This window comes from Podarcis tiliguerta, assembly GCF_965153285.1.
Source record: "Podarcis tiliguerta genome assembly, chromosome: 6".
In the NCBI taxonomy this organism is placed as follows: Eukaryota; Metazoa; Chordata; class Lepidosauria; order Squamata; family Lacertidae; genus Podarcis; species Podarcis tiliguerta.
The window spans coordinates 15,387,727-15,676,084 of record NC_139539.1 but is presented as its reverse complement, the minus strand read 5'-3'; the positions used below and the strand labels follow the sequence as shown (position 1 = coordinate 15,676,084).

The 288,358-nt window shown below is 44.1% G+C and overlaps 6 protein-coding genes and 3 long non-coding RNA genes across 26 annotated transcripts; 5 read left to right on the top strand and 4 right to left on the bottom strand.

The window, feature by feature from the left end:
• Positions 1-23,464: 23,464 nt before the first annotated feature.
• LOC310680467 lies at positions 23,465-25,585 on the bottom strand. Its single transcript, XR_014512794.1, has 3 exons — positions 25,235-25,585; positions 23,749-23,866; positions 23,465-23,554 (listed from the first exon to the last, which is right to left on the bottom strand). It is a non-coding gene; the product is annotated as an uncharacterized lncRNA (long non-coding RNA).
• A 15,144-nt stretch (positions 25,586-40,729) lies between these two features.
• On the top strand, positions 40,730-43,321 carry LOC310680472. The gene is made up of 3 exons (XR_014512800.1): positions 40,730-40,816; positions 41,642-41,708; positions 41,800-43,321. It is a non-coding gene; the product is annotated as an uncharacterized lncRNA (long non-coding RNA).
• Positions 43,322-57,250: 13,929 nt separating this feature from the next.
• LOC310680456 lies at positions 57,251-80,720 on the bottom strand. Of its 2 annotated transcripts, none has more exons than XR_014512781.1 (3): positions 80,638-80,720; positions 60,152-60,239; positions 57,251-57,651 (listed from the first exon to the last, which is right to left on the bottom strand). It is a non-coding gene; the product is annotated as an uncharacterized lncRNA (long non-coding RNA). The 2 variants fall into 2 exon arrangements; XR_014512782.1 differs by lacking the exon at positions 80,638-80,720 and adding an exon at positions 63,680-63,842.
• A 127-nt stretch (positions 80,721-80,847) lies between these two features.
• FAM210B (family with sequence similarity 210 member B) lies at positions 80,848-93,896 on the top strand. Its single transcript, XM_083447105.1, has 3 exons — positions 80,848-81,430; positions 92,509-92,684; positions 93,497-93,896. Exons 1-3 carry the CDS (start codon positions 81,008-81,010, stop codon positions 93,711-93,713), a joined length of 816 nt encoding a protein of 271 aa, XP_083303231.1. The 5' UTR covers positions 80,848-81,007; the 3' UTR covers positions 93,714-93,896.
• Positions 93,897-96,386: 2,490 nt separating this feature from the next.
• Positions 96,387-107,212, bottom strand: AURKA (aurora kinase A). 5 transcript variants are annotated; one of them, XM_083447016.1, is made up of 9 exons: positions 107,118-107,212; positions 105,394-105,453; positions 104,642-104,906; positions 102,360-102,438; positions 100,298-100,489; positions 99,256-99,394; positions 98,319-98,467; positions 97,579-97,753; positions 96,387-97,010 (listed from the first exon to the last, which is right to left on the bottom strand). In XM_083447016.1, the coding sequence occupies exons 2-9, from the start codon at positions 105,445-105,447 to the stop codon at positions 96,819-96,821; spliced, it is 1,245 nt and encodes a 414-aa protein (XP_083303142.1). In that variant the 5' UTR covers positions 105,448-105,453; positions 107,118-107,212; the 3' UTR covers positions 96,387-96,818. The 5 variants fall into 5 exon arrangements, with proteins under 5 accessions (XP_083303142.1, XP_083303141.1, XP_083303140.1 ...); XM_083447015.1 differs by having other exon boundaries at positions 107,045-107,198; XM_083447014.1 differs by having other exon boundaries at positions 106,990-107,172.
• Positions 107,213-107,989: 777 nt separating this feature from the next.
• Positions 107,990-133,691, top strand: CSTF1 (cleavage stimulation factor subunit 1). 5 transcript variants are annotated; one of them, XM_083446935.1, is made up of 8 exons: positions 107,990-108,097; positions 110,339-110,530; positions 111,001-111,196; positions 112,126-112,403; positions 114,128-114,325; positions 115,378-115,768; positions 119,297-119,335; positions 133,014-133,691. In XM_083446935.1, the coding sequence occupies exons 2-8, from the start codon at positions 110,354-110,356 to the stop codon at positions 133,271-133,273; spliced, it is 1,539 nt and encodes a 512-aa protein (XP_083303061.1). In that variant the 5' UTR covers positions 107,990-108,097; positions 110,339-110,353; the 3' UTR covers positions 133,274-133,691. The 5 variants fall into 5 exon arrangements, with proteins under 5 accessions (XP_083303061.1, XP_083303062.1, XP_083303059.1 ...); XM_083446933.1 differs by lacking the exon at positions 107,990-108,097 and adding an exon at positions 108,695-108,836; XM_083446936.1 differs by lacking the exon at positions 119,297-119,335.
• A 6,300-nt stretch (positions 133,692-139,991) lies between these two features.
• CASS4 (Cas scaffold protein family member 4) lies at positions 139,992-188,648 on the top strand. 4 transcript variants are annotated; one of them, XM_083446853.1, is made up of 7 exons: positions 139,992-140,183; positions 163,407-163,832; positions 180,488-180,586; positions 182,576-182,725; positions 183,706-185,073; positions 185,811-185,891; positions 187,190-188,648. In XM_083446853.1, exons 1-7 carry the CDS (start codon positions 140,148-140,150, stop codon positions 187,601-187,603), a joined length of 2,574 nt encoding a protein of 857 aa, XP_083302979.1. In that variant the 5' UTR covers positions 139,992-140,147; the 3' UTR covers positions 187,604-188,648. The 4 variants fall into 4 exon arrangements, with proteins under 4 accessions (XP_083302979.1, XP_083302981.1, XP_083302980.1 ...); XM_083446855.1 differs by lacking the exon at positions 139,992-140,183 and adding an exon at positions 142,004-142,305 and having other exon boundaries at positions 183,706-184,965; XM_083446854.1 differs by lacking the exon at positions 139,992-140,183 and adding an exon at positions 142,006-142,305.
• A 6,482-nt stretch (positions 188,649-195,130) lies between these two features.
• Positions 195,131-254,009, top strand: RTF2 (replication termination factor 2). The gene is made up of 9 exons (XM_083447088.1): positions 195,131-195,285; positions 196,642-196,736; positions 196,841-196,934; positions 198,099-198,238; positions 199,515-199,593; positions 246,648-246,761; positions 249,612-249,666; positions 251,122-251,214; positions 253,013-254,009. Exons 1-9 carry the CDS (start codon positions 195,217-195,219, stop codon positions 253,201-253,203), a joined length of 930 nt encoding a protein of 309 aa, XP_083303214.1. The 5' UTR covers positions 195,131-195,216; the 3' UTR covers positions 253,204-254,009.
• LOC310680363 (beta-1,3-galactosyl-O-glycosyl-glycoprotein beta-1,6-N-acetylglucosaminyltransferase 7-like) lies at positions 207,515-233,986 on the bottom strand. 6 transcript variants are annotated; one of them, XR_014512731.1, is made up of 6 exons: positions 233,388-233,986; positions 228,157-228,320; positions 227,606-227,739; positions 225,418-226,456; positions 223,098-224,402; positions 217,962-222,966 (listed from the first exon to the last, which is right to left on the bottom strand). XR_014512731.1 is itself a non-coding variant. In XM_083447005.1 (6 exons), exons 4-6 carry the CDS (start codon positions 226,394-226,396, stop codon positions 222,592-222,594), a joined length of 1,305 nt encoding a protein of 434 aa, XP_083303131.1. In that variant the 5' UTR covers positions 226,397-226,456; positions 227,606-227,739; positions 228,157-228,320; positions 233,388-233,773; the 3' UTR covers positions 217,962-222,591. The 6 variants fall into 6 exon arrangements, 3 of the variants coding, with proteins under 3 accessions (XP_083303133.1, XP_083303131.1, XP_083303132.1); XR_014512732.1 differs by having other exon boundaries at positions 217,962-222,821; positions 223,825-224,402; XM_083447005.1 differs by having other exon boundaries at positions 217,962-222,821; positions 223,825-223,920; positions 233,388-233,773.
• Positions 254,010-288,358: the final 34,349 nt, after the last annotated feature.

Genomic DNA, 288,358 nt, shown 5'->3' with positions numbered 1-288,358 from the left:
AGCAAACCCAAGAGGCTCAGTAGTTTAAACCAAAGTGCCACCCACTTCCCAAGGGATATGAGTAGCAACCCCCAATAAGGATTGAAAATGCTGTCCCTTTAGCTGCTTGTTCTCTGTAACAAAGTGCAGGAACAAATCCATGCTACCCTGAAGGAGCATCTCCACCCCCCATCATTCAGCCTGGACACTGAGGTCCAGCTCCAAGGGCCTTCTGGCGGTTCCCTCACTGTGAGAAGCGATGTTGCAGGGAACCAGGCAGAGGGCCTTCTCAGTAGTGACACCCACCCTGTGAAACGCCCTCCCATCAGATGTCAAGGAAATAAACAACTACCTGACTTTTAGAAGACATCTGAAGGCAGCCCTCTTTAGGAAAGTGTTTAATATAATATGTTTTGTCATATTTTTAATATTCTATTGAGAGCATCCCAGAATGGCTGGTGAATCCCAGCCAGATGGGCAGGGTATTAATAATAATAAGTTATTATTATTACCGAATACTTTCTGCCCCCACAAGCATGTGATAAGTGTAGCATAGGAACAAAGGAATCTACCTTATACTGAGTATACTGAGTCAGATCCAGTGGTCCATCTATCTCTATATTATCTACATGGATTGAAAGAGCGGAGCCTTCCTAGCCCTACCTGGAGATGCCCGGGATGAAAACTGGAACCTTCTATGAGCAAGAAAAATGCTCTACCACTGAGCTATGGCCCTTCTATAGAGGTAATTTTTTTTACCTCTTCTGGACAACCTCTTCTATGTTCCCCATCTTTATATAAAACATAATTATAATGTTTCAGACAGTGCATTCTCAGGACAACAACTGAATAATAAATCATCATAATAACAATTTATTTATATCCCGCCCTCCCCAGCCGAAGTCGGGCTCAGAGCAGCTAACAACAGTAAAAATAACAGAGTTTACATAAAATAATAATCATTTAATTAAATACATTCTAAATCAGTTCATTCTAAAATCAATTCAGAGTCAAATTAATGGCAACCACTGGGCTAGAGTTCTATGAGGATTACAAAAGGAGGGGGTCAGACTGTGCCTCAGCCAAAGGTCTGGTGGAACAGCTCTGTCTTGCAGGCCCTGCAGAAAGATGTCAAGTCCCGCAGGGCCCTAGTCTCTTATGACAGAGCGTTCCACCAGATCGGGGCCACAGCCAAAAAAGCCCTGGCTCTGGTTGAGGCCAGCCTAACTTCCCTGCGGCCTTAGATCTCCAGTATGTTTTTATTTGAAGACCGTAAGGTTCTCCGTGGGACATACCAGGAGAGATGGTCCCATAGATACGAGGGTCCTAGGCCGTATAGGGCTTTAAAAGTTAAAACCAGCACCTTAAACCTGATCCTGTACTCCACCAGGAGCCAGTGCAGCTGGTATAGCACCAGGTCAATGTGATCCTGTGGCGAGGACCCCATAAGGAGTCTCGCCGCGGCATTCTGCACCCGCTGGAGTTTCTAGGAGCATAGTGTTGCTCCTAGAGAAAACTGATGCATAGCTGATTCTATAATCAGCCCCACCTTCCTACCTCCTGGGGGGTGGAATTAATTTTCTGTTTTCAAATTAAAAGAAAACCCTAAGAACACTGTGATGGAAGCCAGAGTGCACAGAAATGCCATTTACCTTCCTGCTGCAGTGGTACCTATTTATCTACTTGCACTGGCATGCTTTTGAACTGTTAGGTTGGCAGGAGCTGGGACAGAGCAACGGGAGCTCACCCCGTCATGGGGATTCGAACCGCTGACCTTCTGATCAGCAAGCCCAAGAGGCTCAGTGGTTTAGACCACAGCACCACCCGCATCCCATATTGTGGGTTGTATTCAATGTTAGTTAGGGAAGCTTTTAATATTTGATGAATTATTGTATTTAAATATTTTGTTGGAAGCTGCCCAGAATGGCTGGGGAAACCCAGCCAGATGGGTGGGGTATAAATAAATTATTATTATTATTATTATTATTATTATTATTATTACTCCTCAAATTAGACCCACTGAAATTAATAGGCATGACAAACTTATCTTTATTAATTGCCATGAGTCTCCACTGAGTGAAACTTAGTTAGAATCAACTGTATTAATTTAACATGTTTATAAGCCGCGGGGACGCGGGTGGCGCTGTGGGTAAAACCTCAGCGCCTAGGACTTGCCGATCACATGGTCGGCGGTTCGAATCCCCACGGCGGGGTGCGCTCCCGTCGCTCGGTCCCAGCGCCTGCCAACCTAGCAGTTCGAAAGCACCTCCGGATGCAAGTAGATAAATAGGGACCGCTTACCAGCGGGAAGGTAAACGGCGTTCCGTGTGCTGCGCTGGCTCGCCAGATGCAGCTTGTCACGCTGGCCACGTGACCCGGAAGTGTCTGCGGACAGCGCTGGCTCCCGGCCTATAGAGTGAGATGAGCACACAACCCTAGAGTCTGGTAAGACTGGCCCGTACGGGCAGGGGTACCTTTACCTTTACCTTTAAACCATTTCACAGCCAGAAACATAGGAGCCAACTCCTAGGGGCTGAGGTCCCTTTGCCCCTCCCCACTAAAATATTTAAAGGGGCTGCCCTCCCAAAGTTAATGAACATTGCCATTCAACTGGTCATGTCATGTGATCGATTATGTGGCGCATTATTATTATTTTCATAAATTGAATACTTCAGAGGGAAAGCTCTCTCGAATAAGTAGTTACTTAAATGATAAGAGGCTAGGTACCTGTCCAGTTACCTGCTAATTGATTCCAGAGGGCTGCAGCTGCAACACTAAAAACCCTGTTGCTAGTGTAAATTAAATGCACCTCTGAGCATGTGGTGGTGCTTCTTTATTTAACAGAATTTATATGCCGCATAAACATAGGTAACCTCTGAAGAGCACATTTGTGAGGCAGAGATCTATGGGGCAAGGTTTGGATAGCAGTTTCTTGTGTGGCATCAGCCTGATACCACCAAGTATCAGGTTCCACAAATGCTTCAGGGCATCAATATCACTGTTTGGGGGAAGGGCTGCAATTCTGTGGTAGACTACATGCTTTGATTGCAAACTGTCCTGGGTTCAATCATCAGCATCTCTAGGTAGGGCTAGAAAAGGCCTTTCTGAAATTCTGGAGAGCAGCTCATGGAGGATAAACAAGGCTTCTTTGACAATCTGAACTCCGTATGTCCCTATTCTTAAGATTCTTTATTGCGATCCTGCTTGCTATATGCTCTGCTGGAACCCAATTGCATTTGGGGGAGTTGTCATTTTAATAACATATTTGTGGCATTCATTTCACTTGTACTTGATGTTCTCTGAAGCTCCTCTGCTGGAAAAAAGAAGACGCAATGAACTCTTGGATAAAACTGCTCTGAAATTACCTGCCAACGGTTCTGTGCTTCATATACAACATTAATGGGCATGAGCTCGATAATTGACAAGTCATTCTAGTGTGCAGGAAAAGTTTCCAGCAAGGGGTAGCTACTATTACATCCCCCTACAGCAAAGTCAATTATAGTTATATTGGCTCTTGAGAGGTCCTTACCTGGTTTGTGATTCTGAAAAACCTTTCACCACATTCCTTTCGCAATTGCTCTTACTCTCTGAAAATGTTCTTCATGAACATAGAAATTACAAATTCCTCAGGAATGGAGGTTGCTTATAATTCAAAGAGCTGTGTAGCTCTTAAGATGAAACTACATGTTGCATTAAACGTGATCATGTAATTTATGTATATGGGAGTTTTAGCAGTCATGTGGGAGGGGAAATGATCTTGGGATCACAGCACATAAGGAAGAGGGTTAACCCTTTCCCTCATGAGGCAGTCCAGGGTGGAATCTACACACATATATAAAGCGCTGTGGAAATGCTTTTTCAAAAAAAAGTTTTGAGAAGTACATTGGATTTTGCATAGCTTACTGTCACATTTGTATATTGCACTTTAGAACGTTTTATTTGCAGCTGTATAACTGAGTCCCTGTGGTGCTGTGGGTTTCTAGAAAAAGAGGTGCCAGAACTCACTGTGAAAAGCTCCCTCATTCTTTTAGAATGGCAATGGATCCTACATGTGAGTTCTGGTGAGTTCCAGATGGGGGGGAGCCCTGGTTCCCATAACCAGTTGGGGAACAGAGATTCTCTAGGTCTCTGGGTTCCAGATTTCCCCCCTCTAGATTCTTGGGTGCCAGGGTTTAATCAGAGCTGAAAGTCTGGGCTTGTTTTTCTGAGGGGCAGAGGAAGACGATGCCATTAAGCCATCTACAAGACAAAAGACTCTACAGGTGAGGGGAAGCTTGCTAGGGAAACGAGGGCATGATGTCACACAGAGGTTTTTTGGCAAGGTCTTCTGGGAACAAGAAGGAGGAAGTAAAGAGAATTCCATGCAGAGGAGTTCTGCACCAAGAGACTGGGAGCCATGACTGACTGTTACTATGGGCCTAAACTTGCTGGAGCTATAAGAGGAACAATGAGGGACACTCTTGGGATGTCATGTTCTGCACCCCCTCCACTGAAGGCTGTAGGTGTAGATATGTGTCAAAAAAACAAACCCACCATATTTCTTAAAGACACTAGTGTCAGCAGTGCCTTGATTTCCCAACGGTAGGCGCCTAGAACCCCCTGGAATCTTGTTACCATTCAGCAGCTATTGGGAGTGGCATGTACAATACCATTGGAGTAACACATACAAAATGGCTGCAATCATTAATATATGTACAACCCTCTCCATAATGCCACAAGGAAGCTTTGGCACCACACTAACAGCAACACACCATCTCAGTTCTGGGTGGTTGGTGAAAGGTAAGTCTTTACCTGGTGCTGAAAAAATGTCAGTGAAGGCACCAGGTGGACCTCCTTGGGGAGAGCTGTCCACAGGTGGGAAGCACATTCTCCAAGATTCCCTCAGAGTGAGGACTTGGAGAAACGTATCAGAAGATGATTTAAGGTTCAGGGTACATTAAAACTGGAGAGATGCTCCAGCAGTTATTGAGGTCTTCAGCTGTCAAAATTAACGCTTTGTTCAAAATCTTGGCATTTCCACCAAGTACCATTTTGGGTATATAGGAATCCACACTCTGATAGTGGGTTTTCTATTAGTTTAACAGCAACCATGATGATAAAGCTTATATAGAGTTTGATAGCCTGAAGGAAAAAGCTGTGGGCTGCACACAGACAGGAAATTGATGTAAAAACAAAACAAACAAAAACAAAAACCCTATCTCACTGAAAACTGGCTACAATTTGAAAATAAACCCCTGAGCTTTAATTGAAGTACATGAGGTCAGGAAGGCTGGCTATTGAGCTGCTGAGATCGATGAAATCGCTGGTGTTGATTTTAAGGGAAGTGCTTTCTTTTTCTTTTAAAAATATTTCCTTGTTGATTTCTTTAAAAGTAAAAGAACTTCATTTTTTTAAAAATTAACAGATGTTAATTACATCACAGAAGTATCCCCACTTCCCCATTATTTCAGGAAAGCCCAGCTTAGTACATCATGAAATTCTCATTTAACACAGTCACCCAGCAGGGCTACAGAATGCAGAACGCTTGAGAGGTCATTTGGAAAGTGAAAGGGCACTCAGAAACACCTTTTGAAATTAAGGAAAGTGTAGCAAATGCCCTCCACCCTTTCCAGGAAAATTTCACTGAAACTTTCTATGATAATTTTCAAATGCAGCTTCTTTTCTTGTTAATTGATAGAGAATTTAAAAAAAAAAAAAACAGGTTTTGGCACAGGATTCATTTTAATCTGTACGCACTTCTCCCTTTTGTCAGGACTTTCATATCACAGTTTTTCTCAAGCTTCCCCACCTATTATCAAAGGATGGCTTCCCACAATGGCCTTAACCCCATATTCAACTTCAAATTGCTTCCATTCAGCATAATGAAAGGATAGCCCAAAGCTGCTACACTTTGTTAAAAAGCATTATTTGTGACTGTCACTTCAGAGATGAAGTAGCTCAGTCACATTGTATTACTCACAGATGCTCATTCGCTGACTTGTAACTATAGTGAGGGACTTGCACAGGGAATTTTTGCATTTATTTACCTGCTGGTGTTCATTTAGTTTTAAGCGTATCTCCAAGGAAACAGGGTTGCCCAATATAGGTATAGTGAAGAAATTCAGAGCTCGTGCATACCCTCCAACATTTCTCCGATGAAAACAGGGGCAGCCTAAGGAAAAGTGGGCCCTTCCAGGATCAATTCAGATACCGGGACGGATTCTGTAAATCAGGGATGTCCCTGGAAAATAGGGTCTGTCTGAGTGATGTAGTGGTTAGTGTGTTAGATTGGGACCCGGAAAAACAGGGTTCAGATTTTTATTTAGTTAGTTAATAAAATTTATACACTGCTTATTAATTTTTTTAAAAAAACCAACCCTCAAAGTGGTTTACAAAAGAGAAAAGAAGAGAATCAAGAAAAAATTACAACCCTTTTTTATAATAATAATAATAATAATAATTTATTTATTATTTATACCCCGCCCATCTGGCTGGGCTTCCCCAGCCACTCTGGGCAGCTTCCCAAAAAATATTAAAATACTGTAATACATCAAATATTAAAAGCTTCCCTAAACAGGGCTGCCTTCAGGTATCTTCTAAAAGTCTGGTAGTTGCTGTTCTCTTTGACATCTGGTAGGAAGGCGTTCCACAGGGAGGGCGCTAATAATAAATAAATAAATAAATAAATAATTTATATCCCGCCCTCCCCAGCCGAAGCCGGGCTCAGAGCGACTAACATCAAATGTATAACACATTTACCTGCTGGTGTTTGTTTAGTTTTAAGTGTATCTCCAAGGAAACAGGGTTGCCCGATATAGGTATAGGGAAGAAATTCTACCGAGAAGGCCCTCTGCCTGGTTCCCTGTAACTTACAAGCCTGAGGCAATTGTCTCACCATACCTCACGGGCAGTCCAGTCCTAGACCCAGACTAGCTTTCCCCTTCATGCAGACACAGCAACCCAGTGGCCATCCATCTCCTGATGGAAGCTAGAGCGTGCTTCTCTCCCTTCCTGGCGTAACTCCAGTATCCCAATATAATGGATTTGTAAAAATGTGAATTGCCAGTCTCATTTTGGGAGTGTTTTTCTTTTAAGAGAACCAACACGAGCTCTTGCTGAGGAGAAAAGAGAAAGTAGCATGGTTGCCACAAGATGTCAAAATAGAAAAAACCTGAGCTGCTAGTGTCAAGATGAAAGCGAGCTCCTGCTGTGTTAGAGCTGAAGAGTGTGGGCTTTACAGAGTCATATGAAATCCCTGGCACTGAGCCCTGTGGGAGACTCAGCAGTAGAGGTCTATTTACTGGGGACTTGTTCCGGCATACTAAGTTCTACATTTCTGTGAGCAAAGAATACAAGGTGTTTGTCAAGAATCCCACTCACTTTGGCACGTTGAATCTTCCAGCTTTCAAATTCCAGAAACGATGGGTGCTAAAATGTTGTAACGTGACTTGGGAATGCGGAAGATATTTTAGTTAGATTGATATAATTTAGCTTTGCTTGGCAAGCAAGAAGTGAGTCCTGAACGCCTGGCCTACCTGGCATTAAGTCAGTATGCCCAGCCCAAAGTTAAAAGTGTCAATCCACGCAAACAAAGTCCAAAGGTCAAGAAATGCAGTCCAGGGTCAATCCAAGTAGCCAAGTCTGAAGTCCAGCAGTCAGGATACAGTCCAGAGTCAAACCCAAAACACAATCCCATTGAGGTGCCAGAACATCCAAGGCAAGGTCCATCAACATGGGCAGTTGCGCAGACACAGCACCCCAGCTCTGCTTCCCTCTTGTACTTTCCATTCTTATTGCAGCATCTGGGCTTGAGGAGGCAGGTGGCCCTCAACTGTTCCAAGCCTACTCCATCTGAAGAATCACACACCTTCTCCCAGAGCTAGAAAGTCCCATCTGGTCAGTTAGGGAACTAAGCTATGGGCCCTTGCCTGCCTCAGCCTCCTAGAGTGGCCCTCCCACTGCTCCCTATGCCTCAGAGCCCTCCGTGTTTATGGTTTGGATTTGGATTTGATATCCCGCTTTATCACTACCCGAAGGAGTCTCAAAGCGGCTAACATTCTCTTTTCCCTTCCTCCCCCACAACAAACACTCTGTGAGGTGAGTGAGGCTGAGAGACTTCAGAGAAGTGTGACTAGCCCAAGGTCACCCAGCAGCTGCATGTGGAGGAGCGGAGATGCGAACCCGGTTCCCCAGATTACGAGTCTACTGCTCTTTACCACTACACCACACTGAGAGAGGTCCCTCTGGCTTTGGTGGTGGGTTCTGCTGCTCTGGTTCCTGTGCAGTGACCTCCATCCCCTCGCAATCCTCCATCACCTGTGAGTACTTCCTTCCCCATCCCCTGCTTGCTCCGGTGTGTCCCAGTCCCAACTCTTTGTCCTGCCAGTTCATGACAATGCGTGTAATATTGCACATAAATCATTAAAAATGATTGCTCGGTACTTGTAGTTATATTATTGATATTAATTGTTGTTGTTGTTACTTAGCATCACCTGACATTTTCAGAAGGTAACATTAAAATTTTGGGGCTATACGAAAGTATTTTTTGTGCTTCGTCGTCAAATGCAGACATACCAAGCTAAATGTTGCCCAGCCACAAAAATAATAGCATGCTTGAATTCCTCACACTCAAAAACATATTTTTAAGACTGCTCGCTGAAGAAATTTGCATAAATTAATTTCACCCCCTAAACTAGTACACCCAGTCTAAAGCCTAATCAAAGCTAGAGCAGATTGCATGTATATGAGCCAGTTTAGTCCATCCAAAACCAACTAAATCCCCATTCCTTGAGGACTGTGGTGTCAGTTTGCATTTCTTAGTACAGAAAGTATTGATCTAATGTATAGAGATCTTTCCTGTTCTGCTTAGTTCAAGAGGGTTCTGAAAGGTTTCTACTCTGTGTGGAAGAAGGTTCTTTTTTGGGTTATTCCTTCTGAGAAGATGAGTACAGCTGGTTTAAACTGGTTCTGTTATCTTTCAGTCAAGATCATGCTGATTATAATAGTCAGGCCAGAAGGAGCCTGAGTTTCACTTACTCTTTCTCTCTCTTTGTTCTGGTGTGGTGTTCTGTTCTGTATTTAGTGTTCAGTTTTAGTCTTATTACAAGTTCTCGTTAGTTTAAGATAAGTCTGCTGCAAACTGGATTTTTTATGGACTGTGCCAAGCCAGAATGTATTGGATTTGTGGCCATTATGCTCATTTGCCTTCAGTAGCAGTAAAGCTCTTCTGGATGAAGTACAATTGCCTCTGGTCTATTTTTGGGAACTCTGCAACGTGTTTAAGTTTTTTCTCCACATGCTCAACATGTGGTGCCCAAGCCACAAACCAAATCAATCTCTTTGCAGAATTAATTTCATCAAATGAGCCAGAGAAAGGTGCAGTCAGCCTGGCAGTGGAAAAAATCACTAGCACAGTAGTTCTCAAAGGGTGTGGTATGCCAGAGGGCCAGGAAGTTTCAAGGACAATCAAATAAACATTTAAACATTTCAGTGTAGTATAGTGGCGCTGTGGGTAAAACCTCAGCGCCTAGGGCTTGCCGATCGCATGGTCGGCAGTTCGAATCCCCGCAGCGGGGTGAGCTCCCGTCTTTCGGTCCCAGCTCCTGCCCACCTAGCAGTTCGAAAGCACCCCTAAGTGCAAGTAGATAAATAGGTACCGCTTTATAGTGGGAAGGTAAACAGCGTTTCCGTGCGCTGCACTGGTGCTGGCTCGCCAGAGCAGCTTCGTCACGCTGGCCACGTGACCCGGAAGTGTCTCCGCACAGCGCTGGCCCTCGGCCTCTTAAGTGAGATGGGCACACAACCCTAGAGTCAGACACAACTGGCCCGTATGGGCAGGGGTACCTTTACCTTTACCTATACATACACACACACACACATATACACACACACACACACACACACATATATATATACACACACACATATATATATATATATAATATATCTTCAAGAGCATCAGCTATTCTTCTACGACGTATTGTTGTGAACACGAAATTTCATCTCCGACAAATTTGAAATATCAGAAAAGAGAAAGTCTTCTTTGTGTTGATGAGGAGATGAGAGTTTGTCTCAAATGAGACCTAATATAAATGAGATTACTTGGCAAAAGCAAGTTCACACCTTTCATTGAGCCTGTATACATACTTAAGGTACATATGTAAGAGGCTTGTTTCTAATTATATTTTGGGAATGATTCATGTTCTTATGCAGCTGCATTGGTATACTTTCTGGATGTCCCGTGATCATATTACAAAGTAGTTGTGTTCTGAGTTATAAATCAAGCACTACTGGGAGTCATTTCTTTTTGTTTTCTATTGTATTTATTATTATCAATTAAAAAACGGGTGTAGCGTGAGAAAAATTTTCTTCTGAAAGTGTGGCCCAGAGAAAAAGGTTTGAGAAGCACTGCACTAGGGTATAGGAGGAATGGCCTATTAATATTCACCTGACTTGTGTTGAGTATTACTTCTGGTTATGCTTCTGCACATATGCCCATTCCTGTTTAAATGAAAGTTACATCTTGGGTGCTATGAGACGCATCCAAGTCTTAATTCTGAATTCATGCATTTAGGGCATTGAACATTTCCTCCTTCTTAGTATGCAGGTGCAATGAGCACTTCCTATCATGCTGTTTCCCCTGGTAGCATACTCCCTTTCTCATGCCAGCAAGCAATCTTCGGCTCCTTGTGTTTCCAGCATCACAGATAAAACAAGCAGGGGCAAAGAAGTCTCGACAGCACTGGTGTTGTAGAGAGGAAAGTTAGAGGAGAATAGCTCTGAGATGCATTGAAAGAGCCAGAGCAAGGAGGGGCTGTCAATTACCGGTACTTTGTTCTTTCATAGATGTCATCACCAGAACACTAGTAGCTTTCTCCCTATTGAAGTACAGAGTGTTTGAGGACTGGGACATTTGCAGGGGAACCAAAATGCTTGTTTACAAAGCTATTGTACTACCAACCTTACTGTATGCTTGTGAAACGTGGACCACTTATAAACACCACCTCCAACTCCTCGAAAGATTCCATCAACAGTGTCTCCGACAAATTTTACACATCACCTGGGAAGACAGGCGAACTAATGCCAGTGTACTGGAAGAAGCAACGATCACCAGTGTCAAAGCAATGATTCTTCAACATCAACTTTGTTGGACCGGTCATGTGCAGATGCCTGATTATCGGCTTCCAAAGCAATTACTCTTTTCAAAACTTAAAAATGAAAAGCGTAATGCTGGTTGTCAACAAAAGAGGTTCAAAGACTCTCTCAAGGCAAATCTAGAAGAAATATAGTATAAATGCTAACCACTGGGAAACACTGGCTTGCAAGCACTCCAACTGGAGAACAGGCTTTACCAAAGGTGTCATGAGTTTTGAAGACACTCAAACTCAGGATGAAAGGGAGAAATATGCTAAGAGGAAGGCACGCTTGGCAAACCCTCACCGTGATCAACTCCAACCTGGAAACCTATGTCCCCACTGTGGAAGGACGTGTGGATCCAGAATTGGCCTCCACAGTCACTTATGGACTCACTGTTGAAACCATGTTCATGGAAGACAATCTTACTCGGCTACAAGTGATTGATGAAGGAGGAGGAGGAAGAGGAGGAGAAAGAGGTGGAGAATAATAGATAGGGGTTATAATTAGATTTTGTTTTCCTTTTACATGATTTCTACTGCGCTGTATCTTGTTTTCCTGTATTGTGCATGGGGTGAAAGAAGCCATTCATCGGCACCTCTGTGAATTTATTTATTTAATACAGTTTTCTTCCATGTTTCTTCTGAGGAACGCAAGGTGGCATACATAGTTCTCTCCCCACCCCCAGCCCCATTTTATCATCACAAAACCCTTGTGGGGAGGGGAGGCTAAGAGAGTAAAACTAGTACAGCATTTCTCAGTGAGTATCATGGCTGAGTGAAGATTTGAACCTGGGTGTCCCAGGTACAGATCTGATCACTACATCACACTGGTTCTGCATACTTCAGATCAGACTGCTGGATCCTGGGAGCTGCAGCTCATGAGCTGCCTGCTTTATGTGAAATGAGCCTAGTTTAGGGATGGGGAATGGTTTGGTTCACATTTTAATGCAAACCCACCTCATTCCTGAAACAAAACGCAAACTGAAGTTATCCTTCGAAATTTGCAGTTCTCCAAATTTTATGTTCTGGTTCTCCAACAACAACAACAACAACAACCAATACAAAAGTGTGGCTGTAAATATATATTAGGGCAAAGGGTGCATTAAGATGTATATATTTATGGAAATAACATACACAAATGAATTACAAGAAGGACAGTTGCTTGGGGAAAAGTGTGCATTGCATACAGCAATTTGTATTAATAGGAGAAAGGACCATTGAAATGCTGGTGAATGTTCAGATATATGAATAAGATTCAGATATATGAATAAGATTCAGATTAGGAATAGAGGAAAAACTGAAATTGGCCAGTTTGTTCACTCCCGGCATAGCTGTAGCTTTGCCAGACCCTGCCAAATAGATCCAATTCTAATAAAATTCTTCCCTGCCAACCTGTTTTGAAGGAAATGGAGCATTAGGAAAGGGAGAAAATGAATTATGAAACAGTCCTCAAAGGTGGGTTTAGTTAAAAAGCATAATGGATGAAAGACAGAGTACAACTAGAACACTTTGTGAGAATAGGATTGGCACAGAGAACTTCAGAATTCAGAGCTGTTTCAAAATGCTTCTCTCCTCACAATTTGTTGCTGATGGCTATTGTAAATTGGCCTGCACATTTCTGAGGCTATAGTAATCCCACGCAAATAGCCCTTATTTCAAATTTAGGCTGGAAATGCTTATTGTCCCTGGCAGACGAGCAAAGCAATCTCGGCACCTTTATACCCTCTTCCTCAGTCAGTGGCTCCTCAATTGCAGTATTTAGCTATCAAATTGAAAAGCACATATTCAGCTAAAGAGCCCAACCAAAGGTAGCCATTAACTGGCGAAAGTCACCAATAAAAGAATATTTTACTTCATTCAGGAGAAGCACAAAGCTTATATTAGGAGTAGCATTCAAGGCTCAAAACCCACTATGGTCATACACTGTAATGTCCTCAAGGGAATCTGTATACACATGCAGATTGGATTCGTTTGTTTTCAATTAAGTTGTTTTTTTATTGCCTTTCATATTACATCTTTTTTCCCAAGGAGCTCAAAATGACATACATGGCTCTTTCCCTCCTCATTTAATTCCCACAACAACTCCGTGAGGGAGGTGAAACTGAGAGGCAGTGACTGGCCCAAGGTCACCCAGTGAGTTTCATGGGCAGGTGGGCATTTGAAACCTAGTCTTCTGGGTCCTAGTATGGCATTGTAACCATGGGTGCCCTCAGAAGCGGAGCATGACGAAAAGGGAGCATCCTCTTGCCCGTGGCACCTGGCAGGTTCATGGGGAACCCAGAGCTAAATCATTTGTAGATTACCTGATTCTGGGTCAGGGTTTCATACAAACCACAGCAGTTCTCTCACTGCAATCTATTGAAAGCCACCCCTTGTTGACACATGGAAAATATCCCTCACTAGCAAGGAATGAGATCTATCCCCGAGCATGATGGAAAGTATCTTCTTTCAAAGAAGGTGGTAGGGAAAGGCTGATCTGTCCATTTCTATTCTCTCCAGTTCTCATTTTTATTATTTTAAATGCAGTTCTCCACATTTCCACAATGATTTAAAAAAATTAAAAAATCTTATGAAAATTCATCAATATTTTAGTATGAATTTCTCCTAATAAACACATTTTTGCATGCAGTATTGACCACTGTACATATTTTTGCAAGCAATTTCCCCTAATATAATACTTTTTGTATATATTTGTTCTAATATGTTCATTTTTATACACAATCTCCTCTCACAGATGCGTTTTTGCAAGCATTGTTTGGTTAGAGAAGCACATCACAAAATTCAGAGACGTGTGAATTTCACAGGATGGCTGTCCTCATGTTGTGCAAATTAAGCAGTTTCACCTCTAAAGGAAAATGGAATTGATGCTTCATTCTACCTTGGATGTCTTGTTGGACAAAGTGGCCTTTGCTTGTGTCCGCTTCTGTGGTGTTTTTTTAACAACAAAAATTGGCATGCTTTTCATTCATCATCTCAAACTGTACAGCAGTCCTGTGGAGCAATACTGGGGAACCTCTAGCCTACACTACTAATTGGGTCTCCCGGGTTTCAGAGCTTGGCTCACCAAGCCATATTTTGCAAACCACGTCTATTCCCCCCCTGGTTTGACATCATATAAGATGCCAGAAAGTTCAAGCCATAGCTAAAAGGAAGAAAAATCAAGAGCACATTCTTTGTTTGTAGCCAAAATCTGGGGCTTTTTGAATTCAGTGCTTTTATCAGTTGCTCTGTATGGCATCAAATTCAACAAGGGCTGACTTTTAGTTGCAAATGAAGACTTGAGAATGTACAGTGGTACCTTGGGTTACAGATGCTTTGGGTTACAGACACTTTAGATTACAGACTCCGCTAACCCAGAAATAATACCTCGGGTTAAGAACTTTGCTTCAGGATGAGAGCAGAAATTGCATGGTGGCAGCACAGCGGCAGGGGGAGGCCTCATTAGCTAAAGTGGTGCTTCCGGTTAAGAACAGTTTCATGTTAAGAACAGACCTCCAGAACGAATTAAGTTCTTAACCCAAGGTACCACTGTACTAAAGAGTGCGCTCCTGTTTAAGAACAGAATAAGAGCCTGCTGGATGAGGCCAGTGGTCCATCTAGGCCAGCATCCTGTGGTCACAGTGGTCAACCAGATACCTGCAGGAAATCCTTAAGCAGGACCTGAGCGCAAGAGCCTTCTCCCCTCCTGTGGTTCCATCAACTGGCATTCAGAAGCATTCCTTCCTCCGACCGTGGAGGCAGAGTATTGCTATCATAGCACCAATAGCCTTCTCCCCCTTGAATTTGTCTACTCCTGTTTTGAAGTCATCCAACTTGATAGCTATCACTGCGTCCTTTGGGAATGAGTACTTTGTTTTATCTGTCCTGACTCTTCCAGCATTCAGTTTCATTGGGTGTCTGTGAGTTCCAGCATTGTACGAGAGGGAGAAAAACTTATCTTTGTCCACTTTCCCCATGTTATGCATAATTCTACATAATTCTGTCATGTCACATCTTACTTGCTAAAGTTATAAGTTTGAATGGGCATAAAATGCTGGAGAACTGTCATCTAGGATCTCTTCACAGCTGTAGCGCAAGCAAAGCCTGCTATCAAAATTCTAATCAGGCGCCTCTCAGGATAACATCTGGCTTTTTGCTTTTCTCAACAGCTATAACAAGGCTTGCAATTATATTCATAAAGGTCCTGCAATGTATTACCAAGTGATTGCCCTGTAGTTGCCCTGTACATAGTTGCCCTGTAATGCCCGTGAGATCCATTAGTCATATATTACCATATGCTTATAGACTAAAGATGTTGAGCCTCTATCCTGAAATTGCAATAGGGGCCTTTTGTTGTTTGGGGACAAACAGCATGCAAACGGGGGCCACTAGGGGCGCCTTGAAAGATGGCTGCTAATAACATCTTGTCCAGCTTGCAAGAGGTAATTAGAGGCTGATATGGGGAGTACATCAGCCTCCCTTCGTCTTTTCAGGGAAGGAAAAGACGCTGCCTCACCTGCTGTTGCCATAAATCACCCCCGAGTTCGGATGAAGGAGGGGGTGAGAGGCACTAGGTGGAAAGCCCTCGGGCAAGCTTGGAGCTCCCTGCCAGCTTCTTTCAGGAGCAAGCCTGGCTGCGATGTTTAAAAAGAAGAAAAGAATTGGACCAATAAACGCACATGCTTCAAGAGAAATCAGGAATGCTTTTATCTGCTAATAAATTTACCACTGAGTGAAGAAGATCGAGACGGAAGGACGAAGGACAGAAGGAACAGAGATAACACCAGAGAACTGCCGACATTTTGGTATGTGGACGGTACGAGAGGGGGGGAGAGACTTTTTTATTTTATTTTTATGTGAGTACCTGATAACCTGATAACCCTCCCCCTCAAAAAACCATCTCGACGACTAATTTACAAGTGGGAGTGAAAATGAACTGTGTAGAAAAAATTATATGTCTGTGAAAGATTTGGAAACAAGTGAGTCTCTCTCAGTGACGCAGTAAGAAATGCTCCGTTGCGTAGGCAGATCTCGGCTGCAAGATGGATGGTCTAGGGAAGAAGAGCCGCTTGGATATCAGGCTGGAATCGTAAATCAGAAAGGGCTGTTATCCTCCTGGAAGACTAATTATGAGGCAGCGGGACTGGAAAGTAAAAGAGTGGACATTTAGACTGTATTTCACCGGAATGACAGGACGGAGTGTCTGCTCGAAAACATGATGGTTGGATTTGTGGACATATGAGAGAGCATTATAAAACCCACACAGAGACAAAATAAGACTGTTCTTTTTAATCCACTTGTGGAGAAAACTCGGAGGTGACAGAATAGGAAAATGAATAAATGACAAATGTGAGAAGATGGGACTGGAAACATCATTGCAGTAAGGAAAGCAGCACGAATTTGGATCTTTGGATTCCTGACGATCGAGGAGCATGGGTACCCCCCACACAAAAAAAATAATTTGGAAAACATTCGGACTTTATGATGTGTATTGATATAATTTGGACGAATTGGTATGATATGTTTAATTTGGCAAATGGAAACTTAATAAAAATTATTGGGGGGGGGGACCAGCATGCAAACAAGTAACACTGAGAAATTTACATGGTTTGACTCTACAGGGAGAGTTTTCCAGTTTGTTAATCTAAGGGCTCATCCATACTCCCTTTTGCGCCCGTTTTTCCAGGCACAGGTCCACACGTTGCAGGTTCGTGTCTGAACAGTATTGTCCTGCCACTTTCCCAGGGAAAACTTGCTCTTTACCACTGCAGAAAACTCAATTGCCATTTGTGTCATGGTACTGCCAGAGAATGCCAGGGGAAAGCCAGGAGGCGGGATGGATCTCAGATGCTGAAGCAGAGCCTCAGCACCGCACAGGAAGTTCTGGCACCGATAGTGAGACAATGCCTATTCCGTCTGTCAAGGAGAGGAGAGAGTTAAAGAGGAGGGGGGAGAGGCATCACATGAAACTTCCCCGCCTTTTCTGTTGGAGGAGAAGCCGGCGTAGGCCACTCCCAGAATCTGAACCGGAGGATTCAGATGCATGATTGTAATGCACTGTAAAATAAAGAACTGTATATATCTCTGAGTGAGCAGAGGTACTTATTGCGAAGAGCATTCACAAGCCATCACAATTTGTTCCCATTCAGTTGTAAGCAGCAGGTTTTCCCGGGGAAAGGGAAGCTATTCCCCTATTGGGAAGGATTTCAGCATTTGTGGCTTTTCATTTCAGAGGAAAGGCAAGTAAGAGGCAACGTGATAGAAGTGTATAGAGTTAAGCATGGCATGCGGAGAGGGGATAAAGTTTTTCTCCCTCTCTCATAATATGGGAACTCATGGGCACCCAATGGAGCCCTTTTATCCTGGGAGGTCAGGTTGCAAGAGTGAGTCTGGCCTAAAGTGAGCTTCATGTCTACACAAAGTTTTGAACCTGGGTAATAGTCCTGGCCTTGCATTCCACAGCAATGGGACCTGGAGTTTGGGAGTGGGCCTGAGCTTAAAATGAGCTAATTCACATCCATTCTGAGTTTATCAGTTGTGGCAAATCTTCTTTGACGATCCCTTGTGGCCGAGTCAGATTGTCTTCCATGAACACGGTTTTCACAGTGAGTTTATAAGTGACTGTGGAGGCCAATTCTGGATCCACACGTCCTTCCACCTTGGGGACATTGGTTTCCAGGTGGGAGTTGATCACAGTGAGGGTTTGCCAAGCATGCCTTCCTCTTAGCATGTTTCTCCCTTGTATCCTGAGTTTGAGCATCTTCAAAACCCATGACACCTTTGGTGAAGGCTGTTCTCCAATTGGAGCACTCATAGGCCAGTGTTTCCCAGTTGTCAGTGTTTATTCTACATTTTTTTAGATTTGCCTTGAGACAGTCTTTAAACCTCTTTTGTTGACCACCAGCATTACGCTTTCTATTTTTAAGTCTGGAATAGAGTAGTTGCTTTGGAAGCCAATAATCAGGCATTCGCACAACATGACCAGTCCAACAAAGCTGATGTTGAAGAATCATTGCTTCAACACTGGTGATCTTTGCTTCTTCCAGTACCCTGGCATTAGTTCACCTGTCTTCCCAAGTGGTGTGTAAAGATTTTCAGAGAGACTGTTGATGGTATCTTTTGAGGAGGTGGAGATGGTGTTTATATGGTGTGGCAAGTATAGTGGGTAGGGCATTGCAGATGATGACCAAGATGTGGGGTTTGGGGGGGCAGGATGGCAGTGCAGGGTGGACGGACTGCTGGGAGCACTGGATTGATTCTGCCTGTCTGACAGTGCTGCCCTGGTCTTGCCACCACTTTGCTCCATTAAGTGACTGTGACACCACTATCTGGAGGATGGCTCTATGGCACTACCCCCCTGGGATGGAGTCCAAATTAGCACATTATAGGCAAGCCCATTCTGAATCCAGGCCAGGAAAGTTCAATCATCCCTAGCCGTGGCCAGCTAAACATCCTGAGAGCCAGTGTGGTGTAGTGGTTAAGAGCGGTAGTCACGTAATCTGGGTAACCGGGTTCGCGTCTCCGCTCCTCCACATGCAGCTGCTGGGTGACCTTGGGCCAGTCACAGTCTCTCAGCCCCACTCACCTCACAGAGTGTTTGTTGTGGGGGAGGAAGGGAAAGGAGAATGTTAGCCGCTTTGAGACTCCTTAAAGGGAGTGAAAGGCGGGATATCAAATCCAAACTCTTCTTCTTCTTCTTGATGTTTGCAGCCGAGAAGGGGGTTTGAACATAATTCTTTTTGTTCCCAAACCTGGAATCAACAGCATGGCATTCCTCTCCCCGATATAGCATTATGCTGCTGCAACTTCCGTACGAAAATCATTCTTTGCATGAGACCCAAGGAAAACTTAAGTTAAACACTTCTGGAATCTCTGTTAGTCAAGGAAATGTGAATTCTTAAAACACACGCTGCTTGCCTCAAGCAATGTAATTTATTATTTTATGGATTTCACATTTTGCATGAATTCATTTGACAACCTACAGAGCTAATGATTGCCTGTTTGGTTTGGCACCCTGCTGCTCAAGGTCAAGCTGCCTCTACCACAAGCAAACGTCTGTTGCCACAGAAACCCACCATTAGCTGATGGAACAAAGTGTTCTCTAGCTATAACTTGTCTATATGCCTAAAAACACCAGCAGGGATGTGCAACCTGGGGTGATGTTGTGGCTAACAGGTTGTGGAGTGGGTCTCCAGTTGTTATTAGACTACAACACTCATCATCCCTATCTAGCAGGACCAATGGATAATAGGCATTGTAGTCCAACAACAGCTGGGGACCCAGGCTTGAGAAACACTGGGCTAGTCCTATGCATATTTACTCACAAGTAAGTCCCACTGGGTTTACTAAGACCTATTCCCAATTAACTGTACATGGGATTGCATGATCAGAGCACGAGGTGTTCACTGGAATGTCTACAGTTCTAGGATGGCTAATCTGTGGCCTTTTGGATGTTGCTGGACTACAACTCCCATCATGTCTGACCTGTGGATAATGGGAGTTGTAGTTCATCAGCTCCTGGACGGCTCCATGCTGGCAACCCCATGTCTATTCTGACTGCCAACAGCACTTGGAGATCCATTCATTTCCCTACCCTGCCCTAGTCTTAAGTAAGTTACCATCTCTCAGTTTCCTTCTGTATTATACTGCACTGGTGGTTTAACCTACAGCAGTGGAGGGGAACTGGCTGGATTCTCAGTTCCCTCTCCCCCTCTCAGGTACAATTTGAAATCTTTCTTTTGCAGTTGCATCATCTTGGGGTCATGGGGACATCCCCCTGGCAACTGCAAAAGAAAGATTTCAAGTTGTGTCTGCAAAGGAATAAACGTTTCTCTTCTGGTGTGGCTTGAATTCAAGTAGAGGGTGCAAATGAAGTTTTCATTTTCATTTAGAGAAAAGGTGAGCATTCTCAGAGTTGTTCAGTGGAGTCCATGATCTGCACCTTGTGTGGAAATGAATTTTCTCCACCACAAGAACAAGCCTCAAAGCTTTACTGAGGAACATTCTTAAATATTGGTTACAATAAGATAGGGAGGGGGGGTGTGACACTGTGCTCTAGACCACTAAGCCTCTTGGGCTTGCTGATCGGAAGGTTGGCAGTTCAAATCCGCACAATGGGGTAAGCTCCTGTTGCTCTGTTCCAGCTTCTGCCAACCTAGAAGTTTGAAAGCACACCAGTGCAAGTAGATAAATAGGTACAGCTGCAGTGGGAAGGTAAACAACGTTTCCATGCTCTCTGGCTTCCATCACAGTGTCCCGTTGCGCCAGAAGTGGTTTAGTCATGACCGGGAATGCTGCCTGTTGACAACCACTGGTTTCCTCAGCCTGAAGCGAGATGAGCACCGCACTCCATAATTGCCTTTGACTGGACTTAACCATCCAGGGGTCCTTTACCTTTACCTTACAATAAGATAAAAGTTGCAAAACAACAAAGTAAGACATTGTAAATGAGCAGTGGGGTTCAGTCTTTTATGCAGTTCAGTAAACTTTTCTTTCTCTGGTCCCAGAGGGAGGTCCTAAACTTGTTCCTCATTTCAGAGCACCTTTGCAACTGCTCTGCTGCTAGCCATCTCCCAACAAGCACACGCGGATTTCTCATATTTCAGCTTCCTGCTGTGAGAGCTCTGCAGCTCCTGTTCCCAGAGATAAGTCATCAGGTAGCTTATCTCACTCTAATGGAAAAATACCAGCCTAGTCTGATGCTTTTACCATAGCGGAAAACTCTTGCCTAAAGTAAACTTCGTTTTTGCAGCACTGGCAGACAGGCAAACAATCCAGTCCTCCCACAGTCCGTCCACCCTGCCTTGCCATCCTGCCCCCTCCAAAACCCCATATCTTGGTCATCATCTGCAATGCCCCACCCACTATACTTGCCACACCATATAAACACCATCTTCAACTCCTCAAAACCCTCCCTGTAGATTCAAACCACGTAACAAGTCAAACCACGTAAATTTATCAGTGTTACTTGTTTGCATGCTGTTTGTGCCCCAAACAACAAAAGGCCCCTATTGCAATTTCAGAATAGAGGCCCAACATCTTTAGTCTATAAGCGTATGGTAATAGATGGCTAATGGATCTCACGGGTGTTACAGGGCAACTACACACTCACCCACTTGCAGGACCTTTATGAATATAATTGCAAGCCTTGTTATAGTTGTCGAGAAAAGCAAAAAGCCAGATGTTATCCTGAGAGGCGCCTGATTAGAATTTTGAGAGCAGGCTTTGCTTGCGCTACAGCTGTGAAGAGGTCCTAGATGACAGTTCTCCAGCATAGCATGCTTCCGTTTATCCATCAGGCAGAAGACTGCATGTTTACGAGTTGATCTACGATCCGCTTAAGTCAGTGTGGCCCAGTAGTTGTGCTCTAACACAGTGCCAGAGTAGGAGCAAACCAGCTTCAAAACATTGTGCAGTCATGAAGCTCATCTTGAGCCACTCACACTCTTGCAGCCTAGCCTTGATTTTATTGTTTCATCTTTTTATAAACTGCTTTGAGGTGTTTGGGTTTTTGTTTTACAATCACACAGTGTATAAATTTTATGAAATAAATAAAATAAAATAAACTCCCACAGGACTGTATAATGTTGTGAGAATAGCAGAGCAGGGGGTCGGGGACCATGCATGCTGCATGGATCTCCTTGGAGAAGGTCCAGGGTGTTGACATAATAAATAAAGTCAGCAAGGAGTTAGAGTCATAGTATTGTCACAAAAGCCAGGTGCCTGCCTCTCTCTCTCTCTGACAAGTGGTGGCAAAAGCCCATGGGGTCCCAGGCACACACACAGAGCGTCTGTGTCTCTTTGGAGAATAGAAGAAATATGGTTTATTCACCTATTTACACCTTCAGTCTGCATGGAGGGAGTCCAGATTTTACGGCATACACATTTCCAGAGGCAGGAGTGCAGGCAACCTTCAGGCCGCTCCCCTCCAAGATAATAATGATAATAATGATGATGATGATGATGATGATGATGATAATAATAATTATTATTATTATTATTATTATTTATTTATACCCCGTCCTCCCCAGCCAAGACCGGGCTCAGGGCGGCTAACAACCAATAATAAAAACATGTTGATTAAAATACAATTTAAAAAACAAGATTAAAATACAATGCTAAAACACTAGGATGCTGCCTCTTCACAGGAGGAGAAAGGAAAAAGAAAGAGGGGGAGGGAATCAAACTGATTCTAAGCCAAAGGCAAGGTGGAACAACTCTGTCTTACAGGCCCTGTGGAAAGAAATCAGATCCTGCAGGGCCCTGGCCTCATGAGACAGAGCGTTCCACCAGGCTGGAGCCAGTGTTGAGAAGGCCCTGGCTCTGGTTGAGGCTAATCTAACTTCCTTAGGGCCCAGGACCTCTAGGGTGTTGCTGTTTATGGACCTTAAGATCATCCGTGGGGCATACCAGGAGAGGCGGTCCCATAGTTACCAGGGTCCTAGGCCGTGAAGGTCTTTAAAGGTCAAAACCAGCACCTTAAATCTGACGCTGTACTCCACCGGGAGCCAGTGCAGCTGGAAAAGCATGGGTCCCCTCTTCTTCATCCTAGAAAACCCTTTGCCCTCCCCCAGAGCAGTTACCCTGGCAACCTCCCAAATCCCCAGCCTTTGTTCACACCTGGGGGAAGAAGTTAATGGCCCTCAGTTATACTCTTGATAGCCATAGCTGGACCAGGTTGGTTTGCATATGCCAGCCCAGGAATTCCCTGTCTGTCACAACTCTGCGGTTTATTTTTTAATCCATATCCCAATTAATCAAAATCCTAGCATTTATTCATCCCTAGGCTTCAGGGGGACCCCCCCCCCCCCGATCTATAACAGTATCTAAAAGGGAACTTAGGTATCATCTACCACCTCCTCCTTCCAATGCAGGAAATCCACTGTTACTGCAAATAGGTTGCAGATGATTTAGAAGCAAAACCTGGAGGACAAATACTCTTTCCATTTACCTGCTCCCAAGTGGAGGGTGTTTGCTTTAAAAATTATCACAGTTGAGTCAATACCAATTTCCAATAGTGTCCAGCAGGGGCAAGAAGAATCCTAAGCTTGTCCAGATACAGTGGTACCTAGGGTTAAGTACTTAATTCGTTCCGGAGGTCCGTACTTAACCTGAAACTGTTCTTAACTTGAATCATCACTTTAGCTAATGGGGCCTCCTGCTGCTGCCACGCCACCGGAGCACGATTTCTCTTCTCATCCTGAAACAAAGTTCTTAACCTGAAGCACTATTTCTGGGTTAGCGGAGTCTGTCACCTGAAGCGTATGTAACCTGAAGCGTATGTAACCCGAGGTACCACTGTAGTAGCAATTTGTCTGATCCAGGACTGTCTGCTGCAGAAGCTGGCACAGTAGAAAACCACATTTCGCTACCCACCACCGTCCACCCTGAGCGCAGGACTTCTCCTGGCCAGGAGTTAGGATTGCTCCATGTATTAGGAAGAAACTCAGATGCTTTAGCTACAGTGCCTGATGCCCAGGTTCCTGAGAAGGAAGGGGGGAAATCAAATGTTGTACTTGAGAGAGAAACAGGAAGATGAGCAGGGAAAACATACGAGGAGGGGCTGCTTTGTTCCTGGTGCTGTGTCCCACTAACAGGGAGCGATGAAAGCACACACAAGGCAACCCCTCACAACAACTGCCCAATATGAAAGCGGTTCAGGTGGTACTGCACTCACAAAGAGAATTCTTCTTGTGCTTGCCAGGCTAGAATGACAAATCCACATTCGATTTTCCACTGCCTGAGTCATCAGCATTCTGTTCCAGCTGGGGAGCAAAAGGCCATAACATCGCATACTGAAAATACACGAAAGCCTGTCAGCTCATGTCATGAAGACAGGGGGAAGGATAGAAACCTGTGGGTGGATCTGTCAGTTTTGGTTTGCTCAGTTTCTCATTTTTCCAAGCTTCAATTCAGTTCTCCACATTGCACCTTTAATGTCGCCAGGCCTGTCCTGTGGAACACCCTGCCAATAGAGATTCAGCGGATGCATCCCCTCCCAACTTTTAAATGCCTGCTGAAAACTTTCCAATTCTGCCAGCCCTGTGCAGGTCGTTAAGAGTACACAATGCTCTATTGGTGTTTCATAGAATCATATAGTTGGAAGGGACCCCAAGGGTCATCTAGTCCAACCCGCTGCAATGCAGGAATCAAGGCTAAAACATTTTAAATTTCTTTTTTGCTTTTAACTTGTCTTTAACTTTTTATGATGTTATCATTTCCTTTTATGTTATTTACATTTTTTGTAAACCGCTGTGGTATGCTTTTTATGATGCAGTGGTCTAGAAAAGCTTTCATAAATAAATAAATAAATGCAAATCGTTTCTGCAGCCATTTGCTCACTTTAAAAAAAAATCCTCATGAAAATACATCAGCATTTTTATATGACTATCCCCTAATAAACACATTATTTTGAATGCAATTTAACCTAACAGACACATTATTTGGACAAAGCAATTTTCCATTAAGTAATGTAATTTTGCATGCTGTTTTTGCAGATAGCTGAATTCTTATGGACATATGGACAGCAAAATTTGGAAAAGTGTAAATTTCAAAGGATGGCTGTTTTGGTTCACGTATTCTTTCAGGAAGTGTGAATTTGGTTGGTTTGCCTTTAAATGCAAACTTTGTTGAATTTCTCCCCCACCCCACCTGCCTGCATATAAATAATCCACTTCCCACCCTGTATTCCACAAGACATCCTGCACAAAACCCCTCAGTATACCAATTAGTTGGTTGACAAGTGTTTATTCCTCATACACTGAGAGGGCTCTGAAGAGCGAAAATTGCCATTAACTATCTACTTCTGAATGCAGACTGATGAGGGTGTTTATAGGATGCAGCTAATTAGTAATGGTCAGTGCTAACACATCCACACTGACACACAAAACACAGAGGAAAGAAGGAGAGCAAAAGAAATATAAAGCAGCAGCTAGGAATACTAAAGTTTATCTTCCTACCATTCCAATAATACACATTTATCCTCTGTATGCTTTTACTAATAAGCTCCTTTGTACAAGCTCTGGTAAAAAACACACCAAACAACCAGTTGCAACCTTGATTTATTTAATTCTCTGATTTCTAGCACTGCGAGATAATTAACAGACAGCACGCGGCTGCACATGGATTGCTTTATGATTAAATTCCTTTAATTGTCTACTGACCTTCAGCTAATTCGCTAGTTCTGAGATTTTACAGCTTCAGAGAACCCCTTCTGCACTGAGGTGTTTTCACTGGAACGTACACATACAACCCTGGACCTTGAAGAGGACTGTTTGTGTTAAGTTGTGGGTGAACATATCAGACGACAGAGCGATTCTTCAAACAGCTCTTGTTTATTCACAGGCCGAGAACAGAACTGGGCTGAAGGGTTCAGCCAACGTGCTTATATAGAGCTCAACTACAAAGCAACAGTAACAACTTTCTGTAACTATCCAATCACCCAACGTCACTTTCAATTCCTTATTTGCATATGTGGACCTGAGTGAAAACTATCTACAGTATCCCCCTGCTGGCCCAGGGTGAGAACTTCAGTACATTACAGTTTGTACTGAACAAACCTGTGTTCACCCTCCTTCTTGTTTCTCAGAGGCCCTGTTTGGACTACGCAGGCATTATCACTCATTATCTAGATGAGCACATCATAAGGTCGCATTTATCCATGACTTGATCATAAAAAGGGTGCCAATCTGGCGTTTTATTACTGAGACCTGGGTGGGTGGGTGAGTTAGGAGTTGATCTAACCCAGCTGTATCCACCTGGATACTCAGTGCAGAATCAACACAGGCTGCAGTGCCAGAGGATGAGTTGCAGTGGTCCACAGAACTTCCATTTCCATCACAAGGAAACCCCTCTGTCTTCTCAAGTTGGGCCAAGGAGACAGTAACCTAGGACTACTGGTGGTGTACCTTCCACCCAGCTGCCCAGCAGCTTCTCTCACCAAGCTGGCAGAGGCCACCTCAGATTTTGTGTTGGAGCAACCCAGAACAGTTCTGGGGGATTTCAATATCCATGCTGAAGCTGCCTCTAGTGGTCCAACTTGGGGCTCCATGGCCACCCTGACTACCAACACTAGAAATGGAATCGTATCTTCCACTGCATCTGAGGGAAACTGGCTAATTTAGGAGGCTATGTGGCATATACAACTCTGTCTTCCAACACAAGGAAATGTCCAGGGGTCTCAGGAGGAACTACCAGAAGGCAGCCACTACTGCCCTCAGCATCTACCACCTGATACAGTTGCCCCATTCTGCCCAGTGATAGGACTGGTCTGGTTGTAGCATACAACAGATTCTGGGAGTGACTGGTAGTGGCCGCTGATACCATACAACACCGGTCGTGAAAGACCTCCATTGGCTCCCAGTAAGTGGGTGGCGCTGTGGTCTAAACCACTGAGCCTAGGGCTTGCCGATCAAATGGTTGGCAGTTCGAATCCCCACGACGGGTTGAGCTCCCATTGCTCGGTCCCTGCTCCTGCCAATCTAGCAGTTCGAAAGCACATCAAAGTGCAAGTAGATAAATAGGTACTGCTCCGGCAGGAAGGTAAACGGCATTTCCGTGCACTGCTCTGGTTCACCAGAAACGGCCTAGTCATGCTGGCCACACGACCCAGAAGCTGTACGCTGGCTCCTTTAGCCAATAAAGCGAGATGAGCACTACAACCCCAGAGTCGGCCACGACTGGACCTAATGTTCAGGGTTCCCTTGAGCTTTACCTTTACGTTTCTGAGCACAATTCCAAGTGTTGGTGATGACATTTAAAGCCCTCAACAGCCTCAGCCCAGTATACCTGAAGGAGCGTCTCCACTCCCATTATTCTGCCTGGACACTGAGGTCCACCTCCAAGGGCTTTCTGGTGGTTCCCTCACTAAAAGGAGTGAGGTTACAGGGAACCAAGCAGACGGCCTTTTCAGTGGTGGCGCCCACCCTGTGAAATGCCCTCCCATCAGATGTCAAGGAAATATCTGACTTTTAGAAGACAACTGAAAACAGCCCTCTTTAGGGAAGTTTTTAATGTTTGATGTTTTGTCATGTTTTTAATATTCTGTTGGTAGCCTCCCAGAATAGCTGGTGAAACCCATCCAGATAGGCAGGGTATTATTAATAATAATAAATTGTTGTTGTTGTTACCAAATACTTTCTGCCCCCACAAGCATGCGATAAGTGTAGCATAGGAACAAAGGAATCTACCTTATACTGAGTATATGTAGTCAGATCCAGTGATCCATCTATCTCCATGTTATCTACATGGAGAGGAGACTTCCTAGCCTTACCTGGAGATGCCAGTTTTTAATATTTGATGCTTTATCACATTTTTAATATTCTGTTAGGAGCCACTCAGATGGGTGGTGTATAAATAATAATTAAATAATAATAATAATAATATTTCCTTGATCAATTTGGGTTGGATGGCATTGCTCATTCCACACACACTTTATTAAGGATATTTCACCGATTCCTTGGGACTTCTATCCTGATCTCCCCTATACCTTTTGTACTCAGAACCAAAATTTATCATGTCAGGGCCAGGTTTTAAAAAGAATAAAAGGAGTGGGCAGGGCCATGAAAGAATGCAGCACAATATCCAGGAAGGTTTCCAGGTCCTTATCAAAAGCTATGGCATTCAATCATTAAAAATGTCACATAAACAACAGAAATGAACTTTTAAAACAGCAGGGGGGTCCGGCTGGATTCAACCGACACTGTCAGCTGTCCTACTTTTGCCATTGACAACCTGGAATATGGCATCAAATACTAAGCACAGTACTGTCACTTTTACAACAGGGAAATGGCTTGACATTTTAAAGTATATGAAGAAAAGAAAATAAGTGTTGCCACTTATTTCTGAAGAAATGTTTTGTTTTGTTTTCTTTTTACCCCACAACAAACATACAGTGGTACCTTGGTTCTCAAACTTAATCCGTTCTGGGAGTCCGTTCAACTCCTGAAACCGTTCAAAAACCAAGGCATTGCTTCTGATTGGCTGCAGCAGCTTCCTGCAGTCAAGTGGAAGCTGCACCGGATGTTCTGTTTCCGAAAAGCGTTCGCAAACCAGAACACTTTTGTGGCATTCAGGAGCCGATTTGTTCAACAACTAAACCGTTCAGGAACAAAGGTACCACTGTATTAAGTCCTCACTGAGCTCTTTTGTTGTTATGTTTTTTTAAATTATGTCTTTATTGTTTTAAAATAAATGCATTTGTAGAAAGAAAAAAGAGAAAGAAAAAACAAACACAATAATAGTATAACAAACATCATTTATACACCCAACAATGCAAATAATTATAGATCTTGTAAAGAGAAAAATTAAAAATGACTTCCAGTTAGTCTCACTGTACTTTATCTATTGGTTACCTTATACCGCAGAGTTACATATTCCTTATATAGTCTCTCTTTACACCCCTGTGAACTGGTCAATTACTTTTTACACTATACAAGGGTCAGTCTAGTTCTGCCAGGAGCTTTCCTTTTATACCGTGCTTTTTTAAGTATTCTTTAGAAATTCTCCATTCCTTATAGACTATTTGTTTTGTTTGGCCTCTGAGCCTTCCTGTCGCCTTTGCTAGCTGCAGGTATTTTACCATTAGGATTTGCCAATCTGCTGTGTTAGGTTATTGTTGTATTTTTCCAATTTCTTGCTACTAAAATTCTGCCCACTGTTATCCCGTACATGAACAATGTTCTTTTCGATTTCCCTATTTCTTCTGGCAGTACACTTAAAAGAAATATTTCTCACTGAGCTCTTTTGATTGGGGGCAGGTTTTCCACCTATATATATATTTGTACTTCTGCAGATCTTGGGGTTCTCACAGACCTGCTGTTCATTCTCTCTTGCACTTAAAGGTAAAGGGACCCCTGACCATTAGGTCCAGTTGTGACCGACACTGGGGTTGCGGCACTCATCTCAATTTATTGGCCGAGGGAGCCGGCTTACAGCTTCCGGGTCATGTGGCCAGCATGACTAAGTCACTTCTGGCGAACCAGAGCAACACACAGAAACGGCGTTTACCTTCCCGCCGGAGCGGTACATATTAATCTACTTGCACTTTGACGTGCTTTCGAACTGCTAGGTTGACAGGAGCAGGGACCAAGCAACGGGAGCTCACCCATTGCGGGGATTCGAACCGCCGACCTTCTGATTGGCAAGTCCTAGGCTCTGTGGTTTAACCCACAGCACCATTTTGCCAACAGCCTTACCCACAGCTGGAGAATTTGAGTTTGCTATTTACTATATATGGGATTTTTCACTGGGATGTTAAAAGACTCTGAGAAGACTATGAGATGTTTTGGCAAGTACAAGAGAAGCTTTGGCTAAGGTTGCCATATGTTTGCTCCCCCATAACCCCAGAAAAGGCTCTTTAAAAGTGGTGCATATGCCAAAAACTCAACTGGCAGGGCATCACTGTACTTTGAGTTTGAAACCCTTTGAGTTTCCACCTGCCAAATCATTGTTAAAGACACATATCCTTGCAGAAGGCGGGGGGGGGGACATTCAGCTAAGGACCCTATTTCCCATATGCTTTCAGAAGGAACTTTAAATTTCAACAATACAGGTTTCTGAATGCATATTGTGCAGAGGTAGAACATACTGTAACATCATTGTGCAATTTAAGTGACATACAGATAAGCAATTACTTAATGTAGTCAAATCTCCAGTCTCTGCTCATTTAGAAAAACACATCATCTTGGTTCCATGCACAAGAAACAACCCACAAAACATCTTTGGAATAGTTAGAGGGCAAAAATCTTCAAAGCTAACTTGGTAAGCAGCCAGTTTTACTGGGCAAGGTAAAAAAGCCCTGGCACTGACTGAGATTATAGAAAGCAACATGGACTGTATTTTAGTCTAGTGGTTCCCAAACCCACTCCACCCTACCCCCCTGACTCTTAATAATTTCTGAGACTCCTGGCATTGTACTTAATGATTTTTCTGCCTGTGGTAGCAATCGTAATGCACTGTGCTAGATTTACGTAATTGTATATATTTTTTTAATTACTTCTTTTGCACTGTATTTTATTGTATTAAAATTTGAATTCCATAGAATCCCTCCCATGATCATCTGGTTGGCCACTGTGGCAACAGGATGTGAAGGGAACACGAGGGTCATCTAGTCCAACCCCCTGCAATGCAGGAAACTTTTGCCCAACCCACGACCCTGAGATTGAGAATCTCATGCTGTACTGGCTGAGCTGCTATAAAACAGCAGGATCTCGTAGTATTGCATCCCCACCATATATTCAAGGTGTAGCCAGGGGGGCAAGGGGGAAACTGCCCCCCAACTCAATAAAAAATAATAAAAATACTTAACTGAGGTTCTGCCTCCCCCCCAAAAAAATCAAAAATCCTGGCTATGTGCATGCATACAATTAAAGCACTCTTATACCATTGTAACAGGCATGGCTTCCCCAAAAGAATCCTGGCAACTGTAGCTTGCTCAGGGTGCTGGGAATTGTAGCACTGTGAGGGGTCTGCTAACAACTCTCAGCACCCTGAACAAACTACAGTTCCCATGATTCTTTGGGAGAAGCAATGGCTGTTAAAGTGGTAAAGGAGTGCTTTAAATGTATGATTGCGTTGTGACTTTAGGCCAGAGGTAGATTTTCTGGAGTTACTGCTTTTCATTCTCCAAAACAATATAATTGGTTCTGCAGTTCTCGGCCATGCATTGGCAGGCATCTGAGGAGTTAGCTGTGTAAATGCCAACACCCCTGCCTTAGGCTAACTAATTTATTATGACACACACTTCCATGAACTACGGTTCATTTCGCCAGATGCTAATTGTTTTAACACTTAAGGGATTCTGAAGGTGCACACTTAATTGCAACATTCTGAACATGCTGGTGGACCGTAGAATTCTGTTATGATGGTTGGCACTGAAATGAAGCCATCCTGCTCTAAAACACATTCCAGCTCCTTCAAGGCAGACAGTTGCCAAAGCCTTGGCAGAACCCTCCAGCAGCTTCAAAACATGAAACCACTCCATCTTCCTATTCCAACCTTCCCCACCCCTGGGGGCGGAGGAGCGCAATCCAGTAGGGTTCAGATGGAACAGATGCAAAAATGACTTTAAATATTTGCCTAAAAGTGGTCATTTTGGCCAGCGTGGACTGTCCAGTAAGTGACAAAAAGCCACAGCTGCCAAACTGCAACCCCTGCAACCCAAGGAATTTTTAAATAATAACATTTTTCGAAAACTGTAGAGTTTTCTATGTGTTCCATTAGTCTAGGAAGCAGGAGTCCTTGGAAAGCTGACAAGACTACCGATTTGCATTCCTTCCCTTTCCTCTCTATTGTTGTTGTCCAAGGTCCTAAATACTCTGCTTTCATTCACAAAGCCCAGAAAGAATATTACTTGGATTGACAAGCCAAGCATGTGCGTTGGTGGCGTTGAGAACTTGCCATTCTTCCCTGATTCCTCCAGTCTGTCAGCAGGAACATTGCTATTATCATCAATAAAGAGCTGATTTTTACCTTCCAAGGCAAATACACATGAAGGTCAAATGGTGATTCTTTTATCCTGCATATTCCTCCTCACAGCCATTGTCTCTGCACCCACCTAATTAATGTCGTAAACACGGGTTTCTTGCACCTTTGTCTCCATCCCAGCAGCACAGCTGCCTTCTGCTGGGTGAAGCTATGGGTTTTGAAATCAACAACCACAATTCGTGCTGCTGGCGTATTGCTGATTAACCCACCGTTGGAAAGGAAACTTTGACAGAATGAGTCTATTTTGTCTTTTGCTCAGCAAGCATCTTCTCAGCAGAAGTCTTCTCTGGCCCAAAGTAAACCAATTAAGAAGTCAGCAGAGATTGTCTCACATGAGCAACAGATGAAATTCAGGGAGGAAGCCTGATGTCTTTGAAGGAAGAGGACATTTTGGCAGGCATTACTCTCATGCTAATACACAGGATAATGAGGGAAGGCAGCAATTTTGAAACTGGTAAGTGCAGGAAACCAGTAACTGCAGGAATTGCCACAAGTGAATTTATTCCTGTGGCCTGTCCAGCTAACCAGTCCTTCTGTCAAGTAGATCCTGGTAATTGTTCAGCAAGGTCAACTGGTATCAGCTAATTGTTTATTCAGTGATGGTTTCTGGGGGCCTGGAGAGTGCTTTTGAGCATTTTAAAGGAAATATCCAACAGAGCTCAGATAGAGCGCTTCCCCAGCTAAGGAGAAGGGGTTGGTAGAAGGGGTGTGTGAGGTATGGATGCTTGAGGAATGCAATTTATGTGAATTTTGATGCAGGCTGGGCTGATTTCCTGGATTAATGTGTAAACTAGAATATAATTATCCTTTGGATTTTGCACTTCTCGGAACCATTTCATGCAATTTCCAGCTCAAAAAAAAGTACAAAAATGCCTGTTATTGTGTTTTTTCCAAATAAATTACACTGTTCTGGTAAAGCACAGGGATTTTGTGTTGTTGCAACAGTTCTATGCAATTATCTTGCCTTAGGAAGTGAAGTGAGCCCCTACATTGTTATATATGCTCAATATCCTATTGAAAACTTTTCTCCCAAGTCTTCCCAAATGAGCCTATTTCATTTCTCCAGTTTTAAACTCTTTAAATCCTTTCTTTTCTTTTCTGTTATTTTTAAATCATTTGTTTATTCTGCCTTTGTAATCCACTTTATTGCTGGTTTTAGTTGTACCGTTTTATGCATTTTTGTATTTCATTGTAAGGTGGAGTTGGTTTTTGACTGAATATTTTTACTGATGATTGTAAACAAATAAATAAAATTGAGTTGAAATGTTTCTTTACATGCTTGTTTCCATATGGATTCTTTCTAAAAAGAAAGATGCAGACTGGTGCAGAAATGGAATGAGACAGGCTTCTAAAAGAACACATGTGAAACTGGCACAGCCATTTGGAACAGCGGTGGAAAGAGAGGAAGTTGTCATCCAGTCAAAGGCACCTGGAGGGTTCTTGGGTTCTCTCTGGAGATCTGGTGTGGGGTTGCAGATATCCTGCCTGTTCTTCATCTCCACTTTTGCATTTTTAAAATTTATATCCCATGTTCCCTCCAAGGAGAACAAGGCAGCTTTATAGCAATACAGGAAAGCAATACTCTACAATAGTTCTCCCTCCTCCATCTTATCCTCACAACAATCTACATTAGGCTGAGAGGCTGTGACTGGCCCATGGTCACCCAGTGAGCTTCATGGTTGAGGTCCAGGTCCTGGTTTAACACTCTAACCACTACACCACAATGGCTTTTGTTATGTACTGATGTTCTCACCCTGGGCCAGCAGGGGGATACTGTAGATAGTTATGCAAATGAAGGATCAAAAGTAACGTTCTTTGATTGGATAGTTTGTATGCAAATGAAGGATCGAAAAGTGACGTTCTGTGATTGGATAGTTTTAGAAAGTTGCAACAGTTACAATTGTTCTGGAGCTCTATATAAGCAGGCTGACTGAGCTCCTCAGTTAGTTCTGTTCCAGCTTACAAATAAAGAGCTGCTTTGGAAGAATCGCTGTGTCATCTGATATGTTCGCCCACAACTTAACAGCCTTATAAATATAGCAATTATTGCAAAGATACCCTGAGTCAGCAGTCCTCAGAGTATCCAAAGGAAACTGGCCTCAGCTAATGCTGTCCCCAGACCTTCTATAAGAGTTTCGGCAACCACTTGCTCTGTTGATCCTGGTCCATCATAGCTTATAGAAATTGAAATTGAAATACTTTATTGTCACTTGTACAACTTGTATCCAGTGAGATTACACGAGCACCACCCGCTCAGCTCTCTTAGTCTTAATTCCCCTCGTTTACTCACGCACACCCACCCAACCCGAAAGTCAGTTACCCTGCTGTTATCTTTTCATTCAGTAGCCTAACAGCCCACGGATAGAAGCTGTTCTTTGCCCTGTTGATGCAACTAATCATGCTTCTGTATCTTCTGCCTGAGGGCAGGAGATCAAGAAAGTGCCGGCCAGGGTGTGAATCATCCCTGAGAATTTTCGTCACTCTCCTGAGGCAACGTTCTTCCGCTATTTCATCCAGCGGATTCACAGGACAGCCCATAAAATCTTGTGCTGTATTCATCACCCTCTGTAAGCACTTCCTATCAGTTAATGTCAAACTAGCTTATGAAAGCCAGCTGAGAGTAAGGTTGCCATATTCTGAAGATGCTGCTCTTTTGTGATTCTCTGCTGCAGACTAGCTTACTGTAAATAAGCACACACACACACACCCGACATTTTGCCAAATTTTAAAAATGTCCCTGGACAGAAATTTTAATCCTGAAAAAGAGGACATGCTCAGGGGAAAGAGGGCATAGGGCAGCCAGACCTGAAAAAGATGATGTGTCCTGGGAAAAGAGGATATATGACAACCCTAGCTGAGAGGGGTTGACTAGGTGGGTCCAGGGAGTGGTTAATGCAGGAGGAAGTGGTGGCACTGTCAGTATATGGAAACATCACCACTGCAGACACCCAGATTGTTGACATCACATGATGCGCCTATCTGTGGGAAAGAAGAGTTTCCCAGGACGTTCACAGGCTGGATAAGTCTTTGTGAAGAGTGTAACTTGAAACCTTCTGTGTGCACATGTTCAGGAAGTTTATCTGACTTGCTAGAAGAACTGAGCTGAAAGGACATGTTTTTCTCTAGTACTGTAATGTCAGAAATAAACATCATGTAAATAGATTTCTGACTTATTTTCTTTCCCCTGCGGAAGCAGGAGGGAGGGGTTGTGCATTTTACCCATGCTTGGGAAAATGTCGCCTATCAAAATCTCCCTGGTCTGTCTGGATATCAGCCAGAGGAGGTTACCGGTAAGCAAGCTCCGAGGACAGTGAGAGGGGCCAGCCTCTATGGAGGGGGCTTGCAAACCGACAGGCACATGTCCTTAAAGAGATACATCCCATCCTTAAGAGGACCTTCCTAGACCTAGAAGTTTTGAATAGCTACCACCCAGTCACAAATATTTCCCTTTTTGGCAAGGTGCTCAAGAGGGGTGGACCTGCTTGGGGGGAAATGATTCAGGCCTGGGTTTGGAACTGAAATGGCCTTGGTTTTCCTGGTGGGTTACCTTTGCCAATGAACTGTACATTATCCTTGATGTCTTGATGGATGTCGATACCATGCTATCATTATACAGTTCTGGAAATAGAAGCTCTGTGGAGGGAACAAGAGTCCCCTAGCAATGCTCTGCATCTTTAACAAACTACACTTCCCCATTGGCAGAAGCCATGGCTGCTTAGTACCGTTGATGATACTGTTCTAAATCAGATGGAGCTTGAGATAAACATGGCATGAAGTTGTCATTTTGGGAGGAAGCAAAATCAATGCCCCTCTCCTCTTTCTAATGTTTCGAACATTACAACATTACAACAGAATCCTAAACATGTCTTCTTAGAAGTAGGCTTCCTCCCAGGTGTGTGGGGTTAATGTTGCTGCCTTAGTGAGCTAGGTAACAGCCCTGGGGCAGACAACTCTGTTCCACTCTGTTGGGATTCCCTTATGCACAACTGTTGCTGCTCCAGTCCAGGGAAGGATAATTCCTTTGGAACACAACACAAAAATCTAGTAAGTGGATAGAATCTATTCGCTGCAGATGAGGACATTTCCATTGACATCAGTCCAGAACAGTCAAATGTTGTTGATAGATGTCAGAGCACACATCACCCGCCTTGAGAATTAGTGGCAATTTTGACTGCCTCTGTTCAAAAAATTGACATTGCCTCTAATTGACCAGTTAATATTCCTGCTTCACTGTTTAAAATAAGTAAATGAAAATGAAATGGTCCTGTTGGGCCTAAAAAAATCCATCACGTTCAACAAACAGCAGAGGAGCCACGATGGACCAAAATGGATGGCAAGGAAGGAAAAGCACAACTCTGTGCTACTGTGTGCAGAGACCATTGTATCTTTATATTTGCACATATATACAACCTGAGGCTCAACATGATTAACTCTCTGAAACCCACAGCATTGGATTCCAGCAGAAATCAGGCTTTGCTCTGACTTTCTGCTTTCCCAGCCTATTGGCTTGCTTCCATCTTGTACCTTCCTGCTTACATAACTCAATTTTCAACTCTGGCTTTTACCTTTCTAACTACCAGTGAGTTGATAGAGGGGGTCAACACATTTTCTCTCTGGCACAGAGCCACTCACTTTGTTTCTTTAATGGACCTCACCAGGAAACTTGACTGGCTATTCCAGGAATTAGAAGGGTCTCAGCATACAGCCTAGGGACGCTGTGGGTTAAACCACAGAGCCTAGAACTTGCCAATCAGAAGGTTGGCGGTTCGAATCCCCGTGACGGGGTGAGCTCCCATTGCTCGGTCCCTGATCCTACCAACCTAGCAATTCAAAAGCACATCAAAGTGCAAGTAGATAAATAGGTACTGGTCCTGCGGAAAGGTAAACGGTGTTTCCGTGCACTGCTCTGGTTCGCCAGAAGTGGCTTAGTCATTCTGGCCACATGGCCCGGAAGCTGTACGCCGGCTCCCTCAGCCAATAAAGCGAAATGAGCGTCGCAACCCCAGAGTCAGTCACTACTAGACCTAATGGTCAGGGGTCCCTTTACCTTTACCTTTACAGCATACAGCCTACCCCTTCCCAGAAAATGCATAATGACATGTTTTGAATGAAACACTGTATATCAATCAATCTTTTTTTATTATTCTTTTCAATTACAATATTGAGTCTGTTGTTTTTATCACTGGTTATGCTTTTCTCCCTGAACCCCTGAGCTGCTAATGTGCAAATCTGATCACACATAAGATAACACAATTAACCCCAAATTTAGGATGTTGGGAAATAACTGCGGAAAGCCAGTTAATACTGAAGTCCTAAGAGTGTAGGGAACTGCAAAAGAAAAATGGCTGACTGTCTGAATTTTAAAAAGTGGAGGGGGGGGCTTGACTCATTCTCTACGCAAAAGAGCCCCCAGCAGAGCTTAAAACAGAAATGTGCATTTGCAAAGTGCAGGAAATGTAGGTTGTTCAACCTTTAAATGTCCTAGCATTAAGAGCTCACAATTGTGCTCCCCCGCCTCTACCCCTCTCGGAGTGAATATACCACAACAGTAAGGAAGTTTAAATGCTTTACTTACAGTAATCTGAGGTCTCACTCATGCATCGTTTAATGCTACAACAGAAACAACACAGGCAAGGTAATTTTAGTTGCAAAATGCAGATGTTAGTCTCAAACACATGGCCTGAGTCTGGAGTCCCAGTTTCAAATGCCTGGTGACATGGTTCAAAGGAGAAGAAGGAGAGACAGAAAGGAACAGGAAATAAGCCTTACTTCCTCCCTCCCCAAAGATGAGGGGGTGAGTGTAGCTGAGACTTCTCTAGCAATTTACAACTCTGTGGTCTTTAACCCCTTTCTTTCCTAACTAGCATAGGCATGCATTGTTCATTTGATGGCAAAATCCCCCACAAAGGGCACAATCCCTTTCTCTCTCACACATGATTGCAGCAACTGTGAAGTGTTTTTCCAGTTCTAGAAATCTTTGGCAGGAACAGAAACGCAGCAGAAACATAAACACAGCTAGGGATTTATTATTTTCCAGTGGGTGTATTTTGTTCTCGATTATTGTGCTGTGGAGAAAAGATATTGCAGACATCCAGACATCCAGACGTCGTTTAGTTATTACACAGAAACGTGTTGTTGGGTTTCTTTTTTAAGATTCTAGCTACAATGGGGAAGCAGAGATGGCTGATGGTGAGAGACGAGGAAGAAGCAAAGGAAAACACATGGAGGAACAGGTATTAGGGCACTGTTATACAGTGGTTCTGCTCCTTCCTCCTCAGCCGTGTTCAGAAAGTTGTGTTGGGGAATGAGTGTTCAGAACCCTGGGCTCTCACTTGTGGGGTGCCTCAGGGTTCCGTCCTATCCCCCATGCTTTTCAACATCTCCATGCAGCCACTGAGAGAGATCATCAGGGTGTTTGTGCTGGGTGTTCATCAGTATGCAAATGATACCCAGCTCTACCTCTCTTTCAAATCAGAACCATTGAAGGCGGTAAAGGTCCTGTGTGAGTATCTGGAGGCAGTTGGAGGATGGATGGCAGCTAACAGATTGAGGTTAAATCCTGACACCACACTGAAAGCCACACTGAAAACCGGGTTCGCGTCTCTGCTCCTCCACATGCATCTGCTGGGTGACCTTGGGCCAGTCACACGTCTCTGAAGTCTCTCAGCCCCACTCACCTCACAGAGTGTTTGTTGTGGGGGAGGAAGGGAAAGGAGAATGCTAGCCGCTTTGAGACTCCTTCGGGTAGTGATAAAGCGGGATATCAAATCCAAACTCTTCTCTTCTTCTTCTTCTTCTTCTGACAAGACAGAAGTACTGTTTTGTGGGGACAGGAGGCGGGCGGGTGTGGATGACTCCCTGGTCCTGAATGGGTAACTGTACCAGGTGTGCAGCCTGGGAGTTATTTTGGACTCGTAGCTGTCCATGGAGGTGCAGGTCAATTCTGTGTCCAGGGCAGCTGGTACCCAGGCTGAGACCCTATCTGCTCGCAGACTGTCTTGCCAGAGTGGTGCATGCTCTAGTTATCTCTCACTTGGACTACTGCAGTGCGCTCTACGTGGGGCTACCTTTGAAGGTGATCCAGAAACTACAACTAATCCAGAATGCGGCAGTTAGACTGGTGACTGGGAGCGGCCCCCGACACCACATAACACCAATTTTGTAAAGCCTACATTGGCTCCCAGTATGTTTCCGAGCACAATTCAAACCGATGGTGCTGACCTTTAAAGCCCTAAATGGCCTCGGTCCAGTATATCTGAAAGAGCGTCTCCACCCTCATTGTTCTGCCTGGACACTGAGGTCCAGCGCCAAGCGCCTTCTGGCGGTTCCCTCACTGCGAGAAGCGAAGTTGCAGGGAATCAGGCAGAGGGCCTTCTTGGTGGTGGCACCCGCCCTGTGGAACACCCTCCCACCAGATGTCAAAGGAAAGAACAACTATCAGACTGTTAGAAGACATCTGAAAGCAGCCCTGTTTAGGGAAGCTTTTAATATCTGAAGGACTATTGTATTTTAATATTTTGTTGGAAGCAGCCCAGAGTGGCTGGGGAAACCCTATTATTATTATTATTATTATTATTAGGAGGAGATGAGAGGAAGGAAGTGAAGACTCAGGCATAGAGCCTAACGTGCGAGCGTGCACACACGCACACACACACACACCAAACACTCACAACAATATCCACACACATCAAGCTGCCAATAAGGGCATAGATACACTGGTTGGTGGAAAAGACAGCAACCTTGTTCAGCAGGATGAAAGAGTCTGGCATCATTGTGGAAGATGCCACCTGTGTCCAAACTGTGGCCCTGCCTCTTTCTCTGCATATACAGGATCTGAGAGGGAAATGAACTGGGGGGTGAGGGATTGAGGGTGGAGGAATGAACTGAAGCAGAATGCCTGTGTAGCCCAAGGGCTAGAAGATTTTGAGGGTAACCCTCCCCACCCCACCCCCACAGTGCTACAGTGTCCTTTCGATCTCACAAAACCACAAAACTTTTGGTTTCTGAAAACAAGCTTTGTTCAGATGACACCACTGCCACTCAGCAAAACACTCTCTGCGTGAACCAGTTTAGATATCATCGTCCCTGAGTATTAATAACATCCTGCCATTTGAGATGACGATTTTGGTCTTCGGGTCCATTAGTTTCAAATGATCTGCAAATGCGTGGATGAGTCACCTTTGCCACTGTGCAGACCCGTTTGCAAAGTTTGTTTCATGTCTTTGTGTAAATGGATAACAAGTGCCCCTTTTGTCTTTGGCTTTCAGCCTATTAGTCTTTTCTGATAGAGTAATGCCGCAGGAGGAATTAAATGAAAGAGATGCAGCTAGCTGAAAGCAGGAGAGTGGGAAGAGGGACAGACTAACATCTTTAAAAAAATATTTTCCCCCTTTAAAATATATTAATTGTTCGAACTTTTTCAAACTAACTTTTACAAAGCCATCTTCTAAAACGCCTTTCCTGCAGCATTTTTGTAGTAATTATCAGGCATTTTGTCTCTCTCTACTTCCTTTACAACTTCTCAGGAACTTTTGATTTGGTGCATTCAGAAGTCTATTCTCAAGATTGAGTTCATTATTACTTCTTTATAGCACTCAGTCTCAATTTTGCATCTGTCTGCCATTATTTCAAGGAAGATTTTTTTTGGGGGGGGTGGCATTTTCTCATCTACCAGTGTCAAAACTACTAAATTCCACCCACCCATCATATATTCCATTCTTCCTTGTTTGATTTCCCACAGTTTATCTTCCAACTCTTACCTAAGGCTTTTAAATTTTATCTTATTTTCTTCTCTTTTGTTCTTGGACATACAATGTTTCCGTTTTCATTTGAAAATTTGTTCTCTTTGTGTTAATTTCCAGTCTTCAGTCTGAAATTGTTACTTTATTTGCAAAGTCTACCGTGGTTAGGCACAGTTAACTGCAATTTTTCCAATTTCAATGCCTGTCAAACAGACATGTAATTTTACCGGTATTTTAAGCTTTGTCCCAACCTTCTCTGAAACATCTCTACTATTAATCTACTTTACATGCATGTATTCCTGTTTGCCTTCTCTGCTTCTAATAGTGTGGACTTCATTACACGTTCAAAAATGCAGACGTGCACTCCTAATATTCTGATACTGTTCTCCATTTTCTCTTTATTACATGTAAAATGTTTGTGTGCAGGTAAAATTAGGGGAAATGACAGCCTGGCTTGCACATAATCCTTGAGGATGAAATATTCAGAAGATTGCTTTTCTTGTAGCTGGGTGATGTCAGGTATTCTCTTCCTTCTTCTTCTCTGGCGATCCCTCGTAGCCGAGTAAGATTGTCTTTCATGAACACGGTTTTAGCAGTGAGTTCATAAGTGACTGTGGAGGCCAAGTCTGGATCCACATGTCCTTCCACAGTGGGGAGATAGGTTTCCGGGTGGGAATTGATCACGGTGTGGATTTGCCAAGCCTGCCTTCCTCTTAGCATGTTTCTCCCTTGCGTCCTTAGTTTGAGTGTCTTCAAAACCCATGACACATTTGGTAAAGGCTGCTCTCCAATTAGAGCACTCGCAGGCCAGTGTTTCCCAATTGTTGGTGTTTATACTACATTTTTAAAAGATTTGCCTTGAGACAGTCTTTAAACCTCTTTTGTTGACCACCAGCATTAAGTTTGGGATAGAGTAGTTGCTTTGGAAGGGACGCAGGTGGCGCTGTGGGTTAAACCACAGAGCCTAGGACTTGATGATCAGAAGGTTGGCAGTTCAAAAGCACATCAAAGTGCAAGTAGATAAATAGGTACCGCTCCAGCTGGAAGGTAAACGGCGTTTCCATGTGCTGCTCTGGTTCGCCAGAAGCGGCTTAGTCATGCTGGCCACATGACCCAGAAGCTGTACACCGGCTCCCTCGGCCAATAAAGCGAGATGAGCGCCACAACCCCAGAGTCGGTCACGACTGGACCTAATGGTCAGGGGTCCCTTTACCGTAGTTGCTTTGGAAGACGATAATCAGGCATCAGTTCCAAGTTTCTCTCGAATGTACTGAATTCCACGGGCATTATGTCTCTTTTACCCCTTGAGGTGCTGAGACTTTTCCCCCTTTCTTTATTACTCAGTAGATTTCCTGAAGTCCTGACTCACTCATAACGATTTTTCCTGCGCCATTTTCTCCACCAGCGTCTGGTAGGATTCCCTTAATTCCCAAACTGTTAAAACATTTTCCCAAACCTCCTTGTTCTTTTGTTTCTATTCCGATTTTCCTTTTCATATGCAGGTGTCTGAAGTGGAAGCAGCAGAAGTCATGGTTAACTTATTAATGCTCTCTGGACTTCCATAGCGTGATCAGCCTTCTCGTTTTACACTCCTTCCAAATAAACTCAGCAGGATCCAGAAAGCCAGCCATCCAGCTGCCCAAGAAATAAACGTAACATAATCAACACAGCTACTGAAAGATGTTCCTGTAGACTTGTACTAGAGGTTATTTTCCTGACACTTCAGAGAGAGCAGCCAGTGCACAGAACATTATGCATTAGGTCTTTTTCCCCCTAATGCAAATGTTGTTGAAAGAGAAAGGGGGAATAAGCAAATGGACAACCATCACAGCAACTTACTCTAAATGCATTCTGCAAAATAAATGGCCCCACTGTACCCAGTTCCATCCATTCTACCTTATCCATACAGCCGAGAAAAAGTGGAGAGGGAGAGAGAGAGCTTATATTTAGCAATTCCAGGAAACGGAAAGCAATTTTCTGAAAATTACATTTGTTCTTTTCACATCACCTTGCGCCACGTGCCTTTGATGCACTCAAAGTGAGAAGTAGTATTTATCACACTCATTTGAACTCGGGCACCCCATCTAAATCTCGTCTGCCTTTGCCGCCATTTCATGCCACCCCACCATCCCGCCAAACCATCTTTTGGGTGGCTATGTGGAGATTTTCACATGTGATGGATGCATCTTGCTGCTACTAGTACATCAGGCTGCATGGCCCAGGGCAGATCGATATAAAAGATGGTGTTAACTGGAAGCTACCACTTTCCTTTCAAACTCAGCTTGTGTTGCATGGCAACTGGGACTCTTTGGAAACTCCATGCATTGATCTGAAGGGCAGAAAGGAACAGCTCCTGCCTTTAACAGATGCTCACAGAACCAGCACAAGGTCTCAGAGAAAGGCTGGCAGCCACTGTTTGCTATTATGCTACTTGATTAGAAAGGCAGGAAAGTGCCTTATGCCATCAGACTATTTGCCCATTTCAGGGATGAGGAATCAGATGAATTTTTTCATAGGGGGACAGTTAGTGTCAGAGGCACCAGCTTGCAAGGGTGATGGGGGGGGGGACCCTGGCATAGTGCACATCACATTGTGACGTCCCAACATGTGTGAGAATCGCACCTCCCTCTCTAAACCGGGCAGAAGCTTCCTGGGCTTTGGGAAGGACATGCCAGGGGAACATTTAGGGGACTGGCCTAGCCTCCCTAGTCCACTGACAGCACACCACTGTGAGGACTCTTTTTTATGATCAAGGTTCAAATTCATCAGGCAATGTGGTTTCCACCTGTCTTGCCTATGGTTACCAGATTTTTTTCAATGAATCCAGGGACCCTTTTTTTTTTAGCTGAGTAGCAACAGGGAGTCAGCAGTGGAGATAGTGAGGCAAAAGACCCTGGGCCCAAGCATACAAGCATATTGTATAAAGGTGCAAAGCCCTTCTTTTGCATCCTGTGAAACATAAATGCACAGTTTTTTAAAAAAACTGGGCAACGGCCGCCCACCTGCGACTCCTGAGCCTCCCCCGATCAGTCAAAACAAAGGTGGCAGGAGATCACACAAGACACATCCTATGCGCACAAGACACATCTTATGGGGACTTCTGGTGAGGAAAAATGGTGGGTGCCATGGCAGCGAGCAGCTCCTGAAGCCAGCCAGAGCCAACTGCACTACCAAGCTGGCTCCGGGCTGCTGAGGCTGCACTGCCACATTTCCCAGGGACAGGTTTGCAAATCTGGGGACATTCCAAGGACGGAGTTTGTCCAGGGACAGATTTGCAAATCTGGGGACATCTGGTAACCCTAGTCTTGCCCCACCTAGCTTTTCCCAGACTATGACTTTGGGAACAGCAGCTTCTCAGCTGGAAAGACAAGAATTCAGGGAGATTTTTAAAAAATAGCTTTATAAGTTGTGCTTCTTTGTTTCTCCATTTGATCCTTTTACATGTTTTGTGGTATTTTATGCATTGTGATTTGCGGTTACTTTTATTGATTATAGATTGGTAATTCTTTATTGTGGTTGAACTGTTTAATTATTATTTGCTGGTGTTTAATTTTACTGTTTATTATTAGATCCTGATGGATTGTTAAATGTTGCTTTGTTTGATATAAGTTGTTTAAATTAAAGCTGTTGTGACATTTATATTGGATCAGATTGTTACTGTTAATGTCTGATGTTTTATTATGTTTTTATGTCTTGGAAGCCGGCCAGAGTGGCTTGAGCAACCCAGCCAGATGTGTGGGGTATAAATGAAATATTATTATTATTATTATTATTATTATTATTATTATTATTATTACCCCCCCCCAGGCAGCTATTCAGAGATTGCATGCTATTGGTGGGCAGAGTCAGAAGCAAAAGCCGGCAGAGCAGCAAATGTAAAATTAACTTCGTACAGAAGGTTAGTTTCTTCGCACACATATTCCTCTCCATTCCCCATTCAGACAACCAAGAGGCATTATCCAAGCTAATGGACATGTGCCAGCCAGGCAGAAGCATTTGAGGATGATGAGAGTTGAGGAGGTGTGACTGAAGAGGTCATGTGGCCTGGAGAGAGTCCTGGGACCAGATAGAGCGACCTGGAGGGCCACATTTGGCCCCCAGGCCTGAGATTCACCACCTCAGTCAAGGCCAGAATTCTGGCACAGAATTCTGGCTCCATGTTGAAGTAGGAAATGGGGAAATAATGGGAAGGAGGAACGGAATGAGGTACATGGCATGGTTGGTTGGCTGGAACCCTGAACAGGAGCACTCCACTCTACAACATTTTGTTGCGTATCTCATTTGTTCATTTCGCAGTTGAAAAATAATAATCGTGATCATTGTGCTCTGGGACTGAGAAAACATTTCCTTCTTCTCCGCTCTCAGTTCCTGCTCAAGCAGACTGGGGGCTGTTTCTTGGGAACTGTTTAAGATGCTTGCTTATGCATCCTTCCGTGGTCAGGATGCATGAAACAACCTTGGTCCCCTTGAACTCTCAGGCAGGCACAGCCATCTGGAGGGAACTCAACCTGCTGAATGAGGCTTTCAGATTGCAGCTTTCAAACGTGGCAGCTGTAAATTAAATGGATCTCTGGGGAACCCAGGCATAACGCAGTGTGTTCTGAGGGTTTGCTGAGATGCTACATCCTCTCCCCCAAGCACTTTGATCTATGCAGGGAGTCTAAGAACCGTTCAACTATTTGTCAGCACAGAATCTCTGCTCCATAAGTCCTTCATATACGCAGCAGTCATTGGGACAGCTTCCACTCTGATCAGGAAGAAATGGGATGTGGCTTTGGAAGGAAAGGTCTGCACCTCTTGTTTGCAGCCATAAAGCTTCTTAATCAGATGCCAAATCAGTCTCCCAACTGGAAGATATAAATCTTTCAACAAAGCTGCTCTTAAGTCTTCATACATTGGGCAAACCAGTAAGTATTGGGGGTAAATCTGTAGGCACATTTCCTCCAAATGGCCAAACTCTCTCTTTGTAAGGAATCCAACAATAGCATCCGTCAGCTATGGCAGAGTGCATAGACTGGAACCTCAGAGTCTTAAGGCTTTTCTCCACTTACCACTGGTTATGCTAGTTACACAGACTTGGGAAGACAAGCGAACTAATACCAGTGTACTGGAAGAAGCAAAGGTCACCAGTGTTGAAGCAATGATTCTTCAACACCAACTTCGTTGGACTGGTCATGTTGTGCGGATGCCTGATGATCGTCTTCCAAAGCAACTACTCTATTCCGAACATAAAAATGGAAAGTGTAATGCTGGTGGTCAACAAAAGCGGTTTAAAGACTGTCTCAAGGCAAATCTTTAAAAAGTAGTATAAACACTGACAACTGGGAAACACTGGCCTGTGAGCGCTCCAGTTGGAGAACAGCCTTTACCAAAGGTGTCATGGGCTTTGCAGACACTCAAACTCAGGTTGCAAGGGAGAAACGTGCTAGGAGGAAGGCACACTTGGCAAACCCACACCGTGATCAACTCCTGCCCGGAAACCAATGTCCCCACTGTGGAAGGACGTGTGGATCCAGAATTGGCCTCCTCAGTCACTTACGGACTCATTGTTAAAACCGTGTTTATGGAAGACAATCTTACTCGGCTACGAGTGATCGCCAAAGAAGAAGGAGGGTGAGGGGTCTGAATGGGTAGTTTGGCATACAGAGGGGCACATGGTTCTATTATTTGGCTATCAGTTTTGTGTGATCAGCACAAAAATGATGTTTCCAAATATGAGATTTCATGTGGTGAGATGCCACCTTTAGGTCCAACAAGCCCACAATGCCCAAAGAGAGGCCATATGTAACTTGTAGTATTTCCTGACTCCAAGATAGAATTGCACTATTGTACAGACTCAACATCTCCTTGAAAGCAGAAAGTACTAAAATGGGCCCTATCCCATTTTTTTCAGTTGGTTAATACCAGTGCAGGCCAGAGTGCATGTCCTTGCATTTAGGCTGGAAAATTGGATGCATTGTTTGCTCTTGGAACTATTTTGTTTCTCCCCTTGCTGGATTATTATTGTTGTTGTTGACCTTATGCTATTTCTTGATTGTTTTATGCTGGTTTCAAGCTGTGTTTTGTACTGGTTACAGTTTTCATATTGTTTCTGTATTTTGCTGATTTTAAAATTTGTAAACCAAACATTCATTGGGCAGAATATAAATGACTCAATCAATAACTATAATAGTAATAAGTGGGTATCCATGTTCTCAAGGAGAAATCTTTCCCAGACTTGCTACATGGAGACCTTCTGCTACAAGAGGCTAGGGACCAAACCTGCCATTCTTTGAATGCTTAACAAATGTGCAGTAGTGTAATCTATCCTTTATGCCCATTTCACAGTAGTGCATTTCAGAGGGGTCTGCTCCACTTCCTTCCATGCACAGGGGAAACCTCCAGTTTGAACCTACAGACCCCCAGCAAATAAAACTAGAAAATCCCAATAAAGCCTTAAGTATGCAATTCTACAGGGCATCTTTCCAAGTTGAATTTCTCTTGGGGTAGACAGATTTTTCTAGCATTTGACATTTGGAGTATAAATCCAATCAATCAATAAGGTACAGTTATCCAGACTCCTTACTAGTTTACTTGTGTTCTTTGGGTAATTTATATACTGCTCCACATTTCAAAGAAATCTCTGAGTGGTTTACAACATCATAAAAACATCACAAATGAGTACAAAAGTTACAATAAAAATGCCATATTGTTTAGCAGCGCAAAACAACTGGGCAATCTATCCTTTTAAAACAGCAATATAAACTGAAACAGCTAGCATACAGAGGCCATAATAACTACACTGGGGAACAAAAATTTTGTTGCATTGACACCTGCAGTTGTTCTAACCTAATTTTGACGTGCTGATTTCATATCTAAAGTTGGTTATGTTCTGTAAGCTCTAGGTTTTTTTTGCAATTCATGTTTTTCACTTTTCACCATAATCTTTGTTTTTCACAATGCAAGAATTCAATATTTTATTAAACACATAGCCAAAGTAGTACGATATGAGTATAAATGTAAGTGACTTATATAGCATTGAACATGACATGTATATCTATGTACAGTTGGAGGCATGCAAAAAAACGGACTGTATTCCCTTGGAATACACAGTATACTGGGGAACAATTTTTTTCCCCATTTCCTTTTGCATGAGATTTTTCAACTGTTCTTATATGTTCTTTCAATGCTGATTTCAAATCTGAAATCGATTTTCGTGTACATGCTATAGTTATCTTTCAGTTTCCGACTTTTGCTGTTATGTCATATTTACACTGGGGATAAGTGGACACTGACACGTTGATCTACCCTAACCACATGGTAATTATTGTTTTGCAAACTTAATTTTTCTTTATTTTTAACAGTTTTGTAAAAATCCATTGCTGGTGAAGTGCTGCTGTCATTGGTGCTGCTTTAGGGGCAAGTTCCTGCTGATACTGGGTGAAATTTCGCCCCCAAATCCCATGAGATCCTCGGCACTCCACAAAATCGCATGCAATTTTGGGTGAGATCTCGCCCAACAGGGACAGCATCTTGCCCCAGTTGGCACCAGTGGTGATACTACTTCTCTGCCACAGGTGACAAGGCTGGCGGGGGACCTATGGGCAGGCTGCCCGATTGTCTTCTGCCACCTGAGGCAACAGCTTCACCCTGCCTAATGACTAGTCCTAACCCTCACTGACACAGAAGAGAAGAAGAAGAAGAAGAGGAGGAGTTTGGATTTGATATCCCACCTTTCACTCCCCTTCAGGAGTCTCAAAGCGGCTAACATTCTCCTTTCCCTTCCTCCCCCACAACAAACACTCTGTGAGGTGAGTGGGGCTGAGAGACTTCAGAGAGGTGTGACTGGCCCAAGCTCACCCAGCAGCTGCATGTGGAGGAGCGGAGACGCGAACCCGGTTCCCCAGATTACGAGACTACCGCTCTTAACCACTACACCACACTGACTCCCAACAGATGGGAGATGTGAGCTGTTCTGCAGTCCCTTAAGGTGGACTTCTTGTGGCATGTGTTGGGATACTGCCAGGGAGATGGGGGCATCAGGCAGGCCCCCAGCTGGCTCCAGATGATCACTGGTCTCCTGTGGAACAGCATCAGTCAATTAGCGACACAAGCCTCAGATACGTTCCAAGACCCGTGCACACTCTGTCAGCAGAGTGTATAAATCATCTACAACGGAAGAGGCAGACAGAGATAGCATATTTACAGCTTTATTCAGTGTAGTTCAGGAACAAAGGAAAACATGGCTGATTGCCTTCATGTCCAGCGAAACAGCCGCATAGCAAAAGCAACATACAGTGGTACCTTGGGTTAAGTACTTAATTCTTTCCGGAGGTCTGTTCTTAACCTGAAACTGTTCTTAAACTGAAGCACCACTTTAGCTAATGGGGCTTCCTGCTGCCGCCGTGTCGCCAGAGCACGATTTCTGTTCTCATTCTGAAGCAAAGTTCTTAACCTGAGGTACTATTTCTGGGTTACCGGAGTCTGTAACCTGAAGCGTCTGTAACCTGAAGTGTATGTAACCCGAGGTACCACTGTACATGCTTTAACTTGAGAAAATAGCATACAATACAGGGCTAGCACTCAAGCTTTTTAAAAAAAAAAACAAAAACTTAGCTAGGTGATGTGGTGGGGGAACCAAAAACATGTTTTCTTTTTTAAAAAAAAAGTGTTATTAATAAAAATAGCTGCTGAAGCTTGGTTCACAATGCAACACAATACACAGCGCGGCCTTGATTAGTTTTCATGTGGTAGACACAGTGAGAAGGTTATTAATAAGAAGCTTATATCAAGCACAAAAGCAGTGTGGAACCTGGCAGTGTATCAGGTTTCTGGGGTGGCTGCTTTCACATTGCTCCAAATGAAGAAATTCATCTCCAATTAGGACACTGAAAGAGGACCCTGTGTTGCATAAAATTTCCTTGTGTTAACTTGTGTGTGTGCGCACGCAAATCTCAAAATAATTTCTATAATGCAGCGGGTGGATTTTGTCGTGCTCATCCCATCGTTCCATCAGCACAAGAATTGCAGCTTACCAGATGGACCCATCTCCCCTTTCCTCTCCCCAGCTGTTGTTCTGGGGGCTCACCTGACCCTGAGCCAATATTGGGGAGCATGGAGGGGGATATGGGGAGAAGAGGGAGCGTAAGCCCTGCAGAGGTGGAATTAGAGCCTCGCAACCAGTTCTGTAGAGTGTGTATCCTGGATCCCTATGTGACTAGAGGGATTCGTCCTGTCTTTTGCGTATGACTAGAGGGATTCGTCCTGTCGTGTGTGTGTGTGTGTGTGTGTGTGTGTGTGTGTGTTCTCTTGCTGCATATCTCAGAGGCGCAGCGTAAGCGAAAGCTCTCACCTTGTGCCTTCAGTATGGTACCCTGGTACGGAAAGCTCTCTCTCTAAGCTGATGTCATGACCCTGTAATCTAACTATAAACTTCCCTTGTTTATTACCACAGACTAGAAGAATGTTAAGTGCACTCTTATAATCCCTGCGTAAGACATCCCTATCTATCATAGATTGCCATGTTCTTGTGCTCTCTCTCTCTATCTATTGATGCGTATGTATGTAACTCTACACATTGTATGTAATATGTGTGACGCTTAAACGTAGCCCACGAGCATCCAATCAGCACCAAGCATATATGGTGCAATAGAGATAATATACAATAAAAGGGACGCTCTTAGCCTCAAGCTTTGAGACGCCTCCCACATGGACACCTTCCACTCGTCTGCCAGTTATTTCCAACCCAACACAGTTCTGCAGCACTGGGCACCAAAACGAGGGGGCACTGCAGGCCATTGCAATGATGACATGGTGAATTGAGCAGAACAGAAGACAGGGGGCAGGGAGCACTGAATTTTGGCCTTGCACAGGGCACCACCTGAAATCTGAAAGATCCAAGCCCTGCTGAGCAAGTGGAGGTCGTTATCCAGGGCTTCTTCTGATGGAGCAAATCCCACCTTGTTCATCCAACCCTAGTGGGGAAGGGCATAGTTGTGTTCACAGTCCCCACTTCACTCTGGAGAGGTAATGTAAACACACCTGTGCATCTTTCTCAGTCTGCTCTCCTGATGCCCCTGCTCTCCCTTCTATTGGTGCGTGATCTATAAGCCATACTTTATGTTATGTATTCAGTGGTCTGTGTTTGCCTCAGCTTGCGTCTGCACTAAGGATTCTGAGCTCCTGTGTTCTGATTTGATACATGTTGTCCAATCACAGAACATTTCAGGATTTGGGCCTCTGCCATTGGGCCTTTAACTCAGCATCGTGATTCGCAGTTTGGAAGTTTAGAGAGCCAATCACGTTGGGAGTGGGAGTGGCCCAGGCTTTCAGAAATGTATTTAAGCAGCTGCTTTGCCTCTGTTTCCCAGTTATGTAGCTCCATAAAGGTATTTGCATGTTATCACTGTCTTGCCTTGTGGGGACCCATCTACACTTCACTTTAACTCTGGAAAGTGTACAAAATATCCATCCCAAAGGAACCCACTCTTTGTTTCTGCCACTGCCTTCCTGATTGGAAGGGGGGAAATCCCAGAGTGCTGGCTCACACAGAAATATGATGGGATGACTCCTCAAAGGATAGGTGGTTCTGCTTTGGCTTTGCAACCGTGGAGACCCGAAACTGAACAAGAAAGAAAGTTTCTGAATTTAAACTACTTTTCAGCTTTCCAGCAAGTACCTTGCAACAAGTAATTTGTAGCAATTTCTCCCACACGTTTGCTCTACTGGCTGCCCACACAACCCTTGGGAGTTATTTGTCTCAGAGTCCTGGAATAAAGACAGGTGGGACTGAACTCACAGATATTGACCCTAAAAATATTGATCTGGTTCCTTTTCACTTTGACAGGCCTTTGTTCTTCTAGTAACTAGATTTAGCAATGTTTTTACCTTTTGAATGTTGATTTGTCAGCCCCCCTATGTATTTTGGTGGGATTCAAAAGGATTCAGATGGAAGTACAATACTGTTAAGTTGTGGGTGAACATATCAGACGACACAGCGATTCTTCAAACAGCTCTTGTTTATTCACAGGCCAGAACAGAACTGAACTGAAGGGTTCAGCCAGCCTGCTTATACAGAGCTCCACTAGAACTCAACAGTAACCATTTTCTGTAACTAGCCAATCACTGAACGTCACTTTTGATCCCTTATTTGCATATGTGGACCTGAGTGAAAACTATGTACAGTATCCCCCTGCTGCCCAGGGTGAGAACTTCAGTACACAACAAATACTTTGCTTTAGGTAACATGGAACCAGTAAAAAACATTAGTAACAACGACCTTCCTAGAAGAAGAAAAAGATAGTTTAGGAATGAGAATGAAAAATGTTAATTGTATGTCTGATTTAGCAACACTAGTGTAGAACAAAGAATAAAATGCAAAGACTACCATAGGCAAGGAATTGTTTGTAGAAAATAAATTTAGAACAGTGTGTTATTACAAATGCTGTAAAGGCATCTATTTAATTTTACCACAGGGCCTTCCAGATGTTGTTTTGCTTGTGCATTCCTGATTATTTGTGCTCAAAACCCTTATTGGGGATGCCGCTTCCAATACTGTTTGTTCCTGAAAATGTTTGGGGACGATTGCACTATTTCCTTTCCCGTCTGTGAATATCCCACAACTTTCTGCTCAAGTCCTGTGGTTTTTATTTATTTATTAAAACTCTCAACTTTTTATACCACGGATTCCTCTGGTTTGTCTTGCTTTTGTTGCTCTGCAGTTCCGTCCCCCCCCCCCCCCGGGGAAGCAATAATGTGATAGCATTGGGAAAGCATTGCAAAATAACTAAATGAAGCAGAGAAAATGCTCCACTAAGGCACCACTATTGTCTCAAAAATTACGTTGCAGAATATGCCCTCAATAAAACACCAGACTCGAGGGGCCCTGTATGTTTTTTGTCACGAGAATGAATGTTGAGACTATGCAGCCAAAGTGAGGACAACTTCAATCGGCAGCTGCGGTAAGATTCTGCAATGAAGACTGCACACTTTAAAATTACATTCTGCTTTGCTGTGTTTTTATTCTCCTGCTATGACATCTTACAGAGCCAACCTCTGTCACCAGAGAGGTGCACCTCTTATTCAGGCGATAGTTTTGCTGTGGCAGGGGCTCCTGCTCCACACAAGCAGGCAGTAAGGTACCACTGTGGACAGCCGGAGGAAAGCCCCAAAATTATTATTTCAGGGTGGGGCACTAGGAGCTTAGAATCCACTGGATCCAAAGCCCCATGGATCTCCCAAGTGGCTCAAACATTAATAATAAATAATAATAATAATACCTTTATTGTCATTGTACAACCTGTGTACAATGAAATTAAACGAGCCTCCCCACACACACACACACAAACACTCAATCTCTTATCAAACAACACACCACCTTGCAAGTCAATTTCGCTGTTATTTGCTATTCAACAGCCTAACAGACCACAGATAGAAGCTATTTTTTAGCCTGTTGGTACAAGTGATTATACTTCTATATCTCCTGCCCGAGGGCTTGTTTTGTGTTTTTTTAATGAAATGATTTTAAAATGTTGTCTTATTTTTTTGTTGTTAGCCGCCCTGAGCCCGGCTTTGGCTGGGGAGGGCGGGATATAAATAAAAATTTATTATTATTATTATGATTAAAGAGGTGATGGCCGGGGTGTGAGTCATCCCTGAGAGTTTTCCTTGCTCTCCTAAGGCATCGATCCCTTGCAATGTCATCTAGTGGACTCAAGGGACAGCCCATGATATCATGAGCTGTATTCACCGCCCTCTGTAGAGACTTTCTGTCCATGGCTGTCAGGCCAGCATAAAGGTAAGGGTACCCCTGACCGTTAGGTCCAGTCGCAGAAGACTCTGGGGTTGCGGCACTCATCTCCCTCTACAGGCCGAGGGAACCGGCGTTTGTCCGCAGACAGCTTCCGGGTCATGTGGCCAGCATGACTAAGCCACTTCTGGTGAACCAGAGCAGTGCACGGAAACGCTGTTTACCTTCCCACTGGAGCAATACCTATTTATCTCCTTGCACTTTGACGTGCTTTCGAACTGCTAGGTGGGCAGTAGCTGGGACCGAGCAACAGGAGCTCACCCTGTCGTGGGGATTTGAACCGCCGACCTTCTGATCAGTCCTAGGCTCTGTGGTTTAGAACACCACGCCACCTGCGTCCCCTTCAGGCCAGCATACCACACTGTAATACAATAGGAAAGGACATTTTCTATTGTGGACCAGGAAAAGGAGTTCATCAATTGTTGTTTAACATTATTCTTTCGCAAGACCCTGGGGAAATGGAATCTCTGTTGGGCCTTTCTGACCACCTGAGTTATGTTGATTTTCCAAGTGAGGTCCTCAATAAGGTAAACTCCCAGGAATTGGACTCCTCAAAGGAGGTTATTAGGATCCCTTGTTAGGATTGTTCTTAACTCTACTTGCTTTTAGGTCTAAAAGGAAGTAAAATGGTTGTCAAGAAACTTTGTCTCTCCTGCTTTTCATATAAGTTAAATGCCAATACATTATCTTAGTTTGCTGAGGTACCGACAGCTAATTTCAAAAGTGGGGGTTAAAAACTCTCCTTTCGGAGGCAACATGATGCATATGTTCCAGCTATCCCTTCTCACCAGAGATAAACTCTGTTAACTTTTACTGTCTTAGGTAAAACTCTGAACAGGAGGAAGATATGTCTTGACTGTAAAGTGGCATACACATAATATAAATGCATGCATGTCAACCCTAACACACTCTACATGGATGGGGGAGAAATTTGACTTGGTTCACATTTAAAGGTGAGTGCAGGCACTTCACATTTTCCAGACTAGTATGTGAACCAAAACACAGCCATAATTTACACTTATCTGAATTTTGCAAGGCAGTTCTCCAACCAAGGAACGTGCACAATAATGCATATGCTAGAGTTAAGAGTGCATAAAAATGCATATATTGTTGAAAATAGCATACAAAAAATGAAATTATATCAGGGGAAATTGCGCAAATAAGTATATTAGGCAAAAACGCATTCAGATCTGTATATTGAGAGAAATCTGCACTGAAATTTCCATGAGGACTTTTTAATAATTAAAAAATGGAAACCGATGTGGAAATGTGGAGAACGGAAGACTGGAAAAAATGAGAAACCAGAATTGACAAATATCTCCTCTCCCCTAGCTCCGTGTTATGCACAACCTGCCATCAGGAACATGCAGAGTGTGAGAACAGGTTGTCCCTATGAGCTGCCTGTATCTAACGCAAAACAGGGAAGGCTGGTGTACCTATATTGGATCCCAAAAGCCTCAGGTCCTTATCAACTCTAGTCCCTAGCAAGGCTGGCACTCCACAAAAGGTAGACTATGCAGAACATCTCCATTAAAAGCAGGAGGCATGCCACATGTGGAGTCTTAACATGAGCGCTATTGCCATTTTAAAACTAGCCAGAAAATTATAAATTACCCAGAGAGCAATTCCTGGGTGAAAGTGAGCAATTAGCCCATCCACAGTACATTATGTACCATGGAAACCACTTCGCATATTTGCTTCTTCTTCTCTTTTTCAGCTTTCAAATGCCTGCTGTTTTTCCTATGCCCAGTCTGTGGCTTGTTTGCAAAGCCTTTCAGATGCTGTCCTCATCCACGAAGGATCCATTTGTCCATCATGCACCCGCAGATGTCCAGGTGTGTGAATGATGCAGCACATGGACAAGTCAGGGAGGGGGTTCTCTGTAGAATTACCTACGCAAAAGACCTGTGTGATCAGCCCTTTCCATTTAATTGCACAGTTATTTGTTTAAACTCACCTGTGCACCACATGGGGTGTTTTTTCTGGTGCCCAAAATGACTTCTGAAAATACTGTGATGAAAAAGCAGCTCCTTCACAGCTGGAGGTGGTGTCAGAAGGTGACTTCCATCAATTCAGATTTCCAGCAGATTGACGTTTGTTCCGATTGAGCTTTAAAGAGCAGGTTTTCACTGGGAAAGCTCAGGAGCAAAAACGAAAACAAACAAAGGTACTCGGACATGGAGCTTTCAATCTCAGGCAATACCTGGAAAGGGCAGAATAAAGGTAAGTGTAGATTAGCCCTCTGCTGCCCAAGTCAGTGCTGGCTTCCCCTTACTCCATTTTGAATCTCATTCTTGCCTAATGGACAGAAACTCAGGCACCACCACAATAATGAGAACAGGCAGTGCCTTGGAGGAGGAAGGGCAACTGGGAGGAGCAAAGAAAGAAGAAACGCCATAGTACACCTGGATCAACACAACCAAACACCTTCACTGCCCCAGCTGCAACAAAATATGTCTCTCCCATATTGGTATGTAACTCTCCAATGGTTTGATTTCACCCCCAAAGGTGCATTCTGTCATTGTCTCCTGAGACAGACGGCTGCCAACCAACAAGACCAACCCGAACAGTTCTGCATCTCTCAATAGAATCCATTTCCATTAAACATCAGATTTGTATCCTGTTGTTTGTATGTTTCTGTTTTGTACATTTATTTAGTTAACTTCTCCTAGGCTGCTGTTCCAGCAGTTCAGAACAACTTACGTCAAATAAAAGAAAAATACATTTAGGAGGACAAAAAAAGCAGCATCAACAACATGCCACTACAGATGAAAGCAGCCCCACACAAAAACTGATTTCTTCATCAAAATCCAGGACAGAAAAGGCAGGGCTTGCAACCTCTCCTCCAGCAAGATAATGAAGTTGCATCTCTCCTAAACTCTTCAGAGAGAAAGCTGTATTTAGGGACAATCACTCAGAATGCTCAGCTCTTGATTGCTGACGTCTAAACCTGCCACCGAAATGGAACAGACAGTACAACCTGCTGAATCATTCAGGGAAGCATATGTAGCTCTTAAGGCATGAAAGTCCCAGGCCATCCAAGGTTTTAAAGGTTCAACCACTATTACCTTGAATTGGTTTCCATAGCAAACCAGCAAGCCCACATAACTGCTGCAGATGTGGTTCAAATATGTACCTTTCAACTCCTATTAAGAGGTGGGCATCTGCATTTAAACCCTCTCAGTATCTGTACAGGATTTGAAACTGTTTTAGGAAGTACCATCGCTTTAACTACTTTTATATATGTAATGGTTTTCAATTTGTTTTATGTATGCAATTGTTTAGGTGATTTCATATAGGAAATTATTTGTATATGGTTTTATTGTATTGTGAATAGGATGTTCCCTTAGGATGTCCCTATTTTAATTAGAGAAATATTGGAAGTAACACCCCCCCCCAGCCAAGGAGATAAGAAGATACAACCTTTAGAAGACATCTGGAGGCAGCCCTGGACAGGGAAGTTTTTTAATGTTTCATGTTCTACTTTGCTTTTAAATATGTTGGGAGCCGCCCAGAGTGGCTGGGGAAACCCAGTCAGATGGGTGGGGTATAAATAGTAAAATGGTGGTGGTGGTGGAATAGTACATCCTTATTTTCATCGGAGGGACGCGGGTGGTGCTGTGGTCTAAACCACTGAGCCTCTTGGGCTTGCCGATCAGAAGGTCAGCAGTTCGAATCCCCATGATGGGGTGAGCTCCCGTTGCTCGGTCCCAGCTCCTACCAACCTAGCAGTTCAAAAGCACGTCAAAGTGCAAGTAGATAAATACCATGTCAGTCCCTTCTCCCTCCTCCCAGAAAAGCCAGCAAGAGCCACACACAGGCTCTGCTCAGCACTCCCATTAAAGAGCCGCGCGGAGCGTGTGTGCGGCTCTTGCTGGCTTTTCCCCCGAGGAGGGAGAAGGCCTCCTGCCTGCATTCGCTCTAAGACACGCACACATTTCCCCTTACTTTTTAGAAGGGAAAAGGTGCGTCTTATGGAGCAAAAAATACGGAAGGTACCGCTCCAGTGGGAAGGTAAACGGCATTTCTGTGCACTGTTCTGGTTTTGCCAGAAGCGGCTTAGTCATGCTGACCACATGACCCAGAAAAACTGTCTGCGGACAAATGTCGGCTCCCTCAGCTAGTAAAGCGTGATGAGCACCGCAACCCCAGAGTCGTCTGCGACTGGACTTAACTGTCAGGGGTCCCTTTACCTTTACTTTCATCGGAGAAATGTTGGAGGGTATGATTGTCAGCTGCAACCCACAGAAACCCCCTACCCAGGCCCGGCCCACTGATGAGGCAAGGTGAGGCGCTTGCCTCGAGCAGTGGAAGTCCAAGAGCAGGCACCTGCCTCACCTCCACCCCCTCCCCAACTTCCAGTGGAGAAGCCTCACCAGCAGAGGCAACGGTTCCTGGCAAGATCTCACTGTCATGGTCTGGTTCATGGGCGATTGACGTCCCGGCTGGGTACGTCAGGACTGGGGGCAAGATGGCGGGGTGGGAGCAGGAACAGGAGTCCAGAAGCCAAGAGTCAGGAAGCCAAGAGTCCGAGGGTCAGAGAGCCGGGAGTCAAGAAGCCAAGGGTCTGAGGATCAAGAAGCAAGGGGTCAAGGAGCCAAACGCAGCAAAGCAAGAAACATGTTGCTGTGGCAAAGAGCCGAAGGGAAATGCTGACCTTATATCCCTTCCCGGCTCTTGCCGCCAGGTGCTGTGAGTTACCAATCGGCCTCACCTGTGCCGTCACGCCTTGCCTCTCCAGAACAAACTTAGGAAGGCCCCAGTCCTGCAAAGTCCTACTGGTCACAAGGCCTGGCTCCTGCACGCACTCCTGACACTCAGTGGAAGCCAGGACCACTGCCACTGTTACACCCAGTGGCGTAGCATGGGGGTGCAGGGGGGCCGGCCGCACCGGGCGCAACATCTGGGGGGGCGCTCGCACTCGCAGCTCTCTGCCCCTACCTGGCTCACTCACTCTCTCTCACTGCAGTGCTGGCTGTGCGAATCTGATCCGAGCCGCCGGGTCGCCGCCTACTGTGGAGGGGAGGGTGCCAGGCGTGCGGTGCAGTGCGGAGAGAGAGCGAGGGACTACCTGGGGGAGGGACAGTGCAGCGGGGGGGCGCAAATTACTTGTCTTGCCCCGGGTGCTGACAACCCACGCTACGCCACTGGTTACACCGGCACCGTTGTGCAATACTAGTAAGAGTGGCAGCAAGGGGCTGGGAGGGCAGTGAAGGGGCAGGGAGGGGCACATTCCCATTTCCCCATAAGAAATCAAATGGGGCACGCCTCCCCTAACCCTGACCCGACCTAGCAAGATTGCAGCCCTGCCTGGAGAAGTTGGAAGGGTAACCAGAATAATAGGCTCCCTGTTACTTAAGCAGCACTTCCATGTTAGCATGCACCCCGTGCACATCCCAGAGTGCATTAACACAGCGCAGAATAGATTGCCTTCTCCAACCCCAGTGTTAAGAACTGAGCAAAGATGCTCCCAGGTAATTCTCCAGCCGGCTAACCTGGCTAGGGACTATCCAAGAGTCTGCACTGCCACCCTCTGGCTGCCAAGTGAACAGCACACTTGCGTCACCTTTGGAAAGCGGGAGAGATGATACGATGAGACTTCACGTCGGCATTAAATAATTTGAAGAGACCCATTTCAATTAACCTTCACTCCAGTAAGAACTGCAGATATAGGTGTGAATTAAACCTGCCGACCCTGGCTTCACTCACATTTAGGCAGAGCCAAAGCTTGCACTTAATAATACATTTATTTTCTATCGAGGGAGGTGTTGGTGCTAGCTAATTACTGGCCACTGGCACTGGGTTATTACTGATCAAAGCTGAAGGATGAAACTCGGAGAGGGGAACATTAATGAAGTGTTAAAGCTTTCATCACTTTGGTGCATTTGGGCATAAACCGTAATCCCCTAAAACTACCACGGTCATTATCCCTGACCATTTACTGGAGCCGATGGGAGCTGAAGACTGTTGCGTTCAGAAGCCAGGGACTCTTAGAAATAAGAATCTGGACCCAGACTTTGCGCAGTAGATATATTTTTTTTTAAGAGTTCTTTTCTTGCAGAATTCCCCGTCCTTCCAGAATTCCCCTTGCTGCAAAATCCTGGAGTGGATTAGTCTCTGGTTAGCCCAGAGCATTCAAAAATCCCGGATTGGGACAGGAAATGGATCTGCCAATAAACATTACAGCAGGGATTGGGAACTAGCAGTGGCGTAGCATGGGTTGTCAGCACCCGGGGCAGGGCAAGTAGTTTGCGAGCCCCCCCCCCCTCTGCACTGTCCCTCCCCCAGATAGTCCCTCGCTCTCTCTCCACACCGCACCACACGCCTCACACCCTCCCCTCCACAGTGGGCGGCGACCCGGCGGCTCGGATCAGATTCGCACAGCCAGCACTGCAGTGAGAGAGAGTGAGTGAGCCAGGTAGGGGCAGAGAGTTGTGAGTGCAAGCACGCCCCCCCCCGATGTTGCGCCCGGTGCAGCCGCCCCCCCCCTGCACCCCCTACGCTACGCCACTGGGAACTAGTGGGGCTTACTCCCCAAATTCCGGTTGTAGGACTGTTTTCCATTTCTTCCCGTATTCACCACATGTACCACTATTTCGGTTCTGCTGCAGATTGTCTTCTGCCATAAACTATGTTAGAGAGCCAGTGTGGTGTAGTGGTTAAGAGCGGTAGTCACGTAATCTGGGTAACCGGGTTCGCGTCTCCGCTCCTCCACATGCAGCTGCTGGGTGACCTTGGGCCAGTCACAGTCTCTCAGCCCCACTCACCTCACAGAGTGTTTGTTGTGGGGGAGGAAGGGAAAGGAGAATGTTAGCCGCTTTGAGACTCCTTAAAGGGAGTGAAAGGCGGGATATCAAATCCAAACTCTTCTTCTTCTTCTTCCTCTTGCTGTCTGCTGTTCCGTATGTCATTACATTATTCTACCCCATTCATTTCAAAGCAAATGAAATGAAATGAAATGCAGGTGGGAGGGGTGTAATAATTAGTTCATCATTTGCGGTGGCAGCAAAGACCTGACAGATTCATAGCATTGACTTCCATTCCAGACACGAGACGACTAAGCAAACCTTGGGAATTTCAGCTCCCGTTGCTTGTTTTCATCAGATGTCTCTGACATCACTAGCTGGGAACCCTGTGGGTCTGCTGCCCTGTGCTCTGTTGAAGAAAAGCATGGATAGAGATGGATTAAATAATGAATAAATCACTGCTTTTGAATTATGGATCAAAGATCTCTGCTGCAGCAACAGATGGCCGTAATAGCATTCTTGCGAAACATCACTTTCAAAAACATCTCACTCACCTTGACTAAATTTGTGAAATTATTCCACAATGGGGATTTTTTCTCATTCCCCCCCTCCTCCCAAAGAAAACTGGGACAAAATCCTAAAGATGCAAACACAGGATGCCTCAATATTATCACTGTTTTGCAGGCATTCTGAACCGTAACCCTCAAAAAGTACCGTTCATTTGCTATTGCTGCTATTTAGATACTGCTTTTATGTTTTATTTTGCATTGATCATATTTCAATGTTTGTATTTCTTGATTTATTTTTATTTAATGTAAGGAGGAGAAGGGGCCAGGTGAGCCTCTCTGGGGATGCTGTCCCACAGCCAAGGCCATCCATTTGATAGTCACCAGCCTTGTTTTGCTTGGCAGGAGCCCTTGAAGCAGGCTGTTGGGTCTCTTTCAAAATCTATGCTGTGTGATCAGCTCTCAGTGCAACGGGGGGGGGGGGGGAGGACACATCATCAGGAAGGGATGTTGTATGAAGCCAAGGTAGCTCAGAACTTGCTGTTCTAAACAGGCTCTGCAGCCAACAACACCTGCAGATTTATAGGCATCGCGGTCATTTGCATTTCCATCAGGCATCCTTCGAAGGGGCCCAGAAGTACCCTATCAATTTTTCATCAGCTTTCCTCAGTCAAAAAGCCAGCTGAACATATGCTGTGTAGCACTGCTGGGACAGGTTTTCTATTTTTCCCTTTCCTGTGTATATTTTAACCAGACTATCTACCCTTTCCCATCATCTCTCCCGGCTCAGCTGGATGCAAGGAGATTAAATTTGAAGAATAATATTCTCGTTGTTCCCCCACCCCCCACATTAGCTAAAAAAACATCTCTCTTACAGTTAATTATCAGTGATCCATATTTCATTGTCCTCCAAATCACAGCTTTCCCACACTTCCCCCTCCCACAATCCCGTTTCTCTCTTACCCAGGCCTGGCCAGCTCATGGGGCAGGCTGAGGCAGCTGCCTCAGGTGGTGGAATGCCAAGAGGAAGGGCCCTGCAGAGATCTCGTGAGATCTCACTGGACCCCCTTGTTGCCAATGCTGCTTTGAGGGTGCTGCTGCACGACCCAGATAAGGGAGGCTGTGGTAGGGTGACACCTTCCTGTTCTCCCCTCAGGCAGTGAAACTTGACACAACACCCCTGCTCGTACATATCGCTGGTCCAAGAAAATCTAGACCGACCAAGGGAGAAGTGTGGGAAGGCAGCAATTTAGAGGTCAATGTCATACAGGCAATGGATAATTAATGTGGGTTGTTGTTGTTGTATGGTCATTTAGTCATGTCCGACTCTTCGTGACCCCATGGACCAGAGCACGCCAGGCACTCCTGTCTTCCACTGCCTCCCGCAGTTTGGTCAGACTCATGTTAGTAGCTTCGAGAACACTATCCAACCATCTCATCCTCTGTCATCCCCTTCTCCTTGTGCCCTCCATCTTTCTCAACATCAGGGTCTTTTCCAGGGAGTCTTCTCTTCTCATGAGGTGGCCAAAGTATTGGAGCCTCAGCTTCAGGATCTGTCCTTCCAGTGAGCACTCGGGGCTAATTTCCTTAAGAATGGATGGGTTTGATCTTCTTGCAGTCCATGGGAGTCTCAAGAGTCTCCTCCAGCACCATGATTCAAAAGCATCAATTCTTCGGCGATCAGCCTTCTTTATGGTCCAGCTCTCACTTCCATACATCACTACTGGGAAAACCAAGGCTTTAACTATACGGACCTTTGTCAGCAAGGGGATGTCTCTGCTTTTTAAGCTGCTGTCTAGGTTTGTCATCGCTTTTCTCCCAAGAAGCAGGCGTCTCTTAATTTCATGGCTGCTGTCACCATCTGCAGTGATCATGGAGCCCAAGAAAGTAAAATCTCTCACGGCCTCCATTTCTTCCCCTTCTATTTGCCAGGAGGTGTGTGTATATATCCACATTAAATGACAGTATGGATGTGCCCTTTATTAGTTCAGTTCTGCCAGTCTCTGGCCCCATTAATCCTCTCCTATCCTCCACCATAGTATGTCAGTGGTACCCTTCAAGAGGTGGAACAGCCAGGTAAAAATGAGGTCAGAGCTCCTGCAGCTTTGTTAGTAGTTGTATGGGCAATCTATCCGGAAGATAAATTGTACTTTGAGGAGTTAGTGGTCTGACATGGTTCCCCTTCCTGCCTCTGTCCCCCACACACCCGACCTTCTTGTCTCTTGTTAAGTTATTTGATGGCATGAAAACCAGCCTTTAGTGTCCTAATCAGTTGGGAGGAAGTGATAGTGCTAGGTACCTTCTTTGATGTTGGACATTGTTTTGAGAAAGTGAGGCATTGGGAGGGGGTGCCTAATGAATAATCTCCACTTAGCCAGTAATGAATGATCTGCATGTAGCCAGTCGGGCAAGCAACACAGGCTAGCTAACTATAAATTGGATGGTTGTGGGCAGAGTTTTTTGAGAAGCTCGTGCACGGAATTGATCGGCAGCAGGGCCATGCAAACTGAGGCTACCTGGGGGAGTCACTTTGCCGCTTCTTGAGGGCTTCTAAGTGGCAGATTGAAGTGCTTGCTTGGTATGTATATATTGCTTGCTGTTTAGAATAAAATCTTTAATCTTCTCACTCACTTGTGTTTTGTATTCCTTTTGAATCTCATTTTAAAAGAGCCAGCTTGCATTTGGCAAAACAGTTGTTTAGAAGAGGCAATTTCAGCAGGGGCAGCTTGTCATGCAATTATTATTATTATTGTATTTTTCTGTTGTGAACTGCCTTGAGATTTGTGATTGAAGGGCAGTATACAAATAATAATAATAATAATAATAATAATAATAATAATAATAATAATGCTGGTGTGGATCCCTAGTATCTCCTGTTAGGTCTGGGAGAGACTCCCTGCCTGAAACCCTAGAGAGTTGCTACCAGTCAGTGTTGACAGTACTGAATTAGATGGACCAACGGCTAAAGCAGCTTCCTAGGTTTCTATGTTCTTTGGGCCACCATACCAAGAGGAAGAATTAAACCTATTGAGTGCTGTCTTCTCCCCCCCCCCCCCCCGGCGTTTATTATTTCCTATTGAATTACTCCAAATTATACTACTCTGACATACAAGATGGCACCATACGTTTCTTACTTGCACAATTGCTTCTTGAATCATATGTCGCCTGGGGAGTTTGAAGTAAATACAAGTTATTCCTTAAATTAGTCTCCTTCGTTTTTCCGAAGCGTTAGTTATTTGATTGAAAGGTGGGGAGGTTTCTCCTACTGTGTAGGAGGCAAAGACGTAGATTGTTAATTAGCGGGCTCAGTCGTTTCAAGACTTTGGGAGGGTTTTAGCCTTACCTTAGGAACCTGTTTGTAATCAGATTCTGATTGGTATTTCAGGCTGAGTGAGAGCCAAAGTTGCTGCAGAAATCCATTAATAGGTTATTTTCCCATGTTTCCGGCAGCTGCAGTGGGAGGGGGAGGATAGAAGAATTAGCACGGTACTGCTGCTCAGGAAACGGGCTTGACGCTTTCCTTGCCATGCCATTTTACTGATTTAAATCCTACCCTTTTGAAGCACTAAGTAAGGTAGAAAAGGTAATGGACGCCTGGATGGTTAAGTCCAGTCAAAGGTGACTGTGGAGTTGTGGCGCTCATCTCCCTTTTAGGCCGAGGGAGCCGCTGTTTGTCTGCAGCTTTCCAGGTCATGTGGCCAGCATGACTAAACAGCTTCTGGCACAACGGGACACCATGATGGAAGCCAGAGCGCATGGAAACACCGTTTACCTTCCCACCACAGTGGTACATATTTATCTACTTGCACTGGCATGCTTTCGAACTGCTAGGTTGGCAGAAGCTGGGACAGAGCAATGGGAGCTCACCCCGTCATAGGGCTTTGAACCGCCGACCTTTCGATCGGCAAGCCCAAGAGGCTTGGTGGTTTAGACCACAGTGCCACCCACGTCCCTAAGGCCACTAAGTATCCTTTGCAACACACAAGTATCTCTAGTGGTTCCCTCTAAGAGCCAAATAGCTCAATAGTTTCATTGCAAAAAAGGCAAAATAGAAAGGTGGTCCGTCCGTCCCCGCATCTGATCACAGCCCAAATCAAGCCCCCTCTTTAGCAGCTTGAAATCATTATGATTTTAAGACTAGCTCCATCGGGCTTTCCCAACAACTGCCCCACAGGGCCCTGGTGAGACTATTCGCTCTTCTTGCTCAATTCCTGTTTTCGCTGGCTCAACCTGACCATGCCCACATTTTATTGCATAGCAGGACCGATACCCACCCTCACGGCTGTTGTAAACAAAGGACAGGTGCAAATACCTTATTTCTCTTAGGGGCTCAGGCACAGTTACCATTCACATCGTGCTTTTTAGGAGCAGATCTGCATTTTAAAGCACTGTGTCAGAGCACTTTTTCTTTTTTTCCCCAGCACTTTCCCAGCAAAATCCCACTCTTTAACACTGAATCGGAACAAACAGCCATTCGGATTTTCTGTGGGTTGCTGTTTGCTTCGATTTAGCTGCAAAGAGTGGGTTTCTGCCAGGAAAGTGACATGACCAACAAAAAAAAAGTGCTAGGACATGGCACATTCAAGTAGGGTTGCCATATTTCAAAAAGTGAAAATCCACACAAAAGTTGTTGGGCTTTTATTTGCAAGATCTCAAAAAAAAAAGAAGTTTTTGAGATTTTTTTTAAGGAAATTCGCAAAAAATATAGACATATAGGCTGCCATACATATGGATTTTCCCAGACACCTCAGCGATTTCTGCCTGGTCACTGTTACTGACTGCTATATTCGGGCTATGTCCAGGAAATTCTGGACATATGGCAACCCATAAACACAACACAAATGGAAGTCTGGATGAGCCCTACGTGAGTGCACAGTTGCTGAGCATTTTGCAGGAATTGTCTGAGGTGCAGCGCAGCTTGCACTGCTGACACATACAGTCATATCTTGGGTTGAAGTAGCTTCAGGTTAAGCATTTTCGGGTTGCGCTCCGCGGCGACCTGAAAGTAACGGAGCGTGTTACTTCCGGGGTTTCACCGTTCACGCATGCGCAGATGCTCAAAATGATGTCACAAGCATGTGCGAAAGCGACGAATCGCAACCCACACACGCGCACATGCGGATCCCGTTCGCATCCAGAGGTACCACTGTATATCTTTATGAGAAAGGCAATAAGAGAGAGGAACCTCCAAGCTTCCTAGACTGCCCATCTTGCCCTGACCTCTGTTGATCTTCCTTCAACGCTAGGCTGATACTCCTAGGGTTGCTGACCTCATGCCATATTTCCTTTCCTTCTTCCTTCTTCATGTTCCCCCATGGGAGCAGCCATGAGGGCAAGCATAGATCATTGCACCTCCATTATAGCATGATAGATCTGGGGAACTTTCCTACCAACATGGATTTCCAATAATAAAGATTAGCTTTCTTGTTTTCTTAAACCTGGTGTGTGATTGTATCCAGAGAAAGTCACAGAGCTATGTTCTCAGAGTTCCCTAGAAAGGCGGGTCAGCTGTTAAGCCATTCTGAGAACTGGAGCTCTGTGAAGAGAATAGGGGTCTCAAAACTCTTGCCACCCTTAATAAACCTCAGTTCCCAGGATTCTTGGGGAGGAAGCCATGACTGTTTCAAGTGGTAAGATTCTGTTTTGAATGTGTAGTGCATATGGAATCTGAGAAGTAAGAATTTGTGTTGGGGCTTATCTGCACTTAGCTTCCCCCTGCTGTTTCCAGACATGGTCTGTGCTTAAAAGCTCAAAAGCTCAATCCATGAAAAACCCAAATAGATGTTTGCTGCAACTGAGCACTAAACAGGGTTTTCACAGGGAAAGCTCCAGGGCAAAAACAAAACACAAAATGCTAGGACAACAGAGGTTTTAAGCATGAGCAATGCATGCAAGGGGCAGGACAAAAGGTCAGTGTGGCTAAGCCCTTAAGTCTTTCAGCAAGTGAAAACACACACAAAAAAACTCATGGCTGTGGCTCTTTAAGACTAATAGGGCAGAAAGCCAACAGTAGACAGAGTCTGAGCCAAGGGCAAGCAGAGTCAACCAATCCTACTTTTCTCTCCATCCTCTTCCCCACGAGTTCGGCAAAAGCAACTCTGGAACTAAAGTGAGGGAGTTGGTCACGTACGCCCTCAACTGTGGACATCCCAGAATTGCAGAAGCCACCATTGTTGGGATACTGCCAGGGAGACAGCGTCCATCATGACTCCACGTCGTCTCCAGAAGTCCATCGATCTCCCGTAGACACGCAGTATCAGCAATTAGCGACAGGCGCTCCAGAAATAGCTTCCCACATTCCAGAGCCGATGCACGCTCTTATCAGCAGATAATGCACAGCGAAAGATGCAGTCAGGAGAGCATGATTTACAAGTTTATTCAGCGTTGATCAGAACAAAGAAAAACATGACTGCCTGCTTGAGAGTTCCGGCAGAGAGAGGCAATATCCTAACAATCCCGGCTTCTGAATACATCCTGGGGTGTCCTGCTTTGGCTCCCGTGAGAGAGCAGCCCCCAAAGACATCTGTTTTGGGGGAGGGTACTCTTGCGCGTGTCACCTGGTTCCAGCAAGAGCCCAGCTCCAAAAAAGACATGCGCCCAGGTTTTCCCTCTGCAGCATGTTGGAGAGTATGTGATAGGTGGTGCCACCCCCCTGGAGTAAGAAAGCAGGCAATTGGAGGGTGGTGAAGGGCAGACTAAGGTTGGTTGGGAAGCAAGCACCCCATTCGCCCTAAAGGACCATGCCCAAGAGTGCAATTGTCATATGGGATTGTTGCAACGCATGGTTTTCGGGTGCAGGGGCATAGCTAGCTGCTTTGGCACCAGTAGCGGTGGGTGCAGGGTGATCCGCACACAGGGCCACAGCAGCGATCTACAAACTGGGGTGCCATGGCGCTCCACCCAGGGGGGCACCACAGCAATTCATGCACGGTGCCATGGCGATCTGCGCATGGGGGCACAAGCTGCCCAAGGAGTCCACCTGGTGGGCGCAAGCCCCACGCTGCCGTTTCAGGCAACGCGGAGCCCCAAGCCACCCTGTCACTCCCAGGAGAGACGTGCTGCAGGCCAGACCCAACAGTAAGTGCCGCCCCCCGCAAAGTGGCATTTTGTCACCCCCCTCAAGGATGACACCCAGGGCGGACCACACTCCCCGCACACACCCCTTCCTAGACCCTTGTTCGAGTGGCCATTTTGTAATGTGTGAAGCAGCTCTTGCTGGCCTCTTCTGGCCACTCAGAAGTCTGCACTGATCATTCCTGCCATCTAGTCATTCCGCAGCAAAAGGCACTCAGTGGAAGAAACCCTCCCCCACCCCACCGTGCCCATAACATAAAATATTGGGCTAAGCTGCAAGCCACTGATCCACTGAAGTGCTCACCATCGCAAAACCAGGCCTTTGGCCAAGGCACAGCCTGACCCCCTCCTTTGGTAATTCTTCGGCTGGGGAGGGCGAGATATAAATAAAAAATTATTATTATTATTATTATTATTATTATTATTATTAAAACAAAGGAGAGACAGGGTTGTCAGAGCGCCAATGAGCCCTGCCTTTTCTTCCGGCGTGGCTTTAATTCAGATGCTCCAAAGTCACTGGATCTCCTACGTAAATACAGCCATACTTCAGGTTACAAACATTTCAGGTTGCATTTTTTTCAGATTGTGGACCGCCAAAACCCGGAAGTACTGGAACGGGTTACTTCTGGGTTTCGGTGGTCACGCATACGCAGAAGCGCCGAATCACAACCCGTGTGTGTGCAGATACGCCACTGCGGGTTGCGAATGTGCATCACATTTGCGGATCACATTTGCAACCTGAGCGTCCGCTGTACTTGGAGGAGAAAAATAAGCAAGCATGTTTTGAGTTTTCTACAAATGTAGAATAATTGGCTAAACAGAATTCCTAATCAGCCGCCTACACCAGCTAATCTGAATTCTCTCTGTGGCGAGAGCTTGTTTACTGCTGCTTCAACAAAGATCTCACTACAGAGACTGGAAGAGGCTTGAGCATAAGAAAGTGTTTGTTTTGCGGTAATCGGTCCCCAGATGTCTTACTGCCGTGCCAGCAAGTGGAGCGTTTGCTTCTGAGCGCCAGGCTCCAGCTGCAGAGCAAAGCAGCAATGGAAGGCAAGATGTCGCCCTTTCATTCCAGATTGAATTAATATGGGCAAATAGAAGCCAGTCACCACAGAGCCTGGAGCAAGCCTGCAAAACCTGTGACCCGTGAAGCAGAAAACAACTTGCCAACTATGGAGTGTGGACTGCCTGTTCCATTTTTACAGTTATAGTCAGGCAGCAAAGAGGTCCCTGGCAGGCTGCCCTAGATTGCTGGTGGGTTTCATTCACCTAGGTGGGCTCACAAACTGTATTTGGAGGGAGTATTAAGGGGCAAGCTTAATGGACCAGCTGAGCAACTGATCCATGGAGTGCCACATCAGCAAACATTTCCCTGATGAAAGTAAGGTAAAGGGACCCCTGGCCGTTAGGTCCAATTGCGGACGACTCTGGGGTTGCGGCGCTCATCTCGCTTTATTGGCCAAGGGAGCCGGCGTACAGCTTCTGAGTCATGTGGCCAGCATGACTAAGCCGCTTCTGGCGAACCAGAGCAGCGCACGGAAATGCCGTTTACCTTTCCGCCTGAGCGGTACCTATTTATGTACTTGCAGTTTGACGTGCTTTTGAACTGCTAGGTTGGCAGGAGCAGGGACCGAGCGACAGGAACTCACCCCATTGCAGGGGTTCGAACCGCTGACCTTCTGATCGGCAAGTCCTAGGCTCTGTGGTTTAACCCACAGTGCTACCTGCCTGGCAAAAGTAGGGACATCTTATTCAATAATAATAATAATAATAATTTTTATGTGTTGAGAGGTTCTCCAGATTTGGAGGCAGTGAAGGAGACGTGAAGGGAGAGGAGAGGAAGAAGACACTATTTGCACAATTGGAAGCTGTTTTGACTTAACTGGAGTCAACTCTCTGTTATTGGGAGGGCAAGTACTGTTAAACTTCATTTTTTAATTGTGTATATTTCTTGTTCCAACAGGCTTGGGGGAACAGATTGTTTTTAAGGAAAGGGCTGCGGCTGTTGTGTTTTTATTGTAATGATATCTATGTTTTAATTATATATCACACACACACATACAGGCATTGTAGAGTATGACGTGACCACATCGGTCTTTAACCTTCTGCAATGCAAGAATCTTTTACCCAATGTAGAACTCAAACCCACAACCCTGAGATTAAGAGTCTCTGTTGTACCTATTGAGATATATATTCTGTTTAATCGTAGTTGTTTTTAAAGTATTGCTTTTTCGCTGTTTCTGATTTAGCTCTAAGCCACCTTGAGTCTCTGTCCAGGGGCGTGTCACAGTCTTTTTAATGTGAGCTATATACAAGTAGAAGAAGAGAAGAAGAAGAGTTTGGATTTGATATCCCGCTTTATCACTACCCGAAGGAGTCTCAAAGCGGCTAACATTCTCCTTTCCCTTCCTCCCCCACAACAAACACTCTGTGAGGTGAGTGGGGCTGAGAGACTTCAAAGAAGTGTGACTGGCCCAAGGTCACCCAGCAGCTGCATATGGAGGAGCGGAGACGCGAACCCGGTTCCCCAGATTACGAGACTACCGCTCTTAACCACTACACCACACTGGCTCTCAAGTATTTACAAAAGCAGTTCATACAGAGTACCTGCACCTTAGGCAAACGAATACTCTCCACCACAGCTCCACCACACCACAGCACAACCACACCACAACCACAGTTACTGTTGAACAGGCTTTCCTTCTAAAACAGGTGATGGCCAATCACATTCCTGCTGAGTCACTCTGACCCAGCACTTCACAGAGTATTGCATCAGCCTTTTGAAGCCTGCAGACTTACTCATCATCCTGCAAATCCCAACACTCCTCCTTAAGTCAAAGGCTTGAGACCTAATAATACTCTTAAGTCTCAAAATTTAGGAGCATCCAAACATTTTGTATACAAATCCGCCACATTACATTTTGTGTTACAGTGCTGTACCTTTAACACATTTCTTTCCAAAGCATTTTTCACATTTCTGTATCTTATAGCAATATGTTTACTCTTGCTCTTAAAGTTCTGTTGGTTAGCAAGCTGTTGTGCAGCCATGTTGTCACTTAGCACAGTGATTGGCATTTCAGAAGGTATTCCAAGCTCTTTTGTTAGACAAGCAAACCACTCTATTTGTGATACACATTCGCTTATGGCTGAGTACTCTGCTTCACAAGTACTTGTGGCAACAAATGTTCGTTTCTGGGATTTCCACTGAACCAGGGCATTTCCAATATATATGGCATAGCCAGTGGTAGACTTTCCATTTTCTCTGTCCCCCCAGCTGGCATCAGCGTATGCATAGACTTGCTGATCATATCCTGTATCCAGCACCAGTTTGTAATCTTTTGTGCCTTTCAGATACCTTAGGATTCTTTTAAGTGCTACCCAATCTCTCTGAGCCGGGTCTGCACTTCTTTGGCTTAACATGTGCACTGCCAATGTTATGTCGGGTCTTGTCCAACAACTTAAATATAACAGAGAACCCAGCAGAGAATGAAAAGCTGTTGCATTCTCACATTTTTGTCCTTCTGGTTCATTTTTGTACTGGGTAGTTATGGGAGTGTCAACCTCATTTGCCCTCTCCATTCCATATGTCTTCAGTAACTTTTTGATTTTTTCCTTCTGACTCAGAGAGTAGACGCCCTCTTCATTTCTCTGAACCTCTACTCGTAAGTAATTCTGAATCTCTCCCAAATACTTCAGTTTGTATTTGTTACCTAGGCTGTTTATAAACCAGAACACTTGCTTTTGTGCAGTTGTTATTAGACAGATATCGTCAACATACAAAAGTAAATAACAAACACTTCCTTGCACCATTGCTGAATAAAAACAGGAATCAGCCAGGCTTTGTTTGAATCCTATCTTTTTCAAAGTTGGGTCTATGCATTCATGCCATAGATGTGCACTTTGGTGTAAACCGTATAGTGCCCTTTGCAGCTTTAACACCATGCTGTCTTTTTCCAGCTCATAACCTGGAATTTGCTGTAAATACACCTCGGCGTCAGTAGGAGCATTTAAATATGCTGAGGCAACATCAAAATGATTAACTTTTAACCCTCTCAGACTTGCCATTGCTAAAACTGATTTTACTGTTTCAGCCTTTGCTGTTGGGGCAAACACTTCATCATAAAGTATCATTTTCCTTTGTGTAAAGCCCCTTGCAACCAACCTGGCTTTCCTCTGACAACTACCATCAGCCAGCTTTTTCACTTTAAAAACCCACTTACAGCTTATGGGCTTTTTACCTTCAGGCAATTCTGTAGGTACAAACACATTGTTGTTTAGCAGAGAGTTATACTCTGCCTGCATTGCCTTTAACCACGCCTCTTTCTCTAGAGTAGGTAACTCTTGCACTTCTTCAAAGTTTTCTGGCTCAGTTACACAAACCTGGTTTATGGTGGCTGGGAACCCATAACGGTTTGGAGGTTGACCTTTATTACTTCTTGCAGACCTCCTTGGTTCATTAATCTCACCCCCTTCATGACTGCTTTTGGGGTGGATTGATTCTGGAGATTTACCTCCTCCTGTCCCTGTTGCACTTTCTTTTTCCCCCTGCTCCATGCTAGCAGCTGGAGAAAAATGCTCAACCTTTACCTCCTCCCTTTCAGTTTCTCTGGGAGAGCTGCCAATTCTTAGCTTTGTTTCAACTGCCTTATCAGGTACGCTCAGCAGTAAACCTTTTTCTGGCAGCAGGTTTGCATGTATCTTGGGCCAATTTCTTTGCTCATTAAAGCTGGCTGATCGACTATAACTCAAAAGATTTTTATCATCTTCAAACCTGTAGGCTTTCGTACCACTTTCATACCCAAGAAATAGCAACTGCTGTGCCCTTTTCCCACCTTTTCTTCGGTTCTTTACAGGTATGTCAACCCACGCCTTTGTCCCAAAGATTCTCAAATGTTGCAAACTGGGACTTTTGTTATAGAGAATTTTATAGGGTATGTCATCTAGTACCTTTGACCACAAGCGATTCCCAATATAATTCGCTGTCTTAATACTCTCAGCCCAGTACTTAATTGGAAGATTTGCATCTGCTAACAATGCTTTCATTTGTGTCTGCAAGACACCTCCCCTACGCTCTGCTACTCCGTTCTCCTGAAGCGTTGCCACATTGGTAAGCCTATGTTTAATCCCTTGGGAACGCAACCAGTTTCTTAGGGAGCTTGCCATAAACTCTCCTCCCCTGTCTGTCTGAATAGAGCACACCTTTTCGCCAAGTTGCCTTTCTACCCTTCTTACCAAGAACTTCAAAGTTTGGGCAACGTCAGACTTTTGCTTTAATGGATAGACCCAGCCAAATCTAAAATAGTCATCCACTAGGATCAAACAGCACTTGTTATGGGAGACACTTGGTGGAAAAGGACCAGTTACATCAGCATGAATCAACTCCAGTGGTTTTTTGGTTTCTCTCTGGCTTGCTCTTGCTACTGGGCAAGCCCTGCTTTTAACCTCCTTGCAGATATTGCAGTCTAAGTAATTATCACAACTTTTAATGTTTTTCATCCCCCACACAACTCCAATGTTTTGTTCAGCACCTTAAAGCTAGCATGAGCCAGACGCCTGTGCAGGAGATGAATACACATAACATGGGTTGGGACATTTTGCACATTTGCAACCTTAGACTCACACTGCAGAACATAGATATTAGTTCTAAGGTTAGCATTTGCCAACACTGCCCCATTTTGCTTTATCTGGCACTGATCTCCCACAAAGTTTACTTCAAAGCCTGCTTTTGCCAAGTCTGGAATACTTAGGAGATTGTTTTGCAAACTAGGCACACACAACACATTCCTGAATGTGTGTCCCAGCTGTGGGAATACAACCTCCCCCTCACAAACCACATTAGCTTTCTGGCCCGTAGCAAGACTTGCATGTTTTTTGTTTGAAGCCCTAGCATCAGTTAGCAATCCTTTTCTTTTACAAAAGGTTTGAGAAGCTCCACTGTCCAGAACCCACAGCTCTTCCTTTTCTTGACCATCTGCAGACACCCAAGCAGTAGATTCTCTCTGCTGCCCCCTGTGCTTCTGCTGGTTTTGTTGCTTTCTCGGGCAGTCCCGCAGCAGATGTCCACTGGACTTGCAGCAAAACCACCTTTTTACTTTGTTGACCACTGACTGGTCTGCAGCAGCTCCTCCTGGGTGTTTCTCCGGCTCCCAACACCTCTGCTCTTCCCGGCTGTTGTTCCCTCTGGGATGCTCCAACAGCTGGGCTGAGGTCATCTTTTGCTCTGCACGCCTGTCCTCCTCTGCATACAACCGTCCAGTAACGTATTCCAGAGTCAGCTTATCAGTCTGTACAGACTCGAGGGAATTGACCAGCATATCATAGCTGTTATCAAGGGAACTCAGGACTATAAAGACTTTGTCCTCTTCCCCCACAGGCCTCCCTCTTAAGGCTAGCTCCTGAAAACAGCCTGTTAGGAATTTTAGGTGGTTCACCAGGGAGTCCCCCGGGTTTCCTCCGACACCGGTACAGTCTCCTGGTCAATGTTATCAGTGAGCCAGCTGTCTCTCGCACATGGACAGCCTTGAGCGCATTCCATGCCTCACTTGCCATCACCTTATCAGCTACGCAGACTAGCTGGCTGTCGTCCACTTCAAGAATGATCGTAGCCAAAGCTTTCTCATCCTTTTCTAGCTGGGCCTCTGCTAGTGCCAGCTTTTCATCGTCGTCCTCATCCTCCTCAGGGGGCTGCAGTGGAGTTTCCACCACCTTCCACAGGCCCTCACGCTTGAGGAAGTGTTGCATGCGGACCGTCCAGATGCTGTAGTTCGTGGCTGTCAGCTTCTCCAGCAACACGCCAGTTCTGGACTGCTCCATCCCTGCAGTTCACCTCCAGCACCCACGGCTAGATAACTGCCACCTGTACTCTTGCGCAGCGGAAGTGTGCTGGGTCCATAACCCTGTCGCAGTCTTTTTAATGTGAGCTATATACAAGTATTTACAAAAGAAGTTCATACAGAGTACCTGCACCACCACACTACAGCACAACCACAATTGCTGTTGAACAGGCTTTCCTTCTAAAACAGGTGATGGCCAATCACATTCCTGCTGAGTCACTCTGACCCAGCACTTCACAGAGTATTGCATCAGCCTGTTGAAGCCTGCAGACTTACTCATCATCCTGCGAATCCCAACAGGGCGGGGGGAGGGGAGGCAGGATATAAATCAGGCTTCCTCAAACTCCACCCTCCAGATGTTTTGAGACTACAATTCCCATCATCCCTGACCCACTGATCCTGCTAGCTAGGTATCATGGGAGTTGTAGGCCAAAAACATCTGGAGGGCCAAGTTTGAGGAAGCCTGATATAAATAAATATAATAAACATAATATGGTGTGAGTCTCCAGGAGATGTTTTGTACAGTGGTACCTCGGGTTACATATGCTTCAGGTTACAGACGCTTCAGGCTACTGACTCCGCTAACCCAGAAATAGTACCTTGGGTTAAGAACTTTGCTTCAGGATGAGAACAGAAACCGTGCTCCGGTGGCGCAGCGGCAGCGGGAGGCCCCATTAGCTAAAGTGGTGCTTCAGGTTAAGAACAGTTTCAGGTTAAGAACGGACTGTTCACTGGGGCTGCCATATTTCAAAAAGTGAAAATCCGGACACAAATGTTGCAAGATCTTTTTTAAAGAAGTTGTTTTTGAGCGCTTTTTAAGGAAATTTGCCAAAATCTATACTTCCAACAATGGTTGCCACCAGGAAAACCGGTTGCGATTTCTGACCAGGACGCTGTTTCCAACAGCTGTGTTCTGGCTAAGTCTGGGAAATTCATATTTTAGCACGGTTCCTTTTCTGAAAATGCAACAGAGAAGAAGAGGCTGTATCTGCTGTCTGGTGCAGTTGCCAGTTTCAGTGAGTAATTCTGCACGAATCAAACTTCTCCGCACCGCTCAAATAAATAACCTAATGGCGAAGTGCACCAGCCCTTAAGCTGCAAACGTTTAAACCTGGTCAGCAGCACCTACTGGTTTATCATCCATCTATTGAAGGGTGGGCATTGGGTTCAAGGAGCCCAGTACCTACCTTGTAGCTATACAGAGGGTCTTGAAAATATGCCCTCAGTTTCCAAACCTTTCGGAAGAGCTGGAGTAACATATTTTCACTGAAGATAATCACCCTGGGAATCAGAGGATCATGTTTGCCTTCATGAATATTCAGCAGCTAGTACATTCACCTTCAGGTCTGTAATTTGAATTCCATGTTTCCCTCTGGGACCAGTAGCACTAAGCCTGGTAAATACTTTACAACGTCCGTGGAGAGACTCTGAACGCAAAGGAGCAGCATAAAAGCTGAACAGAGATTAAATATGAATGGGCTGAGCTGCAGCATTTAGTAGTTAAAAGCCGCATGCTGTGCTTCGTGGGGGTATGGCTTTCTCGCCAGTGTCCTGGGATAATGATTCCAAGTTAAGGCGTCTATAGATGTTACACAAGAACCAGTGCAGCTTGCTATTTCACTTTCCCAAGCATGCAGAAGACTTCTTGCCAAACTTAAACCAGATACCTTTAAGGTGGTTTGTAAAGACCTCATAATACTGGCTTTTTTTGTGGTGAAAACGTTTCAAATGGGTAGAGTTTTACAATCACCGTTAGGCTTTTACTTTTTTGCATTTCCAACATACGTAGTTTGGGTATCATAATACCTACAGGGTTTGGAAGGATCCCTTCTTTTAAAATGGCTCCCTCGTACCACCGTGAAACACTGGGCCCTTAAAATACGCAAAGAAGCAGAAGCAGAAATTGTGACATTGGAGGAATTAGCACAATTGCCTGAAGTATTTATTTGTTTAAGTTATTTAATTTATTTATTTCATTGGTTCTCCCCTTCCCCATTCTGTCCTCACAACAACCCTGTGAGGTAGGTTCAAATGAGAGACAGTGACTGGTCCAAGGTCACCCAGTGAGTTTCATGTCTGAGTGGGGATTTGAACCCTGGTCTCCCAGGTCTTAGTCCAACAGTTTAACCACTACACCACAGTGGCTCCCATCCTTCTGCCCAAAAGAGCAATCCTTCGTTCTGCTCAACTATATCTGCAATACAGCCTCATCCAACACCAGCCGACTCCATCCTTAAGATTGGACTCTGCTCATAGTCTGCACGAGAATCTGTGGTGAGGGGACTCATAAAAAGGCCTTCTCTGTGTTGGAGTGTGGTGGAGTCTCCTTCTTTGGAGGTCTTTAAGCAGAGGCTTGACAACATATGTCAGGAGTGCTCTGATGGTGTTTCCTGCTTGGCAGGGAGTTGGACTCGATGGCCCTTGTGGTCTCTTCCAACTCTATGATTCTATGATTCTATGGGGGCCTTGACTCTGGAATGATCTCCCCCCAGAGTTGCATGTCTTCTTTGTGGTTGGGGTTTATATGCCAACTAAAACAGTTTCTATTTTCCTAACCCTTTCATTCTGAGGTGATAATAGTTTCCCTGAACAGCAATGTGTGGGTTGTGTTTTTAAATTATGGTTACATAATAAATGCTTTCGTTCTGTATTTGTTTTGTTCCTTAATCCTTTGTCGCATACAGCCCTTTGCTCTGTTCAAGGAAGGGTCATTTATAAATACAATAAAATGAACATGTAGCGTGATGCAGGTGTTTTTTTCTTCTCTCGTTTTTTGTTTCAAAGCAGGCTTAGCAGAGTCTTGCCCTCCTCTCACCAACCACAAAAGGGAACTGTACAACATGCACATTATCTGAGCAACAGGCTCACCGGCTCCAATGTGGTGGGTTTAGATAGCACTTCTTAGGCAAACCCAACAGATGTTGCCATCAGCAGAAATTGCCCCTGCAAACAGAAGGCCAGTGTCACCACAGCATATTTTTTTCCCTCTGTGAAAGAATACCTGGAAACTGTGTTATATCAGAATATGTAACACACAATGGAGAGCTGCTGTGGCAAAATGCTTACAGTGTCAGACCAGGACCGAGGAGACAAGCTGACCTTGGGGCAGTTACTGCTCCTTATCCTAACCTACCTCGTTGTTGTTGTTTAGTCGTTTAGTCGTGTCCGACTATTCGTGACTCCATGGACCAGAGCACGCCAGGCACTCCTGTCTTCCACTGCCTCCCGCAGTTTGGTCAAACTCATGCTGGTAGCTTCGAGAACAGTATCCAACCATCTCATCCTCTGTCGTCCCCTTCTCCTTGTGCCCTCCATCTTTCCCAACATCAGGTGGCCAAAGTATTGGAGCCTCAGCTTCACGATCTGTCCTTCCAGTGAGCACTCAGGGCTGATTTCCTTAAGAATCGATAGGTTGGATCTTCTTGCAGTCCATGGGACTCTCAAGAGTCTACCTCACAGGATAGTTATAAAATGAAAATAGGGAGAGCCATGCATGCCACCTTTTGCTCCTTGGGATATAAATGCAAGAAAATAAAGCACACATGAATATTATAGGTGATATGAGTGAGGAGGAGTTCAGATGAATCAAATCTCCTGGGATAGCTCAGCTGGTAGAGCATGAGATTCTTAATCTCAGGGTTGTGGGTTCGAGCCCCACATTGGGCAAAATATTCCTGCATGGCAAGGGGTTGGACTAGATGACCCCCAGGGTCCCTTCCAACACTGCAGTTCTATGATTCTGTGATTCATGCTCGTGGAGCCAGTGGAGGTTGATCCATTTGGGCAATTGGTGTGCTGCAAACTTTGTACGCAGGGGCGTCGTGGGTTAAACCGCAGAGCCTAGGGCTTGCCGATCAGAAGGTCGGCAGTTCGAATCCCCACAACTGGGTGAGCTCACGTTGCTCTGTCCTAGCTCCTTCCAACCTAGCAGTTCGAAAGCACGTCAAAGTGCAAGTAGATAAATAGGTACCGCTCCAGAGGGAAGGTAAACGGCATTTCCGTGCGCTGCTCTGGTTCGCCAGAAGCGGCTTAGTCATGCTGGCCACATGACCCGGAAGCTGTACGCCGGCTGCCTCGGCCAATAAAGCGAGATGAGCGCCACAACCCCAGAGTCGGCCACGACTGGACCTAATGGTCAGGGGTCCCTTTACCTTTAATCTTTGTACAAAATTGCAAATTGAGTTATTTTGTACTTATTTCACTTATGAAAATACATACCTTTTAGAACCAAATATATCATATGACTATTACCATGGAAATGATAGGGAACCTAATATAAAGTCAACTCATTTATTGCAAACTGAAGACATCCTACCCTCTTTCATTGTCACACTGTAAGTGACATTCCCATGTCTTTCACCTCTGGTACCCAATGATCAGGACAAAATATGAAACTCTGGGCAAAACTAGACATGGATTTGGTGTGGCTTTGCTATTATGGGACTGGAGTTCAGCTCAACTCCTAGCCAGGTGAGGCTTGTGGATGCAGCAGTGCCATCATGGGGCGTAAGTTGTGGGGTGTCCCGGGAGAGCAAGGCAAGGCATCAGCCCCATGGGACTTGGTTGGCATGTGGGCCCCAGCAAATGCCCAGGTATGCTGGGGATTGAAATGATGGTGAGTGCTGTTGAGGGGACAAGGCTCCAGCATGCCTTAGAAATGTCACACAGCCTTCCAGGTCCTGGAGCTGAGCCCGTCAGCCCTATACATCTCTTTCTACACAATGCATAAAAATATTCCATCTCCAGTCCGCACACATCCAGCCCATGTTCCTACCATGCTGCTTCGGCACTGTATCATCTTGGGCCGATCCCTGCAATTCTCTTTCGCTCCAAATTTGCATGGCTTCCCAGACAGGAAAGCTCTTGTTTAGGTTATGGCCTGGAAGTCTACAGCACTATAGACACAACAAAACAATGTGCCTAAGGAAGGGTGGAAAATCAGAGGTCAAAAGGACCCTTTTTGATGAGAGAGAGTGCCGAACATCAGCCCTGCTGGCTTGGGACTTGCGCATACTGAAACAGAAATCCCTTTCAAGTCAAAGTTTACAAAGGCCCCCCCTCCCCTCTCTTACTTGTAATTCCCAGATCTGCATTTTTTAAGAATGCACCAAACAATTTTGCTTATTTAGTTAATGGGAATCTTTTCAAACAATGAAGAGGAAAAGAGCAATAGTTTTGTTGTAAACTGATCCCATTCCCACCGATCCGCTTGTGGCATTCAACACAAGACAAATGGGAATAAGTGAATAAGCTTTGCACCTGTGCCATTTATAGAACTCCATGTTCAGATTACTGTAGGGGAGTCGCTTGTAAGCATTTTCTGGTTGCTCCTGTAGTTTGGAATTCCCTTTTCTCCTTCCCTCTGTGACCCACAAGGCAATCTATTTTAGGTACCTCCTGAAAACACACTTGGAAAAATCCAGGCAGGAGCTGGTTTTAGCCCAGCAACAACACCCCCTTTTTGAGCAAGGGAGTTGAAAGGGTCATGGGGGCACAACTGCAAGCCTTTTGGGGGGATATGGATTATCTAGGCCCATTCCAATCTGGGTTCCAGCCTAGCTTTGGGGCTAAATCAGCCTTGGTCATCCTGATGTATGACCTTCATTTTGAAGGATAAGTAAATTACGCTACTCTACTGCACTCCCTCCGAAACACCAGACAAGCAGCCTTGATGACTATGAGTGCTTCTTACCAGCTTTGTTTACTATTTTGGATACTTTTGATACTATTGTACAGCTGTTTTATTGTAATTATTTGTATGTTTTAAACAGATTTTATATGATGAGTCCCACCAAGGAAAAAGGCAGGGAATTAATTAATTAATTATTAAGCCATTCCCTGCCAGAGATATCTTGACTAGAGCAGCTACTCTGCGGATTTGTGGTCGAAGACTAGAGATGATTCGCCTATTGCACTAAATACTGATTTTTTTAAATTACATTTTAATCGCTTCTTTCAATTCACTGCGCAGAGTTTTATGGTAAACACGATGAAATGCAGTAATAATAATAAAAAGAAAAATTTATTATTTATACCCCGCCCATCTGGCTGGGCTTCCCCAACCACTCTGGGTGGCTTCCAAAAAAAATTAAAATACTATAATACATCAAACATTAAAAGCTTCCCTAAACAGGGATGCCTTCAGATGTCTTCTAAAAGTCTGGTAGTTGTTGTTCTCTTTGACATCTGGTGGGAGGGCGTTCCACAGTGAGGGCGCCACTACTGAGAAGGCCCTCTGTCTGGTTCCCTGTAACCTGGCTTCTCGAAGTGAGGGAACCGCCAGAAGGCCCTCGGTGCTGGACCTCAGTGTCCGGGTAGAACGATGGGGGTGGAGACGCTCCTTCAGGTATACTGTACAGTATTATTAAGAACCGAAAGAAGCGGTTGGAAATGCATGGGGAAATCGTGCAGCGAATTAGGGCATCGCATCGCAATTGGTGGTAGTGGGGAGAGATTCATTGGTTTCCCGCGTCCCCCGACAGAGACCCCCGGCGATTTGCAAGCGCTCCCTGCGGAGAGGCGAAAGTTTTTTGGAGGAAGAAGGCACAAGCCTGAGCTGTACAGCTGCTCTATGTAAGCAAGGCTCTCTTGCCCTGCCCAGGACAGGCGGGGCGCTGTCCCTTTAAGGAGGAGGGTGCCTGGCAAGGCGGTGGGTGGCTGTTTTGCGCGCTCTCTCCGGGCCTGATCAGCCGCCTCCCTTCGCCGGGATCCGTCGGCCGCTTGGGCTGTCAGCCGTGGGAAGCCGGCGCAGCCCCTTCGCGGCCATGCTCCGGCTAGGCCGGCCGTGCGCTCTGCACGCGCTCTGCCCCGGCGGGCTGCTGCAGGTCTGCAGCAGGAGCGCCGCCTCCGGGGAAGCGGTAACCAGCAGCCTCCCGATCGGCCAGGTGCAGCCCAGCCCGGGAGTCGAGAAGCGGGCGCCGCGCAGGACGCACAGGAGGCTCCTGCGGGAAGCGCTGCTGCTCCTGCTGCAGCAGCAGCCGCCAAGCCCCGGGCGCTTCTGGATCCCGGCCGCCGGGGCTGATCTGCGCCGCGGACGAGAGGGCGACCCGTTGCTGCTGCTGCTGACATATCCTCTGCCACAGGCAGAAGGGGAGGCGGGCGGCCCCCGCCAGCTGCTCTCCGAGATCACCCTGTATGCGGTCGGGGGCAGCGGAAGAGGCAGCGGCGGCGGCCTCGGGTCCAGGAAGGTGGGTGAGTCAGCAGCCACCTCGCGCGCTGTGGGTGGTTAAAACGCGGGAGAAACCGCATTTAAATAGGATCCCCCCGCAAACGTGGCCAAGAGTTCCACTGAGCACGAGCAGAGTGTCCTTTCCTAGGATCCAAGACCAGCAGAGGCCTGGTTTAAGGCCTAGGCACATCTCTCTCTCTCTGCAGGGCCTTTTCTGCGGTGGCTCCCCATTTGTGGAATGCTCTCCCCAGTGAATGCTCTCACCTGCAGCCTTCACTACATATATTTAGGCGCCTCTATAACCAGGCCCTCCGGCCTTTTAAATGTGCTTGTAGGAGCGGGTTATTGGTTTTGTTTGACGTTAAGTATTCTGCCATTTCATTTTGTCTTTTTATGCTGTAACACCGCCTTGTGAACTTTGGATGAAGGGCAATATATCCATTCAGTGTCAGATTTACATATAAGCTAAACAAGCTATAGCTTAGGGCCCCACTCTTGGGGGGACCGCAAAAAAAATTGAAGGAAAAAACTGGATGTACGTTTCCAAAATATAAGATCAAATAAAATAAAACCGACATACAGCAACAGTGTTTTGTGTTGTGTAGGCTCCTATGATGTAAGCAATGGGCCCTGCCTGCTAGCCTGCTCCCTAAAATATCACTGGTTTGCTCATTTCTATATATAGGGCGCCTACATTCTGCATGGACTTTGCATTTTGCATGGACTTATCAACAATTACTTTGACAAAATACATATTTTGTTATGTGCAAATGGCTGTAGATACCTATTAGGTTCATAAATTACCATATAGCATATATTCAACACTAAAAACCAGCGACAATTTGTTGTTTGCAAAGGACAGCTGGACATATAAAGGGCCCCATTACCTTCAGTAGCTTAGGTCCTCATCAAACCTAAATCCAGCCCTGTATGCATTTAATTAATAATGATGACGATATTAATATTTGCAGTACTGTTGCCGGATTTAGTGGCTGGGAAATGTAGGCCTGCCCTCTGATTCATAAAGGCACTAAGAATCTACATAGAAGTACTGCATATATTGTTAACCCAGTCTGTGGGTGGGCGGTCTGTGGACATTCAGACTGCTACTCCCATGGTCCCCGGCCATTGCCCCTTCTGGCTGGGGCTGATGGGAGTTGGAGTCTTAGCAACATCAGGAAGTCCAGGCATTGCACAGGCCTCTTGCACAACATTCCTTAGGGCATGAGGGAGGCTGAGGCTTGCAGCAGGCCAGGTGCTTAATAGCAAAACTTTGACTTGCGCTGACAGTTCACCCTGGTGACTGCTCTCTGGTGTACTAGCTCTGTTTTTTCTTCATATCCACCAGAGCCAGCACTTGTCTGTCTTATTTTTATTATCTGTATTACTTGCATATTAATATTATTACTTGTATATCTCCTGCCTTCCCATTGCAGAGCAAAGCCTGAGGCGGCTTTCAACTAACATGTTAAAAACAGCATATGATGCACTTTTTTAAAAAAATGGATCAAGCAGCATCAAAATACAAATTTGATGGTGGTGATATCTGAAAACAAGATTCAGCTGAAGAGCTTGTGAAACAAAATTGTTTTTGCATGGTGACAAAATGCCATTGATGAGGCAAAGTAGATACAGTGGTGCCTCGCAAGACGAAATTAATTCGTTCTGCGAGTTTTTTCGTTCTACGAGTTTTTTCGTCATGCGAAGCACCAATGTGTATTGACGGTTTCCCATAGGAATGCATTTGCGGTTTAAAAAAAAAATGCGCAAGACGTTTCATCTTGCGAAGCAAGCCCATAGGGAAATCCGTCTTGCGAAGCAACTCAGAAAACAGAAAACTCTTTCGTCTTGCGAGTTTTTCGTCTTCCGAGGCATTCGTCTTGCGGGGCACCACTGTATTATGGGGTGAGGAGGCCCAAAGCCTGAGTGCCACTACTAACCATTGAACTTCTGAAGGTCATGGAAGCAGAGAAGAGGCTTCTCCAGTTGTATGAGAGGAAGGGAAGATATCTCAGCCCTAAATAGTTAGGGCTTCTGTGTCTTTGCCTCTCTGTTGCCTATATGCCTGTCCTGTTGTATCAGTCTGTTCTTATCGTTCAGCTGCTTCCTTTCACTCTGTTGCTCTGCTTCTGTACAGCATCTGGAAACCATTGATGCTAAATGTTAAATAACAATGGCCAGGTGCCATGTAAGATTATGTCATCGATCCTGAATCATTACAGGGACATCTACAGGATTTTTTTTTTTTTTAAGAGAGGTTTTGCAATGTTAGACAATTGCTTTTAAAAAGTGTGGGGGGGGGAAGGAATTTGAGGGTTGTGGTTCATCTAGGGATAGTTTATTTCCTTGACATCTGATGGGAGGGCATTCCACGGGGCAGGTGCCATTACCAAGAAGGCCCTCTGCCTGGTTCCCTGTAACCTCACTTCTTGCAGTGAAGGAACTGCCAGAAGGCCCTCGGAGCTGGATCTCAGTGTCCAGGCTGAATGATGGGGGTGGAGACGCTCCTTCAGGTATACTGGGCCGAGGCCATTTAGGGCTTTAAAGGTCAGTACCAACACTTTGAATTGTGCTCAGAAACGTACTGGCAGCCAATGAAGATTTTTCAGGATCAGTGTTATATGGTCTTGACTGTGTTGTAGCTGCCACTGATTTTGATGTGACTTGGGGTTTTTCTAGATTTGCAGTGTTAATCATATCACACCTTCCAATCTATCACACCTTCCGAAATGTTTAGCATGGCACAGTGAGAGCTGAACGGCCTGGGAGGCCAGGGTTCAAATCCACACTCAGCTAAAAGTTCACTGCGTGATCTTGGGTCCGTCACCAACTCTCAGCCTTGTTTAGCAAAAAGTATTCAGCACTGAGGGGCAGAGAGTTGTAGAGACATCTGCTGTAAATTATCGCACATGTTGGCATTAGGTCAGTTGTGCAAAAGAGAGTGATCTTATTTTTACTTCATATGAAATGTATTTCTCAGATTAGTTGTGTGTGAAGCGCATGTGCGTGTGTGGCAGTATGTGAACATTTTCTCTCCCTGATGCCACTATATGCACATGAAGCCGACTAGGCAGAATCTGGGTAGCGCTGTTTTGCATTTGAGTGGCAGGGAGAAGCTGCCAGCTGATGATTTCTGGATGGCAGTTGCCTTATTTTCAAAAATAATCTCACCTAGCACAGCATCCTTTTCTCACAGGGGCTGACCAGATATCTGTGGGAAGGCTGGAAGCTGGACATGGATGCAACAGCACTTTGGACACCTGTGATTCTCAGCAGCTGGTATTCAGAAACATGCTGTCTCCAACAGTAGAGGCAGAACACCGTTAACAGGACTAGTAGCTTTTCCTCCATGTTCAGTCCTCTGTTAAAAACATCAGAGTTGGTGGCCATCCCTGCCCCCTCTGGGAACAAGTTCCGTAGTTTTACTATGAGCTACAGGAATTAAGTGTTTTCTTTTATGTGGCATGAATCTTCCAAAATTCCGCTTCATTGGATATCCATTCAGTTCTAGCATTTTGGGAAAAGGGGCGGGGAGGAAATATCTATCCATTTTCTCCATGCCATGTATAATTTTATAAACTTCTAAACCAGGGTTTCCCAAAATTGGGCCTCCAGCTGTTTCTAGACTACAGTTCCCATCATTCCTGACAGCTAGGGATGATGGGAGTTGTAGTCCAAAAACAGCTGGAGACCCAAGTTTGGGAAACCCTGCTCTAAACTAACCCTTTCTTCATAAGGGAGACGTTCCATCCCCTTTTTTCATTTTGGTTGCCCTTCTCGGAACCTTTTCCACCCCTGCAGCATCCTTTTTGATGATATTTCTTAATTCATTTTCTGATGCATTTTTTTTTTTGTATTTATTTTGTGCAGTTTAAATGTTACAACCAAACTTCTTTTTCTAGAGCTGCGCTTAACGATCCTTGGAAACTTGCCTGGCATGATATATGTATTTTTCTAGAGCTAATGACCCTAGCCCTGAACCGCCCCTTGTGTTCATTATTGACAGAAATCAAAAGGAGCTGTAAGGCTCATTGTCCCTCTTAAATTGCTGCCCTGCTTTTTTCAGCTGGAGGCACTTGATGCCGTTTTGAGCAGAAGTGTTGGAAGAAGAGTCACATAGTGATGGGGAGCTGAATCGCTGCCAGTTCCCATCACTTCAGGTCCTTGACAAAAGTTCCTTTCTCTCCCTATTTTTTTAGACCACCTACAGACTTCTAGGCTTTTATCCATATGCCCTTTTCTTGGTTTGGGTTGAAACACTTCATTTGCACCCTTTGCCTCTTTTAACATTTTCTGATATTACCATGGAAGTGTTTTTAGGGGGCAACATGAGATTAGCAAGTTTCAAATGGCATATTTGGGGGGGGAGGGAGAGCAGGGGGGATTTCTGCAGAAGAAGAAAAAATCTCCCGTTCAAATTCACATTTAATTTTGGGGGGTATCATAAGCCTTTTGCTCAACATCGCATTTTTAAGCCAGCCCCTTGCCCCAAAACAAAATATAAAACTTAGAGGTGCCAACAAAGAAAGATCAGTCTAGGCTGCTACCCTATACCAAGTAAGCTCATTAAACCGAATGGGACTCATCTGTGAGAGGATGTATATGGGATTCTGCTGTTCGTTGATTAATTTTCTTTCTTTTAAAGGAATATTACATTTTTTTCGATATAATACACAAAGGTTGCCAAGCATTGTTTGGGTGAACTTGATATTTCCCTTTTTTTCATTGCATGTTACAGCAACACCAAAATACCATCCTATTAAATCAACCTGTTTTTCATCCTCATCTCCGCTATGTAAAACTGGCTTCTACCAATTAAATCAAAAGCTTCAGTTGATCGACCTATTAAGATTAGCTTGCAGGGTAGGCAGCAGAGATCACGGCACTTTCAGGAGGGCGTATCTTCTAGGTATCGTCTAGCAAGTTCAATGTGCCAAAACGATATACGAAAAATAGATGTGGGCATGGCGGGTTTGCATTTTGGGTTAGGTGGACACGGCGGGGTGAACAGAATGGCATAGGGCTAACAAAGGACTGGAGGTGGTGAAAGGGAGAGCAACGGCTCATTTTGAAAAAGAGGCTCTGAGATCCAGTTTGCCAGAAATCCACACGCGGAACCATAAGAAGAGTCCTTCTGGATCAGACCTAAGATCCGTCTAGTCCAGGATCCTGAGACAGGGTTGTAGCTCCCTGGAAGCATCTGCTTTTTCATGCAGAAGCTCTCACGTTTATTAATTATTATTATTATTATTATATTTATTTATACCCAGCCCATCTGGCTGGGTTGCCCAAGCCACTCTGGGTGGCTCCCGACACATAAAAACATAATAAAACATCAAACATTAATAATAACAGTCTGATCCAATACAAAAAAAGTTCAAACTCAAAGGCTGGGAATAGTTCTGAAGACAGTACTATGGACCAATGGTCTGTCTTGGTGTAAGGCAACTTCCTGTGTTCTTGTTCTCACAGTGGCCAGGCCAACCACAAGTGCCTATGGGACGCCCACAAACAGGAGTTGAGGGCCACGGGACTTTTCCTACTTAACGACCCCTGACCATTAGGTCCAGTCGTGACCAACTCTGGGGTTGCGGCGCTCATCTCGCTTTACTGGCTGAGGGAGCCGGCGTACAGCTTCCGGGTCATGTGGCCAGCATGACTAAGCCGCTTCTGGCGAACCAGAGCAGCACACGGAAACGCCGTTTACCTTCCCACCAGAGCAGTACCTATTTATCTACTTGCACTTTGATGTGCTTTCGAACTGCTAGGTTGGCAGGAGCAGGGACCGAGCAACGAGAGCTCACCCCGTTGCGGGGATTCAAACTGCCGACCTTCTGATCGGCAAGCCCTAGGCTCTGTGGTTTAACCCATGGCTTCAAGTTGCAAGAAGGGAGATTCCAACTAAACAACACAAAGAACTTTCCAATGGTAATAGCTGTCCGATAGTGGAATGGACTCCCTCAGAAGGTTGTGGACTCTCCTTCCTTGGAGGTTTTTAAGCAGAGATTGGATGGACATCTGTCATGGATGCTTTAGCTGAGATTCCTGCATGGCAGGGGGTTGGACTGGATGACCCTTGGGTCCCTTCCAACTCTATAATTCTATGGTTCTACTGCCTCCAACAATGGAGATGGAGCGCAGCTATCATGACGAGTAGCCATTGAGCTAGTGTTGTCTGTTATCCTTCATTCAAAGGTGACCTCAGCAGCAAGAGAAATGTAATCTGTACACGCCCGGGGAGTTGCAAAATGCCTACCAAAAAGGTGAGGCATGGTTTGGGGAGATAATATGAGGAGAGGGTGAAGTAAGAGCTCTTTCTTCTGGCTTCCTCCTCCCTCTGGCCTGCCTGCCGGTTATCCAAACAGCCGCCAACGAGCACACACAGAACAAAGGCCCCAAAACAAAATGCACAACATTGTATTGATTATCTTCAAGCTTCGCTCCCTGTTGAGCAAAAGCCAAATTGTGTCCCAGTCAGGCGCAGCCACAGCCAGTCTCATTGTCAAATGGAAAAGCATTTTCTCTCACTTCATGCCTCTCCTCGTGACTGTTTTAAGCGTCTGCAAACTATCCCAGCCTCCTTTGTTTGTGTGTGCTGTTTCCTTTTGTATCCCCCCCCCCCCAATTATTATGCCAAATCAAAACAAATTAGCCTTTCTCCAGTTCTCTTGGCTAGGGTTTTGTTGCTCACCAAATGCATAAGAAGCTTGGGTGCTCAGAAGTGAAAGGGAGGGGGGAACATGGCCTGACCACGCAAAGCTGTTGTCGCCTTGCAAGTGATCCACCAAGCTGAACATAGCCCAGAAGCTCACCAAAGACATTCAGAAGATAGGAAGCTGCCTTAAATTCAGCTAGAGCGTGTTGCCAATAACGCCAGGGTTGCAGGTTTGATCCCCGTAAGGGACAGCTGCATATTCCTGCTGTCACGGTCCGGTTCATGGGCGATCGAAGTCCCGGCAGGGGACGTCAGGACCAGGGGCAAGATGGCGGGGTGGGAGCAGGAAGAGGGGTCCAGAAGCCAGGAGTCAGGAAGCCAAGAGTCAGAGGGTCAGATCGCCGGGAGTCACAAAGTCAAGGGTCCAAGGATCAAGAAGCAGGGAGTCAAGAAGCTGAGGTTCAAGGATCAGGAAGCAAGAAGCCAAACACAGCAAGGCAGGAAACGTGTTGCTGTGGCAAAGAGCCGAAGGGAAATGCTGACCTTATATCCCTTCCCAGCTCTTGCCACCAGGTGCTGTGAGTTACCAATCAGCCACACATGTGAGGCTGCGCCTTGCCTCTTCAGAACAAACTTAGGAAGGCCCCAGTCCTGCAAAGTCCTGTCGGTCACAAGGCCTGGCTCCTGCACGCACTCCTGACACCTGCATTGCAAGGGGTTGGGCCAGATGATCCAACTCTATGAATCTATGAGTCAGGCCATTGGTCAATCTAGTAGAGGGATAGGGAACCTCAAGGCTGGGCTGCGATGGGGGTCAAATGCAACCCTCTATCTGGCCCTTGGCTCCCCAAGCTGCATCCCCTCCTCAACCAGACACTCCATCAGCCCTATTTCATACCTTTCCAGAGGGTTTTTTTTCCTGGCTGGAAAGTGTCCTTGAATTCTGATAATGCTTCTTGATTGCCTGGATGGAAGTCAGAGGTGTGTGTAGAAGCTGGTTACTGTACCACTTTTGCCTCTGGTCTCACCCACCACTGGCATTTGGACCAGTTTGAAATGTGGCCTCTGTCTGGAAAAAAAAGATTTTCCCACCCCTCATCTATCCCAAAATATATCACGGCCCAAATACTTCAAAAAGTGCCTCTCCAGTATGTTCCAACCATTGAGATCGTCAGAGGGGAACCTTCTTAGGGTGCTATCATATAGTGATGACGGAGAGCCTTCTCAGTTGTGGCACCCTCCCTGTGGAACTCTCTGCCACTGGAGGTCCATCAGCTCTCTTCAGTTTCATCGTGCCAAAGCTATGCCTCTGCACTCTGCACTAGAGGCCTTCCTGGCACATGTCACCAGTTCGTTTCGGGAAAATTCAGTTTGTATGGGATCGTTTATGTCTTGCTGTTTTAAGGCAGAAGTGTTTCGATTTTATTTTGCTCTTCATGTATTTGACAGCCTGGGACATGAGGGCCAGGCCACCGTGATCCAGGACCCTCTGTTTAGTGCGCAGTGGACCTGTAGGATGAACTGTCAGAAGCCCCTAGAATGCTGTACATAACCCAGAGGTGGTGTGGTCCCTGGAGTCCCAGCTGGGTCGCAAAAACAATCTCCTTGTCAGCCTTTTAAAAAGAGCCCTCTTCTATCTACTCAGAATAATCTCTTTCCCTGCACCATTTGGGAGGTTGTGGGAGCGATCCACTCTGGGCGCTCAAGGTCTACTACATTTCCTTTTTTTCCTGGCTCCCAATATATTGTTTCTTTCCGTATTTCCACCACCTTCTCTCCCATTAAAAAAGGGGCAGGATTTGTTCTCTCGGCTCCACTTTTCCGCCCCGCAAATTCCTTATGCAATGGAGAGGCAAGGAATTTGCTCATGTCCTCCCCCTGGAATCTGGGAGTTCTAAACCTGTTCTTCCAGCAAAACAAACAAACACCCTGAACCTGTAGCGCCATTTTAAGGCTCACAGATTTGTAACTGATTTACGGTAAATGTTAAGCCTCTAAGGTGCCACAGCCCTTGTTGTTTTCACTGCAGTACTATAGGACGCAGTACTAACAGAGCTTCCCCTCTGGAATTTGTTCTCCCAGATCTGCTTTTATTAGTTGCAGTCGTTTCACCAGCCTAGCAAAGCATATTGTCAGCAAGCAATTGCCAGCAATTCCCCAGTGGTCCCTTTCCTGAGTTTTGTTGCAAACGTGCATATTGCACAACATCACGGGAGCTGAAAATGCTGGTATTTATACCGGGATGAATTATTTCAAGTCTCTAAATAGCTTTCTGCTTGCCTGCAGCAGTACAGTACTCCTAGGATTTGCACATGTCAGCAGAGCCAGCTGAAGCTTGAACTGAAAGTTACTATGCCATAATCAACATAGATTCAGATTCTATAGCTTAGAATAATTGAATTGCAGCGTTGGAAGGGACCCCAATGGTCATCAAGTCCAACCCCTGCAAATGCAGGAATCCTGCCCATAGCTGTCCCGCGGACGGGGGCTCAAACCACCACCCTTCTGATTAACAGCTAGATGCACTGACTGACCCATTGTGCCACTGGAGTCTCTCTGAAATATGACCCATGTGCTTCTCACTTGTAAAAGTAGGAAGTTGAAGACTTAGAAATACTGTGGTTTTCAGTTTGTGATCGAGTTGCCTTACACAGAGTCAGGTACATAGAACAAGGGTCTTTAAAAACTCTGTTCGTGTACAGAGGCCTTCCAAAGTTTGGACAGAAGTCTTTCCCAGTGTTGCCACTTAAGATTCTTTAAATTGAAGACTGGACCTTCTTTTTGCAAAGCACACATTCTGTGGCCTTGGAGCAGAGGCAAAAATGTCAGGCCATTGGTTCATCTTGCTGAGTTGGATAGTTCAGAAATGTATGTGAAGAATGTGCTCTTTTCTTCCAAATGATGGTCGGCCACCATATTCTTGTGGGTGTTTTACAACACCCCTGTAAAAAGGTCATGCATTTCATAGACCGGTTATTAGAACTGAAAGAGGGTGAATTGTTGAAGAACACACAGTGAGTCTGGGCCAATTCTCTATGTACTTTATCCACAATCATTTCTTTCTCTCATTAGAAGCATGTCACCATCTCTCAGCTTCATGGTCCCAGTTGTAGTACGGGAATGACCATCAGTTTTGCAGCATTAAGAAGACTGTACAGCTACACATGAACAGTGTGTCCTCCTTGGACAACTGACCATCTTTCACAGCCTTTTACTCATTGCATGTTCACATCAAAATACAGTGTGGTACCTAGTTATGACTATTTTTCAAAGAGCATTATAGTATCTTTTGAGCATCAACAAATATGTGTAGTACTCTGCAGTAGGTACCCTTCACTGGGATAAGAGGGTGGTTCTTCTGAAGCAGCAAGCTATCAGTAACTTATAGCATCTTATTATACACATTGTTTGAAATCAGATGTAGTATAAACATTGCTTGAAAAGTTCCATTGGAAAAAAGAAACTAGTTCAACTTTATCCCGTCCAAAAAGGTACTAGTTCGTTTGTCCTTTTACAAAATAATTGAGTTCAAGTTCATAAAAAGTTTATCCTTGGCAAAACAAAAAGAGTGTTCAGAATGTTACAAGCTGAAATATAGGGTCCAAATGGAAGCCAGGGGGCACACATAAGTAGTAAAGTGTCTGACAGAATGTCAACAGGTGAAGTTTTCCTCATAAATGTGCTTCCATACTAGGTTTACTTTATTTAATTTGTGCCAGCCACACAGCTGTTAAAGGCACAAGGCAACATTTTCTTTGTTGTTGTAGTTCTTCCTACAAGATACTCCTTTTGGAAGAGAGCAGATATTTTCAGCAAGGAAGATACAGGAAAAGCCTCTTTTTCCTTCTTTCTAATTGCTTAGCCATATTAATTGACTAAGCATCCTTAGAAGCAACAACAGCTCCATATCTGCCTGATAAGCCTTAGAACATTGTCTCCACACTTTGCTTTCTAACTTTGTTCAAGTGACTTAGCTTTCTTTCCCTTTCTTTTTCTCAATTTAAAAGAAAGAGTCTGGGCCTCCTTTGGGGGGGGGGGGGGATTGGCCGTGAAGATGAACTAGAAATCATTCCATGTTCTACCTCCCAGATTAATTCACCTGGTAATTAAGGGAACTACTTTCAGGTGTAGTGCAATGAATTTTGTTCAACTGAAGTAGTTCATTCCAAGCACTGAATAGGCATGATGAACATCACCATTGTAATTTTTAAAATTTGTATACTGCCCTTCATCCACAGATCCCAGGGCGGTTCACAGCATAAAAATACAATATAATACATATGAACGATGCAGGTAAGAAATAGGAAAACTGTGGTGCACACAGACTATATTGTAGCATTTGAACAGAGCACTCTATGAACTAAACTTTGCACTTTCAGTGAAATGCTCAATCACTCTAGAAACATATTTTAATGAGCACCCATTCCCCCCACTATACATAGGAGACTGGTGAAACTGCAGGAAACGACCATTCAGATCCTAGCCAGGAGAATGGAAAGAAACCTAACAAATCCCAGCAGCTGAAGAAAGTTTTTAAGGAATATGGAGCTGTAGGAGTTGTATTCCATGTTGGGATTTCTTTGATGTCTCTAGGAATGTTCTATCTAGCCGTGTCAAGGTATGTTTTCCATACTATTTGTAATTGGGTTTGGTGTGGCGAGGACTTGATACAATGTCACATATAACATGGGATATTTATGGCTGTTGGATATAAAAATTGATTTGCTGGATCAAAGAGAGATCCATCCAGTCAAGCATTTGGTTTCCAACAACGGACAGCAAGATCCCTGTAGAAGTTTTTTTAGCATGGAATTAAGATGCCCATTTCTTGTAGTTTGTCCCCAGCATTCGACATTCAAGAAACACTAGGCTGTGTCCAGCTAACTTTCACCCAGAGTGCAACCACTTAAATTAATGAACCTAAGTTAGTTGTGCTCATTTTCAGTGGGTCTACTCTAAGTAAGACCTGCATTAGCTATAACCCACTGCTTTTTAGATATTATGCATACCCATCGATTCCCCTCCCCCATGCAGAGAATCTCCATATAGTTGTCATTTTTAAAGCCATCTAAGCCTCCTTAAGAGGTAGATTTGTTGATCAGCCCCTTTACATGTTCCTCCCCTGTAAAGTATTACTTTGATCAGGTCTTTGTAATAGTTGTACTGGCCAACTTGTATGTGAGAGAAGCAACTCAGGTATAAAATTGTACTTTGAATACAAATTGGGTCCAGCTCCTAAGCCACCACTCTGTAGTGCCTCCACTTGATGGGCCTTGGAATTAATACAACACATCTGAAGTCTGTCCATACTAGATCTAAACTGATGCCCATCATGAAATATTGCAGTAGCAAAAAAACACTTTGGAAAATCCATGCTTGTTTTTGTAATGTTACTAAGCTAAGTTGTGGTTTGTTTTCACCCCCTTTTAGTGGAGTGGACATGACTGCCATCCTCTCCAAGTTGGGATTTGATGAAGCTCTTGTGCAATCCAAGTTGGCCGCTGGGACGAGTACTTTTGTTTTGGCCTACGCTATCCACAAACTGTTTGCTCCAGTCCGCATCAGCATCACCTTAGTCTCTGTGCCATTACTTGTGCGATATTTTCGGAAGATAGGTTTCTTCAAACCTCCGACTCCAAATCCATGATTAAATCATCACTGGAAGAAAAACAAGGCTGCCACCTCAGTTAATATAAAATATAAAATGTTTTTAAATTGCTGCACCCTGGTGGTGCCTGTGCAGATTCCTGTAATACCACCTTTGCATTGTATATTCATGGTGGAGGGAGGGGAAGTGCTTTTTCCTGATAAACTACTTCACAAAAACTGATTACCTATGTTTTTTCCTCAAGTCCTGTGCCAGCCCAGAGGGGCAGGTGTTCTAATAACAATTATACGGGTACTTTTAGGAAGATAGGAAACTGCCTTATTACAGTAACTTAGACCATTGCCCAGTATTGTCTGTGGGACCAGCAGTGCCTCTAAGACAGTAGTCTTTTACCTCACTTTCTAGCTGCTTTTAACTGGAGTTGCCAGGGGTTGATCTTGAAACCTTCTGCAAAAGCATATACTGATACAGTTGAACTTTGGTTCCTCTCCTTATACAGACACCTGTATAAACTTTCTGGTATAAGCTTTGTGGACTAAAACCTCATCTCATTAAATGCATGACACCTCCATTGGTGGATGCATGTATACATATGCATATAAACATATATGCATTCAGACATAAATGCAAATGGGAGATGGCATACATCTAACAAAGTGGGTTTTAATCCACAAATTTATGTATATATGCACATGTGTGCGCACAGGCACATGCAAAGATGGAAAATTTAATACAGGGGTCACCAACCCACAGTCCGGGGCCAGATAGGAACCCCCTGCAGGAACCCCCTTCCGGGTCGGAGCAGTACCGGAAATAGCTTGTGTGCATGCGCATGGGCCTCCTCCAACCTGTATGTGCACCAGAAATAGCGTTTGTGCACACATACAGGTGCGCGCTCCCCCACCCTCTGTGCAGTCGTCGCTGGAGACACCGGCCCAAGGCAAGGAAAGCTTGGAGACCCCTGATTTAAGATGTCTGCGGACTATAATTCTAATAGCAAACTCTAGTGTTTAGTGCCAACATGAGTGTAGGCTAGAATGGGCTGCTAGGTAATGAGGTATCATCATGCCTGGAGGAATTCCAGGGTTTTCAGAAATACAAGAATTTGTAAAAATCTGAAGCAGGTCAATAAAACTGGGCCTAGGCAGTAGCCACATGTTGCCTGTCAACTGAAAATGACTAGGGTAAGGGGCAGTGGATCACCCTATTTAAAGGGAAGGACTGGAAGGAATGCTGAACTGGTATACTCTTCAGGTGAGGTGACTGTTACCAATAATTGTATTGCCTTCGATGATGGGTTTGTTTGTATTTGTATTGGGTACTTCTCTTTCTCAGGTGTTCTCCCACTTGACCAAGTCTAATATTCTATATTGCCATCACTAGTAATAGTCAATGGTAAATTTATCCTCCCATCAATTTGTCACCCTTTTAACAGCCATCACATTATATGGTAGCAAAATCCGTGATTAGTTCTCTGTTGCATGAGGAACTGCTTTTGTCTGTCCTGGATATGCTGCTAATCTACAGCAGTTGAGGCACTGAAAAGTCAGGTTTGTTGGCAGGCCATTCTAGTGGACCCAAACACTACAGAAATCGACCAAGAATTGCCATATTCATTTGTTGTTTTCCAGGCCCATATGAAACAAACCAGACACTGGACCCACAAATGTTTCAACTCATACCTTTTATAATAGCCTCACATCCTTGCACACGGCATTGTAGGAATGCCTGTGAGATATGAAACTTGTTGCTAATGACAATTTAAAAAATCAAATGCCTTCATTTCTGCAATGCATCTGCCTCTTTAATATTTTAAAATTTAGGCTAAAAATCAGTTAACAAGTTCATCTCCAAATTTAAGTCCTTGCAGAAATAAATGCAAATCACTTCCAATTACAGTGGTACTTTGAGTTAAGAACTTAATTTGTTCCATTCTTAACCTGAGGTGTTCTTTTGATAATGGGGCCTCCCGCTGGCGCACAATTTTCATAACTCAAAGTGTCTGTAACCCGAGGTACCATTGTAAATTTATGAAACCATATTCAAATAATCCCAACAATAAGTTTTATTATTTGCACCACTTAAGTAAAGATGTTTAACCCTGTAGCTTTAAAGAAGTCTCTCTTCCCCCTCTAATACGGTTTTAATAATCAAGAACACTAGTTCTGTCTTGATTTTCAAGACTAGTTCAACTAGTATTTATTCCATCTGGACATTTAAGCAGTACATTCTTCAAGTTACTGTTAAGTCAGGAATAGGGAAAATCCACCTTGCAGGCCCAACACTATTCCCAATTTGGCATGAGGCCAATTTCCCCAAACGCCCACCTGCCCCACACCTCATGTGATGTCAGATGTGGGATACGTAGAGATACAACTGGGTTGACTTACAAGCGAGTTCCTAGTGGAGAATGCCAGGTGATTGACAGGTGGACCAGCCCATGGGGCTGGGAACCAATAAGGATCTGGCCTGTTAGGCCAGAAAGGTTCCCTGCCCTGGCATAGGCAGATGTAAAAAATCCAGAACAGATTTAAGTATTCAAAGGCAACTTCAAGTAAGGTATGCAGAATCAGTGTCAGATTGCATTTTGTAATGGATCTTTGCTAGCCAGTAAGCATAGTTGTATTATTGGCAGATTTGGTACACCAATCAGAATGTGTGGGTGCTTAGAATGACCACTAAACCGACCATTTTGGTAGCATAAAGAAGAAGTCTTGTTATAAAAATCTTTATTTAAAACTTAAAGGAAAAGAACAACTAAACAATACAGTTACACTCAAAGATGGATTCCATTCATTGCACATGTGTTTCGGATGTTATCTTGTGAGGACATGCTGCTTCATAAACTGCTTCATATTGCACAATAATCCATGGCTCAGTTTCATGATGCTATCAAAAAGGGGCCAAAAGGGAAATGCCAGCCATGAACATGAGACGATCCTCAATCAGCTATGCCTCAGAGTGGCAAGTGCAAAGAGGACTTCAAGTAAGTTAGATATTGACGAACTGCTTTATGACCTGATTTGTAAGGTTCATGACCAGAGCTTACAATGCGATAAGCTCTGCCTTTTGAGTCCAACCAGCCTATATTGGCTGGATTACCACAGATCTCATCGGAACTACATTGTTCCTGGGAACTACGTGCTATGACTGGATATTCTTAGCAGTGGTAGTTTCAGCAACTTTATACTTGGGAGTTTTTGTAGAGCTTGCAATAATCCATGGATGTTTGAGCACCTCCTCCAGTGGCAGCCTGTGGAATGGATTGTGCTTCAGCAGCTTTGAAATCAGATTCTGAGCACCCTCTGTTACAAATGGAGGAAATTTGTACTCTACCTTTAAACCAAAGAAATAGTCATCATTAGGCATGTTTCTATGAAAGCATGCATTCAAGGTGCATGAACTATTAAGTATAACCATTAGACTCTTCCCCCCCCCCCACTATACATTAGTAATCATGGTTTTTCTCTTGCCTTTTTGCTTAGCAGTCTCTTTCTGCGTCACTGTGGGTTCTATTTAACTAGTGTTATCCCATACTTCTATTTTTGAACTAGCTCAGAGAAATTGTTCAAGCCTGTCTGTCCTAGGCTGCTTTTCCACAGTGGACTGCAAATGGGAAACGCAAATTGAGCAGGTAAATGTGCCAGAGGATTGCACCTCAAATCTTGCAACTGAACCTGTTGGGGAGGACAACCTGGATTTACCAGAATACAAAAAAAATACTAAGACAACACATTTAAAAATCAGAAATTCTAGTTCTTTAACTGAAAACTCCTGAACTAAAGTCAATGATATTAGGCCCCAAACCTGGAAAGTACAAGTTCCATAACAGCTAGTTGAGAGTTAATTCCTATACCATGAAATGCTCAGATTCTAAATCAAGCAGCATTATAATTCAACTTACCTTTGAAATGGCTCTGTATGTTTCCTGGTATGTGTCTGCCTCAAAAGGAGGCTTTCCTACTAGGAATTCGTAACACAAGACACCAAGACTCCATAGATCAACTTTTTCATCATGTGTTCTCCCTTCAATCATTTCAGGTGGTAAGTAGTCAAGGGTACCACACAGAGTCGACCTCCTAGAAAACAAAAATGATGCACAGACTAACAACTAAAGGTTGTCACACTCAACTATTAAGATATTTCCCCACTCACTCATCTAGATCTGCATTCATGATGTAACACTTTGTAAAGCACTTTGTCCATGAATAGTAGTATATAGTATACTGGAGGAAGGCATGGCTGATGGTCAACCTGAAGAAGAGCATCCCTTCTAGGGATGCTTGATACCCTTGTAATCTAATCAACACTTGCTTGATACCCTTGTAATCTAAGTAACATTCTCAACTAACAGTAGTTTCCCTAAACTCAATTCTTATAATCAGAGACTAATGCTAAGTTATTTTCACAAAGCTTGCTGCCTACAGAAACAAACAATTTCCTCTTAGCCAAGTTCTGATTCTGTTGTCTGTCTCCATAGTACCAAGCTTCTTCAGCTCTCAGAAACGCAGGTCAGTAAAGCATGAGACTCAGATTAATCTCAGGATTGTGGATTTGAGCCCCACATTGGGCAAAAGATTCCTGCATTGTAGTGGGTAGGTCTAGATTATCCTCTGGTCCCTTCCAGCTCTATGATTCGCTTACCTAGAGGATGGAGCATGCACAGACCATCCAAAGTCAGCAATCTTTAGCTCTCCATTTGATCCCAGCAGCAAGTTTTCAGGCTTTATGTCTCTATGAATTACTCTTTTCGAGTGGCAATATGATAATGCATCTGCCAGTTCAGTGATATACTGTAGAACAAAAATGAAGATTACAAATATAAGGAGTTCAATCTAAGCATTGTTCAAGCTATGCAAATGCCTAAAATACATGGGTAAAATGGTAGAAAATGTTTCTCAGTGTATCAATAACATGCTGCATCACTGATGCAAACAAGTCCTTAATACGGAACAAAAACCTTTAGACACAACCCGCCATGTAGCCTTGCCAAAGACTGACACATATAAATGTCCTATTTATTCCAGTGAAATTCCTCCCATCCTATTTTGAGATATTCTTTACTGGAAAAGCCAACCTAGCCCAAAAGTGCAAGTAGATAAATAGGTACCGCTCCGGCGGGAAGGTAAATGATGTTTCGGTCCACTGCTCTGGTTTCGGTGTTCTGTTGCGCCAGAAGCGGCTTAGTCATGCTTCTGACATGACCCAGAAAAACTGTCTGCGGACAAACACCGGCTCCTTCGGCCTGTAAAGCGAATGAGTGCCGCAACCCCAGAGTCGTCTGCAACTGGACTTAACTGTCAGAGGTCCTTTACCTTTTTTACTGGAAAAGCTATGAACTTCTCAACTCCACAAAACTGAGGAAACACACCTTACTCTACCATTTATACTGATATTGTTTCCCACTTTTAGAACAGCGAAACAAAGCTGTTAGTATAACCCTGGCTCAAGTCAGTGAAAGAAGAATCTACTCTTTCATGCCCTTCTCTAAGGAAGAGTTTGGTCCTAAAAGTGCAGTTTTAGCTTCAAATGTGGTCACATACAGAGTTCTGAAAAAAATATCCTCACAAGGTTAACATACATTAGCAGTCCGTTCCTCATCAAATTTAGTAAGCCTTTGGAGTTCTTTATACACTTCTCCACGTGGTGCATGTTCCAGGATTAGGTAGACTCTTGTTGCATCATGGAAGTAGCCATAAAGTCGGAGAATATTTGGATGCCTACAAGTAAGTATATGCATCTTTAATAATGATGGCTTCATTTGTAAATGACGTGCATGTAATTCTCCATACCTCCCTCAATCTGCCTACAATTTGCTAAATAAATAAAAGTATCATTTGAGAAATTCTGTAACCAGCACCAAGTTAGTTAGAGCAGCTGTGGCTACGAGTGTGCTTTACCAGCTTTGTCTGGTTTGCCAGCTACAGCCATTCTTGGATGAGGATAGTCTGACCAGCGTCGCCCAAGTGTTAGTAACTTTGATGCTGGATTACTGCAGTGTACTCATATGTGGGGATGCACATAGAATGTGGCAACCAGATTGCTAATGGGGGCATGCCGCAAATAAAATGTGACACCATTTTATAAAACATCTACACTGGGTGCCTATCTGCTGAGCCGGGCTCAATGTCCTTTAATTTACACAAACCTGAATAACTTATATTCGGGATACCTTAGGGGCTGCCTAAATCAGAGTTTGATCACTGGGAGCAACAACAGGAGTGTCATTGGTCATTCCCCAAGTAGGATAAAGTTCATTTGACATCAGCATGAAATAGAGCCTTTAGTGTCATCAGCCTAGTCCTATGGAAAATTCTGCCAATAGAGATTCAGCAGGCACCGGTTTCAAACTTTTAACACCTGCTTAAAACTTTTCTGTGCTGCCAGGCATATGCATACAATTAAGAAAACATCTTTTCATAAGTTGATTGCCTCTAAATTTTTACTTGCTTTTATTATATATTCTTGTAAGCTGGATTGATTTTTATGATATAGCATTGTGTGTGTGTATGTATATGTGTGTACACACACAAACACAAATGTGGAATGCTTCTAAAAATAAAAACCTGCTTAAGATAGCAAACAGAAACCCATTCAAAACGGCCATTTAAAATCAATCTTACCGAAGATGAGACTGTATTTCTACTTCTCGCCGCAGTTGATGTTCAACACCTGCTTTTTCCAGCTGTGTTTTAAATAAGACCTTCAGCGCCAAGATGAATTTGCTCTCCTTTTCACGAGCCAGATATACATTTCCAAATTTTCCTTTTCCCAGAGGACGACCAATTTCAAAGTCATCAAGAGACCACTGTTTTCTAGAAAACAAAGCTATTATTTAAGTTGTTGCAAGGTAATACAGCTGCCTCTCTGAAGTGAGAAGTTACTTTCATGCATATGATCCTGTCCCAAAATAGTAAACTTGCTGGCAATTACAAGGCATTCAGTAACATAACATGCAAAAGTTTGTTTTGTTTCCAGTATTTTTGCTTACCTCTATAGTGTGAAAGCACTTTGTTTGAGGAAGTATATATATATATATCTAGTGTTCATCTACCCACTTTTTACAGCATTCAAAGTTGTATGAGTCTTTGTCCATGTATCCCCAACTCAAGTCACTTTTTTTTTGTTTGTTTGAAAACCAACAACTTCATTCACATCAGTGTGGCTTTATCTGTGCCACTATACCCAGCTGACATTTTCATCAAGCTAGGCTCCATGACCAAGTTCCTCAAATCTTACCAGGTTCTGAGTGTGGTGCTGACGTCAAGGTTTCAGGTTAGATACCCATATGGGACAGCTGCAATTTCTGCATTGCAGGGGATTAGACTAGATGATCCTCAGGATCCCTTCCAACCCCACAATTCTATGATTATTCAGCGTAGGTAGGTTTATTTTCTGTCCTTCAGGGCATAAGGTACAGTACTTAATGCTTCCTTATTATATGTAATTTAGCCATTTTACTGTACATATCTCCAATGCAGTGAGCAAATTGGGACAAGAGCATCTAGGCCATTATTGTGCCAAACACCATTTCAAACACTCAGTTCCAAGATTTAAAATATGCAATATAAATCACTCTTGCGTCTCTGCCTGTGCATGAAAGACAAAACTGAAATTTAAGTGCACTGGTTAAGATTTAAAGTTAAATGGTAGTAATGCAATTCACAAATCACATTTCTGTCTTCCTGCAATTTTCATCTTTGACATCTTACAGTTGAGGCTGTTTGAAATCACCATCTGTGTTTTGCAAGAATGCAGGGTTAGTCAGCATGCATTTCCCCTTCTTTACTCAGTCCGGAATTACTGCTAGTTCAAATTAGCATATTGGTTAATGTTGTTTCAGAATTCCAAGGTTTCTGAGACAGGACATTTCTCAACAACTGAAGTGTGGATTAATCACGCCTCCGTCTTCTATGATTTATCTGCACTCTGCCTTTACTTTCTTACCAGTTTAACAAACAGAGGTTAGTCTAATAGGCCTATAAATCCCTGTATTCCTACATTCAACTCCATAGAGCTGTATCCAAAGCCATAGAAAAGATGCGTGCACAAGGGAAATACTCTGCACCGTGAAAGGAATATGGGGATTAGGGGATCCTCAAGAAAGTCCTGGGGTGTCAGATAGGGCAGCTTGTGTGTGAAGCTCCTCCCATGCCCAATTCCTCACTCCTCATGTTCCTGACCTTTCACAAGAATCCCCCCAACCCCTAGAAGAGGCTTTAGGGCAGGGGGGTGAAAGTACACAGTACAGGAGGGATTCTACTTGCCAATGAATTCTTGTGCTCATGCTGGCACTGGATGCAATCCAGACTTGAGTACAACTGTGCATTTCAGAATGCACTTCAAACACAACATAAACTTTGATGAAGACCAATAAGCTGAAGCGATTAGAGGTTATATGAGAATATATCCAGCTTTTAATTCTTCTTTAAGTATATTTTACTAAAATGTACATTTGCTCAAAGCATCCCATTTTAATTATCTGAGAGACCAGCAGTAAGACTGGGAAAAGGAAGCAAGCTTAGAAACCAATTTAGAGTAATATTTTTTAATCTTTTACTACGTGATTATAAGAGATTTGCCAAAAGCTGCAAAAAGAAGTAATCATGAATAACAACAACAGATTTGTATTTCATCTTCCTACAAAAAAATAATGTATGGAAGTAAATGAAGTATACAACTTACTTTTTGGTCTCACTGTTTGAATTTGACACCCCCTTTGCCTCTTTCTTCTGATTTGATACACCTGGTTCAGCTTTTTTTCCTGCATGTAGAAAAGTTCAATACGCTCAGACTTTATGAAGCGACACCACTCTCTTGCAATTTGTGTTTTAAAATGTCCCCCTCAGAAGGTAAACTTCGCGCTTTATATCCAGCACACAAAATAAACTATTTTTCACCTGAAAACCATGCAGACCAATCAATATTCTGAATATAAGCAGCTTGGGTAGCAATCTTACTTACTTGCCACATATGTACCCCCCCCCCCCCCGGAAGCTGGTGAATCTCACACAAAAGGTCCTAGCTCAAGACCAGTAAGTGGCTTTTGGCAAGCTCACAATCTGTTTCCAAGTCCTCCCACCTGCAACACAAATGACTGCAGATGCTTTCTACAGAGTGTATCTAGGTCATTTACACCACTGACCAAGTAACACTCCATGCCACCATCTCAATGAATTGGAGCCTAAGCTTCTACTGGGAAGTACCCCAAGGCAGGGCCGTCTTTACCTTACCCTGTGCAAGGAGTGCTGCTATGTGGCAGCAAAGTCAGTAGCACCTTTGACATGACTGATCTTGCGCCAGCGGCAGGCAGGCGGCGTGAGATTAGTCGTGTCAAAGGTGCCGCTGACCACGAGAAATCTCAACTCAAGCGTTCCAAGTTTGCTCTGCTTAGAAGCTTCTAAGGGAAGGAGTCAAGAGTGCGCACCACCTCCCGTTTCCTGCGGGGAACCTCTGCTCGCTTGATCTGCGTCTCCCTCCCAAGCCATGATCACCCTGGACAAGGAAGAGCCCAAGTTCAATTTCAATTTCCTCTTCGAGTTTAACCAGAGCAATGAGGGTGCTGGCAGCAAAGGTGGATGGTGAGGCAACGCAGTCCGGCTTCCCGGGATTTAAGGTGGGGTGTGTGGGAGAGAGAGAAGAGGGTAGTTTATTTCCAGCACGTTAAATATAGTGATTCTTTTGGGACGGAGGAAGAAGGGTCTTCACCAGAGGCAGAGCCGAGGCATGGAAGAAAGGAACCATCTGGAGGCACCTCCTGTGGCTGCGATGCAAGCATCTCTCTCCCTTCTTTCTCCTAAGGGACGGGTCAGTTTGGGGGCTAAACTAAATTTGGGGGCACTGGGCAGATCTTTGCACCCCAGCAGCGCATATGCTAAAGACAGCCCTGCCCCAAGAGCAGGTTCCTATCTTCATTACACTCCAGGTACTGAACACAAGGAGACATTCAAAAATTTCTTGCTTCTGTCTGGAGCCATTTGCGTCCCTAGAAAATCTGCTCTGGAATGTTAAGGATCATGCCATGAATTGGCCTTCCCTGAATTAATTATACAAGTGAAAGGGTTGTTTTGTATGAGACATCCACATATTAGCTGCCAGCTGGGCATTCTAGGAACTGAGAATAGGGTCCCAGTGCAAAATGTAATACAGGTAACCCTCATTTTGGACAACTGTTATGTTCTGGGTCATAGTGCATGTTGGCAGAGGGCACATAAGCCTACCCCACCCCCATCACCCCCTCTTCCAGATTTGAAAACGGCCTGTATGTACACAAAACAGGAGTTGCCTGTACATATTACAATTGAATACTTGTTTCCTATCAAAGAGACCTAATTTTCTGAGCCTAATTCAAGGTACTTGCCTTGATATTAATGCTATACATTATTTGGGCCCCAAATACCTTCAGGAGCATCTATGTGCCAATTAGGACATGACAATTTGCAGAAGAAGCTCATCTTATATGGTGCCATTGCCTTTGGAAATGCAGGGAGCTGATGGTCTATAGAGGTGCATCAGGCAATATCTCTTTACAGCTTTAGGTGCACACTGAAGGCTTACCACTTTTTGACCTTTGACAGTTGAAGTACCATCTGGTTTGTTATGTATATATGGCATATCATTTTGGGGTGGGACTGTTTTATTGCATTATATTATCTTTAAATGTAACCCACCTTGGGACCTTAGGGTGAAAGGCAGGTAACAAATATTAATCAGCATCTCAGTGTCATCCATGAATAGAAGAAACCCTTCTGTTCAGATACATTGTTAGCATCCAAGCCCAAGTTGCTACTCAGGTCATTATGCAAAGTTTTTTTTCTTGCAGTAATTTGGTTTCTCTTATAAATTTCTAAGGCCCTAAGCCACCAAGCAACTTCTTGACTTTATAACCATTTTAGTATGAAGTTTATACAGAATAGCAACCAACACATTTGTTACAGAGGTGGACACATTTGAACAGCACTATTTACCAGAAACAGAGGGCTGCTGAGACGTTTCAGTGGCTTTACTTGGACCTAGACTCCTAGATGTTGGTTGAACATGAAGTGTTGGTTGATGCTGAGTTAACTGTTTGGGACGTTTTGCACTCGCAACAGTAGGTTTCTGTGCCTGAGGCTGAATAGGCACCCGCTGAGCAACATTTAAAGGAGTCAAAACACGCTGCTGTTGGACTTCAATTCCAGGTGTCGGGGTCTGGGTCACAGGAACCCGTCTTGCACCATCCACAATAGCTGCCTGATTTTTAAAAAACAACAACAGTAAATATCACACATAGCAAGCTAAGAGATCTCGCATCCTAGTTTGTCTGAACTGACCAATGAGAAAAAACCATAGCCTCCCAAGGTGGAATCTAAACACATAAAAACGCTGTGAAAATGCTTTTTTTAAAAAAAGTTTTGAAAAATACATTGAATTTGGAATAGCTCACTCTCGCCATATAGTGTCACATTTGTATATTACACTTTACAACACATTTAAAACATTTCATTTGCAGCTACATAGCCGAGTCCCAAGTTTGGACATAACAGAAAACTGCATTTATGCAAGCAGTCATCTAGACTTGGCCATAAATAGTCGGAGAACATTACTCCACGTGTTAATTATTCACTCCAGCACTATCAAGCATCAGTTTTGGTCACATACAGAAATAATCCAGTAAGAAGTGTAGCTCTGATTAACAAAGCCAAGATTTACAATGCTCAGTATCTGAAGATCACTTTACCTTGCCATTATGAGCTGAGTTAGCATTCAGATTCTCTTTACAAACTTTGTCCATTATTGCCTGGAGAAAATGAAATTCAGTTATTCAGCTTGTGTAAAATATGAAGTCCAAGTTATTTAAAGCTCTCACTTCTATAATCTAAGCGCCAATGATTCTAAAACCAGTGAGCTTGACATATTTGATAAAATATACAATTCTATGCCTGTCAAAGCAGTGAGGCCCCCAAAACATTAATCCCACTTCTTGATAATATTCAGGCAGCTTAATAGAAGCAAATAAGGACACACTAGAATTCCCTGATGCAGCTCATACTACCCGATATTTGGAAATGCCTGAAGATCTTATCACTGCCCAGAAGGCTTTTCCATTTTAAGATCTGAAGGAGCAAACAAGCTATGGTATATTAATAAACTTGATTTGGAAGAAATTCTTAATGCTTTCCACAGAGATGGATTATTGGCTATTACAATATGCGGGTTGTCTCAGAGGGTGAAGCCCAAGTAGGTAAATGAGTCAAAGTGTAGTTGGTTTGTTTCTGCTTATCCAGCAGAAATGATGGGGTTGTGTTTTATGGATGTGAGAAAGGAAGAAAATAACTTTTTTACTGAAAAACAGCGGTACCTCTGGTTGCGAACGGGATCCGTTCCCGAGGCCCGTTCGCAACATGAAAAGAACGCAACCTGCAGTGGCGCGTCTGCACAGGTTGTGATTTGCCGCTTCTGCGCATGACGTCATTTTGCGTGTCTACGCATGCGGTGAAACCCGGAAGTAACCCTTTCTGGTACTTCCAAGTCGCAGCGGGACACAACCTGAAGAAACGTAACATGAGGTATGACTGTAATGCAAACACTAATAAACTATAAGTAGTAAATAAAACTGGATTATCCCCACAACTGGAAGGATCTCTGCCTACTCAGACTATATATGCATGTATCTTGAGAGTGAAGTGCAGCTCTGTTTTTTCCTAGGAGTAGGGCAAGTTGAAAAATGTGCTCAAACATTTGGAAAACCTACAGCTTCATGGCAGTCCTTAGGCCTCTTTACATAGTGTTATCCCCATACATTTTATAAGCCCCTTTATTCTTGAACTCTTCAAAACTACCTCAAAACCCATGCCACACAACCTTGTTTCTTTGTTCTGATGAAACTCAACCTTGTAAACATGTAACAATTAAAAATTGAAGATTACAGTTGATCTTTGGGGTACCTCCCAACCAGTGCTTTTTTCCAGGAGGTACTCATGGGTATGCAGTACCGACACCTTTCTAGGGAAAAAAGCACTGCTTCAAACTATGGTTTCTAAGTACATTGCACCCCAGCCCCCAAAAAACCTGGGAGCTGCAGTTTTACATCTCCCAGAGCTACAATTCCCAGCGCCCTTAACAAACCAGTTCCCAGGAATCTTGGGGAAGGGGAAAAGATGTGCTTTCAGTGTATATGGTGCACGCAACCAACCACTGAGGCCTCCTCAACTGGGATCAGACAGCCTAACCACTCCCTCTCATTCTACGCAAAAAAACCGGGGCTTTCTAGAAGTTTCCTTCGTGCTGGGCACCTATCCCACCCCAGAACCATTCAAGCCATTTATGAGCTCACAATTTTTACCAGAAGCGCTACGGCTCTCCGGGATGCGCCTTCTGCCTTTACTCACGAGTGCCACAGCTTAAGGTCGTAACCACTTTCCTTAACGACACCCCGAAACCAGATGCAGGCAGGCCGAATACCTCACGATTCCTGCGCACTCCAGAGGCCTCGGCCGCCTACCCTCCGCGTTCCTCCAACAGCCTCCGGAGCTATTTGAATTCAAACCTTCGCCCGCCCACTCAGCAACGCTCTTTAAACCGCCGCCGCGATCCTATTGGCGGAGCTCACCCTGTTGTCGACGAGGCTACCGCTCGCTGATTCGTTGTTCTCCGCAGCCACCGCTCCGCCCATTCGCGGGCTTCTAACTGTCGCCTTGGAGGGAGAGCCGCTGTCCTCGCGGCTTGCGATCATTTGCCCATGTGCAGAGGAAGGGACACTGAGCGGGGCGGGGTTTCGCAAGGCTGCTCTTCTCCTGCCGGTGTCTGTTGTTGTGAACCGTGAACTAGAGAGAGCGCTTGGCTAAGCAGGATACGCTCTCAGCGTAGCGCGCGATACGCTGGTTGCGTAAACCCGTAGCACAGGGCCCATTGCTCTTTTCCCTTGCGCAAGTGGCGCATCGCCTCACGGCGAAGCCCTTACGATGCCGACGGCAAAAATCTCGTATCCGCCGCCTCATTATAGTGTGACGGACTCAGACTGAGACTGATAAGTTGGGTCTATTCCTGCCCCCAGTCTCTACACTTTGGGGCCGAAGCCCCCACTTTGAAAGACTTGAGTGAGGCGGCTCCTGTGAGGGCAGCTGCCAACACTGCAGGGCTGGTTTTTTGTGACAATGAAACTCGCTTGAATGTCCAGAGGGAAACTGATCGGGGTCAGATGCCACGACATATTTTCAGGGGGAAACGTGACAGGCTAGCAGAAGTGCGGCTCTGCACTTCTGTGGGGCCTGCCATTTTGCATGAGGGGTGACTCTCCTTAAAACCAAGAGTTCACCACGCCGAATTTGAAAGACCGTGTGAATGGCCATTCTGAAATGAGCTAGCTTGCTGCAAACTGTCAGGAGCAGCTGGGCTGCCAAGCCAAAGAGGGTCACAGCCCTCTGGTCCACTGGTGACGTCCAGTAAGTGGTAGCATTTGCCCACAAAGAATGCATAGGCCAGATTCACAGCAATAGATGCTGAGCGGTTGTTTTCTTCTAGGTGGAGGTCATCAGATTGTTTTTAAAACTTATGGGCCCAACAGGAACAGCTGGCACTGGGTGGGTGAAGGCCAATGATTCTGGTATTCTCAGTTTTTCAATCTGTGGCATCAAAAAAGTGTTTGTCTGAAGACAACTTTGACCACATTTTATCAGAGCCGTGGTGGTCTATCAGTTCAGGTATCAGGCTACTAAGTCAAAAAAGAGCAACTTGCTACGGAATGGACTTTGTTGACAAATGTGAAACACCATTGCACCAGGCTAGATTTCCCATAATGCTCAGTTCTGTATAATGGACATTGTGCCTATTAAGCAGCTGTTGACAGATGTGAGTGTGGATTTGAGGAGAAGCCCTCTCCTCTGTCCATGTCTTTTGAAAAGCTACCATGAAAGGATTATGAGACTGACCTTTGAGGACCAGGGCAGACATCAGATTAATGTGTGCTTCTCAGGTTGAAGGTCATCTGCATATAACTTAATTCTTGAGGACAAGTGAGAGGATTGAAGAGGTAGTGTAAAGGATATACAGTTGTGAGAAAAAATGACAAGTCGTCGTATCACGCCACCATGTGATAGGCGGCAGTTTCCATGGGGCATGAGTAACATGGCCTTGCCTACCAATGAACCACGACCAATGCGACTGTCATTTCTTGAAGCTGATGTGAGTAGAATTCTTCGATAAGATTGGGGGCATGAGGTATTTGGGCCTGTTGCGATGTAGACTGTCAAAGCAAACATGCCTAAGGTCATTCTTCCTATCTTTTGTCACTGAACAGTGCCCATTTACTTATGCACCGATTGTCTAAGGTTGCAATCCACTGTACACTTATTTGGGAATAAACTCCCTTGAACTCAGTGGGACACCCTGAGTAAATATGCAGCGAATCAGGCTGCACAATTGCAACTCTACTCATTTTTTTAAAAAGTCCTATTAAACTCAAGTGGGGTTTACCTCTGGGCAACTGCCTAGGAACTGGTTGTAAGATTACCAAGTAAATGCTTTATTTAAGACAGGCATCCCCAAACTCGGCCCTCCAGATGGTTTGGGAATACAGTTCCCATCATCCCTGACAACTGGTCCTGTTAGCTAGGGATTATGGGAGTTGTAGTCCCAAAACATCTGGAGGGCCAAGTTTGGGGGTGCCTGATTTAAGAGGAGACCCCATATTTCACCATCTGAGCTGCATTGCATTCAATAGGAAGCTCAACCAACTGATTCCTGCCCTTTAGAATGGTTGTGCACCTCTAGATATGAAGAACTGGTCAGAGAAGAGTTTGGAACTTTTTAAGTCAATATACTGTATATTATCCCATTTTTAGCCAGAAAAAAAACTTGGAAATTCCTAAAGGTCCTATATTAGTAAGAAGTTGTGTACACACATTTTCAGGATATCAGTGCTTAAGGCTGCAATTCTGTATGTGCTTACCTAGGAGTAAGCCACATTGTGGGTGGGGCTTAAAAGGTAAAGGGACCCCTGACCATTAGGTCCAGTCGTGACCGACTCTGGGGTGAACTGCTAGGTTGGCAGGAGCAGGGACCGAGCAACGGGAGCTTACCCCGCCACGGGGATTCGAACTGCCAACCTTCTGATCGGCAAGTCCTAGGCTCTGTGGTTTAGCGCACAGCGCCACCTGCGTCCTGAGTAAATGCACAGCAGTGTACTGGAAGTGACAACAGAATTATGAATCAGGCTTAGCAGAATTTACTGTCCCTAGAATGAAATATCTACCGCACTGCACATTTTTTAATATAGTGATTATGGGCATGGCAAGGGATTTGTTAGGGGGGGGGGGCAGGCTTTTGTTAGGAGGGGCAGAACCTCATGTTTGTATTGATGTTTATTGATGGGGGGGGCACCTGCCCCTCTCTAGGCTACACCCATGATACTGATCCATGTAAATTGGATTTTCAACTAAGTATCCTTTTTTGTGTGTGGCAAGACTCCTGTGCCTCGACCGTTTTATAGTAGCCAAAAAATTAAGAATATTCTACTGTATTGTAAAACATTTGCCCCCAAGAGGGAGCTACAGCGATAGAGAAAACTTGGCATGCCAAATTCCTTCCCAACTATCCATCTTCGCGTCGTATTTCGAAAAGACCTAGCTCTACTGGTGGCGCATGCGCACACATGACCCTTGCTTGCGCTCCTTTTCTCCTCCCAGCTGCGGCTTCAATCGATGTGCGGAGGTTCGATGCAGCAGCCTGTTCGACGCAGCGGCCCTCGGTCCAGGTTGCTGCCGGCCCCTCCGCAGGCTCCGCTCCCGCTGCCTTTGCCGCCGCAGCCGCCCGCCGACGTCGTCGGGCCCCCGGCAGCCATTTTGAGCGCAGATCGACCCAGGCCGAAAGACGGGCTGGTAAGAATCAAGTCTCGCTCTCCGGGCCCGGCGGTTTCGCCAGCTCTTCGCTGTGGCCGTTTCTTGCACGTGGAGAACGCCAAGGTAGCCGCCGCTTTCCCTTTAATGGAAGAGCCGCCCAGCCCCGCAGCCTTTGTCACGATAGGCTCGGTGTTGTGGGAGGTGGGAAATACGGATTTCGGCGCGGTTGAAAGAGCGGCCGGGAAAAAGACTGCAGGAGGGTTCTACCAAAACCCTCGGCAATTTTCAGGTGGCCCGTGGGAGAAAAATTGTGGGAACTATTAGGTTATATTACTTAATATATTTTTGTCCTTGGTTGCTTTATTTATTTCTGCTGTGAAAGCAACCTTGGGTATTTTACTAAAAAAGAAGAAGAAAGAATACAAATGCTTTCAAAAACAAAATTAAACATTAATGCTTTTTTCCTGTACATGTAAGTACTATAGTTATTTTTTCCTTCTTCGTTTCAGACTTCCGGAAGACAGCCCTTACTCACAATGTATAGACCAAAAGTAAGCCTGAAAGACAGGCAACAACTTTACAGACTCATTATTAGTCAGTTGCTTTATGATGGATATATCAACATTGCTAACGGTCTGATAAATGAGGTAAAACCACAGTCTGTATGTGCACCCTCCGAACAACTATTGCATCTTATTAAAGTGGGTAAGTTGTGTGTGAAACAAATTTAATATGCTGTGTTTAAGTTCAGGTATGCACTATTAGTTCTGTTAAGGCTGTTATTTTAGATGGCATGTCAAAACATCAGTAATCAAAATACTTCTTTTGTCTCTGGATATTTAAGCCATTAAAGTTATCTGCAGTCACTTAAGTCTTCTAAAACGATAGTTAGCAAATAGCACTGATAGTTGTCCCAGATCAGTACTTACTCAAGAAATATGTAAAATGAGCCATTATATTCTGTGATCTTGCTTGGAAGAGGATGTAAAGCAGCAAAGACATGTACATGATGGCGCTGTTGCAGCTGTTTGTGTATAAACTAGGTCAGCTTCCCTATCTTTCCAGTGACTTTGCAACCATGCTACACCTTAGTTTCCCACCAATCTGCTATCTCTCCATTTTACGCTTTGGAGCGAAGATCAGTTGCTGCTCATCTACTTATGTGGGTTCCAGGTACTCTAAACTAGAGAGGCACAGTTGTGAATAATTGCATTTCACCTTGTGGGTTTTTTAGGAAGAATTTCTTTTAAACAGGTGAGCATCTCATATAGAGTAAAAATGGTTGTTAGCAGTATGAATTATTGTGCCAGTTTACTTTCCACAAATTTTCTAATGTTTTCTTATGCTTCCAGTTAAGTTATAAAAACCTTAAACAACACCCCAGTCCAAGAGTCTTTTCAGCAGCCTCAGCTTTTGTAGCTGGGGTCAGACAGGTCCCCACCCTTCTAGACCAGGTGGGAAAAGGCCTATAAGGCAGGGAACAGGTCTTCTAGAACTCACAGCTTGATAAGCATTCAAAATACCAACAGATTAGGTTTGAGAACTATTGTTGTAACAGGTTTTTTTCCCCTGTTTTTAAAGTTTGGGGCTTCTTACTTTTGGAAAATGAGCTTTTGTAATTTCTTTTCTTCTAGGAATGGAAAATGATGATAGTGCAGTTCAGTATGCAATTGGGCGCTCTGATACAGTAGCTCCTGGCACAGGGATTGACTTGGAATTTGATGCAGATGTGCAGACCATGTCCCCAGAAGCTTCTGAATATGAGACCTGTTATGTCACATCTCATAAAGGACCATGTCGGGTAGCTACATACAGCAGAGATGGACAGTTAATAGCTACAGGATCAGCTGATGCTTCAATCAAAATACTTGATACAGAGAGAATGTTAGCAAAGAGTGCTATGCCAATTGAGGTAAATGCTCAAATAGTAATGAATCAATAAATGTTTGCATTTTCCTTTTTCAGCTTTAGGGTCCTCTGGGAATTATCTGCCAAAAGAAACTGGTCATGCTTCTATTTGTGGGGCTGTTTTCAGAGAGTAGCTTTGAATGACAGCATCTCATCACTCTGCCAGTTAAGCTGTGGGGTGCCAGTGCTATTTACTAGTCATATGAAACTATCTCCAGTGCTATTTACTAGTCATATGAAGCTGTTGGGAGCAGTCTCAGTTGGGAGAAGCCTGGATGCAGTCATGGGCTGGATGAGGATCAATAAACTGAGCCACCTCTGATAACGCAAAAAGCCTGTGGGTGGATGGTTCCTGAGTCCAGGAACTGGGTTGCTTGAATTCGCTTTAAGGCACAGGTATACAGATACAGTGGTACCTCAGGTTAAGTACTTAATTCGTTCCAGAGGTCCGTTCTTAACCTGAAACTGTACAGTGGTACCTCGGGTTACATACTCTGCAGGTTATAGACTCCACTAATCCAGAAATAGTACCTCGGGTTAAGAACTTTGCTTCAGGATGAGAACAGAAATCGTGCTCCAGTGGCAGCAGGAGGCCCCATTAGCTAAAGTGGCGCTTCCGGTTAAGAACGGACCTCCAGAACAAATTAAGTACTTAACCCGAGGTACCACTGTACTGGCATTAGAGGCCTAGGTAGGCATAGAAAGCCTACTGCCAACTTCAGTTGGTATGTCAACTGCACCTTTTCCTAGACAATGATAGCCTGGCCACCATGATCCACACATTGATAACCTCATAATTAGATTACTGTAATGTGGTTTATATGGGTCTGCCTTTCAACTTTGTTCAGACGCTTCAGCTAGTGCAGAATTCAGCAGCTAGGGTTCTGAGCGGGGTACCTAGCTTTGCACGTATTATACCTGTGTTTAAAGAACAGCATCAGAAGAAAAGGAGGCAATTTTTATTATTTCCCCCCTCTCCCTACGGCCACCCACACTGTGGGAAAATGGTTGCTTATGCATAAGCGCATGGGCAGAAGTTTCTTACAGGGCAAAGCAAGATGCTGCTTGGAACATGGACAACGCGTGAACAGTTCATGCTAATGTAGTGATTGGTCCACGTAACATGGTCTGAGGTGACGTGAGATACTGTACTGTTCTTTGTCTGCTAGCTGATACATTGTTATATCATTTTGCTGAACACTACAATAAAGGCGGGCAGCAGCTTTGGAGGCTGTGTGAGAGCCCTTCAAAATCCATCTTGGTGTGTGAGATATTTTCAAGCTAACCTGGTGTGAGAGACTGTCTCATTCCAAAAAGACGAGCAGGCCTCGTCACCACACCTCTCTCTCTCTCTCTCTCTCTCTCTCACACACACACACACTTTGTAGGGTTTTGTGGAGTACAGGAAGCTGCAGGGGAAACGGAATTGGTGACTGAATTTAGTGCTAGCATAGCCATGGACTTGCAAAGTTTGGACCAGTCCTGATCTCCCAAGAGTTCCTTTTTTCATTTGTAAGATGGGCTGTTAATGACCCACTAAAGAGAGTTATTTGGACATATACGAGAGATTGTTTCACACTTTAAACATCCTGCATAAACAGTTGTGAGAAGATGCAGATCCACTATGAAGGGAACAGCATCAGATGTGCAATAGACAGCATTTGTGTCTTGATGCCTGCAGCGAAAATTCTATGCTTACTGTGCTGTGTTTTGAAATGTATTCTTCAGGTCATGATGAATGAAACAGCTCAGCAGAACATGGAGAACCACCCTGTTATTAGAACTCTCTATGATCACGTGGATGAGGTGACATGTTTAGCTTTCCATCCAACAGAACAAATCCTTGCCTCTGGTTCAAGGGATTACACACTTAAATTGTTTGACTACTCAAAACCATCTGCCAAAAGAGCCTTCAAATATATCCAGGTTAGACATTTAAATCAAAACTTTATAAGGAATAACAAAAATAACTAGAAAAGCATGACTTTTGAAGCCTTGTTGATGTTATTAAATGGTGTGTACAAGTGTTCTTGGGATTAAGACCATCCTGGTAAAACATACTTTGGAAATTGCCATTCAGACTCCTCCTAACTTTAATTAAGGGGTCAAACTAGCTATGAAATGGTTTTCATTCTTTCTTCCCCTGGCTATTTAAAAACTGAAAATCAGTATCAGCTGTTGCAGTTGTGTGGCAGAACAGAGAAGTAGAAGACAGGACTGCTTAATTCCCCCCCGCCTTTCAAATAACATTTTATATGGGGATAATGTGTGTGATTTTAAATGTCGAATGCCTGGGAAGGATTTGTATTCTGAAAGATAGGATGTAAATAATTGTAGGAAATAAATAAAATTACCACCAACACCCAAAGTTGTTTTTAGGGGGAGGGGGAAATCCCCCTATATTTCCTCCCTTGGGAAGGGCAATATAGCTAGAAAATTCCCAGGGGAATGTTTGACACCTCTGTCCACATACTGACAATCTCTCAAGAAGAAATTAACATGGAACACCATGATCATCCAATCTGCTAGAGTAGCGGGGAAATGCATGGGGTAGATTACAATAGATCTGAAGTAGTTTGTGACTTCTTTAAGCATAACTAAATACTTCTCTTCCCTAACAGTAGCTTAGTTTTAGAGTATGATTCAGAGCATGAATCCAACTTATAGGAAAATGAGAGTGGTCTCTGGGGATCTACAAAGTAGGTGATACTGATCTTGAAAAGGTGTGACTCGGACACAACTCCCTTCAGAACCTTTTTCCTGTTAATTAATAATCTCACCTCTTTTATGAGGACCTGCTTTCTCAAACTTTGTTCAGAAAAATCTGTTCTGCTGTGCCATGAGTCCTGCCTGGCTTCTTTAAATAGCAATGTTGTTGTATGTTTTATACAGTAGCCAACACAAGTTTGGTGTTTAGGTGGATCAGTGTACTGGGAAGATGCCTTTTAATGTTAACTGCCTATTTTCCAACTAAACAGGAAGCAGAAATGCTGCGTTCTATCTCTTTCCATCCTTCTGGAGACTTCATTCTTGTCGGTACCCAGCATCCTACCCTGCGACTGTATGATGTCAATACTTTCCAGTGCTTTGTATCTTGCAATCCTCAAGATCAGCACACTGATGCCATATGCTCAGTTAATTACAATGCAAGTGCTAACATGTATGTAACGGGCAGCAAAGACGGATGCATCAAATTGTGGGATGGCGTTTCAAATCGTTGTATCACTACTTTTGAAAAAGCGCACGATGGGGCTGAAGTCTGTTCTGCCATTTTCTCCAAGAATTCAAAGTATATCCTGTCTAGTGGAAAAGACTCTGTAGCTAAACTGTGGGAGATCTCTACAGGGAGAACACTAGTAAAATATACAGGTGAGTAGATGTTGACCAATATAATAGATATGTATATATTTCTCTCACGTACTCTTAGCCATGATCCCATCCTCCATTACATCTAGTTAAATGTAATGGCCTTCCTGGGTGTATCATGAGGAAAAATGTAAATTGAAAGTTCTGTACAAAGTCTGCAAAGTGGCATATAAACCAGACATTTTCCCTTGAAACTTTAAACAAATATTGGTCATAAGGAAATAACCTCATGATCTCATGACCTAGGAGAAAATCAGGTTAACTCTGCAGTCATGTCCAAAATCATACTTGTGTGTTTGCACAACTCTTACTTTAAATCACTGGGGTTTATTTAAGAGAAATCCCTGGGGTTCACACATTGATTCGTTTCCTACTAATACTGCTTGATACACAAATGATGTTACTTCTTTTTTCTATCTTGCTGAGCTGGAAACAAACTACATCAACATGTAAGCTTGCAATTTTCTGCTCAATGCTTTCTTTAATACTTCCAGTGTGAGATGCTACTGCAGTAACAGCTCCCTCAGAAATCAGGAAATTGTATGAATTAACTTCTCTGGAAGAACTCCTTTTCTGTAGAGGCATATTTTGTTATACAAATTTCCAAGTTTCTAACATACTAAACCAGCAGGGTGCAGTCAAGTCTTGGCATACCTCCACTGTCAGAGACACTCTGCCTCTAAATGTCAATTGCTGGAATCACAAGTGAGGAGAGAGCTGTTGCACTAGGGTCTTGCTTGCAGGCTTCCCATGGGCATCTGGTTGGCCACAATGAGAACAGAATACTGTACTAGATGGCCTGATCTAGCAGGGCTCTTTCTCCAGTCTTAAATAATGTATGTTATGTTCTTCCTTTACAAAGAAACAAGGGCACTGTGGGGGGGCCCATAGTATGCATCCTCAGCTGTAGTTGGAAAGCAGTACATTACCTTGATTTAACATTTGTGGTTGGTTATTTTCTCACTAGATGAACTCTACCAATCCAACTAGTGGACTACTGGGTTTCTTTCTGAGAGATGGTTTTCTGTTGCTCTTGTATGCTGTGAGCAACAGCTGTTTTGGTTCATGTGAATGGCACATGTTTTAATAATGCTTTCAGTCATTTTATGTTATTAGTGTCTTTGAGATTTTTGGAATAAATATTTTTTCTACATAGGCATCATTTATTAGAATCTAATGCATGGGACTTTAAATATGTCTCTATATATCAAAACGTCAGGCTTTGCTAAAACTTTTACCATGGATAATTTCACATTGAATTCTGGGTGGTATGTTTTCACATTTCTATCTCTATTAGAAGCATTGACATTAATTTGCTTATAGGCAATCCAGGAAGTAGATAAGTGTCAGTAAGTTTAAAGGCTCTTGAGAATACTTGTCTCAAAACTGGTGTACCAGCTAATGAACATAAATAGTTTGTATAGATACTGAGAACTAAAGACTTGCTACATTACAGTGGAGTAAGAGTTTGGCATTTAAGACAAGGGTACTAACCTGTGGCTTCCCAATGTTGGACTCCAACTCCCATCAGCCTGAGGCAGCATGACCTAGAGTTGCAGTACAGCACCATCTGGAAGGCCATACATTATCCACCCCTTATTTAAGATTGCATCAAGTGTGTTGTGTGTCAGTTTAGTTTTTGTGAGAGAGAGAGAGAGAGAGAAAGAAAAAGAAGGATGTACATAAGCCTTGTAATACTAATACTCTGTTTTCTGTTGTGGAGATTGCAACCAATTTAGTTGACTGTTTCACTGCTATGTTGAAGTTTAAGTCGTTGTCTAGAGCTGGGTTGCTGGTCTGTTCTTCTCTCAGTTCTGCCATTAAGTTCAGGCATGAAATCTCTTCTCCTACCCCACATGTTTTATGATGAATATTCATACACTTCATGGTCTCCTATACTTCTAGGAGAAAACGCTTTTTCTTTAGTATTTTTCTTTCTTAATAACAGTGACTCATGTCCAGTTCTAACCTTTTAAACTACCCAATTTTTTTTTTTTGCCCTGCCCAGTAGTAGGTGATAACCATTTTGGGTGGGGGGGGGGGTTAAACTATATGTTAGCAATAGCCCATATACTACAGCAGACGTAGTTTAATTCTGCTCCCAATTATATTATATTTTAAAGAGTACTCCACAAAAAGGAAGACTGTCAACTTAAAAGGAAACTTGTAAATTGTATCTCTGAGGTTTATTTTATTATATTCTTCTCGTTGCTTGTGATAATTATTTTAAAGGGATATCACTTCCTCCTTTCATGAGCAGCACCAGCAACAAAAGTGTGGATTATCACACCTAATTCATGCTGGCAGTATCACCAAAGTGGTATTAGCTTCAGGAATTGGCTACCTCAAGACATGGTGGTACTAAGATAGTTTCAAAAGGACAAATACATGAAGCTTAGGTTTATCAATTATTATTTGCTGCAATAGCTAAATAGAAAGTGGAAGTCCAGAATAGTAAACATTAGAATACCAGTCATGGAAAAGAGATGGGGAAATGCTTCTGCGCCATGTTGAAAAGCTTATTGGAGGCCTCTGACCATTTTTGGAAATGGGTACTATGTGGATAATGGTATGATCATGAAGGACTTGATAAAATAGAGGGTGCATTTTATAAAAATGCAGTATTTTGAAACTGCAAGTCATCTCTGATATGACATCTCTGACATTGCAAATTCTGGTCTGTTCCTGCGATCCTCAGGTTTCCATAAATACAGTTAAAACATCTGTGACAGTAAAACTGGAGTATTCTTTTCACATAGAACTATCTAATATATGGCTTCCATTAACTTCCATCCACCAAAATTGTAGAGACAGATTTATCATTAAATATTTGTAGTCATGTCAAAGATAGAGCTCAACCTAAATCCCAAGGGGGGGGGGTTCTACTCATTTCATTTGAAAACTTTTACTCCATCCCTAAAAGACAAGATGAATACTCTTTCAGATATAACATTTTTATTTTCATTTCCAAATGGGAATAATTTTTTTATATCATAAATAATGTATTTTAGGTTTGAACAGATTCCTTTTCTGCCAACGTGGAAATAAAGGTGGATAGCTGAGATTTAGAAGACAGAGAAAATGTGGTACAGGTGGGATCTGCAATAAAATATTTTAGCATTGGACTGGGTGTTTTTGAGGGGGTGGTCCCCGCCTAGGATTTAAGGTTTTTGTACTCTGCAAACTTCGAAGTTTTTTGAGCCTGCTGATAATCTCTTGCTTGTGTATGTGATACCATTTTGGCTACATAAATACCATCACTTGGAGAATTGAGATCTCTTTAAATATATGTGATAATAGATCGCAAACAAGTCCTTGCCCTCTTGGAGGTAAAGTTTCTTTAGTGGCACTTTTCAAGACAGAGACAGCTGTTTGGATTAAAGATACATCAGTGTCTGCTAAGATCCCAGCAAACCTTTTGTAATATCCTGATAACAGTCTTGCTACTCATAAATTGACTAATGGTCTCTCTTACTTTCTTTACTGCAACTAGTTGGTTCAACCTATTCTTTTCCTCATCTGAAATTTTAGGAATCTGGACGTTAGAAAGAAAGAACTCTTTTTCTTGGGGTGAGTCAGACCTGTGTAACTATGAATAGTATTTAACCAGTTCTGCCATAATTAGATTAATTTCCATTTCTACCCTGTCCCAGTACAACAAAATAAACTTGAAACTAAAAATAATATAAAAGTGCCCTGCTCATGCTTAACCCTGGCAATGAGAGCTCATCTAAACAAATTTACTGTGAAATATTTGACTCTTCCAGGCATTCATTAAGGGCAGTCCCACATAGAGCGCATCACAGTAGTCTAGCCTCAAGGTTAAGAATACGTGACAGTTGCTAGGTCTTGATCTGATAAAAACAGAAACACCTCAAAACTCAACCTACCTTTCCCAGTTTTCAGGTAAAAATCTTCAGGCTCACAAGGTCAGCCTCAAACACTTGATATCCAGGTATGCCTGGAGCTGTAGAGCAAATACTCTCAGTAACCTTTCCAAAAGTGTATCAAAGCTATGTCCAATGTACTCCCGCCCACCGTTTAAATAGGAACAAAACAATGGCAGACACTGCCCTATCTAAATGGAAGAAAAATACTGCCCAGCAAGGAAACCCAGCTTCTCCCAGTTTTGTTGGACAAGTCAAAGGGCCCTTACATCCCTGAAGACTCTTATGTTTGTGTATTAGAAACTCAGTCTTCAAAACAGACACTAGATGTATCTTTCTCGAAGTAGAGGCAGCCCATGTTCCCTCATCACCAGAAATAGCTTTGGATGATACTCTGTAGGTATTATGGCAAGCAGGGAGGAATTACTTGCCACAGGCTTTAGCAGGTCTTCTGTGTCAGGGAAGAGTTAGAAGTTTTCAGTTTCTCAGAGGGAGAAAGCATTCCCCAAGGGGGGAGGGAGAACAGAGAATCTAATAGAAGGGAGCAAGAGGAACAACAGGGAGGGACTGGCTGTTCACAGGAAAGGCAAGGGTTCAGTTCTAGCTCAGATTCGGAGGAGAGGAGATACAGGCCAGCTCTAGCCAGGAGGTTAGAAAAAAGAGCGGGAAAACGAAGGGAGAGGCGCCTTCGCCATTTTGAGGGTGGCTGGTCATGGAGAAGCAGAGCTCAGAAGGTATCTGAAATAAGTGACTCTGAGGAAGAATAGTTAAAGTTAAGAACCGTTTATAAGATTGTTTTGTTAATACGCAATAAAGAGTTTTATAAAGAACAAGAAGCATTTGTGTGGTGATCTGAAGAGGACAACGACCAGTCCTGACAGAATACCTTCTGCTCTGCGCCTCTTCACTATACGTAAAGAAGGAGAAGCCAAAATGGAGGGAGCTGTGGCGCCAGTTGGGCAAGGAGAAACCCCAGCGCTCCAGCTAACATTACAGGACTTATGGCAACAGAACTTACAGTTGAAAAGTCAAGTTGACGTACTATCGGCAGCACTGGGAGAACATAGAACCATGCTGCAAGCGACGTGTGGAGATAGAGTGAGTAAAACATTTACTGTACGTCCGCGTAGCTTCAAGGGAGAAAGCTCTGAATACATGGCTTTCAAGACAGAAATTTCTTACATAATTGAGATAAAGGATAAAGAATTTCAATCTGAGCAAGAGAAGGTTGCTTATGTGATTAATTTCTTGGAAGGGAGGGCTAAGGACTGTGTTATACCCCTAATATCTCGAAGGGATGCCGCCCTAGGAAATCTACAAATGTTTCTGCAGTATCTAGACACGATTTTCTTAGACCCTGCGCATGAAGTAATCACAGCAAGGCAGCTGTTGAGGATGAGACAAGGAAAAGACACTGTGGGAGTTTATTGGTCCAACTTTAGTTTGCTGGTGCAGAAATTAAAATGGGATCTGAATTCCCCAACAGTTGCAGCCCTTTTTAGGGAAGGACTGAATAATGAGATTTTAGACCAATTGGCCCAAATGCCAGAACCTAGTTCCTTGGATTCTCTGGTCCGAACGTGCCTGCAATTGAGCCTACGCATAGAACGGAGGGCTAGTGAAAGGAAGGAACAATGGCGACCACGGTGGCGGGAAAACAATATTATCGAAAGTACAGAGAGCAGAGCGGGCAACATATCAGGACGAGAGCGGCCAGAGCCCATGGAATTAGGAGCAGCCAGACCCCTCTCAGTTACTACCTCTTCCATGGTAAGAGGAAATGCAGGGAGAGGAAGAGACATGAGGCGTTGCTTCGTCTGTGGAAAACCAGGGCATCTAGCACGACAATGTCGCAATCGTAAAGGATGGGAGTCTCTATCTGGAGCAGACATGGGAGAAGACAATTGCCCAAAGGAACTGCATCAGGGAAACGAATGTCCCCGGCTGGAAATGGGAGCTTGCAGCCGGGTGGAGAAGCAATAGAAGGCTCTCACGCAGAACCACCTATCCCAGGACTAACGGTGAAGGTGCAACTACAACTACCCAATGGACACAGGGTCCAGGTAGAGGCGCTGTTAGACTCAGGAGCGTCAGCAGATTTCATAGATCAGAAATTGGTACAGGAACACAAAATCGCTTTGTTACCTTTGAATTTCCCACTGCGAGTGAAAACAATCGACGGCAGACCGCTACTGTCAGGAGAAGTGACTTATGAGACTCCACCAATGAAAATGGATATGGGTCATCACTCAGAGACCAGGGCATTTCATGTGACCAAACTAGCTGGACACCCGATGGTGCTGGGCATGAGTTGGCTCAATCGTCACAATCCGGTGATTGCCTGGCATCAAAGGTCTTTGGTTTTTGGTTCGATCTATTGTATGACACATTGTTTGGGGCAAAAAGGAAAAATCTCAGTGGAAGTAATGGGAACAGAGGTAGAAGGGAAGTTGATGGGGAATGAAAGTGAGATTCCGTCACAATATATTGCTTATCGGGATGTTTTTTGTGAAAAAGAAGCGGATAAACTTCCACCACATAGGCCCTATGATTGCAAGATAGATCTAGTCCCTGGGGCACAGTTGCCACCAAGCAAGATATATGCCATGTCGGAAGTAGAATCTGCAGCATTGAGGGAGTTCCTGCAAAAGAATTTGCAGAGAGGTTTTATTAGAGAGTCCACAGCCTCGGGGGGTGCTCCCATCTTTTTTGTCAAAAAGAAAGGGGAGGAAGGGGCACCGAGATTAGTATGTGACTTCAGAATCCTTAACAGCCAAATGAAGCCTCGCGTGTGCCCACTGCCACGTATAGATGACCTCTTAGAGAGAGTAAGGTCAGCCAAAGTCTTTACCAAGCTTGATCTACGAGGAGCATATAATCTGATAAGGGTCAGAGAAGGGGATGAGTGGAAAACCAGTTTTTGTACTAAGTATGGTGCATTTGAATTCTTGGTAATGCCTTTTGGCTTGCAAAATGGCTCAGGGGTATTTCAAACCTTCATCAACCACGTCTTAGCAGGTATACTGGATCAGTTCTGTGTCTCTTATTTAGATGACCTCTTAATATATAGTGAAAGCATGGAGGAACACGTAAAACATGTCACACAGGTGTTAGAGAGATTGAGGACCAACAGGTTATATGTGAAGTTAGAGAAGTGTAAGTTCCATACACAAAAGGTGGAGTTCCTGGGATATTGCATTTCCCACAAAGGGGTACACATGGACCCCAGTAAAGTTCAGGCAGTGGTGGAATGGGAGGCACCTAAGACTAAGAAAGATCTACAGAGGTTTTTAGGATTTGCTAATTTCTATCGTAAATTCATAGGTAATTACTCCAAAATCACAACGCCACTGACTGATTGTCTAAGAGGCAAGGGGCCATTCAGATGGTCTGAGGAAGCACAGAAGGCCTTTGATAAACTAAAGGCGGTGTTTGCTTCAGAAAAATATCTTATGCACCTAGATCCAAGTAAACGTATGAAGGTAGAAACTGACGCCTCTGATAGGGCTATTGGGGCCATTCTGCTGCAACAGGACAAGGAAGGGGACTGGAGACCCTGTGCCTTCTACTCTAGAAAATTAAATCAATCAGAACAAAACTACACCATATTTGATAAGGAACTTTTAGCTGTGCATGCTGCCTTTAAAGTGTGGAGACATTTTTTGGAAGGGGCGTCACATCAGGTGGTGGTACAAACAGATCATAAGAATTTAGAGTATTGGAGAACTGCTAGACAGCTAAACCAAAGGCAAATTAGGTGGGCGGAGTTTTTTGCTGGGTTTAATTTTAGGATTGAGTATATACCTGGGCATCAAAACGTTCGTGCAGATGCGCTGTCGCGCAAACCTGAGTATATGGAAGGGGAAGCACCTCCCAAGTTGCGAGAAATGCTGAGATCGGATCAGTGGGGGTGTGCAGCCGTAGTAGTGGACGGCAGGGAATTCCAGCGATTGACAGTAACGGATGAGTTTGCACAAAAGAAAATGGAGGAACTGAGAAAAGGTAGAGGGGAAGAGGAAGGTTTCAAAGAAAAAGATGGATTGTTGTACAGGAGAGGGGTGCTGTATGTACCTGCAGGTGAATTAAGAGGTAAAGTGTTGAGGCAACATCATGATAACCCGACTGCAGGACATTTTGGTAGAGAAAAGACCCTGTATCAGATCACACGACAGTTCTGGTGGCCAAAGTTAAGGGAGGAAGTAACACAATATGTAAGAGGTTGTGAAGTATGTCAACGAGCCAAGGCACCCAGAGCAGCTCCCGCAGGGTTGTTGCAACCTATGCCCACGCCGGGAAGGCCTTGGGATGTGGTGTCTATGGATTTTATAACGGATCTACCGCCATCCCATAGGCAAACAGTGATCTTTGTGGTGGTTGACATGCTAACCAAGATGGCACATTTCATACCATGTACCAAAATTCCGACCGCACAGGAAACTGCAAAGATGTTTTTAGATAATATTTTTAGGTTGCATGGTTTGCCATCACAAATCATTTCAGATAGAGGGGCCCAATTTACATCACAATTTTGGAAGAGGTTAATGCAGTTACTAGATGTGGAGCTAAGCCTCACGTCGGCGAGACACCCGCAAACCAATGCGGAAGCTGAAAGAACGAATGCAACACTACAACAATATCTGAGGTGTTATGCTGGTTATCAGCAGAGCGGGTGGTTAGAGAAGTTGAGTCTAGCAGAGTTTGCGTATAATAATGCAATGCATGTGTCTACGGGCAGAGCCCCATTTGTGGCAAACTATGGCTTGCACCCAAGGGCATTCCCAGGTCAAGAGGAGCAGTTAGCAGTACCAGCAGCAGAACAAATGATAGAGGAGTTGAGGTGCATTCATGAGATATTGAAAGAGGATTTGGAAGAAGCTAAAGAGGCTTATAAGAGAGCTGCAGACAGGCACCGGCGAGTTGGGGAAGAAATCCAAGTAGGGAGCTGGGTATGGCTGTCTACCAAGGGACTACCAATACGAGGGAGGTGTAAAAAGCTAGAACCAAGGAGATTGGGACCTTTCCGAGTAAAGGCTCAAATTAACCCAGTCACTTTCAAGCTTCATTTACCTGAAAATATGAGAATACACCTTGTATTTCATAGCTCTTTATTGTCAGTGTTTGTACCAGCGCATAAGTATCAAATTTCAAGGGAACCACCTCCTTTCCCCACCATGATGGGGGAAGAGGAGGCTGAAGTGGAAGAGATATTAGACTCGAGAATAAGTAGGAGGAAATTACAGTATTTGGTTGCATGGAAAGGGTTAGATGAGTCTGAGAACTCATGGGAACCAGCAGAAAAAATTAACGTTCCAGAATTGCAGAGAGAATTTCATAGAAAATATCCCCACAAGCCAAAACCCCATAACTGGCATCTTCAAGAAATTTTTGAAAAGACAGATAGCGAGGAAGAAGAGTTCATAGGGTTCGGTCCTCCAGAAACAGAGGAGAGCGAGAAGGAGGAAGGGGGGCTTAGGGGAGGGGGTGATGTCAGGGAAGAGTTAGAAGTTTTCAGTTTCTCAGAGGGAGAAAGCATTCCCCAAGGGGGGGAGGGAGAACAGAGAATCTAATAGAAGGGAGCAAGAGGAACAACAGGGAGGGACTGGCTGTTCACAGGAAAGGCAAGGGTTCAGTTCTAGCTCAGATTCGGAGGAGAGGAGATACAGGCCAGCTCTAGCCAGGAGGTTAGAAAAAAGAGCGGGAAAACGAAGGGAGAGGCGCCTTCGCCATTTTGAGGGTGGCTGGTCATGGAGAAGCAGAGCTCAGAAGGTATCTGAAATAAGTGACTCTGAGGAAGAATAGTTAAAGTTAAGAACCGTTTATAAGATTGTTTTGTTAATACGCAATAAAGAGTTTTATAAAGAACAAGAAGCATTTGTGTGGTGATCTGAAGAGGACAACGACCAGTCCTGACATTCTGTACCAAGATCTGTCAGCTTTGTTGCAAGTAAAATACCATCTAACACTCTTAGTCATCTTGCACTTAACTTCATCTCCTTTGAGCCCAATGTAAAGTTGTGACTTGTGCCAACGAAGTAGTGAAGATGACCCTTGGAAGCAACTGTTTTAGAGGTTGACATCCACCTCCTGTTCCATTAGTTAGCAAGGTCATCAATAGAGCAGATTATTCTGGAATCCAGTCAACTCTGAAACTACAGAGCTAGGCCAGACTGGCTCATTGCTCCATTAGCAATTTTGCTTAGAGTTGTCTTGAGAAACATACCCATTCTAACTAATTTTCACGTTACGGTCTTTAGAAATGAATATTCAAAACCACAATTTTCTGCTGATGCCAGCCTTCAAATTCCTGTCTAGCTTGGATTGTTGCTGTGGAAGTAGTGCTTCCCTTAACCTCTAGGATGCTGCTACACGAGGCCTTGAGTGTGAAGTTTACATGCTTCATTTACTTTCCTGTAGTGGGCATTCACTCAGTCATCCAAACCAGTTATTTTCCCTGCAGTTTTTGCATCTTTTCTCAGACCACAAAGACCAGAAGAGCCGCACAATCTCTGCAAAGAGGTTTCCTTTCACGCCATTCTTCCATCTTTTTATTTAAAAGCTAGGGGTTTATGTGGGCTGTGACTTACTGGGAAAGCGAACCAATTGCAATTCAGCACACATCGGCTTTAATGATGGGTACCATTTTATGATCTCATTTGTTTTTCTTGAGGGGGTCGTAATTTTATCTTGTTAATTAGTACAAAACTCCTTTCCAGCTAGTTCTTTTAAATGAAAAAAGCATGACACCATAATGGTAAGGTTTTTTTTAATGAGGTTTTTTTTTTATAAAAAAAAATGAATGGACAAGTAATAATGGCTGAATGCTGTGCCACCATAGGTATGTCATGTCCACTTGTGTTGGCAGAACATAGCAAGATGTACATGTAGAGAAAGTACAGTACTTCTGATAGTGTGGAAGTCTGTCGCAATTCCGTATGTAGCTTACAGCAGTGATTGGATAGTGCTGGGTTGCAACCTCTTTATAAACAGTAGAAAACACAACATGTTTGTATTCACCTGAAAATCTGTTTTTCTTACATAATGTTAAACTTTAAACAATAAAATATTATTAAAATGCCTGAAGGCTTAATTTAAAACAGGAGTATGGAACCTCAGACTTGGGGGCTGAATGTTGTCCTTCTGGCTGCTCTAGGGGACTCTTCTTAGGCCATAACCTTCAGCTGCCCCCTTCTTGGCTTTTGTCTGACTGCAAAGAGTCTTTGAACTGTGATATTGCATCTTCATGGTCTGGATGGAGAGGTAGGGGTGGTGGGTGGGTGTGTAGAAACCTCTGACAGCTGTGTGTCTGGGATATATTTTGCTATACAAAGATAAGTGTCACATCCTTCAACCTGCCCACTTTTGCCTCTGGTTCCATTTACCACTAACTTGTGGCTCCCAGCCTTTTGCCCTTAAGGGAATGTCATCCTTGAACTATAAAAGGTTTCTAATCAAATCTAATAACTTAATCTAAATTCCAGAATAGTGTGATATAAATGGTTCTCGGTTGGCAAGACTTGAGTTCAAATTGCCACTCAACAATGAAGATCTCTGAGAGAATTCCTTGAATTGTCGTCCTTGAACTATAAAAGGTTTCTAATCAAATCTAATAACTTAATCTAAATTCCAGAATAGTGTGATATAAATGGTTCTCGGTTGGCAAGACTTGAGTTCAAATTGCCACTCAACAATGAAGATTCCTGAGAGAATTGCTTTCTTAGTCTAACCCTCTTTGAAAAGTTGTAAAGAAAAAAGTGGAATATTCCTTAGATGGGATCCAGAGGGTAGTGACCAACTAACTTGAACTCAAAGCACACCCAGTGAAATCAATGGACTTGAGTAACTGATGTCTGAATAATTTCAATGTGTTTATTTCAAGTCATGCTCAAAGGTAAACCCATTGAAATTGGTGGACATCAGGTAATCATGTCTATTGATTTCATTGAATCTGCCCTGAGGGTGACTTGATTGGATCCAACCCAGATGTATATTTACCTAGAGCAGGGATTACCAACCTGTTGTCCCTTTTTTCCTGCCCAATTTTGATGGTGACCATTGTGAAATGCAGTAATCATAGGAGGCATTAGACACTCAAATATCATCTACATCAGGAGTGGCCAACTCTCAAGAGACTGCAGTCTACTTTCATAAATAAAAACTGGCAGTGACCTACCTCTGTTTTTGTGGGGTTCAGTTCAAAGTTGTTGAGCTTTTCTGAGGAAGGGAACCCTGTTTGAGGGGGGGGTTCAGCTCAAAGTTGTCAAACTTTTTTTAGGGAGAAGAAAAGATTTGGGGGGAGTTCCATTTGGGGGGTGTTGAAGGCAAGGGACAAAGGGGCAAAGTCACTCACAAAAAGATCGCTGTGGATCAAAACAGCAGCACAGAGAAAGTTTCGTCTTCCCTTCCAGAGATCATACAACAATGGAGGGCGGGACGTGGGGGCGTGGCAGGAGTCAGTTTTAGCAACGCTAAGGAAAGAGAGCCAGAGATCGACCGCAATCTACCAAAACCTCATGGGGATCTACCAGTAGATTGCAATCGACCTGTTGGACATCCCTGATCTACATTAATGCAATTCTCTTAGATGGAAAAGCCTTTGTAAAAACAAAAGATTTTTATTGTAATTAAACTTCTCCTGTGCATTGAACATTCAAGCACCATATTTTCTTTTGCTAACAGAATCTTTTGGCGCATTTAACTAGCTAAGGGATCAATCTTTTGGCATTTTTTTCTGTTCCCTGCTGAAATCTCCTCTTCCTAACATTTACTCTTACAAACCTGCACCTTGGTCTCTTCACTGTGGTTGGGCTGCTATGAAATGTCACTTGGCACATTTTGGTCAGGTATACAATCTTTCCAGTATTGAGTTCAGGGAAATCCAGGTCTGTCAATTTGTAGGAAAAGGTGGTTTATACAGTGCTGATTGGCTAGAACCTGTGACTTTGCAAATCCACCTCTTCTCTCAAGAGCAGTTTTTCAACTTGGGTGGGGGGGGGGGAGGTTTGATAAAGATGCCAAAGTAGCTTATGTATGTATAAACCTTCAAGCAGTATTTTCAATAGTCTAAAAAAACAAAAACAAATTTATCTGAAAATGCAGGATGAGGACCAAAAGTGAAGCTTAATTAGCAATCAGCTTGAAAGCAAAGTATATCTTTGTTTGTAGTGGAAAGATGGGGGTGAGAGAAGCTGGACTCAGCCTGAACCCCCGAAAGTAAAATATATATTTTCTTTAGATGTGTCTGTATATGCCGTTAGTGTTGGTTTTAGCTTTCTTTCCAAGTGTGTAACAATTATCTTCTAGCTTCCTTTTAGTTTTTCAGTTTCACATTGAATTTTGAGAATTACAAGTGTAATCTTGTTCTCCTTGCCCTACATTCTATAGCTGAGATTTGACTAACAAAGTTCTTTACTTCGGCCATTGGGGGGGGGTTAGATGGGGGGACTAGTATACTATTATTATTATTTTAAAGAAAGTTATATATAATGTGTCATTATACTAACAGAAATTTTACTAGAAAAGGTGAAGGAGAAATCTGCACCATACTTGTGACTGTTCTTGAAATCTGCACCATACTTAATGCAATTTCCAAGCTGTGACTGCTTGCAGTGGGAGGAAATTGTGACTGTTCTTGATTCCCTTCCATTTCCTCCAAAGGGAAGAAGTTATGCAAGGTCTCAGGCTGGTGTAGTTTCTGGCTCCTTTTTGAGATATTTTGGGGAAATGAGGGAAGCTTGGGGTCCTGTGTGCCCTCAACTGCCCCAGGATGCTCCTAGTCAGCCAGTGGAGCAGCCATGATGCTTGGAAACGCCAACTCTGTCCAGAGATTACCTCTAGCCACATGACGAGAGAGGTCGGTATTACAGGGGCCATAGGATTACACCATGAAAGTATTGTTTAATGTAAACTATTCAGATGTTTAATTGGGCAAGAATTGGTTCCTTATAAAGTAATATCGAAGGCTAAAACCTCCTTATAAAGTAATTTAATCTAACCAGTAATTTAGCCCTAATTTCACCTCATATCCTTTCAGTGATCATAGTGAAGTCAATGCAGTAGCTGCTGTTCTAGTCTAAACTTCTCAGATTTATTGGGTTTGGTTATGGATAAATCAATACCTAGTAATGACACAGGTGAAAAACCATTAAGATGTGCCTATCAGATACTGATGCATCTTGTTGGTTTTTAGAATTCTTTCTAGGAGGATTTATTGGTGGTCATCTATAGCTGCAGTTAGTTACCTTATTCCTTTCTGGAATGACAGGTTGACCTGTTGCTCTCTCTGGTATAAGGCACTGAGAAGCACAGTTGGCAAAAGATGTGCAGCCATAATCAGAGTGAAGTTTTATGCAGTAGTGGTGCCAAAGAATACTTTCCTCTGCTATTGCTGTACGGCAACTTGTCATAGAGCTGTTCAAGTTGGTGTAAGAGGTCCTGACATAGACTATCCTGCCCAGAGAAGGAAACATGCACAGACTGCTGTGGCATGCTAAATATAAAATTGAACCTGTAATGGTGCCACAGAGCAGAAGCTCAACTGGAATCATCGTTGGCAACCTCTTGCCGCAAATGCTCGGATTACTTTCGGCCGGTTTATTCCTCTTCCATGATATTCTGTGAACTTCATATACCATATTTTTTGCTCCATTGGACACAGTTTTTCCCCTCCAAAAATTGAGGGGAAATGTGTGTGTGTCCTATGGAGTGAATGCAGGCTTGTGCCATAGCCGTGCACAACCCCTCCGGCAGGGAGAGGCTGCACGGGGCTATGGCTTCTTTAGCTCCATGCAGCCTCTCCCGGCTGGGAAAGGTTGTGCGCAGCCTGTACGCTGCTATTTGGGGCTGGGGGGGGAGATTTTTTTTATTGATTTCCCCGTCTAAAAACTAGGTGCGCCCTATGGTTCGGTGCACCCTATGGTGCGAAAAATACGGTAATCTAAGCCCTTGCTCAGCATACTTGCTGAAAACCGCATGGAAAAGGCTGATGTGATTCTTCTGTTAAAGGTGGATGAGCTGGATCAGTTTTTTTTAAAAATGTTATTTTTAAAGCTCATTGCACTTGAGGAAAATTACAACCTCTTTCAGCGAGATGACCATAGGTTCTCTTAAAAAATCTTTCTTGATGTGCGAATCCTAACAGGAACTGGTTATTCCTACATTTTTGCCTTTAAACTGGGAAGGTGATTGAATTGACACTTGCACCATTACTGTCTGCTTTCTGGCATGAATAAGAAACAGTTTTCTTAAACTCTGTTCTGTCTGGCTTTCAGCATGGGCTCAGGACAAAGACTCCCACAATAGCCCTGGTAGCCAATCATTTCTTAACATGGGCAAGGAAGTAACACTAGAATTGTTCCTATTAGATATCTCATTTACCTTTGAGATTACAGATAATAAAATCTTGTTCCCTTTGGGGCTTTGTAAATGTAGTGGTCCGGCCTGGTTCAATTTGTTTGCGGATGTAAATTTTGAGATTGCAGATAGGGAAGTTTGTGTTAACACTGTAGAAGCTGGCTTGTAGAGTGCCACGATTCCATTCTATCTCTGCAATTGTTTAATACTGTACTTGTAAGAGGCTGTTGGGCCTCATCAACCTAGGAAGATAGCTCCTATAGGAGAAAGAAAACTGTGATCCTGACCCTCTTCACCCTTGTGGAATATCATTGGGATAAAATAAGTCTAATGTGTAAGCCCTACACAAATCAGAGTGGAGCCTCTAAGATGGTTTGGATGGTGCCTCCCGGCAACTCCTGCAGCCAAGCTGGTGCTGCTAATACAGTGGTTTGACTTCATCCCCGGATGTCAAAACCACCGGATGTGCACTCCGTTGTCTTCCAAGACAGACAAATGCCAACAAAAGAGGCCATTAACAAGATCATACATAACTCTTGGAATGAGGCGTGATCAGGATGGTGGTACCCTTCTATTTTTTCTTACTCATTTAATTGAGTGGCCTCAGTAATGGTTATTGTGCCTTTGGTTAATTGGAAGAGAACACATAGTCTGAAAACTGAATCCAGACAAGCTTGAGGGGTAGTGGCTAATATTCCCTGAGTTTTGGGAAGGAGGGAAGTGTCTATTGATGGATGTGATCTATCCCTCTTTAATAATCAATGGAAAGTCTGAGAAGAGTTATGCATAAAACAAACAAATCTTGTGGCATAAGCTTTCGTAGGCAAAATAATAAGAATATGCCATATTGATTTGTTAGTCTTTAATATGCCACAAGACTTCACTTCTGCTGCAACAGATTAACTCAGTAACCCTTCTGGAAAAAGATAATCAGGTATCAGTTGAGGCCCAGAGAGTATGCTGCCACTTGGCATCATCTGCTCTGTCAACTGTTTCCTTAGCAACCATCAATCTTTTTTCTACAGCCTCCATGTTTGATTACTGCAATGCGCTCTACATGGGTAGCTCTTTTAAGAGCATTCAGAAGCTTCAGTTGTGCAAAATGTTGCAAATTGTTTTCTGTTACAAATAGAATAGGGGAAACATGGGCACTAATCAACTGTGCTGCCTTATAGCTTCCAGCTACAATTCAAAGTTTTGAACTCCTAAATGGCCTAATCCTTTTAGGTGTATTCCCCTACTTTTGAGTCAGCCCTGATTATCCTACTCCCATTAATTGGGAATAGAGTACTTTTCTATGTAGAACTAGAGCTGTGGAAGACTCAAAAGATCTGTGTCACTTTGTGCAGGCTTTTCTAAAGGCAAACAAAGGATGTTTATTTTATGACGCCTCTTGCTGAATTTACTAATAAATATTCTGTTGATTCTTAGAGGAATATTTGATTATTTTATTGTCTTTTTTCTGATATTTGCTGATGTTCATTTCACCCATTGCCAGTCAACTATACATTATACACAGGTCCTGCTATCCGAACACAATGCATTCTCAGGAAATCATTTGTTAGGCAAGTGTTTGCATATAAAGTCAACACTTTCCATTGATTTCCTATGGGAAAGTTTCTAATGCATGCCTAATCAAGGAATTTAAACCTCAAAATTATGAAAAAAATCAGGAAAACCCTCTGAAATCTTGCAAAAGGCAAACAAGGAAGGATAAAATGCTCCATTATTTGTCCGATATAGCCTCCTTTCGCCTCTCCCTCCCATGGTTTCTAGCGAAATAGCTGCCACAGACCAGCAAAACACAGAAGAATAAGGCTTGTTTAAGGCTGCTATATGTTTACAGTATTACACAAACATCTGAATCTGTGGTGTACATAGCGAGGTTTGGATGCTAGTTTCTCGTGTTTGAATAAGTGAATTTTGGTATGATGAGCATTTGCATAGCAGGATCTGCCAGTTTCCTTTAATATGTATTTTGATACTGAATATTTATGTTGCAATACCTGCAGGAGCTGGTTTGAGTGGACGCCAAGTTCATAGGACACAAGCTGTCTTCAACCACACAGAAGACTATGTGCTGCTTCCTGATGAAAGGACCATTAGCCTCTGCTGCTGGGATTCACGAACAGCTGAACGAAGGAATCTTCTTTCCTTGGGGCATAACAGTATAGTTCGTTGCATTGTCCACTCTCCTACCAACCCTGGCTTCATGACCTGCAGTGACGACTATAGAGCTCGATTTTGGTACCGAAGGTCAACCACGGACTGAAGCTGCAACTGCGAAAAAGTTGACTGAATTTTATGCCTTTTTTCTTTTTAAAAATTTTGCTTTTACCATTTCTGAATTTCTGTATTTGGATTGAATTCTCTGCTCTAGAAATAACATCACTCCCTACTGAAAGGACAGTTTTTAAAGTTGGGTCCATAGTTGAAAACAGCCAAGATAGCTGAAAATATTTTTCTTCACCTAATTGTACATGTTTGGCAGGACAGGTTCCCATGTTCGGTAGCAAAACTTGGCCTCCTGTTTTTTTAAACCCCTTAACACTCTTTGCTCTATTTCATTTGTTGTACATGTATTGCTGTATGTTGTGTGTGCTTTTTTCCAGTTCTCTGGTGGCCTTTTATTCTTATTTGTAGATGATGTAGATACTTAAAAGTTATCTTATTAAACTCATTCTTAGAAAGGTGTATCTAATTTTTCTCATAATTGGCTATTACCCTACTTTTGAAGCCGCCTAGTTTGGCGGAAATCACTGAATCTTGTAATGAATTCTGTGTTTTAACTATGTACTGTGAAAACAAGTATTTAATTTTGTTCTCAATCTCACCATTAAGCTTAATTAGATAGCCTTAGCTTCAAATAAGAGGGAGGAAACCTCTATATTAACTTTGTCCACACCATGCATAATTTGAACAGACCTCTATTATGTGGTGTCCCACCTTTACCATTTTTCTAACTGAAAAGCTTCAAACTAACATTTCCTCATACATATGATGCTCCAGCCCCTTGAAAGGATCATTTTTGAGGTGCAACACCCAGAACTAGACACTTGTCTTCCAAGTGTGGTCACACCATATATTAGTATAAAGCCACTATGTCCTGAGAGCTATTTACTGTAGAATTGTAATCCCTCTTTCGGTCACCTCCGTGATCGGTTCTTCTAAAGCATAGAGCTCTATGGTACCTAGAAATCACTGGAACATTCATTTAGCCAATCTGTTTAAAGTTACATCAAAACTTTCACACAGTGCATAGTCAGAATATGGAATTCGTGTGTACAAGAAGCAGTGATGGACACCAACTAGGATGGCTTTAAAAGAGGATTACACAAACTCATGAAGGTAAAGGCTATCAGTGGCAATGATGACTGTGCTTTGCCTCTATGATTTTGGGCGCAATATTCATCTGAATACCAGTTGTGGAACACTTCAGGAGGGGGAAGTGGGGCATCTTGGTGGCCACTGTGAGAAAAGGATCTGGGTTACCTGGGGCCATTGGCCTGTCTAACAGGTTCTTATGAGGTTCTTTGATCCAGATACATTTGTTAGGTAAAGTTTTGTAGTGTCATAGTCCAGTTTTTGTTGGGTCTCTAAAGGACATATCAAACAGTCTGGGAGTGACCCCTAAGAAGTCCCTGATGGTAATATTTTCCCAATTACTAGTTCCTTCGTTATGACAATCTCTTCTCCGTACACACATGTGAAGTTTAAAGCTAATTTCCACATGAAAGCTTTATGAGAATAGCATGGGAGATGAGCTGTTACTTAGTTGTTATTAATGCCTATCAGATTGGCCAGAGACATTCCTGCTTAACCACAGATTGAATTAAATATAATTTTTTTGTAATACATGTCTAAGGAACACATGATAAGTGACAAGTCATTGGTTCATTTTTTCATTTATAATGCATATGCTGTTCTAGCGTTCAGTTTCTTAGCCTTCTCAAGTTTTGCTTTTTAGGCTCTTTTGGCTAACTACTTTAAAGCACCAAAATAGTCTTACTCCTAAGAAGAAGTGAAACCTTTGTTGCACTACATAAACAATACAAAAAACCAAAACCCATGTTGCTTTTTACACATCTCATTTAGCTTGTGCTCTGTTTTAGATGTCTTCCTTGATAGTTCTCAATTTCAAAACAGTCTTGGATCCCAACTTTTAGACTACTGAGATTCATTTTCTCTAGGAAAATGTCAGCCAGCATGTCCAGTTTAAAAGGAGAGCAGTATTTTCATTGAATGACTGATTATACGTCTAGCAATGTATAAAAGGGTTTTTTATTGTAATATTGTTTTCATCTGGAGAGTCATTTTAGATAACTTTCAGTTGCATTCCTCGACTTGGCAAAATCAACCTCAAGACTTCTTAGGGTTGCTGTTCATTTTAGCTTTCTCCAAAAAACCTTTGTAGGCCACTGACATTGGGTTCAGAATTCTCACTTGGATTTTCTTTGTTGCAGTTGCAAATAATGCAACTTAATAGGATATTGTTTTTATTATTGCTTGTAAGCCGCTCTGAGCCTGGCCTTGGCTGGGGAGGGCGGGGTATAAATAAAAAATTATTATTATTATTATTATTATTATTATTATTATTATTATTATATACTTGTGCTCATCAGACAGCAGACAGAACATTATGTCCTGAATTGTCCACCCACTACATTGCGACACAAAATAAGATCATTTCTTTCTAGGATAGGCATACAAAGGGAAACACAATAAATAATGAACTAAGTCTCCTATACAGCTGTTTCCTCAGATTCACAATGTATTTCTTACTGGGATATGATGGTGCCTGCCATTCAAATAAGCAGATGGCATCCGTTGAAATCTTAATTATGTTAAAAGCTTTTCTCAAGTGTCAGCAGGACCCAATGTATTGAGAAGCTTGGACAAACTGGCATAGCCTACAGTACACAATAGATGGTGGTAAGAAAGTGAGTGAAGTGAAAAGGAGTATACAGGGGTCTGAAATGGTTGCTAAATTCTAGGTATTTTATTTGGAAAGGAGGCTGCCCCAGGTGACAGCTCCCAGTGTGATCCTTGCTGTATCTCCTGCATATAAATTAGAAAAGTCAGCAGCTGGTCCCTCTCTCTCCTCCTGCTTGCTCTCCTATCAGCCTGGCTTAACCAGATGTGCCCAGTAGCAAGGGGACAAAGCAAGGATGAGTCCTGGGGAGAAGTAAATCCAAGAATGAGATTAAGGGGGAGTAGAAGCTGTAAAATAAAACCCACCCGTTCAAGACTGAACACCTTGGCTTCCTTATGCTGTCATTCCCTTTATTTCCAACATAGAGCCAGTGTGGTGTAGTGATTAGGGTTAGATTAGACCCTGGGAGACCAGGGTTCAAATCCCACTCAGCCATGAAGCTCACTGGGTGACCTTGGGCCACTCGCTGCCTCTCAGCCTAATCTACCCACACAGGCTTCTTGTGCAGATTAAATAAGGAGGCAAGAACCATGTATGCTGCCTTGAGCTTGGAGAAGAAGGTGGAATATAAATGGAATAGGGTAAAAATAATAAAAACGTTCAGGCATGAGTGGTGTTTGGTATGTAAGTCAAATGATACCATCCATGCACTAGTGGGAGGTCCCAGCAGGCATGGGTGCTCTGCTCTGTGCCTGGAACAGGTAAGGAGAGGTACCAACTGCCACCATACGGATACTGTTTTGTACTGGAAGAAGCAAAGACCACCAGTGTCAAAGCAATGATTCTTCAACTTCGTTGGACTGGTCATGTTCGGATGCCTGATTATCATCTTCCAAAGCAACTACTCTGTTCCGAACTTAAAAATGGTAAGCATAATGCAGGTGGTCAACAAAAGAAGTTCAAAGACACTCAAAGCAAATCTTCAAGAATGTAGTATAAACACCAACAACTGGGAAATACTGGCCTGCGAGCGCTCCAGTTGGAGAACAGCCTCTACCAAATGCGTCATGGACTTTGAAGATGCTCGAACTCAGGACGAAAGGGAGTAGTGAGCTAAGAGGAAGGCAAACCCTCACCATGATCAATTCCTGCCCGGAAACCTATGTCCCCACTGTGGGACATGTGGATCCAGAATTGGCCTCCACAGTCACGGACTCATTGTTAAAACCGTGTTTATGGAAGACAATCTTACTCGGCTACAAGTGATTGCCAAAGAAGAAGAAAAGACTTTTGTGAAACCTCAACATGCAAAGTATTTGGCCGTGATACGGAGAAGGTATTCAGAGCGGGACCCAAGAACAGCAAGTCCACTTGGCAGGAGCTGGAAGTTGGAAGGCAGAGATGGAAGTGAGCAGTTGGTTCTCCATGGGGAGGAGAATCTGCCAGCACCTGAGGCCAGTCTCAGTCTACTAGCCTACAAAGAAGTGTGAAGGACCATGATGTGGGTGTATGAAACAAGGCCTCAAAGGGCACTGATATGTGCAAACACCCCAACTGTGGTAAGCCAAGACTTCAGTTCAGAGGATGGTGAACATCTATTTGAGGATGATCATTATGATGACTCATTTGAAAACAAACAAGCTAGACCATATATGTCCAAGATAAACGAAACGTTTCATTTGACCTGTGAAACAGTGACGTTTCTTGCAAAGTTGCTTTAGTTGACAGTGACTTGTACAAGCAGAAAGCAGTGGGCCAGACTCAACTCTGGTGACATCTCATGGGGGAGGGGGCATTCCCATGGTGTTGTCATTTGAGGTGACCCAATGTTTATTTTAGGCTGCCTGAGGACTGAGGTCATTGCTCATTAAAGTGTTTCATGGGGGGAAAATACTTTTTGTCCCAAAGAATCTTGAAGGGGAGAGCTTTCCGGAGGTGGAGAATATATTATATGGGGTATTATAAGTCATATTTTATAATTTTATAAACTATTTAGGGTATTCCCACAGCTCTTTGTCAAAAAAGGAACTAGGACCAGGAAACCAATAAAGTAAAATAAATCCCACATAAGACGGTGAGAATTCCAAGGTCACCACTTGTTTTCCAACTGCTTGAGGTATAGATCTTGCAAAATAATAATAATAATAATAATAATAATAATAATAATAATAATTCAGCACACTTGGTTGGTACCAATTTACTATTTTGGGTGCTGTGGCTTATGCACTAAGAGAGAAATCTTGACTGGGATTCAGACCTTGAAACATCAACCTATTGGAGTTGAATTGGCCAGAAGGGGTGGGGATTTTATTGCGCATGTGGGAATTGGCTGGATGCCCTTCTTGATTGATCACCCATTCTTTGTCTTGTCTACAGATATGAATGAGGTTGCTTTGCAGTAGTCGGAGGCCTGCTGCGAGAAAATAATAATTGGGTACTGTCTTTTGCACTCATACATCAGAGTGAGACCCAGGGAATTTAATGGGAATTACTTGTGAGTAATTGAATTGGGTTGTTAGCACTTAAATGGGGCTTTTTGGTACAGTATTCAAAATCCTTATAATTAGTTATTTCAGTAATTTTTACAACCCATGAATAAAGGAGCTAGGTCACTGAGGTGCTTCTACTACCCTTGTTATTGACTTTCAGGGAAATTTTTAAGCATCCCTGTTCATTCCTGCATTAGATATGTGGTAACTGTAAAATCATCAACTGAGAGTATGCGATTGGCCACCCACACCATGGACAAAAAGCTGAAGCACTAGACATAAGTCTCCCAGCATGACCTTCTGAAACCATTCTTCCAAGAAGGACTGGAACCACCACAAAACAGTGTCACTTAGTCCCATGCCAGCCATGAGAACCAGAAGTACACCATGGCTGGTGGTATTAAAAGCTGGTAAGAGGACCAACATGGCAACACTCCCCCCCCCCCCATCTTGCTCCCAGCATAAACTACCTACTAAGGGGACCAAAGCTGTCTCAGTCATATAAGTCCCAGCTGTTCCCCAATCTGCTGCCTGAGGTGACTGCCTCATGGGTGGGCTGGCCCTGTTAAAATGGCTCTAGAACAACACAGAAAGACCTAGAGTGGAGATGCTGTCACATGCTCAAGCATTTTGGCCAAGAATGGAATATTGGAAGTTGCCTAGAAATTGCCCGACACACAGTTGGATTCAGAGAGGTCCTACCAAGCCCTCATTTGGGCCCAGTGGAATAGTTGTGGAGAGACATTGGTCCCTCTAAAAGGTAAAGGGACCCCTGAACATTAGGTTCAGTCATGGCCGACTCTGGGGTTGCGGAGCTCATCTTGCTTTATTGGCTGAGGAAGCCAGCATACAGCTTCCAGGTCATGTGGCCAGCATGACTAAGCCACTTTTGGAGAACCAGAGCAGCGCACGGAAACACCGTTTACCTTCCTGCCAGAGGTACTTGCACTTTGATGTGCTTTCGCACTGCTAGGTTGGCAGGAGCAGGGACCGAGCAACGGGAGCTCACCCCGTCTCTGGGATTCGAACCGCCAACCTTCTGATTGGCAAGTCCTAGGCTCTGTGGTTTAACCCACAGCGCCACCCACATCCCATTGATCCCTGTAGTTACCCACTAACTGATCCTTGCTTTATTGGAACTCTCTGGGACTTCCCTCGGAGCAGACAAACTCGTAATTTTGTTGGTAGAATTTTTCTCCTGCCCATCCCCTAGCCTCCACCAAGAGACTTGTGTAGATTGCAACTGTGCTGTATATAAATTGTTTGGGGTGGAATCAGTATGTCCCCCAGCTCCTGGTGGCATTTCCAGCGTCGTCTATAAAGAAAAATGCTCTTTTAAAAGAGTTGACTGTTGTGTTGTCCCATTCTGGAAGTCAAGCACCTGATGCGCAAAGTTTTTTAAAAGACGCCTGTAGCTAACAAGTCAGGCTGTTCCTCCTATCATCTGTCTAAAATAGGAACCACAGGAAGATGAAGCAAAGCGAAAATATTGTGTGTCTTTTTCCTGTGTGTGGGTTATTTGCAGAAAGACTGTCATGAGAACAAACTTCACTTTGAAACTTGAGTCCCTTCTCTCATGCTTTGTACTGATTGTCTGTGGCCTTAGAAATTCCCTTTTTCCAAGAACATTTGTTCATTTTTCCCCACCAGTTCCTTCTGAAGAATATTATTTTGGATCCTTTTTCTTGAAATATATATTTTGTGACATACACAGAAGTTTGCAAAACGAAAGCTTTGATGGCTGATGATGATATAGGAAGGGGCAACAGTTATTGGTAACAACTATGGATAGAAAAATTGGACGCAGCAGATTTGCAAAGGTAGGTCAGCAGAGAACAATGTGATGGAATTTAAGAGAGTAAAAGATAAAGCCTATTGATGACTACTCAAAAGTAAATTCTACACTGCAACTTACTCCCATGTAAGTGTGAGATTGAAATCCGATGCACACTTTCCTGGGAATAAACTACATTGGACTCAGTGGAACTTTTGAGTAAACATGTATAAAATTACCGTATTTTTTGCTCTATAAGACTCACTTTTTCCCTCCTAAAAAGTAAGGGGAAATGTGTGTGCGTCTTATGGAACGAATGCAGGCTGCGCAGCTATCCCAGAAGCCAGAACAGCAAGAGGGATAGCTGCTTTCACTGCGCAGCGATCCCTGTTGCTGTTCTTGCTTCTGAGATTCAGAATTTCCCCCCCCTTGTTTTCCTCCTCCAAAAACTAGGTGCGTCTTGTGGTCTGGTGAGTCTTATAGAGCGAAAAATACGGTAATTTGTATCCTTCCAATACCCACACATATGAGAGTGGCTTACCCCTGAGTAGACGTACATAGGATTGCACTGTAAGTCTGGTTGGATGCAATGAGGAAATCTAAATTAATATTTTATTGCCAATATGTTCAGAAATGAACAGGGCAGAAATGAACACAATTGCATTTGTCCTTGTACACTGGCCTAAGAAAAACTGTTGAAGAAATTCTCTTTGTAGTGGTTGTAGTTTGGAGTGCTCATGGTCACAGTTCCAGCCAGTGAACTATGCTCTTTTCTAACATGGGTTTTCTGTGGGACAGGGGTCCCTCTCAAGAATCGGTCAGTCTTCTGTGGCCCCTGAGTTCCCATTGGACTGTTTCAGGGAATTTCCCTCTTTGAGGGTTCTGTCCCCTCCCCAAAAGATTTTGCATACAGTGGTACCTCGGGTTCAGAACTTAATTCGTTCTGGAGGTCCGTTCTTAACCTGAAACTGTTCTTAACCTGAGGTACAACTTTGGCTAATGGGGCCTCCTGCTGCCACCACGCCGCCGGAGCATGATATCTGTTCTCATCCTGAAGCAAACTTCTTAACCTGAGGTACTATTTCTGGGTTAGTGGAGTCTGAAACCTGAAGCGTCTGCAACCCGAGGTACCACTGTACTTCTGTAAACCTGGAGGTTCCCCATAGCCTGTCTTGAGTTAAAGGTAGTGCTATACTGGCACAGAAAATCGAATATTTGCTTGTGTGTGTGTGTGTGCATTTTATTCTCAGAAATATTGTTTCTCTGAAAAGAGGAAGGTCTAATTCAAAAGACAAAGGGAAAGGGGTGATGATGAGTAAAAGGAACCGGGGGCGGTGGGCGGGGGGATCATTGCACAGAACCGGTGCATGTTAAAAAGTGATTAAGCAGCAGATTCTAGCCAAGGAGACCAGATGGTCAATTTGAATAGCCGGGCCCCAGTGAAAGTATTTCATTTTCGTGGGGCTAATGTGCTTTGTTCTTCGCGATTCTCCTTCTCTGTGTGTGCCTCTAAAGCGATGCCATTACGAAGCCTTTGTTTTTGTAGTTTGAAGGGGGTTCACTGAGGCAGGACAGTCTCGGCGGAGTGAACACGGATAATTCAAAGCCGCCACCATAGCCCAAGACCGAACCTTGAAACATCAGCTGGGTTCTTGCAAGCCTGCTGGGAAAACATCCTCAAAATCTGCCCTGCTCAGACATATTTTTATTTTTTGCATTATAGTCAGTGATGCGCTGTTTCTAAAGTGTTGGAGATCTAAGAACAAGAACACTCTCTGTTTTGGCTTTTATTTCACCCCCTTCCTTTAGCCCCTTGACACTAGAGGCACCAAAATCCTCTGGGGTGGCGGAGATCATGGGATGTCCTCATTTGCATGGAGATAACTACAAGCCAATTGCTGCGCTGGAAGGGAATTTGCTGCGCGATTAGCTCCTCGCCTTTCATCCCCGAGGGCTGCTCGCTTCACTCGAAAGCTACTTCCCCATGCAAGGAGGCTGCACAAAAGGTCTGCACAAAACCTTGCCGTGCTGCAGACCAGCTTGATTGTTTGCCCCTTTTGGACAACAGAAAAAAAAGAGACAGGAATAAGAGAGACTACCTGGAGGGTGCGATTTCGATGATGGACGAGTAGAGGCTCACAGCTGAAAACAGCAAAATGAAAGTCAACGTGAGTGTAGCGGACGTTTCCTTGAGCTCCGTTCTGTTTTCATGGGGATGGGGCATTGTTGTTTCTAAGCGGCATTTATTTGAAGATTTGGTTTATTTTTAAAATGAAATTATTTCATATGGTGTATCTACACTTTGGGGCCATCTCCTCTGTAGATGCTGTCATTGTTTTTCATGTCATTGGTGAATGCCGGTACTTTAAAATCATGCATCTCTGCCCTCACCCTTCCCCTACGATTCAGTCCATAAACGAACATGCTTACTCAGGTGTAAATTCCACAGAGCTCAGTGGGGCTTCCTCTCTAGTAAGAGTTCTTAGGGTTGCAGCTTTTATTTCTGAAAAGAGGAGAAACTGATATATGCGAGAACGGAGAGGAGGTTTGTGTGTGATTGTTTTGGGGAGACAACCGCTCTTTGAATGCCCTTGCCCTCTTGTAGAAAAGATACGCTGTACTGATTGTGGGTGTTCAGTTTCTCCATTTTACTTTGATAATCTTTTAGGTGAGTTGAAATGTATTTCTGAACATCTGTGGCAATCAGAAATGCCTCACTCACCCACCCCTTATTTTGAGAAAGGCTACTTGTAACTGCTTGGGAGGAAGATAGGAAACTGCTTTGTACAGCATCATCAGACCACTGGTCCACATAGCTCACCACCATCTCCTCTGACTCCTAGCAGCTCTCCAGGATTTCTGGGAGCAGCTTTTCCCAACTTTACCTGGAGACACTGAGGCTAGAACTTCTGAATTCAAGGCAGGTGCTCTGCCAGGGAACTGTGGTCCTGAATCTGTCCAAAGTGTCCCCAATATGGTCTTTCTTTCACATAGACCATTTGTTGGGTGGACCGACTACTGCTTGCAGCTTACGGATTAGTTGTTGCAAAGAATGAGTACAGGAAGCTGCCTTGTATTGAGCCAGACCACTGGTCCCCCTAGCTTAGCATTGTCTTCACTGATGCACAAAAACTTTCTGACCCCACCCCACCTCCATGCAACAAGATATATTGTATGCAAAATGTTATGTGCATGTGTTTAAGTCCACTGTTATGGAGTGGGGATCCAGGCTTGCATTAGATTCTCAAAGGTGACTGTGACCCCAGAAAAGTTTAGGAGCCACTGCTTTAGATGGTGAATTTACTAGAATGACAATCTATTGTCTATTTTCTTTTTCTTTCTTTCTTGCATTTTATTTCCCTCTGACTTCATGGTCTACATATTTTCTCTCTTGACACCTCGGTTAAGAACTTAATTCATTCTGGAGGTCTGTTCTTAACCTGAAACTGTTCTTAACCTGAGGTACGACTTAAGCTGATGGGGCCTCCCGCTGCCGCCATGCCGCCGCTGCACAATTTCTGTTCTCATCCTGAAGCAAAGTTCTTAACCCAAGGTACTATTTCTGGGTTAGTGGAGTCTGTAACCTGAAGCGTATGTAACCTGAAGCGTCTGTAACCCGGGGTACCACTGTACTTGCCAACTTAGGGCAATGCTTCATATATTTGATGAAGTGGACTTTGGTCCATGAAAACATACACCATAATAAATTTAAGATGCTGCAATTCTCCTTTATAATTTTATTCTACGGGATTTACTGGCAAGGAAGAATGCACAAGTTTGCTGCCATAAAGTGAAAAGAAAAAAAGAAAATAGCAAACATTTACATTCCAACACAGCCTTTTAATTGCAAACTTTTAAAACTGTTACGTGCCAGTCTGCCTTTAAATGGGTCTTGTCAAACATAAAGTGATGGCAGTTCAGGGTGCTGTTTCAGTTTGACTTGTCTGGGAATCTCAGCAAGGACTTTGTGTTTATTTGCTCATAGCTGAGCAGCTTAAACAGCAACTTCTGTCCACTCCAGAGGAGTAGCTATGTTGCAGCAAATCAATGAATAATTTGTGGCACCTAAAAGTCTCAGGTCACATCTATACCATCATTTAAAGCAAGTTTAACATGCATAGCTTCCCCCAAGGAATCCTGGGAACTGAAGGGTGCTGGAAATTGTAGTTCTGTGAGGAGTAAATTACAGTTCCCAAGATTCTTTGGAGAAAACCATGTGTTATGGTGTGGATGTGAACCTAACACATTTATTGTGGAATAAGCTTTTGTGGACTACAAAACCCAGTGTGTCAGATGCTGAAGGGTTATCCTTGCTAAACTAATATCCATACTTTCACGCAGAAAAATGGTGTCAGGGGGTTGTAAATACTAGAGTCATGAATTACAAAGGGAAGCATTAGATCTGTGGGATTGTTATGAAATGCCCAAATGTATACAAGACAAGAACGGTCAACCCATTCACCACAACAGGCATAGCGATAATGCAATAATGCAATATGACGCTGGTGATGTGATAATCATTCAAGATAATGCCATCTTTCTAGCTATGCTGTGGTAATTTAATAAGGACATGTTGTGGGAAAGAGGCCCACAATCTAGATTAAGGCTGAATTGACCTTAATCAACATGGCAGTTTAATACTGAGATTTCCTTCAAAGTCTTTTGTTGCATTAGTAGTTAGAAACTTCAGCGATTAGGTGGGACATAAATGACCAAAAGCAAACAAACAAATAGTGTGGTGAATTTGAGGGGAGACTAGCCTAGGAGACTGAAATGTTCTCTCACTGACTTCTGGGTTTCTGTTAGGTGGTCTACTGCTGGTGAGCAGCATTTTTAAATCAGGCATAAGGTAGTGGTTCTACAGCCATTGCATAATTCTAATGGGGTGTCCAGAAAGTGAACCTGCTACATAGATTTGTCTAATTCAGGTTGATAGTGGAGTAGAAATTATGCAGTTGTTTTAAAAGATTATACCATGTCCTTCAGCAATTCTACTTCCAGGGCACCTGAGAGATATCACTACATATTTTTAACAGCAAACAAGCATACAGTAGTCAAATAATAGATAAAACATAGCTCTGAGGAAAACATATGAGTAGCAAAATAATTTTAAGTAACGCATTAAAAGGCATGTTAGAATGCAATGTCTTCACCTAGTTCAAGGCAAGCTTCTCAGGGATGATTGTTCCAAAAGATGGGAGATGAATAAAAAGACCCTCTCTTTGATCACTTATAAGGCAGAGGTACTCAGGGAAGGGCCTCTGAAGATGACCTCAGTCATCTTTATCCTTACTGATATTTGTAAAATTTATCTCCTGTCCATCCTCCCATGGAGAAGCCCAGAGTGGCAAACAACAGCAGTGAAAACATCCATACTCCAATACAATTCCAATACAGATGCAGACTGGGAAAGATCTCAGTTTAAAAGGCTTGTTGAAAGTGAAAAGGTCTCCAGTAGGTGCAGAAAAGGCAACAGAAATCTCTAATATTTAACAGGAAGTAATGGGACGCGGGTGGCGCTGTGGGTAAAAGCCTCAGCGCCTAAGGCTTGCCGATCGAAAGGTCGGCAGTCGAATCCCCGCGGCAGGGTGCGCTCCCGTTGTTCGGTCCCAGCGCCTGCCAACCTAGCAGTTCGAAAGCACTCCCGGGTGCAAGTAGATAAATAGGGACCGCTTACTAGCGGGAAGGTAAACGGCGTTTCCGTGTGCGGCTCTGGCTCGCCAGAGCAGCGATGTCATGCTGGCCACGTGACCCGGAAGTGTCTCCGGACAGCGCTGGCCCCCGGCCTCTTAAGTGAGATGGGCGCACAACCCTAGAGTCTGTCAAGACTGGCCCGTACGGGCAGGGGTACCTTTACCTTTAATTCCAGAGGGCAGATGCCATAACACTAAAGGACAATTCCTACACTGTGCAGAATGAAACTCCTGATAACATGGTGTCTGCAGGAGGCCCTCATCTCTAGAGCACAAGTGATCAATGGGATATATAAGAGGTGAGACAATCTCTTGTCGTAGTCCTAATGGAATCCTCAAATGCTTATTCCCAAGGATTCTGGGTGGCAGTGCAATTCATGTTATCTTCGGTAGATGAAAGGTCTTTGGGAGCAGGAGCTAACTGCTCCAAGTCAATTGTGAGTATGTTGTCACACTATGGAGTGTAGCTGATTGGAGTTGTATTGGAGAATTAATTAGCAGGGATCTTGCTTGAATTCAAGCCACACTGCAAAGGAAATACGGGTCAACCAATGTTGACAGGTGGCCGAACCCACCTACCCATCAGAGTGCCTCGTTGGGGGTACAGGATCTGGCCAGCCAAGGATGGAAATATTTGCCACCCTAGCTGTACAGGTGTGTGGGTAATCATCACAGTGCCATTGTTCTGAGGATAGGAGCAGAGATTATTATGGTTGAGCACAAATTGGCAGGACTTGGTGGATGACAAACCTGGTTGCTTGTAGACCATTTTTATGGGAGTTGTTGGTGTATAAAGCTTCTGGGCCAGAGGGGGGGGGGTGACTCTGGGGTGGAACATGGGGCTGGGCCTGGTGGGCACCGTCCCTCTACTGCAGGGCTCAGCAAACTTTTCCAGCAGGGGGCCAGTCCACTGTCCCTCAGACCTTTTGGGGGGCCGGACTATATTTTTTTCGGGGGGGGGGATGAACAAATTCCTATACCCCACAAATAACCCAGAGATGCATTTTAAATAAAAACACACGTTCTATTCATGTAAAAACACCAGGCAGGCCCCACAAATAACCCAAAGATGCATTTTAAATAAAAGGACCCATTTTACTCGTGTAAAAACACTCTGATTCCTGGACTGTCCGCAGGCCGGATTTAGAAGGCGATTGGGCCAGATCCACCACCCCCCCCCGGCCTTAGTTTGCCTACCCATGCTCTACCCCATCATGTGTTGATTTAACCCTTAAGTGGGATGCCTGAATAGAGCTCAAGTGATGCTCTGAAGGTGTGAGACTGGAACATGGGACAATATACTGAGTCAAGCTATTGGTCCATCTAGTTCACTGATTGGTCCATCTACGCTGATTGGCAGTGACACTCCAGAATTTGAGACAGGGCTCTCCTACCTGGAGATGTCAGGGGTTGGGGAGATGCTCTACCACTGAGCTACAGCCGTTTCCCAACTGCTTCAAGTACAATGCTTTCCCATAGAGAGCTCATGTGCAACATCAGGTGATAACTCATTTAATGATAAGATGTCAATTGATGCACATGCATATATGTACATGCATGTGTAAATCTGCCTTTCTCAGCTTGCCTTCCTCTACCTGTATGGTGCTGAATTTTTCTGAATCATTGATCCATCCAGTCCAATGGTGTCTATTTTGATTGGCAGCCTCTCTCCATGGCTCCAGGCTTGCTCTGATAAATTTAACTGGTCATACAGGTGATCTATGTATATGTTTGAAATGTGGGAAGCTCCAGGTAGGTTTAGATTAGGAAATGACACAGGGACGGACCTGAAGCCTTGAAGATTAGATGGGGCAATGGTCTGATATGGTACAAGGCAAATTCTTGCATGGCCCGAAGGCAGGCAGGCAAAGCAACAGTTTAGTAGGCATTAAGGCAGGGAAGGAATAAAATAAACTACTCAGCTTGCAACAATTGATTGAGATGGAGGAGCCAGTTATTGGATTCCAGGAAAACAACAACTCTTCAGAATTTATCAGCAGGTAGAAATAGCTCCCATCAATCCATAACAAATATAAGGCAGAATCTGGAAATGTTGCACAGCGGCAAAAAATTCATTGTTTATATTAGAAGGAATGAGATTGCTTGAATCTGGGAAGTTAGAATCATTGGTTTAAAGCCGGCATAGGCAAACTCTGGCCCTCCAGATGTTTGGGACTACAATTCCTATCATCCCTGACCACTGGTCCTGTTAGCTAGGGATGGTGGGAATTGTAGTCCCAAACATCTGGAGGGCTAGAGTTTGCCTATGCCTGATTTAAAGGATGTCAAGAGTCTTTGGGCCAAGTGTTGCTAAGTATCAGACATCCCCAGCAAAACTTGATAAATACATTTAAAAACGCTGGATTTTAATGTAATATATCGGCCAAATGGCAAAATACGTGTGGAATTTTGGTGCAGCTCCACTTTTGAAGCTGTCACCAGTGTTCATCAGCAACTACAGACAACAGTGGCACCCGAGATCTTTTTCCATCACTGAATCACACCTGCCTGCTTGAATATTGAGCCTGTATTAGTTTTGAGTTACCAGCCTCTGCAGCCACAGCAGGCGTTGTGATACTCCAGCAATTTGACTTCACCCCAGGAGGTGCATTCCATTGTCTCTTGAGGCAGATGGATTACAACAACAACAACAAAATAGTTATTGTTAAGGAACATTAGAAATTTAAATAACTCTTTAAAAACACACCACTGGCCAAGTTGATATTCTAGCAGATAACCTCCTTTCAAAGTCAGTTTCCGGTTCGGAATAAAGTTCTTGCTAATTTCAACATGGAACTGTCACTTCTCCCATTGTCCCAGGGATATATCTCAGTGGCCATAGGGATGGCTGGGCTCTTGCATGAAAAACAAAATCTGTTAGTAGTTTCAGAGGATAGGAGGGGCCAGATATTGAATATGTGGTTATGAGATGTAACCACATATCGTAACCCTGTAGTAGGGATATATTTGAGGCTCATTTTGCTGGTTGGCACAGGAACTGCTAAAGCTAGTAAAAGGCTGAAATAAGTTCAACACCCACCAATTACATTCCAGCACTGTCTTTCTGTGGATATGTAAAGGACCACTAAACTGCAGTCCTGACTCCAGAGCAGCAGATAATATTGTCCATGGCAGGGCTAGGGGAACTCATGGCCTTCCAGGTGCTGCAGGACTTCAACTCCCATCATCCCTCACCACTGACCATGCTGGCTGTGGCTGACGGGAGCTGAAGTCCAAGAATTTTAGGTATTTTAACAGCAATTGCCATACTGCAGCCAAAACGGTAATATAGGTCACATCCACATCAAGCATTTAAAGCACCCTTATAACACTTGAGGGGCGTGGGTGACATTGTGGGTTAAACCACAGAGCCTAGGACTTGCCGATCAGAAGGTTGGCGGTTCGAATCCCTGCAAGGGGGTGAGCTCCCATTGCTCGGTCCCAGCTCCTGCCAACCTAGCAGTTCTAAAGCACGTCAAAGTGCAAGTAGATCAATAGGTACCGCTCTGGTGGGAAGGTAAACGTCATTTGCGTGCACTGCTCTGGTTCACCAGAAGCAGCTTAGTCATGCTGGCCACATGACCCGGAAGCTGTATGCTGGCTCCCTCGGCTTGTAAAGTGAGATGAGCACCGCAGCCCCAGAGTCGGTCATGACTGGACCTAATGGTCAGGGATCCCTTTACATTTCAGTCACAAAATTAAAAGACTCCTGCTTCTTGGGAGGAAAGCAATGACAAACCTAGACAGCATCTTAAAAAGCAGAGACATCACCTTGCCAACAAAGGTCCGTATAGTTAAAGCTATGGTTTTCCCAGTAGTGATGTATGGAAGTGAGACCATAAAGAAGGCTGATCGCCAAAGAATTGATGCTTTTGAATTATGGTGCTGGAGGAGACTCTTGAGAGTCCCATGGACTGCAAGAAGATCACACCTATCCATTCTTAAGGAAATCAGCCCTGAGTGCTCACTGGAAGGACGGATCCTGAAGCTGAGGCTCCAGTACTTTGGCCACCTCATGAGAAGAGAAGATCCCTGGAAAAGACCCTGATGTTGGGAAAGATGGAGGGGACGAGGAGAAGGGGACGACAGAGGACGAAATGGTTGGATACTGTTCTCGAAGCTACCATCATGAGCTTGACCAAACTGCGGGAGGCAGTGGAAGACAGGAGTGCCTGGCGTGCTCTGGTCCATGGGGTCACGAAGAGTCGGACACGACTAAACAACAACAAATAACACTTGAAATGCTGTGGCTTCCCCCAAAAGAATCTGGGTGCTGCAGCTTTAATCTGAAGGGTCTTCAAACAGCTCTTGGCACCTTTAACAAACTGCCTGGGCGTGAACATGCTTTAAATGTTGATGTGGCTGGGTTTGCACAACAAGAGTCCGATTTCTCATTCTTTCATTCCTCCTGAGCTGTCATCATGCTGCGTGAGTCACTGCAGCTGAACCAGGTTAAAAAGGGAAATGAGAGGCGGGGGGAAATAACATGACAAAGTAGAAGATGCTCTGGAGCAGAGGTAGAGCTGAAACGGCAGGCCTTCCTCTGGCTGGGTGTGAAATGCATTCATTTCCTTTTCCTGCAAGTGCGGTTGCCATGGTCGGCACAACAAGACCTCAAAGAAGTCCCGTGGATAACCACGGCCAAGGAGCGCTCTCTGAATATGCCAAGCAATGCTTGGTGCTGTTCCTGGCTTGGCTCTGGGGCCATCTTTCCACAGCCTTTGAGGTTGGAAAGGCTAGCTCAGGGGGTCAAACCTCTGTGTCTAGAGCTGAAATTCAGGTTTGATCTGAAGAGGGGGGACAGTGCCGGATTTAGGGCAGTGTGGGCGGTTCCCCTACACAGGACACCAAGCAACGCAGGTGTGAAACCGAGAAGATCCATAGTTGAGAAGATCCACTTGGGGGTGCCAAATTTTGGCCTCACACAGGGCACTATATTATGAAAGATTATAAAAGTCCCCGGGGGGGGGGGATACAGGGAGCAAATATGCAAGCATCTTCTCTTATTTGCCAATGTGTAAGTGGCCACCAGGTTTACCTGTGTTTTGCCTGCTTGTTTTTTCACCCGCTCGACCTGTGTATTTGGTAATAAATGAGCATTACAAAAAATGCCACAGGACTCCAGCAACTTCTTACTCACAGGAAAATGATCCTGTAAAGATGCCCTTGCAAGCAAGAGCTCTAAAGAAAGGGGAGGAAGACTCTTACCTGTTAAAACTTTTGGATATGAGGTTAAATGTGCAGGTACTGAAAAAAGAAAGAAAAATGAAAGAATACTTTTAAATAACAATGGCACAGAGTTCTAAACTAAGAGAAAGAAAAGACAAACATTAAAGAGAACTTAAAAAGCAGGATTTGACTCACTGAGTAATGTCCTTAGATGAAGCGGAACAGGAGATATGGGCCCGAGCTGGGAATCGTAGCTCTATAAGGGATCTCCTGACAGCTCTCAGCACCGTTAACAAACTACAGTTCCCAGGATTCTGTTTGAAGTGGTATGGTACTGCTTTAAGCGCATGTTAAGGTGCTCTGCCTGTTTTTCAAGGTCCTGAGTGCTGCCAGTTTTCCTTCTGTGAAAGGGTCATTCTGTGCTGCCTACAACCGTTTCTTAATGATTTCCAAATGTGCTCCTGGGCCCCCAAAGGGACCCCTGAAGTGGGGCTTCAATTCTGCATTGCACTGCATTGCATTTGGTTTTCAAATCCTCTTCTCCTTTGCCCTGCAAGCAAAGTTGACGACTTGACAAGACGGGTAAAAATTTTGCCTTGCTAGTAGCGGGTACTAAAAATATACAGAACCCTCAAGCAACGAGAAGGAAGTTGTGTTTTCACAAGATAGTACCTTCTCAAAGCAGATGGGAAGTGTGACTCTAAGGGGAAATGCAGAATGCTCAGATAGACTCAAATAGACTTGGAAGGAACACTGAAGTAAGTCTTTTTCAAGAGTGTCTATACACAACCATTTTCTTAATTCAACAGGATTTGTGTTTAGTCGTGTCCGATTCTTCGTGACTCCATGGACCAGAGCACGCCAGGCACTCCTGTCTTCCACTGCCTCCCGCAGTTTGGTCAAACTCATGTTAGTAGCTTTGAGAACATGGTCCAACCATCTCGTCCTCTGCCGTCCCCTTCTCCTTGTGCCCTCCATCTTTCCCAACATCAGGGTCTTTTCCAGGGAGTCTTCTCTTCTCATGAGGTGGCCAAAGTATTGGAGCCTCAGCTTCAGGATCTGTCCTTCCAGTGAGCGCTCAGGGCTGATTTCCCTAAGAATGGATATGTTTGTACTTCTTGCAGTCCATGGGACTCTCAAAGAGTCAACAGGATTTAGATACCACCAAATCACCAAAAACCTCTAAGCAGTTTGCATAGAACTTTATAAAATATTCACTAAAAATACTGATGAATCCAAACAATAAAAATAAGTTGATTTTTAAAGTATTATCAGCAGACAATATTACATGTCTAAATTACATTTCTGGGTAGGCTTTTGTAAGCATTTTAAATTTTTTTAGGATGTGCCAAAAACAATATAGCAAAGGTGGCTGCCGATTATCAATGTGCGGCGAGTTCCAGCGTGTAGGTGCTGCTACACAGAAAGACTGATCCCATGCAAGCGTTGAATGAACGTTATATAATTATTACATCAGTAGTTTATTATGCAGGCCTGATCCAGCCATTGGGTAGAGTGAGGCTGTTGCTTCAAGAGTCAGCTGCTGCAGGATGGGAAGGCATGGCATCAGGTCGGAAGACAGAGTTTGTGTTCCACATAGGCTGCCCTGTATCTTCTTGAGCTATCTTGCTGCTCTTAGATATGGGGAGAATGTTTTTCCATCATCAGGGTCAATGTAAGATTCAACTGCCATTCTGTTTGGCTTCTGTATTTGGAAATGCAGGGGGTTTGGGTGATGTTATCTTGCCCACTTATCTTGCGGCAGCATTTTTTGGAGGGAGTATACCTGAAGCAGAGGGTTAATGCCTATTGATTGCATATGTTTGACTTTCAGCTTGCCTCATATTAAGGCATTTGCTAAGCATACCATGATCCTCCTAGCTTTTATGATGGGCTTCTGGACCCTTTATTGATTAATTGTTCATTTCATTTCTGTACCACTTTATATTTTTAAGAAAAACATCTCAGTGCAGTTTGCAGCACATTAAAACATCTATTATTATTATTATTATTATTATTATTACCTGACATTTTCAGAAGGTAAAATTAAAATTCTTTGGTTTTCCAAAAGCAGTATGTGTGCTTCTTCATCACACATAGACTTACCAAGCTAAATGTTATCCAGTCACAAAAATAATAGCAGATTTGAATTGGTCACTCTCAAAATCATCCTTTCAAGACCATTGGGTCATTTGTGTTCTCTTAGGATGAGCCTCTTAGAGGTATTCAAAATGTGGTTTCTCACTAAGGTTCATTGATGCTGAACTTGGTACCCAGAATTAAAGCAAATTATTTCCCCTCTTTTCTCATTTGGTGATGCATTTCCTCTTTTCTGGGTGATGGGTAAGTGGTCAGCCTATGCTTTATTGATTTGAAATAATCTACAAATCTTGCATTGCAGGCTTTGAGTCTGAATAGCGGGCTAAGTTCTGTTCTTTACTCTTTCTCTCTTTCTTGAGCTATCTACATGCTGCCTTGGAACTATGCTGATTTAGGGCAATTTATTTGTTTTTAAATAATTTCATCACACACTTCCTCTTTGGAATTGGATGGGTCACTTTAAGCTGTGACTCAATGCATTGTTGAGCAGAAGAAAACTGCCTTTGCTAGCCTTATTTTTGCTTGCTTCTTCTAAATGTGCTCAGGAGCTGCAAGAAAAGCTTCTGCAGTCCTCCCTCCAAGCCTTGAAATGACACTGCAACTGATATTCTGCTGCCTCTTTGCCTATCCTCAGGCCCAGCCAACATGGCCAAAGATGGGGATGTGTGGACCATATGGAGAGTCACTGGCTGCCCACCCCTGTTCTATAACAACACAGTGGCACCCTGAGTTACAAACGCCTTGGGTTACAAATGCTTCAGCCTGGAAGAGTTACCTCGAGTTGAGAACTTTGCCCCAGGATGAGAACGGAAATCGTGTGCCTGCGGCGCAGCAGCAGCAGCAAGAGGCCCTATTAGCGAAAGCACGCCTCTAGTTAAGAATAGTTTCAGGTTAAGAACAGACCTCTTGAATGAATTAAGTTCATAACTAGAGGTACCACTGTACAGGTGAAAAGAAAATAGCAAAACACTAGGCTTTGCCCTAACCCGACCTATAGTTGTGAGTTGGGTGGGGTGGGGTGGGGTGTAATACCTGAGTGCCTCCTAATTCCTGGACCCAGGAAGGATTCAATTCTTGGAAGTCCCAGACCAGCTTCTTGGTAGTGGCCCCCTAAGTATGTGTCGCTATGGAAGCAAAGGAAGCAGCTCTGTGCCAGAGGGAAGCTCCCTGGCCCTTAGTGGTTAGAAGGACAAAGGCAAGAGTTTTGTGTGAGAGAGCTAGAAGCTAGAAGCAGGCTGCAGGCAAAGGTAGGGTTGCCACCCATCCCTAGAAGAATGGGATTGTCACGTTTTTTGGACTAAAGTGTCCCTCAACCCATTTGGACTCCTTTCCCCCCATATTAAGAGCTCATCCTCAAAACTACACAGGCAGAAGGTGGGTGCAGTGAGAGAGTGAGTTTGCACGGGCAGGGCAGAGCATGGATCCAGTTCATTAGGTTGCTTGGCATTGCCCTCCCACCTCCCTTCCCCTTGGCTCCTGTCACTGTCCTTGCCACTGCTGTATTATCCTTCCCAAGTGCAGGAGTATCTCCTCCCTTCCTTGACACCATTGGGCTTGAGAGGGAGGTGGATGGCCAGCCCAAAATGGAGGCTGAGTCGCTGTTGGTGCAGTTGATGAGGAGCGCGAGCGACAACAAGGAGAAGGGGGAAGGAGTGACCTCCTCTCCCTAACCTTGTCCCTTCCTTCCTTCCTTCCTTCCTTCCTTCCTTCCTTCCTTCCTTCCTTCCTTCCTTCTCGCTGGTGCTCCTCTTCAGCTGCCAGCCGCCGGTCTAGCATGGTGCAGATTCACTGAATCGCCCTGGATTCTAGTATGTTGAGAGTGAGGAGTTCATGCTCTCTATGAACTTTCTGAACTCATGAAAACGTCTAATCATTTTACGAAGCCATCCAGCCTAGTGTCCATCATTGCACAGCTTCCCCTGTTGCATCACACATTTTTTTGACGCCGCCTTTAAGTTAAATTCCCATGGGTGGGATACGAACGTACATAGGCTTTGTCTGGAGAGACGCGCAATGCGGCACTTGGCTACATCAAGAATTCCTTTTTAATTGCCAAAATAGAACAGAATGTTGGGGTGTAATAACTGAAAGAAGAAACGGGTTGGTTTGAAGCCCTTTGCTACGCAAGGGCTTCCCGCCTGTCTATGACAGCTGTCTGGGCAGTCGGCAAAGCACAGCGCTGCCAAGCCAGGCATTAAAAGACATCCATTGTTCCTAGGCCATCACAGCGAAAGAAACTGATGTTATCAACAACAGGTTGCTTTCATCCTCTGAGCTGGCAAACGCATGCCTTCCCCCTGATGCTCCAGAGCAGCTGTTTCTTTTCAGCAAATGTTGTGGATAAAAATACGAGCCTTGTGTTCCTCGTGCACTGTGCCTGGGACTTGCAATTTGGGTGAGAAATTCTTTGCACCCCCGGGTGAAATTGGCACAGTGAGGAGTGCCTGCGGTTTGCCTCCTGTTTTGCTGTGGAAGCTCTGGAATTCGCCACGCTTCCACCCCAGCCATACCATGCCCTGGCTCCAGGATCAACGCTGGCCCTCATAACAGGGCTACATCTGATCTTTTTGACATCCAGAGTGTGTTCCCAGCTCCCTCTCCAGGAAACAGGGCTGGGGAGGGGTTAAGAGTAGTTGTGGACAACTGTAAGTCATGATTGCTCAGATAGACTGCTCTTGCCCAGCTGCTGCTGTGCAGTAAACCTGTACTTTGCTGCTGCCTTGTGTTTACATGTGTGCAGTGTTTGCCTTCCCCAATAGCATTGATTGCTTGATGTGCTTTACTGTCATAGGAACGCTGAGGAGCTACAACAGTATCTCACCTTGCCTGGCCTGTTGACTTCTCTGAGCCTTGGGAACCTGATTAATTTGTTCCATGCCAAAAAGAAAATATTGCCCAGTTTAACATTAGTTTAACAGGCACAATATATTGCATTCCTGTCCAGGTTGCAGCAGGGCTAATCCTGCTATCCTACTGAGTACAAAGAGAAATGGCGGGTGGTATTCAGCATCGCACTATGGTTAGTTGTAAATTGCTTTGGGTTGCCTGGGCAGGATAAAGCAACTAACAAATATAACAGGTGATGATGATGATGAACGTTCTGTCTGTGCAAGTATTGCAGTTTTCCATGTGGAACAATCCCCCTCTCCTCCTGCTGCATACTGTTTTTGGGGTTCTCCTGATCATGCACCAAACCTGTTTCAGGGGGCATGAAGAAGTGGGTGGGGGAGCCCCATTGCAGAAGTGGAAGTCCTTGCACAGGGCTCATGCTGATGGGGCTTCTTAGGGGAATCCAATCTGGTGAAAGGATTTGTGTTGCTTGTCACCAATCGCATCACAAGCAATGTCCAATAGATGCCAGTAGCACTCATGCACCTCCTCAGGAGTGCCAGCTTGGCCCTGTGACTGTGGGTGCCTGGGGCCATGGGTACCATGCAGCGTGCATGGCCCTGGCACCAAAATTTGTGGGTGCCTGGGGCCTCTTTGTTCCAGAATTTGGTGGGTGCTCGGGCACCCAAGGTCCCAGGGAGCTGGAACCTATGCATCTCCAGTATCTTCTACACCAGGGATAGCCAATGTTGTACCTCCATATGTTGTTGGACCCATCAACCCAGCCAGCGTGACGAGTGGCCATGGATGATGGGATGAAATATACTCAGAGTTGAGAGTGGATTTCATACTCTTTATTCAGCTCATAGTGGTGAGGAGGAATGGAAATTCCCCCAGAATGTCTGCTTTATATACATTATTTACACACTGGGCCCCACATGATTGCCTAATTCCAGGATTCTCCTGTAGGCCAATCAGGTTGCGGATTCACTTCCACCTGGGGTTGGATTGGGTGGCTCCTGTGGACCAATCAGACTGCTGCATTCTGGATCCTATTGTTCTAGGACCAATCAGACTGCTGCATTCTGAACCCTATTGTTCTAGGACCAATCACACTGCTGCATTTTGGATCCTATTCAACTCAGTACATAACATGGGAGTTGCAGTCTTAGAACATCCAGATGGCATCACAATTAACTACTGATGCTCAACACAGCAGTCACAGGGTGTGAACAAAAGGGACGAGGTCTTCAGTGGTTCTCCCCACTTTGTATGACTCACAGGTAACTTCGTAATCTGAGAGGAAAGCATCAAGCTCTCCAAAGACCTCAGGAATAAACTAGACGTGATGGCGCAGTCACATGTATTTTATGCTTGCACCTGTCCTACAAGCACATAAAATAGGGGTGGCCAGTTCTGCTGTTTACATGAATAGGATCATATGGGGGAGTGAAGTGAAACCTGCCTCCCCCGGGACTTTGCTGTCCCCTGTTGCATTAAGCAGCTTCCTCCCAGCCCCACTCTATCGTAGCATCATGAGACAGGCTTAAGGCAGCAGAGCGTGTCAAGGTACTGTGGGTGTGGATGACTACTCTGCAATGTCTACTCTGGTAAATAAGTGTCAGACCTTGGCCGAAACCAGAGATGTTTCATTGCTGGGATCTAGTTCTAGCCCAGGCAGAGCAGGGCTCCCAAATCTGGAAGTCCTTGACGGATGTTGCTTGAGGATGGGGTGGGGACGAGGTTCTGGAAGAGGCAGGTTGGGACTGAATGGAGCCAAGACACAAGATAGGCTGGTAGGTAGGTTCCAGATCAATGCAGGGGAACCCAGTGTGTGTGGCTACTCAATCAGACAAATTGTTCTGAGCAAAGAGCCAAGTCTAGAACAACAGCTACCTAGAGCCAGACAGGCCGCTATTGGTTCCTCAGATCACCTGGCTCAACTGAGATTTTGGGCCACTAAACACTCTTTGTTTTGGTGGTGCGACACAGGGAAGATGTTCAGGCCAGTAATTGCTTCACCTTGGGCTGTCCTCTTCACCTTTTCGTTTCCCTCTTCCCACAGTGGGATTCTTACTTTCTGCACATGGATGTCTTATTCCTGCTCTTACGTTCCGTTGTGGTTTCACTGCGGTCATGCTGTTTACTCTATGGATTCGAGCAGGCACGACTAGGGTGTCCGGATCAGAGTAGGGAAAGGGGAGAAATTTGGTTCTGCCTCCATTATTGCAAACCTACCTAATTCCCACTTCCCAAAACAATTCACAGAATGAAACACAGCTTTCCTTTGAAATTTTGAAGTTTTCCAACCAAAAACAACAATTTGTTCAAATGATTCTGTGACTTGAAAACAGAGACTCTGCATGTTCTATTGCTACCCAAGAGGAACATTTTAATAAAACCTTTTTTTAAAAAAAAATGTGCACATTGTGCATGTGTTAGTGAAATTCATTATATTAAGGAAAATGGCAAACACATTAATTAGGATAAACTTGCAGTTAAATGCTGGTAAATGTTCGCGAACTTAAGACCAGGGGGAAATCAGAAAGAAAGAAAATCTGACCCTGGCAATTTCATCATTCCCAGGTCAGAATAAAGCAGAATTTACAGTCGGGCAAACACATTTGGTGATATGGCTGCCAAATGCACAACCAGATCAGTTTAAAGGGGGAATAAAGCTGATAGATGAATAAGAGGAGCGATGGCTAAGGGGTAAATGATTTTGCAGAAGATTTATCTGTCAAACATGAAGGACATTGTGGTCTTGTGAAATGCTAGCTTTCACCTGCAGGTGGGGTTGACAGGTGCATCCTTCCTCTTTGAAACACAGGAGGAGTAGAGAAATGACATTGTGGGGCAAACATTTTGCTTAGAAACAGACAGGGCAGGAAATTGTTAGCACTCACTGCCTTACACTGCCTTCCATCCCAAATAAATGTCTGTAGCACTATGTCAGTGGGAAAGAACCTCACATGACCCCTCCAGGTCTTCTGTCCAGCCATTGGCCCTCTCCCCAACCCCCTCTCTGCAGGGTATATTCGCCACCGTCCCTGCTCCACACCCTCGCCATAAGGGCTTTGCCTTTGGCCTGGCTGGAATGTGAGCGTGCCTCTTGCTTGCCTGGGCGGAGGAAGGATGAGAGTGTGTGATTAAACCTCTGGCTTTTGCATGGCTTGAATGTAGCATGTTGTTGTTTTTTAGTCATTTAGTTGTGTCCGACTCTTCGTGACCCCATGGACCAGACCACGCCAGGCACTCCTGTCTTCCACTGCCTCCCGCAGTTTGGTCAAACTCATGTTAGTAGCTTTTAGAACACTGTCCAACCATCTTGTCCTCTGTCGTCCCCTTCTCCTAGTGCCCTCCATCTTTCCCAACATCAGGGTCTTTTCCAGGGAGTCTTCTCTTCTCATGAGGTGGCCAAAGTATTGGAGTCTCAGCTTCAGGATCTGTCCTTCCAGTGAGCACTCAGGGCTGATTTCCTTCAGAATGGAGAGGTTTGATCTTCTTGCAGTCCATGGGACTCTCAAGAGTCTCCTCCAGCACCATAATTCAAAAGCATCAATTCTTTGGCGATCAGCCTTCTTTATGGTCCAGCTCTCACTTCCATACATCACTACTGGGAAAACCATAGCTTTAACTATACGGACCTTTGTTGGCAAGGCGATGTCTCTGCTTTGCATACCCTCCAACATTTCTCCGACGAAAATAGGGACGTCCCATTCCATAATGATAATTTCACTATTTATACCCCACACATCTTACTGGGTTGCGCCAGCCACTCTGGGCAGCTTCCAACATATATAAAAACATAATGAAACATTAAGCATTTCTTTTAAAAAACCTTCCCTGTACATACAGGATTGCCATCAGACAGCTTGGGGGTCAGATGACTCCATACCCTCCAACCTTTCTTCAGTGAAAATAGGGATGTCCTAAGGAAAAGTGCAAGAACACAAACACATCCATTCTTAAGAAAATCAGCCCTGAGTGCTCACTGGAAGGACAGATCCTGAAGCTGAGGCTCCAATACTTTGGCCACCTCATGAGAAGAGAAGACTCCCTGGAAAAGACCCTGATGCTGGGAAAGATGGAGGGCACAAGGAGAAGGGGACGACAGAGGACGAGATGGTTAGACAGTGTTTTTGAAGCTACAAACATGAGTCTGACCAAACTGCAGGAGGCAGTGGAAGACAGGAGTGCCTGGCATGCTCTGGTCCATGGGGTCACGAAGAGTCAGACACGACTGAATGACTAAACAACAACAAAAGGAAAAGTGGGACGTTCTGGGATCAAATTAGAAATAGGGACAGCTTCTCTAAATCAGGGAAAATAGGGAAAATAGGGGCACTTGGAGGGTTTGATGTAGCCTACTGTCCAAAGGTAAGAGTCGTGTCCATTGCTCCAGCGTCTGGCCCAAGCAACAGCTGACATGTAGCTCCCAGTCTTTAGGCTGAAAAAGGTCTTCCATCCCCTGCCCAATGGAGTGAGAATTCCTGTTTCCTGTTAAGACACACCTGTTTTGTTCAGATAGTGTGGAATTGTTTGTGCTTTGGCTTATTTCAGCACTTTCTGCATTGCACAGAAGGCTACATCTGGAAGTTAGTGCTCCTGGATAGCAGTTGCCCAACTATGCATGGTGTTACTCAGCTCTTGCATCCTGCATGTGGTGCATTCACTTTATCTTGTTTCCAACAGCTCTTTCCTGGGAGCTTGATCCACACAAAAAAACCCTATAACATCAGTGCTGTAGTTGGCAGTAGCTAGGAAAGGCATCCTACCAATATCCAGTGCTTCTCCTGCTGTCATGGCATCAGTGGTTTTGAGTTGATACTGTCTGCACAGAGGTTCCCAGGGGTGAGGGAGAATGAAGAAACACAGAGGTGGAGGAACCGACTGAGGCATCGCATTACACTGCATCCCATGGTTTATCGCTTGCACAAGCGGCCAAAGGGTTCTGCGGCAAAAGAGCTCTTACTACAGTCTTGTTTGCCGATAGTAGGTGTGGCGAGATTCAGGAAGTCCCAGCTGCTCGCCCTCTTCTTGGGCACATTGTAGGTTCAATTGTGAAAACATGATATGCTTTAAGAGCACTTGTTGCAAAGCTAGATTGAAACATTAGGTCCAGGATAGGGAATTGGAGGGTCTTTCCAGTTTTGGCCTGCACATTTTCACATGGCTGGGAACTACAAATGGCATGATAGATAAAACTGGCATGAAAGATAAAACATTTAGCGAGAGCTCATATCCCTGACATCTAAATTTCTGTGTGCAGGGAATATGTAGGTGGGTCTTCTTTGTGGTGGCTCCCTGCCTCTGGAATGACCTCCCCATTAAGGCATGGTCTTGCTGTTTTTTAAAGTAACTTTTTCTTGAGTTATCATAAATAAAGATAATAGGGATTATAAATGATACAAATAAATAGACCAAGTCTTCTCATGTCAAAAATAGAGCAATAAATTTGCAGTAATATCTACAACATGTGGCCTGTTATTAGTGGTTGATGTGTAAGTTCCTGGTTCATGAATTGGTTTAAACAAAAACAAAGGGGAAACAGAACAGAACAGATAACATTCAACTTTGCATAGCTAAATTCCTAGTCAGGAGCCCCCTACCAAGGAATGTTGAGCACAAACATTATTAACCTTTCCTAAGCAACTGGAGATGCTCCTCTTTAACCAGACCTTGGGGGTGGGGGCTGCGATTTTTAAGCCATTCTTAGATGCTTATTTATTGCCTGCTTCTATATGTTGCTGATTCAATGTATTTTATTAACATGATATTTTATAGCACTGTTATTTTTGTTGTATAGGCAACGGCCGTTTTGTGTGGGGTTGTATTCCTGACCCCCATGCGCATCGGCAGAGCATACATAAACCCACCCTGCCCCGTCCTGTTACACCCCCATCCTGCCAATTTGGGGTGGTGGGGTGGTGATGCACGGTGGCACACATTTTGGACAAGTGTAAAACAGTTGTTGCCTGTATAATGTTTCCATGCCATGTCTTCCTACATTTGGACCATACGGTGAAGGGCGGACTGCAAATAAGATAAATAAAATAACATACGCTTTTGTATGGATAGTTATTTCATCATATGAGCCCTTGCCCATAGTCTTGATCATTGCCTTATGCCTAGTCTCTTTCTGGGGCTGGGTGTTCATCAGTATGCATATGATACCCAGCTCTACCTCTCTTTCAAATCAGAACCAGTGAAGGCGGTGAAGATCCTGTGTGAGTGTCTGCAGGCAGTTGAAGGATGGATGGTGGCTAACAGATTGAGGGTGAATCTTGACAAGACAGAAGTACTGTTTTTGGGGGACAGGAGGCAGGGTGTAGAGGACTCCCTGGTCCTGAATGGGGTAGCTGTGCCCCTGAAGGACCAGGTGCGCAGCCTGGGAGTCATTTTGGACTCACAGCTGTCCATGGAGGTCAATTCTGTTTCCAGGGCAGCTGTTTACCAGCTCCATCTGGTAGGCTGACTGAGACCCTACCTGCCCGCTGACTGCCTCATGAGGGTGGTGCATGCTCTGGTTATCTCCCGCTTGGATTACTGCAATGCGCTCTACGTGGGGCTACCTTTGAAGGTGACCTGGAAACTACAACTAATCCAGAATGCGGCAGCTAGACTGGTGACTGGGAGTGGCCACTGAGACCACATAACACCGGTCTTGAAAGACCTACATTGGCTCCCAGTACGTTTCCGAGTATAATTCAAAGTGTTGGTGCTGACCTTTAAAGCCCTAAACAGCCTCGGTCCAGTATATCTGAAGGAGCGTCTCCACCCCCATCGTTCTACCCAGATGCTTAGGTCCAGCGCTGAGGGCCTTCTGGTGGTACCTTCACTGTGAGAAGCCAAGTTACAGGGAACCAGGCAGAGGGCCTTCTCGGTGGTGGCACCTGCCCACCCTCCCACCAGATGTGAAAGAGAAAAACAACTACCAGACTTTTAGAAGACATCTGAAGGCAGCCCTGTTTGGGGAAGCTTTTAATGTTTGATGTATTAAAGGTAAAGGAACCCCTGCCCGTACGGGCCAGTCGTGTCCGACTCTAGGGTTGTGCGCTCATCTCACTTAAGAGGCCGGGAGCCAGCGCTGTCCGGAGACACTTCCGGGTCACGTGGCCAGCGTGACGAAGCTGCTCTGGCGAGCCAACACCAGTGCAGCACACGGAAACGCCGTTTACCTTCCCGCTATAAAGCGGTACCTATTTATCTACTTGCACTTAGGGGTGCTTTCGAACTGCTAGGTGGGCAGGAGCTGGGATCGAAAGATGGGAGCACACCCCGCCGTGGGGATTCGAACCACCGACCATACGATCGGCAAGTCCTAGGCACTGAGGTTTTACCCACAGCGGCACCCGCGTACCTGTTTGAAGTATTACGTTATTATAATATTTTGTTGGAAGCCGCCCAGAGTGGCTGGGGAAGCCCAGCCAGATGGGCGGGGTATAAATAATAAATTATTATTTTATTATTTCCAGAACACCTTGGCAAAAGCGTTGTACGACAACAAAGCAGAGTGTCCAGATGAGCTCGCCTTCCGCCGGGGAGACATCCTGACGGTTCTTGATCAGAATCTCCTCGGGAGTGAGGGTTGGTGGAAATGTTCGCTTCATGGAAAGCAAGGCATGGCGCCTGCAAATCGCCTCCAGCTCCTGACCACTTTACAGGCTCCTCCCTCCATCCAGCCTGGCTCCCCAGGACCGCCAACCATGCCACGGACTGCCTACCAGGTTCCTTCTGGGCGTAGGCCTCCTGTACCACTACCCGTCTATGAAAAAATGGACGGCTGGATTATGCCTCCTCCTCCTTCCTCTGCTCCTTACCCGCTGACACCGGAAGTTTACCAAGTGCCAGCGATGGCAGCTATACTGCTCAGTGAAAAGACCCAAAATTCATCAGACCAGGTAAAAAGGCAAGCAAACCCTAAAAGAGGAAAGTGGGGAGCAAACAGGCACTGATGGTGACCCACAATATAATGTGGTGTTTTGTTTTGTCTCACCCACCTTCTCTCTGCCTCTCCCTCCCCTTAAACACACATTCTGAAGTTTTTTATTAAGTTTTCCAAAATTCCACACATACATTTCAATACATAATAAAAGCTCCCCCCCCCGACTTCCCACCCCCTTTTCCATAGTGTTTTTGTTTCTCTCCCTCTGTTGCATCCTGTCTTCTATCTCTTAAAGCTTGGCAAAACTACTGTAATCTTTAATCCCTCCTGTTCAAACCCTGCCCGCATGTTCATCGTATAATATCACACACATATTTCTTTTTCTTTCATGTAAGTTGTATAGTCCACTGTAGACCATTTGCTGATTTTCAGTAGACCATCTGCCTGCCTGCTGCTGGTAGAGGCGCTCTTGCAAAGAATGAACCCAGGAAGTTGCCTTATACTGAGTCAGACCATTGGTCCATCTAGATTGCTATTAACTGCACTGACCGGCAGTGGCTCTTTGGGATTTTAGGGAGGGTTTGTAGCACCCTGCTTGTGGTTAACGCTTAGCTGGAATGAAATATTCAACGCAGCAATAGAGAAATTAAAATAATAATTTATTTGTCAGACAAATAAATGATTGGCACAGTGGTATATTTACCAAAAGCTCTGCACACCCCAGCCCTGGTGACCAGCACTTATATTCCCTCAGCCCAGCCTCCTTACTCCTCCTTTGGCTGCCTCTGTCCAATCAGCCTGGTTGAAATTCCTATTGGCTGTTTGCTAGAACCAATCATAAAAGATACACCCATTTCCTATTACCTTTTATGGGAGACAAAGAGCTATATTTCCTTCTATCATATATCTTACATTTGTCTTGACAAGCATCTTAATTATCAGATCCCCTATGCCCTTTGCTCTTCTGCTCTTGGCTCTTCTGCCCTTGGCAACAGGGACAGATGGCTAAAACAGATGGCTCATGGTTTTAAATCTTGTCATATAAACAGAGGTCTTGGGTTCACCTTCTCACACACCATCAATGAAATAAGAATCTAACATAAGAATCTAACATCTCTTACTTTCTAGATTTTGCATAGTTACATTAAAGTCAGTACATATATCACACATAGATTTTTAAAAGGAAAAGAACTTAATAAAAAAGCAGTTTCTAAAGCAAACCCCTTCAATTTACACCCCCCCACCAGCTGTTGTTGATATTAGCTCTTTGCCTTTTAACCTTCTCAGGATATAAACCTTGAGAAGATATGGCTGAGTTTGAGTAATTACCAACTCTAATTAATGTTTTTGCAGCTTGGATTGTATTCTGTAATCTGTATGACCTTTGTTCCCAGCTTTTGCTCCTTTTTACAACTTTGAAGTACTGCAACAAATCAATGAGGGGCCCTGTTCAGAAGAATAAACATCTGTCAAGGCTAAACCTCTGCGAAGGCTGGAGCAAGCATCTGAAGCAAGAATCTACAGATATATTTTTAAGCTTATTTAAAATACAGATCTTTGATCAGATGCCTCATTCCCCCCTTTCAAGCTCAAGGACCTTCATCCCAAGTGTCCTTGATAGCTTGACCTTCATCATATTCCTGGGGTAAGGCTCTGTATAGGGCCATGATATGAGGTAGAGTTTCATTTGAAATCATCTTGCTAATTGTACTTCTAAAACATGAAAAGATACATGGCACCATACATAAAACCATGACTACTACCGTCAAGAAAAACAAGCAAGACAATAGTATCCCTTTGAGTCCTGCAACATTTGGTAACCAATTGGTGAGCCATCCCATATCCCATCCTTCCCATGTTTGTACTGGGACATGTGCTATACTCTCCATCTTTGTGGCCAACACACGGATTGCCTCACCATTATCAGAAATGTTAAAGCAACAGGCATTCCCTGTCAAGTTCAAGACTCCACATAGGCCTCCTTGCCTGGCAAGTACATAATCCATTCCCAATTTTAGCTGCAAAATGGCGGCTCTACTTTCATCCAACTGTTGTGCAATAAGTCTCAAACTCTGGGCCGTTGCATTGGTTACAAGTTCCACTACTGCTTGCAATCGAATTATTCTGTTTAGATTATAAATAGGATCCCGTGCCCCTTGTATCAGCTCATCAGGATTCCAGGAGGCAGGATCATAATAGGCTATAATGCGCTCTGGTGGCCAATCGTCAGTATCGCTCCAACTCTGGGTACTTCCTCCTGCTATATGAGAAATATCAGCGTTTCTTCGTGTACGTTTGACTGAACTAGTGGGCATAACCCACATTGGTGGTAATACCCATCCCAGGAAACAAGTCCCACTCCATTTAGAAGGGAGTTGCTTGTATGCCCATTCTCCACATATCCACCACAACCATCGGGTCTGAGATTTTTGGAACGTGGAGTGCATATGGCGAAATATCACAAGGGGTAAAGAGTTCACAATACAGTATGTTAGATTGCCTTTTGCTGTCACAGTTTTGTTCCACACCATTTTCCATGCATGAATAAAAGGAGGTGCACAGGGCAAGGTATTCCGAGTTCGATAGGAAGTACCGTCTGCCCAGGTTTGATTATTCTTAATATAATTCCAAGTATAGTGGCAACGAGAAGAGCCTACCATGGTAGAATCAGCTGTATCTGATGATTTATGTACACAGAATTCCCCTTGTACAGGTATAACTCGTATTGGTTTAGGTGAGTTCCATCCAGGGAAATTCTGTACTTCTGTTTGATGTGGCATTTCGCTTACCATACCAATGGCATTTAATGGTATCGGTAATAAGGGCATACCTCCCTCTGAATCATCTGGCCCAAGAGAGCAAACAAGGCAATTAGTCTTATTTGTAGCATTGGCTACCATTTCAGCTAAGCCTACCCACATATTGTGGTCATGGCGGAATCCATATTTAGCAAATTTGGTCAGATTCAAGGACCCTTCCCCTTCCCAAGGGATCAGGATTAATAATAAAATCATGTTGATGTCTAGTATATGCATTCCTCCCACAAAATATTAGCTTATTGTGATAGCAAAAAAATATTAGCCCCAATATAATTCCCCCAGTGACAGAAATGGGGAACCACCAAGACCAAAACATATATCCCGAGGATCCCCAATGAGTAATATCCCTGATAATTGTTCCACAAGGGGGGGGGCAGTCAATCAATTATATAAGAGAATCTTCCCGTTCACAATCGCTGGTTTAGACGCTCCTCAAGCTTCAGGCGTGCGCAGGTCAGCCAGCTTCCAGGTTGTGGCTGCAGCAGGCCGGTCGTCTCAATGTTGCCCGTGACCTAGCCCGTTCCCCGTAGGGCTAGATACAGGGGTTTTTGGAGAGAGTCAGTTTTAAAGGATTAGAGGGGTCACCTTTGCACGTCCAACTGCCTTCGGACTTCTTCAAACGGGAGTGATGAATCCAGGGGGTCACCTCAGCTACCTTCACCGCTGTTGGAGTAGAGAGCAAGACGGTGTAAGGCCCACGCCACTTAGGTGCAAGTGGATCACGTTTCCACTCTTTCACCCATACGCTATCGCCAGCCTGGAACTGATGAATCGGCTCAGCAATGCTGCACGGCGTGCGCTCGAGGGCCCACCTGTTAAGAGAAACAAAAACACGGGAGAGAGATTGCACTTGTCCCTGTGTCACATGGTCTCCTATTTGTTTGAGGTCAGCTGGAATATCCTGAACAAAGGAGGGTGGCCTCCCATACAGGAGCTCAAAAGGTGACAACTTAAGTCTTTTTGTGGGTGCACACCGAACACGAAACAGTGTTATGGGTAGTACATCTACCCATCCCAATCCTGTTTCCTGGGTTAACTTTGCCAATTGGGTTTTCAGAGTCCGATTCATTCTTTCAGTTTTCCCTGAACTCTGAGGCCTATATGCTGCATGCAGTCTCCATTTCACTTGTAGGACTCGACATACTTCTTGTACTACTTGATCAATGAACGCTGGCCCATTATCACTTCCAATGCATCTAGGTAATCCAAACCTTGGGATCAATTCAGTGAGGAGTCTCTTAGTTACCTCTCGCGCCTTTTCAGTTCGGGTGGGAAAAGCTTCAACCCATCCGGTAAGAGTATCTACAAACACAAGGAGATACTTGAATCCCTTAGAAGGGACTAGCTCTGTGAAGTCCACAATTAGGCTTTCCATGGGGACGTATCCCACATGTTGGATTCCAGGAGGTTGTACCGGTCCCTGCCTAGGATTGTTTTTAGCACAAAGAACACATTTCTGTGAAATGCAAGTTGCTAATTGTGATAGGTTAATAATATACAACTTCCGACTGAGACTCTCTCTGGTTGCAGTACCGCCAAGATGAGTAGATTCATGATAATTTCTTACAATTGTGCCTGCTAGGTGATGAGGTACATAAATCCTATTGTCCGGCAGGATCATCCAACCGTCCTTCACAACCGCTCCTTCCTGTTCAGCCCACTTCCTCTCTTCTGGGGTATAGTGAGGTTTAACTTCTTCTGGAACTACCTCTGGTATGAGGGCTGCTATAAATCCTCCCACAGGCTTTTGGGCTGCCTCTCGGGCTGCTTTGTCAGCAGCATGATTTCCTCTGGTTATTGGATCCCTTCCACGTCCATGACCTTTGCAGTGCATTACAGCAATCTGTTCTGGAGCCCATACTGCTTCCAACAAGATTTCTACTTCAGGTCCATATTTCAAGGCCTTCCCGTGGGCTCCGATTAGACCTCTTTCTTTCCATAGAGCTCCATGTGCATGCAGGGTTAAGAAGGCATATTTAGAGTCAGTGTAGATGTTTGCCTTACATCCGGCTGCCAATTGCAAAGCTCTAGTTAAACCTATAAGTTCAGCTTTTTGTGCTGAGGTTCCAGCAGGCAAAGCTTCAGCTTCCACAACTTCCTCATTGGTGACCACAGCATATCCTGCTCGTCTGGCACCTTCATGCAGGTAACTGCTACCATCAGTATAATATACAACATCTGGATTTTTCAATGGTTCATCTTTCAGATCGGGTCTACTGGAATAAACTTCATCCATTATTTGGAGACAATCATGTGATTCCTCATCATCTACCTCTGGTAGGGGCAGCAAAGTTGCTGGATTGAGCATATTCACTACTCGTAGATGAATCCTGGGATTTTCACACAATAGGCCTTGGTATCTAGCCATCCTTGGGTTTGTTAGCCAATAACTACCCTTATATTCCATGAGTGTCAGAACAGCATGAGGTACATTCACATACATCGTCTGGCCAAAGGTAAATTTATCAGCTTCTTTAACAAGGCTTGCAGTGGCCGCTACTGCCCTTAGGCATGGAGGCCATCCTTTTGCTACTGAGTCCAATTGTTTAGACAAATAAGCTACTGGACGGTTCCAACTCCCTAATCTCTGGGTCAGGACTGCCGCTGCAATCCCATTCTGTTCATGTACATACAGCTGAAAGGGTTTTTCCGAATTAGGCAGTCCAAGGGCTGGGGCCTCCATAAGTCGTTGTTTGATAACTAAAAAGGCTTGTTGCTGCTCAGGTCCCCATACAAATGGGTCCTTTTCTGCACCTCGAGTGCTTTCATGTAAGGGCTTGGCCAGACTGCTGAAATCAGGTATCCATAGTCTACAAAACCCTGCTGTTCCCAGGAATCCTCTGAGTTGTTTCCTTGTGGTAGGTTCCTTGATAAGGCAAATAGCTTCTTTCCTCTCTGGTCTCAATGCTCGTTGTTGGTGTGAGATGTCAAAGCCCAAATATTTGACCTTTTCTAAACATAACTGTGCCTTTTTCTGGGAGACTCGGTAGCCAGCTTCCCAGAGCAAGTGGAGCAGTTCCTCTGTCCCTTCTTTACAGGTATCAAAATCCTTTGCCGCTAGTATAAGGTCATCTACATATTGCAGAACCACCTTTTCTCCAGGTATTGAGGGGTAGCTTATTAGATCCTTCGCCAAGGCAGTGCCAAATAAAGTTGGGGAATTTTTGAATCCCTGGGGCAATCTTGTCCAGGTTAGCTGGCCTTTTGTTCCTGTCAAAGGGTTTTCCCACTGGAAGGCAAATATAGGTTGGCTCTGTGGTGCCAACCGGCAACAGAAGAATGCATCTTTCAAGTCCAATACAGTAAAAAATGTTGCTTCTGGTGGGATCAAACTCAGCAGGGTATATGGGTTTGGTACATTTGGGTGCAAGGTTTCAATAGCCTGGTTTACGAGCCTCAAGTCCTGTACTGGCCTGTAGTCATCTGTCCCAGGTTTCCGAACAGGCAAAAGGGGTGTGTTCCATTCTGATTGGCAGGGCTTAAGCAGACCATATTTTAATAGGCGGTCCAAATGTTTCTGGATGCCCTCCGCTGCTCGCCGGGGTAAAGGATATTGCTTTACAGATACAGGGGTAGCCATAGGTTTTAGGGTTACTACAATTGGAGCTATATTCTTAGCCATTCCTGGTGGGCTATTTTCGGCCCATACTCCTGGTGGCACCTGTAGGGTTCGGAGGAGCTTGTTTAATTCTGTATCCAATGTAGGTTGGACTTGCAGGGCTGACATTAGGCGCCATGATTGTTCCTTAGGTACTGAGAGGGTAATTATTCCTGCTGCCTTTGATGGCAATTTCATTTCTGGACCTCGAGGAGTGAAGGTGATTTGGGCCTGCAATTTGGACAGCATATCTCTACCCAAGAGAGGTATTGGACACTCAGGTATATACAAAAACTGATGGGTTAAACGATGTCCCCCAATCTGGCATTCCAAAGGTTGGAGGAAAGACCTCTTAGCTGACTGACCAGTGGCACTTTTAATGACTACACTTTTGGATGCCTTTTTCTGCAATAGTTCTGGGAGTACTGAGTATTCAGCCCCAGTATCTATCATAAAGTCTATTAAATGGCTCCCTAATTGAATCGTGACCGTGGGCTCCTGGAAGCCTAACTTTATGGAGTCCGGTCGTTCCTAGTCTTGGGTAAAATCCTCCTCTGCCAGTCCAATAAAATTGTCTCTACTCCGTCCTTGTCCCGGTCTCTGATATCTTCCATCTCGGATCATTCCCCGTCCTCGTCCCTGGTTTCTTGGGCCGGAGCCTGGGCCTGGGCCTGGGCCTGGGCGTACTTCTTCCAACCTCAGGGGTTCAGGACACTCTCGCTTCCAATGACCCTCCTTCTTGCAATTCGCACATTGATTCCTTCCCAGTGGTGGATTCCTTCCCCGCCCTCTCCCTCCATTTAAGGGGCGGTACTCTTGTTTCACTGCTGTGGCCAGCATTACCATCTTTTCCTTCTGCCACTTCTTCTTCTCTTGTTTCTCAGCCTCATCCCTATTCCGATAAACTCGGCGTGCAATGGCCATGATTTGGCTCATCAGCATCCCTTCCCATCCTTCTGATTTCTGAATTTTCTTACGAATGTCAGAAGCGCACTGGGCCACAAATGTAGCAGTAATCATTCTGCTGTTTTCAGGGGCTTCAGGGTCAAAAGGAGTCCATATACGATAGGCTTCCTGCAGCCTCTCTAAAAAGTCTCCTGGACTCTCATTTGGTTTCTGTTCTACTTCTGAAACTTTAGACATATTAGTGGGCTTCTGGCATGCCCTGCGGATACCTTGCACAAGCGTCTGGCGGTAGGTAGTAAGCCTGGCCAGGTGAATTGCATTGTTTGGATCCCAATTAGGATCTTCCAAGGGGAAGTTGTCCTGGAGATGACGGTCAATATTAAAAATATTTCCCACTCTGGCCTGCTCACGCAAATATATCTGTGCTTTTTCAATTATGTCTCTCCTTTCCTCAGTGGTGAAAAGAGTATTGAGGAGCTGGCGGCAATCTGTCCAAGTAGGACTATGAGTATTTACTATTGAAGTCACCAAGTCCATCATAGCCTGAGGTTTTTCTGCAAAAGTCGGGGTGTGTGTTTTCCAATTCATCAGATCCGTAGTCGTGAATGGAATGTATTGGAGGGTCGAAGTTCGAGGTGGCCGTGGTCCGGGTTGCCCGTTAACCAGCACAGGCTCCTCAAGTGCATCAAATACTCTTCTAAGAGGGGCTACTACGTGACCTTTCTCTTCACTTTGCTCTAGGGGCCTCAAATCATAGGGGATGGTATCTGTCCCAAGGCGTTCTTTTAGCAGCTTTATGCGCCTGGCTGTATTGCTTGCTGACCGTTCAAGGTCTCCCTGTAACTTCTGTAATAATTCTCTAGGACTTGGACGTACAGGGGTGTGGGGTGGGCAATCAGTTGTTCCACTAAAGGAGACTGTAGATGGAGTTCTACTGGGACTCACAGGTGGAACAACCACTTCTGCTTGGGCTTTATTATAGGACTCCAATGCCTCCTGAAGATATTTATCATAATCTATCAAGGAATCAAGGTCTGTGACTTCAGCTCCATTACTCATTCCACTTTCTTGCCTTGGGGTTACAACTGGTGGAGTGTTTGGATTAGGCTCCCCCCGACGTGGAGCATAGGGTGGAGGTGAAAGCACCTCTTCCTCTGGTCCCTCAAAAATGGGTTTGAGTTTATTTGGCAAGATTCCTTTCCTAGCTTCGGCTTTTACAGCCAATAATTTGCATTGTTGGACTTTGCATTCCCTTATCCATGGAGGATTATTATTTAATGTGCTCAGCCAAGAGTCTATATATGAAAATTGTTCTGGGCACCCTCCAGTTTCTTTGGTGATGTTAGACCAAAGTTTGCTTGCTAAATTTATATCAAAAGTTCCTTGAGACGGCCATCCAGTATTTTGTTTTGGCCAGTCTAATTCACATAACGTTCTCAAGCGCTCTGGGGTCATTTTGACTCCATATGCTCCTGAGAAGGCTTTCTTAAAGTTATTTAACATACATTCAAGAGGTGTATTTCCCCCCTTTGAACCTCCAACTCCCATTGTATGGCCCTGTGAAGTATCCACTCAGTCACTCACACACTCGCTTCGTGGGGTTCCTTGCCCAGTGAAGTCGCCTTACTGGGAAACGAAGTACTACCCACTCCACACTCAGGTCAGCTACAAATAGTACTTTCTCACACATACAATGCGCTGGATACTTCACCACACTCTACCTCCCAATATTTCCCTTTTCCTCCACCAGACCAGCATCTGATGTACCCAACCACCTAGCGTACTCAGTTCCCCTTTACTGAGACGCAGAAGTTTGATCAAGACTTCTCTTCCTCCCAATTAATTGGAGGGCCACAATCCCTTTTGTGCACTTACCCTTAGCTGGTTCCCTGTTAATTTCTCTGGTTCCCCCCGGTTCCGTCGCCGTTCAGTGAGCAGGGTAGTAGACAGACGAGACTGCTGCGTTCCCCTGGAAAAAAAAAGGTTCCAGTGCGCGCTGGGTAAACAGTTAGTGTCCTCCCTCTGGTACCCTGCCCACTAAGGCGAAGGGGCTGCGTTCCAGCAGACCACTTATCCGAGTCACAGAGGCACCATAAAATGTAGCACCCTGCTTGTGGTTAACGCTTAGCTGGAATGAAATATTCAACGCAGCAATAGAGAAATTAAAATAATAATTTATTTGTCAGACAAATAAATGATTGGCACAGTGGTATATTTACCAAAAGCTCTGCACACCCCAGCCCTGGTGACCAGCACTTATATTCCCTCAGCCCAGCCTCCTTACTCCTCCTTTGGCTGCCTCTGTCCAATCAGCCTGGTTGAAATTCCTATTGGCTGTTTGCTAGAACCAATCATAAAAGATACACCCATTTCCTATTACCTTTTATGGGAGACAAAGAGCTATATTTCCTTCTATCATATATCTTACATTTGTCTTGACAAGCATCTTAATTATCAGATCCCCTATGCCCTTTGCTCTTCTGCTCTTGGCTCTTCTGCCCTTGGCAACAGGGACAGATGGCTAAAACAGATGGCTCATGGTTTTAAATCTTGTCATATAAACAGAGGTCTTGGGTTCACCTTCTCACACACCATCAATGAAATAAGAATCTAACATAAGAATCTAACATCTCTTACTTTCTAGATTTTGCATAGTTACATTAAAGTCAGTACATATATCACACATAGATTTTTAAAAGGAAAAGAACTTAATAAAAAAGCAGTTTCTAAAGCAAACCCCTTCAATTTACACCCCCCCACCAGCTGTTGTTGATATTAGCTCTTTGCCTTTTAACCTTCTCAGGATATAAACCTTGAGAAGATATGGCTGAGTTTGAGTAATTACCAACTCTAATTAATGTTTTTGCAGCTTGGATTGTATTCTGTAATCTGTATGACCTTTGTTCCCAGCTTTTGCTCCTTTTTACAACTTTGAAGTACTGCAACAAATCAATGAGGGGCCCTGTTCAGAAGAATAAACATCTGTCAAGGCTAAACCTCTGCGAAGGCTGGAGCAAGCATCTGAAGCAAGAATCTACAGATATATTTTTAAGCTTATTTAAAATACAGATCTTTGATCAGATGCCTCAGGTTCTCTCCCAGCTCCACCTGGAGATGCCAGGGATTGAAGCTTGGATTAAAGGTAAAGGGACCCCTGACCATTAGGTCCAGTCATGGCCGACTCTGGGGTTGCAGCGCTCATCTCGCTTTATTGGCCGAGGGAGCCAGCGTACAGCTTCCGGGTCATGTGGCCAGCATGACTAAGCCGCTTCTGGCGAACCAGAGCAGCGCATGGAAATGCCATTTACCTTCCCGCCGGAGCGGTACCTATTTATCTATTTGCACTTTGACGTACTTTCGAACTGCTAGGTGGGCAGGAGCATGGACCGAGCAACGGGAGCTCACCCTGTTGTGGGGATTCGAACCACCAACCTTCTGATCGACAAGTCCTAGGCTCTGTGGTTTAACCCACAGCACCAGCTTGGATTATGTGCATGCAAAACAGATTCTACTGCTGGGCTACGACCCTTCTCCTGGCCTAGGTGGACATAGGTACAATTTAACTAGGGCAGGGATATATGGAGGTGTTAATGGGACTCTGTTCTGGCAAGGGACGGGCCGTGGCTCAGTGGCACAGCATCTGCTTTGTATGCCGAAGTTTCCAAGTTCAACCCCTGGCATCTCCAGAAAGGACGGAGAGAAATCCCCACCTAAAGCCCAAGGTAGAACAGCAATGGTGAACAAAGGGCCGAATTCAGTCGTCTGTCTGGCCCTTGGGCTCTCCCCAGACCACACCTCCTCCTCAGCTAAACCCCTTCTCCACAGGCAACACTCCTTTGGCTTTTGCCTGGCTAGAATGTATCTTTGAACTCTGGTAATGCTTCTTGCCTTCCTGGTTGGAGAACACAGAGGGATATGTGGTTACATTTACATACATTGCTCCACCCACTGCTATGGGTGGCCCTGCCCACCTCCGACATGTGGCCCATGGAAGGTTTCCTAGAAGAGTTCCCCAATCCTGGTGTAGACGGTACTAAGACAGATGGACCAATAGTCTCTGAATCTGCATGAAACAGTTTCCTATGTAGTTGTTATCATAAGTCCAGGTTTCGGTCATTTTCTTCTGAAGGGAAAAGCAGAAGGACTCAGGGGATGGTTGGTGGTGAGATTACCAGGCTTCAGATGCAACTCCTCCATTAACCTGAAGATGACTTCTGATGACATGTCAAGGCTTCTCTCCCACCCTGAAAGGAGGAGACTTTGCCCCAGGCCTCCTGAGTACCTCAGAAATTCTGGAAGAATACCTGGAAGCCCTTAGGTTCAGGCCCCCTCTACACTATACAGTGGTATCTCAGGTTACATACACTTCAGGTTACATACACTTCAGGTTACAGACTCCGCTAACCCAGAAACAGTGCTTCAGGTTAAGAACTTTGCTTCAGGATGAGAACAGAAATTGTGCTCCAGCGGCACAGCGACAGCAGGAGGCCCCATTAGCTAAAGTGGTGCTTCAGGTTAAGAACAGTTTCAGGTTAAGAACGGACCTCCGGAACGAATTAAGTACTTAACCCGAGGTACCACTGTACATTGAAAGCAGTATTGTACCACCTTAAAAAGTCATGGCTCCCCCCCCCCAAAGAATTCTGGAAACTGCTAGAGTTGTTAGGAGACCCCCTATTCCTCCCAGAGAGCTACAACCCCCCTCAAAATATAAATATGAATCATCATTGTTATTATTAACATTTATTAGTTGCTTTATAAAGTGAAATGCAACACATAAAAGCAATTTAAAACCAAAAAATAAAATAAAACCATGAACAATGCAAAAAACATAAAATACTCATCAAGCAACATATTCCTAAAGAAAAAGTCCTACCTTTCCATGCACATCTCCCTGGAAAAAGCATTACAGAGGAGCGTTACAGAGAAAGGGCAGGTTCTCTGCATCCCCCTTAGGTAGGGCACACAGAAAAGCGTTTCTGATGAAGACTGCAGGGTGCAGACTGGTTCATATGGGGAGAGGTGATCCTTGAGGCATTGCGGCTTTGAGTTGTATAAGCTTTCATGGTCAAAACCCAGCACTTTGAATTGCACCTGGAAACTAATTGGTAGTTAAGTAAAAACAAGATGGATTGCTGCTTGCCACTTCATAAGCATGTGCCTTCTTTGGCCCACTGATACCTCAACTTTCCCAGAGGTATTTGGCTGACCCCAACTGGAGACACACTGGCAAAGTAGATGCAACTTAGCCTGGTTGAGTTTAGCAGTTCTTCATCTTCCTAGGTAAAGGGACCCCTGAGTGTTAGGTCCAGTCGTGACTGACTCTGGGGTTGCGGCACTCATTTCACTTTATTGGCCGAGGGAGCCGGCGTACAGCTTCCGGGTCATGTGGCCAGCATGACTAAGCCGCTTCTGGCGAACCAGAGCAGTGCACAGAAACGCCGTTTACCTTCCTGCCAGAGCGGTGCCTATTTATCTACTTGCACTTTGACGTGCTTTTGAACTGCTAGGTTGGCAGGAGCAGGGACCGAGCAACGGGAGCTCACCCCGTCACGGGGATTCGAACCACCGACCTTCTGATCAGCAAGTCCTAGGCTCTGTGGTTTAACCCACAGCGCCACCCGCGTCCCATGCTTCATCTTCCTAAACGGCTTTAAATGCTGAAAAAGAGCAAGTAACTGAAACTGCCTCACCCAACCCTTTATGAGTACTTTGAAACAGGTAGCTAAAAACCCCCCAATCTTGAGCACTGGAAGTTCTCTGGGATTACGTCATACCCTGCATCACAGTTGTCGCTACAAAGGACAAATGTGCCACAGCAATTCAACACGACACACACCAGCACACGTGCGTACACACACACTTAAAGAACGTGGAGGGTGAATGGCCCCAGCTGGGTGCAGGAATAGAAACAGGGTAGTCCAAATTGCAGGGAGACAGCTGGCGGGTGATCAGCTGTTCCCCGAGCAGCCGGCCAAAACCTTTGCCATTCTGCTTGAGACTCTTAATACGGAATCTGTCTGAGGAAGACTCACATGTGTACGCCCCAATCTTTAAGCTTCTACAGTGGAAATCTCCACTATTCCAGCAACACTTTCCCTAAACGCAGGAGTCAATTCACACATGACAGTGAGGGTATAGCCTTCTGCATGAGTGTACTAAAAGACTGAAGAAGGAGCCTCAACATTCACTATAATCACAGTGCTGCTGCCATCCATAGGTTGTGTTAAGTTGTGGGTGAACATATCTGATGACACAGCGATTCTTCAAACAGTTCTTGTTTATTCACAGGCCAGAAGGGTTCAGCCAGCCTGCTTATATAGCGCTCCACTACAACGCGACAGTAACCACTTTCTGTAACTATCCAATCACTGAACGTCACTTTCAATCCCTTATTTGCATATGTGGACCTGAGTGAAAACTATCTACACTATCCCCCTGCTGGCCCAGGGTGGGAACTTCACTACATAACACCTTGAGTTGAAAGGAGCATGTAGGTGGGCACTCGGTGTGATCATGACCCCCCCCCCCAGTTGAACAGATGCTCCTTTCCCACATGTCCCATTCAAAGGACATTGAGAGGTGGGGCTGGTGCAATGGGGCAGAGCCAGTGGGGTGTAGTCCCACCCATTCCACATTCGTAAGTTTGTACGTAGAAGCACGCACACTGCCACAACACCCTTGATATCCATGTCCAAGAATGCTAGATTAGGCAGGATTGCTGATCATTTTTCAGGTCCAGATGATTCAAAGTTATTGGGTTGGTTTTTGAATCATGAATCTAACCATTGGATTCTCTCCCCGCACCCCGGATGCAGCTATAGAGGAAAACATACTGACTGTGGGTTGTACCCAGTGGTAGCTCTGAACTAGTGGAAAGGCTTCCATCAGTACAGGGCAAGGCAACCCATTCTCACCAGTCCTCCCTGACAATTGCAGCTCTCTGTGCAATAATTCTTGGAGGAGATGGGGGGGCACAGGGGGCTGCACATGGTGGGAAGAATCGGTGAAAATCCGGTGCCCAGCACCATTGGATACAGCCCGCTATTCTAACCAGTTGCTCAGGATATTGTAAACAGGCTCCTGATAGCTGGGTGCTGGCTTTTCCTTTTAAAAATGCGGTTTGAAATGTGGTCGATTGCTCACATTTAGTTTTTCGCCGGTTGCCCGTAACTTATGGTTCTCCTCCACCAACCTCTTGCACCCTTTGGCTGTCTATCACAACATTTTCATCTCAGGGGTGGAGCTCGCTTTGCCCCTGAAGATTTGATCAATACTTTCCTAGGAAGTCTTTGGTAGCCTTCTGAGCAGCTGAAAACTTGCCTTTCAGAGGCGACCTCCCCATGGAGTGTTGCCAGTGGCCCTGGGAAGGGACCTCCCTTCCGTTTCACAGCCTTTCTGATCTTTTTCGTGTTGTAATACTTCAGCGTCTAACCTCGCCTGGAAACTTCCTGGGGTGACACACTTGGTGTTCCAGTGTTGCAATCTGTTTACAAAATTGGGCAGTGTGGGGAGGGTATGAACTGCTTCAGAATAGGTAGACGCACTGCGTTTGCAAGGCAGATTTCCTTGCCGCTAGCAACTCAGAAGTTTGAGTGGTTTTTCTCTGGAATGGTCGTACTTCCAACATCTCTCTGACGAAACACATGCCAGGGTCTTGCTTGTAAGCACCTTCAAGGGAGTGGCGCAACATCTGCTTTCCATGCAGAAGGTTCCAGGTTCAATCCCTGACATCTCCAGGTAAGGCTAGAAATATCCGCTTTCTGAAACCCTGGAAAGCTGCTCCCAGACTCCATCAATACTGAGCTAGATGGATTCATGATCTGACTCAATGTAAGGCAGCTTCCTATGTTCCTGTCTGTGTCTATTCTTGTCAGAGCTGGCTCCAGGTTTGAGAGGGCGAAGTGCTCTCTGGGCCTTCACCTGCATTGGTGGGCTCACCTAGTGAGCTTACCTGGTGGCAGCAGATGCAGCAGTGCTCTGACCAGACTCTTTTAAACTAGAGCATAAAGGAAACGGGGCAGTCTCTTTTATTTGGTTCTCATTTTAATAGCACCTTAGTGTGAAGTGAAGGTCCGTATAGTAAAGGCTATGGTTTTCCCAGTAGTGATGTATGGAAGTGAGAGCTGGACCATAAAGAAGGCTGATCGCCGAAGAATTGACGCTTTTGAATTATGGTGCTGGAGAACACTCTTGAGAGTCCCATGGACTGCAAGAAGATCAAACGCATCCATTCTTAAGGAAATCAGCCCTAAGTGCTCACTGGAAGGACAGATCGTGAAGCTGAGGCTCCAATACTTTGGCCACCTCATGAGAAGAGAAGACTCACTGGAAAAGACCCTGATGTTGGGAAATATGGAGGGCACAAGGAGAAGGGGACGACAGAGGACGAGATGGTTAGACAGTGTTCTCGAAGCTACAAACATGAATCTGACCAAACTGCGGGTGGCAGTGTAAGACAGGAGTGCCTGGCGTGCTCTGGTCCATGGGGTCACGAAGAGTCGGACACGACTGAATGACTAAACAACAACAACAACAGTGTGAAGTGTTTTAATAGAATTATAGTGGTTCACAGCCGCAACATCTTGGCAGTGTGGCCGCTAACATTGATATGTTCCTGATGTAAAACCTTGGATGAGAGAATAGCTTTCCCAAAAGACATACATTATTACTGTTCTATTCCAACTGAACAGATTTTTCTATAGGAGTAAATGTGGTGGCTGAGTGGGGATCTTAGAGGGACTGGGCTTACCTCGCCTGTCCTCCTCTCTAGGGTTTATAGCACTGTTTCTCCTGTCTTTCCAGGCATCTGTTTGGAGAAAATAGCAGGACCTCCCCTGACTTCTCTTTACTAGATTTTAATCTTGGATGCCTTATGTACTACCCCCTCTAATAAGCACCTTGGTGGCACAGATCATTGTTTACTAATCAGTGATTTTATTATATTATATTATGTTAAAGAAACCTGCCAGACAAAAATGGCCAAAATGGGAAATCATTATTCAAAGAACAATCTCATTCTGCAGACACCTCTATGGCCAGGAGTGCCTTTTTACCAGCTTCATAGTCCATGCATTAGTAATTTCAGGACTAGAGTACTGCAATGAGCTTTAGTCAAGGCTGGTCTTGGATGTGGTCTGGAGCTTCCAGCAAGTGCAGAATGCAGCGGCTAGACTGCTGATGGGGCAGGTGGCTGGCAGCATGCGACACTTCTGCTCAAACACACGCACTGGCTTCTCACATGCTCCTGGGCCAGCTCAAAAATAGACTGACAATAGCTACTGATCTTTATAAAATGTTCACAGATCCTGTAACCTCTTTTCAATTTCTTCATTGTTTTCTTCCCAGCACCTCTACACTCTTCCCAGAGCAACCTGGGCATCATCAATGGAGAAGAAAAGTGATATATATGACGTCCCATCACCACAGCATCATGTATTCACACAGGTGAGGCCCTCTGCCTTGATTGATATGGCTATCAGGTAACAACAGGCAGTCAGTGAAACTTCATAAACATTCTAAAAACAACAACACACAACTGGGGGAAAGTTTTCACAGCCCAGTAGTGTGTGGAGACCTACCAGCTGAAGACCAAGCAGCTAGTTAGTGCCTGTGACAACACAGGGGTCAGATAACATGCTCTCGTTTCCCTGCCTTATTTCCAGACAAGATTTTCTTTTAAAGTCGACTTCTCTTTGTCGAGGCTGAGCATTCCTTGCTATGCCACCGCATTGAGTAGATCCATATTTTAATTCAGATCTCCGGGAATACGTTTATTAAGCCACTCTGCCATCTAGTGCTCGTTCTTTTTCAGTGTGCCATTATAATGCAATCAGATTTTTTTTGACAGCACATAAATGACCAGGAGCCATGCAGATCCCTCTAACTCCACCAGTGAAATTCCTGCCTAGCCGCTCACTGGGGTTTTATATGTTTGCATATTCGTCTTTGCAGTCAAAAGTGCTAGTGTTGTTGTTGGCAACCTTCTGTTTCGGGAAACAATGGAGGAGTAAGCCTTTGCGGGTGAAGTCAGACTGTTGGAAGGTTGTGGCGCCTGCTGTGGCTGTAGAGACCGATATGGGACAGACATGTTTTGTTGCAGCTGGGGCAGATGAAGGTGGCCATTTGTGCTGCTGCAGATGCACCATGGCGTTTCTTCACTCTACACAACTCCCAGTAGTCATTCCTCCTCTGGTATCTCCTATGGGTACATGACCTGACTGCCTGTCTCCTGGCACTGCAGTGGTCTGCAAGGGATTCCCACATGGAAGGGTTGATGTTGACAGCCTTCATGTCACATTTGCAGACACTAATTTTAAAAAATTAAACACTGAAACGTTAGTGTTAGTCTGGGCTATGCACAATCTAGATTGTGGAGGTCAGTGACTGGGAAGCAGGAACAGCCAATGGCGCCTAAGGTATACCAAACAGAAGGCCAAACTCCTGCTGTTTATACCAGGCTTGGCCAATTGAGAGTCTCACTACTACTTTCCAATAGCGGGGACCTATTCTTTTCTGACTGTGAGACATAAACAAAACACTTGGCTAGATCCCAGCCCCTACTTCCTGGGAGTCCCTGATAGGTTGGCACCAGGACTGACAGCATGCTTAGCATGGTTTTCCCTGATACGCCTTTTTCTACGCCATAGCCCTTGTCCCACTGTCTTACCCAACAGCAGCACTCCTCATGAGGCAGGTACCATTTTAAAGGTAAAAGGTAAAGGGACCCCTGACCATTAGGTCCAGTCGTGGCCAACTCTGGGGTTGCAGCACTCATCTCGCATTATTGGTCGAGGGAGCCTGCGTACAGCTTCCAGGTCATGTAGCCAGCATGACTAAGCTGCTTCTGGCTAACCAGAGTAGCACACAGAAATGCCATTTACCTTCCCGCCAGAGCGGTACCTATTTATCTACTTGCACTTTAACGTGCTTTCGAACTGCTAGGTTGGCAGGAGCAGGGACCAAGCAACGGGAGCTCACCCCGTTGAAGGGATTTGAACCGCCGACCTTCTGATTGGCAACTCCTAGGCTCTGTGGTTTAACCCACAGCGCCATCCGCGTCCCTAAGTACCATTTTAACACCCCACAATGTTCCAGTGCAATGTATGGAAATGTTAAAGTGATGCCAGGGCAGGCATCAGTTCTGGGCCCTGCGCAGAAGACTGATGCTTCAGTATGGTAATGCCAGGCCTGATCCCTGACATTAAAACCTCTTCTAAATATTACACAGTTGCATTCACAGAGTTACAGAAAATGGCATAAGGACTACTCCTGTTCTTTTTTCTCTACCTCTTTTAATCTGGGGAGACTTAGGGAGACTCGTAACAACCAAATCCAAAGAACTTCTGTGCATGCATTGAAAGAAATGTATACAATTATTCCTCCAGTGCTGTTCGTAAAGCATACAGATTAATTTATTTTTAACCATTTAACTAGGGTCTTGCCACACCACCCTCTTCCAGAAAGGGCTCCAAACTATTCCCCTCCAAAGAATGCTACCTGGGAACAGCACAGCAGCTTTACGATATCCCGCTGAGCCCAGAAAAGCCACGAACTCACACACTGCAAGAATCTTCCTTAGAAAATGTAAGTGCAGCGTACTTTGTTGTGTGGATCATGAAGCTTTGTTGTTCTCTGTCAGTCATGCTGCTCTTATCATGGGGACCTGGTTGTGGATGGGCTGAACTGGCATGTGACTTCTACAAAACCCAAGTCCTTCAGGTCAGTTGCTGGAGGTTGAAGGGAGAACAAGAGGTTGGCTACTACCTCCAATGTCGGCTTGCAGGTACAGGCAGCTGCAGATCTGAGGAGGCACTGGATGGAGTCTCTCCCCTGTTGGTGGCCATCTTGGGCTTCCTTGGTGTCAAGCTGCTGCCAGCGACTCATAGCCGGTTGCCCAGGAATGTACAAAGACAAGGAACGTTTCTTACCCTCCACTTTTTATTCAGTATTTACAGAGACAGGCTATAGAACCCAGTCTCTTGGGTCATGACGTTGTCCCAAGTGAATCTCCACCCTCCGCTCCCCCACTTCCTCATTTGTCAATCTCATCATCTCTCCTACTGGTGCTGTTACGTACCCTATGTATTTGAGCTCTTTGCTCTCCTACTTTCAAGGCTCGCCGGGTTCTGGGAGGGGGGTGTCTGAAACGCTTTCTAAAGACATTGTGTCTGTCAGCTGCCGCCCAGCTGGTGCTTCTTCCTCCTCTCCCACTATTTCCCAACTTTTCCCCTCATCTGCCTCTGAGCTGTGACCTCTGTTGTAAATCTAAACTGTCTTCCTCTTGGTCCTCCCTGGAAGGGTCAAGCTGGGGAGACAGTCTCCATCATTCCTCCTCTGCCGAGTCCCTGACACTTGGCAGTGTCAGGAAGCAGTACTCTGAACAAGCAGCATCGGGGGGTCTGAGCCTAGTGCATTTTTTGAGTTTTTGTTATGTTTGTATTGTTTCATTTGGTTTTAAAATTGCTAGCATGGGATTCTGTTTTTTCTCTTTTGTACACCGCTTTGAGTTTGCAGAAGTGGAATAAAATTGCAATTGTAATAGCATGCATTCTGCTGTTTTCTAGGTGTATGTCATTCCCACACCACTTTCAAGAGAACGTGACATTATAGAAAGAGGGCCTCAAGGAAGGCATCCTGGTCCTTACAATACTTTGCCAAACCTTCGGAAATCAGAATGGATCTATGATATACCTGTGTCACCCGAAAAAGCAGGGTTAAACTCAGCTCTTCAGAATCGTTCGCCAAATATACATGCGTTTTATGATATACCACCAACGAGGCTCGATTCTGGTACGCAGAAAATCCTGCCAACAAAGAATGAAGTCAAACTGGTAACTTCAGAAGTATATGATGTTCCACCTGTACAAAGGAAACTAACTCTTCCAGAAATTCCTCTGTATGATATACCATCCACACATGAAGCCTTAGTGCAGCGTCAGAATGGTAACTACGATGTTCCTTCGGGTGCTCTGTCCTCCATGATTGAAAAGGAGAGCCATCAACAGACTGTCTATGATATACCAAGAGGAATGCCTGCCGTTTCGTCTCAAAAGAAAGAAAACACACAGAGTCCTAATTCTGGAGACCACACATACGTTTTCCCTCTACCACATTACACAGTTAGCAAACGAGACCAAGACCGTTTGTCTGTTTCCAGTGTGGACAGCAGAACCAGCACCATATCAACATGGTCAAGCTCTTCTACTGAGTCCTGTTCATCTGCAGCATCCTCATCTGCCCCTTCTTCATCATCAGAAGAACCCGCTAAAGAAGCAACAATGGAACTTGAGTTTGCCATAGAAACACTGACTAAGCTCCAGCATAGCGTGTCCAGTTCAATTGCAAGTCTCATGATCTTTGTGAGCAGCAGATGGAGGTACCAAGAACACCTGGAGGGAAACCTTGAGGAAATCCACCGGGCGGTTGACCACATAAGGGTCTCGTTGGGAGAATTCTTGGACTTTGCTAGAGCCATTGAAGGAAACTCTGCTCGGTCCTCGGACAGTAAACTTCATGCGAGAATTAAAAAGCAGCTGAATATCCTCACGGACTCATTTCAGATGCTGGTGGAAACAAGAGAGGCCTTGAATAACTGCAAATGGTCGCTCAATGTTCTAGTCATTGAGAAGCCTCAGAACAACCCGGACGATCTGGATCGGTTTGTTATGATTGCTCGCACCATTCCAGATGACATCAAGAGATTTGCATCTATCATCATAGCTAATGGGAAGCTACTTTTCAGAAAGAACTGCAAAGAGAAAGAAGTCAAGGAATGGAGAGTTGGTGCAGAGCATGAAATAATTAAGCCCGGAGCTGAACAGCGGGTAGATTCTCTTTTAAGACATATTTTAGATAAGCCAAAAGAAAATAGCCCATGTCTGGAGAAAGCAAAAGCTGCCAACACTGAAGTTTGTGATTATAGTCAGCAACAGGTCAGTAGGGCTTTGATATACATGCACAATATCATGCCTTTCATTCTAGATTAATTAAACTAGAATACCTACCACTCCAATTTTGAACGTACGAACTTTAATTAAAAAATTAATATGCCTTTCAGTCCAAGATTATTGAGGCAGATAACATACAACAAAAGACCATATTTAAAATCACAAAAATAGAATAAACAGAAAGGGTAAAATACTAAGAAATGTAGTGACAATGGAAGCTAGGTGGAACGAAAAATGTCTATGTGTCTTTACCCATAGCTAAGAGGTTGATCATCTTACTTGCATGCAGAAAAATGTCTATGTGTCTTTACCCATAGCTAAAAGGTTGATCATCTTACTTGCATGCAGAAAAAGTCTATGTGTCTTTACCCATAGCTAAGAGGTTGATCATCTTACTTGCATGCAGAAGGTACCAAGTTTGATCCCTAGCATCTCCCGGTAGGGCGAGGAGGGACTCCTGCCTAAAACCCTGGAGAGCTGCTGAAAATCAGTGTAGACAACACTGAGCAAGATGGAACAATGTTCTGACTCATTATAAGTCAGCTTCTGATAATGTTTTTTTTAAACTATTTTTTTAATAAAGCTTGGAGCTCAGAGGGCATTTGGACAGGATTTCCAATGATGCATGATCATACAGCATGTAGTCTTTTTCCCATTTAAGGATTATGGCCATCTATGTTAAATATAATACATACATGTGTTTTCCCCCCCACCCTTTGCAGAAATCACCAGGACCGGGACAGACACAACCATCTCTTTCATCTAGCAAGGTAGAGAGGAAGAATGTCAAGTTAAAAATAAAGGTAAAGTTATTCTTTGCAGCAAAGATCTAAAATTATTAATCTGGTTCAGATTTTTTTCAGCACTCCCACACCACAATTAGGCTTTAAAAAATGTCTCCTTTTCACTGGAGGTTCCCCACTGTGGTATATAATCCTTCAAATCACACCTTTGTTCCATTGAAATTATGAGTGGAACATTTAGTTGATAGATCTGTTAACAGATTAATTTAGTAAAAAACATTTTGACCAACTAAAACGGTTTTCCACAGTTAATCAGGCAGCATATTCCCTGCTCCCAAATGTATTGTTATTAAAAACCCTGATGTACCAAGAAACATTCCCTCCTGTATGAAAGAAAGTAGAATGTCTCTTTAAAGATGATGACTGACACATGCACACATAATCTTAAAACACCGTTTTCTCATGTGCAGATTTATGCAGATTTTATTCTCTAATTAATTAATTGACAGGTAACATATGCAATTAATTGAATAACATTCCATAAATTGAGTTACCGCCCTAGTTCAATCCCCGACTTCGCTAGAGGAAAGAATTTGGTAACAGGTGACTTCCGCCTGATTCCTTGGAGAGCTTTTGCCAGTCATAGTAGACCTAGCTGGGCTAAATGTCTGATACAGCATAAGGCAGGTTTCTGTGTCCCTAACTGTAGTATTTCTGAGTATTCTGGTATTAGTAAATAACCTTTACTTCTGATGTGATGGAATGCCTTACAAAAAAACTACACTCAGTCTTCCCCAGGTTGATGTGCTCCAATTTGTCTTTGACTGCAACTCCCACCATCCCTGACCATTTGCCATGCTCATTGGGACTGATCGGAGTTGGAGACCAACAACATCTGGAAGGTACCAGGCTGGGGAATCATAGAGTTGGAAGTGAACCCAAGGGTCATCTAGTCCAACCCCTGCAATGCAGGAATCTCAGCTAAATCATCCATTACAGATGTCCACCCAACCTCTGTTTAAAAGCCTCCAAGGAAGGAGACCACCACTTCTCATGGGAGTCTGTTCCACTGCTGAACAACTCTTACTGTCAGATAGCTTTTCCATATGTTTAGTCGGAATCTCCTTTCTTGCAACTTGAAGCCATTGGTTCGAGTCCTACCCTCCAGAGCTGGGAACAAGTGTGCTCCCTCCTCCATGTGACAGCCCTTAAGATATTGGAAGATGGTTTATCATGTCTCCTGTCAGTCTCCTCCACCTATGATGAGGCATAATGTTGTGGGCAAGGAGGATTCAACGAAGAAGATGAATGTTGATAGCTCTCAGTAATAGTTCTTGTTCTCGTTTTCCCCTCTCTAGGATTCTCCACCTATGATGAGGCATAATGTTGTGGGCAAGGAGGATTCAACCAAAAAGATGGTCCTCTCTGATCTCTGCAGGCTGTATTTTGGTGCTGTCCAGAAGGCCATTGGTGTTTTCCACAAAAGTCTTAGCAACGATCTGGCTCCTGAAGTTTTCATAGCCAACAGCAAAATGATAATTATGGTGGGCCAAAAGTTGGTGGACGCCTTATGTCAGGAAGCCCTTCAGAAGGCCGATCGAAACGAGATATTGCATGGCAGCAGCAACTTTTGTGGTTTGCTTAAGAACTTGGCAGTTGCAACGAAAAATGCTGCAATGCAATATCCAAGCCCTGAGGCAATGAAGGAACTTCAGAATCAAGCTGATGGGCTGTCGAAGTATACACAGCAATTCCGAGCAATGATGGAATGAAGCCATCATTCTTCTGGTGTTCTGAGGATACCCCATACTGACAGGTCTTCAGATTCAGGCATTCGTTCAGAAACCCTGTGCTATCAAGATTCTTGAATGTGGGGAGGAGTCTAGCTGCACTCAGTGAAACACTTTTAACAACCCCCCTTCAGAACTTCCCATTTGACACAGGAAGGTTTGGAGTGGAGGAAGTGGGGGGCTGCCACCTGCAGTCCCTTCACAGTGCAGGGTAACAATAGAACAGAAGCTGAATTCCAACAAGGCAGACCCTGTGGGTGAGTAGTTCCAGGAATTAGATGGGCTGCCTATTCTGAATGCATTGCATTCTCCCTGAAAGAACGTGTGTGAAGTTTGAAGGTGCGCCTGAAAACATCAATGTCACTGGAGGCCACCTTTTCTGCTTCCAATGGTACACCGTAACTACAACTAGACTGAAATAAGTTGGTTGCAGTGACCCATGCACTGGTAACCACAAGTTTGGATTAATGTTATGTGCTCTTTGTGGGTCTGTTCTTAGGAAGTTGTAACTGGTGCCAAATGTGGCAGCTATGCTTCTAACCACCTCTCTTGAAGATGCTGCAAGGGATGGCAATGGACTACTGAGCCCAGTTCAAGGTTTTCTTATGGACTTATATGACCCTAAACAACTTGGGACCCAGTTATCTGACAGAGCGCCTCCTTCCATATGATCCTGTCTGTTCATTAAGATCTTCAGGGGAACCCCTCCTAGTGGTGCCATGACCTGCAATGGTCCATCTGGTGACAACCAGGAAGAGGCCATTCTCTACAGTTGTACCAGTGCTATGGAGTAGTCTCTCCTCAGAAATACAGCAGGCACATTTAGCGTTACGTTTCCACCGACAGTTTAAAACATTTTTTATTGATGCAAATATCTACCAGCTATTAATGCTGGCTTAATTGTCCTCTGCTCATTGTTTTATTGTGTATTTATGCAGTTTGATGTAATTCTACTGTAATTTTATCATTGTACACTGCTTTGATACATATTAAGTGAGAAGTCTTTTAATAAATAAATTTAAATCAATGTGATTGCAAAAACTGAGTTCTGTTTCTAGAAGTAATGGAGAGACTCTTCAAGAAACAAACAGAATGTGTGTCCGTTTTCTCCTTGTGCAAGGAGCACAATAGTACTGTAGCTCCCTACCTCACAGGAAAGTTGCAACAACAAATATATACTGGTGTGTGTGTGTGTGAGAGAGAGAGTGATAATGTGTTGTTGTTGTAATTTTTTAAATAATTTTTATTAACAGGCCAATCACATCACATTAATTCCAAATAACAATAATTCCAAATTACACAGCCAAATTTTTTAAATTTTTGTTGGGGGTACCCATGCTTCAAGCTCCGAAAGGGATCCGATCATCTCTCTTGCTGCTGCTTTAATTACACAGTTCTGTCAAAATAATATCCACAGTTCTGTTCAATCTTCTCTTTGTTGTTTTCCTCATCTTCTTGTTGTTATCTCCTTTCTTTGTGATCTCTGATAATCTCCACAAGCGGATTGAAGACAAATGTCGTTATATCCTGTGTGGATTTTACACTCATCCAAGAGCCATAAAAGTAGACAGACGCCATTTCAACACCTCCGTACAAAACATTCCGACAGTCTGTCCTGATCTCCCCAGGCCCGCCGCTCCCTCATAAATTTTCTCAGGGGGCCCTGCTAGGCCGAACCCACACTCCAACATAGTAACAGCCATAGTCCTCCTCCCCCTGGATTCCTGCGGGCGGGCCTGCCATGATAAATCTCTTTTTATAACTGTGTCACAAAGGACTTTCGTTTCCCGATGCTCCCATAAGCCACGTCCTTGCATAGTAATTAATTTCCACACAGTTCTTATTCCTCCTGTTTGTGATCAGTAATTGCAACGATTCTTTTTTTTGGGGGGGGCGTTATTGGGTACTCACATAAGACAAAAAAAGAAAAGTTTTTCTCTCCCCTCCTTTTCAGTCTCGCTCCAACATACCGATCCTTTGATGAATCTTCTTCTTGATTTATTCTTCTTCTTGATTTATTGTCGCTCCTCTTCCCAGAGATCCATTTAGTTAGCAGTCCTTACCGAGGGCTTTTGTGCCTAGTGCCCTCACCCCCTTTCAAATCTGGGGGTGAATTATGGGCACAGCAGGCAAGGCAGCGTTCCCCATTCCTTTGGGGTAACGAGGGAGGCTGCATACTCCCATAACAGCCTCTTAATTACCTCGTGTGAGCCGGAGAGATGGTATTGTCAGCCATCTTCCGATGCGCCCCCTAGCAGCCCCCCGAGAGAGTGATTATGTGTTGCCTTGGGCCGCTGAGAAGGCCCTTGAACAGCTTAAGAAAAAATCAGGCAACACACTGGAAAGTAAGCTTAAAATATAATTTTCTTACTTATGGCCTTGCATTGGTTTCCAGCAAAGGCAGAAGTAAAACCTAAGAAGGCAAAATACTTAGATTGAAGGAAGGTGAGGACAGGTGACCTCACCTAGGCCCGAAGTCACCCCCCACCAAAGCAGGCTCAAAGCTTCTCAAAGCTTTTCAAAATCATTTTCTCAGCAGCTAAGCATCAGAAACATTCCGCTCTGCTGTACCAAAAGGTAGAGAACAGTCCATTGTTTCTCAGGCCTTTCTCATGCCTTCTGGCCTTGCTAAAGAACCACATTGCAACTTACTTTCTGCCCGGGAACCATGCCAGAACAAGAGATTGAAACATATCTGAACACTCTGAAACCCCTTTCCTGGGAAGGGTGCCAAGAGTCCACAATAGTCCCAAGACAGCTTTCTGTTCATGCTCAGAGGAACTCATGGGCAGGACTCCTGAGGGAGGAGAAGAGAGGAGGGAACTGGAAAGGGGTATATATGCTTGTGCACATGACTGTGAACTTCGTGCATGCTTTTTGTGACTTATCACACTTGCTCCTTCTACCAGTTCATGGATGGTAGAAATAAAAACCTTTTTCTCTGAAACTATTCCTTGAGTGTCTGTTGACTCCCACTTCCCTTTCCCAGGCGCAATATTTTTCCCACCCGAGGGCAAAGCCTCATAAGGCTACATTTCTTGGTGCATTTGGCCGGGAAAAACAGATTCCCTGAGGATAAGGGATGTGGGTTCAAGGCGTCCCTGCGGTGAACAGCTCGGTTCATGTCAGCAGTTCCAGTGCACATCCTGCCAAGTTCGTGGGAGGAATTGCCACCCGTTCCTGAGTGGAGACACTGCAAGGACTGGAGAAAAAGCAACGGCCGTGCAGAAAGAAGGTACCTAAAGGAACAAGGTAGGCTCCACAGGGTATAGGTGGGCGCAAAGAGAGTTTGATCAGCTCCACCAGTAGGGCAGTAAAAGGTGCCACTGGTTTTGGTTTTGCCCAGAAAAGCAGCAAAAAGGGTGCTGCTAGGCCCCGGTCAAAGTCTAAGCGCTGCCGGTTGTGGTTGGTTGTTGGTTTTGTGCCCAGAAGAAGCAGTAAAAAAAAAAGGTGCTCTTGGGCCCCGGTCGAAGTCGTGAAGCGCTGCCGGTTGTGGTTTTGGTTTTGGTAAAAACGGGATTGAGGGAGGTGCATGGGTTTCTGAATGTGTGTGTGGGGACACTCCAGTGAATGTTTTGAGTGTGTGAGACATTGGAAGCAACGTGTGGTCTGTGACTGAGTGAGAGAAATGACGTTAGGAGGAGGGAGTGTCCCAGTATCCCAGTATTCCAAGTGTTCCAGGGTCCCAGGGTCATGGAGAAAAAGCAGTAAAACAACTCCCACGACCCCCCTGCGATGTTTCCTGAACAAACTGGAAAGATGCCACGAAGGGAGAAGATTGGGGATTTAAAACCTGATGAAAAAATAGACTCCAACACTTATGTGAAGTTCCTGACCGTCCCCCATGGCTTAGGAAAAATAGAACTGTGATTAGCCCAAGCCAAAACTGTGCCCAGTATGGCAGCTAGTACAAGTTAGGGGGGAAAAACCCAGCAGTCTTGCCAGACCCAGAAGAGGAAGGAGGAATAATTAGCCCCCCTCCACCCTATGCAGCAACTGCACCAGGGCTAAATGAGGTTCCCCCTACCCAACCCCCAAAAGCAAAGAGACTGAGGAAGAAAGACAAGAGGAAGTTGAGAATGGTGAAATTCAGAAGGAATCAGGTGAAATGGACAAGCAGACAGTCCAAAAGAGTATTTCAGTATGTGAATTGGCAGAAAGAAAAGAGCAGAAGATTTTAAAGAGCCGCGTGAGATAAGAGCCAGCAAGCAATCCAAAAGAGTGAGCTGGATGTGGCTTCTTGGTTCTAGAAGCAGCAGAATGCAAGGATGTGAATTGGCAGACAGAAAGAAACAGAAGGGAAGAAAAAGAGACAATTAAACCCGAGGGATCAAAGAGCCCTGGGTTTACAATACTGACCATTGAGGAAATCCGCAAGATAAATGCCCTCAGGGCAGCGGACAATACTGATGTTGCAATTGAGGCAGCTAAAACTCCACTTTGATGGCCCCACCCCACCGAGTGTACGACCCCCTGGAGTCATCCGACACCTAGGACCACAGACCTCCAAGCACCCTAAATCAGAATCCTTCTTTCAAAGAGGACCCGGCCAAAATGGGGTTTGTCTTCAAACAGCCAGAAGGCCAGAGACAAAGACTTAATCCCAGAGGGTGTCCATGGGAGGGGCAGAAGACCAGTGGCGTAGCGTGGGTTGTCAGCACCCGGGGCAAGGCAAGTAATTTGCGCCCCCTAACCCGTGGATTTTAGTAGGGGCAGAGAGCTGTGAGCCCCCCCCCAGATGTTGCGCCCGGTGCGGCCGGCCCCCCCTGCACCCCCCACGCTACGCCACTGCAGAAGACACCTAGGGAAAAAATCAGTGCGCCATCTGCAGGCAAGAGGGTCATTGGGAAATGGAATGCCCACAGGCCCCACGCCCGACACACCCCACCCCCACAGGCTGGGAACAATAAGATTTCTCAAAAATGGTTTCTTCTCATCTCTGTTCTTGCTCAAAGGCTGTTGCAGAAAGCATGTGAACAGACTGTTCTTTTTAAAAAAATCATGCAAGTAACAGGACATCAGCTTTTTTTCCCCCTTATGCCAGGCGCTTGGCGGTAGCTTCAGAGCATTATCTCTTGGCTGCTATCCCAAGAGGAAAATGCTGTGTTCTCCCCAGCCAGCTTCCCTGAACCTCACACTTTCTGGATTTACAGTTCAGCCACAAAAACCCAGAAGGCCAAAGGTTACCCACCCTCTGCCCCAAGTACTAACCTGGAAAAATGACTTTCTTAAAAGCAAGTGAATGCTTTCTGTGAACTTTGTCAAGTTTTTCTTTTTAAGGTGCAATTTTACTCTGAAAGGAGCTGCGGCATAGGAATTGATCCTTTGAGGAATTTGAAACTTTGCCAGAAGCAAGGAGCGCATTGTTCTTTCTACAGACACTGGCAAATGAACTGAAATTTGCAACATGGCTTAAAGCTCTGAAAAAAATAGAGTGCAGAAAGACTTTAAAAAAATCTCAGCTGGCAAAACTTAACCCAAGGAACAGAACTGTTAACCCCTTGCGAAGTTTCCTGCCAAGCATACCCTTTTGAATTAATGTTTGCTAGGCCTATACCTTATGTGCAAATGTTATCTATCAATTTGTTCTGTGCAATCGCTGCCGTCTTTGTTATCTCTTCTCTTAACAGGTGAGCTTTTGCCAGAACGCCTTGTGCCTCGGTCAAGCCTCTGCATCCCTATGGACGAGCTGATGACGATCCCTATGGACGAGCTCAGAGGAACTCATGGGCAGGACTCCTGAGGGAGGAGAAAGGAGAAGGGAACTGGAAAGGGGTATATATGCTTGTGCACATGGTTGTGAACTCGTGCATGCTTTTTGTGACTTATCACACTTGCTCCTTCTACCAGTTCATGGATGGTAGAAATAAAAACCTTTTTCTCCAAAACTATTCCTTGAGTGTCTGTTGACTCCCACTTCCCTTTCCCAGGCACAATATTTTTCCCACCCGAGGGCAAAGCCTCATAAGGCTACAAGATTTTCAGTACAGTGGTACCTCAGGTTAAGCACTTAATTCGTTCTGGAGGTCCGTTCTTAACCTGAAACTGTTCTTAACCTGAAGCACCACTTTAGCTAATGGGGCCTCCTGCTGCTGCCGCGCCGCCGGAGCACGATTTCTGTTCTCATCCTGAAGCAAAGTTCTTAACCCAAGGTAATATTTCTGGGTTAGCAGAGTCTGTAACCTGAAGCGTATGTAACCTGAAGCGTATGTAACCCGAGGTACCACTGTATAGCCAGCTTCAGACATCTATGTATTTAAAGCTGGAGCAAGCGGAGGCACGCTCCATGGCTGGTCAAAGGAAGAAAGAGAGGAACAAGAAAGACAGACACTTCATACAATTGGCTGCATACACATAGGGTGCTGGGAAATTAATAAATAACTAAATAGATTCAAACCAAGAAATGGTGGGAGGGAGCTGGAGAGTCATTGTGGCTCGTAAGGATACTATCCCCGTAGCCTGAAGAGGACTTCAGTGAAAGGAGAGGAAGCCCCAAGGTGGCTGGAAGCGCAGCAGGGCTTTGTTTAGGTAGGGTTGCCATACGTCAGGAATTTCCCGGACATACATGGAATACTGTAGTTGGAAGCAGTGTCCGGGCAGAAATCGGCCAGATGTCTGGGAAAATCCGGATGTATTGCAACCCATGTTGGCAGTGTCGTTTTTGCCGATTCTCTGATTCTCCGGTTTTCCTTAAAAGCAGCTCAAAAACGTCATTTTTATTTGGCGATTTCCCCCCAAAAGTCTGTTTGACCTCAGAAACCGGGGGTTTCCCATGCATCTGTGACAGAAGGGGATATTCAGCGAGAGCCTTTTACACACTTTCCTTGCAGAACTGCTGACCAACAGTTGTATTTTCTTTGGTTGCTGCCGCCACTACCACACTGCCTTGGAAACATGATTGCAAAACAGTATGGAAATATTTACTGGTAATTTATTTCTTTTTTAATTGAGTGGTGTAAGGGTTGGGGGATGTAAGCAGGCATAAAAACTTCAGCCTTTCAGTCCAGTCTTGTTTACTCAGAACGGAGCCCCGTTGATCTTAGTGATGCTTTGCACACAACAGCAGCAGCACTACATCCGGACCCTATGCGCTGCTTACTCCAAAGTGAATCCCAGTTAGTTTGGTACAATTTCTCAAGGAAGTGTGCCTAGGCTGCAGGTTTACTGCGATGCAAACACGCTTTGGGGCCAGGCCCTTACTTTCAATTTGCAGTGGCCTGGATAAATGTTTGTGGGAATAGCAAGCTAAATCCTCCAAGGAAGCAAAAACTCTTTGACAGAATGTCTGGTTTACACAACGACTATATTAAACGTGTAATGCATTTTATTGTATTCTGCTTCGCGTATTTTATCTTTTTTGCAATGGCTTCGGCTGCACCAAATAAAACAACAGCCGCACCGAATCGCCGAAAGCATTCCGGGAAGTGTATTGCTGGTTGCCAGGTTGCCCTTAGCAACGCCGGCCACCTACGTCATCTCCCCTCGCCCTCCTCATTTCCCGTTCTGCGCCGGAAATGGACGGCCTCCTTCGGCCGGAAGCTCCTTTGTTTTGGAGGAACCCGGAAGTGCGGCAGCGGAGTAGCTGAGGGAGAGAGATGGGTTGCGACGGGGGGACGATCCCCAAGAGGCACGAGCTGGTGAAAGGGCCCCGCAAGATCGAGAAGGTGAGGCCGGGAAAGGCCTTGGCTCTGGTCCTCTGGGGTAGAGGAAGGGTGGGCCGGAGGGCGCGCTGAGGCCTTGGGGGGCCAAGGGAAAGATGGTTTACGGAGACGGCGGGGTAGTCCCAGCCTCAGAAGCTGCCGTGAGGTAGCTAAGCTTTTGGGAAACCTTTGCCACAAAGGAAAAGAGTGGGTGGACAAAGCATAATGCCTTTTGCAGGAGTGACCCTCTTTCTGAACGGCTGATAAGGATTGGTGCTTCCCGCTAGACCCCTCCTTGTTTTACCTTTCCGCTTTTCCTGTCCCTGTGACTCTTCTATTGCGCATCTCAATAACAGATGTGGTCTTTTCTGGAGGGTCCGCACTTTAAAAAACACAGAAAAAGAAGCTGACACATTCAACATGACTTAACACAGGGATGTCCAACAGGTCGATCACGAAGCTAAACAACTATGCTGAAGCCTCCCGTGAGGAAGCTCAGCAACTGTGGGTCTTCCTTCCTCCCAAAAAGCTCAACAACTTAGATTATTATCCCCCCCCCCAAAAAAAATAGCTCAACAACTTCGGGTCTTACACCCCAAAAATAGCTCAACAACTTTGGTCAATCCAATGGGTAGATCACTGCCAGTGTTTTTATAGTGGGAGTAGATCGCAGTTCTTGGGACATCCCTGACTTTACAGTCAACCACATGTTAAGTATGTTGTTGCTGATCTTCATGCAGCTGTCATCATGAAGGATCGTACTTGGGTTGTGTGACATTAACATGCTCATGAACATGAATAATAGAACATTATCATAGAAGGTAAAATGGGGGCAAAACTGAGTGAAAAGGTCAGCATTTAAATGTCAGCATTTAAGAAATTGGGGGAGGCACATTTTTTTTCTTCTCTACCCCTTTGGGGGTTGTGTTCTCTCGGGGTTGTTTCCTTCCTTGAAGCTGGACTGTGTGTCATGAGAGCTTTCTGACTGCTCTGCAGAATGCTGGTGAGCAAATGTTTGACACAAAATCTTAAAAGACAATGAAGATTCAGAAATTGTTTTGTCTGAGTAGCAACCTTTGAATAATCAAAGAAAATAATTTGGGGTTATTTTCTTCCATTTCCAGTGGGTTTTCTTTTTCTTTTCTTTCTTAAATGAAATTGCCCCAAAGCATTTCTCCAGTTGCTTATGTTGGGTCAAAACCCCCTAGAAAGCTCTGATCATCTTTGTCGTTGCCAACTCTCTTTCAACTCATTTCAAACTGGTGTTTGGGGGAAAGTAGGTTTCACATAGAAGGGGAAAGCATAAATGAAGATGTCGGTAAAGTTTTTCTCTTTAAGAATTTCTTTCACAAAATGTTAATAATTTTATGTATTCCTCAGGTTGACAAAAATGCAGAATTGGTGGCCCAGTGGTACTACTGCACTCTGAGTCAAGAAAAGTTGAGCAGGCCTATAGTCGCTTGTGAACTTGGCAGGTAGGATTACATTTTTAAACTCCTTTTCAGTGAAACAATATTAATTTCTGAATACATTGCAATCATGAAGTTTACCGAGTTTTACAGTATATTTTCTATTACAGACTATATAACAAAGATGCAATCATTGAATTTTTGCTGGATAAATCTTCCGATAAAGTCCTTGTTGAAGCAGCATCCCACATCAAGAGTATTAAGGTAAATTAACATGCTTGTGATCCATCTGAACGTTTCTAGATATCAGAGCCTACAACTATTAGGCATAATTCAGAGAAAGTTTATTTTGTATAATTCCTTAATACAAATCCTATTGATTTTATTGAAACATTGAAACTCCTACTTTCTCTAGCAGGTTTCTATTTTTTAAAAAACCATGGGGCAATCTTTATATGCTGCATCTTCTGATGCCTTTTTTGCATGCTGGCTATTGGTCTGCTCTTGCTTCTGTCATAGTATTGCTTGCACTCAAAATGACCTTGTCTATCAAGCCAATCCCCTTTTCTTTCTTAAAATTTTATTCAAAACCTTTTGGTTATTGTGAGGCATCCACAAATTTTGCCTGGCCTTGATAAATACTGATCACAGAACCATGCCCCTTCCCATGTTATGGCGCTTGTCCCCAACCTTGCATTATGCTTCTGAAGTGCCCCCTGTGCCTTGCTTGGAGTTCACTGCAAGTTGTACTGTGTTTCAGAGCCCCTCCAAGCAACTCAGAAGCATAGTACTCCTGGGAGAGATAGAAGACCTAAGGCTCATGATATTCACCATAAGGGGATTGGGAACTCGTTGTGACAAATGGAATTGTGAATTCCTAGTTTTTACTGTTGTTTAAGAACAACTCTCAGCCTCATTCTTTCTGCATTACCCCATGACTTGACCTCCTTGCTTTCTCTTGTAGTTCCTTCTTTGCTTTCCCCCCCCTCTTACATTAAAATTTATTTGGGCAAAGAGAGAGAGAGAGAGCCCCACTTTTGTGGTGTCTCTGATGCTTAACATAGTTCTATTAAAGTGTTAAAAAGTAATAACAGAATAATGGCAATTAAAGCTCAGTATGCAGTGCCTAAGCACCAACATTTTAAAATTGCTTGCTATGTCTTGTTGTCTCTATCAGGTGAGTTGCTATTTTAGAAATTAACTAGGCTTGTAATAGTTGAGTAGATCTGTAGCTAGAAAAGCAATTCATTTCCATTGGTTTTTTTTTTTTAAGAAACCTTCAGTCAGGAGTAGGAATTTAACCTTGAATGTTTTGCAAATGGTTTTATTAATACAGAATGATAAAGGGAAGAACTTCATTATTTCAGGAGGTCACTTCAACTTGCTTCCATTTAAAAACTTGTGTAAGAGACTTTTATTTCCTTTCAGAACGTCATAGAATTAAATCTCTCAGACAATCCTGCTTGGACTGGTGACAAGGGGAATACAAAAGGGGATAAATATGATGACATCCAGAGTGCACGTTTCATTTGCCCTGTAGTTGGGTTGGAAATGAACGGAAGGCATCGGTAAGTATTTAATATCCTGTGTGGTGGAGAAAAATTACTGTTCTTAGATGGTTAAGCAAGTTTTCAAAGAAACTAAATGCTACTGATTTCAATGGGGCATGCTACTTAGGAAGGTGGGAGTGGAAACACAGAGTCTGCTGCTGTCCTGTGGGGCTCTGAACAGGAGCATGATGTGCAGATATGTCACATGCACCCCAGTATTGTGCATGCTTACTCAGAGGTATCTCTCTCCCTGTGCTCATTAGGAATTACTTCCTAGTGAGTATACATAAACCTTCAGGATTAATGACCAAAATCTAGACACATTAAATAGTTTGCTATGAGAAAAATCAAACCTTATTTGAGTATCAAGGGACAACCTATTCAGGTCAAGTTGGGAAGCTTCTAAATGCCTGCATATTTTTATCAGTGTTAATGTCATTGAAGAATATGGAAAAGCCTATGAAATTTGAGTATCTGTAAAACTAAACATGTACAGTGGTACCTCGGGTTACATACGCTTCAGGCTACAGACTCCACTAACCCATAAATAGTACCTCGGGTTAAGAACTTTGCTTCAGGATGTGAACAGAAATTGTGCTCCGGCGGCACGGCGGCAGCAGGAGGCCCCATTAGCTAAAGTGGTGCTTCAGGTTAAAAACCGTTTCAGGTTAAGAACGGACCTCCAGAAAGAATTAAGTACTTAACCCGAGGTACCAGTGTACTGTGACAGCACATGCTTGGCTTTTATTGCATGCTTACTGAAATGGGATAGTTGTTACTACATTAATGAATGAGGATTTTGCAGAGGCCTTTTCTTAATATGTACTTCCTGTGTCAACCACATGGGGGTGTTTTGGGATACACAGGCTAAATTGTGTGCTGGGGACAAATGGCAGTAACAAATGGATTATTATTATTATTATTATTATCACCTTTCTTTTGCATTCTTGTATGACCTGAAAATTTTTGCTTATAAATTCTGGCCTTGATCCAGCTAAATTTAGTTCGGATGTGCAGCTCATCCTATATACGCTCAAAATGTTACGTTCCACTGAGTGTGATAAGACTAAGTGTGCATATGACTGCAACCTGGGTCCCATTAAAACAATTAATACAAGTTAGCCACAATTATCTTACACCCCATTGCTTACAGCAAATCTATACACGCTTACTCAGAAATTACTCCCAGTTAAGTGTGCATAGGATTGCAGTCTTAGTTAGAGCTGTCTGTAGCTTCATTGTTGCCTGTGTATATTTAACCTCTGAACATCATTTTCTCTCTGCTTCGCCAAAGATTTTGCTTTCTACGCAACTGTGGATGTGTCTTCTCTGAACGCGCTCTCAAAGAAATTAAAACTGAAGTTTGCCACAAGGTAAGCTTTGTCCCTTTCTCTCCTCTCCCCCCACCTTTCTAGTATATGTTTGTGCTGCATCCCAGCCCAAAATTACTTTGAATTGAGCCAGGGTTGTGGAACTGGATTGTCCAGAGGGCCAGAACTAGAAGTGCCCTGCTCTCTGGGGGCCACTTTGGCAGGTGGGTAGGGAGTGTATCTGATCCCTGCTGAAAGCAATGCAACAGGGTAATGTGTTACTTTCCAACAGTGCAGAATACAACCTGCAGCTGCAAAGAAACATTGAATTTAGCACTGTTTGAAACCATAGCTATACCTGTGCTTTACCTGATGTCATATGGCATCAGGCAGCTGACAGATGGGTATGATTTTGCCTAAATGACCTGGTGAGCGAATTGAGAAGGCCTGGTGGGCTTAATCAGCCCCACAACCAGATACTCCCCAGTGCTGACTTAAGCAGTGTTATAAACATACATAACTAGAGTCTACTTTACAGCTCTTGGTTTTTTCTTCCATGCACATGTGCATTCAAAGAGAGGACACAATTTGTTTAACCCAGGGGGACTTTGGGGTCCTGTTTTCAGTAGACTGGTGAAAGTCATTCAAGTGTGTCTCCTTTTACTGTGCAGCAGACTGACATCTCATTTTTTCCGTCTCCTCAGAGCAAAGAATTGGTCTTTTCTTTTTGTCTCTTAGGATTATGTTTATCATAAGAATTGTTCAAATATATAAAAGGATGTCACATAGAGGAGGGAGAAAGGTTGTTTTCTGCTGCTCCAGAGAAGCGGACACGGAGCAATGGATACAAACTACAAGAAAGAAGATTCCACCTAAACATTAGGAAGAACTTCCTGACAGTAAGAGCTGTTCGACAGTGGAATTTGCTGCCAAGGAGTGTGGTGGAGTCTCCTTCTTTGGAGGTCTTTAAGCAGAGGCTTGACAACCATATGTCAGGAGTGCTCTGATGGTGTTTCCTGCTTGGCAGGGGGTTGGACTCGATGACCCTTGTGGTCTCTTCCAACTCTATGATTCTATGATTCTATGATTCTATGATTCTAGAGTTAGAAGGGACCCTGCGCCAGTGTGGTGTAGTGGTTAAGAGCGGTAGACTCGTAATCTGGGGAACCGGGCTGCTGGGTGACTTTGGGCCAGTTACACTTCTCTGAAGTCTCTCAGCCCCACTCACCTTACAGAGTGTTTGTTGTGGGGAGGAAGGGAAAGGAGAATGTTAGCCACTTTGAGACTCTTTCGGGTAGTAATAAAGCAGGATATCAAATCCAAACTCCTCCTCCTCATCTTCTTCTTCTTCTTTATTTGGTCCAACTCCTTCCAATGCAGGAATCTAAATAGGCCATTCTTTAAGAAAGACTATTTGTGAACTTGCTTCCTCCTTCATTCCAAAGGTCCTTGAATTTCCCTGAAGCTAGTTGTTTTGTTGGCTGTTTCCTATGTGGTTTCCATACTGCTTACATAGGCTGCTGTTGCCAGTTGAATCCTGTGGCCCTTGGAACCCATCTTGTCCATCTCCTATCACACGTTGCATCTTCTCTCAGTGCATCTTTTCTCTGGCCTAAGATAACATGTGGTCCCCCTCCCTCCTCTCAGTTATTCCAGGGCCCACACCACTGGCAACCCTAAACTCTTATTGTTCATGGACAGATTACTAATAAGACATGTGCAGTTCTTTACACATCTTTCATGCTCTCCTAAGAAACTTCACCCTTGCTACCCACAGTTTGAGGAACACTGATTTAGTTGGTTGCTGTGGAACACTTTTGTCCTTTATTTTCTGCAGGCTTTCCATGTGTTTCCTTTCTCTGCTTTCTCCTTTTCATGTGTGTCCATTTTCCACTATGCCATCTACCGTGGTTTAAGTCAGAATTTAGTTTTATAAACAGATGTACTGCAGTGGTAATACCTGTGATAATGTGAGTTAAGGATTAAAAGTAAACTGAAAGTTGAAGAAGTTGTCGTGAGATTAAGAGTAGTCTTTCAGCAGAGATTGTGGTAGCAAAAATGCACAAATCACTAGTTTCAGGGTAAGATATTCTTCATAAATGCATCTATGATTGATTATATATTTTAAAATAGGAATTCAGCTGCAGGCCATTAAGTAAAGAAAAAATCAGAGAGACCCATATGGTGCTAGGTGCACTGGTGATTTCACTTTGTATAAAGCAGCAGTCTCTGACTTAATCACGACTAAAGTCGAAATGAGATAAGTATGTTTCAAGTTGGAAAGAATTTTCCCCAGGGCAGAAGATTGGCTAGTGGTACTTAGAGAGTTTTGCCCATGCATGTGGTTTGTGGCACGGCTCACTTTCCCAAGGCTATGTACTCTGTGGACACATTTCAATTTTCTCCAGTGGAGAAATGTACCAAGTGCTGGCCAGCTACATAACATGTGTGATGGGCATCATTTTGTAAGTTGACTCTTTTTTATGATGACAACAGTAAACAGTTTGCAGGTGCTTTCATAGTTTAAATGCCTGTATAAGCTACCGTATTTTTCCGCCTCCTATTTTGGGGATTTAAGAAAATAGGGGGAGATGTATCTGTGTATAAGATGCCTTTGACATTATTTTTTAGGGGGGAAACCTAGTCTTATACACGGAAAAATACGGTATTTAGCCCCTGGTGGCTGCACTTGAGTACTGCTGTGCTAGGGTGTCCCTAGCTCAGTGGTTCCCAATTAGCTTATTACTGAGTATCCACTGTTTTCCAAAAGCCAAGCCCCCTGCTTTTGAAAATTTTGATAACTCTATGGTAGTTACCTGTGCAAAGCAATTTTTTGAATTTGGGGTGGCCCCTAATAAGCAAAGGATTTTAGGTATACTAAAAAACAGACCATAAAATTTGTGATACTATCACAAATTGCCTATTTCCAGACAGTGCCCTAACACTAAACTAAATCATCAAAGGATGAGCAGTTGTTCTAATCATAGTGGCAATTTGCTTAGCTATTTCCTGTTGGACTTCCAGGATGAGACATGAATCCCAAACTCAAAAGCAAGATTCACTGAAAACCCTACTACAAGCAGTGGGAGAGTCCTCTAAACTTTGTAGTCATTGAAAGCAATTAGAAGTTCTTTTCAGTTAAAAAGTAGAGAGCAAGGGGAAGGGATCCCTTGCCTTTTTAAAATGATAAACATGTGACCCTACCCGTGGAGCAAGCCATTTGCTTTCTCTCTCCACCCCCCTCACTGCCCCCTGCCACTTCAGTTGCAACAGCCCTAATAAACTGTGTCAGAGGTTTTTGCCCAGTCCTAATTCACTTGTAAGGGACACGGGTGGCGCTGTGGGTAAAAGCCTCAGTGCCTAGGGCTTGCCGATCGAAAGGTTGGCGGTTCGAATCCCCACGGCGGGGTGCGCTCCCGTTGCTTGGTCCCAGCGCCTGCCAACCTAGCAGTTCGAAAGCACCCCCGGGTGCAAGTAGATAAATAGGGACCGCTTACTGGCGGGAAGGTAAACGGCGTTTCCGTGTGCTGCGCTGGCTCGCCAGATGCAGCTTTGTCATGCTGGCCACGTGACCCGGAAGTGTCACCGGACAGCGCTGGCCCTCGGCCTCTTAAGTGAGATGGGCGCACAACCCTAGAGTCTGTCAAGACTGGCCTGTATGGGCAGGGGTACCTTTACCTAATTCACTTGTAATCCAGCAGGCCCTGGTCACGAGCAGAGGCTGGGTGATCTGTGGATCATTGTGGCTTTCACTGGGCAATTAACAAGTTAAGTGAGTCCCTGGCAAATCCCCAGGTGTCCCCAGACCCGTCACTGGGAACCAATTCTCTAGCTTATTTGATCAGTCAGTGAGAAGGTGGGTCTAGGGTGAGGTCTGTTGTGTTTGTTTTATGGCAGTCATAGGTTCAATTTAATGACCTTTTGTTCCTTGCAACTTTGTGATTTTGTAAAGTAATGTGAAAAGTCATTGTTATGCATGTCAAAATGAAGCCAGCAGTCCTACCACAGAGAATACTGTGGACTTTGGTATAATGATGCGTTCTTGGCTTTCTACGTTGAAAAGTCAATAGAAACTTATCTATTGATGTATTGATTCCTTTTAGAGCTGGCTGTTCCAAGTTGTGCTGGTTCCCTTCCTTGTTCATGGCAGCCAAATAACATTAAAACATGCCTAAACAAGTTTGCTATACTACTTTCTGTTGGAGCCCACTTGACTATTAAGTGATATCGAAAAGGAAATATGAGCTGCAATGACTGTTGGAACATCAATAGTTGTATTATATAACAATGGGCATACTGCCCATAACAATAAATCTTTGTGCAGTGATTATCTTATAACTCGTAGAAGTTCGGCTTTCTACTGCGAATCCTGATCAGTGTTTGTTTTAAATGAAAACTGGATTTGCAAGAGTCATATTTAACACAGCTATATATATGAGCCCCATGACTGAGGATAAAAGAATGTAAATTGTGCCTGAAAAAGTTTCCAAAAATGGCAAATGTGTGTGTTTAATGTCTTCACCCTGCAAATCTTTCAAGTCCAGCCTTTCAAACCTACCTGCCCATTGCTACCCAGCACTAGATAAAGATCTCTCAGTGGCTTTTCTCTGGAGCCCACCCTCCTCAGGCTAGGTGGACAACTAACAGTCTTTGTGGCTAAAATGTGAGGCTTTCTTCCAAGACATGTTCGCTTGGTGTCATGGTTAGTACCTTTTAGGCACCAGGCAAATGCTATCTTTTCCCTTTGAGCTTTTAATGGCACTTAATTACTTTGTTCCCCCTCTTGAGCATAGTTTTTTATCACTTGTTTTACTGTTGGCCTCCTTTTTCTGCTGTTTTCTGCTGCATTTTTATTGTTTCATGGATAATGGTTTTATTGTGCCATATTATTGTTCATAGCCACTGATAAGATGAGATATAAATTCTGAAAACAAGCCTTTCATTCTTCGTCCTCTGCAAATAAGTCCAATGTCTACAAGTCACATCTGGTCCTTACCCATTTTGGAATTCAGGGGAAATTCAGATTAACTAGATTTATTCACATCCTATATACCAGGGGTCAGCAAACCTTTTCAGCAGGGGACCAGTCCACTGTCCCTCAGACCTTCTGGGGGGACGGACTATGTTTTTGTGGGGGGCTGGGGGCTTATGCCCCACAAATAACCCAGATATGCATTTTAAATAAAAGGGCACATTCTACTCATGTAAAAACACGCTGATTCCCGGATTGTCCACGGGCCGGATTTAGAAGGCGATTGGGCTGGATCTGGCCCCCGGGCCTTTGTTTGCCTACACATGCTATATACTAATAGTTAACTCTTTCTTAAAGTGCTGATCTTTATGTAACCCAAATGGCACCATTTATGTCCAGGAGGTTCAGGAGGATCCCAAGGTTTGCAGAAGTACAAAATAGTGTTGGTGTAGAAAGAACCCTAAGCTGAGGAAACACATCCCTGTTAGAACTGAGCATACTCAGTAGTCATGGAATACTGACTTATTATTGGGGGAATGGAAAATATGGGTGAATGGAATGGAATGAAGTATCTCAAAAGAAGGCATGGCTGGCTGGTGCACTACAGCAGGGGTTGTCAACCTGGCCCCTACCGCCCACTAGTGGACGTTTCAGGATTCTAGGAGGGCGGTAGGGGGTTCTACGGCACAATCTGAATGCTCCTTCCATCGAGCACTGGTGGGCGGTGAGGAAATTTTACCATCAAGAAAGATGCATTAGTGGGCGGTAGGTATAAGAAGGTTGACTACCCTTACACTACACCATTTTAATGCAGATCCCACTTGTGTGTTTTATGGTTTTGTTTGCAGGATAGAAGCTAGGCGTGCACATATGTGGGGTTAAAGATGCCAAAAATTTCTTCTCACCTTTCCCCTGCGCATTAAACCCTGATAGCCATATTTTCAAATGAGCAAGGACTGTGGGGTCAACAAAGTTAGCTTTGCCCAATGTCTCATGCACATGAGCTGTGACCCATACAAAGAGTTTTAAATTGACTCTCTTCCAGGGTGATCAGCAGCAACAACAAAACCATCTGGAAACATTAGTACTTCCTTTTATCTTAGGTTATGCGTAGGGGAGAGAGTAGTTGCGCTAAGTAGTAAGGGAAGGTCTGCCAAAGCTTCTTAGTCTCAGTCTGTGATGGAATCAGTCTCTCTTATCGGACACCAGTGTGCATTTACATGTGTGTGCGTATAGCCATTCTTATCTTGATGTCAGTTCATCTGAAGACTACACCTTTTCCTGGAAAGTCAAGATCTGGTGCCCTACATCCAAGGGCCAGATGTGTTGATTCATCTTCTCTTCAAGATCTTATCAAATGTAGCACAATCAAAATGGTTCTTGGATTTTCTGGTAAATTTGTGTGTGTGGGAAGGTTCCTTCCAAAATTCCTTAATGCACATGCCACAAAGTCCCAGTGTGAGTTTGAAAACATTTTCCTGCTGACTCTGTTTACAATGCCTCCTATGGTGGCTCACAAAAATTATAAAAACAATATCACAGGATCATAGAATTGTAGAGTTGGAAGGGACCCCAAGAGTCATCTAGTCCAACCGCCTGCAATGCAGGAATCTCCGCTAGATCAAACATGACAGGTGGCCGTCAGTTACAATGGAGCACAATCTTAAATTTTAATTTATTTATTAAATTTGCAAGATTAGTATCTCAGCTGTCAAAATGGTCCACCTCTTGCCTACTTCCCCAAAGTTGTTACAATCATAACATGAGGAGGAGGGAAAACCTAAACATCTTGAGCTACTTGCAAGAAATGTGGGATATAAAATGGACTAGATATAGGTAAGTTCTCTCTGAATTGGGATTTTCAGAGCTACATAGGTTATGTTAATGCATAAATTTATGTTAAAACTGACAAGTTTTTTTTAGAACTGTCTGGTTTGCACCTCACTTTAAACCAGTTAAGTTTAAGCTTAACTATGACCAAGCAGTGTGCTGGTGCATCACTCCTGTGCTAGGCCAAATGGTTGCTTAGTTCCCAGCAGCACAGCTGGAGCAGCAGCAAAGCAGCTACAATTTTAGCCCCACCCATACACCAGCATGCTGCATGTTCACCTTTCAACCATGGTGCAAACCACCCCAGGTTGAGCAGTTGGTTGGTCACTGAGGGTGCTCTGTGGAACTTGAATTTTATGTAGACTTGGGCTGATTCATTGGCAATTGACTACGTTCCTCTCCCAACACTGGAATCTGAAGGCTTTTAAAACTGAGGTGTTAACTGAGGCTTGTTACCGCTCACGAGGGGACTGTTGTTTCAGCAGCCTTTCCTACAGTTTGGTAAAGGAGACTGACATTATTGCCACATTGCAGATGAATGTTAGCTGGGGGTGGAAAGAGTATAGCAAGGAGGCTGAGAAAATAGACTTTCCTCAAGGCCGCCTGATAGACTGAGGTCTCCTGCTAGATAATGATTATCTCCTAGTTCCTTTTGTAACTTACTGTACCTCCATGAAGTAGGAGAAGATAAGGCAAAAGAACAAATAGCATTAAGGAGGTCATAATATAACCTTCAAATGATATGGGAATGATAAGTCCTTTTGTGCTGAGGAATAGCATGGTAGTATCAACTCAACCTCAGGGATCTAGATTTCTGAAGGTCTAGTCCAGGCCATTTTCTTTCTGATCAGTGGAGAACAGCTTTTACCAAAGGCATCATGGGCTTTGAAGACACTCAAACTCAGGATGCAAGGGAGAAACGTGATAAGAGGAGGGCACGCTTGGCAGATCCACACTGTGATCAACTCCTGCCCGGAAACCAATGTCCCCACTGTGGAATGATATGTGGTTCCAGAATTGGCCTCCACAGTCACTTAAGGACTCATTGTTAAAACTGTGTTTATGGAAGACAATCTTACTTACTTACTTACTTACTTACTCGGCTAAGAAGAACGAAGAAAGAAGCCCTCATGGAGTCAAGCTCTCATAGACTTCTGTGCCAAAAAGTTTCCAAGTGTATACTTCCAGGCCCGTCTATGACCTTGCTGAGCTGAGAAGGTTGAATTGAAGCCAGTATAACCTCATGGAAGTTAGCAGCAGCATATAATTGGCTTTAGGTTGGTTTGTTTTTTTATTTTAAGAAACTCTTAAAAACTCAGCTTTTCTTTCAGCAGCTTACAGTAAGCAGTGAATCATGATGTAAAGTAGGGAATTCCAGTGTAATCGAATACTTTGGCATGCTTCATATCTTCCTGCTTTGCTCAGTGCCTCTAAACCTTTTCCAGGCAGGCCAGTGAGGCAGGTTGAGGCAGCCGTCCTGTCCACTGGAGCCTTTTTGTGATGCTGTGCTTAGTCCTACCTGTCGAAAAGCTTGCAGAAACTGGCCAAAATGAAGTATCTGAACCACCGCTGTCCCAGGTGGACTGGCATAGCCACCTCTCTCTCCCCTTGTCCCGGCAGATGGCTAGAAACATGCTGCTAGACAAACTGGAGGTCAGGAGGTTACACTGTGTAGTTGCTCTGTAGGATTCCCTACCACCACCAAAACTGATTAGAATAGTTTCTACAGCTCCGGCCACAGGATAGACTGTGACAGACTTATTGAGCATTGGGGCTAGCAGGTATTGCTGTTGTCTGCACACAACTGGATTTCGTGGTCTCCTGATCACAGACCTACTGGGAAATGGGAACTGCAATGGGAGGGCATCAACATGGTCCTGAGGGATACAGGAGTGTTGTCAATCAGGCTTAAGAGTAATTGTCCCATATTTAGGTTCAAATGGTAAGGTTTAATGCAATGGTGGGTTTGTCTGTCTGTATTACTGTCCAACAGTTATGGCCTTTTAAACCAGTACATTTTTAATCCAGTGTTTGCTAATAATCTGTCCTGCCCTGTGCAGCCAAGTTTTGTATATAATAGCATCCTTCACGTTGTTTCTGACATTTCATTGCAATGATAGTTTTGGTTTCTCATAAGTGTATAATCAAGGAGGTGTTGTGCACGTGTTTGCTCCTTGTAAATAGACATGATTAGAATGAATTTTTGCTTAAATGTAGAGGCTTAAATTTTGAAAGCAATCCAAGAAGCCTAGTCATGTCATAGTTGGATGAATGAGTCTCCTCAATTTCATGTGCCAATCTTCTCTGAAAACACTGCCATAGATGACACAGAAATAAAAGAACAATTAAGGAATGTTGTAGAAAGTTAAGTGCTAATCCACAAACTGCTTGACCTTCAGTAGTCACAGTGATAATATAGCAGTGATAATATTCCGAAATAATTGCCTGTCAATTGTGTTTAGGGCTGCACCGTGAATCAAAACATAGAGTCCTAATAAACATATTTGTACTTAAATTCTATATCCCAGTGATACTTGTTTGAAACAACTGAAAACCAGTTCTTATTTTCAAATAAATACAGTACCTTTGTTTTCAAGGCTTTAATATTTGTAGTTCCCGCACCCCTGATTGGCCTTAAAGAACAACCTGCACATTTGGTCCAAAAGAATGTGGACAGCAGTATCATATTCAGACATCAATACACCAAAGTATCTGAAATTCCTTCTTGGTTTCTTCTGCTCTATTGTTAAAACTGAAAACAGACCACAGATTACCCACAGAAGCAAGATGAGGTATAACAAATGAGGCCAAAGAGAGTTGGTTGCTAAGTTTCTGGTAGTTAATGTTTTGTTTTTTATTTAAAGCAGCAATTAGCTTTATTCCCCAGGTGTTCCTCCTCCTTTAAGTATATGCTGAGAGGTAACCTAGACCCAACACAGACTTGTTCAAAGCAAGAAATAATAATAACACATATAGTATTCTACATTTCTTTGATATGGCATATGTAACTTATGTGCATCAACCCTTTGCGTTGCCCTCAACATTCTAGCTACAAATGGGCTTTTTTTGACAGCTAAGTGTGGGTGTTGTGACTGTGGATCATAAGCTCCACCACAGACTTCATTACTTAATACAACAGAGGATAATTAAGTGTTCTTGTTTTATTCATTGCCTCCTTTGCACACACCAGGATTTAGATTAAAGTTCATTGTTGTGATCACTCAGCACTCCATTCCCCTCTTAGATTAAGTCACTTGACCCAGCTTGTGTCGTTTCGGTACTTCATGTCCCGTGACTTTTCCTTTATAGAATCTCCATCACCTGGATGGTAGGGACTATCCAAAAGTTGCTACAACTCCCAACAGCAAGTACGGATGGGAGTTGTAGTTTAGTAATACCTGGAGGACAAGAGTCTTCCCTCGCCTGATCTACAGCATTGGCTAAAAAAGTTGGTAGTATTTTTGAAGCTGTCTAAACCTGTATTCTAAAGGTTAGTCGGAATATTAGGTCTATAACCCAGGGAGTTTCACACTATTTCCTAAGAAATCCTGGGGTTTCTCAGAATCTTAACAAGAATTAAGAGTGGAAAGAGGTTTTTCCACATGACGGCTTGCTCACTGCTATCAGTCATACCTTAAAATGTGCAGCCTTAGGGCATGCCCTGTTTATGTGAAGTGACAATGCGATCCAACAAGTCTTGCTACTGCCCTGTGAATGGAGTGTGTATCACTGAGCACTTCCCAGAATGTTCTGCAACACAAGGCTTCTTTGGCAGGAAACTCTTAGCAACACTATAATAGGCAATCATCGCCCCACAATGTAGATCTTAATGAACAATGCTCATTCAAGTTGTAGTTTTCTCCATTTTTAAAAACAGGTATTGTCTCCCAAAGCAGCTCATATTGAGAGAGAGAAACAAGGTCCTGCCACCAGATGTATAAACTAAAAAGGCAAAGCATGCTAGGGAGAGTGAGTGGAGAGAAAAGTTCTTTGGGGCCAGATCAAAGTGGTGAGCATTTTTATCCAGTTTGGGCCAGGGTGACCTTCCCCTTGAAAAACAAATTGATGTTCCTTTTTTCATTAGTTGATAGAAAGGTGCCAGAATGTCCTTCCGTTTTCTTCATTCCTAGGCAAATGGCAGTTCATGCCAAATGTTATTTCAGACAAGGAACGGGGGTGGGGTGGGGGACAACAGCTCCTCCTTTGATTTGTGAATGGGACCATGTTGGTCTCCCGTTTGCCAAGATGCTATTTCTAGGAGGCAAGGGACACAACCTCCCAGTGGTCCTGAATTTCCTGGTTGATGACAGGGGCTAAACTGTGCTGTTGTCAGCTCTGTAGTGCCAGGGCTCTTTTTGTGGATGCAGTGTAAATATAGGAGCGGTGGACAGCCCAAAGAGCTCTGCATAAGCAACATATAGAATATTTCAGCATTTAGAGAAATGTAAGTCATTCATACTATGAAGAGACAAATTATATATATTTTTTTAAAGTTCTCTGAAAATTTAGAAATCAGAAGAAATCTGAGAAGGGATCTAATAATCACCTTCACCCTGCAGAGCTTTTGTTTTGCAATTGTTTTTCTCTGGAGTGCCTGTTTTCTTCATAGAAATAATCATAGACTCATAAAACTGGAAGGGACCACAAGGGTCATCTAGTCCAACCCCCTGCAATGCAAGAATCCTTTGCCCAACGTAGGGCTTGAACCCATGACATTGAGATTAAGGCTCATGCTTTACCAACTGAGCTATGCTCCCCATGTAGACTGGATTGTGTAAACAAAGTAGTCTGTGGCAGAGCCCTGAACGATAAATGGTCCTGCCTCAGTGGGTTTTGTGTAGGTGTATTATTGGATGGCTTTTTGATCCCATCCAATTCCAGTTATAATTTGAAATCCTAAATCTGAATATAGTGCTGTTTGCATTCCATGATTCTATCCAAGTGTAGAATCTGAGCAGGGCATGATGTGAAAATTGGCATCCTGAGAATCTCCACTTTTTCTTTTTTAAAGCAAATTTCTATCTTTATGGCTAAGAAGACTAACTTCAAAGTGTGTGTGTGGGGGGGTGAAACTTCAGCTGTCAGAGCTAGAGCAGATGATTTCAAATGATTGGGATAGTGTGTGGGTTGGTGAGAATCTGTTATAGATAAGATCATGACCTTTTCTTGATTAGCTTAAGCAAAATAACAGAACAATCCTTAATTGGGGTTTATTTTTTGGGATGGGAACAATGTACCACAACATATATTTTTTCACTTAAAAATAATCTTTATATATCTACAGAGTTTTGTGGATTTAATGGATAGATTAATTTATTAAGACTGACATGATCAATTAACTTTAATTGGATGATATTCTTGCCAACAATCCTATGCATGCTTAATGCATGCCTTGGAAGATAAGTCTTTTGCTAGGCAGCCAGTTCACTCAATCATGAGCTTTTGTCTTGGTTGGCTATATATTAGTATATATTATTATCTGCCCATAGTGAAACAAGCTTCTTCCTTAGAAATTCTGTTTATTCTGAGTTTCTTATTAAGCACTTTAACAAAATGTAGTAAGGCCCAGGCTAAATAACAAGCAATCTTAACAGCATTACAGCTGGGACTGTTGACATGTGATTTATAATGATGATTTATAATGATTTATAATGTACAATGGCAGATCCAGCTTATGGGAGCAGTGAGTGTGCAGTCCCATGGAAATTATAAATTCATGGAAAGTGCATAATGCAGAAAAAAGTCCCTTGAGGTGAGTGTTCCCAGGATAGCCTGAAGGGATTCTGTACCTATAGCTGCTTGTTGTGCAGAGTAATAAGCATTTTTCAAAATGTCACTAAGTCTACAGTGCTGTGAGAAGTGGTGGATGACATAAAGATTTCTGTGAAGGCAAAAATGTGCCCTGTCTTGAATAGGAGAAGGAAGGTCCATGTTACCTAGCTTTTATTTGTTCAGATAGCTGTTCTGCACCCGTTGTCCTCTTCTTGCTGAGAAATAAACTGAAAGATTTTAAGCATTATTTCAGGAGCAGGATAATAGTTCATGGATTGAATTTGATGGCTTTCTTTTTAACAACAAACAGAATCCCTACATAGTCTCTGGCTGTAGTGAGTTCCAAAATACAGCTCTCCATCTGGGTGTACAAAGATGGGGAACAGTCTGAAGGCACATGAGAATACCACTTCATTGGAGCAAGCAGCTCTGGGTCTAGCCAGTGCCTGTCTAGCCAGCTGCCTGAGAACCATGTGTACACTACATTGGGTTCCATGATGTTAAAATATAAATAATAAAGAGCATTGCCACAGAATTCTTGTCCAGGCTGCAATCTGATCATATACACACTTATTTGGAGGTATGTTCTGGGTTCTTTAGAACTCTCACAGAAGTGTGCAGAAGCCTGGAGCTGTGACAACCAGGAAGTTGTGATACTTTAGAAACGTGTGTAGGTATAGATGAGGGGTGGCCAATGTTTTGGGCTCCAGATGTTGTGGACTCCAACTTCAATTAGCCCTAGCTAGCAGGACCAGTGGTCAGGAATGACGACAGTTGTAGTCTAACAGATCTGGAGGACAACCAAGTTGTCTACCTCTGAGATGAATAGCTATGGGAATTTTGTGTGAAGATGTGTAGTATGCCCAAAAGATACCATATCAAGGACATCTGATCTTCTTTTCCTTCCTCCCTTCTCTCTTTTTCCTGATCTGTTGCTCATTTGTTTTAGACAACTGCAAATGCAGATTTCAAAGAACCAAGGTATTTTAATTTGGAGAATTTTTTTTTACAAAAGCAGGTTGAAATTGCAAGGACAGTGTTGAAGAACAAAGGGGAGATTGCAGTATTAAGCAGGGATGAATAAGACAGTGGTGGGATAAACCATTTCAAACAGATTCTTCTTTGCTGCCATGGTTTTCAGAAGCCTTATTCTCCTTTCTAGTCTCCTGTTTGTATGGTAGAATTGTATTTTAAAAATGCTTGTGTGTGAGATAGTTGTGAATGGTATGATGGGGAAGAGCGATAGCTTAATGGTTGAAGATGTTTTGTATGCAGAAGGTCTTGTGCTCTATCCTCAACATGTCTAGCTTAAAAGGATATCTGGCAACAAGACTGAAAAAAACAAAGAGCCACTAATAGTCAGCATAGATAATACTGGGTTACATGGATGACTAGTCTGTTGGTATAAAGTAGCTTTCAGAAATATTGTGGAAAAGATTACCTTTCTCACAAAGGATGAATAGTTTCAGCAGCTAAATGTTAGTATCCACATTCTTTCTTTATATTCTCTCTCTCTCTCTCTCTCTCTCTCTCTCTCTCTCCTATTGCATGAGGAACACCCTGCTCTTCTATTCTGCAGTCCTGGGTTCCATGCATCATCCTTAATGGCATGCTGGTGTTCATCACTACAACCTCATAAGATTAAGATTCCCCATCCAGTTGTTGCTGTGCCTTTTGAACCCAATCATTCCCAATGTTAGGGCCATAGCTCTGGAGTGTCATGGCTAAAATGGCCGCTGTTTCTTTAATGCGAATAAAGCTGGGTCAGCATGACTCAGCGGCTTGCAGCAGGTTGTATATATATAGTGAGAAATGTTAGTTTGGGCTGAGGCTGGTGTTTGGGTTGGTTGGTTGGTGCTGGTGTGTATAGTTATTCAGTCGTGTTTTGCACAAGGACTTTTTAAGAATAAAACTCTGCAAGGATATTCTCGTGGACTCTTTTTGTGCCGACAAGGAGACTGACAAGGAGATAAAGGGAGGTCAGAACCCTTTCCTTCTTTTTTTTGCTTTTTACAAACACTGACATGGAGTCCATGTCACATTGGATGCTGGGTGTTCTGGCATTCTTACTGGAGCTTCAAGGCCTCTTTCCAGCCCCTAAAAATTGCCTGCAGCCATCACCTGCATTAAGCCTGCTTTACCAGAACTGCCTGTTGGAATGCTTTTTTCCTTCATCACCTTCAGGCAGCTGGGTCGCGTTCTTGATGTGGTTGAACAACATTTTATCACGTATGAGATCTTTGCAGGTACCACCTCAGCCTCAATGACTGCTCCAGTTCTTGTACATTGTAATTATTTATATTTTGAAGGCTTGCACCCACCTTTTGATGGATTGGTCCTCGATATGGCATGCAACAGAACACAGTAACAGAGTGAACCCCCCCCCCACATACAACCCATACTCCTTAGCCTTTTCTTCTTCCAAAGATGCCCCGCAAGGCAGCAGAGGTTTAGGATAAGAGTTCTCCTTCTCCTAGATGGGCTACCTTCCCAGGTTGATGAGCCCCATCTATCCCTCACTTCCATCTACTACAGCGCATGCAAAAACTGCCTTCTGGATCGTTGAATCCACTACTAGTCTTATCTGCTCAATCTGCCAGAGCCTGTCTTTGCACACAGGGCAAGCCACTAACTCACCACTGAGGGTTTGAGGCTCATCAGCTACCCTCACCTGGTTTAGCCAGCCAGTTAAAGCCGTTTCCAGGGTGTGGCCACTGTCACATGCTGACAGCTTCTAGGAGCCACAGGTGAGAGCTGAGTGCAGGGTGGGGACCAAAGGTGGACAAGATACCCCAGAAAGAGCACAGCATGCCCCCCAGCAGAGGTAGTACCCCTCCCCTAACACCCCATACACTCAGCCTTATAGTGAACCTTGTTGATGATTGAACCTTGAACTTTCTCCATGTAAAGTAGGTGCTCTCCCACCAAGCTGAGCTATAGCCACTACAACTCATTGGCAGTGCCTGTCCAAAACCCAAATCAATGTGTTCCTATTGATACATCAAAATAATTTGAGAAGCAGAAGTTTATTAAATTGGTTCGTTGTAACTACATATTCTGTTGCTTATTTGCACCACTACCTCACTGTGATTTACCAAACATGAATGCTGTTGCTAGGCTGCAAGCTGAGGGCAAGGGCTGGGGCAGACTTTGGATTCATTTTGTAAATGCATTTTCACAAAAACAACTGAAGCATGAGTAGCATTGATGCGTATCAGTAGAAGGAAGGAAGCTCTGGATGAGGACAGCGCTTGTCCTATCTAATCTAATTATTGTACTTTGCTCAGAAGCTGTACCAGTTGCTAGGCTCTCTGAAGGGATGTAGTGACTCACCCTCTTAACAATTTTCCATTTCCCCCTCCCCCCAGTTTGCTGAATACACACACACACACACACACACACACACACACACACACACACACGGCCTTTATCTCACTGTAACTAGGCTATGGTTGAAACATCTCCCTCCATTAGTATTTTGAAAGAGAGAGAAGAACCAACTGTTTTTTCAACTTGCAAACACTTTCTTTGCGATGTGGGATGGAACCACTTCGTAGCAATTCCCATATTGGCCTGGTCTGCATGTCGCAATGAACCATAGTTAAAATAAACTATGATTTAATGTGATGGTTTAATGTGATGTGTGCACCAGGCTGTTGTGAATATAAAGTCAAAGCAAGCCATTTCTTTCCAGTGGTCACCAGCCAAGTAACTTGTTTATGAACCTGCTAGTAAACTGCTAGTGTATTGAGAAAGCGCAACACACTTAACTATTTCAAGGCAGGAAAACAAAACACGTCTGATGGAACCATATGTAGTTTGCTTCTGTACTATTTCCAGTGTCTCGCTTAGTTTCAGCCTAAAGATCAATGCGTTACAAAATGATATGTACATTGGAAACAAATGAAGACCCAGTTAAGGCTTCTGCAGAGCAGAGTTCACCTGTGAGCATCTTTGGATTTATTGTTGCTGATGTAGTAGTTAGATTGTTGAACCTGGGAGACCACTGGGTAGCCTTGAGCCAGTCACTGCCTTTCAGCCTAACCTACGCCCAGAGTGGTGGTGTGGGGATCAAATGAAGAGTGGGACAACCATGTTTGCCACCTTGAGCTCCTTGGTGAAAAAGGTGGAATAGAAATACTATTAATAAATGTACTTAATTAATTAGTTGCAGGTAAAACTAATGAAATGAAATCACAAAGACTTATGCAGGAGGTTTGAATGTAATCTTAAGCATTTTGTTTTGAAAAGAAGATTCATTTCATCTTATCATAATGCACACTTTTGCACAGGTTTCTCTCTGTTTATTATTTATTTACAGTATTTATAGCCTGCTCTTCATTGAGTGTTTTGAATCCCGGAGTAGGGAACAGAATAATAAAAATAATACACACAAAAATTACAAAATCATATAAAAAAGTCCAATAAACAAGTTAACAATTCTGTCACAAAGTAGACAAGCAGCAAAACAACGGCAAAAATTTAAATGTCACATTTAACCAAATGCCTAGGTAAAAAACAACAACAAATACAAGACGTTCAGACAAGAAATTTTTCCTCATTTGAGATGGTGCAATATTTGAATCTCTATACAGATATACTGAACTTGGTGATAACAGCTATTACATACGTGCTATGACTTTAAAAAGAAATTGTGCAAAGTCTTTTGTTATAAATGGAATTAATTTGTTGGCTGCCATGCATCATGCTGTTTCCTTTCACATAATCATATTGCTGTAACAGGCAGCTAGGATAATTAAGTGAACATTACAACCCTAGTAAACAGCAATGGATATGATAAGTTGCTTGCATTCTGTATAGTAGTCCATCTTGAATCGATAAGGTGCATACAGTAAAGCTGATCACACGTTTATGACATCAACTATTTTAAATCTCATTAAAGATTTGTTCTTTAAAAAAAATATTCACAACACTAGCAGTGCTGTCCAATACATGCCTACTTGGAAGTAATTAAGTTCAGTGTTTTGTTCAAGTATATTCTCTTCTTAACAGAGCAGTTGGCCCAAGCTAAATGTAGTCTGTTCTGATTTTTTAAATCAGTTCTTAAATCAAACTTTTGTGAATGGGAGGTTTTGATTCATACACTTGCATGCCACTGGGATCCACATTTGTTTCTCTTGATTTAGATAACAATTTACAGAATTTTTGAATTTTAACAAGAGGGCCGTAATAGCCATGGGTCACATGATCTCCTTGGAAGCCGTTGTGAGTGCTGCTGTTTCTTGTGGCTGGGATGAGAATCTTTGCTTTCATGTTATGTTTCTTTAGCTGTCTCAGTTGCCTTCATGAAGGCAATATGCTCAAAAGGCTCAGTAATTGGAAGGTGAAGGTGTTTATTCCTTGCTGCATTTCTTATTTTATTCTGTAACTGGGTTTCACAGTCCCTATAGCACCAACAAAAAGTGGCAAAAGGTAATTGGAATTGCTGGCCTATTGCTTGCCACATTCTTGCCAATGGTGCTGAATATCATATGTATGTACAGTACAATATCTGGTTCACTGATGTGCATCTTAGTTGCACTGGGTTTCTGGTGCTTGGTTCCTTTGGAAGGGATGTATCCATACATGGGTTTCCACCATTAAATAGCTCTTGGTAGGGGGATCCTTCATAGCACTCTGTTGCCTTCTTCCACATAAGTTAGTGGCTCCCACTGATAAAGTTTGGGGGCTACTGTTGGGGAAAACATAAAGGTGAAATGATCTCCCTTTCCCCTGACATTGGACAGGTCCCACTCAATTTTCCACCTATGCCTGTAACCTTTCTCCACTTACTACTTGGTTATTTCACTCACTACTTCTCAGTTGCAGCTCCTTTGTTCTTTCCTACAGAAGAGGCATTCATTTTTATAAGGGGGTGGAATCATGCAAAGCTGGGATCCTACCCCAGATTACCATTAAACGGCCTCGGTCCAGTATACCTGAAGGAGCGTCTCCACCCCCATCGTTCTGCCTGGACACTGAGGTCCAGCGCCGAGGGCCTTCTGGCGGTTCGCTCACTGTGAGAAGCCAAGTTACAGGGAACCAGGCAGAGGGCCTTCTCGGTAGTGGCACCTGCCCTGTGGAATGCCCTCCCACCAGATGTCAAAGAGAAGAACAACTACCAGACTTTTAGAAGACATCTGAAGGCAGCCCTGTTTAGGGAAGCTTTTAATGTTTAACAGACCACTATATTTTAATACTTGGTTGGAAGCCACCCAGATTGGCTGGGGAAACCCAGCCAGATGGGCGGGGTATAAATTATTATTATTATTTTTATTATTACACATCCAGTCACTAAATCCAGAAAATAAATACAGCCCATCACAATGATGGACACTTTGCTAGTGTCCTAACTAGTGTTTCAGTGGCTTTCCTTTGATTTTTCTCTGTTCTCGACCTTGATTCTAAAACTTAGCATTGTGGAGCTGTTCGACAGTGGAACAGACTCCCACAAGAGGTGGTGGACTCTCCTTCCTTGGAGCTTTTTAAGCAGGTTGGGTGGTCATCTGAGATGTTGAGATTCCTGCATTGCAGGGGGTTGGGCTAGATGACTCATGGGGTCCCTTTCAACTCTACAGTTCTATGATCTATCATCCAGTGCTGGCTCCCACAAGAAAGTCAGCATTATGGTCCCTTGCTTGAACACCCTTTTGAAAAGAGAAACATAACTGAAGCATTACAGTGGTTTGTTTAAAAAGCTAATTTCAAATTACTGATGCGCGTGAGAAAAATCCCCACCTGCAGTCACAGCTTTCTGCCAGTTTCTATAGCTTAAATCTAGTCAAAATATCAATTCCACCCCCCACCTTGAAGTAAGTGTGGTACGTCAGTGATTCTCTACAAGATATGAAGCATATAAGATTCATATGCTGATGTGTGTGGGTTTTTTTTTTAATGTTATCTTTTTAAAAAAATACTTGAGAGAGCAAGGGACATGGGGGTTAGTTTCCCAAATAAATAGCGGAGCAGATGACTGGTCCTGAGGTTAGAGGTTATTTAAAATAAACTCCACTGCTAAAGAAAATTCTCGTGGTTGTGGGAAAATGTTTAATGGCTTGTTCTGATGACTTTCTGCTTAAGCTGCTGGTCAAAGCAGTAGGAGGGAGGCCTGGCTACTTTTTCACTGTGGTGGTGGGACCTTCATTTGGCTGCTGCCCAGTAGACTTGGTGTCACCCCCACTAGCTGGCTGGTAACAGTGAGACCTTTTTGAAGCCGTGAAAGAAACCCAGTAGAACAGTATGTTGCTACGGTCTGCTTTTCTGTGGCTTAGATTCTCTACCTATAAAAGAGGAACAAGCCTCGCTATTGTATACATAGCTGAAGGCATTCATAACTCCTAAAGCCTTCCGTGTTCAACTGGAAAGGAGCATTTGTCAAAGCGCAAAATGATGGCATGCTTCTAAGAAACCTTGGAATTCACTGTAATGGGATTTCTCGGTCTCTGGTTTCCTTGTGGAGGTAGAACATAAGACACTTTCCCTTTTATGCTATTTTGGCTGCTGAATATATATGTTCTGTTGTAACTAACAGCTAATCTAGGCCGTTGACCTGGATCCTTATGGTGAATGTAGCAGTTGTTTCTGGGATGGTGAGGGGAAAGGGAGCATGTCTGAGAAAAACTACCGAACAACCTTATCAGCTTGTTGAGCAGAGGTAGGAATTGGGCTCTGTTGGCTTTGCTCTGTAGCTTTCAGGGAACAAGGGTTTTCACTGCAAACTAGGACTAGCAGTGGAGTCCTGCAAACAAAAAGCTCTATTCCCAAAGTCAGTGTTTTATGATTGCATAGAGATGTTGGGTGAGGCGCATCCTTCCTGTGGCTGCTTTTTATTTTTCTAGATCCTGTTTATGAGCACTCTGTTAAGTGGCTGAAAGCAAAATGTTTCTCTGGCATATATTCCTTTTTGCCCGTCATTACAGCAGTGATCATGTGCAGCGTTAGTAGAAATTATCTGGCTCCTTTCTCTCATCCTACACCATGTGTATAAAACGGCTTTGCAGTTCAGCTTTCAGCAGTTCCCAATAAATATAATTTGCATGTTCAGCTTGCAAGTCTGAATTAGGGCTGAGGTGGATAGGAAGGTAGATCTAAAAGGGACAAGTGTTTGCTTCCATTGACACAAGACTTGGTTCATACCTAAAATGAAGCCTGTCTCTGTGAAAGCAGGCCTCATCATAGGATTTTTTTTCACTTATAAGCAAGTTTTTGTGAAACACTTATAGCTATAATGGGGTTAAAATGTTTGAGTAATCTTTTTTTCTGAGCCTTCTGTGTTAAATAATGTCTTTTTAGGCTCATTTCCAAACTTTTCATCTTCTGCTTAAAATATAAGGACAATAAAGCTAGCAGTCAGCTAGCTTCAGCGGAATGAGATGGCAGAATAGACTTGCAACACTTGAGATTGCAGGTGACAGAGGATTTAACAATTTTTGAACACAGGCCTATATCCAGCACAGAGTTAAGCATGCTTAAACAGTGGGCCGAAGGGGGGAAAGCCGGGTGGTGGTAGTTAGAAATACATTGTTACAGATTTAGAATTAGTGAATGTTAGAAATTAGTAAAGCGGTGGAATGTAGATAATATTTGGAGTATTGAAGGGAAGATGCCGGGCCAGCGGGGAAAAATATAGGCTGAGCTTCCTTTCCAGGCCAGGGTCTCACCTCGGATATTTATTTATTTTTATCTGTTAAATTTATACACCGCCTCCATTAAAAAATCTCAGGGCAGTTCACAGAATAGAGGCCATGAGCATGACAAAAGGTGTTGATGGCTCATCACAGAGAAATCCAGAGGTTCCCAAGGTTACGCTGAGCAAGGGTGTGGGTTACAGGGAAAATGTCACCTTTTAAAACTAGGCTTGGCAAACAGGCAGAAGGGGAGGAATTGCTTGGCAAGAGGTGTTTGGGGAACAAGGAGGAGGAAGTAGGGAGAACTCAGTGTGGGTGCTTTGGCAGGCTGGCACAGAGGCATAGAGATGTCTTGGAATCAGATGCGGCACTGCTGTGGGGAGGAGTTCCTTCTTGGGATGTATTGCTCTGACCTCTCTCCAAAGTAGAGCCAGGTGTAAATATGCGTTGATAAACCATATTTATTAAAGACATGACAGTCTCTGCTGTGTGTTGATTCCCAGCGGAAACATGACCCTGGGTAAGCAGCCAGAACCCCCTAGAATCTCGCTGCTGCTCGGCAGGTTCTGGGGATGGCACACAACCTTTGCAACAATATGACTTGATGAGATTCGTTCATAGCTGGTAAGGCTTTACTCAGTGGCTTGTGAGCAGTCAGTTATGGAGCACATGCACCACCTGCATTGCTAGAGCATTTTATTATATAAAATTCAGAGAGGTAAAACATTAAAGTGTGGAAATAAACTGTTTTTCAGTGCTTCAAAAATAATCTCCCTTTCTCTTACAAGTGAAACAATAGGTCACTTTTCACACACTTTTATTAACAGTAAAAAAAAATTGTTTTGTGACCTTTGGGCCTTGTATCTCACCTTTGGGCCTTCTGTTGACCATCCCTGTTCTAACATGTTCATCTTAAATTAAAACAACAACAAGCATTCAGATACAAATCTCTGTCCTGAAAACCACAAGCACACACGCAAACAAAAACAGATCCATGCATTTAGTACAGGGGTTTTTTTTTACCTGACATTAGAAAACTTGCAGCCATCACACAGTTATAATTAAATTTGGTTTCAAAATCTTAGGCAATAATTAATTTAATAGTTTATAAAATTACCTTCTCCCTGTAAGCCTTCTTGTAAACTTTCAGTTCAAAACATATATAATGTCTGGCATTCAATTGAAATAATTGAATGTCTTTGTTCAGTGCCATCTGTTCCTTCACTGCCACTTTCTTTTCAGTAAACGGGCTTAATTCTTCCTTCCGTCTGAATCAAGGCATATGGTGCACTGAATTTCAGCTTTTACCACAGATTCTTCACTTAGTTGCAGGATGGTGGTAGACTGTATATGTACTGGTTGCTTCTCTAGTTAATGTGCAACTTGATTTTTTGAGGAGTGGGGGCAAATTCAGGGCAGTCCTAATCCCTTGAGCAGCGCTGCTGGATGGGGTGCAAATTTGTCAGGGAGAGCCTCTGCTGCTGTGGAGGTCCCTGCTGTGTGCCTTCCAGAAGCTACCGCTGGTGGTGGTGCTTGTATTGAAATACTGCTGAACATTTAAAATTTTTGTTCCTTGATTTTCATCAAAGGAATATTTAATTGAACACAGTGTTGATTCACATTGCTGCCCTATTTCGGGATGGTGATAGTAGTCTGGAGAAATCAGTATTGGTAAAGTCACTGGATTCAGAACACATTGTCTCTTCTTTCTGTTAAAAGATGCTTTCCGTTTTTACGCCCTCAGATATAGAACATGCTACTGTATTGCACAGATTCCATAACTGATATGTGCTTTGGAATGTATACTTTTTCCTCTTCTTTTTCTTTTGTTCTTCTTTGTCCTCCAAATATTTGCAATGCTTATTTCAGTTGTTCTGCTTCACGTTGAAATGTATGTTCTTGCAAATACCAGTGTGCTTCCAGTGGGACTTCAGCCTGCTGGAGTACCTTACGCCTATAATGCCTCTCCATGCATTCCATCACAAGTGGATAGGTTGCCGGCTCAAATTTGTTGGCGAACAAGTAGGGAGATTCATGGATCCACTTTAAGTCCCCAAGACCATACACACAAATGTCTCTGACATAATGGCCTGCAAAAGTGAAATAGCAAATTGACAACCCCAGATTGCATGCAACACAGAAAGGGAAATATGTGGTGGACATTTTACATTAGAGGTGGGGAAAGGCAGTTCTCTGTTGTTTAAGCAAGGTCCCACTAAACCAGGCATAGGCAAACTCGGCCCTCCAGATGTTTTGGGACTACAATTCCCATCATCCCTGACCACTGGTCCTGTTAGCTATGGATGATGGGAGTTGTAGTGCCAAAACATCTGGAGGGCCGAGTTTGCCTTATGGCTGCACTAAACCCTAGGATTCCTTTTTTTTTTTTTAACCACATTTGCTTTTGATCCTGCACAAATACTATCTCTCTGAACATGATCAACAAAGGATGGGACTTCTTAGACGTGCAGTATCCATCATAAATGCATCCAGATCTGTTTCAAAATTAATGCAGATCTTTAAGGAATAAATGAACCCTTTTTCTTATTCACAAACCATGTGTTTCTTAGGGGCAAGCTAAATAAGTTTGGTACTGTATTAAGGTTAGTTTGTCAGATTAGGAATGGGACCCAGGTTAAAATCCCCACCCAGCCATGAAGCTCACTTGAGGTGAGTTGTGATGATAAACTGAGGGGGTGATGATCGTGTATGCTACCCTGAGCGCCATCACTGAAAGCTGGGGGATATAAATAAACACATTGCTGTAAAATTGCTACTGGATTCTCAGCCCATTATATCTGTTCCTACATACGTCAGTGCATGTTGCTTTTTAAAAAATGCTTTGTGAATGAATATTGAGGTACGTATTGGAAACCAATTACAGGAAAGGAGTTACAGTTATCCAGTAGAAGCAACTCATCCCTTCACCGGCTGTAGTTTTATCAGCTCTGTTGCTGTACAGCCTCCATTTCCTCAGTGGGGAGTCTGCTGCTCAACTTGCAGGTTTCCAAATGCATGGAAGTTGTGCTTTCTTTGTGTTTGGCAGATGGCTGTCCCAGGGGATGTGTGCTGTGTGCAGTTTATTATATTTACCTTTGCAACCGTTGTGGCTTTTCCCTTCTTGATCTTTCCACTTGATAGCACGTATGTTTCCTTCCCACTGTGCATCTGGTGTTGCACCTGGAGCATCTAACAACCAAATTGAAAGCAACATTAGCTGTTATTTTGTTTGAATTCATAGGCCACCTCTCAGTATTGTTACTCCCAAGGGGTGGCTAGCAATCCCGAGCTTTTCTGGACTGGGGGTTCCTCTTCTATTTGCAGTTCCAATATTTCCTCATCCCATGAGATACACTAAATATTCAGCAATCATAGCTCTCTTTAGAAAAGCACTGCGTTTTGTTCTGAAAGGTGGTGGTAGTGCAGGAGTCCTTCATCGCTATGTCAAAATTCAGTGATGCAAGTCCCAACATCTGGAGAGGCCTCTGAAAAATGATGCCCAATATGAACTTGCATGGCTCAGGGGTGCCAATTATTCTCCATTAGAGCACCACATGTTCCAGAAAGATGTGATCGTGCCTGATGTAGGGAGAGTGCTTCAGCATAGGACTGTGGCATAACACCCTTTATAATTCCCCATTGCTTGCAAGGAGCAGCCTGCCAGGAGCTCTCTAAGGAAAAGAAGGAAAGGGAGCTTAGAAGGCTGTAGATACTACTAGAATGAATTCTACTGACTCTGCTATTCCTGGCAGGCAGATAGGAGATGCTGTTGAGAGAGCTTGCATGAGTGAGACCTTTAATTCCAGTCTCCAGTCTCATGCTCATACTTCTAAATCTACGACTGCAGACCCTCATATGGGACAATTCCACCAACCTAGAAAGGGGGTGTCCCACTTAACCAAGGTTTGGGCCTCCCCATTTAGCCTGTGAGCAGTTTTGTCAAAGGCCATGCCCATACGTTCTACACCCGTTGGCCTATGTGACACCAGATGTGTAGCAGGTAAAGAATACAACTAGATTGACAGAGGGTTTATGGGCACCACCAGTCAGCTGACACCCAGTACTTGCATAGTGCTGGGTGTGGTGCTTTGCAAGCCTCAACACTCAGTTGATAAGCCTTTAGGAGATAGAATTTATTTTCAAACCACATGGGCAAAAAATTGGTTGCCTGCCACCATTGTGCTGAAACTTGGCCTATCATCTGGATCTAGTTCCTCCTTATTCCTGTTATAAACATTGCCTAGAACACCTAGTATTGTAACAGTTTGTGGAATTGGTAGACCCTATATCAATACCGAGTGGTTTTACGGTGTTGTTTTTCTGTTTAAAGGTAGAAGAGGCCTGGTTTCTTTTTTTAAAATATACATTCAGATAGGACCTAAGGATTGAAAAAAAAATCTGCTTTTCCTGCCTATAGTTTTTTATAAAAACAAAAAACACAAGAACAACAACGAATGGGTTGGGTGGAGTCAGGAAAAGCCCCTTAAAAATCCAGATTTTTTTTTTTTCATTTCGTACCTGGCAAGTTGACATCACATTTCAGTGTTGAAAACTGTTGGTTTAATATTTGCTCAATACTGAAAGGGTCAAATGATGGGGAAGTAGCTTAGGGAAGCTGAACTCACTGGCTCCTGGATTTGAATATTCAAGACTTGGAAACAGTGTTCAGTATAAATAGCTGCTTACCTGGTAGGCGGTTGAGGGTGACCCAGTAGTGCTCATCCGGACTATAGGTATCCCTTGACCATTCAAGCAAATCTCTTGCACGTGTATCAGTCAGTATAAACTCTACAAATTCTCTTGTGAGTACATAGTAGGCACCCCCAAAATAAATAGTCAAATTATGGGGAGGTTCACTTTTCACATTCTTCGTGGGATACACATAAGATTTTTCTGAATGCACATATTCTTTGTAACTCACATGTGTCCGGTATTTCATATGAGGCGGTTGAACAATTCCTGGGGTCATATTTTTACCATTCCATTTGCTTTTGATGTACTGCATAAGTTCCTTATTAGTTTTGATGGGATAATCCTGGCCACAAAGATTAATAACATAATTCCATTGATTTTTTGAATGAATCAAGTCCTTCATACAGTTGATATCAGCTTGTAATCTGGAAAATCCTGCATAGACAACATTCTCTGTCCTCGAAGCGATAAAAATATTTTCAAAGCAGTTAACCAGGGTTTGCACAGCCGACTTGTAATCCTTTGATGATTTTTTGTCAATGTGTATACAGTAAACATTCTGAGGCACATAAATGGCTCTGAGTAATTTTATAAACATGTCCAGCTCCTTGTGAATGGTGATGATGTACGCGAAGGAGAAGTTGCCTTCTTCTTCTGACAGAGGACTTGTAATGAAGTGGAGTCTCTTCTGAAGTGTCGAGCAGTTGCAAGGCGTCTGTATGCAGGTAGACATTTCTTGCCTGCGGATAACCTGCTGGCACAAGTGGCCAATTTGAGGAGCAGCATCTTTCCCATCAAAGAGGGCCGAGCAAAGCTCATCGGGGTAATCGCCACACTCTGCTAATTCTGGGAGGAATTTTTGCTCATCGCCTTCCTTGGGGATTGTATTCCTTACGTAGACGAAAGCACAGATGATAATGCAACCCACGATGCATATAAAAAAGCCTGATTTTGCTGTCTCAAGTAGGTTCATCTTTTGCACTCCAGTTGTTTTGTTCTTACCATTGTTCAGTGAAACAGCGTTCAGTTGTACCTGTGAGGGGGAGAAAGGAAAATTAGTGTTTCGTTACCTTCGCCCTGGTGATGTGTTCATTCTGTTAGAGGCAACCAGGATTGAACTTGTGGTGAAAATTTTGTTTCCTGAAAGACAGGCTTAATTGTGGCTTAAGCTTCTGCAGTTGGCTGTAGGTTTTTGTTGAAGCAATTTTCAGTTTTTGTTCCTGGTAAAACCAGACATGATGGTGGCAGGTGTGGTTTTTATCAAGTCCATTCTATTGATATCAGCTCAGCAATTCTGCAGTTTCTTTAGGCTGAATATACCTTGTTCCTGGAAGGGTGAAGACAGGGTTTAATTCTGAGAAAAAATGCAATGTCTAATCTTTTAAAACCAGGATCCAAAGAGCTATTTAGTTGCATCTAGCTCTTTTAATTTGTTAATTATTATTTTTTTGTATCCACACCCCCTCCCCGCCTGCCCTTTGTGCAATTGCTTTTGCAACTTCCCTGGGTTTACCGTTCAGTATTTTGAGGGGCGGGAGCATAGTTGCTGGCTTGAGAGACACAATGCAAAGTCCTGTTGCTTATGTGGGTCTAGATGAACAATTGTCTGGATCCTGGCAGTGATTTTTAGCATGCATGCTATCATATATATCAGACATGTCCAACCCTTCGATCGCAGGGGTGTTCCTGGTCGATCGCGGGACTAATTAACCCCCCCAAAAAAGCTCAACAACTTTGGTTAGTACCCCAAAAAGCTCGAAAACCCTTGGCAATAACAATGGGTATATCACTGCCAGGTTTTTTTATACTGGGAGTAGATCGCAGTCTCTTGAAAGTTGGATGTGCCTGATATGTATGATTCACTATCCCTTTACTTAAATGGGTTTTTCTCCAAGAAGAGTAGGGATCTTCTGTTCTAGTAATACAACCAATACATTACCACTTTTACAGCAATTTGTCACTGCAGAAAAGGCCACACTGTTGCCACTGTTGTAACAAAGTTTAAATTAAAACACTTTTATTATTGAATGCATTTTATAAAATGAAAGTGTTTAACACACTTCAGTGTTCTCCTAGGTAAAACATTCTAACCGTAGCAACATTGTTTTGCCTTGCTGTACTATGTAAGTTTGATGCTTCCAGACCTATTTCAGCAAAATTGTTTACTATTTCACATGTTTACCTTTCTGAATGTGGTCTTACACAAACTTGACTTCGTTGTCACATCCTATGCCTCTCAGCACAGTGGTCTGTTTTCTTGCAGCTCAGAAGTCAAGTCTCTGTCCTTGAACTCTTAGATGCTGGATATATGCAGTACTAGAGGGGAAAAAATATTTAGCAGAAGGAGCAGTCCATTGAAATGCTTTGTGACCCTAAATAGGTGGTCAGGCAGTATGGATTTCACCATGTTTTTTCAGGTTTGAAAACTTTATTCAGTAGAAATAATGCCAATATGTGGAATCAAAAATATCATGTGGTTGCTGTTTTGTCCAGCACTGATGATAATTTGAGTTCCTCCTATCTGATCAACAGCCAGCACAGCAAAATCTTTAGATTATATTTTTTTATTTAGCTGGTGTTGTGTTGGCTTTTTTTTGGTAATATCTAAGCTTTAGTTTTAATCTCAACCTGCATACATATTCTGACTGCAAGCTTTCAAGGGACAACATGCAAAACAAAAACGAAACACATTCTGAAGGCACTCGCAGAAGAAATGCAGCTCGTTTCCCTTACCCGTCTATCCTGGTCTTCAAGTCAGAAGAGTGTCCTTTCCCCCGATTCATTGTGCTGATGAAATCCTTTCTGTGTAGTGCTAGATGGAAGATGCATCCATTTTGCTGCTTACTCCTGTCTCTGCCTTAGTCACACTGCTCTTCTGCGGTGCTGCCTGTGCGGGCCTAAGGAAAACATCAGGAATAGTAGTCCCAGCAGAATAGCGTTTGCTTGGAGGCTCAGAGGGGATTGGCTTACTGTGTAAACATGCACATGGAAGCAGTCCGGCGTATTCTTAATGCAAGCCTCATGCGTCCGCTGAATCTGCAAAGGTTCAGTTCTCGCATCAGGTTCTGGATGATGTGAGGAAGGGGGAGGGAGAAGGGGGAGGAGGGAGCCTTTGAAAGGTGGGCGCAAAGTTTTCTCAGCAAAACAGAATCACGCTTGCTCTGCGATTGCAGTCTGCTGCCAAGTGACTAACAGAGCCAAGAATAGATTAGCATAATGGACATTATGTACCCTGTTGTGAGGGTTACGAGTGTGTTTAAGGGGTGTTACAGTAGGGAAGCTCTGGCTGTGCCACAAAGCCAGAAAGGCTGTGCTACGGTGCATGAGCAATTTTTTAAAAAAGGGAGCTGAAAATTGCTCTGGATTAGGCAGACCTACGGCTGATGTTGTAACAACACTGCCACCGGGAAGTGCGTGAGCAGAGCGTTGGGGGTCAGCAAGTCCCTACAGTTCACTAAAGGCTTTAAAAGCCTCTGCACATGTAAACATCACTGGAAAGAAATTTGCATCCTTAAGATCCACCCTGCCTACCGAGACAGACTGAAGCCACTTGCATTTGGAACTGACATTTCCCTGCTCTAAGAGGCTAGGTAGGAGGAGAGCCAGCAGCGGCTGTATTCAAGGTCAAGCTGTGGCAGGACACACAAAATGTGACTCCAGACACGTTTGACAGGAAGTGTCACCAGGACATCACGCTACAGCATTTCACAGATGGAAAGAGGGATGTTAAACGCAGTATAAGGAGTCTCTCTAGGAGTATATTGCATTTTAAAACGGGGTTTCAGAGGTTTTAGGGGGTTTTGAATGTCTTATGTAGATTTTTCAATTTCATTGTGGGACAATGACAATAAAAATATTGTATTGTATTGTTCTTCCCTGCTTGCCATGCCACTGTTTCGAACACAAAGTATTACTGCCCGAGCAACAGCATCAAAAACAGATTGCTGAAGACTCTTCTCCACCTGCCGGTGTCTCTGTTCTGCAGATATTTCAAAGTTAAGGTTTTGTTCTTTTGAGTAGACATGCTAGGAAAGCAACATTGTCCTAATAATATTTCATCAGCAATTCAGAATGAAGCAAAAGAGGAAACGGCCCTAGCAGCACTGATGCTTTAGTGTTAGTACGTTTGGGTTGACGTGCATTTGCACTAGAATTTTTTTCTGAGGCTGCATGTTGTGACAGTTTTCTGAGGCTGCCATGGTTTGACATTGTGTATCCTGCCATAGTTTTCCTGGCCCTCCTCATAAGCTCCTCCTTCTTTTTATGTTCCTCTTTGAGTGGCTTTTCCTGATTGTCTCACACCCATTATATATCCAGTCGTTGATCATTGCAGGTAAAGGCTTCCTGCAGGTACCATCTTATCAGGTGGTCTCCACACAATATAGGAATCAGGCCTTTAGTATGGTGGTACCAACCCTTTGGGAATTCCCTCCGGTTAAATATTAGGTGCCCTCACTGTTATCTTTTCAGTACCTACAGAAGACTCTCCTCTTTCGACAAGTCTTTTTAGTAGAGACCTTTTCTAGTATTGCAATTGTTTTTAGATATTTTAGTTGTTTTGTCGCTTGTGCGTTTGCCACCCTGGACTCTTTAGGGAGGATATAAAGGCAATTAATAATGCCATTTAGTTTTTCTTTACAAGTGATTTCAGTGCACCTTAAAGTGCACCAAATTTATTACAACGTAGCTTTCATGGACCACCACAGACAGAAGTCCATGCAAGCTAATATCATAATAAATGTGTTAGGCTTATAAAAGTGCTATTCAGACTAGACCCTCTGAAATCATTGCACAAATACTCTGAGTATAACTTAGTTGCATAAATCTTTATGTATACAAAGGAAGCTCTTGTTTTTGCTGTAATGCTCTTAACACAGTTAACACAGAATTTTAAACCGTCTAATTGATAAAGAGGATGATTCCTGTGCTGGATCCAAAGAGGAGGGGCAACAGAAACAGGATGGCTCTGGATAGTTATTTAACTTCTAGAAACTTAATGAAACAATGCATACAAAATTAAAGGTATCCCTGAAATCATAAGCACCCCTTGAAAAATAGAGACAACATTTCACCAACAATAGATGTAAGGTGGTGGAGGGATTATCTATCAGATTTCACCTAGAGCAGGCACGTCCAACTTCCAAGAGACTGTGATCTACTCCCACTATAAAAAAAAACTGGCAGTGATCTACCCATCAAAGTTGTTGAGCTATTTGGGGGGAGGATGAGCCAAAGTTGCTGAGCTTTTCTTTTGGGGAGGCCATCGGTGTCCCAAGAACATCCAGGATCGACCAGAGACACCCCGTGATTGACTGGTAGATCGTGATCGACCTGTTGGACGCCCCTGACCTAGAGTTTTGCAATATCCACCATCTTTACTCTGTTTTTCAATCTCTGATTATCATGTTGTAGAAACTTCACTACAATCAAAGAGCATTTTCCTTTTTTTATATATAACATTTGAGTATACAATTGAAGCATATTTTGAGACTTCCTTTTCCTTATTAGCTATTTAGAGGGATTCGTGGGCCGAATCTCATAGGATAATAGAACGACACCTGTGTTCAGTTTGTGCCGCAAAGGCACAACAGAGCTGCTGACGGGATTGAAGCAGATAGAGGTACTTGGAAGTAAACCTTTACAGACCCTGAGTAAAGTACAGCCATTCCTTTCTTACTAACTGCTGCAAGCTTGAGAAAAGTTATTTTGTAATGGTGATGTGTGTATTAATGTTTAATGAGGAGGGGGCCAAAGCTCAGTGGTCAAGTCTGTGCACTGTATGCTGTCAGTCACTGGTTCATTCATCAGTGCCTTCACTTTAGGGTTTCAGATAACTACTTCAACTGTTTTTGAAGAGCTACTGTTTTTGTAAACACTACTGTGCTAGATGGAAGCTGTTGTGAGACTCATACAATCTGTAGCTCTGTCAATGATAGATCTTCACCATATCCAGATTTCCTTTTCTGCTTCTTAAAGTATGCATTATGAGTCTCGGGATTAGTTCTCACATTGCGTTTTCCCTAAATACATTGTGTGAAATTTCATGTGTAGATTGTCACTTGCCTTTTCTTGCCTATAGTTCACAGCATGTACACAGTGGCTCAGTTCAGACATAATGCCAAACCATGGTTTGGTGCATAGTCTCTCACACAGGGGCTCCCATTTCAATAGGTTTTTTTTAAAACAACAACACAAAAACACAAAACCATCTTTGGCCAGTGTTATGTCAAATTATGATAGTACCTCACCTCCAAATCAGTTTGCAATAAATAAAATAAAATAAAATTTTAAGTTTGCATTTGCAAATCATAGTTTGGGAGCACTTAATGTGGTTCAAATGTTCTAGTATGTAGAAATTTTTACTGGAATACTTGTAAACTTTTAAAGATAGCAGCATGTACTTACTTGTGTTGTTTGCATTTAAGAAAAAAGTAAAGGTATTGAAAACTGTTGACACAAAATTAGGAACCCAAAGAATTGTGGTTGATGCGCAGACTCACATACTTGCTAGAAATAATCACTTGAAAAGCATTAATTACAACTTGGAAACTGCCACAGTTCCTCCTATTTTATTTGCAGTTAGGTACCTATTCATTGTTACTAGTGAACATACAAAACTGATTATTTGTCCACAGAAAAATAAAACACGAATTTCCCCCCAGGAAATTTTCCACCCCATATCACATGCCCACAGATGTGGTCCTAAGTTGCCAAACCATAGTTCATCATTTCATCTGAGCCCATGTTAGGTGCATTGAGAAACCATGGCTTGTGGCAAGTTCCCAGCATCCGTGTAGACAATAAAAGACATGTGCTGAAGATTTCATACTGTTTGCTCCATGCGAAGTGGCACTAACACTGCGCCATGGTTCTGGAATAGCTCAGGGTGAGCAACCTTTTAATGTCCAGTGCTCAAAAATCCTGCATATTTTGTAGAACACATAGCATAGCCATAGCTTCATGAATAAGATAAACTGCCTTGTCCACAAAACATAAATCATAAAGCTTGGATAGACCAGAAGGGCATCGGGTCTAGCTGTCTGTCCCAAGACAGTATCTTCCACACATCAGTTTCCTCCACAAATTAAACCACATGCTTGAGAGAGCCGCACACCACAGAGGAAGACTTGCTGCCAGATTCAGGCTGGAGTTTGTTGGGTGGGGGGAGTTAAAAGCAACAGTAATGTGGTGGTCTGAATGGCCTAACCCTGGGGCATATCGTTTGATTGCTCCTTCCTGCAGTGTAAGCAAAACAGACCACCACCTTCTCCTTCCCTAAAAGATGTTTAAGAATAGGAGCCGTGGGTGAGCTCTCGGAATTCAACAGAACCTGAACACACTTAACCAGTACAAGTGATGGCCACTTTTATTGTCCCTTTCTTTCATTTTTCAGATGAAATCTTTTCTCTTTTTAAAATCAGAAACTGCAGTGAAATATTACTGCCAACTAGAAACCAACAGCTGTAACGCTATACTGTATATGTAACACTAGATAGTTAGTCTGTTTTGCCTTGTTCAACATGTTTATTCGCAAACAAGGATTAACTGTTTAAAATTGTGTTCCAAAAATGCTAATCTCAGGAGTTAGAGGAGGTGACTGACATGGGATTGTTTATGGTAGGGGTGAAATTGGCTGACTCACAAGGATTTCGATTTTTAAGTGAACCAAAAGAGCCCGTTCTCCAGTTTTAGTTGTTTGGTTTTAGCTCAATACCTACTAAGAAAGAGATTGGCACATTTATTCAAGAAAATGCTTTGGCTGAAAATAAATGGGTAATAGACAGGTGTGAATCTCCACCCCCCTCCCCCGGTAAAATTCTATATATGTCTACTCAGAAGTAAGTCCTGTTAAGTTCAAGAGTAAGCAAATATTGGATTGCGCTGTAAGTGACCCTGATTTTGAAGCAGGTTGTAATTTAATTTTTTTAAAAAAACACCATAAAGTTAAGAAATAATAAACTCACCCTCTGCTGGAAAAGGCAGACTGTTTGCAGCCAAATTTGAGAAATGAGAGAGAAAATTCTCAGGATCCATTGCCCTTCAGGCAGATTCAGACTTCCCTTTCCCATGCGGTCCTTCCCTTTCTCATGTGGAGACCTTCCATCACATGAAAGTAGTTAATAATTAACGTGGAATGTTTGTATTTTAAGATTAGTTTTCCTTAACCACTTAAGTCCCGTGTTTTTGGATTCAGCAGCAATAATGTTCTGGATGACATAATTAAAAATAGCTTCTGTTTTTCTGGATTTTGTTGTTGTTGTTGTTGTTCAGACAGCCTTTTAAGGCAGTGAAACCAGTCTTTTTAAATGAGATCTGTAGATAAAGCATTGCTGTTGATTATAAATAGTCTTGGTATGGCTTTAACCTCTAGGCTGCTAGCAGAGTACAGTGAACAATGTGAAAAAAATCTTTTGCTTTTCTTTTTCTTTTTTTAACTCTCCGGTTGCTGAAACTTTCCACTTGATGACAGGCATGTGAGAGGAGTGTAAGGATTTTTTGCCTACCAGGGAGGAGTGAAGAAATAATGAATCAGGCTGAGGAATCTGGCTTTGTGCCTTCCTCCCAATCTAAATAATTTCACTTCTTTCATCATCTTAATGTGTGAATGCTTTTGTGTTTCATTTAAGTGGTTGGTTTGGAAGTTTAAATAATGATTTGAGAGCTGCGGGACGCATGGAGTGGGGGGAAAGAAATTTTAAATGGTGTCTATGCAGAATTCTGTAGCTTTGTTCTAATTCTCAGTTTTAACTAAAGCTGTTCTAATAATAATAATAATATGGGTAGACATTTGGATGCAATCAGGAGGAGCCATGCACATACGGAAATGGGTTTCTATGTGTATATTCCTAGCTGCCTTGAAAAGCACATATGCAATTAGGTGGGAGAGGAGTGCCCATTCTCCCCAGTTCAGCTGTTAGGACCATGCACTGAGCCCTGTTCTAAAACCAGAAATTGTTCCTATAAACTGTCTAGGGGGCAGCAAGGGTTCAATTTAATCCCCTACCATTCCTGCTTCATTAAACACTTGATCATTGTGCTTTTTTTGAAGAGTGCTTCATTCACACAGTGAGATCGAGCCTTTCAGGAATACTCAGTTATTTTAGAGAAGTGCTATTGTGCACGTGTAACACTGAAATTTTGTTTAAATTTTTTTTTAAAGGAGACTGCAGAATTATTTCCACAAAAGCTAAAGACAACTGACATTCTAAAATAGTTATTTATCAATGCTTTCATGAATTCCAAAGATATAAAGTATGGTTTAGGCTCTTGCCTACGGAAGCTTTTGCTACAATAAACCAGTTAAATCACCATCAACCATCACCAGCCATTTTATTGCATAATCTAGCCTTCACCAGCCTGTTGCCTTCCAGATGTTTTAGACTACAACTTCCATCAGCCCCAAGCAGCACGCGAGACTGATGGCAGAGCAGCATCCAGCAAAGATTTTTACGACAATTCCACCCATAGTGACAGACTATCTACGGAACAGATCTATGCCTCCCTCCCCTTTAAAAACAAATATGGCTGCTTGTAGAGCCATAGGAGTTTCAGGAAGTGTAGTCAAAGAAGGTGGCGATGTTTTGGGTGGTGACGACCGGGGACTGTTTGCAGTAGAGTTTTGTTTTTGTTTTTTTAAATGAAGCTTAAATGGCCATATAAGTACAATAAAATGTGTACGTTCCTGATGGTGCACAAAAAAGTTCTCTGTTGTGGGCTTAGCCCAAGCAGACATGCTGTATGTCAAAATGCTTGAGGCAATAAAATAGGAAACTGCCACTTTCTGCCCAGCTTTTCCTAAGCCCTATGAACCTTTTAAGTGCAATGTGGGGGTGGAGGGTGTTTTTAAAATCCTGCTCTTAATATGTGATCTTATTCATATCTAAGTATTTGCTTTCTTTTGTCTCCTTGCTGTACATCCTTGTTATGCCCACCTGTAAACACTTCAGAAAAATATTTGGGTTGCATCCAAAGTAGTGCTATGTGAATGCTCCATCAGTGGAAGGCTTTCTTGCTTGCACAGTGCTTTCCTCCTCCCTCTGTGCACTCCTTTAATCTGTTCTAGAGTTTCCCCCAACCCTCTGGAGTAGATTTGGGGAGGGCACAGGAAATGGGGAGGGAGGAGGATGTTTTGTTTTGCGAGTGTAAATCCCTGTCCTAATGGAACGAATGAATTGGATACCATCTCCTGAGTCTTAAGATACATTGCTTTTGGTGAGTACTGGAATTTGTGATGAGACGTTATCCATTTTCCTTCCCCACTAATTTTAAAGATGTTTTTTCATCATGACTGGAACTGGACAGTTCTACGTTATAAATGCATTGTTCTGTCTTTGAAGAGTTGCTGGCCTGCATAGATTGTATTCTGTATTTATGGCCCTGCTACGCAAGACATTAACTTTTAGGGCAGCACAATTAAAGAGAAGAGATTTGAGCCATAACTGCAACAGTTGGTTGGTTGGTTGGCTGGCTGGCTGGCTGACTGCAAGTCACTATGGGTTGCCCTGGGCAACATAAAACAGCCAACAGATTTAATAAATAATAAAAGAATATAGCAACATCATCTGCAGAACTGAATTAGATAACATTGTGCCTTTTGCCTCTCAAAAAGCAGGAAAATACCCTAGCTGTAACAAAGCTGCAATAGCAAATATCTGAGTCTGCTAGTGGGCCTCCCTCTGTGGTAAGGGGGCATGTGGGGCAGCCCTCTTTCAACTTGTGGAATGAGCTTCCCTCTGAGATGCACCTTGCACCATCTTTGCATGTTTTATGAACAATTGGTCAAGGAAACACTTCTTACCTAGGTCTTGGGTTGAGCGGGCACTTTCCTTTCTGCGTTGTTCTGTGCTTCTGCTTTTTGTTTTCGGTTAGCTTTCTGGTTTTTGTTTTAGTGGTTATATTTTTATCACTCATCCTGGAGCCATTTGGTGAATGGCGGACTATAAGTACATACAGTATGGCACGTTTTCTGCCACATAGGAAGTTGCATTATTTAAGGCCAGTCAATTTGCCCGTCTAGCACAGCATGGTCTATCTATCCTGACATCCTCAGGATGTGGTGATAGCCACCAATTTAGATGGCTTTAAAAGGGATCTGGACAAATTCATGGAAGATCATTCTATCACAGCCTGATACTGAGGATTCCAGAAACAGGTGATGACCTAACCTTCCTGAAATTGGCTGTAATGCAACCAGAGGTTGTTGACCTTACAGGGTGAACCGCTGACCTTCTAGAGACTAGCTAGAAACTGTTGTCTTATAGAGCTATTCCTGTTGGAGCAGGAAGGCTCATGGGGGCCCAGTTGATACCATTAAGCTCCAGAGCTGCTCTGTACTGCTACTCTTCTTCACAGGAGAGTGGAAACTGATTGCCTCTGTGAGTAGGGAAGATGGGTGAGAGCACTAGGAAGTGATGGTGTCTGCTGCATCTTCCTCAAGGTTAGATGGAACCTACCCCACCCCCTGCAAAAGAACCTCACCTTCTAGCACATGAAATATCACACACACAGAGACACACACACAAAACAACCAATGACAACCCCACTTCTTTCAACTCCCTCTGACTGGGCAGACCAGATTCATCCCTTCCCACTTTACAGGCAGATATGTTACAGTGGCTTTACACACAGGGCAGCCCAGCTATTCACCAAGGACAAGCCCATTCCAAAGAATAGAAGGAGGACAGCCTTTCTACATTGCATAATAGAACAACAGCTGCATTTATATGGTTGATTAACCTTCTTATTCCAGAATATAGGGATTATATTATTTCTTACAGGATAAGTAGGAGAGGTACTAAAATGTTGTCTGAGTGAGTTTGTTTTCCTCTTCCTCTCCCTTTTCCCCCTTTTGTTTTATGTCTTCTTAGGTTTTAGATTTTGAGTGGGGGCAGGGGCTATGCTATTTTTATTGGTTTGTAAGCCACTCTGATAGCTTTTCTGGCTAAAGACTGGGGTATAGATGTTTTGAAGAAGTAAATAATTTAGGTTCATGTTCTGTGAGTCTGCTACTCCCAGTGTGTCAGCCTCTTTATTTATAAATGAAAACAAAAATTAGAAAAACACAGTAACTCTCCAGTCCTCTTTCTTCCAAAGAAAACTTTCCCTGTGAAAGTTGCCCTGAACTCCCTTCAACTCCAGGAAGGAGAAACAGCACAACTACACAAAAACCATGAATTGTTGAAAAGCCTCTTGTTTCCTGAACATTCTTTTGCAACATCCTTGTTTATGTTGGCATAACAATGGTTTTCGCTGCCTATTCCAAGGATTAGTCTTCAGTAGTGGAGTAAATAACCTGTAGACTTTATTGCTCTTAAAAATAATTCTTTAAAGCCTTCTTTATAGTTATGGTTACATTACTCCAACCTGTCCCAGTTAACTACATTAATGCTTGAAAAAAGGCTTGATGTTTAGGAAAAATCTGTTATGGCATGCACAGTGAGGAGGAGGGAAAATAATCCAGTGCTTCCAATCCAAGCATGAACCCCTATTCCTGTATGCAAACTAATGCTAAACCGTGGTTTATGACACTGTGATTTATTAAATTGTTGCTCAGTGTTGCATGTGTACATGGCCCAGCAGCATAACTGTTTGGTTTGTTTCTTGCCAGCAAACCATGATCTGAATCCATAGTTTGTTGTTGGTTTATGAACCTTGGTTTGTTTTAACTGTGGCTTGGTGTCATGTGTAAACACAATACCCTTCCTTAACCATTGTTTGCTTGATCCTACCCCAGATGCTCTGCAAAATATATATGATTGGGCATGGTGCAGAACTAGAATGGATGGTGGTTGTTCAGACGCTTCTCTCTCTATTTATTTCACTAAATAAAGGTTAAATAAATATTGTTCCTGTTTCGTGGGTGCTGTTGCCCCAAACCGCCTGCTGGATCCTAAATAACAGAATGAGAAATGTAGTGGGGTTTCCTGTAGGGTAGTACAACAAATACGGAAAGTTCTAACTTTAAATGCTTAAATGCCTGTGGTCTAATTCAAGTCTGGACAGTGTACTGGTACCAGGCCACATAGAAAATATCCACAATTATATATTGACCTTTCTCTTTACAAACATTAATGATATACTTTTTTAGAAAAAATAAAATTGCACTTCTCAGAATTTTCATAAGAGCATCTGGGCTGTCTCTAAAATCAAATTGGTTATCACTTGCGTAGCTGACCTCCACAATAGTGTTTAGGAATGAACGTTCCCCCAAGATCAGGCAGATTATTGTCCTGCAACCCCTTCCTTCTCACAGGCTTTTCCTTACAGCTTCCTTTGTCCCTGCCTTTTGTTACACCAATATTTGAAACCTACATCATTTAAAACAGGATTCTCAGGCTTCTGTGTAATTCCAAGAGAACTGAACTGCTTCCCAGGTTCTCTCAGAGAAGCCAAAACAGGATGAAATCACACGTGCAATTTGACTTGACAACTGCAACATTAACGACTGCAATATTAACGGCATTCTTGTATGTGTAAAACATCAAAGGAGTTAACATGTGACCTCAAACTACCTCTTTCAGTGGTAGCAGTTGTCTGTTGAGAAATCATGGAATAAGCAGATGTATGAGTCAGCCCTGAGAGTGACTTAAAACCTGTTGCAATGTATAGTGCAGCAGCCTTGGAGCGCTTTTATTGCCTTTCTCCTGTGGCACTCTGCAGTTTAGTTAGTGTCACACTCAGAAAACTCCGGACAGTACCTATAAGTGGGTCCTGTTTCTGCATAGGGTAGAATGCCAAAAACAGTAGCCAGAAAATCCCAAGAACTGCAGGAGTCCCTTTCAGTGGCCAAGGAGACCAGGGCACCTGGGAGGCGTCTCCTAGGAATAACAGCATCAAGGCAAGAGGAGTCCAACCTCAGCTTGTCTATCACCTAGAATAGGAGCCACGGCAGGGGGCTCACTTCCCCACTTTCAGTCTGAAAGAATGCTCCGATCTAGCAACCTGTTGCTGTGAGGCTGAAGAAGCAAGCGGAAGGACCCTCTAGTCCCTCTAGCCAAGGGAAGAGGTGTCCTCAGCTACTATTCAGAAAAAAAGAACATTAGCAAGGGAAGATCCAGCTTGGGGCCAACTGGATTTCACTTCCCACTTATAGCTCTTCTCCTAGAGCAGTAGTTCCCAGTTAGGGGTCTGGGGACTCCTGGGGATCCGCAGAATGCACTCAGGGGGTCTGCGGTCCCATCGCTTGCCTCCCTCCCCCCACCATTTTTTTGTCATTTTTGCATGTTAATACCACAAATTTTATCGTCTGTTTTAGCGCTGTGCGGTTTTTCAATATGTTGGCCAAAATCGGTTTTGAAATCACACAGTGATAACAATTTTGACGTAACTACCATAAAGTAATCAACATTTTCAAAAGTAGGGGTTCCGTGGCTTGGATTTTGAAAAATAGGGGTCCTCAGTAATTAGCTAATTGGGAACCACTGCCCTAGACTTAAATAACTGATTTTTCTCCTCCAGCTTTCCTCTCCACTTCCCTTCCCTTGTTTGTATTTGTAAGCTTGGTGACAGTGCCTTATCTCTTTTCCTTTTTTAATTTATGTGTGGTGATTTTTGAGATGAGAACTGCTTGGAAACTGGGATGAAAATATGGTAATCGGTAAAAGTCTCAAAGCTCTTAACTTAATCTGGGGGAGAGGCTGAAATTCAGGAACTAAAACTCATAGATTGGGGCAGTGGGGCAGAGTTGGGGAAATGGTGTGGGAAATTCCCGCCCAACGATCTAGCCTTTTCTCGAAACTGCCCATGTGCTTTCAGATTGCATTTCCTGTTGCCAGTTGTCCTAGAAGCGTATCTTAGAAGCAAATCAGAATCTTACACATTGCAGGTTTCATTCTGTGATGCACTGTTGTATATTAATAGTCATACATATCTGTATATTCCTGCATTACATACAAGATCCTGAGGTGTATAGGTCCCTAAGGAGGCACCCTCAAGATTCTGTCATCCTTTGACTGTTGACCGTGATGGATGAGAGCATTGTTGCATTGGAGCCCAACAACATCTGGAAGCACATGGGTACCCCTGCCTTTGGGGTCTTTTTAAGCATGGCATCATTGGGTGGTATTCAGTGAAATAGTTAGTGGTACCTTGGCTTACATATGCTTCAGGTTACAGACTCCACTCACCCAGAAATAGTACCTCGGGTTAAGAACTTTGCTTCAGGATGAGAACAGAAATTGTGCTCCGGCGGCACGGCAGCAGCAGGAGGCCCCATTAGCTAAAGTGGTGCTTCAGGTTAAGAACAGTTTCAGGTTAAGAACGGACCTCTGGAACAAATTAAGTACTTAACCCGAGGTACCACTCCCAGAAATGCAGAACACCATAAAGGTAAAATGAGCAAAATACTCATGGCACACAATTAGTCTTCCTCACTCTCCTTCCCCCATGCATCCCCATAATCACCTCAGATCTGTTCCAGAGGAAGTCTCAGAATAGTTTTAGGAGGGTTGCAAGCAGGGAGAAGCACAGAGAAGTCCCGTTCCACAAGGAGAGACCCATGTGCTAATGGAACGTAAGCCTTAGTGCTACATTGAATACAATGCAACATCATCATCTTCATCACCAGCACCACCAGCACTATTGCTGCTACTACTACTGCTATTATTACTATTATTTCTGGCATTGGTGCCATGAGTATCTTCCTCATTTTACCTTTATGGTGTTCTGCATTTCTGGGAGCATTCTCAAAGACAAGACTTCATCTGTGTTCAGTCACAGATCATACTTTTGATAGTAAGCGATAGAAAAGTAGACATTATGGCACTCTAGAACACTCTGTCCAGAGTCCAATTACATCACACTTTTTAACAGCTCTAGTTGTTATATTTCTTTTACATAGCAAACTCATGCGGTGGACAGGTGCAGGGACCTAGCTATTTTTGCTGATGTGTCTGTGCAAGGTGCTGGATAAATCATATTATCAGCCATTGGTCCTGGGTGAGTGATATTGCCGAAGTTTAGCAGCGGCTACAAAATTGCTCCAGATAATTAAATGTATGATAGGATCTCTGTGACTGTTAACAGATCTTTGTATTCTGGCAATGAGTTTACAACACAAGCATAAAATTTCAACCATCTTGGCTCTCAATTTTTTAAAAGGAAATCTTAAAGGAAATCATGACCAAAGCACTCTCTGATGAAGGCTCATAGCGTAAATGTGGCTGTTGGTCTCAACTTCCAGTGACCATAAGACTTGGGGACCCTCCCAGTTCCCAACAATGATTCTGTGTCCCACACCTCTGCTGCCAGTGTGTGCTCAGTCTCCTTGCCCTTTTCCCCTCCGTCACATTTCCCTTCTTGACCTGTGCACTCATAACATTTGCAGAACAACTAACACAAAGAAAATACATACACAAGTGTACCAAATTGGAACACATTGTTCTGACAGCAGAGTGTGGATTTATTGTGGTGCAGTATAGACCCAGACTACTAAAAGAGATACAATCTCATGCTCAACGTGTCCCTAGGGTCTATTCACTCTAAGCAAGTTACACAGGATTTATCTGAAGACCCTGTAACTGCCCTGTACATTGAACATCACCTCCGAAGGGTCAGAAAATGCATTATGACAGCAGAGTAACAGCCGATCAAGTAAAGCAAGTACACTTACCTGCAAAATGTAGAGTGAAAGCACAGAGACAGGCTTGTTCTGCAACCACACCAAGACCTTCTCACTTAAAATCTAACTTTGAAACTGCTGCCTCTCTGGAAACATGCAAATGACTTAAATGTGCTTTCAGTGCCTTCGAGCTTCAGGACTGTATTTCAATGGCTTCCTGTTTCGTAATTGCTAGGAAAGCTAGAAAACAACAACTGGAAAACCAAACTATAAAGCTGAATGCACCCACCATTAAAAGATACTTGATCTCCCTCTCTCCTCTCTCCCTCTCATTTTTTCATCCGTTGGCATCACCTATCCACGGATGTGTGCTGGCTTCCTGTCATTATGAGAAAAGCATTGCTGTTTTTTGTGGGTATGCTTGCAGATGCTATCAGGAGCTTGTGTCTAAATGAGGTAGTAGATAGCAAGAGACAGGTGCAAATAGCAAAGAAGCCAGCAGCAAACCTGTGCTGTTTATCCCCTTTCAGTTCTGAGAAGGTCAGCAACTTTTGAAATTCCCTTTCCTGGAGGGAAAGCCCAGCGTTTTGTTATTTTATTTTATAATATAATCCAAATCCAGACTTCAGGTGGGCTGCTTTCACCTCTCAGTGGCATCACCAGTTGTGCATCTCCTATCCACCCAGTTCTCCACTCTTCCCACAGTCTCTTCCATGCTTTCTCCCTACTGGTTTTTGTGCCTGGAACATTTTTCCAATTCCGCCTGTCAACATTTGTCCCGTATTGTGTATGTTTTATGCTTAACAACAACATCCTCTGTCCCAGTTTGCAGTGTATGGACCAGTATTTGTGTGGTTTTGCCTTACTAATTGTATTCCAAGGTTAGTGAAACTGAGAAAGGGCAACAAAACGGAGAGCTAAAGGCTACAACAAATTGAGATCCTATTAATGATTCAGCAGAACTGGCAGTCGGAGGAAAAAGAGCTCTGGATGCATGTGTTTTGGAAATGTAATTCTTCCCTTAGTGCTGGGACACAGGAGTATGCAAAAGCTTCAATTAGCAGTGATTTAAGTTGCAACCTTCAGGAGGGGGGGAACCCCCCCATTGAACTCAGTTGCGCTTTCTTCTCAGGTGATATGCATAAGAGTGTGCTGTTAATTTACATCTCAGTTCATTGAATATGTTGCCATCATTTGTAACTCTCAGTTCATCCTGATGAATCGCGCACCTGTGCTTGTCTCAGATGACCTTCTGCTTGCATGCAGGAGATCCCAGGTTTGATCCCTGGCACCTCCAGTTTTTAAGAAAGAAGAGAAGTAAAGGGGAAAGGATCAAGTACCGGGTAATGGGCAAGACCTCTGCCAGAGACTTTGTGGAACCCCTTCCAGCCAATAGGGCAGCACTGGCTAAAGCCGCTAGCTGGTCATAATTGTCTGGATGACAATAAGGCAGTTTCCATTGTTCCTGCTCCTTTTCCCCATGAAGCTCCAAACGTAGGAGGCTTGAGCCTTTACCTCCACCCATTCCCACCCTCCATATATTTAAATTATGTAATAACAAAATATAGATTCTGCAAAAAAAATAAATAATCCCAACCCCTTTTTTTGCGAATTTGCAAAATTCAAGCTACTTTTTTTTTTGCAGAATTCCAAGTAGCTGTACTGAAGCCTTGTCCTCAAGTCACCAGCAGTCCTCGGAAGTGGCCCCACATCCCCAGCTTCTGAGATTTTTGCAAGACATTATTGCTTGGAGACTCTCAGTTCAGTTTCGGAGCCATAAGGATTAGAAAAGATTGAAAACCTGAGCTGCCTGCAATGTGTCGATTCTGTATAACCACCTAGTGTGTTTCAAATAAATATGCATTATTATGACACAAGGCAACATCAGCCTTCCCCTACCTGGTACCTTGAAGTTATTGTTGTGTTCCAGCTGCCTTCAGCCTCTCAGCCCCAGGCAGAATGGCTGTTGGTCAGGAATTACTGGACTTGTAATTCAAGACACCTGAAGAGTACCAGAGTGATGAAGGCTGAGCTAAATGCATCTTTGGTCAGAGGGGAACAGGATGTGGTTCCTGTGCATATCTGTTTATTAACAGTGTATGTCTCCTTGGTTTAAAGCCCTGAGTCAGTGCTGTTTGGGGCAACTTTTCATAGGGCTAAGGCTTTTCCTTTTTTAATGCTGCTGCTGCTGTAAGTAAGACTCTGCTTTCTTTCCCTGCTGCTCGGGGAATTGTTGTGTACAAGATCAAAATATATTGGTATAGATCTGTAATCTTGTAGACTTTGCTATAAATAGCTGCCAGACAAGTCAGATTAGCTGTTGGCAAACAATAATGCTATCCGGTATTGTGGCTCCTTAAGCTCTGGCAGCTATGAAATGCCATGAAAAATTCATGGGTGAGGATGCAGTCAATTATGGGATGGACACATGGCTTCTCTGCGATTTTATTCCAATTTCCCTAGCATAACAGTCCATTGACTTGTATGTTGTTTTATTGGTTCTTTTTAGATACGCATAGTTTGTTGTTGTTGTTTAGTCGTTCAGTCGTGTCCGACTCTTTGTGACCCCATGGACCAGAGCACGCCAGGCACTTCTGTCTTCCACTGCCACCCGCAGTTTGGTCAAATTCATGTTTGTAGCTTCGAGAACACTGTCTAACCATCTCGTCCTCTGTCGTCCCCTTCTCCTTGTGCCCTCCATCTTTCCCAACATCAGGGTCTTTTCCAGTGAGTCTTCTCTTCTCATGAGGTGGCCAAAGTATTGGAGCCTCAGCTTCAGGATCTGTCCTTCCAGTGAGCACTCAGGGCTGATTTCCTTAAGAATGGATGCGTTTGATCTTCTTGCAGTCCATGGGACTCTCAAGAGTCTCCTCCAGCACCATAATTCAAAAGCGTCAATTCTTCGGCGATCAGCCTTCTTTATGGTCCAGCTCTCACTTCCATACATATACGCATAGTTCTTGTATGCAAATTTGTATGTCTCATGGCTGGACAGATTTTATTCTGATAAGGCAAGACTGTTGGGGGGTTTCCCCCATAGAAATATATTAATTACACACTTTTTCATCATGGATGTTTAGAACAAAATGCAAGCAATAAAATTCTGATATTGCCCCCCACCTTTGCGGCTCAATGTCGCTACACCTAGATACTTCTCTTTCTTTGCTCTGAATTTATGGAGAAAGGTGAACTATTAAATTATTGTGTTGTTGTGTTTTCGCAATTGTGTTTTGCTTCTCCTTGAACAAAGTACCATTTTCCGCTTTTAAATATTCACCTTGTAAAAATTACTAGACCTTGCGGTGTAGAATTCCAGTTGAGAAGCTGTGCCGCATCATGGACAGAATCAGGCCTGGGAAGACCTGGGTTCAAATCCTGGGTTGGTCAGCTAGATGGTCTCAGCCAAGTCATGTTTTCTTTTCTTAAGGTTCTAGTAAAGATAAAGAGATATAACAAATATAATGACATCATTAAATACACCAGTAAAATGGCTATTTCCTCACCTCCCCAGTCATGTTTTCTCAGAATAGAACGCGGAGTCCTCTTTTGACTAATCTGAATTCAGTGAAGGAAGGGTAGGACAGAATGTAATGAACTAAATAGTTTTGAGCCAAGAGTAGCTAATCTTTTTTGTCCAAGGGTAACAATCGCCCTTAGCCCAACCTTCCAGGGGCTGCATGCCAGCAGGGAGTGTGGTCACCATGCAGTATCTGGCAGACACAGAGGCATCACCACCCTCAGCTGAACAGAGGGGATATAAGCCTCTTTCCACCCTAGCCCGTGTCTCCTCTATTTCCTTTATGCTACTGCTCAGTGGATCAGATCAGGCCCCTGAGCAGGAGGTTAGCCCACCCGGCTTTATGCCGTATAAAATCACGGGGGGAAGGATAAAATCCATGCTGAGTTAATGGAACGCACTGCCCCAATCCAGAGGGAGCAAATCAGTCACATTTGCATCCTTTTGAAATCAGTAGCACAATTTGTTTGCAACTTACTTATTTCTCATTAATTTCAAAGTGACAGCAGTTGGCTAAACTACTAACTTGCCTTTGGAGTGGGGCCTATGGATTGAGTCCAGATTAAGCTAGTTGCCCTAGAAATCAATGGTGCTTTGGTTTATTGTGACTCATTTTTCAGATTGATTTTGTTGTGGCCCAGAATGTGGTTAATCCTGTCTGGATCCGATCCTATATGTACTTTGGCAAGTACCATGATTGCTTACAAACTGATCATTTAGACAGTGGAATGGACTCCCTCAGGAGGTGATGGGCTCTCCTTCATTGGAGGTTTTTAAATAGAGATGGGATGGCCGTCTGTCATGGATGCTTTAGTTGAGATTCCTGCATTTCAGGGGGTTGGACTAGATGGCCCATGGGGTACCCTCAAACTCTACAATTCTATGATTCTATGAAATAAAGAATTAAGCAATCCTCTTAGTCAAGACACAGACTTATTGCAAAAATGGCAGAGAGGATAAAAATCTGACTAGGGAGTAGGAAGCAGACTATGCATGTTTGAATTGTAATTTAATTTTGTAGTCAAGCAAAACTCTCCTAATGTAGCTTGTGCCCTTCCTTTTTTATATACATTCAACACATTACATTGCCCGTATGTGGTCATAAAAATATAAAGCCTTGTTAACCTTTTTTCCCTTTCCTCATGAAAGTGTGGGGCCTCTTTTCAAGACGATGACGTGATTGTACTTAACGGTACAAAAGAAGATGTAGAAGTGCTGAAGAAAAGAATGGAAGAGAGAAGGCTTAAGAGTAAATTGGGAAAGGTAAGAGCTTTGTGCGTTTTCTGATGTATTTGCACGTGCATTTATGGAATACTTCAGGAACACAGTACAGTGGTGCCTCGCAAGACGAAATTAATTCGTTCCGCGAGTTTTTTCGTTGAGCGAGTTTTTTCGTCTTGCGAAGCACCACTGCAGTTAAACACTAACAACGGCGGGGAGGAGCGGGGAGAAGCAGGACAGCTGCTGCAGCCAGTACCTTGGACTCACCCGCGCTTTGTGGCCACCGCGCGACGCGGCTGCTGGAGGGCGGCGGGGCCCAGGAGCGCGACTCTGGCTGCAACGCTGGCTGCTGGCGGCAACGGCTCTCTGAGAGGAGCGCGCGAGGGTGGTGGGCAGCGGTGCGAGGCAACCAGAAGGTCGGAGGGAGCCGGAGGAGTCGTCAGCCGGAAGGTGGGAGGGAGCCGGAGGAGCGGGGAAGCGAGCGTGCGTGCGTGCGTGCGTGCAGTGACCGTCGCCATGACAGGAGAGGCAGGGCCGTTTCGTCTAGCGAAGCAAGCCCTTAGAAAAATCCGTCTTGCGAAGCACCTCAGAAAACGAAAAACCCTTTCGTCTAGCGAGTTTTTCGTCTTCCGAGGCATTCGTCTTGTGGGTTACCATTGTATATTACAGAGTTTATTACAAACAGCATTTTCAAAATCATCTCCATCGTGGCCTTGGGCCGGTCTCCTGTTCAAGTGGCCAAAGCCCCCAGGATAAAACTGTAGGTGCAGCTCATTGAATCCCAGCAAATATTTTTATCAAGTACCGCTCGTTGTTTTTCGATTTCAGCCCTCGTTAGTCATTTTTAATTAGATCAGAGATAAGTAATTTATTTGGCCTTGCCACTAATTTAATCCAGCTTCGCTTTCAAATGGAAATAGTTCTTCCTTTCTTCCACAAATGCCGTCATCAAAATAAATAAACCCATTGGTCTTCCTTTTCAAATCAGTACCCAGTTGTTCCATTATCCAGCTGCTCTTAAGCAGAACTGTCACTCTTCCTTGACGTAGTTTATGTTTTACATTTTACCCCATCCTCTTCTCACTGTTAGGGATAGGAAAGTGTAAAACCAATCAATGTGGTCCAAGCTACTGATAACTACTCACACATTTGCACTGCATCCATTGATCCGGGGTTCAGTTCATTTTACCCCCTAATTCTAAACTTAACAAGCATGTAGACGCGCCAGTACGTACACACATTCTGCAATGTACAGAGTATCCCTTCATTTACTTAGATCCCTCCCCTCATGGCCTTAATGACCCTCATTGTACTCATCAATATAAGAACCACAGTTCTATCTTTAACTTCTGAGGGTGTTGCTGGTGTGCTAAAATAGCTTGCAACGAGAACTTCCTCTTGCAGGGGCCTCCTTTCCGTTTTGAATCTGGCTTCCTATTTGACATGATAGTAAATCAAACATGGCATTCTGCAAGCAGCGTTCGTGTTTCAGACTAAAATTAGGGCAGAGCTTTTTTTCATGCTGAAGGCTTGATGCCAAATAAGCATATAACACTGCTAGGCATATCTGTGTTGGGATTAGGAAAGAGAAGCAAGCAAAGCAAAGCAGGGCACCTTTATAGGTACAGCTGAGAGACCAGCAACATTTGGCAGGGACTTGCAGCAATCTTAAAGGTACTTGTGAGCCACCTTTGAGGATAAAAATTCTTTGAAAATATATCGGTCTCATTCCCGAGTTGCATCTTCCTACCACATGTATTTTAGTTGCAAGACTTTAGTTGCCTCTAAAACTGCTGCGCAGGAAGGTCTGATGCATTGCTGCCACCTCCAGGAAGACATGAATAATCTGCAGAAAAGGGAATAGCTCAGTGGAATCAGTGCCTTTCTTGCAGCTAATAATGTATGCAGCAGATCTGTGCTGTGACCATCAGCTGCATATGGAACCAACTAAGTGCTTCATAGTGTCCTGCTTTTTCTGTCTGCCTCAGGCTGCTCAAAGAAGGCAGTTATCTGCCACCTCCTAAGCCACACAGCATGGCTTGTGGTCTTCATCCAGCTTGGCAAGTCCGAAATTGAGCAGGCCTGATGCATTCTAGCATTGTTTGGGGTGTCTTCACTTCAATCCACTGTAATATTGCTGGGCCATCCAGCGCTAATTTTTATTGTGGCAAAAAAAATTTATTGTCAACAACCCAATTCATCAGGTGAAAGGGCTCATTGTCTAACCATAATTAATGGTGGGTGTAATTAATGTCTGTCTGTCTGTCTGTCTCTCTCTCATGTTCTTATGTAGGACTCGCTGTGCTTTTCCTATTCAAGGGGCTGCTTAGGTCCATACCTGCTTAGCTTTGGCAATGCTGCAGCCTCAGATGCTCCCAGACTATTAACTGGATCTCAAATAAGATTATTTTAAACAATATTAAAAAGGGACTTCAAACAGCTAGCCAGCTGAGATTTCCAAAGGAGACATGCAGCCCCTATGGAGAAAGCCGTGCTCCTAGTGTTGGGTTAATCTTAATTGTGTGGATAATGGAAGAAAGAACATATCTCTGTGTCTCTTAAGGATGATTAGAGTTAGTTTCAAGGATCAGAGTCAAGCTATTTTTCAAAACATCTTGATCCTGCAGGCAGATAAGCCTGGCCTTTCTCTTCAGGGATTATTCTGTCTCTCATACAGTTTGCTCCCTTTGCACGTTACAAGCCTTATATGCCCACTTTTAAGGGAGCACAAAGTGGGTACTGAATTGTGTGAGTGGATTGGATTGTGTAGCGATGTAATATGAAAAAAGCACTGAGTAACCTTATGGCAAAGTTGTGCCGATGGAACTGGTGGATTTGTTACCAAACACAGTGTGGGCTGTTGTCACTCATGTTTGTCTCCATTGCTTCCAGAAATCCAAGAAATCTAAGGCAGCAGAGACCACTGTGAAACCCGAAGCTGCTGAAGGTAAGGTTGTGTCCATGTGCTGATGCAACAAAGTGCTATTTCAGATTACTATTCTTTTCAGTGCAGTAACTTGTGCAGCTGTTACCTTTGTTGGCCAGAACCCACACATTTTCCTTCAAGGTAGCACTGCTTTTGCAGAGAAACCAACAGGTAGCACTGCTTTTGCAGAGAAACCAACTTTTCCCAGCACACAGACAACGGTATTATGTTGCTAGGATCACCCCACCCCTGCGGCTAGCACCTTTGTCTTGATTCATGAAATCTGCAGTAGCCATGCAAATATGATACGCCCCTATTGGCTAGTTCCAGTGATGGATGACCTTTCCCTATCCCTATGCCACTGTGTTCTTTTAAAAGACCATTTTGCATGTTGTTTTGACATAAATAGGTTAGAAACTGTAAAAAAAAAAGAGTAACAGTAAATAGAAAGTTGGGTGCACATTATGAACTAAATATCCCCTTAAGGAAAAACAAAAGTGATAACCATAACTAACCTTGCAGTAATGCTTTTCTCACTTAACGGATTCTCTCCCTCTGCCCCCACCCCCCATTTTTAAAGGGACAAAAAATAAAACAAGGAGCCTGTAGGTAGATCACACGAAGGGGCAAATATGGACTTCACAGGACCTTGTGCTTAGAAGATATTGGCCAGATTCACACACAACATGAAGCCATGGTTTGTTTGGGCAATTTTGTTTTTTGAAACAAATCATGAGTTAACCACGTTGTCCCACAAAGGATCAGACAAACAGAGGCTTGTTTCTCCAACGTTTGATTTGTTTTCCAGCTTCTGTTGCCTCATGCCTTTGGAATTTGTGAAATGCCTGAGTTACAGAGTCCAGACCTAACCATGGTTAAGGAAGTGTGCTGAGTTCACATGCAACGCCAAGTCATAGTTAAAACAAACTAGGGTTCATGAGCCAACAACAACCCATGCCTTCAAAGCGTCATCTCTTGGCAGTAATCAAGCTTGTTAAGCTGCTAGGCAGAGTTTGCATGCCACAAAGCTTCTGCTAACCTGGCCGTTAATTAAGTACACAGGTGCTGATGCAGTGAGCCATTCATTTTACGCTCTCCCCCATCTGTGTAACATTTAGTATAACTTAGACCTTGATATCGTTATGGTTCTACTCCATGTCCTTGGCTTATGGTGGAGAACATTGGATATCATGGTGTTACAACACATATAAGGCAATGCAGAAAGGGACTGAAGGGAACTAAATACACAACTGTCCTTTTCAGTGGCAACTCTCTCTGTGTTGATCATTAATTGGTCCAACTCTTGAGTGAAGTTTTATTGTTTAATTACTTTTGGTTGCAGTGCTCTCTTGCTGAACAAATCTTTTGCTATTGATTTTAACAGGATGCAGATTCCACCTCTTTTCTTTTTAATTTCTTTCTCTCTCTTCCTGTTTATGTGGGGTTTTTTATTATTATTATTTTGGTCTTTTTAAGATTTGCCTACATCATCTCAAGTAAATACTGAAAAGGATACAGCAAACATGAAATCTGGAGAAAATAGAAGCATTGCCTTTTGCAAGAGTACAGGTTAGTATAAAATTTTCCATGCAGTTTCATGACATTGCATTCAGTAATATTGTGGATAATCCTTTATTAGCCATTTTCAGCCAGATGTTCACCTAGAACTCTACTTTGAGCTGGTGCAGCTGTAACTGGGACCATCTGTTCGTATGAGCCGCGGAATGGCAGGCTCTCCGTCATTTGCCTGTTGAATGAATTCACCCCTCCCTCGCATTTCCACTGCTGCCTTTAACCATGGTCAATTGTTTTTATGCCAGCCATAACCAATGTTAACACTAGGAACATTAGACTCTGCCTTGTACTGAGTCAGCCTGTTGGTGCATCCAGCTCAGTATTGTCCACGCTGGCTGTCAGTGGCTCTCCAGGGTTCCACACAGGGGTCTCATCTCAATCCTTCCTGGAGATGCAGAGTCTTAAATCTGGGACCTTTTGCATGCAAAGCAAGATGCTCAACCACTGAGCTTAGTTGTTGAAATTAGCGGGGGAAGGGAGCGGAAAATAATGCCAATACAGTTCACATCTTTTGTTCTAGGAGGCTTAGTTTAGTCAGAATCGAGTATAAACTAATGCTAAATACATTACTTCTGGTAAATGAGCCACCATAGCCACTAGAGGGCTGTGAAAATTTGTGTTCCAGGCTTTTTAGACTCATCTACCCGTGAACTGTCCTGAAACCAAAGGGGTGCATTGCTTGCCAGATGTGACCCCCCCCCAGCTCTCCTACCCCACTAAATTGGTGAGCTGGCTTGAGGTGCTTGCCTGAGCTTTGTCTTTGTGGACTAGCTGTGGGTGCAACATAGCTCTCTTATTTGCAAGGCCTAAGAGCTTCCATGAGCCATGTCCTGTCTAGTTGTGCTGAGTACTTAAAAAAACAACACACACCCTCCCGATTTCAGGACTTCCAACTGTTTGTGAGCTGTCCTTTGGTGTCCATGTTTCTAGCAAAACCAACTGTTCCAGTTGTTGCAGGATTTCAACAAGGTTGGCTCCATTTTGAGGGTTGGGGACCCTAAACAAAGTGCCCTCTTGTTTGGCCCTTCTGTGTTGGTGGGCCTTGGTAAGCTTATTTGGTGGCAGGAGCAGCAGGACTCTGATCTGCAACAGGCAACTGGGTTTGAGAACTATTACTGTCATTTCCTACAGTGCAGCATCACCCTGGACTCTTTTGAGAAGAAAATTGGTAGCTTCCAGACCTAGCCACCAGGTGCTGATTTGAAATTGTTTTAAGGGAGAACCAGCGTAGATACTGGCAGTGGACCTGCTGGAGTGCTTGGATCCTGGCAACTGCCAAAGGGTGCCAAGTGCCAGCTGTGCAAAATAGAAGTTTAAGCAACTTAATCTTGACTTTAGCTGCGGGACCTGACATCTTTCCGCAGGGCCTGCAAGACAGAGCTGTTCCACCAGGCCTTTGGTCAGGGCGCAGCCTGACCCCCTCCTCTGGCAATCTGCACAGAATTTTGCTTAATGGTTGCCATCAATTTGATTTTAATTAATTTTTATAATGAAATGTTTTTAGAACGTTGGATTATTTTGATTGTTGTTAGCCGCCCTGAGCCCAGCTTCGGCTGGGGAGGGCGGGATATAAATAAAATTTATTATTATTATTATTATAACAAGCCTTAAAAAGAAATATGGGCGTTGATCATCCCTGTGGCCATGTGCACTGGGGCTTATGGGAGTTGCAGTCTCAAACACTTGAAGGGCACCAGGTTGGCAAAGGTTTCTTGAGTATGGTGTTTGTGTGTGTCTACATGCAAGTTTTGTGGGTGAAGTTGACACGTGTTCTGTTTGCTTCATTCTGTAGCAGTCAGCGAAAGTCCATCGTCTTCATCTGGAAAAAGCAGCAAAAGTTCATCCGAGGGCCCCAAGCGATCCTTCGCAAGCAGAGGAGAGAAATCGGAAGCATACAAGTCTATTTTTACATCACACAGCTCTGCCAAGCGCTCCAAGGAAGAGTCTTCCAATTGGATCACGCATACAGCATACTATTTCTAAAACAGAAAAGTTTCCAGTTTGTAGCAGGCTCTGCCCTTTCCCACCCTGCTGCAGTTCCTCTTACAAGGGAGGACTTAGTTATTTGGCACCGAGTGCAATTTGCTGTCGATTTAGAAGGGCCATCCATATATAACCATATGTAAAGTAGAATATAAAAGCAGTTAGCAGAAATCAGCTTTTTTAAAAAAAGGGGTGTGTGATTTGAACAAGTACTAATTGTTAGGCTCACAAATGATGTGCTCTTGATTCCACCTTCTGCCCACCCCCCAGGTCCTGGTTCCTTTGAATAATTTGGATGCTTGTAGAACAGAAACAGGTGACCTGCCCGCAGCATCTACCTTGCATGGGTACCTTCTGCTGTCTTTCAGGCATCCTGACTTTCAGACCTTCTTTTGCATGGAAATGTAGATTGTGGGGCTAGAGTAATTAGATAGGAGATTAGCATGACCACTTCCTGTTCTGTTCTTCCCCTTGGTTTGCTAAAGCTTTGTCTAGGTGGGTCAGGCTTCAGCAAACGGAAGGTGTTCCACCATCTTCTTTCCCAAGTGTGAGGAAGCTACAGCAGAAGCCAGCATCCTATGTTCAAGAGGGCCGTGGAGTGATGAGCCGCAGAAAACAATTTGGGGGGGGGGGCAGCCCAGAGTGTCCATCTTTACCCATGTAGCTCTTGCCAGCTTTATAGAAGTGATATTGTTGAATGTTTAATTTTGGTTTCCATTCCTGTCACTTGTCAGAGAAATAAAGCAGAGCCCTTTGTGACTTTTCTTGCACACCTTGTACTTACAAATAAAAGCACAATATTCTAATATTGTCCCTTGATTGCATGGTTGAAAGCTGTCCAGCCCGTCCCGCTTTCATCGTAAAAGGTTTTGGAGATGTTGCATTAGAAGAAACGCGAATGGGAGGAGAAAATGCGTTAGTACTCTTCTGAGACGTGTAAGAGACTACGGTTCATCAGAGATGGTGTTGCCGTAAAACAGGCGCAGGACCTCATGCACAATAACCCCAAGTCTGGCCGTCCCACTCTGAAACTGTGAAGGAAGGTAAAGGTAAAGGTACCCCTGCCCGTACGGGCCAGTCTTGACAGACTCTAGGGTTGTGCGCTCATCTCACTCTATAGGCCGGGAGCCAGCGCTGTCCGGAGACACTTCCGGGTCACGTGGCCAGCGTGACAAGCTGCATCTGGTGAGCCAGCACAGCACACGGAAACGCCGTTTACCTTCCCGCTAGTAAGCTGTCCCTATTTATCTACTTGCACCCAGGGGTGCTTTTGAACTGCTAGGTTGGCAGGCGCTGGGACCGAGCAACGGGAGCGCACCCCGCTGCGGGGATTCGAACCGCCGACCTTTCAATCGGCAAGCCCTAGGTGCTGAGGCTTTTACCCACAGCGCCACCCACGTCCCGGAAGGAAGGTTGTAGTATTTGAGACTTTGTAATTTAGAGAAAAGGCAAGTAGGAGGTGATTGACATAAATAAAATAATGGCATGGGGAAAGGAGATGCGGAGGGAAGGCCTCCCTCCTAACACTTGAATTCATGGCTATCCAATGGCGCTGAATGTTGGACGATTCGGGATAGATAAAAGAAATCATTTCTTCACACAACATGTAATTAAACTGTGGAACTCACTCCCACAGGAGCCAGTGATGGCCACCAAGTTGGGTGTCTTTAAGAGGGGATTAGACAAATTCATGGAGGAGAAGGCTGTCAGTGACCACTAGCCATGCTGGCTGTGCTCTGCCTCCACGGTGGTGGTGGTTGTTGTTTAGTCATGTCCGACTCTTCGTGACGCCATGGACCAGAGCATGCCAGGCACTCCTGTCTTCCACTGCCTCCCGCAGTTTGGTCAAACTCATGCTGGTAGCTCTGAGAACACTGTCCAACCATCTCATCCTCTCTTGTTCCTTTCTCCTTGTGCCCTCCATCTTTCCCAACATCAGAGTGTTTTCCAGGGAATCTTCTCTTCTCATGAGGTGTCCAGAGTATTGGAGGTTTTGTCCATGGAGTTTTCTTGGCAGGGATACTGGAGTGGCTTGCTGGTTCCTGCTCCAGGTGGATTATGCTTAGTCAAACCTCCACTATGACCTATCCATCTTGGGTGGTCCTGCATGGCATAGCGCGTAGCTTCTCTGAGCTATTCAAGCCCCTTCGCCACGACAAGGCAGTGATCCGTGAAGGAGGCCTTCATGGTAGGATACAGTAATGCTTCTGAATACCAGTTGCTGGAAACCTCTGGAGGAGAGAATGCTCCTGTGCTCAGGTCCTACTTACAGGTTTCTCACGGGTATCTGGTTGACCACTGCGAGAACAGGAGGATGGACTGGGTAGGCCACTGGCGTGATCCCGCAAGGATCATCTTAGGAACCTTTTGTCTTATGTGTGTGTGTACACCCCCAATGTTGAGCACATGTTGAGCAATTAATGAAAAACGTTGACAACCCACTGGACCTACAGACCTACTGGTCGCAGATCCCTAATTTAAATGAAGCATCAACACCGTATTTTTAGAGGCTTCGTTAGGACCTAAACTTGTTTTGAGTGGAGATCCTTAAACGGTTTTCCATGCAATGTCACATCACCACCTCGTCCTGTACACAGCGAATGAGAGGTAAATTAGTCTGGTTAACTCATTTTGAAACATGTCCCAAAATGCAATCGGGGAAGGTTGATTAGAAATTCAGATGACTCTATTTACACTCTGCTAGGATTTCTGATAGGCGAGTGCTGACTGTAATGGCTGCAATCGTTTGCCATTTTGCAAGCATAATTAGCCATGTTTTCCACACAAGGTTCTGTCATGTAATTTGCGTAATACTTCTCTTCCCCCAACTTGTTAACCAGTAGGAAGCTTTTTGCCACCTTTCGTTCCCGTCCCCTACCCCAGATCAAAACATTGTGAAGTTTGCCACGTTTTCTATTTATAAATTTGTGCCTGACATTTTCTTCTGTGTTTCTTCCTCTTTCCTCCTTTCGTTTGTTGAGCACAGAGGCAATAAGCTTCTCCTTGTTTGAGGCACACACACTACGAAAGTCTAAGCGTAGTGTCATTGTGTTTTGACATCACTTTTAATTTTCTCCAAGGGAGCATGCTTGCCTTGGGGAAATAACTGCTAAAAATGCTTATTTGAAGCTTAATTATTATATATTTGGCTCACAATCTAAAAGGAGAGCAAATTCCACTTCATAAGCATGGTGGCACCAGCTTTCTATATAGATAGAGGCTGACCAGAGAATTGTGAACGTGTTCCTTATCTCTTCTATTTCTGTGCTCAAGACTGGGCAATAGAGTTTGCCCAGAGAATGGGCCAGCTTGTTGTTGTTTAGTCGTTTAGTCGTGTCCGACTCTTTGTGACCCCATGGACCGGAGCACGCCAGGCACTCGTGTCTTCCACTGCCTCCTGCAGTTTAGTCAAACACATGCTGGTAGCTTCAAGAACACTATCCAACCATCTCGTCCTCTGTCGTCCCCTTCTCCTTGTGCCCTCCATCTTTCCCAACATCAGGGTCTTTTCTAGGGAGTCTTCTCTTCTCATCAGGTGGCCAAAGTATTGGAGCCTCAGCTTCAGAATCTGTCCTTCCAGTGAGTACTCAGGGCTGATTTCCTTAAGAATGGATACATTTGATCTTCTTGCAGTCCTTGGGACTCTCAGGAGTCTCCTCCAGCACCATAATTCAAAAGCATCAATTCTTCGGCGGTCAGCCTTCTTTATGGTCCAGCTCTCACTTCCATACATCACTACTGGGAAAACCATAGCTTTAACTATACAGACCTTTGTTGGCAAGGTGATGTCTCTGCTTTTTAAGATGCTGTCTATGAACTTCTTTGGACATGCAAGGCAGTAGCTGGAGGTTGGTAGGCAACAGCCAAGCAAGCCGCGTCAAGTGCAAGGAGTCTGCCAAATAAACCAAGCACCGAGAGTTGCAGCCAATGGGAATCCAAAAGACCAAGAATGCTTTCAAACACAAATACATTATCTCATCAGAAAGGGGGAAGCCTCTAGACTCTTCCTAGAGAGTGAGGGTGATGTTCACAAACCATTTTTTCCAGTTCATTTCTCTCCTGCTGTTTTTAATTTCAAGTTAGGGTCAAGTGAGAACTCTCTCCAAAACCCTGGAGAGCCGCTGCCAGTCAGTGTGGGCATTACTGAACTAGGTGGATCAATGGCCTGACTCGAATGAAGCGCAGGAGCACTACATGCTGCAACATTCTGTTGCAGGTGACACTTGTGAATTGACCTACCTCCGCCACTGGAGGAAAAAAACAAACTAATCGGCCAGTGTAAATGGAAAATTCACCACCTTTCAAATAGCAGTGTGTATTTGTTTGAACTCTAGCAGGTGAGTCAGGGCAATTTTACAGAAGAAGAAGAAAATGCCACCTGTCATATTGAGATGCCCTTTGCTTGCTAAGCATCATGCAGACTCCCACAATTGCATTCCCACTGCAGCAAGACAGGTGTTTTCCTCTTTGTTATTGTCATCTTCTTCGCTAGATTATAGGCTCAACATTGTTCCTTTTATACGCGACTTGGCTTTGTCCCTCTGTAATTGAGGTGCCAGTTGCTGTCGGTGTAATTTAATTTATGATGAAGATTTGTAATATACATGCCCAAGTAGTCAGCTAAGTTACAGTCTTTGCTTGAAAAGGGGACTGCCTGTACTCTGTAAATCCAGGATCTGCAGCCTCCACAGAAAACAGATTGTGTGAACCACATACCTTGAGGTATTATGGTCTTGCGCTGTTTAAGGCTTTATAGGTCAAAACCAGCACTTTGAATTGGGCCCGGAAACTAACTGGTAGCCAGTGCAGTTGAACCAGGATTGGTTTAATATGCTCAAACCATCCTGCTCCGGTGAGCAACCTGGCCACTGAATTCTGCGCTAAGTGAAGTTTCCGAACTGTCTTCAGAAGCAGCTCTGTGTATAACGCATTGCAGTCATCTAACCTTGAGGTTACCAGAGCATAGATGCATGAAACACACACACAGCTTTAGTGACTTGTTGCCAAAGGGGGATTAAACAGTGCCTATGTTGCAACTCCTGATGGCATCTTGTGGGAGGACACAGTGCCTCCCAGACAGTTGCAACCCTTAATATGGAACATTTGGATTATCCAAGAGAAACCAACAGATTGCTCTGGCACATTTGCTGTGTAACAGTTTAACAGTCTTACCTGCCCATCTTTCCTGGCTCTCTGTTCGTCTCCCCATCCTGCACCACACATAGATCTTTACTTCACCTGTGCTACAGTGAACAAAACTAAGAAATTTATAGGGTGGGTGTTTCTTCATTTCTGCCTTCCTCTTTCTGGGAACGGAGCTGATGGAGTAGTTCATAAAAAAACCTTTCCCATCACCTTCTGCCTACTGGGCCAAATTCGGTTGCCACCTCTAATAGTCCCATGACAGGCAGATGTTCAAAAGGTACAGCTTTTCTTCACCCAGAGATGCTGCTCCAAAGCACAGGTTTAGATTCCTTACAACAGGGAAGGCATAAGGTAGATTGGGATCTGCTGGTTGGTCTCAGATCAAGCAGGGGTTTCTGTCACTTCCAGCCCATCCTCAGGATGCTGGAAAAGAATATGCAAGGAGGGAGGGAGGGAAACCAGGAGTTGATTTTTGGGTGTGAGGACTTGTTCTGGGACTCAAAGGAGCTTGGTCCTGGTGTGTTGACAAATTATGAGCTGAGCATAAACTCAGAAGCACGCTGTTCCTTACCCTGTGTCCACTATTTCCCACCTAGTTGGTGGGTCTTGGAATCGCTACATTTAAAGCATGCTAAAGCACATGTTCCCCTCCCAAGAACACTGGGAAGTGTAGTTTTTATGGGTGCCAGGAATTGTAGTCTATACCATTTCCAAGATTCATTGCAAGGAAGCCACATACTTTAAATGTAGGACGTATTTGCAGCCTACTACCTTGCCAACAAAGGTCCGTATAGTAAAAGCTATGGTTTTCCCAGTAGTGATGTATGGAAGTGAGAGCTGGACCATAAAGAAGGCTGATCGCCAAAGAATTGATGCTTTTGAATTATGGTGCTGGAGGAGACTCTTTGAGAGTCCCATGGACTGCAAGAAGATCAAACCAATCCATTCTTAAGGAAATCAGCCCTGAGTGCTCACTGGAAGGACAGAACGTGAAGCTGAGGCTCCAATACTTTGGCCACCTCATGAGAAGAGAAGACTCCTTGGAAAAGACCCTGATGTTGGGAAAGATGGAGGGCACAAGGAGAAGGGGACGACAGAGGACGAGATGGTTGGACAGTGTTCTCAAAGCTACCAGCATGAGTTTGACCAAGCAGCGGGAGGGAGTGGAATATAGGAGTGCCTGGCGTACTCTGGTCCATGGGGTCACGAAGAGTCGGACATGACTAAAGGACTAAACAACAACAACAACAAACATCTGGAAAGTTCCATGTCTTTAGAAGAGACTGCCTTCCCTTTCCAAAACTGTTTATTCTCAACCCATTTGAGTTGAAACACCAAAAAGGAATAAATGCCAGGAATGGATGTAGCATAGATTGTGCTGGGAACCAAACCGACTGCCGTGCGATCGCTACTATGCACTAAATGCACAGCTCCCTGGTCGCAATTATCTTGGATGGAAAGATCTCGCCCAGGAATATTGTTTTGCCTTGAGCAAAGGCTGTGTGTCTGGACTGCCTCAGGAGTGAACATTCATGTGCTTTTAAATAAAGCTTGAAACAGAGCAGGCACCTGTTGGAGCTTAACTTCCATTACAAGTGTCACATTTTCAGAGCAGGAGGCTCAGCAGTGCTCAAGCTTAATTGGAAGAAAGGGGATAATTATATTTTAATATCCCTTCGCAGGTTTAAATCTGATAAGTGCTTCTCGCAGTTAGGAGTTCTCGCAGCGCTGCACGGAAAGATGTGGGTGTAAGCGATCTTTTCAGCTCGCTCACAGATCTGGAAGGGAAAGCCAAGTCACTTAAGACTCCTTTCTGCTGACTTCCACATTCTTCTAAAGTTGGCAGTGCCTTTCCCTACTTGGACCTTGAAAGGTGCCCACAGCATCCCTCCATTTGACCTGTTCAATCGGCATGCGTCCCAATTTGCTCACACGAAACTTGTACAGACCTCATACAGTCTTTATATATATTTTTAAAATAGTTTTAATTAAGGTGTGTTTTTTTTTAAAAAAAAGAACCCACAGATAAACAGGGAAAGGTACATCTACCATCTCCACTTCCAATTCATAGAGTCTTTCTAACAGTTCATTTGCATTTAGCGAGAGAACACTTAGACATGTCTTAGACATCTTGCGGTTGGGGGTAGAGAGATGGGGCGTATTCTTCTGTCATTCTCTTGCCTAGTTGTTAGTGTAGGGGTTTGTGTCATGCATTCTTTATCGATCATTTGATCTTATTTGATTTGATTTGATTTGGGGTTCATCCACGCTTCCCTTTGTCTCATGCTTTCTAGGCAGGGGTCCAAGAAGATTTTCATTTGCCTCACTGCTTTGCTCTCGAAAATCTGATCTTTACTGCTGAATCGGAACAAATGTCAATGCATGGAAAACCCAATCAGCGCTTGCTCCGATTCAGCAGCAAAGACTAGGTTTTCCCAGGAGAAAGGGGCAGGAAGTCTGGATGAGCCCTTAGTTTATTTACATAACGCTTTTCCACAGTGAACCATGCACAATCGGGGTCTGCTTATTAAGAGATGCAAAATGTATCAGTAAATTCAGACAGGGCAAAATTTCCCAATTAGCCAATATAGAATAAATTAAATATTACAAAAAGCAATAATCTAGACTTTAAAACAAAAAGAAAGTTAACAGGCAATAAAGTTCCAGCTGCAGGTGCTGCTCTTACTGTTCTCAGGGTGGTTATATGAAAATGCTCACACATCATTCATCCTCATTTGCTTGCAGGGCATTGACACATCTTCCCATTAGCTATTGGTTCACCTCAAACCAAAAAACTGCTGTTGTGTGTGTATTTAAGTGGATTTGTTGCACTAGGGCAGCAGAGCACTTTAATCCACTTCAGGGTTCGAAATTAGCATGGTGCCAGGTGCATTTTGCACCTAAGGATTCTCCATTTGCGAGCACATCAAAAAGTCTGGGTGACATTTTTTGCACCTGGCTGACACTGAAGGATTGCTGAAATGTATGTGCTATGGACTGCAAGAAGATCAAACCTCTCCATTCTTAAGGAAATCAGCCCTGAGTGCTCACTGGAAGGACAGATCGTGAAGCTGAGGCTCCAATACTTTGGCCACCTCATGAGAAGAGAAGACTCACTGGAAAAGACCCTGATGTTGGGAAAGAGGGGAGGGTACAAGGAGAAGGGGACGACAGAGGACGAGATGCTTGGACCGTGTTCTCGAAGCTACAAACATGAGTTTGACCAAACTGTGGGAGGCTGCAGAAGACAGGAGTGCCTGGTGTGCTCTGGTCCATGGGGTCACGAAGAGCCGGACAGGACTAAACGACTAAACAACAACAACAATGTGCTTTGAAGCCTTGGAGTATATGTTAAGGATATACAATATGTTAAGGAGTTTAACAATAAAGAGTAGAGTGTTTTGAAAACTGAAGTAATATACCAATATTTTTATTGTAAACACCAAATTAAGCATGTATTAGCGATTTCTGATAACAATGTGATATTAACAATGCGTCTCTTATGTGAATCGCATATTAGTTCATGCTTATCAAAATAATAGATAAAAAGTGTTGCCGATACACCCCCCCCCCCAATAAAAAGGCAACTAGACACTCTGTTTTGGTGCCCACAACCCAGGTCCCAGGAGCCATTTGGCTCCTAGCTTTTCCATCCCAGTTTCTATCACTGCTTCAACATTGCAAAGATAAAGCTTTTGAATGCGTTTGAATTCCTTCCACAAAACTGCAACAGTCTGCAAAGGTCCACAGAGAAGGAAGATATGAAGATTTGGACAGCCAAGCATTTCTCCTCAGTTTTCATTGGTCTTTTGCAAAGGTAGAACTCAGCTGTCGCTGAAGCCATGATGTGCCCTCAGTTTTAGAGCTGTCGTCTGCTAGCCAAGCACTGGCTAACTAATGAACATGAGCAATAATCAATGTTTCTGGCTACAGGTGACCAACACTGCATTCTTGGGGCAGCCTTGATCCCCTTGATCATCACCTTGAATTCCTTGGCAGGAGTGCCAGCTTGGGTGCCCAGCTTGGGTGCCCAGGGCTGTTGGTGCCATTCAGCATGCATGGCCCTGGCATTGAAATTTGTGGGTGCCCTGCCGCTTCATGGGGAATTTTGTGGGTGCTCAGGCACCCAGGGTCCCAGGGAGTTGGTACCTTGGAGAAGAGGGTGGGAGAGAAAGGCAATAAATAACTTTTTGAGATAAGGAAAGTGACAGGAAAATACAGCAGAAGTTCTTGACGCCACATTGTCTAACACCCTCACAAACTAATTGGAATGAATGCTCAAGAAGCAGCCAACATAGTGAAGCGAATATATCTAAATATATATATTTTAAAATAAAACAAAATCTTTGGTCATTTCCCACATGCTTCTCTAAAGGTCTCCTCCAAATGCTAATTTGTGACTATGATTTAACATTCCCCCATGCAAACTGGAAATTCAAGTGAATAATGATTCCCCAGATTAATTTCATCACTAGAATTTGGACAAGGTGAAACTGTATTGTCATATCACCTGCTCACTATGGATGTGAAGTGTAAATTAAGCAGTGTCTGCATACAGGAGGGGTTGCCAAGTGCCAATAGGTGAGGTTGCGTGGTTGAGGGGGGGGGGGTGCGGTGCCCATGGCAAATTTGCAAATGTGCCCGCAAACCCAATAAGGTTATAATGACAGTAATCATCCAGGTATAATCAGCAAACTGAGGATAAGCTGCAATTGTCAGCTTTGTCCATTTGGTGGCGCCAGCAGCACATCCTACGGCTGGTGGGATAGGCCACGGAGGTGAATGATGGAATTCCAGAAATCGCTATTCCAGAAATAAAAATGTAAAAACTAAAATAAGGTGTAGGCTCAAAATCACGGTAGGCAGATAATGTAGCCCAAATAAAGCTTAATTACAATATTGTAATGACTCTGCATGTTCATAGGGTGGGAGAGAGAGAAAGAGAAAGAAAGAGAGAGAAAATTGAAGAGAAGGCAGAGATAATCGAAGGGAGAGAAAAAGAAAAGCATTATTCTACCCCCATTGGATTAGGCCCCACTCACCACTGGTATGGGGGCCCCTGACCACTTCCCGTGCCCCTCTGCCAAGGGACTGTCACCCTCATCCCTGAAAAGGCTGCCCACTCCTGGGATGCTGCTATTATTCATAATACAAACACCCCCTGTCTCCAAAAAGCTCAAAATGGAGCACATGCTGTGATTTCTCCTCACAACAACCCTGCGAAGTAGCCTCAGCTGTGAATAGCCGACCCAAGATCACCTCCTGAACATTTGCAGCTGAACAGGAACCCAGAGGCTGATCTCACTTGCCTAACCCAAATGGTGGCATACCTATAGACACCATGAGACTCTATTCCCCATGCCACCCCACATCAGCCCCAGTCACCATGGGAGATGGGAGATGCAATCCATCAGCATCTAAAGGACCTCAGGTCCCTCAGAAGCCCCAGTGGCTCTGCGTTAGGGCTTGTGGCTGTGTACGCACGAGACTTCTGAAGCGCATTCGAAGGAAATTCTTTCCCTTGAACATTTCCAAGCACTGTAATTTACGCTTCAGAATTACAATTCCTGACAAGCCTATACAAACTGCAATGTCCAGAATTCTGTGAGGGAAAGATTGTCCCTTGAATGTCCTTTAGACACAGCCTAAGACCATCGAATCCCCGCGACAGGGTGAGCTCCCGTTGCTCGGTCCCAGCTCCTGCCAACCTAGCAGTTCGAAAGGACAAAGTGCAAGTAGATAAATAGGTACTGCTCCGGCGGGAAGGTAAACGGCATTTCCGTGCGCTGCTCTGGTTTGTCAGAAGCGGCTAAGTCATGCTGGCCACATGACCTGGAAGCTGTATGCCGGCTCCCACAGCCAATAAAGTGAGATGAGCGCCGTAACCCCAGAGTCGGCCACGACTGGACCTAATGGTCAGGGGTCCCTTTACCTTTACTTTAAGACCATTGAACCAAAGGCTGGTAGTTGGTGACCATGAGCTGCATTAACCCGATGTGAAAAGGATAGGTTTTGTGGGGGGGGGGGGGAGACTTGCAACTCTCCAATTGTTGTTGGACTACAGATGCCATGATCCCTGTCAATTCAGCACCAGCAATGGGACAATATCCTTCACCGTACCTGAGGGCAGTAGTCAGTACAAAATGGGCAGCCCTGCTCTCCAACACCTTGCTGTCACCTCCTGCCTGCCCCTCAGCATCTTGCCGCCTGAGGCAGCTGCCTTGCTCTGCCTTGTGGCAGGGCCAGCTTCACACACCATCCTTCATGTGCCCCCACCTGGTCTCCTGCCAAGCTGCAAAGTCTCTTCTGCCTCCTCTGAGGGGAAAAGGCCAGAGAGAGCCCTGAAAGACGGTAGAGATAAAGGGATGTAGCCAACTAAGTTCATACTCACACCATACATTGAAAGCACCTCTTTAAACAGTTGCCGCTTCCCTCTAAGAATTCTGGGAACTGTAGTTTTGTTAAGGGTGCAGAGAATGGTCAGGCAGTCTCTATTCCCCTCCCTGGGCAAATTGTGGAGAGGGATTGACTGTTAAACCACTCTGGGAATCATAGCTCTGGGAAGGGAATGGTGGTCTCCTAGCAACTCTCACCGCCCCTAACAAACTACAGGTCCCAGGATTTTTGGGGGGGAAGCCATGACTGTTTAAAGTGGCCAGTGTGGTGTAGTGGTTAAGAGTGGTAGACTTGTAATCTGGTGAACCGGGTTCGCGTCTCCGCTCCTCCACATGCAGCTGCTGGGTGAGCTTGGGCCAGTCACACTTCTTTGAAGTCTCTCAGCCCCACTCACCTCACAGAGTGTTTGTTGTGGGGGAGGAAGGGAAAGGAGAATGTTAGCCGCTTTGAGACTCCTTAAAGGGAGTGAAAGGCGGGATATCAAATCCAAACTCTTCTTCTTCTTCTTCTTTAAATGTGTGAATATGGCCTAAGTCATACTCCGAATAGACTCACTGAAATTAATAAAACAATGTTAGTCATATCCATTAATTCAATGTTTCTACTCTGAGTAGGACTTGCACTGGATACAACTCAAAGGTTTTACTTTGTTTATTCTCAACTAGTTTTTGAACTCTGTTTTTAATTGTCTTTTACCAACACTTTAATAACTTTTTTTGCAAACCGCTTTGAAGTTTTATTGCAATCAAGCGGTATATACATTTTGTTAAAAGAATAAACTGGGAATAGAGAGGAAAGGGGGGGGGGAGAGAGAGAAGGAAGCTACTATAGGAGGAAGAAGTAAATGTAAAAGGAGCCAGGAAGGAGGATGGAAGGAACTGGGAGTCTTGGCAGCTGAACAGGATACATAATAAGCGTTGAAGGAGAAGCAGAGATGAGTAACGAAAAACCAAAACCTTTGAAAGAACTGTGAGAGGGAGGGAAGCAGGAAATCAAAAACCGTCTCCACTCAGGGTGGGGAACCTCCAGTCCCCAGGCCAGACCTGGTCCAGCAGGCTTCTCCATTTGGCCTACGAGGCTGTTTTCCAAAAACCACACTCATCTGCCCCACAACTGATGTGGGTAGAGATGCAGGTGGAGATACCATTGCTGCAGAAATTAGGATAGAACTCTTCACCCATGACCTGATGCACAGGAAGTTCAAATCTGCTTGGTTACTATTTCCCCACATCCCCATGGGCCAACTTTGACAGGTCGGTGGGACTACCCACCTGTCAATCACCTGATGTGACTATGATGCCATTTGCTTGACAGGGAAGCGGTCCCACCAACTAGTCAAAACTGGTCTGCAGGGCAGAGCAAGATAAAGATCTGGTCCACTGGGCCAAATGTTTCCCCACAATTTGATTCCTCTAAGTCAGGGGTGTGGGGAAACATTTGGCCCAGTGGGCGGGGCTGTGGATGCAGGTGGTGCTGTGGTCTAAGCCACAGAGCCTAGGGCTTGCCAATCAGAAGGTCGGCGGTTCGAATCCCTGCGACAGAGTGAACTCCCGTTGCTCGGTCCCTGCTCCTGCCAACCTAGCAGTTTGAAAGCACATCAAAGTGCAAGTAGATAAATAGGTAAGGTAAACGGGAAGGTAAATGGCGTTTCCATGAGCTGCTCTGGTTCGCCAGAAGCGGCTTAGTCATGCTGGCCACATGACCCGGAAGCTGTACTCCAGCTCCCTCGGCCAATAAAGCGAGATGAGCGCTGCAACCCCAGAGTCGTCCGCAACTGGACCTAATGTTCAGCGGTCCCTTTACCTTTACCTATATCAGAGCCAATATCAGTGCTGAGCTTGAGAAAAGCCAAGCCGAGGACCTCCCTGCCCCAAATACATCATTGCATCAAATCATTTCGCAGCTTCCAAAGTGCAATTGCATATCAATGGAAATGAATGAAGTCAGAAATTGTGAGCTGACTTATGTCAAACTCTGCCTCTGCCCGCCGCTATTTTGTGACTGGTGGGCCTCAGGGATTCTCAACCCCTCTCGAGTGGTCCCCTGGGGATAGAAAATTTGTTCACCCCTCCTCCAGGAATAAGGAACCACAGAAAGAGCTACAAGGCCTGGCTCAACCCTCACCAACAGCAGCATTGCAAATGGCTTAGTCAATGTAGCAGCATAGTCAATATCCTAGGGGTTTTCTTCTGACCCAAATAACCCGGCCCTTCCCTTGCACTTTTCCAGTCTGGACTTTTGGTGCCTTGGAAAATTGTGGCAGGATGACTCTTCTGATGAAGTCAACTGTTAACCAGGTTCTGCCTAAATCTCCAAATTAAAAAAAAAAGGGGGGGGAGGAGGAGGATACTCCTTTTCAACCCTTGCCAGGAAGAGGTTATTTAAACGGAGAGTACAAATTAAAAGAATTAAAAAAGCCAGCTCTAATTAAAGACCACAGCGAGTCAGGCAAGGAGTTTTGGCTCTGCCCCTGTTATCTTGCTCATCCCGGGATGCTCCAGACAATTTGAAATGTCACAACCTTCATTAAATGTTCATTAAGGGCGCCACCAAATCAAGGAAAAATGGGATAATAACACTTCGCGCCGGTGTCGGGTTTTCCACTCGGAGATCATTAAGGAGTTTTCTTTTCTCCCCAAGTTATTATCCTTCTCCTTTTCGAGACACAGAAGCAGAGGGAGAAATAGGGAGCAGTGAGAAAGCAATTTGTCCTGGGGCTGAATTGCCGGGAAGAAGACATGAGCGACCCGCCTTCGAGGACAGGGATGGCAAAGTTGTGGCCCTCCAGATGTGACCATTGGACAGGTGGGAAGAGGCTGATGGAACACATCTGAGGGCTACAGATCTAGCCCTGATCTATGTCTCCGTCTTGCTAAAACCTTCCAGGGTTAATTATTGTTGATGATCAACCCTATATTTCTTCCACAATGCAACTCAAAAAGTTGTACATAAGATTGTTCTTATATAGTGGACAGGTGAAGAATTAGAAGTTCTTTACTATCTGAATCTTATTTTTCTATCTTTCTCTTTTAACCTCTTTTCTACTGGTTTTTTTAATTAAAAAATCTGTTTCTTTCTCTATTTCTCTCTCTGCCCCCCCGCCCCCCAAGCTTTTTGTGTTTTTATTGTATCTAGATGAAAGACTTGGTTTGCTTTTAAAAAGGGGAGGTTATTAAGTTTTGTATTTTTCTCTATAAACCTTAATAATAATAAAAAATTAAGACGTACATAAGATGTTTATTATTTTGTTATTTATATTTTCAGCCCATAGGATTTGGGGTAGTCTCTGATCCAGGAGCTGACCAGACCCAGATCTGTATAGCTTCAGCTAGAACCTGCTGCAATAAAACCACAAACCTGCACTTTCAGGTTGTGCAATTATTGTAAGGCCTTGACAAACCCACACCCTACATCAGCGTTTGTTTGTTTGTTTGTGTGTGATAACAGAAGTGATGGGAAAATGTACTGGAAAGTGTGGAATAACACTGGCTTTAATTCAACTTGTCTAACCTCCCTGTCAACAAACCAGAATGAATGCTCAATAAATAACCAATGTCATCTGTTCTCTGGGTGAATAAGCCAGTTGTCCGGATGCACCCAGGGACAATGATATCTCATTATTGTGCTGTCAGGAAGCAATTAGGGCAGAACTACTGCCGCATCACTCAGGGCCAAACGAGATATGATGGAGAAGCCCCATGGATTCATCAGTGTTGACATCCGTCAGTCTAAGGAGCGAGTCTTTAGGGGTGAAGTCAAATGGTTGGAGAGTTCCTGCGCCTCCTGTGGTTGTAGAGACTGATGCAGGAGAGACATGTTTTGTTACAGCTGGGGCAGATGAAGGTGTCCATTTGTGCTGCTGTAGATGCACTATAGTGTTTCTTCTCTCTGTAGTCCCAGCAGTCATTCCTCCTCTGCTATGGATTCATGACCTAGACCGGCATTTAAATCTTAAGTCAACACTGGCAATGGGACAGAATCCTTCACCCTACTTGAGGGCAGGAAGCTTCCGTAGAGGGTGCATGGTATGTAGTTCTGTCTGCATTTGGCACATGAGGCTGCTGCCTCACTTTGCCTCCTTGCAGGGCCGGACCTGGGTGCGGGGCATGCTCATGTTTGCAGCCCTTTAAGCATGTGAATCTGCTCCTTGAAGGAAGCTCTCTTCTCTCCTTCAGCAAACAGAACGAATCCTGTAGGCATCAGCCCATTCCTCCCTCCCTCCCAACCTCTTCCTTTCTTGTTTTTGTTTTCTTTAATTCACCAAAATTCAGTTGGCATCTTTCCCCAAGTAGCTAAACCAGCACTTAGAAGTGCATAATTGCAAAACAACCTGTGCCACCGCAGCTCTACAATGGGAGGGATTGGAGGGGATTAGAGCATTTGTACATTTTTCATCCTCCTCTTTTGTGAGCAGGCATCGCAGCATATTTTTAGAGCCTTCCCTTGGAGCAGCCTCCTTCTCAAGGGCTTCTGTTCCTATCTGAATTAGGCTGGATGCTCCCCTTGTGACAGCGACTGGCTCCAAATTAGCTCTGGAGGTTATGCAACGCCTTGACCTCTTGCCAGGGGTCACTTCTTGCACATCTCGTCAGGGTTTTGTGACACGTCGTCAGGAGCAGAAGCCTTATGGGATGGGAAACCACATTGATGGCAAGCCCAATAGAAAACGGCAGCTTTTGCTTCAAGCAGGGCCAAATAAAAATGGTCTGACAATGTGTGATGTGAGATAATTGCGCAATGTGGTCAGGAAAAACAAGGATAGTTGGGAATGGACGACCAGGCAGATATGCACTGGCCCAAACTTAAAGACCTTTCCAGGCACATAAGTGAATAGAAGACTTATGCAGCATCAGCCCTTATGATGGGCAGGCTGTAAAAAGTTTCTGGGATTACCCTCCTCAGAGCTAAAATTCCCAGCATCCTTGTTGTTGTTGTTGTTTAGTCGTTTAGTCGTGTCCGACTCTTCGTGACTCCATGGACCAGAGCACGCCAGGCACTCCTGTCTTCCACTGCCTCCCGCAGTTTGGTCAAACTCATGCTGGTAGCTTCGAGAACACTATCCAACCATCTCGTCCTCTGTCGTCCCCTTCTCCTTGTGCCCTCAATCTTTCCCCACATCAGGGTCTTTTCCAGGGAGTCTTCTCTTCTCATGAGGTGGCCAAAGTATTGGAGCCTCAGCTTCAGGATCTGTCCTTCCAGTGAGCACGTAGGGCTGATTTCATTAAGAATGGAGAGGTTTGATCTTCTTGCAGTCCATGGGACTCTCAAGAGTCTCCTCCAGCACCATAATTCAAAACCATCGATTCTTTGGCGATCAGCCTTCTTTATGGTCCAGCTCTCACTTCCATACATCACTACAGGGAAAACCTTAGCTTTTACTATATGGACCTTTGTTGGCAAGGATTCCTTGGGGGAAGCCATGTGCTTTAAATGTACAGGGGAACCTCGGGTTACATACCATCCTCCTTACAAACGCTTTGGGTAACGAGCTCCGCTAACCCGGAAGTGGATGCTCCTCGTTGTGAACTTTGCCCTGGGATGAGAGTGGAAGTTGCGTGCCGGTGGCATGGTGGCAGTGGGAGACCGCATTAGTGAAAGCATGCCTCATGTTAAGAATGGTTTCGGGTTAAGAACAGACCTCTGGAAGGAATTAAGTTCGTAACCTGAGGTACAGTGGTACCTCGGGTTAAGTACTTAATTCGTTCCGGAGGTCTGTTCTTAACCTGAAACTGTTCTTAACCTGAAGTACCACTTTAGCTAATGGGGCCTCCTGCTGTTGCTGCGCTGCCGGAGCACGATTTCTGTTCTTATCCTGAAGCAAAGTTCTTAACCTGAAGCACTATTTTTGGGTTAGTGGAGTCTGTAACCTGACGGGTATGTAACCTGAAGCGTATGTAACCTGAGGTACCACTGTATAGTGTGAATGCAACCATTTTCTACTCTGGCGTGGGTTCTTCAGGGCCCCAGGTAGTAATAATAAGAATAATTTTATTATTTATACCCCACCCATTTGGCTGGTACAGGTGCAGGTCTTTATCACCGCCTGCTATCTGAATGTTGTAAGTAGATTTTTATTATTTTATTTTATTATTTTATTATATTATATTTTACAAGACTTATATATTGCTTAATCATCAAACCACACACACACACACAAACGTTAAATGTTAAAAACAGCTAGCCTAACACTTTGAACATGGGAATTGCTTGTAAATAATTGGATCGTGGGTCTGGGCCGTGGTATGAAAGAACATGATGCACTAACCCTGATGAATATCTGGACCTGAGTAGTGCTTGGATGGGGCAACACCTGGGAGTCCCATTCCCCCATAATGCTGGCAATAAATAAAGAACGTTTTGTTGGTTTATTATACACACTCTTGGGGTCATCCTTCCCTGTCCAGTGTGTTGGTCATATGTATTGCATCTGACTATCTGGACATCATGGAGATGCACATCTCTGGCAATTTCCCAGCAACATGTTGAGAAACATAAATTTCTCTTAGTACCAGAAAGCTCACTCATGTCCTGTTCTAATGGTGGCTTTGAACATTACGGGAAGCCCTGAAAAGAAGGTGTTTGAGTGACATTTTTTGTGTTTGTTTTTTTTGCTCCTCTGGAGTACAAAGCATAGGAAATTGCTTTATTCCAAGTCAACCTGTGGTGATCTAGCTCAGCAATATGTCCGCTGACTAGAAAGCAGCTCTTCAGGATTTATGGCAGGATCTTTTCCAGCCCTACTTGGACTCAACCTGATACCTTCTGCATGCAAATCATGTACTCTGCCAGGGAGCTATGACCCTTACCCAAAATAAAGGAGCAATTTTCACACCTTCCTGTAGTGATGTAGTAAGAACTGATCAAACCTGAGCTTCTGCAGTGACCTTAGACAAGGCCCTGTTCTTCTGACCTCAATCTCCTCTGCCTTCATCTGTAATTATTATTATTAGTTATTAAATTTGTATACTGCCCTATACCTGTAGGTCTCAGGGCGGTTCACAGGATAAAATTAGAGTATAATACCACAAAGCACAAAGCAAAAGCAAAAACAACTCAATAACCCCCCCCAAAGAAACACACCTGTAGTATGAGGATAAAAGGTATGCATCTATTTAATGAAATCCATGTTCTGCCATTCCTCCATAGAATTCATGGCAGTGCACAGGGTTCTTCCTCCCCATTTTATCAGCACAACCCCCCTATGAAGTGGGCTAGCCTGAGAGCGACTGGTCCAAGGCCACTCAAAAATGCAGCTGCCTCCTCTGATACCTTTAAATCGTCTGAGGTAATGGGAGGCGAGGCAGCCATGGTCCCTCCCCATACTCATCCCGTTGTTTACACACACACACACACACACACACACAAACGCACCAATCTCCCTACGGTATGGCACACCTTGATATTTGCTTGCAACAACAGGCAAGTTGAGATGGATGGACAACAAGGCTAGGAGTGATTGGAAAGAAGAGCATTTAAGGGTGCCGTTGTCTCCTAAAGGTCTCTGTCTGGAGTCTTGATTAAGAGATAACAATGGCATACTGGTCTGTTGTGAGAATTGCTGTGATCATATAGGCGAAGCACCTTGAAATGTGTTGCATAAATGCTAAGCATTATTGATTGGAGCTGATAAGGGCACAAGAAGAGCCAAGATTATCAGTTGCTGGAAACCATAGGAGGGGAGAGTTGCTCTACTGCTCAGGTCCTTTTTGCGAGTTTCCCACAAGGCATCTGGTTGGTCCCTGTGAGAATAGGAGGCTGGATGGGCCATTGGCTTGATCCAGCAGCTATTCTTATGTTCTTATGCTTGATCAGACCACAAACCCATCTAGCCCAGCTTCCTGTTTCTCTCAGGGGCCAATCAACTGCCTCTGAGAAGCCCCAAAAGGGGCAGAGGCTGGAGACTCATATCTGCACATTGCAAAAAACCCATCAGCTAGCCATTCATAGCAGCTTCTTGCGCTTTGCCCTGATGGCCATATTTATCGCTTTATTGTCTTTTTATTTTACTGTTGTGAATCAATTTGAGATAATAATAATAATAATAATAATAATAATAATAATAATAATAATAATAATAATAATAATTTATTATTTATACCCTGCCCATTTGGCTGGGCTTCCCGGCCACTCTGGGTGGTTTTCAACAAAATATTAAAATATAGTAATGCATCAAACATTAAAAGCTTCCCTTGGCAACTTGGCTTCTCGCAGTGAGGAAACCACCAAAACAAAACCACAATGCAGTCCAGGTATAAGTTAAAGCAAAATATGTAATTTTCCACATCCGCTGCTTAGCACATCCTATAACGGGAAAGGTGACCATGTGTACTGGTTCATGCCACTTTTCTTCCCAGTGACAAGAACTTTATGAAGATGGTAGGTTAAGAGAGAGAGGAGTTTCCCACAGCAAACATGTAAGGTATGATAGAAAGATAAGGCATGCTTAAATGCCCATGTACACTCCTCGGGTAGATACTGTCCTGTCAGCGGTTACTGTGAATAGCTGGGTGTGCATGCCTGCCTATATCTGGGATGTGTGCCTTTCAGTCACCTTTTGCACATGGCTTTTCCCACAGCAAATATGTTGCAGAATAAATGCAAAGCCCCCAAATGTCTATTCCACCCTTCCCTTAAAGGCTGCAAAACACAGGTTTGGCACAGGTTCGGAGTGGATTCCAAATGTTGGGGTTCATAGTTCATGTTAAGTGCGGACCCCGTGTTTCATGTATCAAGGACTCAGTTTGTGGGGTGCTGCAAAATGTGTGTGTGTGGGGGGGGTTGCTGCAAAACAACTGCAGAACTTTGGCACAGGTTTTGATGGGAATTCAAATTAAGGGGTCCATAGTTAATTTGCCTCTCTCGTGGAGGCATACAGAAAAAATTGTAGAAACAGTGAAAATATATTTTTCAGAAACAAGCAAAAATTGCATCCTACTCTGAAATGTGAGCGGATCCCTTGCTTTCCATTCCAACCCAGATTTTTGCATGACGTGGAACCCTGCATACTTCTATCTACTGTCATCGACAGAAATTGCGGCAACTGGAAATGGTATCAGCTCACCTCCCTTACCTTTCCCCAGATAGTTACCTAAGCAGAAGAAGAACAAAACAATATCCAAAACTTGTAAGCAATGTTTACGGCAACTCCAGATCTCGCAGAGATCTCATTCTTGCAATATTTCCTTCCAAACAGCCGCATCATAAAACTTGCAGCTGGGGAGACAGCGCTTGCTACAGTGACAGTAAAAAAAAAATCTGAAGATATGTGCAAAGAATTTGTGGGGGAAGGTTCTTTTTCAAACAAGTAAGTCAACAGGTTGGACCTCTGACCTCTTTTTTTCGGCAAGTTGACAGCTTGGTTTACTCTGTGGCAATACAAAAGTGATTTAATGCACATTTTCTCGGCTGGATTAGGCAAAAGGTCCACCAGATCCGGGATTGTTTCCAACAATGGCCAGCCAAGTGCCTCTGGGAAGATCACATGCAGATGATTGCCTTCATCTATTGTTTGTCTCGGAAACTGGTGCAGGTAAACTCTTCCTGAGCATGGAGGCTTCAACTAGCTTTCAAAACTGATAGATCATTAGGAATTTCATATGTACGCCTTAAAGCAGAATAAGAATCAAGAGTGATTGGTCACTTCATCACAGAAAAAACTCTTCTGGATCAGGCCAGTGCTCCATCTAGTCCAGCATCCTGTTCCTACAGTGATCAGAGAATCATAGAATTATAGAGTTGGAAGGGACCACAAGGGGCATCTAGTCCAGCCCCGGCGATGCAGGAATCTTGAACCCAGGACACTGAGATTAAGAGTCTCATGTTCTACCAACTGAGCTACTCCAACCAGATGCCTGTGGGAATCCCAAAAGCAGGACCCAACTGCTTTGCCATCACCTTGGCAAAAGCATATCAGACCAGTGCCTTCCCTATTGTATTTCCAGCTAAAAACATTCCTCTTTCAACAAGCCTTCTGAAATCTTTATCCCAGTGGGTATGTCATGAATTCGAATTGATTTTATGTGTTATTGTTTAAAAAATATTTTCAATATTAATAATTATTTTCTTAAATTCATAGAATCATGAAATTGGAGAGTTGGAAGAGACAATAAAAGGTAAAGGTAAAGGTACCCCTGATCATTAGGTCCAGTCGCGGATGACTCTGGGGCTGCGTGCTCATCTCACTCTATAGGCCAAGGGAGCTGGCGTTTGTCCGCAGACAGCTTCCAGGCCATGTGGCCAGCATGACTAAGCCGCTTCTGGCGAACCAGACCAGCACACGGAAACACCGTTTATCTTCCCGCCAGAGCGGTACCTATTTATCTACTTGCACTTTGACGTGCTTTCAAACTGCTAGGTGGGCAGGAGCAGGGACCGAGCAACGGGAGCTCACCCCGATCGGCAAGCCCTAGGCTCTGTGGTTTAGACCACAGCGCCACTCGCGTCCATGGGGGGGGGTGTCATCTAGTCCCACCCCCTGTGATGCAGGAATCTATTTTATATATGTTATGTAAATTGTTTTGGGATGCTCAGTGGGAAGAAATTCACAAATGGCATTTATTTATTATTACTTGGGCTTGGGCTTCCACAACCACCTTAGGCAAGGCTTCTGCCCAAATCGCTCCTGCAAAATGACGACTGTATGGAGGTGACCTGACAGTCACCCCAACCCTGGTCCAGGGTATGAAAACACAGTGCTATTAAGCCGCAATTTCCTGATGTCCCTTTGCCTTCCATCGGAGTTACCTTAAACTGGCTTGCTCATTTTACCTTTGCAGCCTGATTTGCAGAAAGACCAGGTAGCTGCATTCTTTTCTCTCCTTCCCTTGCTAGTTCTTTCCACTCCTCCCAACCCCATCCCAGGAAAGGAAGCCAAATGCCCCGCTTGAGAAACAACTGAGGTGCAATTGCCTTCTCAGACAGGTTGCACACAGCGATAGATGTAGCTCTATTGATCCATCATAGAAACCCAAAATCCACAGTATGGCAATACCTTTATTAAAAGGTAAAGGGACCCCTGACCATTAGGTCCAGTTGTGGCCGACTCTGGGGTTGCGGCGCTCATCTCGCTTTATTGGCCGAGGGAGCCGGCGTACAGCTTCCGGGTCATGCGGCCAGCATGACTAAGCTGCTTCTGGTGAACCAGAGCAGCGCACGGAAACGCTGTTTACCTTCCCGCTGGAGCGGTACCTATTTATCTACTTGCGCTTTGAGATGCTTTCGAACTGCTAGGTTGGCAGGAGCAGGGATCAAGCAACGGGGGCTCACCCTGTCGTGGGGATTCGAACCGCCGACCTTCTGATCGGCAAGTCCTAGGCTTTGTGGTTTAACCCACAGTGCCACCCGCGTCCCAATACCTTTATTAAGTCCAACCAAAAAAGTAACAAAGGTGTTCTCTATGGTTCATAGAACTGGAGAGCTGGAAGGGTGTCTGGAATGACTGTGGGGTGTCATCTAGTCCAATCTCCTGCAGTGCAGAAATTCCTTAGTTTGATTATTCCACAGACAGAATCTGCCATGAAAACAATGACGGATTATATGTCATCATAGCAGAACACTGTGTCTTGCTTTTCTCAACAGTAGGCATGCAAAAAGAAAAACCTGGGCGGCTTCTTATGGTGAGCCAGTAGGTCTGCAGTTTCTGCAAAGGACGACTGATTTTGCAACAAAAAGCGTGGGCAAGGTTCAAAAACCTTAAAAGGTAATGTCTTTCTTTTCCTTTTAACTCATCCCCTTTTTTAAAAACAGTAATTTCCCAGTGACCGATACTGACCTGAAAGGTCAGAAGGTTTGACTTAATAGCCGGGGAAATGTTCTTCCCCCATCCATCATTAGTACCTAATTAACAGCATAAAATATTTCGCAATAAATTTCAATGACACTGAATGGGTGGTTTGCCTTGCTTTTTTACAAAGAAACAGCCGCATTTGCATTTGAAAGGGCCACCAGGAGCTCTGGAGGAGTCTACCTGATGGCTTCTGCTGGGGCAAGTTATCTCTCCTGTCTAGCTTTCAAGAAGATTTGGTGACTATTGCCCCCCACCCTTTGTAGGGGAAGGAAATTTCCACAATTGCAAGACTCTTCACTTATTATCTACAGCACAGTCTCACACATTCTGGCATACTAAGATCTCTGGTATGTACACTGAAATATTTGATCTATGATGTCAAGGTGTGGATTTTCAAAATGTTAAGCTCTGCTGCAAAAAAAAAAATTAAAGAACACCTGACTTACGTGGAATGGGCATGGAATTAATATGAGGGTCTTCAAGCTGGTTGAACAAGCCTGGGCCATGTAACCTGATGGCTCCACCAGTTGAGATCTTCCCCATGGAAATGATTGTTGAGACGCTCATAGGAAAATATTGTTTTCCACAGGTGCCTTCCCAAACTGGTGTTGCTGCACCTTACCTTGATGACACTTGGGCAGGGCACCTGAGTGGATGCATCTGCAGAGCTAATCCACCATTTCTGCCAGGGCATCCTTGCAGCCTCCATCTCAGTGCTGCCCTGCTCCACCTGAGCCCTGTCTAGGTAAATGCCAGCAATCTCTAACTCAGCAAATTCTGTCCCAAATGGGGAAGCTGAGTCATGATACCTCCATAACTAGTCTGTATTTAACCCGAGGAAAGTTGAACTATGGAACTCCCTGGTCAGATCATGGTCTCCTGTTGCAAGACGGACATATATACATCTTGATATGTCTGGAGCTCCTTCACATGTTGGCCAACCAGGTGGCCAGGGTGGGGCATTAACAGGTAGTCAGACTTGTCTGTGTGTCCTGTGTCCCTCCTGCTTTCAATATGTTTTGGGGTAGCTGGAAGCCCCATGATATGAGGCCCTCCATTGGCCTGATCTAACCAACTCTTGGCTCCTCCTCTCCCAGAACTGTTAAGGTCCCACACCACCAAGCTAGGAGAGGTGAGACAGCAACACCCAACGACAAGAACAACCATTTGTAATTTATATGCTGCCCATCTGACTAGGTTGCCCCGGTCTGGGCAGCTTCCAACAAATTAAAGCATTTGCCTGGCTTGGACTACCTGGCATCTGGCTCCTCCCCTCTCAGAATTATTTCCTTCAGAGGCCACAGAACCTGAATGTGCTCAGTTCCCTTTTCCATTTCCAACCATTCTCCCTTTTGCATTGTATCTCATTGAAATATAAACCATACAGTGGTACCTCTGGTTGCGAACGGGATCCGTTCCGGAGGCCCGTTTGCAACATGAAAAGAGCGCAACCCGAAGCGCCTTATCTGCGCAGGTGCACAGCATGATTTGGCACTTGTGCGCATGTGCGAGCAGCGAAACCCAGAAGTAACCCTTTCCGGTACTTCCGGGTCGCCGCGGGACGTAACCTGAAAGAACGTAACATGAAGCAAACGTAACATGAGGTATGACTGTAATTTCAAACAGTGGCCTGTTAGTGGAAAGACTGCATGCAAGCATATAGTGGTACCTCTGGTTAAGTACTTAATTCGTTCTGGAGGTCTGTTCTTAACCTGAAACTGTTCTTCACCTGAAGCACCACTTTAGCTAATGGGGCCTCCTGCTGCCGCTGCGCTGCCGGAACACGATTTCTGTTCTCATCCTGAAGCAAAGTTCTTAAACTGAAGCACTATTTCTGGGTTAGTGGAGTCTGTAACCTGAAGCGTATGTAACCTGAAGCATATGTAACCTGAGGTACCACTGTATTTCAGAAACCGTTTGAAAAATTCCTCTTGCTTGGGAGTTGTACTATTACCCTCGTCTAACTTCATCTTCTCTGGTTTATATTTAAAACAGCAACACCACACAGACAAATTTCCTTCAGCCCAAAGGCCTCTCTGACGGACTGCATTTACCTGATTAAAAACGCAATAGTTTAGTTAGTACACCTCCAGAAACCAGAAGGCCTACTTGCCATGATGACCACTTTGTGTCATCAGTCATGAACGTAAGACCTTATGAAGGGATGAGAAGAACACCTCCATTGCACTTTGCTCAACAAGGAAGTATCGCTCAGGGGGTGCAGAACATTTTTCAGTCTGAGGGCCACATTCCCCTCACTGGCAGCCTTCAGGAGGCTGCTTGCCAGCAGTGGGTGGGGGCAGAGAAAGAAGTGAGTGGAGCAACAGGCAAATTCTCACCTAAATACCTTAAAGGACAGAGGCTTTTATCAGTAGCCTCACAGCTCTATATCTTCTGTCCAAGCAAGCAAGAAGCACTGCGTGGTGAGTCCTCGGGCCCCGCAGTTCCCTCAGAAATAAACACACAGTCACGAATATGTTGGGTTAATGGGATAAATTAGGCCACAACTTTATTGGTTACAGATATGAGTGGTTTGGCTTAGGCAAGTGGATGAAGCAAGACTATATCCTGTCCCCTGCACATCTGCAGGAAGTCTCAAAGGGTCAACCACTGATAGGGGGAGCCCTATGATCAATTAAGAGCTCTCCCAGGGTCACTGATGGGGTCGTGGCATGGCCCCAGCCCACGCCCAGGCTTCAGACAGGAACCACACACCCAGATCCCTTTAACAGGATACCCTTAGTGTGGAGGGGCAAGCAGGCAATAATCTCCCCTCCCATAACAAGGCTTACCCAATGCCTAACCTTACAAAGTTGTGACAATTGCTACTAGGTAGGTGAAAACCACTGAGTGCTCACTGGAAGGACAGATCGTGAAGCTGAGGCTCCAATACTTTGGCCACCTCATGAGTAGAGAAGACTCCCTGGAAAAGACCCTGATGCTGGGAAAGATGGAGGGCACAAGGAGAAGGGGACGACAGAGGACGAGATGGTTAGACAGTGTTCTCAAAGCTACAAACATGAATCTGACCAAACTGCGGGTGGCAGTGGAAGACAGGAGTGCCTGGCGTGCTCTGGTCCATGGGGTTACGAAGAGTCGGACACGACTAAACGACTAAACAACAACAAGGTGAAAACCAAATGGCTGGAGCCAATTTGCCAAGTGGAAAAATTCCTACCTGGCCCCAACAACCAGGCAACCAACATTAGTCATATAGCAAGGCCATAGTCAAACCACACAAGAAAAGAGGGTGGATGGGCTGGGAAATCTGACGGAGGAGATGAATGGAGGCTGCCCCCTCCCAGCTGTGCTGCAGTTTAAACGGCATGTGGCCATGCCCCCTGGCTAACCCGATTGGTCAGATGGGGGCATGACATGACTGGGAGTCCTAACGACTTCCTCCACCCACTATTGGGTCACTGCGAGGTCCCAGATCTCCGCCTGCCATTGCTGAAAAGGGGAGCCATCTTAACACAGTTCAAGGACACATTTCAGCCAGATAAAAGCACTCATAAGAGGGCACAAAGCAGAGGAAGAATCCTGAGGGCCAGAGACACCTGAGAGTCCCCACCCCTGGTACTACTGAATTGCCCCAGTCTTTTAAAACTTTTGGTTTATCACAGGGCAGTTGTGATTAGTGATGAATGGATCTTTGTGAATGAATCAAGGCCATTAAGGAGCTGACAGTTTCAATGGCATCTAAGGCAGTTCTTGATGCTTGGTGTTTTGCAGGTGGGATACAGGCTGCACTGGTACTTGATCTGAAATTATTTTTGTATGTTTTTATTGTTAATTGCTTCAGATGTTTCATGGGAAGCAATTCATAAATGAAACAACAACAAAAATGTCACAGCAAAACAACTTTCCCCACCTGAATGCTGAAATGAAGAAAGGACCTCTATGTGGAAAGGATTATGAGTTCAGTCCCACCATTGAAAACAAACTCCAAGGTTCAGAATGTTCTACAAAGCATCCTTTAAAAAAAAAAATCTAACTATAGGTTGGAATAGATGATCCTTGGGGTCTCTCCCTCCTATGATTCTAAGAAGAGCCCGGCTGGATTTAGACGAATTCAGCAAGAGGATTAGAAGTCTATGGAGAAGGAGAAGTCTATGGATGGCTACCAGGCATGATGGGTATGTGCTGCCTCCACAGGTGATCACAGACAGTGATGCTTCTGAATGCCAGTTGCTGGAAATTGCAAGAGGGGAGAGGGCTCTGCTGCTCAAATCTGGTGGTCTGGCTGGGGTAACTGAAAGGAGTGCAAAGCCTGGGAGACATTTTGGACTCACAGCTGTCCATGGAGGCACAGATCAATTCTGTGTCCAAGGCAGCTGTCTACCAGCTCCAACTGGTACGTCGGCTGAGACCCTACCTGCCTGCACATTGTCTCACCAAGGTGGTACATGCTCTGGTTATCTCCTGCTTGGACTACGGCAATGTGGCATAATAATAATAATAATAATAATAATAAATCCTGGTTGCGGGTTTCCCACAAGTATCTGGTTGGCGATTGTGAGAACAGGATGCTGGACTAGATGGGCCATTGGCCTGATCCAGCGGCCTATTCTTATGTTCTTATGACTGGAAGCCCACCTAGTTCACTACTCAATTCTCACAGCGGCTAAGCAGACGCCATTGGGAAGTCTGTAAGGAGGACATGAGCACCATAGCTATCTCCCGCTTATGCTGCCTGGCAGCTGGAGTTCAGAGGCATACTGCATCTGACATTGGAGACAGCACATAGCAAGCTAGTAGGTACTGATAGCCTTAACCCACCTTTTAAAGCCATCCAAGTTGGCCACTCTCACTACATCTTTTGGTAGCAAATACTTTTAAGTTTACCTATGCATTTCCTTTTGTCTGTGCTGAATCACTTCGCTTCAGAGATTTGAGGGTTCTAGTAAACAAAACAAAAGAAAACCTAGATCTGACAAGCCTGAAATCTGCCCCCCTCATTAAGAACATGTAAAAAGACACCAGCCGTGTGGGGAATGTGCAGATATGAACCACAGATTGCCCGGTTACTGTGCGTAGTCTCCAAATGACATTGAAGAATGTGTACAAGTTGACAGCATTAAACAGGGCATTGCAAACATTGCATATTCTTCACTTGGACATCAATGCATGTTAACCAGTCAAATGTGTGAAATGCATCCATTAATGAATGATGTAAAAATTGGAAGATCACTTGAAGGTCATCCATATTCCATGTTCACCTTCCAACTGCATAAGCATTCTCTACAACAACGTCTGGTGAATTATGTCCATAATAACCAGGTGAATTATGCACATTCTCCATTCAGCTCACGTTAACACCTCCCCCCACGAATAAAGCCCTAGAATCTTGACAGATAGTCACACATTTCCCCATCTCTAATTTTCACACTGCTTTGATCTCACCTCTCTTGCCTTGGTGAGTTTCAGTTTGTGGAATCGAACTATTTGCACCCTCTTATTCAACAGTTCTGCCAGTACTTTCTCTGGAGCCTAGAAGCTACTGGCTGGATTTATTTATTTTTATTAACAGCCAGAGACTTAAGCATCAAATACTTTCTCAATGGGGTGATTGAATTCAGAGTGCTTTTAACAGCTGGAGATTGATCAATGGGTTGGTGGGGCTGTGAGTGGGTCATGCAAATTCATTACTTGCAGAGACCTCGCCCAATCTTTATGTGACAGAATTCCATTGTTCAGCAAGTACTGTTAGGTGACACAATGGGCCCATTATCTTAGCAATGCTGCAGCAGCTGTGTCAAAAATAAAACAAATAAATCATACCGGTTGCAGCTTGAGCTAAGTTTCTAATCATTGCAACACTCACTGCTTCATATTGTGTGTGTGTGTATTATTTTTTAAAATTACAAAAACAAAATAGACAGTGTTACATCTTGCAATTACTATACCCCAGTCTGTATCTGTTCTGGGTTTTAATTCTTTTTAGGCATTAACTTGTTTTTATCTATGAAATTGCTTTTATTGTCACTTTGAGGTTTTTTTTTTTATATGGTGATATGTTAATGGAATCAAATAAATAAATAAATAAATATAAGCAAGGTCCCTTGGCAATTTGGAGATTTTCTGTATCATATTATCATCACCAAATTATTTTCATGTACAGTAATGAAAAGGAGCGTTATTTTGGATTTGGTTTATCACACTGACATCACATGTCAGTGATCCTTCAAATACTTCCTTCAAATACTGTATTTGATTATATAGACTCATATGACCCAGCTGTCCCTATTTGCTAAGGATGGACCCTATTTTCTGGTACCTACCGTACCTTTGGTAAAACACTGTGTTTATAGTGTTCCTGTTTGACCTTTTCAGGAGCTGGGGAAACTGTGGCACTGCAGATATTGTTAGACTACAACTCCTATCGGACAAGGGTGGCGCTGTGGGTAAAAGCCTCAGCACCTAGGACTTGCCGATCGAAAGGTCAGCGGTTCGAATCCCCGTGGCGGGGTGCGCTCCCGTCGTTCGGTCCCAGCGCCTGCCAACCTAGCTGTTCGAAAGCACCCTCGGGTGCAAGTAGATAAATAGGGACCGCTTACCAGCGGGAAGGTAAATGGCGTTCCGTGTGCTGCGCTGGCTCTCCGGATGCAGCTTGTCACGCTGGCCACGTGACCCGGAAGTGTCTTCGGACAGCGCTCGCTCCCGGCCTTTAGAGTGAGATGAGCGCACAACCCTAGAGTCTGGCAAGACTGGCCCGTACGGGCAGGGGTACCTTTAGCTTTACAACTCCTATCAGTTCTAGCAGGCATGATCAGGAATGACAGGAGGGGCCAACCAAATCCGGAGGGTCAAAGATTTGCCCTCACCCCAGAAGTAAAATCAGGAACAAGGTGCATTTTCATTCTAGCACACACACTTGTAAACTTGGTACTCAATAAATCCCATGTTTTGCTGCTGTTGGGTCCTCAACACAGTGCCCAGGGGCGCCAAGGCACCCCCACACTTCTCCCAAAGTCAGTGGCGTAGCGTGGGGGGTGCAGGGGGGGCCGGGCGCACCGGGCACAACATCTGGGGGGGGTGCACTCGCACTCGCAGCTCTCTGCCCCTACCTGGCTCACTCACTCTCTCTCACTGCAGTGCTGGCTGTGCGTATCCGATCCGAGCCGCCGGGTCGCCGCCCACTGTGGAGGGAGGGTGCCAGGCGTGCAGTGCGGTACGGAGAGAGAGCGAGGGACCATCTGGGGGAGGGACAGTGCAGCGGGGGGGGGGGCGCAAATTACTTGCCTTGCCCCGGGTGCTGACAACCCATGCTACGCCACTGCCCAAAGTGGTTGCTAAGACCCAGCACCTCCAGATTTTTAATATTTGGTTGGTAGTTGGGCTGGCTAAGAAGAGCACTATAGGCAGCTGTCTACCATTTTCCGTCTCAGAATGATTCTGGGCCCCATGTGAGCCTGGGAATGCAAAAGAAGGACATGGGGCAGCTGGTGGCAGGGGCAGCGAGGCAGACTCTGCCTAAAACTCTTGAGGAAAGCGATCCTGCTGGAGCCTGATAAATTTTAGGGGATGAGGAGTGACTCTCACAAGGTATTTTCCCTGTTCATTGAGGGATGTACATCTTTGATCCTGGGTGCATTTTTGTGTGTATTTCTGTTTGTATGGTTGGATGGTGGCGTGTTCTGTATCCCTTTTTGTTTGGAGAGTATTCTATCTGTATTGGGGTCAGGTTGTACAGTGGTATCTCGGGTTAAGTACTTAATTCGTTCCGGAGGTCCGTTCTGAACCTGAAACTGTTCTTAACCTGAAGCACCACTTTAGCTAATGGGGCCTCCTGCTGCCACCGCGCCGCCGGAGCACGATTTCTGTTCTCATCCTGAAGCAAAGTTCTTAACCCGAGGTACTATTTCTGGGTTAGCGGAGTCTGTAACCTGAAGCGTATGTAACCTGAAGCATATGTAACCTGAAGCATATGTAACCTGAAGTACCACTGTATTGGTTTGGAGGATCCATACATCTCATCACAGTCCATTATATTTTACAGGTTCTGCCCTCTTTTTCTTGGGGGGTTGCCTGTTTTTTTCAAGGAGGTGGTTGTCATTTTGAATAAATTTCCTGGGTGTATCTGAGTGGTGTTCTTTTTGTAGGGTTTCCCCCCAGCAGTGGGTATCTGAGCATCTTTAATTCCTCCTCCCCCTCCTCCTCCTCCTCCCCCTCCTCCTCCTCCTCCTCCTTCTTCTTCTGTGAAATAGGTATTGTGACATGTTCCTAGGAGTGAGTTGTCACGTACCTGGCAGGCTGCAATTGATAGAATTCCGTTTGGTGGGTTATAACTCAGGGAGGTCTGATTGAAAGATGTCCATAGAACCTGCAGCAGAGGAATTTGGCAGCAGGTTTCACCACTGGCTGCAAGACAGGTCTAAGGCTTAAAGGCCTGGCTCAGATAAGACTCTTGCTTTATTGTCTTGGTGATGTTGCAGAACTTCGCAGATGAGTGTGAGAAAGGTCTGGTGCTTCAATTTCCACAACTCCTGAGATTTTATCACCCAAATGACCAGATGCAAAGTGGGGGGAGGTGCAGGACTTGTATTTTAATTGCTGCTTAGCAGGAGAGGGAATTTTGGCAGGTGCCAGTCTTTATCATGTCTGCAGCACTGAAGAGAAAAAGTTGCACCTGCCAGAAGCGTACTTGCTGGCTCTGCTCCTGAGCTACTAATGGCAGCCCTATCAGGCAGAAATTGAGTCCAGGAAGTTTTTCCTGAGATTGAGATAAGGGGGGGGGGGAGTGTCAGCAACTTAATTTTTATCTGCTATTAAAGGCAAAGAAGGATCACTAAAAAAAAAGTTAGAATGACAGGAAGAATTAGGAATCGTCGAGATCAGAGATTTATTGAAGAATGGGAAAAATTTTCAGAATATATGCATAATTTAAGTGAAAAACAAATAACGCTTGTAACGTTTAGCGAAGCTTTGTAAAAAAGAAAGTTAAAATTATGGACTGAAAGTAGATTTAATTTAAGAAGTAGATAAGAACTAAGAAATGTGTGGAAAATTGAGAAGGGAAGGAGTACCAGCCAAGTTGAGGGAAGTCAAAAAATGAGAGAATGGTTTTATAAATTGTTTGAATTGTATTAATTTGTCTTATTTGTAAACTGAGATTGAGATAAGGGTAGGGGAGTGTCAGCAGCTTAATTTTTATCTGCTATTAAAGGCAAAGCAGGACCACTAAAAAAAAAGTTGCCAGCTTTTCTTGCCATAATCCTATCTTCTACACAATGCTTAAAATGCAACAGGAGACCTAAAACTAGGTTTAAAAATTACCTGTTTCAGGTCACTTGGAGCAACTTGAAAGGAATTTTTATAACAAAAATGCATTTTTCCTTGCTCTGTATTTATTTATTCAAAGCAACTCAGTACTTATTTATTCAAACTAACTTCTGGAAGCTCTTAGGGCATAGCTGTCAAGGTTTCCCTTTTTTTAAAGGGAAATTCCCTTATTCCGAATAGGATTCCTCACAAGAAAAGGGAAAAGTTGACAGCTATGTCTTAGGGTTCCGGAACTTTCCCTATTGTTGCCCCAAAGACTTTTGTGCATTTTTAAGATCCACCCAAAGCTGCTCCATTTTAGGTGGCGAAAACATCCCTTTGAGTCCGTTCCTGGAAGGATCCTTTTTCTTCCTCCTCCTCTTCTGCGTAAACCTATTCAATTCTGATATAGGATTGACTCCCTAAAATCGTTCCTACAGAATTCCCATGGAAGGGAATTTTTAGGAAGGGAATTTTCAGGTGCAGCTATCTGTGAATTTATCAAGTACCATTGCATTTAGTTCTCATGCCTGCTGGAATGCTGCCAGTTTCACCCATCTCAAAAGGATGGAAGTGTTGAATGTGATAGCCACCTTCAGCTGCATTGATGGGCAATCTAATCTTTATGTCTTTGAGTGATATGGAGGATGCAACCAGTTTCTGTCACTGGACTTTTAAAGTGGGCTGGAGAAACTTTCCCAGTGTATGCTGATTAGTCCTTTGAGAGGGGAAAGGGTGTGGGCGAAAGCTGAAATGTATCTTTTTTGTGATGCAAATTGTCAATGTGAGACCGCAACCCTAATCCCTTTTACCTAGGAGTAAGACCCATGGAATTCAATATGACTTCCTTCTTAATAGGCATGGTTAGGATCACCCTTTTGGACTTTCTTTTTAGAAAAATGAATGCAAGAAATTTCCATTATGCATACACAAAACTTGGATGGAAATTGTAGTGTTTATTTTATTTAAATTATTTTGACTCTGCTTTTCTGTTACTAAGTTTACAAGCCTATGTTTATCAACATAGGTTAAATTGAAATATTTAACAGCTAAATCCATCTAAAATGAGGGGTTTTTTTACTTATATGTGACACTGAGTTACTGTAAGGGGGGAGAGAGGGGGGAAGAGAATAATAAAATTCTCACCTTAATACCAGAGACCAGTTGTATAAGGGGAGGGTGAAATTTGTTGTTTGTAGTTTTGTGTTGTATATATTAAAGCTAATATCCACCGTGCCTTTCTTTTCTTAAAAAAGAAAATATATAAAGAAAATTGGGAGCTTTTGACAATTAATTACCAGATCAAAAACTATTTGATTTTTCTAGTAGTTTAACATTCGGGGGGGGGGGGATCAATTATTGGGTTTTTTTGTTAGGTTCTGATGTTCTTTGATTACTGAAAACATTTCTTAAGATGTTGTATCCAAATTGTTTTTTCAGGATGTGGGAATGAAAAACAGCTTTAAAAATGCTTTAGCAATTCAAACACAACATATTAAGTAATACCTTTTTTTTAAAAAGTCAATTTGTGAATAGTGGTGGTGGGCATTGAGAAGAAAGTTGGTTCCTGTTGCTTTTAATTGTTTTAATATGAAAACTGCTTTCAGAATGGCTGCAATCCATGGTATGCATAAAAAAAGGCTACCATCCTAACACACCTGGGAATAAGTCCCATGGAACTCAATGAGGCTTAGTTCTGAGTAGATATGTATAGGATTTTAGTTCCACTGGAAAGAATGGGTGACGGGTTGTAGTTTATTATTAAGTACTCTCTGGAAATACAGAAACTGCTGTGATGATGACTAAGTAGCATCACATCCTTTGAATCTGCTGGCTTTAATTATGGCATGACTACAAAAGCAAGGAACCTGAGGACTATTTTCCCTTTAAGGAGTGATAAGAGCTGTTCTAAGGGACAGGCTGAAACTGGAGTCAGACTTTCCACTTTATACACACACACACACACACACATATAATGACCTCTTTGCACACAGATATTTTGCAGCCAAGACTTTTCCTGGTATGTAGCACTACCTGCTTGGCACCTGTATGTCAGCCTCGGCCAACATAGCACACTTCAGATGTTTTGCACTATAATTCTCATCAGCAGTGCTGGCAAGGCTAATGGGAGGACAGGAGGGTGATGAAGGTTGCTGTAGGTGATATCAATGTATGTACAGTATTCAGAGTAGACTCAGAATCAATGTCTAAATTTTGGCATGTTTGAGTATGCCTTGGTTGATTATCATCCAGTGTATCAGGATGTCTCTAAATGCACTGTTTTTGTTTGTTTGTTTGTTTGTTTTGTTTTTAAAGGTGGCAGCTCTAGATTGGGGGGGGAGTGATACACAAGACATTTGTACAATATGGGTCAGGTGTTACAGAAGGCAGTCTTTCTTAAACAAAAAAACCCCCCACAAAATAAGGAAGAAAAAAACCCCTCATCCTTTTGATCAAATGATGGTTTCTCACATCTGTATTCCTGAAGGGGGGGGAATTGCTTTTGGGGATGGTGGCTCCAAAATTTTTTACACATCACTTGCGAAAACAGGTGAACTAATGCCAGTG

Bases quoted from the DNA above. Each gene is read 5' to 3' on its own strand.
- CSTF1 (XM_083446933.1), top strand. From the start codon at position 108,717: ATGACAAGTCGTCGTATCACGCCACCATGTGATAGGCGGCAGTTTCCA. The intron at 110,531-111,000 runs GTAAGAATCAAG...TCTTCGTTTCAG, and splicing joins CCAGGCCGAAAGACGGGCTG to ACTTCCGGAAGACAGCCCTT. The intron at 114,326-115,377 runs GTTAGACATTTA...CCAACTAAACAG, and splicing joins GAGCCTTCAAATATATCCAG to GAAGCAGAAATGCTGCGTTC.
- RTF2 (XM_083447088.1), top strand. From the start codon at position 195,217: ATGGGTTGCGACGGGGGGACGATCCCCAAGAGGCACGAGCTGGTGAAA. The intron at 195,286-196,641 runs GTGAGGCCGGGA...TGTATTCCTCAG, and splicing joins GGCCCCGCAAGATCGAGAAG to GTTGACAAAAATGCAGAATT. The intron at 251,215-253,012 runs GTTAGTATAAAA...TTCATTCTGTAG, and splicing joins TGCCTTTTGCAAGAGTACAG to CAGTCAGCGAAAGTCCATCG.
- AURKA (XM_083447016.1), bottom strand. From the start codon at position 105,447: ATGGACAAAGTTTGTAAAGAGAATCTGAATGCTAACTCAGCTCATAAT. The intron at 102,439-104,641 runs GTAAATAGTGCT...TTCTACATGCAG, and splicing joins TCAGCAGCCCTCTGTTTCTG to GAAAAAAAGCTGAACCAGGT. The intron at 99,395-100,297 runs GTAAGATTGATT...ACTTACTTGTAG, and splicing joins GAAATACAGTCTCATCTTCG to GCATCCAAATATTCTCCGAC.
- CASS4 (XM_083446853.1), top strand. From the start codon at position 140,148: ATGGATAGAAAAATTGGACGCAGCAGATTTGCAAAG. The intron at 182,726-183,705 runs GTAAGTGCAGCG...GCTGTTTTCTAG, and splicing joins AAGAATCTTCCTTAGAAAAT to GTGTATGTCATTCCCACACC. The intron at 185,074-185,810 runs GTCAGTAGGGCT...CACCCTTTGCAG, and splicing joins GTGATTATAGTCAGCAACAG to AAATCACCAGGACCGGGACA.
- LOC310680363 (XM_083447005.1), bottom strand. From the start codon at position 226,396: ATGAACCTACTTGAGACAGCAAAATCAGGCTTTTTTATATGCATCGTG. The intron at 223,921-225,417 runs GTAAGCAGCTAT...TTTGGTTGTTAG, and splicing joins CACCCTCAACCGCCTACCAG to ATGCTCCAGGTGCAACACCA. The intron at 222,822-223,824 runs GTAAATATAATA...TCACTTTTGCAG, and splicing joins AAGCCACAACGGTTGCAAAG to GCCATTATGTCAGAGACATT.
- FAM210B (XM_083447105.1), top strand. From the start codon at position 81,008: ATGCTCCGGCTAGGCCGGCCGTGCGCTCTGCACGCGCTCTGCCCCGGC. The intron at 81,431-92,508 runs GTGGGTGAGTCA...CACTATACATAG, and splicing joins GCGGCCTCGGGTCCAGGAAG to GAGACTGGTGAAACTGCAGG. The intron at 92,685-93,496 runs GTATGTTTTCCA...ACCCCCTTTTAG, and splicing joins TTCTATCTAGCCGTGTCAAG to TGGAGTGGACATGACTGCCA.